The following is a 243,793-nucleotide window of genomic DNA, read 5'->3' as shown; positions in this document are numbered from 1 at the left end:
ACGAGGAGTGGTTGGCAATGATTTGTCCTCTTAGCCCGGCACCCAAGACCACACCGGGCCTGTGGCCAACGGGGACACAAATCCCCACGTGGGGTTTTAAACACGAATTGTTCTTAAAAGAGTAGTCAGTACTCAGGTCTCCCAGGCCCACGGAGAATTTAATAGATTAAACACAGGGTCGTCTCAAAGTCCTTAAGAAGTATAAATACCTGGGCAGGGAGAGGCGCCGTCCCCGCGGGCGACCCCGAGGGACTGGGGAGCAGTCCGCGGGGCTGAGGGCAGGGGCCCGAGCGGAGCCGGCGGGGCGCGCTGGGAAGCGGACGCGAGACCGAGCGCCCAGGGCCCGCGCGGATGCCCCGCCCCGTCGGCAGGGGCGCTCGAGCCGGGCGGTCCCGGGAGGCGCGGCGCGGGCGGGGCGGCCGAACTCTCACCGCCCCGGGGTGTGGTTCCCGCGGCCGGGCCGGGCGGGGCGCCGGGTTTAAAGCGCCGGGCTGCGAGCCCCGACTCACTCGCGCTCCCGCCGCCTCCGCACCCAGCCATGGAGCGGCCGCCGCTGAGCGTCCTGCTCCTCGGCGCCGCCGGGTTGCTGCTCCTGCTCCTGCCCCTCTCCTCTTCCTCCTCTTCGGACGCCTGCGGCCCCTGCGAGCCGGCCGCCTGCCCGCCCCTGCCCCCGCGGGGCTGCCAGCTGGGCGAGACCCGCGACGCGTGCGGCTGCTGCCCGGTGTGCGCCCGCGGCGAGGGCGAGCCGTGCGGGGGCGGCGGCGCCGGCAGGGGGCACTGCGCGCCGGGCATGGAGTGCGTGAAGAGCCGCAAGAGGCGGAAGGGTAAAGCCGGGGCAGCAGCCGGCGGCCCGGGGGTGAGCGGCGTGTGCGTGTGCAAGAGCCGCTACCCGGTGTGCGGCAGCGACGACGTCACCTACCCCAGCGGGTGCCAGCTGCGCGCCGCCAGCCTGAGGGCCGAGAGCCGCGGGGAGAAGGCCATCACCCAGGTCAGCAAGGGCACCTGCGAGCAAGGTGGGCACGAGCGCTTTCCCTTCCGACCCCGCCCCGGCGGCCGCGCGCCCCCTGGCGGATCAGACCCGACAGGGCGTCCGCGGTAGCGCTGCGCTGTCCCGCGAGGACTCCAGTGGGCATCCCGGGAGACGGATTCGGGGGGCGGGGAGGGGCTGGCAGCCGCCGGGAGGCATGGGCGACGCCCTCCTCTTTTTTTGGTGGTTTTATTTTGAAAGCTTGTTGCGTGCGCCGAGAAGTGAGGACTGGCGGGGCGAGGGTATATATAGAAAACATTTTCCGATACCACAGGCTCCCGCGTCCCAAAGGCTCAGCCGGCACAGTGCTGCCCCCACTTTTTTGGAAACCCAAGATGTCGTTTCCTCGTCCTTCTTTCTTGGCTCCGGTGGATAGGTGCAAGTGAAGTCAAGAGAGAGGGGGAAAGAGTTTGACGATGAAGTACAAAGTAAGGACTTTCAGAGAAGTTCTTTGTCCTACGTTTAATTGGCTAGACTGTAAGAATTTTAAAAATTGGATTTCATGGTTTCTTAATATTAGAGAAAGTAATTCACTTACTGGAAATTAAAGATTCTCAAACAATAATGTAGCTAATTATTTGTGGGCAAAAAGTACAAACTCTTTGAAGAACGTTTTTATGAGGTAGTTTATATTGTGAACCTTACGACCATTTTGTTTTTCTTGTCCCATTTTTGTGTAATTCGTCCCCAGGATGCACCGTTCAGCAGGAATGCCTTTGAGGTTATGTTTGATCGTTTATTATTTTTTTTTTTTTCCAGACAGGTCCAAACTTGCCATAAATGAAAAGGGAAAATAAATAAGAGTCTGGACTTGTAAGGGGGAAGAAACCTCAGAGATTTTAACTCTGCCTGAAATGAAATTACTGCCTACGGAAAATGTTAAAGGGAAAGTTAGAGATCCAACCTTGGCAGTCCCTCTCCTGGCCCCAGCCAATGTAGAAAAAAGGAGGGAGGCAGTTCTCTTGAAATGACAGAGACAGTTGCTTCTTTAAGCACACCTCAGACTTTCTCCACACTTTCCAAATAATTTCTTTTTTTAGAGCTTTTCCCAGAAGTCCATATTCTGATAGGTCGTATGTCACTAATTTCAGAGTTCACTACTGAAAGCGTTAAATCGTGTAACTTAACTGTTGACTGTTTAGATTATTGTCACCTTAAACTTAGAAAATCATAACCCAAAATAATTCATAGACTTTTCCAACAGAAATAGTCATTTGTTCTTTTGGATCTAACTTATCAGTCATTTCCTGAAAAGAGAAATGTATGCAGTTTAAAAACTCATTCCAAATACTGAGATTTTTCTTATAAGCATTCCAAGGGGAATTTTTCCCCATAGTCTTTCCAAATCACTGGTACTTGCTTATCAGAGCAGAAGGTTAGCTGGATGATTATTTAGGCATTGTTGCCAATTCTAGCCTGTAGCTGGTTTTATCCCTTTTTCTCTCCTGCTATGTGTGTCTCTAAACACACAGTGGGATTATAAAATCTTGAGACGGATAGTCCTATAGAACTAGTCCTATCACCTCATTGCCATCAACACTCAGTTCCTCAGCATCTTTCCAGACTGTAAACCCCATGAAGATGTGGACCTGGTTTTTCTTTTTGTTTGGGAAAATGTTAAGGGAAATAGCATCTAAAACTGGAAACCTTGACATAAATTAGCCTTTTCTTCCCAATCTAAATTTAGAGATATGGGGTCTAATGCCTGGGAGCATTTATTATGCCAGAGTAAGCAGAAAAGAACATGAGGTCTACCAGTGTACTTTTCTACAACAGAGACAAATGGGGCCAAAACCAGATCTCCTAATATATTTCTCCTGATGTGGAAGTGTTTTGACAATGACAGAGGCAAACCTGACAGTGCCATTTATTTCTGTGCCATTTAGTACTGGGACTCTGCAAAGAATAGGAAATGCATTTTCTAGGTTCCTCCAGTTATTTCTACCCTGAGGAGAAACTTGAGTTATGCTTCCTCAGGTATTGAGAGAAAGGGGGCATTCTTGTTCATCTCGGTAACCAACACTTATTGAGCATATAGCACATGTCAGCCCTGTGCTCGGTGTTTTATAGCCAAGGATGCACAAACAGATCTGGTCTTGCTGATTAAGAAAGTATCCATAGCTGAATCACAGACCTGTACCTCTGAAACAAATAATGCAATATATGTTAAGAAAAAAAAAAAAAAGATAGGAGGGGGAGACGAACCATGAGAGATGATGGACTCTGAAAAACAAACTGAGGGTTCTAGAGGGGACGGGGGTGGGAGGATGAGTTAGCCGGGTGATGGGTGTTGGGGGGGGCACGCTCTGCATGGAGCACTGGGTGTTATGCACAAACAATGAATCGTGGAACACTACATCAAAGACTGATGATGTAATGTATGGTGATTAACATAACAATAAAAAAGTATCCATACAAGTTGCAATCTCACCTCCCTGAGTGCCTTCCCTGGGAGACCCTCCCAATTGTCCCCTTCTTTTCTGAGATCACCACTTACCTACCATCTGGGGAAAGATCTTGGTCTGCCTGTTTTCTGAACCTGTGGTAAGAGGCAAAGCCATCTTCTCAAAATTATGTCCAAAAGGTAATGAGCTAATCATCTCAAACCTTGGAACTGCCATCATGAGTTTAGTGCCATTAGATCTTATTGAGGTCCCTGATGTCATGAGTAAGTGGAAGAGGGGATTTGACAATTCAGTTTAATAAAAAGTTATAGAGGTGCTGAGAGCTATAACACACAGTTAGAAGAGAATATGGTGCTCCTTTATTCTGATTCTTGCTTAACACCTTTTGTTCGTGGTCCTTTAAATCCGAGCTTCTTAGCGATTCCATTTCAGCCACCTTGGGTCTCTGTGTTTAGTACTTTTAGGATCAAGTTCAAACTGCCTAGCTGGGCATACAAGGCTGTTTTCCATAACTATATGATTTGTATATGTATGATTACATAAACCTGATTTAATGATTCGATGACAATCATTGGTCTCCAGCCTGTCTCCCCTCCCAGGAGGTGGGGGGTGGGCCTGAAAGTTCCTTCCCTAAAACTGGAACTCAGAGAAGTTCTGTGTAATTCGTCCCCAGGATGCACTGTTCAGCAGGAATGCCTTTGAGGTTATGTTGATCGTTTATTTTTTTTTTCTCCTCTTTTCTTCAACCCCCTTATGGTCCAGTCACAGTAAGTGTTGCTGTTTGCTATTGTTTGCAGTCACACCCTCACTATCTTTCCACTCTTTGAACTCCAGGCCTTCAAGAATCAGCCCATGTCCCTTTCTCTGGGAAGCTCCTTAATCTCCCCCCACCCTGCTGCGTTCCACCTACCCTGTACCCCATAATGGTGTCCTTGTCCTCCTCCAGTTCTCTGTAGGCTTCCAGCCATTTTTCAGCAATATTTATTGCACACATACTGTGTATATGTAAGCAAGAGGGGTTCTAGCGGAATGGTGAGACACTGAGCTCTAGAGCCAGATCCCTGGGTATGCATCTTAACCCTGCCCCTTATGCTTAGGCAAGTCACTTGACCTCTTGGAACTGGGTTTCCTCACCTGTAATAGAGGGATTATAATCATACCTGTCTCAGAGTTGCTGTTAAGATTCAGTGTTGTGGAGATCATCCATAGAAAGCACACAATAAATAGGCATTGTCATTATGGAACTTGAAAGTAAGCTCTATGAGGAAAGGGAACTTTTGCTTCCTGATCTATGCCTACATCAGTGCCTGGCACTAGTAGATGCTTTAAACATACGTTGAATGAAATTTGCCAGGCGTTCTTCTAGTCTCAGGGCAAGCAGCCTTGAATAAAATAAGGCCCCTTTCTCATGGCTTTTACTGTAAGCTTTGGACAGAAACATTTTTATTTAATAGCATGTGCTGTGAAGAATGTACAACAGGGAAATGGGATGGAGGCTAGGGATGGAAGGAACAGTATTAAGTGAGGGCGGGCCAAGCCATGCAGAGGATCCATGTGGGGATTTCGGCCAAGGGACCAGAATTCCTGAGGGAAAAACAAGCTCTGCTGGTCAGTATAGCACTCCCCATTGCCTCCAAAGGGCTCTTTGAATGTCTGTCTTCCCCACTAGACTAGGAGCATCCAAAAAGAGGGACTCCATCTTATAATTATTTATAAATACAGTGGCTGGTGATTAGTTGGACACTTGGTAAATATTTGTTGATTAGACAAAGGAATCCATGTAAGAAGGGGCCTTCCCATTTGGAAATGCAGGCTGTGGACTCTCCTGCCTGTCTGTTCTCTTTTCTCCTTGTATATTCTGTCTTCCTGAAGTCTAGGCCAAGGAATATATCGGACCATTGACTCATCTTCCCTTCCTCTGCTATCCTGAATTCTAACATTAGGTGGTCACTTTTCCCTCCAAATCCCAACATTTCTCCATCCCCTTTTTGGTAAGAATTAGGTTCAGAGCTGCAGAAACTGTTCTGTAAATAGAAAAAGCTTCAGTAAAAGAATTTGGTTTTCAGAAACTCATTTCATTTGATGGATTTTAAACATTTGCTCTTTGAGAAGCTCATTTTAGGTTATCAACATAAAAATGAGCCTATCATTTAAATGTCTTTGTTGTATTACTATCCACTAATGAGTTATGAATTTGTGATATTGTGATTTACAATAAGTATATATGTGATCTTAACTCCATTTAGGGCGAAGCTCCTAAAGCCCTTGGAATTTCCTAAGTAGAGCGTGATGGGATAGCTTTTGCTGTGTTAATGAGTGACTTTGGGACTGAGGAGGGGGCAGGTTGCCTGCCAGTTGAACCAACCACTTGATTATTGGGTGGGAACTTTCAGGCCCACCCCCACCTCCTGGGAGGGGAGACGGGCTGGAGACCAATGATTGTCATCGAATCATTAAATCAGATTTATGTAATGAAGCCTCCACAAATACCCAGAAGGATGGGTTCAGAGAGCTTCTGGGTTGGTGAACATTGGAGGTGCTGGCAGAGTGGCGCTCCCAGACAGGGCATGGAAACTCCAACCATGCCCCTTTCCCGTACATTGCCCTACACAGCTCTTCTGTCTGGCTCTTCCTGAGTTGTATCCTTTTGTAATAAACTGGTAATTTTGTAAGTAAAATGTTTCTCTGAGTTCTGTGAGCCACTCTAACAAATTAATTCAACCTAAGGAGGGAGTGGTTGGAACCTCCAGTCTGTGCCCAAGTCAGAGGCACAGGTGGCAAACTGGACTTGTGATGGGCATTTGAAGGGTTGGGGGTGCAGTCTGGAGGGACTGAGCTGTGCGAGTTAACGCTATCTCCGCTGTCAGAAAAGGACACCCAGCTGGCGTCAAAGACTAGCTTGGTGGCGTGGGAAAAATACGTTGCAACTAGTGTCAGAATTGTAGAACTTTACTGGAAGTTGAAACAGCGATTTGAGAATTAAATGAAATTATTAATGGTCTGGTTTATCTCCAGGGATGGGGGGGAATGGAAGTCCGTGCAATACTTGTTAAGCTAACACAGTTATACCATAAGATGGTCACAGAGCCCAGAGGAGGGGGATCCTTCACCCGGATTTGTAGAAAAAGAGCCAGAAATGACTTGCTGGGAGAATAAGGTCCTGAGACAGGGATGTGAAGGAATTGGCTGCAGCAAAGCTAGCCCGGGAATTGGAATGGACTTAGAAGGGAGAGGAGACGAGTCTTGGCAGCAGAAGGACTAGCACGTGATCCCATGGGGCTGCCTTGCAGAGAGAGGGAGCAGCGGTGGCAGCTGGACACCTGACAGAGCCCACTGATGGAGGGAGAAGTTTAGATGCATCGAGGTTTAGAGGCGATCACAAGAGCAGTGGGACCTAGTGAGTGATATCATTGGATTTATGCTTTTTAAAAAATCTATTGGCCACCCTTAGAATGGATTGGAAAGGGGCAAGACTGCGGTCAGAGACTCCCATTAGGAAGCTGTTTAAAATAATCCCAGCAAAGGATGCCTAGACTTCTTCACAAGACGTTCAGTTTCTCAGATCTTAGAAGCATTGTCAAATCCGGATTCCTAACCCTTGGGGGCAAGCTGTGTGTTACTTGGGAGAGACGAGCCCATTGTGCTGTGCTTTTTTCTTATAAATGACCCCTTACAAAGTATCCTCACATCGCTTGCTCATTAGCCAGCCCTGCTCCTGAATTACAGCCACTTGCTCATTTCGGGAAGCTCTTCCTTTCTCTCCCACAATCCCCATTCCTCTCTCTGCCTTCAGATCAGACACAGAAAAAGTCACATCCCAAAAAAGTCTACCCCAGCTTTTAAAACTTTTCTGGCCTCCTTTGCCTTTCTTGAGCACAGAAACTTCAGGACCTTAGCTCATTCTTACTTTACCTAGTTTTAATCACTGCATTTCAGGGAAGATTTGAAAACCTGAAGAAGGTTTAGAAAAGAGAATAGGCAGCCTTGGAAAGGGGACTTAAAGGACTTAAGATTCTTTTCAAGGAAAGTAATCCAAAAAACAAGTTAATGTTTCTTCATGGTTGGGAATGAGTTATTAAATGAAAGGTGCCTGACCTTAAGTTCTACAATTCCTCAGGAGATGGAAGTAAAGGGCCTGGAATTAAGTAGCCATGAGGCACATTTAGATTACACAGTAGGAAGAACTTGCTGGTAAAAAAAAAAAAAAAAAAATGTGGAATACCGTAACATGCTCCTGTGGGAGTCCAGAGAATTCTGTCTCAAAGATTCTCTTGTGGAGAGCTGAGAGAGAACCTAAGTGAGGAGGGGAAGCCTGTGGAAGAGACTGTTAAAAGTTTTAAAGTCTTTGATACTCTAGACCTATGAGATGGAATGATTGAGCTAAGCAGCATCTGTTGGCACCACTAAATATGATTTCTATCCTTCCCCTAGAGCCTGCCCTCCGGGTTTACTGCAGACTTGCCTTCTACAAGAAGCTGCCTTATAAGGCTCTCTTTGAGTAGTTTAGTGACAACACTCTCTTGGATGGAGCCCAAGGCCAGCCAGCCTTCCTTCATTCTAAATTCCTCCCCACAGCGGATAAGATTATGGTGCTTCCTTCACCTCAAGCTACCCCACAAATGATCTCACCTCATCTGTTTTTAATTGTAAGGCAGCCTCTTGCCTTTAGCAGCTATTTTAAGAAGGAACCCTAAATTGTCGTCAAAAGAACTTTTAAGCCAGAGAGCATACGAATGTAACCTTTTTAAAAAAAAATTAGATCCAGGAGTGGCGCTGTTAGATTCCAGGCAGGAGAAGACTTGTGAATGTATAAATGAATGTCAGCTTATTTTAGGCAGTTCTAAAGATTTCCCCGTGAGACCTTTACTCTTCAGGAAGGTGGGTGGGAAGTACTAGAAATGTCTAAGGACAGCTTTTCCCAAACCTGTTCTGGGTGGGTTTTTCAGGTCGATAAGACCCACCACCCCACTACCCCACAAAGCCTACAAAAGAAAGTGACGAGGTCAGGAGACCTTTTGTTTTTGTTTTGTTTTTACTTCAAACTGATGTGTTAAATAGTTGAACTCTTTTATCTCAAGTTGGGTTAATGGCAAAATGATCTGGCGCCTTTGAAAAAGCTAATGTGTTGAATTGACTTTACAGTTCTACAAAAGAGGTGGGTGCGGCTGATTCGGACCAGCTGGAGCACGCACTAGCCCCGCCTCCCTTAGTTCCTCCGTGGGTCACCCGGGAGAGGAGCCGGCTGTGGAAGGGCCTGGGCCGCAAAGCAGGCTGAGATTGCAGGGAAGTTCCGGGTCCGAAAAGTAAGACTGGTTCAGACCTGGTGAAACAGACCTAGTAACCCAGTGCTGACAGACCTGCCTTCATACGGGATGAAGTTACAAGTACGTACAGTGAGGGGGCCAAGGACAAGCCCACAGGTCCAAAGTAGAGTTTACTGTGACAAAGCAACACCCTCAGAGCTTCAGGATAACCCATGTAATAAGTGAAGGAACAGCTTAGTGTACCTGCTGCACAGGATTATTGCGAAGGTCAAACTGTGGAACGGGTATGATGTCACCGTAGGCTGTGCAGCACCAGATCAATGTAGGGCCATTCTTGACTCTGAGCTCCTTTGGGGCAACAACGCTACATGGTACCTTGTAGGTAGTGAGAATAACTGATGTTCGTGGGTAGTTGATGGTTAACTGAGGGCTTCTGTGCATGTTTGCTCCTTTGCTACTCACGGCAGCCTTGGAAGGTAAGGGGAGTTGGCAGCCTTGGAAGGTAAGGGGAGTTATCCCAGCTTCCACCAAAGGAAACTGCAGGTCCGCCATCCACACAGCCAGTAAACGGCGTTTCTGGTGTGTAAATCTGGGTATTCTCCAGGCTTGCTGTTCAAAGTGTGGCACCTAGACCCGCAGCCTCAGCTCTCTGCACTGTCTTTCTCCTCTGTAAACCTAAAATTATTTCAAAATAAACAATTAAGGGGCACTGACTGGCTCAGTCGGTGGAGCAGGCAACTCTTGATCTCCGGGTTATAAGTTCGAGCCCCAAGTTGGGTGTAGAGATGACTTAAAAATAAAGTCTTAAAAAAAAAAAAAAACTCTTCAGTGTGGAAAAAGTTTTAAGAATACCTTAATGAATTTATCTTGCTTGTATTTTCTCTTTGACGAATTGACAGGGGATAGATGATACGTTCCAGTGTAAATAGCTCTAAAAGAGCTCTTTCAATGAGCATAAACTATAAATTCGTTATGATAACAAAGGTAATGCCCTAGTTTACTTGGCTTTTTGTGGTAACAGGGATGCACCTTATAATAAAATGTCACATATTACATTCAGGGAAGGATGGTATTTCTTAAATGAATGTATCTAAGGGGGCCCTGGTACAGATACCTGAGCTCCGTCTAGTGTCAGTCCTTCCAGGGCCAGATGGGGACGTCTCCTCAGTTGCAGCCAAGAGGCTCTGGAAGGGCCGGTGTCCTGGGAGAACCTGGCCTGAATAGTTGCCCAAGCAGGGCCTCTTGGGGCATAACATTTGTGTGTGGTGTTTGATCATTTGCCAGGCTTCCTGGTAACTCCGAGTAGGGTGAAGAAGGAGAAAAACCTCTAAGACAACTGTCAGCACACTCCAGTGTTCCTTTCCCCTGAAGTTTGAGCTCTGAGTGCTGACTGAGCCCTGCTCCCCCAGCACCACTCTGGCATCAATTTTCCCAGCTGGGATCATAATATTTACTCCACATCTAAACTGTGATTCGTTGTAGGGCTCCTCTCTTAGGGGATTGAAGCTTTTTTTTTTTTTTTTGGTCTGTCGGGTGATGACTTGGAAAAGAAGGAAAATCCTTGTAGGGGGTTGAGAACTCAAGCATAATCCATTTTGACTTTCTGAGAGGGAAAGAGCAAGCACTTTAATATTCTAACAGGCAGAAATGCAGCTGACTTCAATCACCCTGTCCTTTCATGTTGTTTTTCTTGAAGAAGGGATGTCTCCAGCTTTTTTGGAGGCTTGTCTTTTCCCTGAATGAGAAAGGCTCAAAGACATTTCATTTACATCACGGCAGATTAGCCAGCCAGCGGTCAAGTGGTTGAATGGGGAAAGCTTTAGATCTAACATCTGTTCTGCTCTCTTCTGGCCTGACCGCAAGTGAGGGAGAAAATTTTATCAAGAAGTAGACCTCCTGGAACATTCAGAAGGTTTTGAAAGAGACCACACAGAAATGAGGCTTTAGGAATTTGTCTGGGTAGCCCGAGCCTGCAGGATGCAAAGCCTGCTCCTTCTCCATGGGAGCTTTCAGAACTTTGTGCTCAGGGAACAGAAATCCGAAAGTGAATTTCAGTAGCAGCTGCAACAATTACCCCACAGCCCTGGCTTCCAAAGGACCCCCCACCCCCCCCCCCCCGCCCCGCTCCGGAAGCTGTGCAGCATGGGACCGAGAATGAAATGCTTAGGCAGCAGTGCTGCTCCCAGTTAGAGGAGGTGAGGCGAGGCGAGGCGAGGGGATTCATGCAGCGAAGCTGCTTATTAGAGATGCCCAGCCCAGCTGGAGAGGGCATGCTGGGGCAGAGAGCAAGAAGCTGCCCGGGTTTGACGGGCTAGAGCTTCGGAGCCAGGGGCCCCTCTCTGCTCAGGTATGTCTCAGATCAGAGCTGCTGATGCAGCTTGGCTCTTTGTGCACCACCAAGCCTTTGGATCACTGGAAGATAACTGTCAGGGCCAGGGCAGGCCTGTTGGGACCCAGTTGTGACGTGGGAACGTGAACGGCCCCTCCTTCATTCCTGCTTCCTTGGAGGCCTCTTTCTTTTCACTTGCTCTGCCTGGCCTGTCCTTGCATGCTGCCCTTTTCTCCTGCCTGAGCGCAAAGAAATCTGGTTTTCTCTCCGCAACCCCAACCCTCTGCTAGTCACAGAGCTTGGCCAGCAACTTTATAAATGGTGAACTCTGCTCGGTCTGCGCCCCCAGTTCCATCCCCAGACTTCTGAGCCACATCTGGCATGCCCCCATAGAGAGTGAATAAGCAAAAAGTTGGCATGCCACCTCTGAAAGGTCTGTGTTATCCAGGAGTTGGTTGGCCTTCTTTTCTTGATGCTTCTTTGGGGTGAAGTTTTTTCAGATGCGTTAGGATCCTGATTTATTATTCCATGCATCAGCCCAAGCCTAGTGGCCCCTCCCAGGTCCAGTCCAGAAGGTAGGGGCGATAGCCATAACCCACTGGTGACCATGGGCTTGATAGGTCTCCGAGGCTGACCCCAGGCCTGACCCTACCAATTGTCTTCAACTCTTATGACTTCTGGGCCCCCAGCAGCCAAAATCTGACCAATACAAGTGAGGAAATACAGCAGAGAATGGTTAAGGATGCGAACTTTGGAGTCAGACCACATGAGTCAAATCCCTCTTTGCCACTCAACTACTGGTATGACCCTAACCTCCTTGATTCATAGTTTTCTTGATTGCAAAGCAGGTATAATATTAAAGTCTGCCACTTGGGATTGTTGGGATCTTAAGTGAGCTAATACATGAAAAGCATTGGTACCTGGAACATAGAAAAGTTTCAGTAAATGCTGTTTCATTTCAGTTTTTATTGTTACTGGCATTATAAACCCTGGTATGAGTTATTTTATTATAAGCACCTTGACTGTGACATGTTGATGTCTTTGGTGGGGGGGGGGCGCGGAGAGAGAGAAAGAATCTTAAGCAGGCTCCACATTCAGTGTAGATCCCAACAGGGCCTCCATCTCACAACCCTGAGATCATGACCTGAGCCGAAATCAAGAGTCAGATGCTCAACCGACTGAGCCACCCAGGCGCCTCTGACATGATGTCTTTGACCAGTCCAAACGTAATACTGCCCTGTATATCTCCAAGTTAGATCCAAAACCTGTGTTTAGGTCTATGCAAACAAAATGGCAGCATGATGTTCTTATAAACAAATCCCTGAAAACTTTCATCTAGTTCTTGTTCTTGCTCTTCAAGGATTTCAGGACAGGGAGTCCTGCTCCATCTCTGAGAGATCCCAGAGCCTAATGCAAACAGTTACATGGGAAACCCCCAGGATACTGGCCAGAGGGTTCACTTTGCTTTACGGCATGGAATATTTCCGTCTTCTGTGTCCCACGCTTTTTTTTCTAATAGCACCTTTCAGGTATAGAGGACATTTTAGATTCAAAGGACACTCATAATATTTTTTAAAATATTTTTTATATTTATTTGTTGTTTGTTTGAGAGAGAATGAGCAGAAAGAGGGAGCAGACTCTCCACTGAGCAGGGAGCCTGACGTGGGGCTCGATCCCAGGACCCTGAGGTCATGACCTGAGCTGAAGGTAGATGCTTAACTGACTGAGCCACCCAGGCACCCAAAGGATACTCAAATTAAGTAATTATTGGTCTGTTTCTTCCCTGCATATATAGGAAATGTTTTGGGGGTTTGTTGGTTCATTCATTTAAAACGAAAAAATCAGATATTGGCTCCAAAGAATATGAACCCAAATCAGAGATTGGCAAAGAGTATGATTGGTATTTATTAGGTACATATTGGGTATTATCCTTGACTCCTAGAGACTTATTGGTGGAAATCATAAAGCCCTTAGCCTGCAATTCATGTATCTCCTCTTTGGCTTTCACATGTAGTCTCAGCTTAGCAGGAACTTGTTTAAAAAAAATCAAAACATTTAACTATAAACGGACATATTTAGACTCAGAAAGGTACCCACTTAGGTTGGTTCTTTGCATCTACTTGAAAAGTGGTGCCATCAACCTCCCAGCATAGGGTGGAGAGCAGAAGAAAGGAGGGAATAGAGAGGAAATTCAAGAAGCTAGGTAACTTTTGAGATACACCAGTTTCAGCAATTTTGAGTGAAATTTACAGAACACTGGAACCACCCACTCTCCCTGCACACCATGTGCTCTGTCACATTCTAAAGCAGTGGTTCTTGACCTTGGCTGGACATCAGAATCCCCTGAGGAGTTTTATAAAATTCTGATGCCCGAGTTCTCCTGCAAGATTCTGATTTAATTGGTTTGCTCGTGACCTGGGCAGCAGGACTTTTAAAAGCTCCTAGACGATTTAGTGTGCAGGCCGGGTTCAGAACCATTGTTCTGAAAAGACTTCAAGCGACTTTGAGGGTGCATCATTTCCTTAGGATAATTATAATAACGATGGGCCAGTTTTGTTCCGTTTATCCAGCAGGTAATGTCTCGCAGCAGGACAACTTTTCAGACTATCTAGTTCACCATGGGAAGAGGGAGCCCTAGGAAACTGAGCACTCAGTCCTGTGCAAGCAGCAGGGTGGCTTGGCTGCCTCCTATCTGCTTGGCAGCTTTGGTGCTGTTATCGGAGTCAGACAGAATGGAAATATTTCTACATCGGTATTTGTTGGTATCATGAAAGTTGGAATACCACAATACTTTAGGAAAAGTATTAACCTAAAGCTACACAACTCCAATCTTTTGATCCTGTCACTAGAAGTAAGTTCCGTGAGCCTAGTGCTTTTTAATCTGTTTTGAATCCCCCAGTGTCTACACTTGGGATAAGATAGTAGGTATTCAACACATGTTGAGTAAATGAATGAATAATTAAGAATAGATTATAATGTGCCCTGTGGGGAAGGGGACCCTTCACACTGGTAGAAACCCACCCTCTCCCTGTCACCCATCCCCTCGGGGTCTCCAACAGGGAGAGGTGACTATCCAGCTTATAGGTCCCCCAGCCTTGAGGAGAATCTTTTTGTCACTTGGCTGAGATCGTCCTAATTGTCATCTTCTCAAATTGCCCCTCCCATCCTACCATCACAGCAACTGAGACTGAGAATAAATGTTCCGTTCAATTTTATCATCTCCCCCAGTCATCTCCCAGGAGGTAGTAGGGGATAGTATTCTACCACTGGCTGTGTGACCTTGGAAAATTTACTTAACCTCTCTCAGCATCAGTTTTCTCATCTGTAAAATGAAGCTGCTACCTACCTCACAAGTTGGTTGTGAGAGTTACGTGAGTGAATGTATTTTAAATGTTTAGCACCATGTTTGGCCCACAATTGGCCCTTAATAAAGATTACTCTGGTCTGCTTTCTCCTTCAGTTAAACAGCAATAGAGGAAGGCACAGATTCGCTTCATTCTCCTTATTTGCAGTACTGCAAACCCTGAGTTATGAGTACTGAACCATTGCTCTGAGGGGCAACACAGTTAAGTCCCTGATCACACGCTTGTCAACCAGTCAGTACATAACTTTGTTTTATGTGAGTTTTTGCTTAAACACAACTTATTTAATTTATACTATTGATTTGTTCACATTGAGCTCATGGCCAACAACCTATAACTCCTGCCTGAATGAAGCTTATCTAAGACACATTTTCCCTGTAAGACACACAGCCTTTTTTTGCTTGGAACACTAGACAGCACTTCAGCACTACACTTGGGGACCATTTTAAACCGTGAAATCACCAGCAGGAAAAAAAAAAATGCAAAAAAAAAAAAAAAGTGGCAATAATCAACTGCGAAAGGGATTCTAGTTTACAGTAGGAGGAGAGCTGAAGCAAGGCAGTTTGACCTTGTTTGACCTCAGCTGGGACCTTTATTTATTTATCTGCCACTCTCCATGTACAAGAACATTTGATTTGGGGGTTACAAATTTTAGTGAATGGGTGGCTCCACAGATATGGAATTCATGAATAATAAGGATCAACTGTTGGACAGAGGTCAGTGACAAACATTAGGGAACTACAGGTTTCTGAGGGCAGAGCCCATTATGGGTTGTGCTTCCTTGGTGTGCCCCAAAGCTAGAACAGTTCAGGGCACAGAGCAGGTACTTAGTAGCTAATTGTGGGATTCTTGATCCAATTTAACAAACACATGTCTTATCCCTATGGCGGCTGTCCCAGTGACAAACTTCTGTTTTTGCCCTGCACTCATCTGCAAGCAGGGTTCCCATTCCCCAGGTGGTAGAAGGATAGATTTTACTGCGTTTTTATAGGGACAGCAGGAGGGTCCCTCCCATTCTCTCTGCAGCCTTCCCACCAGCTGGAGTCTCCTGTGTGGCTCTTCCCTCACACACAGCCGGTTGGCAGGCACCACTCTTCACCTTCCCCCAAACCAGCCCTCTCCTCTCTGTCTAGAGACACTCGGCAATTTTAGGCTTTGTTCTGGCTCCTCCGGATTCATCCATCACTTCGCTCAGGAAACGAAGGTTACCTGGATCATCACCTGACATTAGAAGTAGAAAATTCTAATGATTCCCTATGAATCATGTCAAGTACCTTTTTGTAAATGCTGTGCTAGGTGCCGTAATAAGGAAATTTGCAGTGATGAGAAAGATCGTGCCCCTTCTCTGAAGAGCCTGCAAACTTGTGGTCTGATGGTTTCTGAAATAGAGGAAGGCAGAAGAGGCAGTTAGACTAATATAAAAGAGCCCCTCGTAAGTCAGGTCATTAAAAATGTGTAGCAACAAAGAACATACACACAATCTACCCCTCAACTCTTTATTTTTAATAATTAGAGGCCTATATTTTCAATGCAATTTCCACTAAAAGGAAAAAAAACGAACAAAGGTACATTCACATTTGTCATCTATAAATACATTATAATTTAATTACAGACTTCATGAGCTTATAAATAATGTAACTATGGCTAGGTGTGTAGTATACAAATGACTAGTTATTACTTTGCCCAAAGTGACATTCCAGAGTGGAGACAAATGCGTGTGTTTTTTGTTTGTTTGCTCAGAATTGAGCTAAGGATAGGGTGCCTGGGTGGCTCAGTCGTTAAGCGTCTGCCTTCGGCTCAGGTCATGATCCCAGGGTCCTGGGATCGAGTCCCACATCTGGCTCCCTGCTCCACGGGAAGCCTGCTTCTCTCTCTCCCACTCCCCCTGCTTGTGTTCCTGCTCTCGCTGTCTCTCTCTCTGTCAAATAAATAAATAAAATCTTTAAAAAAAAAAAATTGAGCTGACGATAGACTATTGATCCAAAAGAATCTCAAAGATTATGTTTACCTTGGTAAACACTAAGAAAAAAAATGTAGCAAATTCACTTTGTTGTACCTAGTTACCCTGACAAATGTATAAAAGCAAAATTTTAAATAGGTGCAAATGACCTACTGAGATCATGAGGATACTATTTAGCAGTTAGTGACCCATTGTCAGATGTTTAGCTTTTTGGACAAACTACAGTGGGTTTTAAATTCTAGACTTTACTTATCTTTGTTAATTCATTTCAGTTGGCGTGCAGTTTGTGTGTTCTGGGAATGTGAGCTCATTTAATTTTGTTTTCAGTTTTTTCAATGTTTTCATTACTGAAGAAAAACGTTATGGAAACTTGTAGAATTCATGGAAATCAAAGACCATCATTGTTAATTTTTGTATTGTACTCATTTCATATTTTATTGTATTTCATTCTAGTGTTTTTCTAGGCATTTACTATATAATTATTTAAATAGTGTTATTCATATTTTTATCTTATTTTCATTTATAACTATTCTCCATGTGTTTAAAATATTTCATAAATTTTATAATGCTACATGTTCATTTGAGTGAATCCTAATTTACTCCAGTTTTCCTTTGTCATAAATAACCTTAAAATTCACATCTTTGGACATAAAGGTCTTCTTCTGCATTACGTCTTTAGACCCTCACACTGGAGTTACTGATTCAAAGGTATGGACATTTCAAAAAAAATTTTTAATACATACTGACATTGGTGATTCCATTTTAACAATTAGCCTCTTCTTGGGGCACCTAGGTGGCTCAGTTGGTTAAGCGTCTGCCTTTGGCCCAGAGTCCTGGGATGCAGCTGCCCCGCATCAGGCTCCCCGCTCAGCAGGGAGCCTGCTTCTCCCTCTCCCTCTGCCCCCTACTCATGCACTCTCTCTCTCTCAAATAAACAAATAAAATCTTTAAAAAAAAAATTAGCCTCTTCTCAATTAGACATATTTTCTCCAAAAAACAAAAGACCACAAACAAAGCATCCCAATATGCAGTCAAAACTACTTTTGAATTATCTTCAGACTTGAATTATACTGGGACTGTCCCTCTCCAGTGGCCTAGACACCGATGAGAATAGTACCTTCACCCCAGTGCCCGTTGATAAAATGTGCAGTGACTGACAACAGCCAGGCGCTCAGCCCGTCATCCAGTTTGCTCCCAGGCTTGCCAGGCATTGGGAATAGACCGAGATCAGCTAGAACTCCTCCATCAGGAGTTTGCTGTAATGCCTTGCTTTTGTTAAAGACCAGTTTGGTCAATCATACATTTCAAAATAATAGGGAGCTGGAGAGAGTATGCCTTTATACATCATTGTATTAGGATTCATTAAAAGCGGGGCTCCTGGGAGCTCAGTCGTTAGGCGTCTGCCTTCGGCTCAGGTCATGATCCCAGGGTCCTGGGATCGAGCCCCAAATCGGGCTCCCTGCTCAGCGGGAAGCCTGCTTCTCCCTCTCCCGCTCCCCCGGCTTGTGTTCCCTCTCTCGCTGTGTCTCTCTCTGTCAAATAAAATCTTAAAAAAAAAAAAAAAGGATTCATTAAAAGCATGTTCCTCTCTGCTAGAGTAGCTTGAAATGTCTGTTGTAATGGCAGCCACCTCCGTGAGATCTAAACGGCCAACACTTCGTGAACTTTGGAGGTTTTGTCTTTAGTGTTTTTTCACAGAAGAAAAATAAGAGCCTTTATAACTCTATTTGACCACAAACACACTATCGATTCTCAGCATCTCGTTAAACTATTGATTCTCAGCATCTCGTTAAATACAAGTTCCGTGCATAATAGTGAGCCCGGGGCTCGGCCACCTGTTTCATCTCACTTCTGTGAGAGGTACTGTTACACTCCAGCTCTCGGGCAGCCTGTGGCCTCTTCCACTGATTACAACTGGAAAAGAATCTGCTTACATTTTATTGCACGTGTCCTTGCAGCTCTCCTCGGGTCCTTAGAGATTGGCAAAGCCCCGTTTCCTTTTTCCTCAAATTCTTCACCTTCAGCAATTCAGCGACAATAGTCCTCTCTGTGAGGCAGATACAGTAGTAACTAAAGAGTGCTGAGGATAGACTTATAAAATGGAGAAGTGCACGGGATTTTTCCAGCAGAAATTTTTCCCATATTTGACCAGGAGTTAGGAATAGGACCAATATCCTAAATCAACAGAGAATAGCACAGTTTATAAGAATTTTTACATATGCACATATGTATGTCACCTTTATAATCCTCACAGGATGCCTGTGGTGTGTTATCCTTACATTATAAATGAGACAACTGAGGCTCAGTGTGTTCGAGTGCCCAAGCAGAGCCCTAATTAATGGGAATTGCTTGAAGCTGGAGCAAGGATTTTGCGTAGGCAGGTGTGTACGCGGGCGAAAGCCACGGGAAGCGAAAATTGAGTCTCAGGACCAGTTAAGCACAAGAGATGCTTCATTCTTGTTCCTAATCTGTGGATTTCAGTTTCCATTCCTAAACTGCAATTTCTTGTACTGATGCCACATTTCCACAACCTCCAGTGACTCTGATTATCACCAGTGTATGGAAATGCATGTGTTTGTGTTGGTTGCTCTTTGGTTAAACCATATGTGTCTTTTTGAAGAAAAATATCCAGAAAATCTAAAGCTGTTGTTTTAGTAAGTTAAAATAACCTGAAGTCAAGGTTTTGGCAGTGGCTGTTGCCTAGTACAGCGTGATAAAATTATTCCCTAAGTGCCCATGATTAACTTGGTTAATTACAAGTAGTCCAACTCCCAGTTGGGCGCGCTGCCTGCATTGTCAGTTTTGCTCAATCACCAGTGTGTCATTCAATTTTCTGAGGGAAATGCAAAATAAGTTTAAAAAGGTAATTAGGTAAATCACTGCTTTCACATGTATTTTCTAAATATTATCACTAAAAAGCAGAAGAACTTGGGGCGCCTGGGTGGCTGAGTTGGTTAAGCGTCTGACTCTTGATTTTGGCTCTGGTCATGATCTCGGGGTCATGGGATCGAGCCCTGAGCTGGGCTCCATGTTTAGTGGAAAGTCTGCTTCTCTCCCTCTCCCTCTGCCCTTCCCCCCCCATGTGCACACACGCGCACGCCCTCTCTTTCTCTTTCTCTAAAATAAAATTTTAAAAATAAAAGCAGAAGAACTTTGTGAAGAACAAATTAAATTTTCAGCCAATTTGAATAAAATTGAGTCCTGGGAGATTTATCGTGTGCGTGTGTGTGTGTGTGTGATCTCTACGGAATGGGAATGTGACCCACTCAGAAGTCCTTGAAACCAACAGGGTGTATCATAACAACCAAAAGGCCTAACTTTGAACACTGCCAAAGAAAGCAGGAAATAGGTTTAGTATGACATTTATCTCAGACTCAAGAAGTTCTTAGGCAAAGAGGTGAAGGAATATTTATCAGCAATTTTTTGAATCAGTTATGTAATTTACTTTGTATGTAGTTTGTATTATTTTTTAGTTTGTAAATACTTTTAGGTTATGTAAGTCTGTGCCTGATGAGAATATGCTATTCTGTACCAGTTCCTTCAACATATAAAGGGATGATTGGATTTGGGGGGGGCGGGGGGGACCAGAACAATCACCAAAAGAGGGCAACAGCTAGTGTCTCAGTAAGGAATGCATTCAGCTGCAAGTGGCAGAAAACCTGACTACAGTGGTTCATCCAACAGGGGGTTTATTTGCTTGCACAACAAGGAGTCCTGGTGTGGGTTTAACTGCCCCCAAAGACCCAGGTTCTTTCTGTTCTATCATCCTTTGCCTTTTGTTGGCTTTCGTCTTCCTGTTTAATAGCTTCAAGAAGGCTGCTGTGCCTCCGACCATTGAGTCTTAATTCAGGGTGGTGAGCAGGAACAGGGAAAAGAGCAATGCCAGTTGTATGTCCTGTTTTATTAGGTAAGCAAAAGTTTCCCAGAAGCTCTCCTCTCAGCAAGTGCCTATCTAATCTCATTGGCCAAAAATGGGTCAGTTGGCTACCCTAGCAGCAGGAAAGACTGAGAAGAAGGAGGGTGGAGTTTGGGGCAGAGTCAACCCTTCTGTGTCTGCCAGAGCCCTATACGCTTAAAAATAGTTAAGATGGTAAAATTTATGGTAAATTTTAATTTTTTAATATTAGCCACTAGATAACAAAGCCAAAACCCCATGGACAACATTTACCACACAGAGGTGACAAGCTATCCCCTAAAAAGAATCCCAAAATGCAAGAATCCCAAAACAGGTGTTAAGGCAAATTCAAAGGATGCCTGGAAGTTTAGTGTTTTGGAGTCCACAGACCCCATCAGACTTCACTGAACAGTAACTAGTCGCTTTTGAAAACCAGATGATAAAAATAGATCATGTCTGGAAAAAAATGAGACAAGCTTATTTATAGCAAAATATGTCATTCCTAAATTCAGTGGGAAGAGGTTCTATGGAAAAGGTGCCAAAGATCTTTTAACAGAGACCATTATGAAAGAAATGACATTTCGCTCTTAGAATGGTTTACTTTACAGAAGGGATGGCTAGCAGATTTGAGGATTCCTGCCTAATTTGCTTTTATTACGTGGAAAGGGATACCTTGAAGGTAAACAACAAGAAAAGTTTTTTTTTAGTTGTATGCAGATATGTGCTATGAAAATGCTTAGGAAACAAGCATACTTTATGCAATTTAGAAAATCAAACTTCAGTTCATCCCCAGGTCTAGGTGTGATGAATTCCTAATTGTTGTGTTTGTATGCTTATTTAAATCCTACATATTACAGAGGTGTTTGTTTAGAGAGCATGGAGTTCAAGTCCCTGCTCCTCTAGTTACTAAATGCATGATTTGGGCAAGTTACTTGACACAGCGGAGGTTCAGAGAAGCTCTCTGTAAGATGGTGACCATACTGCCTACCCAGCCGGGCTGGTGAGATGAGGTGCCTGGCGCACAGTAGGGACGCACAGTCTGCTCGCTGCCCTCATCATTGGTGGTAGTGCTGATGCTTCTGGAACAGCCCCCAAATGTCGTACCTTGGTACTTTTATCCTTGTTCTTCCCTTTTCCTAGAGATGTGGTGATTGAGGATGGAGGCAGAAACTGAGTGGTAGGAGTGGTTTTAGGGATTGTGGGGAGAAAATTAGGGTTATTCTTGCCCAAACTAGTCCAGAACCTCTCTGTTTTTACATATGTATAATTTATACCCTGCCTTCTTCCAACATGGGATGTGAGTAGTGTGTGTCCCCATGCTCTTCAGGTGTAACAATAGTGTTGTAAAAAACTTAAAGAGCTTAGAAGAGAGTCCAGATTATACATTGACTAAGTGTGTTGTATGGGCACATTACTTAGTGTCCCGGGCCCCTCCATTTTCTTACCTGTAAAGTGGAGTTAGCAGGGCCTGTATTAAAAAGGTGTAGGGTTGGGATGCCTGGGTGGCGCAGTCAGTTAAGAGCATCCAGCTCTTTGTTTTGGCTCAGGTTGTGATCTCAGTGTTGTGAGATCAAGCCCACCTCGGGGTCCAGGCTGAGCGTGGAGTCGGCTGGAGGTTCTCTCTCCCTCTTCCTCTGCCCCTCCTGTTCATGCTCTCTCAAATAAATAAATCTTTAAAAAAATAAAAATAAAGGGGTGGGGTTGTGGGAAATAAGCGAGGTAGTGGGATTGAAAGCCCTTTGTAATGGTAAAGCTTGATGCAAACGCAAGATTTTATTCCTTGTGGTTTTACCAATTGTTATAGCAACAGCTCTCAAATATGCCCACTTAGTTAACTATCTTGTGTACCTTTGTGTCAAATGTTTACTTTTTAATAGATTGCCCACCTCCTTCCCTTCAAATCACTACCGGCAAGTGGTGCCCAGGGACTACTGATGTTATAGTGTTAGCCTGAACCAAGCATAATTAGTAAGGAAATCTGCCGCAACAAATTCATACACAAGAAAATATAAAGTACTTTTAAAATCAGCATCAATTTGAGATAGTCTGTTCCTCTCCTGCCCTTCATTAGTCCGGTAATCAAGAGTTGGCAGTGATCTTTCCAGAACCTCATGTTGCATATTGACCTGGAAAGGTATTAGTCCAGGTAACGATGGCAACTTTTATGTTAACCATCAATCACTTTAATGAGTACAAGAATGCATCCTGTCACCCTGCCAGAAGATGCGGGAATTAAGAGTGACTCATTCAGTGGTTAAATATGTGTTTTCTCTGTGTTGGGTGCTATCTTGGTGCTGTGGGCATAAAACAGACTCCAGTCTCTAGGAGTTCTAGTTTAGTAATGGGGCTGTGGCAGCAGACTTTGTTGGTCCCCTGAATTCAATCTCCTCATAAAAACAGAGCCATACAAGGGTGGTTGCCAGAGGTTGGGGAAGGGAGGAATGGGAGTTGTTTAATGGGTAGTAAGTTTTATTTTTGAAAGATGGAAAAAGTTCTGGAGATTGGACCGCAATCTACTCAACACTATTGAACTATACACTTAAAAATAGTTAAGATGGTAAATTTTATGGTAAATTTTAATTTTTTAATATTAGCCACTAGATACCAAGGCCCAAACCCCATGGACAACATTTACCACACAGAGGTGACAAGCTATCCCCTAAAAAGAATCCCCAAAAGCAAGTGTGTTAAACTACTTATGCCGCAAGGTCTGCATGATGTCGACAGCTTTTGTGAGGAAGCAGAGGAAAGTCATGAGGTCATGGACCCGATTATAGGCAAATCCCAACACAACCAGCGGGCACTCACTGGCAAGTGTGGTCCACCAAGTCCATTTGTGGGTGAGTGCAAGGGACCCCCAGAAGGGTCCAAGGAGCTGGAGCAGTCTGGACCCCATGAGCTCTCAAAACTGACCAGCCCAGACTCCCTTCCAAGGGTCCCTCACTAAGGAGAAACTTCTAGGAGTAGGATCAGAATTGGGCAGGAAAGAGACAACAGAGATGAAGGAAAGAGGAGGCCAGATAAAAGTGAGGAGGGATTTAGCTCCTTATGATTGCAGGACTGCTCAGCAACAGCCAGAGACAAAGAAAACAGTCATGTCTTCTCCTGCATTCCACATTATCATCATGAGAGAAAACTTTTCTAAGAAGTGCTCCAGTAGATTTATCTGTAGGTCTCATCAGCCAGAATTGGGTCACACCCCCAGGCCTGAACCAGTGACTGTCAAGGAGAATGAGACACCATGATGGGCTGACGCCCAGTCATAATCCACCTCTTGAGAATGAACCATCTCTTAGCACATGAGAGCCTGAAGACCCAAATGCAGTCTGGTTTGCCATTAAGGAAGAAGGGGCCTACCCGTTGGGTATATGATCAACAGTATTTGCAACAATTTGCTCTCATGCCCAGTTATGTTGTAGCTTCAGATATTGTGATCACACTCAGTCTGGGGGAATCCTCCTGTTAATTGCATTTGGTAGACATGTTATCACATGCAAAATGAGTCTTCAGGGGGGGACTTTGGCAGTTGTGTGTGAGCCTCTTTTCAAAATATCCTTAATTCTCTTGGATAAAATAGGTACATGCTCTACTGCCGTAGTGTTAATTTAAGTATTACTGACTACCTAATAGATGAAAGTCATCTGTGAATTGTGGTGGGATATAAATGAATAAGATACGATTTCTGTCTTTGAGGTTCTTACACTGTAATTAGTATAAAGATCATCATCATTTAAGCCTACGATATAATTTTATTGTGTAAGTAGAATAAGTCTCAAGAAGTACCTGGATCTCTTGTCAAGCAGTTCACCTACGAAGTAACTCAGCACCACTTACATAAAAATAAAATTCTTCCAGTTAAAAAAAAATTGCTGGGGAGGGAAACAGCAAGGAAGTCACACAAAGCCAGTCACCATATTTTTAACACTGAGTGAAAATAGCACAAAATGGGGCTCTTGAGAAGTTAGAAAAAGGTATCTTGGAATACCTCCTTCTAAAAGTTTAGGAAAACCAATTTTACATGAAAATAAGCACGGAAAAGATTAAGGTTGATGCCATATTAGAAAGAAATCTCCTATAAGGACAGAAGAGAGAGTAACATCCCTGCAGATAATGAAACCATCCCCAAAGGCATGTGCTCAAAACAGATAAAACTATAACCTGCTATTCAAAATGAGCTCAGAGACATGTTTTAAACAAATAAAAGATATGAAATAACAATAGAAATCAGACTTAGAAGAACTCAAAAATGAGGTGAATAGTTCTCATTACAAATAAGCAATTACTTCAGAATTAGAGGCAAAACCCCAAAGAAACCCAGTAGCAAATAAACAACAAATAATTCCTTGAAAGAAGTAGAAAGGTCAAAAGATGGAATTTTTTTGAGGCGGAGGGGCAGAGACAGAGGGAGAGAGAGAATCTTAAGCAGCCTCCATCGACGTGGCATTCTGGTCTCACAATCCTCAGATCACAACCTTAGCCGAAATCAAGACTCTGACGCTTAACCAACTGAGCCACCCAGGTGCCCCAAAAGAGGAATTTTTTTAAAAAAGAAATGAAGAGATAAAAGTAACTATTGGAAAATGTGTAAAGCAGATCTAGCATACAGATAATAGAAGTCGCTGAAGAAGAAAACTGAAGCAGAACAGAATAAACACTTAAGGCTATATTCTAGAAAACTTTCCTGAAATACAAAAAAATTAAAACCACATTTTGGAAGAGCAGACAGCCTACCTAAGAATATTGTTGTAGAATGGTAGACAGCAAGTCATTCTAGAAACATTACTGGACTTTAAAAGAAAGAAATCCTTTAGAGATCTGAGTAAAAAGAGAAAGTGACTTATAAGGGAGAAAAAATAAATTATCAGACCTCTCACAGCAGCTCTTTATGCCAGGGGGAAATAGTTTAACCACTGAGTAATGGAGGCAATTTAGGTTTACTTGCGATCTATTTTGTGAGTGGTGCCCTATGAGTGTAAACAAGAATCACTAGAAGAGTCCAGAAAAAAAGCCATCACTTTCAATTAGGAAGGCTTCATGGAAGAGGTAGAAGTGTTTGTACCTTAAATAAATCTTGGAAATTTTTTAAACTAACATATTTCAGAATTATAACATTATACATAAATATGATTTATCCTCAGTGTTCAACTATGTATAATATTGGATTCATTGCATACCACCCCATGTCCATATTTTTCTTAATTATTTTTACAAAAAGTACATAATTTCTGGCTAAAAGGGTTTTTTTTTTAATACTGGAATTTGAGTAATTCTGTGAATCCAGAATATGCTACTATTTTAAGAATTACATACAATTCAGTGATTTTTTTAGAGTAGATGTGATAAACAGCATACTTAAATTTTTTATAAGTGGAAACCTTGATAATCCAGCTTTTGAGTTGGTTGATAATTAAGACAAAAGTAATGATATATAGTTAAACAATTCTAAGCAAAATTAACTGTTAATAAAGTATCGTTATTTTTTTGGTTAATTTATTTTAATGGCACACAAAATAGAAGGTATTCTATATAGAATACCTTAAAATCTAAAGGGAATTTGGATTTTTTAAAAAATATTTTTTAAATAATCTCTACACCAGGGGCGCCTGGGTGGCTCAGTCGTTAAGCGTCTGCCTTCCGCTCAGGTCATGGTCCCAGGGTCCTGGAATCGAGCCCGGTCCTAGAACCAAGCCCCGCATCGGGCTCCCTGCTCCGCGGGAAGCCTGCTTCTCCCTCTCCTACTCCCCCTGCTTGTGTTTCCTCTCTCGCTGTGTCTCTTTCTGTGAAATAAATAAATAAAATCTTTAAAAAAAAAAAAAAGCTTTAAAAAAAAAATCTCTACACCAAACATGGGGCTCAAACTCATAACCCCAAGATCAAGAGTTGCATGCTGTACCAACTGAGCCAGCCAGGTGCCCTGAATTTGCGTTATGTAATGCTTTTATACAAAGTAGTGGCCAAAGTTCAGAGTCAAACAGTTTAGCCTGCTTCATACCACATTAAAAACAAAATCAAGATGGATTAATTGCAAAAAAAAAAATTAAATATTAGTTTTACTAATAAAGTAGTTCTGATGCTATTCTGATGGCCCAGAAACCATAAAGGAGAAGATTGACTGAATGGGTTACGTAAAAATTCTAGGCTTCTATATTTTTCATTCATTATTTTTATTGAGAACGTACTATTTACCAGGCACTGTTCTTGGTGCTAAAGACATGGCGGTGTCCTAAGCAGCAGTCACTGCTCACAAAGAGCTTATATTACATGCTATATGGCAACCCGTACCGTAAATAAATGGCTGTGGGGGAAAAAAAAAAAAGACCATGACCTGGAGAGATTATTCACAAAATATGTGATAAATACTATAAAAAACAAGCGCTCGTATAAAATACTAAACAAGTAACCCAATAGACAAATAAGCAAAAGTTAAAGGCAGTGAATTAAAAGGAGAAGCGACTGGAAATGGCCAACAAACGTGTGAAGACTTGCTCAGCCTGAAAGTAGTTCTGAAAATGCAGTTAGAGCAAACACGGCAGATAGTGTTTCTCCCTTCAGCTTGGCCTAATTTCTGAAAATTCCTAATTCCCACTCCTGGGAAATGTGTGAGGAAATGAACACAAGTCCAAGAATTTCTAGCCTTTTTGAAAGTAATCTAGGAGTGTCTATTAAAATGAAACATTCTCGTACCCTTTGACCCTGAAAGCACATTTCCTGGAACTTATCCTATAGCTATAAAAGCACTAATGCATAAGGGCATGTATAAGAGTATTTACAGTATCATAGTTTGTTTTGTATATAGAAAAAAAATGGAAACATCCCAAATATTCTTAAAGAAGTTTACCCATGTTATGGAATTTTTGCAGCTGTTGAAAAGAATGAATTTGATTTGTGTATATTGTATTGACCTACCAAGAACATATATGATGTATTGATTGTTCAATGACAAAAAGCAATTTGTTGGGTAATAGATACAAAATTTTTAATTAAAAAATGAAAAATATATGGATGTATAGGGCGCCTGGGTGGCTCAGTCGTTAAGCGTCTGCCTTCGGCTCAGGTCATGATCCCAGGGTCCTGGGATCGAGTCCCACATCGGGCTCCCTGCTCTGCAGGAAGCCTGCTTCTCCCTCTCCCACTCCCCCTGCTTGTGTTCCTGCTCTCGCTGTCTCTCTCTGTCAAATAAATAAATAAAAAATCTTTAAAAAAAAAAAAAGAAAAGAAAAATATATGGATGTATAAACAGCTAAATAGGTTAGTGGAGGCTTAGCATTACTGTGAGATTAGACGATTTACTGCCTCTTTATACATTATACTTGATAATGTTTGAATTCTTACAATGAGCATGTACTTTTTTTGTTTTTTAATATCATATGGGAAAACCTTTTAACTTCATGATGTTTTGGAAGGTGGAACTGTAATCAGTGGTGAAAGTTGCAGGAAGGCTGATTTTAGCTCATCTAAGGAAGCACTTTGCCACAACAGTGATTCAACAGTGGACTCGAGAACCTTGGGTGAGGGTCTCTGGAAATATTCAGGCAGAGAGCCATAAGCTGTTAGAGAGAAAACTTTTGTATCTGGTTTTGAGGATTGGACTAGATGTCTCTAAGATTCCTTCCAACCCTGATAGTTTTTTATAATAGTTTAATAGTATTACATAGTGAGACTTTTACTCTTTTTCTTGTTACTCTTGTCGTTTGAGACATAATTGACATTATGACATTATATTAGTTTCATGTGTGCAACATGATTGGTTTTTTTTATATATATATATATATTGTGAAACAGACTGTAATAAGTCTACTTAACATCCATCACCGCACATACAGTGTTTTTCTTGTGATGAGAACTTTTAATAAGATCTACCCTCAACAGTTTTCAAATATATAATACGGTATTATTAACTATAGTCACCATGCTGTACGTTACATCCCTCTGACTTATTTTCTAACCGGAGATATATACTTTTTTACCTTCTTCACCCACCACCTACCCCCACCTCTGGCAACCACCAATCTGTTCTCTGTTGCATTTTTTTTTGTTTTAGTTTCACATATAAATGAGATATTTGCCCTTTTTTGTCTGACTTATTTCACTTTGCAGAATGCCCTCAAGGTCCATCTCTATTGTAGCAAATGGCAAGATTTCCTTCCTTCTTATGGCTAAGTAATATTCCATTGTTATATGCCACATATTCTTTATCCATTCATCCATCAGTGGGCACTAAGGTTGCTTCCATGTCATGGCTATTGTATATAATGCTGCAGTAAACTTGGAGGTGTATATATCTTTTCAAGTTAGTGTTTCAGTTTCCTTCACATAAATACCCAGAAGTGGAATTACTGGATCATAGGGTAGTTGTATTTTTAAGTTTTTGAGGAAACTCCATACTGTTTTCCATAGTGGCCGCACCAATTTAAATTCCCACCAGTAGTGCGCAAGAGTTCCCTTTTCTCCATATCTTCACCAACATTTATGTCTTGTCTTTTTTTTTTTTTTTTTTTGAGGGGGTGGGGAGGAGCAGAGGGAGAGGGAGAGAGAGAATCCCAAGCATGCTCCCCACTGCGAAAAGAGCCCACACAGAGCTCGATCTCACAACCCCAAGATCATGACCTGAGCCAAAATCAAGAGTTGGATGTTCAACTGACTGAGCCACCCAGGTGCCCCTTGTCTTTTTGATAATAGCCATTCAGACTGGTCAGATATGATATCTCATTGTAGTTTTGATTTGCATTTCCCTGATGATTAATGATGTTCAGTACCTCTTCATGTACTTGTGTCGTTGGCCATCTGTTTGTTGTTTTTGCAAAAATGCCTATGCAGATTCTCTGTCCATTTTTTTAATTAGATTGTTTCTTTGCTATTGAGTTGTAAGAGTTCTTTATATATTTTGAATATTAACCTCTTACCAGATGTGATTTGCAAATATTTTCTGCCATTTGGTAGGTTGCCTTTTCATTCTGTTGATGATTGCTGTGCAGTAGCTTTTTAGTTTGATATAGTCCCATTTGTTTATTTTTGCTTTTATTGCCTTTGCTTTTGGTATCAAATCCAAAAAATCATTGCCAAGACCAATGTCAAGGAGCTTATCATCTGTGTTTTATTCTAGGAGTTTTGTGGTTTCAGGGTCTTACATTTGAGTCTTTAATCCATTTTAAGTTGAATTTTCTGGGTGGTGTAAGATGGTGGTCCGGTTTTCCCAGCACCATTTATTGAAGAGACTATCCTTTTCCCATTGTGTATTCTTGGTACCTTTGTCATAAACATATACATGGGTTTATTTCTGGGCTCAGTATTCTGTTCTGTTGATCTATGTGTCTGACATTTTTATGCCAGTACCATACTGTTTTGTAATATAGTTTGAAATCAGGGAGCTTGTTGCCTCCAGCTTTGTTCTTTCTCAAGATCGCTTTGACTGTTTGGGGTCTTTTATGTTTCCATACAAATTTTAGGTTTTTATTTTCTGTGAAAAATGCCATTGCAGTAGGGATTGCATTGAATCTGTAGATTGCTTTGGGTAGTTATAGACATTTTAACAATATTAATTCTTCCAATCCATGAGCATGGAATATCTTTCCATTTTTTGTGTGTGTGTGTCTTCTTCAGTTTCTTTCATCAATGTCTTATAGTTTTCCTTGTACAGGTTTTTCACCTCCTTGGTTAAGTTTATTCCTAGGTATTTTATTCTTTTTGATGCAATTTTAAATGGGAATGTTGTCTTAATTTCTCTGATAGTTTGTTATTAGTGTATAGAAACATACAGATTTTTATGTACTGATTTTGTGTCCTGCAGATTTACTGAATTTGTTGATTAGTTCTAACACTTTTTGACTGAGTTGTTAGGGTTTTCAATATATAATTTCATGTCATCTGTAAATAATGGCAGTTTTACTTCTTCCTTTCCAATTTGGATGTATTTTTATTTCTTTTTCTTGCTTAATTGCCCTAACTAGAACTTCCAATACTATGTTGAATAAAAGTGGCAAGACTGGGTATCTTTGTCTTGTTCCTCGTCTTAGAGGAAAAGCTTTTAGCTTTTCACTGTTGAGCACGATCTTAGCTGTGGGTTTGTTGTGCATGGCCCTTATTATGTTGAAGTACATTCTCTGTATAGCCACTTTGTTGAAATTTTTTATCGTATATGGATTTGATGATTAGGTACTTGTGTGTTTTTTTAAATACCAACAAAATATTTTTTAAAACATTGTATCATTACAGCATTGGTATTCCCCATGTAACATAATAAAAGTCACTAAAATTCTGAGGTATTTTCCCTCCCTTCCTTTAGGTACAAAACAAATTAATAGATTTAAAGTGGAGACTCATAGATCTAGAATGATTATCAAGTAATACTTCAGTTCACCATTAACCATCCCCTGCCCTCTTCCCCATATCATCCCAGTCTAGATTTCGGACATGACTGCTCCAAAAACACCAGTAATAGGAGAGTTCTCTCCAATCACAGTTTGCTATCCGCACTGGTCTAGAATGGAAAATTTCACAGTATCCTTTGCAAACTCAGTTTCACTCTCAGGAAGGTCTTTCTTATTGTGAGTGCCATCCTTTGGACTGAAGCTTACACCTGTTTTCTCCATTTCAATGATGAGAAACGAAAAATCAGAAATTATTCTGGGCCTCTAAAGGACATCCTGGAGGATTGCTTCAACCTTCCCATCTCAGAGGTGAAAAAACTGAGGACCAAGTAGCATGTGGAACCTGCCTGTGGGAGAACTGGTACCAAACCCCACTCATCCTCCCTGCCGGCCGAGTGCACTCGTGCTGCCCTCGTCCTGCCTTTCTCTCCGACACACACCAGCATCACCCACTTGGTTCTACGCTCGGTGCCTTTCACCCACTGAGGCAAGGTCGCTTAGGTACAGACTACTTAAGACCTTTTGAAGCAGAAACTAATCTCTCAACGTTGGGATTTGCCATCCCACACCAAACTAGGAGTGTTTCAGAGCAAGGATGAAACTCTGAATCACCACTCATTTTGGGCTGAGGACCTAGAACCTCTGCTTTTCCCTCTCCGGTTCAGGCCCCATGCTGAGGTTTTATTTTAAAGTCAAAGCCTCACAGGATTAGGAACCAAGAGGATTTTTTCCCCCTATCTATTCAAAACTGAGGCCCTACTGCCATTAGGAAGCTGAGGTTCTTGGCTCAGCATCTGCTTATGTTTGGGCTAAGTGAAAACCTGTGGGTGGTAGTGGATGCTTCCAGCACCAAGTGGTTCCTGCACAAGGGCCAAGCATTCCTCCTGGCCTGATAGGACGGTCACACCAAGAAGGATGTGACTAATAAAGAATGTGACTTCAGAGACTCTGCACGTCCAGACAACTTCTGATAAACATTTAAACAGAGGTTAAGAATGTTTTCTTTTCTGAAGGGAAACTATGCATTTTATGGTGTGAGGGGGTAGGGGCAGAGGGGAATAAATCTAAACATCAGCTTCCTCTTTTCATGATTTTTAGGCATTTTAGCAGCAGCCATTTTTAATTCCCTGACAGGCTTTCCTGGTTAGAAGCCATAACTGGGTGCCGGCCAAAAGAGAAGGGGGATGGGATCTATGAAGACCAGCCAATTCCAAAGTGATGACCAGGCAGGTTTAAAAATAAGCTGGACATTGAGTCCAGTTTCCCTGGTTCCCACCCTGAGTCTGGGAATGCTCCCAAAGGTGTCCACTCAAGGCACACTTGAAGTTCCCTGGTTGGGACCCTCACTTCCTATGCTGACAAAAGGGGGAAGCTCTGTAGAGGAAATGGGTGTTGACTTTAGGGAAAGGTGAGGTGGACCAGATGGCACCTCTCGGCATCCTCTGCCCACCCAGGGAACTCTGGGAACACTGGTCCAGGACAGGGAGGAGAGAGCCAACACCGTTATCTGGTGGGTAGGGGAAAGGAAAGCAGCCTAGTTCTGGACGCAAAGCACTTCTGTCGGTAGTACTGAGCCAGCTAATGTCTTTGAGCACTTTCTCCTCCTGGGCTCTTTGGTTTATCTCCTCCTGTTTCCTGGATGGTGTGTGTTGGGGAAGGGGGTGTGGATAAGAATGGTACTTTTTCTGATTGATTCTAAATCTTTTTTTTTTTTTTTTTAAGATTTTATTTATTTATTTGACAGAGAGAGACACAGTGAGAGAGGGAACACAAGCAGAGGGAGTGGGAGAGGGAGAAGCAGGCTTCCCGCTGAGCAGGGAGCCAGATGTGAGGCTTGATCCCAGGACCCTGGGATCATGACCTGAGCCGAAGGCAGATACTTAACGACTGAGCCACCCAGGCACCCCTTTCTGCTTAATTCTAAATAAAAAGTAAGAAAAATAATGTTATTCAGCCGACTCCCTCTAAATGGAGAGGAGGGAAGTTCAGTATTGGAAGAAAAAGCATTGTTAGCTTTAGTAAAACCCTTCATGTATCTGAAGTCCGTATTCTTCTGAATATGTCTGCTGCCATTCTTTTACCCATTACCCCCACAGCCAGGAGCACTCAGGACCCATAGAGATAGCATGCAGTCATATCAGTTCCTCTCCTTTGAATTTTAAGGGGATGAAGAAATTATTTCATTTGGAAATCCTAAGTATTCCCATACTCAGTTTCAGACATTTCTTGCTCTTCTGAGAGTACTTTCTTTTTAGAAAGCACGTTCACTTGTTTGTTGGTTTATTCATTTATGTAGTCATTCATTCATTCATGCATTCATTCACGTGTCCGCCAAAACCTACAATAAGCTCTGTAAGGATGGAAAGGGCCATCATGCCAGTAGGCCATGACTCCGAAAACTGGGAGTCATGATTAAGATGAAAGTTGTGGAGTTAAACCTACTCTGAAATCTTGGCCCTGCTACTGATAAGCTCTGCGACTTTGTGCAAGTCATTTAACCTCTCAGAGCCTCTGATTTCTCATCTGTAAAATGGGGCTAAAAAGCATAAGCCCTTCATTGGATTTTTATGAGAATTACCTGAAATAAGAGGAAGAGCCTGCACGTTACCTGGCCTGTAAGCTCAGTAAATGGTGGTAGGGACAGGATTCGTGGTAGCCTTAAGGCTGGTGGCAATTTTTATTTTTATTCTTATTATTAATGAGACCAACAGCACAAGAGTGACAGGGCAAAGCACTGTTAGATGTCAAGGTTGGGGAGAGATTGCTGGACAGGAATGCCTGTGAAGATTCCTTATCGAACTTGACTTGCTAACTTGCTTTCCCTTGAGCTCACTTATTTTTTTCAATCACATCTTCATGGAGAAATTGGGAAATTCCTTTCCGTTTGCATTTCACTTTCTATTACATTCCCGAAGACTGAAGCTTTAGTACAGCATTCAGCTGAAGGTCACATCCCAGTATTTGCATTGACCTTGGAGTACCAGGGTAATTATTTTGTCAATTATTTGACTTTTTAGAGTGTGCTTACCTTGAAGAACCTCTGCAAAGGAGGACCATGTTAATGTGTAACACAGAGATAAGCAAGGAGCCGCTCTCTCTCTCTCTCTCTCTCTTTTTCATGGCTATTCAACTGGAAAACTGAAATGGTTTTATTTGCATCTCATCGAGCAGTGTTGAAAGGTGGGGGAGAAAAAGGGCTTTTACTAATGTACTACACTGGGGCGTAAATTTTAGCAACACAGGATGCAGTGAGTCACCTGCAATTTGTTTTCTGTTTTCAGAAAAAAGGAAATTACAAGACAATGTAATACCTTGCTTGAAGAAGTGATGGTATTTAGCAAGAAGACAGCAAATAGGAATACTCTGAGTTGAGCCAAGGAGCTGTGTGCTCCCTTGTAGATGGGATGAATGAGTGATTCTCACTTGGCATGGGCAGCAAGGTCATTTTTCTCACCCTAAATAGAAGGCATTGATCGTTGGGACTGGAGAACAACATGAGGGACAAGAGGAAATGAGCAACTGTAGCAGGAGGCATTGTGTCCAGCCGGGAGGTTGGTGACCCTGCGGCTGGGAGTAGAATCTGCCCAGGTGGCCCCTCCCAGGCTGGCGGGGGTGGGTGTTGGAGCTGGTGCTCTTGAGCTCTAACAGTTCTGTTGGGAACTTTCCATTATTAGAGAAACCTCCTAGTCATCATCCAAGTGCATTTCTGAAATGCCTGACTGTGCTCAGGCCTTGGTAAGCTCAGGATTAGCCAGCCTTCCATGTACCCGGTCTGTATTACAAGCAGGGATCAAGGGAATGTGACCGAGTCAATTTTTTTTTTAAAGCCCTAAACCCACAGGTTAATGGGAATTCATATTTATATCACTGACCCATCAAGGGTAAGGGTGTTTTGTGGAAAGAGAGGGAAAGAAATTGATTATCACAAATGAAGCTCTGGCATTTAGAGCTAGAGGAATCGTTGAAGACTGAGAAAAGGAAAGCAAACCCTGGACCTTTAACCACTTTTCCATCCACTGCAACGAGTACTTTGCTTGTATTTCTGTTCGCTGATTTGTCGAGGCAGACTTTTAGGTCACCTCTAAGATAATACGGGATGGTGGTTGGGAGCCTGGGTTCTAGAACCAAATTACTTCATTTTGAATCCCAGCACACCTACTTATGAGCCTTCTGACTTTGGGCAAACTATTGAACCTTTATTTGCCTCAGTTTTCTGTAAGATGGGAGACAGCCCCAACCTCACAGGGTTGTTGAGAGGGTTAAATTAGTTACATATCTGTCCATAGTGAGCAGTCAATGAATAGGGCTTGCTGTTGTTTTGTTATGGCCGTTGGTGGGGAGGTGGGGGGCAGGAGTGAGTGGAAGGGCAGGGAAAGTCATGTGGAATAGGGTAACAGAGTATGGGGGATGCAAGGAACTATAAAAGTCATTTAGTCCAGCCTCCTCCTTAACCAGGAAAACAAATCCTATTCCATTTTAATTTTTTTTAAGATTTGATTTATTTATTATTTGAGAGAGAGTGTGAGCAGGGGGAGGAGCAAAGGGGGAAGGAAACAGAGGGGGAAAGAACCTCAGGCAGACTCTGGGCTGAGCATGGAGCCCACGCGGGGCTCGATCCCATTACCCTGAAATGATGACCTGAGCTGAAACGCACGCACTCTCTCTCTCTGTCTCTCTCTCAAATAAATCTTTTAAATAAATAAATAAAATGATAAGTAATTTAAAAATATCCTTTGGAATCAATCTATCATTTGATTGGATTTGGTTGAAACTGAATAAAATGAAGAATCCATCCCTAATAACTCTCAGCCTTCGCTCATATCTACAGGACTGCATTTTAAGCAAGTCTTTTTATTGTTGGACATATTTAAGTGCTGGCACTTTGTTAACCTTGACCTTAAACATGTAATGTGACTTTGATCTTATTGTTTTCTTCTGGGGTAACTAAAATCAAGACTTCTCATTTCCTGATATGTCATTCCTTCAGATGTTAGAAGATAAGTAACAGGTGCTTCCCCATTCCAGTCGTCTCTTCTTTAAACACCCACATCACCTTCTATGTTGCTTTTCAGACCCTACACCATTCATTCTTTGATGGGTCTGTTCCATTCTTAACCTCTTAGATGGGACCCCGGGCTGCAGGACTGCAAGGATCAGTGCAGAACACAGGAGAACCATAGGCTCACACGAATGCAGACCAAGAGGGCTGGCCTCTAGCCTCGGAGCCTCACTGATGTCATGGTGGGCTCCAGGGTTAAATAAGGCAGAGGGGCAAGCAGGAGCCGAGGAAAGAGCTTTCCCAAACTCTTTCAGGGTGATCCATAATAGTCTTGGTATCATTGCTATTGTTTGTATTTCAAATGAGAATTCTTCATTATATTGCTTCTAACAAAGAGATCCTTGGCATTCAAGATGTTTTCTTAAGATTTATTTATTTTAGAGAGCACACAGGCAGGGGGAGGGGCAGAGGGAGAGGGAAAGGGAGAGAAGCAGACTCCCCGCTGAGCGCGGAGCCCAACATAGGGCCCGATCTCACGACCCTGAGATCATGACCGGAGCTGAAATCACGAGTCAGATGCTCAACTGACTGAGCCACCCAGGCACCTGGCATTCAAAATTTTTATAGACTATTCCTAAATTCTCAGGCATAAGTTCAAACAATGAAAAAATGTCCCCTTCTTTTTTTTGCTAGAGGACATCTGTAGCTATGTTTATCAGAGATCTGTATTACAAATAGACCAGGATGCAGGAAAGGGAGAGATTTAAAGATCTAGATATCCAGGTACTCAGGTGGCTCCTTTATGATCTAACTACTACGCTGCTTTGCTTTATGCCCACCCTTTCTCTCAGATTGAAAATTGGACTTTATTTTTCTGTGTGTCAAATTCTCTGTAGCTTTTTAGTTGCTGCGTTGAACTCTTTCCTTTAAAGGCATTTGTTGTTAGGGTTTTTTTTTTTTTTAATGTTTTTGCTTCACTGAAGCTTAGTGTGCTTTTTATGGTTTTATAGTTACCTTGCAGAAATCTCATTAGAAAAGCACTTTAATATATTACTTGGCAACCAGACATCTGACAGTGTTCTAGTTCATTAGTTAGGAAACCTCCCCAAGCTTGTAGGAATGGACATTCCTCTGTGAACAGGGAAGCTTTGATCACTCCTGCGGGGGCCAGGATTTTAATGCATTTTGGGAGTAGAGGAAGAGGTGCTCTAAATCTGGCAAAATGAAAATAACAGTGATTAAGAAAAACAATGAAACATTATTGAAGAAGAAATGTCCTTAAGTTAATAGTATTCTGTGGCATCTCCTGAGTCTGCTGAAGACAGAGTTTGTTTTAGGAAAATGGTTTTCCTGTCGTGAGCAAGAAGCTAGTTAAACAGCCTCACACCAGATCACAGATTACACTGAACTGATCCTAATGAGGATAGACTTTTCAAAGCTATATTCATTTTACCATGAATAAATGGATTCAAGTCTTATTCGGGGGCTTTTAATTTTCAACTTTGAATTTGCAAACTATCAAATTCCTTCAAGGCTATGGTGTGCAGAGAAGGCTCTGAGTAATAGGATTGCTTATTCTTAAAGTCAGATGCCCTTTAGCAAAGCACTAGGCTTTGAAATGTGATCAGTCAAGAGTCCAATAGGCATGGATTGCCCCACATGAGGCTGTTTCTTGTTGGGTTCTAGCCAGATTTAATATCTCTCACACAAAACACAACTCTACCCTGAGGTCTCTTAGTGCATTCAAAGTAGGTAATGCTATATTGTTTTAACACAGATGATACCAAATGAAGTACAATCGAAGTTCCTGAAGCATAACGGTACTTGGGCGCTGGTAACTTTTTTTACTGGGGAGCTGTATCTTTTTTCTTTTAAATGAAAGGCTTGAAAGAAGCAAGATGTCCAGAAAGGTGTTTTTTAAGAAGAGGACTCGGTTATTAGAATGTTCAGAATAGGCCAGAAAGCAAATGGGGTATTAAGAAAGCACTTCCAGAGATAAAGGAGAAAGAAGGGAGAGTTTTGGCAGGAGTGATGTAGGCCCCCAGAGTAAGGCTGGAGAGTAAACTTGAGCGTCCCACAGAGTGCGAGGGAGGAGTGAGTGACGCCTGTGGGGCTCTCGTACTTGCCTGAGTGAGAAGCAGACCCCAGATGCCACTTACAGCTCACTTTGACCTTGAAACACCTTCAGAGGCGGGTTGGAGGAAGAAAGCAGGAGTCAAACCATAAAATGGTGGTGTTCTGGGTGAGAGGTGCAGTTTCCAAAGAGGAGAGCCGGTCAGGCAGTTTGGAGCCCTGTGTGCGCACAGCAGGGGAGTGGCGGTGGGAGCACTGGCCTCAGGTAAGTTACTCACCTCTGCACCGGTGCTCACTTCGGGTCCCAGTCAACTCTGCAGGACTGCGCTGTGCGTTGGCTGAGATAACTAACTTCGGAAAGTTCTCCACAAATGGGCAGTGATGGTGGGCCAAGTTGGAGGTGGTGGTGATGACTTTGGTGTTGTATCCGGGCTGGCTTACAGCCTGGCCAGTGACTGCATACTCATGGGGGTGTATGGGGCTACCCCAGAAAAAGCCCGTGCCTGTCCTAGTCTGGTCCTCATGATCCAGAGACCCTGGTCATCTCGGGCAGTTCTGGGACATTCTTACGACCACCTCCCTCCCCCCCAGCCAGCGTTCCCAATCCACCTAGAATAGCTGTTCAAGACAAGCCCTCCTAAGCAAACCCAAACTTTTGAAAGCCCCTGTGGACCTGCCTTCCTGATGACCCTGATGTCCGCCCTGCCACGAGGGCCACCATGCCGGCGTGGCTCCCTTGCGGACCTGTTAGGATACTAGCCAAGGCCAGCCCCCTCTGCTGGGCTGAGCACTGGGTCTGTGGGCCGGGCCCCCAGTGTGTGCCCTTAGAGGACCCCCACCCACTCAGTGACCAACCAGGAAGAAGAAAGGGTGGCTTTCCTGCCCTGTGTGTTGGGGACCTGGGGTTGCTTCGTCTAAGCCTGAGTGATGAGTGCCAGACGTTTACAGTGCACAGAAGCGAATCTGTGTCAGCACAGATGGAGGAAGGAGATGCTGGATGCGAGAGTCCCAGAGAGGCCTCCTACCGACCGACTCTCATCCCCACGCTCGCAGAACTCTGCTGATGTGATGAGACCCGCGTGCGCTCCGTGACGGTATGGGATGTACCGTGTGACTAGGGGAGGCTTTCTGGAGGCCAGAACCGGAGGGGCGCTCTTTGTACATTCCAGCTGGTGTTTCACACTCCAGATGTGTCAAAAATCCATGCCTTCCATAGGACCTAGGATTGTGCACTGCCAGGCATCACCTGTGGCCATGATCCACTCATGCTGCAGCCTGAATGGATGCACATCCTTCCTTCAGCCCGACTTGGCCACCACCATATGCACACGGGCCCGAGGGACTTGGTTAACCCAGTGAGCCAGTGTGTGCAGAGTGGAAGAAATAGGAGCTACTGTAGGATGAACACATGCCGGGATGGCCCATCTCCAGATAAATTGGCCTTTGTAACTAGCAGTTTTATTTCAGTAAACTAGTTAATAAATTGAAATGTGTGTGTTGTTCCATTCAACATTGATCCAGAGGATTGATCTTTGTCATTTTTCAGGATTTATCCAACTTAATCCAATAGGAAAATGCACCAAGGCTTCCCCCGACCCTGGTGTTCATTGTTTATTAGCCCTCCCCCCAAATTGTTGGCTGGGTTGAGATGTCTCCGACATCCATAAGAGAAAACAAAGGTGTTCTTATTTAAGCTTTTGGTTTTACATGCACATGTTTTGATTTGAGAACAGTTATAGTCTCAGAGAGGTTTAGGCCTGCAGTAAGAGACTGAGAACTTTCCATCATTATAAATGTGTCCTGGGACGCCCACCTCATTTAACTAGACCATAATGCAGAGGAGTGATTTGGGACTGACTTCTTCTTCCCACAAACTAATCTTTTTAAATGGCTTGCACTTTTTTTCTGTCCCCAAAGGGATTTGTTAAATGTGATTTTCAGCAGGAAATGTGCTTTTTTTTGATGTTAGCCATAATGGAAATGTATAAATAAACAGAATCTCGGTTAATATAATAAGACCATCAGACATTTTTGGGTGGGGTGTTGGAGAGGAGGGTAGGATAGAGGAAACAAAGCTGGGAAAACTTCTGTCAAATGTGAAAGGAGTATTTCTGGAAGAAAGAGAGACTCACCTAAGATTCCTATGGGAGATCTAAAGAGAACTCTGGTGCTGAAGGTCTCCTGATGGACGAACTTGCATTTGTGTTTTGTTGGAGGGGCCATAGACAACCTCGAGAGATAGAAATCTCAGTGTTTGGAAGTTCCCACGATAGCCCGACCTGTGGTTCCTGCCCAACTTCTCTCTGCTTTTTTGCTTTCTATATTTTTGTCTTCTGCTCCGTCCAGCCCAAAATGGCCAAGGGACACAAAAGGGCATTTGGGTTCCCACATCAATTTGAGTTTCCCTCACAGGCAAGCCAGTGTGTCTTGATGGTCAAGTACTGTCTTGAAACAGTGCAGTGGGAGGGTGTCATGGTCTCCTTCATCCCGACTCATGGGAGCACACTGGAGGAAGGCCTCGCGGGGGATCCAGCCCATCATCCAGGCACCCACCCCGAACCTGCCCTAATGTCTGGGCAAGGGGCTCAGAACATTTCTCTAGTCTCGGCCAAAGAGTCTTCCTGCCATGGCTTTTTTTTCTCTTGTGTCCTTAAGAAGGGTTCTACACCCAAGAGTAGCAACTGAAAAGCTTCAGGGAATTCGCTTTTAATGTAAAAAGAAGTAGCATGTTGAGGAACGACTGAAGAGAGCATACCGCGCTGTCAGTCAATTTTGAGAGCATTAACAGATGTTCTCAATGTAAACATAGTTTGTCCCTTTCTCCTTGTCCTTCGAAGACATGAAGTTTCCTTTCACTTCCCTCCATGCCTGACTTTAATCCCATTCCTGGTATTTGCACTGTGAAAATTCAATCCTTAATATGCCATTTCCTTCCTTTAAATATTTTCTTTCCTTCTTCCTGTGGAAAACCAGGTGAAAAAAATCTGTATGTTCTTCATTTCTTACCGCAATTATGTATGAATAACAGGAAGTATTTCCATCTTTATTTTTCTCTGCCATTATTGCTGTATTACCAGGCTCCTCTTATCTGTGCTTTAGCTTGTTGCTTATCTGAGCCTTCACTGGGTCTGTTTTTCCCTGTTCTCTTGGGTATTGTGTCTACAAGTCTTTGATGCAGGGAGAATGAGGTAGTGAACTGGTGACCTCAGGCCTTTGATTTGAAGTTTAGCTCTTCAAATGCTCGGGTATTTTTTTTAAGCCCACTTATTTTGAAACCTCAATACATCTCCAGATCAGTAATTCCCAAACTTGTTGGAATTGCAATGTCCTAGCCTTACATTTGGTTTATATGACATCCTTCCTCCTTTCCCACCCCGCCAATCCTCTCAGAAGAAGAGAGCGATGTTTGTGTCTGTTAATGTAAAAACAAGTAAAACTTTGTTTAACTTTGAGGGGTTTTTGAGACAGTCTGACACTTACATACTGGAGAAGTTCTGGAATGTTGCAAAAAAGGAATCACTGCCATAAATCTTAGAATAAGGTCATTTTAATCTCATGATTCCTTTTTTTTTTTTAATTTTTATTTTGGAAGAAAACACATAACATGAAATCTACCCTCTTAACAATTTAAGTGTACAGACAATATTGTTAACTATGTGCACATTGCTGTGCAGCAAATCTTGAGAAATTTCATGTTGCGTGACTGAAATTCTATATTCCCCAATTCCCCTTCCCCCCAGCCCCTGGTAAGCACCATTCTACTTTCTGCCTCTGTGAGTTTGGCTCCTCATGTACATAAAATCATGCAGTATTTGCCCTGTGACTGGCTTATTTCACTTAGCATAATGTCCTCAAGGCTCATCCATGTTGTTGTATATGGTAGGTTAATTTCCCTCACTATTAAAGTGTAAATACAAGACTCTTAAGGGGGACCTCTTAAGGGCTGTTTTAAGATTACAAATGCCACAGTTGGGGCTTCTGTTTTAGAGATCCTAGGGTGATATAAGTTCTGATTCTTTATTCTATCATGATGAAGTAACATAAAAGATTCTAAGATAGGTACAAAGAGCATGTTAAGAATAGTCATCTTTGCAGTCATCTCCTTGGGATTGAGCAATAAATAAATATCCATCCATGAGGACTCTGTATATGTGGGGTTTTTTTTTACCCTAACCCTTGGGGAAAGGACTTTATGACAAAAACAAAACAAACAAAAAACTCATTCTCCAAAAAGGATTATGATTTTTTAAAAAGATTTTGTTTATTTGGCAGAGAGAGAGAGAGCACAGGCAGGGGGAGGGGCAGAGGGAAAGGGAGAAGCAGGCTCCCCATGGAGCAGAGAGCCCAAAATGAGGCGACATGAGGCTCGATCCCAGGATCATGACCTGAGGCGGAGGCAGACGCTTAACTGACTGAGCCACCCAGGTGCCCAAAGATTATGATTAATTAAGGAACAACTGTAGTTGATGGTAGAGAAGGTTTTAAAGATGTTGTATTAGTTATTTTTGCTACATAATGAATTAGTCCAAAACTTAACAGCCTAAAACAACAATGAATATTTGTTAACTCACACATTTTCTCTGGGTCAGAAATTTGGGCCTGGCTTTTCCAGAAGTTCTGGCTTGGGACCTCTCATGAGGTTCCAGTCACGATGTCCGTGAGCACTGCTGTCATCTGAAGGTTTGACTGGGTTGGTAGGGTGTGTTTCCACACTGGCTCACTCAATGACTGTAGTTAGGAGGGCGCAGCTCCTCGTCAGATGGACCTCTCCACTGCACTGCTTGAGCATCCTAACAACATGTCAGCTGGCTTCTCCCAGAGCAAGTGGCCCAAGAAAAAGCATGACGGAAGCTGCTATGCCTTTAATGACCTAGTCTCAGAAGTCCTACTTTGTCACTTCTACTGCATTCTATTTGTGAGAAGTCCAACCCACAGTCAGGGGGAGGAGAATTAGGCCCTGCCTAGAAAGGGAGGATTTGATAAGGGGACAGGGAGACCCATGCAGTGGGAGGTATACGTAGGACCTTGACTGGATATTCTAGTGAGGCTGCAAGACAGACAGGATTGGACACAAACTCACATCTGTGGTTGACGTGGGGCTGGTGTGGGGCGGAGAGAACCAGGGGCGCAGCTGGCTAGCCAGACGAGAGAAGTGCTACAGGTTAGGGCAGCGGCTTTGACCAGCGAGCAAAGGTAGATGCCCTGGGCTAGCCCAGGAGCTTGGCGCTCCTGGATGGAAGAAGTACTTTTTCCAATCAGACTCCTGTTTGCCGTTGCTGAAATTGAACAGTGCACTAAAGATGCTTTCTCAGCTCAGCAAGGAGCTGGCTCTGAACCCAGACTCCACGGTTCTGTGAAAAAGGAGGAGGGCTGACATCTTGATGCCATTTGCCTCTGGACTTGCCCCTTTGTCCATGTCCATCTGATGGCATTTTCAGAGCTTAAGAGTGAGCCCTTCTCTGTTTTCCCTGTGAAGTTCAATTCTGGGGTGGCCTCGATGTTTTCTCCAAAGCCCCTTTCCAAAATTTAACTTTTGTTTACTTAGAAGAAAGTTGCCTAAATTGCCTCCATAGACTGAGTTTATTTGTCTTGAGGGATGAATCAGAGTTTCGAACCCATCTCTTTGGCTCCAGCTCTCTTGGCAGAGGACACGGGAAGATGGTTTTTGCTTATGTGTATGCTTGGGGAGGATTTTTTTCTGTTATTCTGTCTCAGCCATAGCCCGTGGGTGAGCCAGCACCTGGGACCTTGACAAGCCTCCATGCGTGGGCTGAGGTCACATGTGGAGTTCTACCCAGTAGAACCATTTGTGATGTTCCTGAATTCCGGAGGCGTCTGTGGTTTTCCAAATTCAAGACTCAGGGGACTGGGGGGAATTACTTTCCTGGAGCCAGCCTTCTCTTGTTTGTCCATGTTCTACTGATGCGAATTAGAAGTATTCCCACAACTAAACTGTGTGCTGCCCATCTGCCTAAGAAATGTAGCGGATGGATGCTTAATGGCTTTGCTCAACACCTTTCTAATCTCTCAGCTTCACACCGTTTAATGGTGGCCAGCTGATTGAGAATAGCTGGTTTTTTCTCAGTTAATAATAAAGTGCAAGGAGATGAATTCACATAGTTTTCGTTGGTGCCAGCATCCAGTAATGAGCTAAGGCGAATGGCTGACACCCCCACCCCCAGGCTCACCTGTAAAATGAGGATCTGGACGAGATGGATCTTAGGGTCCTTCTAGGTCTAAAGTTCAGTGCCTATATGATAGTTTAAGAGTATGAAAGTATTTTTTTAATATATATTTTTTAAACATTTTATTTATTTGACAGCACAAGCAGGGGGAGCGGCAGACAGAGGGAGAGGGAGAAGCAAGCTTTCTGTGGAGCAGGGAGCCTGAGGTGGGGTTTGATCCCAGGACTCCATGATCATGACCTGAGCCGAAGGGAGAGCTTGACCAACTGAGCCACCCAGGTGCCTCAAGAGTCTGAAAGTATTAGTAGAAAAGGATTTACTTACTAGAAGAGGTAAATCTCCCCACTGCTTCCCGTCCCACTAGAACGGGCCTGTCGCCACTGGAACCTTTCCTCTCCATGAGGAATCAGTAATTCTTCTTTTATGTTTGGAAACAGATTTTTAAGTTGACCTTTTCACTTAAAACCTGGTATAAATGTTTTAACATCTTTGGGTAACCGGGGTTTATGCTTTGCTGTTTTTTTTTTTTTAATCCATCCTTTCTAATATAATAATATTGTTGGTCAGAGTGGACTTGCACTTTTGCACTTTGAAAGTATTTGCCCCACCTTCACTCTGGTTTCTCCCACCAGAAGTCTGACCAGTGACCCCGGATTTTTAAATCTTCTAAATTGACTAGTATGGCAGCATTTTGCTATAGAGTCAGTCTATATCTCTTGTCTCCTAGGTTTTATCTAAGTTTTTAAATGAGATTGCTACTTTTTTATAGATTTTTTAACATATGATCTATGTTAGTATAAGTAGAAATACAGAATCAGCACTTCTGGCCATTTGATTGCTCTGTGGAGTAGCTGAGTCAGGAACATAAGAAAGGCATACCTAAACATTGACGGGTTTGTACCTACGAATGGCTGAGGACCGACTTTTAAGGCCGCAGTTAACAAAATCTCTGCACTTTAACCCTTCCCAGATGCTCAGACATGCCCTGTACCAACTCGGGGATAGGAGCAGTTACACAGAGCCAGCTAGCCCCTCAAAGTGGTTTTAATAAGCAGCAACACAAAGAAGGCCAGTCTCTTGGAATGGTTCCTAAACTCATGCTATTTAAACCTTCACATGAAAATACTAAAAATATGAAACCTGGTGTATGATTTGATAGAGGCGTTGTTTCGCTCAACTACTCAGCAGTGTACTGATCATCCTCTGTGCTGGGCGGTGGGACACAGGCAAGAACTAGAGTAAATTGACAGGTCCTTATCCGCACTGAGCTCACAGTCTGACGGGCTATGTAGACACAATCAGAATGCCTTGTGAAAATGCTAGGATAAGGGTAGATATAGAGAGCCATGTAGAAACCAGAAAGAAGGCCCCCATTCTAAATTGGGTGCAGGGGGTGATAAGGAATGGAGGGAGATGAGGAAGAAAGGGTCAAGGAAGATTCGTTAAACGAAAAGATAGCTGAGACCCAAAGGATATCTAGGAATTAACCAAGCAAAAGTGGGGAGGAATGGGAAATGGGGGGGGGGGGGGAGATTGTTCCAGAAAAAGGAATGATATGTGCAAAGATTAGCGGAGAGCAGGACATTCAAGGAACATAAAAAGTTCTTTATGGCTGGAGCTCAGAGTTCAGGAGGGATGTGGCAAGAAATGAGGCTGGGAAGATACTTAGGGCCAGATCTTATTTATTCTGGATTTTCTAGTTTAGTAAATGTTTTCATGAGGGCCCTTATCTATCCTCTTTCTGGCAATCAAAAAGTTTTTCTCAAGATGAAGATGTAAATCTAAAACATATCTAATCCCAGAGAGACAACATTTTCACTGAGATAAGGATTGCTTGGCTCTGCCCAGGAATGTTTACTAAGTGTTAACATTGACTTTTTAAAGTTCTCATAGGATTCCTGCATATGTAAGGTACTTTCCAAGAATATGGCATCTTCTTAATGATTTGTAAGACATACCATGAAGTATATTTTCTAATACTGATTGTCACATTAGACATTTATTGAAACCATTAAAATCCAATAAAAACGGCTGGAGTTTCCAGATTGTTTTACTCCAAGATATGGACAGGACTCTAACCATATAGTTGTAGTAGGGGTAATGTCTGCCCAGCATTCAGTATAAGGAATATAATTTTCACCTATCTGGAGTTGTAGATCTAAACTACCCAGAACCATTCAGATATCACCTCTGAAACATTTCAGGCCAGAGTGTGAATGGTGAGCCATGATCTCTCTTTAGGATTCTAGCGACTGTGTGACCTTTTCTCCAAAATATATTAATGTTTTTATTCTCTTGGTTGCCTTTTCCTCAGTATAACTTGTAGACATAACTTATCTCATTGGTTGACATTGAAAACCTCTGCAGTCTAGTCTGGCCTCCAATTCTCAAGATTTCTTTTCCTTCTCTCCCAACAAAACAAAGCAAGATGGAACATTTTTGCCATCGTGGATTATGTTGAGAGGTAAAATGGTAGCCTAGGGAAACCACTGGGTTTGCACTCAGAAAAACTAGATTCACGTCCTGGCCACACTACTCTCAATCTGGGTGACTTTGCACAAGCCACTGAACCTTACTGAACCTCAGCTTTTGTATCTGTAAAATGACCAGCTTATCTCACAAGATTTTTGGGAAGATCAAAATGAAAGTAATAGATATAAAGGCTCTTTGTGGGGTGGAAAGCCCAATACCAATATAAATTATTTTTCCTGCAAATGACACCTCCTTTTTTTGAGCACCTTAATCCCTTTGCCTGAAGTCTCCTCACCTACCCCACCTACCACCTTTAACTTTTGAAAGCCCCTTTCATCTTCTATGAATTCAGTTCTTTACATTCATAGGACCAGTCACACTCCATCCATATTATAATTGCTTATCTACTTGTATACTCGTCTACACTTTCTGTATTGTAAACCCATATCAGGCAGGAGTCCAACCCAACCATCTTTCTACCCATGTCGCCAGTACAACACTCAGTTCGTGGGGGGCCTGAAAGAATTAATCAACTCCATGTTTTTACCTGTTTTGTGCCAATGCAATGCTCAAATTAGGTTTAGTTAATATCATTGTGGATCATTCTCATCTTTTATGCCGTTTTCCATAGGGATTTTCCTTTAGAGAATAAACTCAACTAGGCAATAGTAGAACTTAGTGGTCTAATTACAGGGATGGATATTAAAGTTGATGATTAGATGACATTTTTCTTTTGATATCACCTAATTATTAGGAATTAAACTTCTGGCCAGCCCAATTTTACATCTGATGATTAGTGTATTCCAGAAAGATCTGTTCTTTAAACATCTTCTGAGTGTGTTAACATGACATTGGGAAAGCTATCTAGTGCTGACACTACAGAATATTTGTGGAATTGTTATTCCTCAGTATTATTGTGTAGGTTAAAAGGCTGCTTGCTCATTTAAAAAAGAAAAATTAGAACTGTCTGAATGGGATTAATCTCTCTCCGCTCCAGAGATCATGACCCTCAGTCTTCACAGGCCAAGCTCGCGTGAATATGTGGGTGGAAATATGGAGAGAGGTTGCATGATTAGCCAACATCATACTTATTTATTTGAGTCTCCTTTGAGTTTTCTTCTATTCAAGTGTCAGTTTAACTGACTGATAGGCTCAAAAAACCATAATCTTTTCCCATGGACTAGATGAGCCTTGGATTACTTTTCCATCTCCTCCGCATTGTTCACAAGCAGAACAAGCATGAACTCCCTTGTGAACAGGCCTCGTCTTTGAAGACTCCAGCTTCCTAAGAGGTCACACGATTTGCTGGAGAGATTTCCCGACAATGTATTCAAAAGGCAGGGACTGAGGGCACATAAACTGCAGCTTTTACGTCAATTTCAGGAAGATTAAGGCCATTTTCTTCCCCAAGTTTATAAAGAATGAGTTTTCCTACTTTTATGTGTGGTCACTCTGAAGAGGTGCCAAATCTGAAGTCCCAGCTGCTCAATGAGGAAATTATTTTTCTCTACTGAAACAAAAAGACTAAGCTCTCCAAGCCTAGACCTGGTGGTGGTTCTAGAAGGAGCACCTGTGGAGGAAAAGGCTGGGTCCAAGGGGCAAGGCTTTTCCCTGGTGTCACCTCACCTGTAGGATACTTGGCATGCCGTTGCTCCCAGTCCTCACAAAGATACAGTATCCTCACTTTTAAAACCAAATCTACTATTGAAACCATGAAAACTCTCCTTGTTTTTTCCTTCATTGTAAAAAGAATTAACAACTTAAGGAAAACAAAAGAAGAAAAATTCAACTCAAGAAAAAAAAAAAATAACACCACTAATTACAGAAAAATAATCACTGCCTACAAATAATCAACGTGCGAAAGTAGAGATGTCTGGTCCTATAACTACTGGTAAGAGCAGCAAAGAGCATTCCCGTGTCCCAAGGGTCCCTTCTTCTGGAGTAATTACTCCCCTGTGCATTGGCATAGCTTTGTTTTACCTGCTTCCCATATGTCACAGCTCACACCCACCCAGAGGGCTCCAGGTTGTCCTCCAGCCGGTAAGAGCAAACATGATTTGCCTCACTAATGAAAAATTCGAAATCCTTATTCAAAGTTCTCCCACTCCTCCTACTCTGAGATCAGCGAGACATACCCATTTCTCTGATTTTCAGAGTAGTGTTGTTTGGCACTTCTGGGCCCCATCGAACAGTCTAGCTCCTCCAAGTCCAGATGGTGCACTGCATCCACATCTAGCACCTTCTATGATGTGAACTTCCTCCCAGCGGGCAGGAAGAATGTCTTGCACTCGCGCCGGAACACAGAAAGCAAGTACACAGTGGCACACGTACCAAGTACCCAAGACACACGGACAAGAACTAGCCCACAAGGTTGGAGGAGTGTTCTGCTCTAGCTTGAGCCTTAGGGGCAGCACTAGAACATGCAGAACATCAGGAAGCTCGCAGGAAATCTGAGAACACTCAGCAAAGCAGCTATAAACAAAGGCGGAGTCTTGGGGCAAATAGCTAAGAGCTTTCCAGTCTGTGGACATCACAGTGGAGTACAGAAAATAGCCAGAGGGCGCCGTGCAAGGCAAGAACACTGAGAAAGAACAGGGGGAGCTGTTTGTGGGTGGCTGATGAACGTCTGGGGCTGTCGGCCAAGGAGGCAACTGTAACCATGAGCTGTAAGACAGAGCGAGGCTGGGGCCTAAAGGGCAAAAACCTCACCAGGTAAAACCGCCAGCCGCGGGCACAGCATGCCCTGTGCTCCGTTCCTTGGCAGCCCCCTCCCCCCGGCCCCTCCCGCAGGGGGCTCTTTTCTCACACACGGGGCCCTGGGACCCTGCTCCTGGCCCTCTTCAGACCAAGGCCAATGTGTCTTAACGGAGCCGAGCAAAGGGCAAGGGCCCCGTTTTAGTGGGATTTTCAGTAGGACCCACAGCTAAGGGCGCCGCCTGCCGGGAAGGGTAAGGAGTTAGGAGGCAGCAGAGGGGCAGGGGCGGGGCTGAGAACCAGCTGCTTTGTTTTAGGAAAATGACATAGAAGGAGAACTGCTAGGAGCCTGGGCAACCCGGAGCTTCTGACAAAGCTTCAGACACGGCCCATTGCCCACCCCGCCAGTATGGCTAGAACAGTAGTAACCGCAGCCAGACTGTCGCTACTCTCCAGTTTCCGTGCCCTTCACCGAGCCGACTCCCCAGACTGTCTCTCTCCCCAACACTTGCACCTCCCAGGGGTCCTCGGCCTCTCCCTGAAGAGGCTTGGTAGCGGTCTGTCTTCAAGTCTGTCCTCCTGGCCTCTCCTCTCACTTCCCGCCTTCCTGTCTGCCTCCTCCTCTGAGTGCCTCCGGCTCGGAAGCTGTGTTGTAACCGAGTGCTCCTGCCTGGGGAGTTTTCTGCACACACCAGTGCCAGACCCCACGCCCAGACCAGTGAGAAGCTCTGGGAGCGCGCCCGGGCGTGGGTGCTGACTCTTCCCGGGAGCGGGGAAAGTGCAGTGTGCAGCCAGGATCGGCAAGCCCGGGGAAGGTGCTGGAAGCCTTCCCAAGGCCAGGTCCTGGCGGCTGGAGCTCACCCCGTCGGCTCCGTGTGTCTGGCTGCTTTCTGCAGACGGCCCTCTGTGAGGTCAGCTGTGCGGATGGAACCCGTCTGCTCTTTTTGATAATTCCTAGTCTGAACGGGTGACTCTTGTGCTGGCCTGTCCGCCCCCCAGGCTGCTTCCAGAGCGGTCAGCCTGGCTGGGGGGGGTTGCTGGGACTTCTCCAGTGTCAGCCTCTTCTTGGGCAGAGCGGAGCTAACGGCATGGATCAAGAACATCTGTTTCTTCGGGACGGACCAGACGGTAGCCCTTGTTAGCGCAGGGCCTGTGAGCAAAGGCAAAGCTTTGAGGGAGGGTGACCTCCAGGGTCCGAAAGACTTTTTCCTCACACCTTGGCTCAGGAAACATTTCCTGATGCCTGACAGTGCCAGGCCCTGGGTGTGTATGGAGGGGAAAGGGAGTGGGCAGGGGCTCAAAGGTGAAGCATCCTGGGGGAGCTCACTGTCTAGGTTTCTAGGAATCCCAGAATCAGGTGGCAAAAAAGACCCCCCCCCACCCCGATGGAAACTTCCCACCCATTTCTGTGCTTATGAAATAGGAACAAGCAACCAACATTTTTCATATGTTGGATTTAAGGTGAGTCATAGTCTGGACAGGACAGGCCCGTGAAATGTGGAGAAAAAGTATTTCCAAGACCACATTAACAAGAGACACCCACATAACTAGGGAGTTGCCCTTTATCATGGTACTCCATATAAAGTCAGTCCTTCCATGTGCTCCAACCAAATAAAAATCTGGCCCGCTAATTTAACTTGTATGGACATCAGTCAGTCTGGTAGTATGATGGTAGTTCAGGTATTCCAACTTCTGTGTGAGCCCCGCTGAATCCACGAACTCATCCCTTGGCATCATTGCCGACCCAGCCCAGGTTAGATAACCTACCGCGTGGCTACCACAGTGATCGCCCCACCTTACACATATGAACCCGTCGTGCAGGGTCCCTCCGAGGTCACCCCATCCCATGTATACCAGAATCACCTGTGGGTGGCAGTCCCCCTCCCTGGGGTCACACCCTTGGTCAGTACCCGACTCCTTCTTGTGCGAGACCCAAGTTAGGGGAAAGGAATAAGAAAACATTGTCAAAATAAGAGATTTGTTTGTAAGCAGCAGATTGCAAGAAGGAACTTTCTGTTCATGTTCCATGGTCAGACTTACAGTGAAAATTGTGAGACCCTGCAAGATTTACAATCATCATAGAATGACTTGTGAATACTATGATATTTACTATAGTAAAAAAAAAAAAGGCGGGGGGGGACTAATACACTCTAAGAAGATTTTTAGCATCGAAGATTAGAGCCATAATGGAGTGTCTCATTAAAGCCCAGAGGTAACTATGAGTCAGGAAATGTCATTCCCAGGATCTGTGTACGCCGTCACCAGGGTTCTGTCATTGGGCGGTCTGCTCTCAGAGTGGCTCATGGCTAAACTATACCTTAGCTGTCTACTGCTCTGCCCTGGGTGAGGAGGGGATGGTCACGTGGTCAGCAGCCAGCTAATGCTCGCAGAGAAGCTGCCCATGGGAGGGGGAGCCAAAGCTGTCTTCTTCTCTACGAAGGAACCTACTGCCTAGCCTTCCCAGGGCTAAAATGTAAACTGGATGGCATTGACCTGGCACTGCTGGTCCCCACAGTCTGTATCCTTTCTTCTCTTTCCATAGGGTTCAGACCGTAGTGCCCAGATGGTACCTCAACTTCAGCAAATTGGACCTCAAATCCGTCCTTTCCCCCTTCTCCAGGCCGGCGCCTTCCCCAGCCTGCTCCTGCTCACGTGTAGGAGCCTCCTCTTAGCCCCACAGCTTAGGGCTCAGCCCCCACTTCCCTGCACCCGGTCAGTTACTGGATGGATGGAATTAGTTCCTCCCGAATACTCTCTCCAGGCTGCCGCTCTCCTCTCTGTTCCCATAGCTGCAACCCTGACTTAGCCCCCTAACCGCCACCCTGTCCTAATCCTCCTGCAGAGGCCTTCAAAACCATGTCCTGAAATGCCCTTTGAATCCTGCCTCTCCGACATTCAGAGCCACGCTAGCCCGTGAAGCCCCATGCCCTCCACCTTCCGCGGTGCCCCGCACCAGATTGCCGCCGCTGCCCTTCGGTGCAGCACGCTGTCCCGGAGCCACGCCGCTGTGCCCGCTCTTCTGCCTGCAAAAGCAGCTGTTTCCCTGCCTCCACACCTCTGCCTTGACAGAGCCCTACTTCTGAACTTCAGGGCCTGCCCAGATGCCGTTTCCTTCCCCTAGCCATCCCACGTCCAAGTGCTGTGTTGTCGTCATTCTGAATAAATGATTTTTATCAGCTCCAGTCATAAGGAATTTACATTGAAACAGAAGCGAGAACTAATACTTACCGTTTACCCCGTGCCCCGGGTACCAGGCTCATTGCTGTATCTTGTTTGATCCTTCCAATAATCTAATGATTTTGATATTGTTATCCCATTTCAAGATGAACAAACTGGGAGAAGTTAAATAACTTGAGCAGTGTCACATGACTTGAAGTGCTCGAACAGAATCCCTGATTCCAAGGTCCGTGCTCCAAACTCACTATATAGTCTGTTACCTCCCCAGCATTTTGTTCTTAGTCTAAACTGTTCAGCATCCCCCATCCTATCCCAGTAGATTATATTTGGAGGAGAGGAAGCAATTCTTACACACTCTTGCCCCCAGCAATGTTTGACAGGGCCCCATCATTATAAACTATTGGGTCTTCGTTCACGCTAAAGTATAAATGACTGACAGTAGCTACCATAACCAGATGACTTTGCCTTAAACTAAAACCCTGAAATGAAACCTGGCCTATGCTGCTTGAGATTTAGTACTTTTTCTTCCTGCCCTTGCAGTCCTCCGCTGACACCCTTGACTGTGTGCTAGATTCCCATATCCAGGTTCAGCTGCTACATCACCCCACCTCTGGAAGTTCCCAAAATGACTTGCCTTGGCAGATGGCTCTGCTCTTTAATTAGCCATAGAGCTACTGCTTCCCCTTATTTAATATCAGGAAGTTTTCACGTGTTTCATCCCCTTCCCCCTCTTGGCCATAGTGCCTTCCTACTATTCTTTTCCTAGTTTGTACTTTTGTTTAGTGTTTTTCCCTTCAATGTGTTATCAGAATCTAATCTGGGGATTTTTGCCAAGGTGTCTGAACTCTTCATCTCCATATGTGGTATCACAGTTCTTTCTTAAACTCTCCTTTTTTGGTATGAATGCACATACTGTGTATGAACTATTCCAAGATTTGGCATCTTTAAGAGTCAAGATGAGCGTGGTTTGCAAATCTACTGTAATGTAGCGAAGTCTTTATACTCAGCTGTCTTAGCCATGTTGGTAAGTACTCAGAGCTATAATGTCCATCATATAACCCAACATGATACAGAAACCCTTTTTTTTTTTTCTTCACGTGAGGATGATTGATGATCTTTTCCCCCCAGCAGACCTACCCTCCTTGGTGGGACTTCGTGACTAATATATACAAATTAATTTGCATCTCCTGATCATACACAAACAGGTTAGTGTGTGGGCAGTAGCCAAGAAGCATTGCTGATGGAAGAGAAAGTCAAGTGGAGGATTACAGAAAATCATGATAAATAATCTGCCAGCTACAAGAAGTGGTTCTAGCATCACTTTGGTTAGGTGTCTCAGCAGCACGTACACTGGTGCATTTTCAAGACAGTGGCTATCTACTCAGTTCCATATGGCCAATCCCTTTATGTTCTGAATTTACTGCTGCCCTTTACCCACTGCATACAATCTGGGCTGTCCCTCCTTCCAGTGAACACAAAGAACATCTGATTCCAGAGTTTCTGGCTCCGTTCTGACTCCATCTGGGCACTGGCATCTTCAGTTAGCCCTGCTGGGGTAAGCACGAGAGATGATGATGCGTTAAGCTATGTGGCACTAACTGTGAACGCAACAGGATTTCAGAGAAGTAAATGGGAATCTTAGCCATCATTAATGCCAAAGGAGGGTGACAATTCAGCCGTAGAGCTTCAAATAAAGGATAGGGCATAGATAATAGATGAGAGGAAGGACATCCCAAGTAGGCCAGCACATCATCGTAAGTAAAGCTTCAAAGTAGTAATGAGCATGTAACGGTGGGTGAGCATGGGAATGAGTTTGGGTAGAAGTAAGAAAAGCGGATTTGGAGGGTGAAAATGGAAGAGATGATGAGGGAAATGAAAGCAATGAAGAAAAAATACGTGATTGAATGTAATAGCAATAAAATGGGACAAAAATTGACTATTGGGGAAAATTTGACTTTTGACTATTTTCCAGTGGAATATATTCAGCTTCAGAACATGACCTCTCCTGACATCTTCTATGCAGCTCTTTCAGATTAAAATATTGGCTCACTAGGTAACAGTTGAAACCTTATAAGCTCTATTTTATTCATTCCTGGGAGAATGAACTTTGTCATGAGTCGCGTACATGTGCCGAGAATGGCCAGCAATCCCTGTGCCGACGGATGAAAGATGACTCCAAACTTTGCCGTGAAAGAGAGGAGAAGGCAAGGGGGTCAACGCTCAGAGACAAAGACCCTTTGCTCTTCTTTGCTCCCGCTTTTATTGGGTCCTTCAAGATAATCACAAATCCTTATCACTGTGTCTCAAGCATGTGATGTGTGACAAGGGGTCTTACTGAAACTGGGAGGATCTGTTTACAGGAAAGATACGATATGCTCTACGAGTTCTGCTAAACATAGCCTAAGGGACAATGCATACATGTCCTAGATCACAGGGCGGCTGTTTGCGCTGAGAAAGCTTCGGGCAAGGCAACTCCGTGGGGCATTCCAATGGCAGAGTGGTCACGCGGGCCCTGGCATCACAAAGGCCCACGCCCTTCTCCGAAACCTTCCCTCGCCTCCAGCAGCCCCCCGTGTTACATTTTAGCAAGCCAGGTATTATGGCTGATTTCATGTTCTGCATTAACCCCAACAGACATTGCATTTAGGTAGGTGGGGAGGTCACTGGGCTGATTTCGGGCCATGCGAGCTCCAGAGCCAGGCAGAGGAACTGCAAAAGCTCATGGATGTTGAAGATGCCATATGGCTGTGCTCTAGGACACATTTCAGAAGTACGTTCACTTCTCAGGCCTGTCCTGGTTTCTTCTGTAACAGTGGGTAAGTGGCTTGTCTGGGGTCTCTTGGCTGTCAGCCCCAGACAAGGATCCAGAGCCAAGTGTTCTGTCTCCCAGAATGCTTTGTTTTTGGTTTTGTGTTTTTTTAATGGTGACATGGTGAGGACCCCTCAGATCAAGTCGGGGGAGTGTTTTATGCTCTGTAAGACACTAGGAAATTGTTCACATATTTCTTTTACATTATCTTCATGCTTTTTATAGGATAACAAATTTTAACTCTGTTCTACTGCAACTTCATGTAAATCGGTTTGAACAAAATGTGGGTCAAATTAAAAACTCCACCTCAGGATCTTCTCCTATGACATTTGTGTGTTTTGTGAGAACTGCCCTTCTTAGCCTCTTCAGAATCAAATTGAAATATTCCAGATTTAAATCCATCCATCCACAATTCTTTTCTACATTTTTCATGGTTTCTCAGAACATAGCTCTTTCTAGGTTATAATTGAATAATCCTAAAATAATCTGGTAATCTGTGGGTCATTTGTCTAGAACTTAATTTAAAAGAGCTCAGGAAAAGGATATACATCTAGGTGGAAATTCTGTGGGAGACTTCTAACTCCTCTGAGGTACTTTTAAGGTGACACTGACTCATTAAATTGAATTTTAGTTTTCTTCCAAACTTAGGACTTTCTTCTCCCTTGCTACAACTTCATTTAGGATCTGGCTATCTTCTGCTTCTCCTCCACTCCTCCCTCCCTTCTTCTTCTTCCTTCCCTTCAAAGAACCATTAAAGAGAAGAGGCCATGTAAAGTCACTAGGCAAGAGTTCTTAAAAGGGGGGGGCAAGAAAATGAACTTAGCTAAGATGAAGAGCGATTGGATGAGAACGAAGTGAGAGGTAAGAAAGGAAAATGGAGTAGGCTGATTTGGGTCTAGTCATCTGAGAAAGATAAGTGTCTCTGAGGCAGGGAAGCACTGGGGTAGATGCCCCATGCCAGCCACCGGGCAGTGCTGTGGGCAACTTGGTTGGCGTGTGGAGTTGCCCAGGGTGGGGAAGGGGAGGAGACAGGTGTTGGGCAAGTCGGTTATTCTCTGGACAGATGTTTGAGCAGCCTGAAGTGCTTACTGGAACAAAGGCAAGGATAAATAACCAAACCTATCCTGGTGTCTGTCCCCATACATTTAAATATTCTTCAACTTGTTTCAAATGGAATCTAAACACTGAGCATGATTTAGACGGTCACGTTGGTACCCTTGGCCCGGCCTCGGGAACTGATTTTGAGCTTTCTGACTGAAAACAAGCTCAGAGGGAGCCAAAACTTCCTTTACCCTTAAAAACAGAAATAAATTCTGGATCTGCTTAGGACTTCTTGGAAAAAAGGCAGAGTGGAAAGAGAAGCTATCTGGTCAAGAGTCATCTTGCTGAGCTCGCTTCTGAGGTAGGACAGAACCTTCAGGAACTGAACTGCATGATGGACATGCAGTTCAAGATGATGGTTGGCGGTGAAACTGCTTATCAGTGGAATATGTGGGGTGATGGTGATTTAGATCAGGGGAGAGGGGTACAGTGTTGTTGGATCTGCCATTGCATTAGCCCAAAATATTTTCAGTATCCCTTCACTTCCATACAAAACCTGTCCACTTGGTGTCCCTGTGGGTCACCATAAAGTCCCTTTCTTACTCTTTCTCACGGTGGATCCTCACTCATCTTTCTATACTGCCACTGTGGTCTGCCTTCATCGTGAGTTTGTCCATTCCCTCTTCATCCTCTGAGGGAATTTCCAGACCAGTGAGTGGCAAAGAACCAGGCAGAGGTTAGTAAGTAGGTGACCCAGTGGGTATCAGCACTGAACAGCATAAACAGGAAGAATCTGAAACTGTGGATCCTTCCAACACAGGAAATCAGGTCGAAGCCAGCCCGCCTCCACCAACTCTGGGAAGTTGGTCGATCTCTTGACTATTAGTCTAATCATTAATTGATCTGACTTGGCTTTGCAAGAGACTGCGTATCAAAACCTAAAGGGCATTCTGTAGGTCCGCACTTTCTAGTGTTGTAGATACTGTTTATTAAGTTTTCTTGAATCTAACATTTGTTCAAGGACATATGAAATATACAAGGGTTTTTGTAAATGTTGTGCAGCAAGCGGGTCCTAATGGCCCCTCTGCTCCTCCACCCCATCAACTCAACCGGATTCACTGAGTAATACAAAATTTATAGTGTGGAATCTTGGGATAGGCTGTTAGCAGAATTGATGGGATCATTTATATTCTTAGAATGGTCTAAATATTGACTCAGCCCATTGACCTCAGGTTTAATATGTATTCCAAGGGTTGGGAGAGAGAAAGAGGAACCCACAGATTGATTTGTCCTAATCTTGAATCTCCTAGTGATGGCTCTCTTTCAAAGTATTTCTGGCTTGAGAGGTTTTGAAAGAATTCTTGCCCTTCCTGAAATGTAATGCTTCTTGGAATAAGGAGAGGGCTGGAAAGGATGGATGTAATGGATCTGCCCTCTATTCAGTGCTATACTTTTTTTTTTTAATTTGTTTGTATTTGTTACAACCTTTTAAAGCAGAATGTGACTTGAGCACTACATTTCCACTCACAGAACTTGCTGTGTTACTTCTTGAACAGCTTTACAACATGCCTAAATAGGCTTAGAATTTCGCTACTCTAAACTACGTTCTTCTTTGGAAAACAAGCCCTATACATAGTTACTCCCATCCAGTTGGTTCAGTTTAACTACTAGTTTCTAGAGGCCTGGTACATGCAGTTGATAACTACAGGGGATAGAAGATTTAAAAAGCAGATCCTAGACAATGCTATACTTTTAATACATTTCTAAATTATACCACAGACATTATTGGTGCAAGGACAGACACATAGACCAACGGAACAGAATAAAGAATTCAGAAGTAGACTCACTCATATATGTATGATCAATGGATTTACCTTTATGATTCAGCAAGAAAAGGATGGCCTTTTCAACAAATGATGCCAAAGCAGCTGATGTCCTTGGTGGGGGGGGGGGGGGAGGATGGGATGAACTTTGGCCTCTACTTCATAGCATGCACAAAAATTAATTCAAGATGGCCCACAGACCTAATGGGAAAGGTAAAACTATAAAGTTTGTAGAAGAAAATAGGAGGTCTTTATGACCTTGGGCTAGGCAAAAATTTCTTTTAACAGGACACATAAAGCACTAATCATTGGGCGCCTGGGTGGCTCAATTGGTTAAGCGACTGCCTTCGGCTCAGGTCATGATCCTGGAGTCCCGGGATCGAGTCCTGCATCGGGCTCCCTGCTTGGCGGGGAGTCTGCTTCTCCCTCTGACCCTCCTCCTTCTCATGCTCTCTGTCTCTCATTCTCTCTCTCTCTCAAATAAATAAATAAAATCTTAAAAAAAAAAAAAGCACTAATCATGAAAGAAAAATGTGATAAATTGGACCATGTGCAAACTAAGAATATCTTAGTTTTTAAATTATGCCACGGGAAGAATTCATAGCATGTCTTCAAGGCCTGTAACAGAAAAGCAGGCTGGAAATCCTCCAGGTGCTCTCCAGAATGTGCCCCCTGACAAAGACCGAGGACTCCACTACCCGTTCTGACGATAGGGAGATGGATGCAAGTTAAAATAAGTAGTTGGTTGTGAGGCTCAGGCACTGAGACCTCACATTAAAAAAAAAAAAAAAAAAAGTCTTACATTCCCTGTGTGTTTTTAATACATGAGAGGCAGCTTTGTTCCCGAGCCCCTCCACAACAGAACACTAGAGTATTCTTCTCGGAACAATCTCTTGAGACCCCCTGGGCTTTGAGGTCATCCTGACGAGTCTGTGTGTGGGAAGGAGGACAGAGCCACGCAGAGGCCCGCAAAGAGGTGAGCGAAAGGAGTTCAGATGCCAGCCAGATCCAGTTCTCCGGGAGCCCCACCCCTGGGTCCCAGGACCCTGGAGGAAGCCTGAGGTGCAGTCAGGCCAGGCCCAGCCCTTTGCGGGGTCCTGTGTTGGTTCAGTCAGACTAGGAAGCATGGGAGACAGAACCAGAAACACACACAAACACAGCATGACCACGCTCACCCCATCCACATTTGCAACTGAAAAGCCAAGAAAGACCCCTGACCAAGATAGACACTTCCTCTTCGGACCTACCGGGTCAGAGGAAAGGAAGCGCAAAATATATTTAGAGCTTTCGGAACTTTGATTGTTTTGCACATTCTTACAAAGGGGAAAAAATAAAAATACCCCAGGGGATTAGAAAAAAAATCAGCATCTAATACTTTAGATGAGTGGGAAAAATCTTATAGGCTGGAGTCATTTCCTTTCTGTTTCAAAAAATTATTAGTGTGCTGGAAATAGCCTGTTGCAAAAGGGGAGATTTTGTGTCCTTTGAATGCTGATTGTGCCAGAAAATTTTCCAGGCCTAAAGGGGAAGTCGTCCCTTTCCCAGGACACTGATGCAAGATGACCCACAGTTAGATGTTTTATTTGGCTGGAAGACCCAAGGCAATGGAGAGCTGAAATTCAGAGGGAATGATTAACTCATTCATTCAAGAACTGGCAGGGGTCCCCCCCAGCAGTAAGCGAGCACACCGCTCTCTCTGTCTGTTGGTTTCAAAAGTGCTGCATTTCAGAGCTGGACCCGCAGGTGGGGTTACTTGCGTGAGCTCCAGGTAATGTGTAAAGGATCGAAGTCCTGAGAGTTTCCCGTGACATCGTATTTAGGCATTGGTTGGCTGATTAGAGCTGGTCAGCACTTCTTCCACAAAAGGCCCCATTGTAAATGTTTTAGGCCATACGGCCCCGGCCACAGTGGCCAGACTCGAGGCATGACTGTGTTCCAATAAAACTTAATTTATGGACACTGAAATGTGACTTTCTTATAATGTTCGCGTCATAAAATATCCATTCTCCCCCTGCCCCTCGCCCCCAACCATTTAAAAACACAAAGACCTCTTAAGTGCCAGGCCAAAACAAATGGCAGGCCCAGTTTGGCCCATGAGCCATAGTTTTGGCCAGCCTTTTAGTAGCAAAAAAATGCATCCCATTGATGTTGGTCCTGTGTAAGGACCTTCCTACCAGACGGGATAGGTAGGACAAAAAAGTCCTAGAGAGGTGTTCCAGAATTGGGGGGACGGGCAGGTATGGCCCTGGGCTCTCGCTGGGTGGTCTCCTACCCGCTGAGGCTAGGGAGGCAGGGCCTAGACACGTTCCCCCACTTGCCAGTGGCCCCTGCCAGGGACCTAGACACTTAGAGCCTGGGAAAGAGCTGTGTCCTTGGACACCCTTGTCACACACGATAGACCTGTCACTGCTGCTGTTTAACCCACTGCCTCCCCCAACTGAGAAGAAAGCTCTTTCCCCCTTCCTCCTGGAGCCCCAGGCCACTTCTGTTCAAAGGTATCTCCTTGCAGTCTCCCAGGGCACGCGGCACTCTGCGTTTCTGTCTGAGATGAAAGTCGGCATTCCTCCCTGATCACCTTGACTTGTCAATCTCAGATCCTAAGGCTTCTTAAAATTGGGACTGCCATCTTTTCTAAGTGCTCAGCACATTTTCAAATATCTTCTTAGATTTTTTTCTTTCATTACCTAAGGAGCAGTTGGTTATTACCCTCCCCGCCAAAAAAATAGCAATTCTGGTAAACGGGCGCCTGGGTGGCTCAGTCGGTTAAGTGTCCCACTCTTGATCTCAGCTCACGTCTTGATCTCAGGGTCGGGAGTTCGAGCCCTGCATTGGGCTCCACACGGGGTGTGAAGCCTACTTAAAAAAAAGGGTGGGGGGAGGAATTCTGGTAGCAAAAAGGAAAAACAAACATTTTGGAACTAAATTTCATTATATTAATTGGAACATCCCCAATAATGCAGAACAACTGGTAAATTTAAATCATTAAACATGATTTAAGGGAGCAGAAAATTTCGTAAACAATACATTTTTCTTCTACTGATTTTTGTTTGTTTAGATGTGTGCATTTCCAAAGCAGAGCTTAAAAATCATGCTGGTGGCAGGGGGATGCCAGGCTGGTCTTTGCAATTTGCTTTAGATAAGGCACAGGAGGGACGGCCTCATAAACAGAATCGAGTATTTACTTCCTAGTATGCTGACTAATGTTACAGACTGTTTAAAAAGATGCGTTTGGCTTTGCGTTCTCTCTTGTAGGTCCTTCCATTGTGACACCCCCCAAGGACATCCGGAATGTCACTGGCGCCCAGGTGTACTTGAGCTGTGAGGTCATCGGAATCCCAACCCCTGTCCTCATCTGGAACAAGGTCAGTGGCACGGATTTCAGGAAGATCCCCTAGACTGACGAGCTCCTCTCTCGCCATCCAGCGATGGCAATAATCTAAAACCTTTAGCCTCTTCTATTTCCTGCTGCTCCTCGAAGGTGAAGCCCTGTGGTGATCTTCCAGACACCTCCCCTGGATCTACTGAACAATTTTACTGACCTCCAGAACGGTCTCCGCTCTGCTTTCGTGGTCAGTGCCTGAGCATGGAGCCTTAGGAACTAGAAAACTAATGCTGAACACCCAAACCCACCCTGCGAGTGTGTGTGCGTGGGAGTGTGAGCATGTGTGTGCGGGAGTGTGTGTGTTCCTGTCGGAGACAGTAGAGCATAGTGGTAAGAATGTGGGTTCCCTAAGCACATCGCTAGAGTTCTAAGCCCAGGGCTTCTTACCCTGAGCACTGTTAGCACTTCGAACCAGACAATGCTTTGTTGTGGGGCTGCCCTGTGCACTGTAAGAGGTTTAGCGGCGTTCCTGGCCTCAAGCGGCTCTATGCCATGGGCCACCCCCAGTGGTGGCCAGTCCAAAAGGAGGCAAATGTCTCCTGGGGGACAGGTCCGCCTAGAATGAGAACGGATGCTCTAAACCTCCGTTTCCTCCTCTGTATGATGAAGGTAGCATATAATTTCTGTAAAGATTGCATAGAGCGATGCAGGTGAAGGCCCTTGGCTTGTGCTCAGGTACAGTTAATGCTCCCTTGATGTTCGCTGCTGGTCCTGGAAATGTTTCCCTTCATGTGCCATTATCTTGTGGAACTGTCTTCACATTTGAAGGATGACCTAGTCCCAGCATGTCTGTCTGTGGAAGGGAATAGAAAACATTCATTTGCCAGATCCAATGATACCTCACAGTCATACTGTACATTATTTTCCATGCTTTCCCTTTTTGCGCATTTCGACTCGGTCAAGCCTCACAACAGCGCTATGGAGTAAATGTCATCAAACTTGCGCTAACAAAAAGGAAATAGAGTTTAAGTGAAAAGGCGTCACCAGATACCCCTTTTCAGCTGGTTCGCCCTCCAGCAAGCTCTCAGATGCTCTCTCTCGATTATTTTGTTTGCTGGTATCTGACCAGAGGATCAACTTCTGGAATTCCAGAGGGATCTTGGCTCCCATGGTCAGAATCTTTATGTTGTTGCAAGTTATAGAAGCTCCCTTCAGGTACCTTGAGCAAGAGAAAGGGAGGGTGAGGAGTGGTGATTCCAGCCTCTAGGGCACCTGGATCTAGGCACACAGTGTGGTCAGGACTCTGTTCTTGACTCTTGGCTCTCAATGTGTTGGGCTCATTTTTTTTTCCTTCTACCTCCGAAAGCTGCCGCCACACCTTAGGCAGCGCTGTCCTTGGCAGCTCCAGGCTCACATTATTATCGCCCCTTGAAGACTCCAGAGCAGAGAGAGGGCTTCCCTTCTCCCTGCTGCACTGTCAATCCCCTAAAAGGACTCGCACCCAGGTTGGGTCACCTGCCAGCCTCTGGGTCCCCCGTGTGGCCCGAGGGTGCATTATCCGCATGGGGCCGTCTGGTGGGAGTGAAATCAGGGTGATTCCAAAAAATGCCTGGGAGTAGGGGTGGGCAGAGACACCACCAGCCAACTGACCTTTACAGCTATAACTTCTGTTAGGACAGTGAAGGGGCGCCTGGGTGGTTCAGTCGGTTAAGCGTCTGCCTTCAGCTCAGGTCATGATCCCAGGGTCCTGGGATCGAGTCTCGCATCGGGCTCCCTGCTCAGTGGGAAGCCTGCTTCTCCCTCTCCCACTCCCCCTGCTTGTGTTCCCTCTCTCGCTGTGTCTCTCTCTGTCAAATAAATAAATAAAATCTTTTTTAAAAATTAAAAAAATAAAATAAAAACAGTAAATGATAATGGTAATATTAGGAGAAACTCTCCAAAAATGTGTAAAAAGAGAGAGTTCAGAATCTCCCACCTTCTTCCACTCCCTGAAATAACCAGCGTTAACTGCCCTGGGTTTTATCTTTCTATGCCCTTACTTGTGCCCATACACCAACACATATCCCCAGTATGTGCGGTGAGATAGGAATAGACAGCATATTACTGTGAAATTTGCTGTTCTCGATAAATACTTCATGAGCATCCCTCCAGGTCTGCTTCTTAATAACTACATGAGATTCCAGGTACGGGGGTACCATAATTATTAAACCATTCCTGTATTGTTTTTGTTGTTTTCGGTTTTTGACCACCTTAAATAATATACAAGTATATATGTATCCTATATGCAAGTGCTTTTATTTTTTCCCCCCGTAGAGGATAGTTTCCCCCAAAAGATACATGACTAGGTAGGTCAAAATATTTGTTTCATGCTAGTTTTAATAGATGTTCTCAGATTACTTTCTAAATAGACTGTAGCAGTTCACACTCTCCCTGGTAGTGTATGGGAACCATTATCCTGCATCCTCACCAGCACTGAATATTGCCCAACTTTTTAATTTTTGTTAATGATGGGTAAAAATATCCTTTCATTATTGCTTTAATTTCCTTGACTACGTTGAGGATATTTTTTTTTTCACATTGTAGTATTTAAATTTCTTTGTGGTTTGGCAATCTTTTTTTTTAATTTAAAAATTTTTTAAAGATTTTATTTATTTGAGAGACAGACTGAGTGCAAGGGGGGTGGGGTGCAGAGGGAGAGGGAGAAGCAGACTCCCATTGAGCAGGGAGCCCAAGCTGGGCTCGATCCCAGGACGCTGAGATCATGACCTGAGCCGTAGGCAGACGTACGGTGTATATTAGTTTCAGGTGTGCAATATAGTGATTCATCAGTTCCAGTCATCACCCGGTGCTTATCACAAATACATTCCTTAATCCCTGTCACCTGTTTTACCCATTCCCCCCACCACCACCACCTCCCCTCTGGGAACCATCAGTTCTTTGTAGTTAAGGGTCTGTAGGGGTACCTGCGCGGCTCAGTTGGTTAAGCATCCGACTCTTGATTGCACCTCAGGTCTTGATCTCAGGATCGTGATTTCAAGCCCTGCGTTGGGCTCCATGCTGGGCATGGAACCTACTGTAAAAAAATAGTCTGTTTCAATTTGTCTTTTTTTTTTCCTTTGTTCCTTTGGTTTCTTAAATTCCACATACAAGTGAAATTATATGGTATTTGTCTTTCTCTGACTTATTTCGCTTAGCATAATACCCTCTAGCTCCATCCACGTCATTGCAAATGGCAAGATTTCATTCTTTTTATGACTGAATAATATTCCATTGTGTGTGTAGGTGTATACACCACATCTTTATCCATTTATCAATGGACACTTGGGCTGCTTCTATAATTTGGCTATTGTAAATAATGCTGCTATAAAGATAGGGGTGTGTGCATCCCCTTGAATTAGTGTTTCTGTATTTGGGGGGTAAATATCTAGCAGTGCACTTACTGGATCATAGGGTAGTTCTTTTTTTAACTTTTTGAGGACCCTCCATACTGTTTTCCACAGTGGCTGCACCAGTCTGCATTTCTACCAGCAGCGCATGAGGGTTCCATTTTCTCCACATCCTCGCCAACACTTGTTTCTTGTGGGTTTGACTTGAGGCCTTCTGACATGTCAGGTGGCATCTCATTGTAGTTTTGATTTGTATTTCCCTGATGATGAGTGATGTTGAGCATCTTTCATGTGTCTGTTGGCCATCCATGTCTTTTTTACAGAAATACTGTTCATGTCTTCTGCTCATTTTTAATTGGATTACTTGGTTTTTGGGTGTGGAGTTGTAGAAGTTCTTTATATATTTTGAAGAGAATATTTTCATATTTGTGTTATATGAATTGCCTGTTCAAATATCCTTTACCCATTTTTCTGTTAGGTTGTTTCTAATTATTAGTGTCTGTGGCTTTTTGTACATGAGAGATATTGACCCTTTCTTGCGTATTACAAATATTTTTTTCCTAGACATTTTGTCTTTAATGGGTTACAGTGGCTGGGGATCTTAAAGTTTCAACAGACATGTATTTATTTCGTCATAAACCTCTTCTGAAACTTCACCAAAAAGGCACAGCAAATATGTTCTATACTGCATAAATGTCCTTTAATGGTTTCCTGAAATTCAGTGAACCCCTTGAAATATATTCACCTGTAAGAATCACACTATTTCATCCTGCTTCTGTAACCACTAGCACTTTTCATTATTAATTGCTTATCTGCAATAGCAGGATTTAGGAAGATGTTGTTGCAGCTAAAATACAAGCAGAGAGAGCTGAAATGACTTCCTGGATCTCCCTCTGATTGTCCCCCTAGTTGAACTCTCATGGCAAGCAGTGACTGCTAGGCATTTTTTTCTGCCTAGATTTCTAAGGTTCAAACTCTGAAGCACTTCCAGCCCATTGCACATCTGTCAAATTGTCTCAGAAGCCACTTTTCTCAGCCTGCATCCTTTTTTTTTTTCCAAACTATAAAACATATTGATCAACAAACTCCCCTCACATAAGGGAGCAACAGAATGTGCCATATAAAAGTTTACCATGTAATAATTCTTGACATTTCTACATGTTTTCTATGTGGTGTGTAGCTTTTTACAATATATTAAAATATGAGCTCTGTTATATATAAATATTCACTTCCCAATCAAATGCTTGACGAAAACAGTTTCTCTGTATGAAGTGGATCAGGTTAACTGGCACAGAACGCTCCTTACCAGGAGTGACATAATCTGAGGACCAACAGTTCAGTTGCTGAGATTCAGTACTTCATGCAGTAGTGTTTTTCTGCTCTGGTCCCACACAAAGCTCTTAGAGAATTCTGAAACTCACTTAAGACCAGAGATACGTTACTGTGGCCATTAAATCAATACTTACACCACTGTTAAAACCATTTTCTTTTTTTTTTTTTAAAGATTTTATTTGACAGAGAGAGAGCACAAGCAGGCAGAGTGGCAGGCAGAGGGAGAGGGAGAAGCAGGCTTCCTGCGGCGCTGGGAGCCTGACGTGGGGCTCGATCCCAGGACCCTGGGATCATGACCTGAGCCGAAGGCAGCCGCTTAACCGACTGAGCCACCCAGGCGCCCCTAAAACCATTTTCAAATATTTCAGAATCATGCACTAGCATGAACTGTTTTTGCCAGCTACTGGGGAAACGGAAGGAAAAAAGATGCCTACTAAGTTTATCTGTTTTGTCTTGCTAGCACTTCTGTGCGAAAAACACTAAGATACCTGGTTTTCTCTAATAGTTGCAATAGAGGGAAATCCCAGGGGAAAAAAGCAAGTAAGCAAAATCCAGGCATTCGAAATAAATAATGCTAGAGGTTTTTTTTTTTTTTTTATAGAGTAGGAGTTGGCCTAGATCCCTCGTGGTTTTCAGAGCCCCAGCCCTGGTGTCACGCCGCAGAAAAAATAAAGAGTAGGTTTGAAGTTGAGACAAGCAGCTTAACAGCCTGTGGTGAGAGTGGGATCATGCAGGAAGAAGTAACACGCATGGGGAGTGTCCACACTGTCAGCTGGGCTTCTGGGACTCAGAATTTACTTAATAATGAAAGAAAATGAGAACTACCTGTGAGATTGCAAATCCTTTTTTCTAATTACAAGTAATATCGGTAAACATCAACCTAGCTCTTAAAGGTGGCCTGGGCAGGGCGGGCGGGGCGGGGAGGTGGCCTGGGATGGAATAAACAAGCACTGCTTCGTGTATCCCTTTGATCTTTTTTAAACCCATCCTTGTCACAAGCTTTAAAATACTTGTACTCTGTGACTCAGCAATTCCACTTCTAGAAATTTATGCTAAGTGTGTATGTACAGAAGTTTTACAAGTAAATTTTATTTTTCCATAGGTTTTTGTGTATTTTCCAGAGTTTATATTATGAACAGTTCATGAGGGGGGAAATTAGGACAGTGTTCACTATTACCCTCAAACCAAGGAAACTGAATGTCTTAACAACCCATCCCTATTCTCGTCATGACGCACAGGGGTGGGCAGCAAGCAGCTTTTGTCATAAGAGAACGGTGACAGCGTGTACTTGACAGGCGTTTTTGCTCACTGGTCCTTAGTAAATCGTTAGAATGAACGCTTAGCCCTCAGAACAAAAGGAACGTTTTGGACTCAACCTACTGTTTTCCATTACAGAGGTGGTTGTAGGACTTGGGCTCCGACACAAGGTCCCAAGAATCAAACCTAGCACTTGGTGACACAGTTTGTCAAACACGGCGTGGCAAGCAAGAAAAAGCACAGCAAAGACAGGCAGAATTTACAGGGGCATGAGTGAATGATGGTAGTCAGTGGCAGCAAAGTACGATGGTGTGTATTCCCCAAGCATGCAGAGAAATACATTAGTTTAAAATATATAAACTTTAGAGGGAAACTGATAGGAAGAAATAAAAGAAGATCTTTATTTAATTATTCAGGAAAGAATAATATGGAAATTGCTGGGTTTAATCCAGTTAGAAAGTCTGATGTATGCCCTGTACAGCTCTAAGAATGTGGCTACTTCCAAGTTGATAATTCAGTGCAGAAAACTCCAGACTATTTCCTTTTGTTTTTGTAGGTAAAAAGGGGTAACTATGGAGTTCAAAGGACAGAACTCTTGCCTGGTGACCGGGACAACCTGGCTATTCAGACCCGGGGTGGCCCAGAAAAGCATGAAGTCACTGGCTGGGTGCTGGTGAGTACCAAGGGTTGGCAAGGATTTCATTCCTAGGATTAGACACAGCAAACCTGGCAAAGGTGCCAGACGTCCTGCCAAGCTGAAAGTATGTGCCCTGGCAGCCACACCACTTTGGAACAGGCCTACCAGGAAACTGCTACTCCTCTTTCGGAGGGAACTTAAAAAAGAGCTGAGATTGGTTGAACGTTTTGGAAAAAACCAACAAATAAGAACTAATTTTTTTCTTTTAAGAATTCAAAGCAGGGGGCCCCTGGCTGGCTTAGCAGGTTAAGCTTCTGCCTTCGGCTCAGGTCATGATCCCAGAGTCCTGGGATTGAGCCCCACATCGAGGGACCCTCCTTCTCCTGCTCCCTCTGCCTGCAGCTCCCCCAAATAAATAAAATCTTAAAAAAATAAATTCAAAGCAGGGGCTGGCACAGTCGGTAGAGCATGTGACTCTTGATCTCAGAGTCATGAACTCAAGCCCCATGTTGGGCCTAGAGCTTACTTTAAAACACAAAAAAAATTCAAAGCAAAATCCTTACAGGGTACTAAATGGCCTGAGCATTAATTATTTTAATTAATAGTTATTTTTATTTGACCTCTGATACTTCGAAATTGTACTTATACCCTATCAAGGTCTTCCTCAAACTGGTATGTGCACCTGTTCACAGTTCTTAAGCTATGTAGTGTGATCAAAAGCTGTCCGTGCTGTGTCCTCAGAGTGTGAATCCTCCCGGCAGAACACCGGGGGCAAGCTGTCCGTCTTGCAGCACAGAACCTGCACTCTTTCTGGCAGTATCTTTGCTGTGAATCCCCGATTCATCCTAAGAAATAATGACCTAACTGAAGCCACAGGGAAGAGAGGACTGCCATAGAGGAGCTAAAGATGCTTTTTTTCACAGGTATCTCCTCTCAGTAAGGAAGATGCTGGAGAATATGAGTGCCATGCATCCAATTCTCAAGGACAGGCTTCAGCATCGGCAAAAATTACAGTGTTTGATCCCTCACAATGAAATACCAGTGGAAAAAGGTAGGTAATAAATCTCACAACCATTTAAGGACTAGTGCTTTTGTTTAAGAACAGAACAGAACCAAGGATGAGAGTGTCCGACATCATGGCTCTTATGAAATTGTTATTCACAAAGGCATGCCATCAAAATGGAGAGCACAGGGCTCTAAAAGAACATTCGGATGGTTAATGGAATGCTACTGTTAGGACGATGATGCTTTCACCTTCTCTCACATCTCAGTCTTGAACGGAATGGCTTCTATTTCCCCTCTCTATCCACATGGCAGTCTTCCTTGGTGTTGCAACTATTACATTAAATTTCCATTTTAAAGTAAATGATTGATTGTAAAAAAAAAAATAAATAAACATAAATGATTGTGAGCAATTCTGGTCCTTCACTTTGAGCTTTTACAAGAACAGCCAGAAGGGAGAGTATACTGGCAAGGACCCAACTCTCTTCTTCACCATCAAAAAAGCTTCCTCTCAAGCACCTCTCCTAGCAGCGTCAGGGAAATGCTATTTTACATTTATATACTTCTCTTAGACCGATGTCTGAACTGGCTTCTCGTAAACCAAAAACTGAACAAAATTTACTATCTGCATCTGCCGGCCCATCCCCCTGTGCAGATCTCTCACCTGTGGTATGGAAGGAGGAAGTATCAAGTAAACACAGGCTTGGTCAGACTCTCCCCGGCCAGGCTGTGTAAAGCCAGGTGATGAAACAGCAGGAGCTCAGCGTCAAGTCATGTTTGCGTCTCAGCTCTGCCCCTAATTATCCTCCACTTGGAATGCTGAGTGAAGGCTTCATGGCCGAGGAAGTTCCTAAGCCTCTCTCCATCTCAACTTGCTTGTCTGTGAAACAAGCTCTTCCACTTCTGTTAACAAGGTCCATGGCTTATGCATAGCCCAGTACAACAAAATCCCATAGCTCACATTCCAAAGAGCATTCCACCCTCTCATTTGTACAGTTGCTCACATACCCTTTATCTCCACATTTTAACATCTTCGTTTATTTGGAAATACTAAAAAGTACCTAACGATCAGAAAGTCAGCCACATCCATATCTGTAACTAATTTTCATCTTTTTCTTTAACTAGGTGAAGGTGCTGACCTATAAACCTGCAAGATATACCCATCTGCATCACTGAAAGTCCTGGATAACTACAGCCCTGTTCTTGCCTAATAACCAGTTTCTTTTCCTCCAACCCACTAACGCTTAGTTATATTCACTGGTTTCACATAGAGGAAATCCAAAATAAAGATAACACATCAAGACTATCTACAAAAATTTATTGTCTATTTACAGAAGAAAAGCATGCATGTAATTAAAATCAATAAAATGCTTTCACAATGCAGTATGTTTTTTTAAAAAAAAAAAATCTTGAAGAAACAAATATTTACAAGTTATCTTGAGACTCTCTTAAAAGAGCTAAACACTCATCATTCGAGGTGCAATACTCATAGACATAAGTTCCTGAAACAGCAGTTTGCACGCGTAAGGCATTCGCACCAAAGAAATCTGGGGGGAGGAGAAAAAGGTAATTAGCAAAACTGTATTTGAAATGACCCCACTTCCCTACCCCAGAAAGATATAAGGTCTTGGTATTGTAGATGATAAATAAGGGCTGGTAACACTCATCCTGCTACCTGGGCTTGTGGTTCTTTCTCCTGAGAGGCTTTGGTATTTCAGCCTTCCTGCCAGACATAATTTATATTCACCCTTCTCAAAAGATTTAAACTCCTTAATTTAAAATGTTTAAATTCCCTTGTACACATCCTTATTATTTCCAAAAGATGACCAGCTTAGAGAAATTATCCCACCAAAACTGGTTTTTAGAAAAAGCAAATTATCTTTTTCCTCATTTTAAACTAGGAATCTTATACAGGTGTTAATCAAAATTGTGAAAATGCCAATCTGTTCCACCACAATGAACCTGCCTGGATGATGAGACCAACATGGTTATATCCTAAACAAGTCTCAACTGCCAATAAGGTCTACACACCTGGGTTTTATTGCGGCAGCCCCGGCATTCATACGTATGGGTCCTCGTGTTAGCAATCGCCATTATTCCACAAAGATTGCAAACATGAACCTGATATGGATCTGATGCCTCAAACAATCTTTCCCTTAAAAACTGGGCTGCTCCATGGGCAATCTGACAATCTCGTTCCATTTCTCCAAACCGCAGGCCACCATCACTGTTAAGGAACAAAGAACAGATTATTTTTATAAAGCAGCTTCTCCATGAATGAGTCTCCTAGGCAATCAAGCCTGAAATAAATGTACAGTGGCAAAAGTAATGGAAAGAATAGGTGAATGATAACAGGTTTCGCCAGTATGGAAGTGAAATGAAATGCATTGTTCAAATGGCCAAAAAGTGGATGGTGATGGCTTCCTTAACAGTCTCAGTATACAAAATACATAAAACCAATGATTTTCTAATACCAAAAAACTTATCGGTTAACTTTGGAGGATGACAGACAACATTATTTTGAAAACTGGTAAAAGAGAAAGAATCAAGCATTTATCCTGCCTATATGAACTATGTCACAAGATAAGCAGTTGAGGAAACAAAGTTTCTCTCTCCAGCAGTATTCCAGCTATTAAGTGAAGAAATGATAAAATTAGAATCTCAACAATTTGCAGTCCCTATTTAATTAAGGGCTTCAAGTAATGATCATACATAGCTGCTAAAATTATAAGACACAACCAGATACTGGAAATATACAACACTGCCTATAAGTATTACTACAAAAGAATGCAATCCTTCCATTTCATCAAAGCTCAAGACCTAATTAGCTGTTTATAAGAAAAATAGAAATGTACAGCCCACGAATGCAATCAGCAAAATCCAGAGTGTGAGAAACCCTCCAGGGCAAACAATCCAGTTTCTTCAACAAATCAACTGCAAGGAAAAAAGGTTGGAGGGCAACCTATAGATTTAAAAACAAAACAAAACCCTTCAACTGCAAAGCACAGACGTATTTGTATCCCAGGGGCACCTGGGGGGCTCAGTTGGTTAAGAGACTGCCTTCAGCTCAGTCATGATCTCGGGGTCCTGGGAATGAGTCCCACATCAGGCTCCCTGCTCAGCAGAGAGTCTGCCTTTTAAGGGCATTAAGGAGGGCATGTGATATGATGAGTGTTATATGCAACTGATGAATTACTGAACTCTACATCTGAAATTAATGATGTACTATATGTTGGATAATTGAATTTACATAAAAAAATTTAAAGATTTGCAAAAAGGTAAACCAATGTCACTCGTCACTAAATTTATTTGGTAAATATATTTTCCATTAAAAGTTATTTATGTCAATGTGCAATGGGCTTATTTTTTTAAGATTTATTTGCGAGAGAGAGAGAGCATGCACATGCACACAAGCAGGGGGAGGGGTAGAAGGAGAGAGAATCCTCAAGCAGACTCTCCACTGAGCACAGAGCCCAAGGCAGGGCTCGATCCCAGGACCCTGAGATCATGACCTGAGCTGAAAAGAGTCAGATGCTCAGCCGACCAAGCCACCAGGTGCCCCCTTATTAGTGTTATTTTTTAATAAATTAATATTTTAAGTCTTAGTTTTAACTTCTAACATGATTAACATCAATAGATACAACTCAAACAAAAGCTCTGAGGGGTCCTGGAACCAAGAAATTTGAGAACCACTCTTTCGTAAATACATGCCGAAATATATTTATAGAAGAAACTGATGCCTAGGCTTTGCTCAAAAATAATCAGGAGTTGGTAGGAGTGGGGAGGTAAATGTAGTAAGGTTGGCCATTCATAATTATTGATGTGGAGTGACAGGCACATGGGGGGTTTCATTATACCATTATCTCTATTTTTGTATGTGTTTGACATTTTTCATTAAAAAAAGGCTAGTTAATAATAACAATGATGGTGATGCAGCTCTCTTACCGAGATCTACCCTCCATGGGCTGTCTATTAAGGATCTGAATAGGTCCCCTGGCACGAGAATGAATCTTATCATCCACCATATGCTTCAAACGCTGGTAATATGTGGGGCCAATAAAAATCTGTGATGTGATTTTTCGACCAGTGAACCCATTGTACAGGACCTGAAACAGATTTTGAAGTAGACTTAAAAATATTAAATATATGTGCACAGACTATATGATTTCATTTATATGAAAACTGAAAGACAAAATTAATATAAAATCAAGAGACTGTTTACCTTGGGGTTGGGGTGGGGATAGTAAATGGAAGGAGACATGAGGGGGCATCTAGGCCTAAAAGCGTTCTGGTAATTTTCGAGATCTGGGTGCCAGTCACACAGGTGTGTTCACTTTGTGTGAAATAAATTCATCAAGCTGTACAATTATGATTTGTGCACATATTTAAAGCATGCATCATACTTCAATAAAAATTTATTTTTTTTAAAAATGAAACTACACACATATAAAAAATAGACACAGCGACTAATGTAAGAGCAAACATACCTCATTTCCTCTAAGATGGTAGCCATAATCAGATAATAGATTAGAAATCTTCTGCACATTAACAGCATCATTAAATGGAGTGGCATCACCAATTTCACCCTTGTTAGCGGATACCTTTTTTTAAAAAAAGTAGTCTTTAAAAGCTGAATCCTTCTGTCGTCTCTTATAAGTCTTTATCAATAAAAATATATTCAATTTTAAAAAGCCTTTCTATATAGGGAAGATTTTGAACATAAAAATCTATGTTATGGAAAGCCGTAATATTTTAAGTTTCATTTTATTAACATCTTAAATGAAATACTATTTATAACAAACTAATCTACTGGAAAAATTAAAACAACTCAATTATAAGCTTTCAAAAAGGAAGCTATCCATAAGACCAGATAAAAAAAGAATGAGACTCCCAACTATTTCCTATGGCTCAAAGAAAATGACATTTTAATGCCGTAAAACCAAGTCTCCCACGTGTTAGGATATAGCCATTCTACCTGAACAAGATACTTAAAAATAGATAACCTCCACTGAAAGATGCATGAATATAGCTAATAATATAGCTATACAATTATTAAGTTCACACTGAACTAACCACCAATGAATTAACTCTTCATCTACAGATTCTTTTCCCCATCTACTGGTTCTTTTTGAACCAGTCAAAAGGATAACCATATATGTATGCAGAGATTGGATGTAGTAAATTTTACAAAAATTCTGACTTAGCCAAAACTTCACAAGTTTTTGCTGGGGGAAAAAAAAACACCACAATCATAACCAACTTAAAAGCAGGAAAATAAGTATCATACTAGCTTTTTCCAACAAAGAACCCAGACTCAAATATGAGAGAAATCACCTATCATCATTTTGGAAGAAACACCAGTTTGGAACATATATTTTTAAGAGATTTTCTTACCTTCCCTTGAAGACATTCAATCAAGTGACCAATAGTCATGCGAGAGGGAATGGCATGGGGATTTATGATGATATCAGGGGTGATACCCTCACAGGTGAAAGGCATATCCTAGAAAGAAATTTTTAAAAGGAGACAACTCCCTTAACTACAAAACTGGAACTGATCCCCCCTCCTCCGAAGTTTTCTATGTCCTCAATTCTGTTCAACATGCTCTGCTCATATTCTTATTCAACACTAAAAAGTCAAGCCTCTATCACCTTTGCACTTTTAAGTTAAAGCAAATTTTGATTCAATAAAATGTTAAACAGAACTTTGGGTTGGGGTAAGGGAGATACAAGATACCTACCTCTTGTCTGTACTGAATACCACAAGTACCCTTTTGACCATGTCGACTAGCAAATTTGTCTCCAATTTGTGGAATTCTAACAGAGCGGACCTGAATTCACATAAAAATAGATTAATTAACTTAAGCCAAACTGGTTTACTTTTTTTTTTTTTGGTAGGCAGCAAAGCAAGTTTATTGAGTGATAGTACGAAGCTCCCAAAGAGGGAGGGGACCTGAGAAGGTTGCCCTGGTTTACTTTTTATAAACAGCAATTTGAAAAAGCTACACTCACCCTTATTTTACAAAATTTATATCCTTCCTGGTTGAGAGTTACCATAACCTGATCCACAATGCCCGTCTCACTAGTTCTCAGAAATGTGCTACAGTCTCTCTTGGTATAGCGTCTATTAGTGCCCTCCAATTCATCTTCATTTTCAGGCAAGGTGACTGTTTTGCCTATAATAACATCATCTCCTGATACGCGGACTCCAGGAGCTATCAAACCATCATCGTCCAGCTTGTCATAAATGGCATGCCTCATACCTATGAGGAAACAGACATGGAATTTTCTGAAATGGTACTACTATATAAAGTACTTAAGATGTCACATAATCCGGGGCCCCTGGGTGGCTCAGTTGGTTAAGCGTCTGCCTTCAGCTCAGGTCATGATCTCAGGGTCCTGGGATTGAGCCCTGCGTCGGGCTCCCGGCTCAGTGGGGAGTCTGCTTCTCCCTCTGGCCCTCCCCGCCACTTGTGCGTGTGCATGCTCTTTCTCAAATAAATAAAATCTTAAAAAAGTCACATAAACCCTCCAAAAGATTAAAACCAAATATATAAATCAGTTCCAAGTCAGAGAGAAGTTCATAGGAACCTTTAACACCATGAACCATTTGTAGTAATAATACAATGCTCTTATTCCAAATACTACAAACTATTATGAAATTCTAAAAAACCACTGGACTGAGCACTGGAAAATCAGATTATCTATATGCTGGGTGATTTTGGATAAGGGTGTTGCCATCTTCTGATCTCTTTTTTACATGAAAAAGAATATGCCCAGGGCGCCTGGGTGGCTCAGTTTTTAAGCGTCTGCCTTCAGCTCAGGTCATGATCCCAGGGTCCTGGGATCGAGCCCCGCATCGGGCTCCCTGCTCCAAGGGAAGCCTGCTTCCCCCTCCCACTCCCCTGCTTGTGTTTCCTCTCTCACTGTATCTCTGTCAAATAAATAAATAAAATCTTTAAAAAAAAAGAATATGCCCTCAGAGGGCCTAGGTGGCACAGTTGGTTAAGTATCTGACTCTTGGTTTCAGCTCAGTTCTGATCTCAGGGTCATGAGATCAAGCCGTGAGTCCTGCTCTGTGGGGAGTCGCCTTGGGTTTCTCTCTCCCTTTTCTTCTGCCCCTCCCCCCTGTGCTCATGCTCTCTCTTACTGAAATAAATAAATAAATCTTTAAAAAAGAAAAGAAAAAGAATATATATCCTTCCTGGTTGAGAGTTATGCATATCCTCACACAGAAATTTTGAATTTCCTCCACGCATATCCTCACACAGAAATTTTGAATTTCATCTTATGTAATCTTAACTCCACTGGACATCAATTCACTACTACACAGAACCACCCACAGGAAACGGAGTAATAGAAAGATGACTTAAAAAACAAAACATATTTTACTTCACACAATACCATTAGAAGTCAAAACTAGCAGATACACATATTTCCCTGGGACATCCCATCCATCCCACTGCATACACAGTTTTTAAGTGTCTGTGAAAATTGTAACTAGATAATAAGTTTGAGTTTTCTAGAAGAAACAAAAAGTGCTAGGTATCACCTCGTTTATCTGTTAAATGTATACAAATATTGTGGCTAGACAAATATTATGGTCACACTACAGTGTGGAGAGGGGGGAAGTTCCCATGCAAACACATAAATGGAGGGAGAGTTCAGAGTACAAGTAAGAAGGGCTGTAGTGTACCCCATGAAATTACATGACCTCTCTGATCTCCTAAATACCCTCTTCAATGCAGGATCTACCAGGATGGAAGGACCATAACAAGCCAACTCCTATGTGCAAAGACTTTTGGCAAACACACATTTTCTTATATATGAGCTCTAAGAATAACATGAAATCATACTCCCATGTGACAGGGGGCAGGGGAAGGTATTAATTAGGACAACCATGAATGTTGACTTTAAATTCCATAATTTAAATGTCAGTATCACTTACCCTGGCATGTTTCACGAGTTGGCTTCTCAAAAACTTCTTCTTGATCAAATCCTTTTTTAGATTCCTGTTCTTTATATGATCGATAGAAGACAGACCTAAAAACACATGGTTATAAAGGTAACTTCTATTTTCCTCTTTATAAAAGAGCTTAGAACATACCGATAATTTTCACTTAATTGATACTTGGGAGACAATTTAAACCATTAATCTAGGACAAGAGTTTACTACATTGAAAGTTAAGTCTTAAATGCTATTACATGGGCCACACATGTAGCATTTGACCTGTAATCTTAACAGCTGGATTATATGTGAGAACAGGAAGAACCTGAGGTCATTAACTGCAACCTCCTACTTAAAATAAGGATCCCTTCCATAATAACCCTCAGAGATGGTCACTCAGGATCTGCTCCAATATTTCTAGTGAGAAATTTATGATACTAAGCTATCATGCCCACCCTCTGGTCCTAGTGCTATCCTCTGACACTATACAGAAAGAAATCCATCTTCTAAATTTCCAGTTTTTAACCAATCTTCATATGCTATGTATTTGAGATTGTCAATAAAATAATTGAAGGATAATTTTTAAAAGATTGAAAAAAACCAATAGTTATTGGGCGCCTGGGTGGCTCAGTTGGTTAAGCGACTGCCTTCGGCTCAGGTCATGATCCTGGAGTCCCTGGATCGAGTCCCGCATCGGGCTCCCTGCTCAGCAAGGAGCCTGCTTCTCCCTCTGACCCTCTCCCCTCTCATGTGCTCTCTCTCTCTCATTCTCTCTGTCTCAAATAAATAAATAAAATCTTTAAAAAAAAAAAAAAAAAAAAAAAAAAACCAATAGTTATTTATGGGTCCTAAGATTAATAGGCTTATTTTTATTTCTTTAGACATTTCTGTATTATATGAATGCAAACACGTATTTGCTTACCAAAAAAGTGGGGGGTAAGGACCTCAAAATATTAGCATCTGAAAATCCTGAGACACAAGAAATAGTGTCTTCAGTCATTCATGACATCAACCAGGCCTCCTGTTTTCTGGAGCAAGGCACTGATTTCACCACACTAAACTCTATACAGATATCTATAGAACAGTATGTGCTTGCCAGATATCCACAAAGCTTCATGAATGGAGGCAAAAGAGTAAATACCTTAACAGAAAATTTTCTCTGTTGTCGGATCAAAATTTCCTCCAGCCTGACCTTCAAAACCACCAAAAAGTTTGGATACATACAAGCCAAACCTATTTTTAAAGAACTTTTTTCTTTTTTAAGAACTTTTTTTTATTAAAGTATTAATGTTTGCACCGTATCTGTGTTTTGACAACTACCGTCAACAGCTGACCTGAAAAAGCCTCTGTCTACAGCTGAACGATTCATGATAACAGAGTCTTCTTGGTTATATCCCGTGTATGATGCAATGGCCACAATGGAGTTGATACCTGTAAGTGCACATAAGAGCATACATTATAAGCCTCATCTGGGAAACAAAGAAAAGATTGTTCCTTTCTTTTATTTATTTATTTCTGAAAAGTTAAAAATTCCTTAAGTTTTTTATTCCTGGTACCACTACCACAATTTACAGGGCAATATACCTGATATAATGAAAAGAAGAAGAAAAAGGCAAAGCTACAAGAGATAAAAGACCTCAGGAATGTACATCTAGGGGCACCTGGCTGGCTCAGTCAGTAGAGCAAGCGAATTGATTTCAGGGTCATGAGTTCAAGCCCCACGTTGGGTGTAGAGATTACTTAAAATCTTAAAAAAAACAACAAAAGGGACGCCTGGGTGGCTCAGTTGGTTAAGCGACTGCCTTCGGCTCAGGTCATGATCCTGGAGTCCCGGGATCGAGTCCCGCATCGGGCTCCCTGCTCGGCAGGGAGTCTGCTTCTCCCTCTGACCCTCCTCCCTCTCATGCTCTCTGTCTCTCATTCTCTCTCTCTCAAATAAATAAATAAAATCTTTAAAAAAAAAAAAAAAAAAACAACAAAAGAGGAATGTACATCTAATTGACACTAGATTGCATTAAGCAATAGCTGCACGTTTTGCAAACTATGGCTATGATGGTCCTGAACAAGAAAGGTTTCCTATTTAAGCTGCAGTAACTTTTCTGACAGTGGATCATCATTCCTTCTGTGGCAGATTTTTACAATTCCTTTAATGCATTTGGGACAACTATCTCAAAGTAACCTGCAGCTTTCCTGACAACTCACTCTCTCTCCTGCTAAGAACTGTAGCCCTTTTCTTCTGAGTTCTTTTAGAACCTTCTGCTACCATATCCACCACTTCCACCACCAGATCCATAACCACTACCATAGGGGCTACCCAAGCTTCTTCCACCAAAACTGCCCCCCTTCACGGGTCCATATTTGACTGCTGTTGTCCACTGTAAATTCCAAAATCACTGTAGTTCCCACCACCACCATAGTTACCTCCTCCAAAATATCCCCCTTCACTGTAACCACCATTTCCTCCACCAACGCCACCATAACCACCTCCTTTGGTGTCCATATCCTGGGCCCACTGCCACCACAGCCTCCTCTACTGCTATAACCAGGACCACCACCACCGTCGCCACCATCCTCTATAACTACCTCTGCTGCCACCACCACAGCTTCCTTTTCCACCGAAGTTTCCTCTATCACCCGTGAAGTAGCCACATCCACCTCTATGACCTCTTTGTGATCCAGCAGACTGCATTTCTTGTTTAGAAAGGGCCTTTTTCACTTCACAATTATGCATGTTAATAGTGTGGTATTTCCGAACTACAATTTTGTCATCAACTGTATCATGATCATCAAAAGTTACAAAACCAGGGGTGCCTGGGTGGCTCAGTCGTTAAGCGTCTGCCTTCTGCTCAGGTCATGATCCCAGAGTCCTGGGATCGAGCCCCGCATCAGGCTCCCTGCTCAGCGGGAAGCCTGCTTCTCCCTCTCCCACTCCCCCTGCTTGTGTTCCCTCTCTCACTATGTCTCTCTCTGTCAAATAAATAAGTAAAATCTTTAAAAAACAAAAAAGTTTCCTGAGATTAAGAATTCCTCATATCAGTGAGGTCATATGATACATGTCTTTCTCTGATTGACATATTTTGCTCAGCATAACACCCTCCAGTTCCAACCACATCGTTGCAAATGGCAAGATCTCATTCCTTTTGATGGCTGCATAATATTCCATTGTATATATATACCACATCTTCTTTATCCATTCATCTGTCGATGGACAGTGGTAGGGGGTGGGAGGGATGGGGTGGCTGGGTGATACACACTGAGGAGTGTATGTGCTATGGTGAGCACTGTGAATTATGCAAGACTGTTGAATCACAGATCTGTACCTCTGAAACAAATAATACAATGTATGTTAAAAAAAAAAAAGAAGAAGAAGAAGAAGATAGCAGGAGGGGGGAAATCGGAGGGGGAGACGAACCATGAGAGACTATGGACTCTGAGAAACAAACTGAGGGTTCTAGAGGGGAGGGGGGTGGGGGGATGGGTTAGCCTGGTGATGGGTATTAAAGAGGGCACACTCTGCATGGAGCACTGGGTGTTATGCACAAACAATGAATCATGGAACACTACATCAAAAACTAATGATGTAATGTATGGTGATTAACATAACAATAAAATTAAAAATAAATAAACATGGAGAAAAAATAAATAAATAAAAAACAAAAAGTTACAAAAGCAAATCCTCTCCTTTTTCATCTCTTCCTGTCTTCCATAACTTCTATGGTTTCAATCTTGCCATACTTTTTTTTTTTTTTTTTTTAAATATTTAAGTAGTATCTATACCCAACAGGGGACTCAAACTCACAACCCTGGGATCAAGAGTTGCACGCTCCTCCAACTGAGCCACCCAGGTGCCCCCAGAGTTTTGTATTTAACTTGAATTCATTTCTAACACTTTAAAAAGTAAATCTACACAAAAGCTTAGAATTCAAACTTTTCTTACAAAATCCGATCTGGCATCACTGGGCCCACTTATACACATCACAACCACAGCTGAAGCTGAACAGAGCTAACCCCAATGGAAAGGCAAACCTCTCTTTAACTCACCAATCCTGCCTAACCGTGTAGGAGTTTGTGGCTGCAAGCCCTTTTAAAAAATAACACTAAATACTTTGTGCTAAATATAACCTTGACTGCTCTCTACAAAAGAAGAATCATACTAACAAGAGGGCATTTGTTCTTCTGAGCACCTTGCTGGGTTTGTATATTTAAATTTGAAGCTAAAATGCTCTGCTTGGGGAGGAAAAGGAGTGTGAAATTCTCCAAGGAAAGGGCAATGTCAGGGAAGTGGACACTGGATAAAACCCTAGTAGCAGGCAAGGCCTTCAGAGAATCAGAAAAGTCAAATACATAGTCACTCCTCAGGTGTGCAATGAAAGCTCCTCCTGAAATCTAAATGATTTCCTCTATGAAATCTTTAGTAGCATCCACATTGGTCACCATGCTTTTGTGTGGATTCTTTGGGATAACTAGAAGAATTTTAAGTTTCACAAATGATCAAGCAGCATAATGCAAGGAAAATACATAAAGATGCAGGTTCCTAAAGGCAGGGGAGGCTCTGAAAAGTGAAGAATTTGCAGAAATCTCAGGGTCTTGGGAGATGTGATATGATCCTACTACTAAGGAAGCCAGTAGTAGGGCATATATCACATCTGTGATACATTAAACAGGCAAGACTTCCCCAGCACGTCCTCACATTTTGGTGGAGCACCACCTATGCCCCGCACCTTTTTCCAGGTGATGCAGCCTATAGGTGCTCAACTGTCTTGGCCTTGTGAGGCTTTCCTGTCTCTTCTGTGACAATTCCTGGATCACCCACATATGCTACATCAACTAGAGCCCAGGAGACAGCCGCTTCCTTCCCAGAACCTTTATCCAAGGTATCTGGGCAAGACTAAGAGATCAGCTAAATTTAGCTAAAAACAGTTAACTTCTTAATTATGCTTCTTATAGTTTTTTCTTAAAAGCCCCAAATCAAGATGCAATGTAATAGAAAAGGCACAAGAGAGACAGATGGGAGGAAAAGGTCTACATTTGGTCAAAAAGGAAAAACATAGGCCAGAGTCTAAATTCTGGACTTATATTTCTTAAGTTGTGTAACTTTGGGCAAATAACTTAACCTTTCGAATCCTGTCTCCACAATTGTAAAACAGAGATGATACCACCAACTGGTATTTCTAATCAGTTAACATTTATTCCTCCCTTATTAACTACCAGGCACTAAGCCATGGGTTTCAAGTGGATTTAACCATTTAATCATCACAAAAGCTTTATGAGGTAGATACTACTATTATTTTCATTTTGCAGGTGAAAAAATACCAAAATGCTTTTATGATGCTTAGAAATAACATGTGTAAAGCACCTGGATGGTGTTTCACACAAACTCAATGCTCAATAAATATTAGTAACTTCGATAAAAATATCTGTGAGCTAAGGGGCTCTTGGGTGGCTCAGTCGGTTGAGCAGCTGACTCTTGATTTCAGCTCAGGTCAAGATGTCAGGGTCCTGGGATCGAGCCCCAAGTCTGGCTCCGCACTCAGCAAGGAGTCTGCTTCAGGATTCTCTCTCCCTCTGCCCCCCTTCACTCACTCTCTAAAATAAATAAATCTTAAAAAAAAAGAAAATATCTGTGAGCTAAAGGACTATAAAAATGTGAAATCTAGGATTACAATCCACCTGTTAAGACAGGTTCACACCCTTCCTGCCACTTTGTTCTCACCCACTTCAAACCTCAGCTCAGCACCGAGGAGGCTCTAAATCTCTAGACATACTTTAAGTCAAGATGAGATTCTGTCACAAGGATTTTTGCTCCCAGATGATGTCAACCAACGTAACAGTACACTACAGAAACAGGAATGATACTCATCAAAAAGACATTCCTTAAGATAACTTGATTAGCCCCAACCCCTCGGTCAGGGCTCAGAATTTGGCCAATGTAGCTGGCATATAAGACAAGGCCAGGGCCAATAATTCAGCCAGGAGGTCAGGAAATTGGTTACATCAACAGAGTGAGCAAATAAGTAAAGAAACTGAGGCCAGTGGGAACCAGATTTCTCCTTATCAGAAAACGGAGTTCTAAAATAAACACTCCGGTGTTGGACTGAGATAGGAGATACTAGTGTGAATTAATGTTTCTTTGAAATGTAGTCATAAAAATAGACAAAGTGGCGGGGGGGGGGGGCAGTATGTGCATACATGGTTTTCCTAGGTTATCAGCTGAGAGGGCCTAGAAATGATGATATTCTAATAGCAAGAAGCACACTTAGCACCCACACTTTGGTTTCCAAATACTATCCTCACTGAAAGGAGAAATGGCTGAGTCCAGGTTTAAGGAAAGCACAAAATACAAGTATGTAAAGAAGGATGAAGGACCTATCAGGAGTCATCTTGAAGCTGTTCCCACCGGAAAATCTGGGAAAATTTTAGCATCAAAATGGAAGGAATGATGGAATTAGAAAATTCATCATTTGGCAACAATCATCATGCTAAACTAGTGACTGACAAGGAACAGAATATTTATATCGTCTCAAAGTATCTCTTCACAAAAGACTTATTTACTGTGACTTATTTACTATGACTTACAAAATACTTATAATTAACAAAAAATGGAAAAATCTGACAGACACCATCTTAATCACATGATAAAAGTTAAAAGTCACTATTAATGGGACATATAGACAGCATGTGCTTCCTGATATGATGCAATGATAAAACAGCACACTTCTTTGCTAGTCCTGCCAAAAATTCATAACCTGAATACAATCATGGGGAAACAGTCAAAGCCAAACTGAGAGACAATGTACAAAGTATAACTTGCCTAAATGCTTCAAAAACATCAAGGTCATAAGAGACAAGGAAAAATTAAAGAATTGTTCCAACCTGAGGAGACTAAAGAGACATGCAACTAAATGCAATGCACAATCCTGGATTAGATCCTAGACCCATAAAGGACATTATCAGGACAACTGGCAAAATTTGAACTAAGGATTGCTCACTAGATGGATATCAATGTTAACCTCCTGATTCTGACTGTGGTACTGTGGAGAATGTCCTTGTTTTTAGGGAACATTCACTGCAGAATTAAAAAGTGATGTGGCTTCACATCTACAACTTACTCTCCAATGGTTCAGGAAGAAAAAGGGAAAGAATAAGGCAAATGTGGTAAAATGTGAAATAGGAAATCTGGATGAAGAGTATACAGAAGTTCTTTGTACTAATCTCACAACTTTTCTATCAGTTTGAAATTATCTCAAAATACAGTTTTTAGAATAGATAATGTGATTAAGGCATGAAGCCATAACAGAACTGAAAAGCATGTGTAGTCCCTACCAGCCATGACTGCATGCACTTCTTCCAGTATCAGAAGAACATTTTATTTCAAATCTAATCCTTTACCTGTATTTCTTTTTTTCCTCTAGCCATAAAGAAACTATTAGCTAAATGTTGAAGAAAACACAACAGTGCGAGCATCCTCCAAAGACAGGAGCATATTGTAGGCAACCTAACAGACTGTGTTTTCCTAGACAAGAGTAACCCCTTGTGGAGGACTATGAAAATAAATCATTCTAACCTATGAGAATTTGCCATCAAAATGTTAGATCCCCTAGTACAGTTAATAATTTAAGGCTACTATTTACAAAGCAAATTCTACTAAATAAATAACATTACGCACAGTTAAAGCCAAAATCCTATTAATAATAAGGTAAGAAAACAGTTATGCCAAAGAACTATGCTGCCTCCTTTAACATTCAACGCTTCCCTACCCTTTAGATTTCTCTGCACCATTTTACCTGTTGTCCAGTCTCCTTAAGAATCTCCTCCTGCAAATTCCTGGTTCTCCTAATCAGTTATATCTCAAATCTCTTCTCGTTTCTTTTCCTGGTGCCTAAAGTTCTGTTTCTGCGTTTATTCTCACTTTGAATTTCCCGCAACAATTTCATGGTATTCCAAACTTATCACTAATATAACAATAACTTCGCAGCTCTAGATTTGACCTTCTTCCAAACCACATTTACAACTATTAGAAAATCTTTTCTGGGGGCACCTGGGTGGCTCAGTCAGTTAAGCATCTGCCTTCAGCTCAGGTCATGATCCCAGGGTGCTGGGATCAAGCCCTGCATGGGGCTCCCTGCTCAGCGGGGAGTCTGCTTCTCCCTCTCCCTCTGCTCCTCTCCCTGCTCATTCTCTCTCTCAGATAAAAAAAATCTTTAAAAAAAAAAAAAAGAAAATCTTTTCTGGGGCACCTGGGTGACTCAGTTGGTTAAGCGTCTGCCTTCAGCTCAGGTCATGATTTCAGGTCCTGGAATCCAGCCCCGCCCCTGCTCAGGGGGGAGTGTGCTGCTGCTTCTCCCTCTGCTTCTGCCCCTCCCTCCTGCTCATGTGCGCACACTCTGACTCTCTCACAAATAAATAAATAAATAATCTTAAAAAAAAATTTTCTTAGGGCAGCAATTCAAAATCAACATGCTGAAAACTGAATTTATTATCTTACCTCTAAAACCTCTTCCTTCTAATGTGCTCCTAATCTTATTAAGAGTATCACTCTCTTCCTGATCACCCAAGCCATGAATGCCAACAATATTTCCAATTCCTATCTTCCCTCCCTTCATCACTCCACATCCAATTAATCAAGTCCCATCAAGGGTATTCCAACAGGCACTCATCCTCTACTCTTCATTTCTTAAGGACCTTACCAATTCTTATTTAGACCACAGCAAAAACCTCTAAATTATCCCCTTCCAATACCATACCTGACTGTAATCTGCATCAACTGCCAGAATGATATTCCTAAAATAAATTTCTATTTGTATTACTTCCTTGCTCCAAAAGGCTGGATGAGTCTTCATTCTCAAAATTCAACCTGCTCTCTCCACACTATGAGAGACTCGTGCACTTACACTCCAGTCATACTAAAGTGCCATGACTACTGCTATTCCCCTATCTCATACATTCATGCATCTAAGCCCTTCCTCAACCCATCTCTCAAATTCAAACGCCCTTTCATCAACTTTATGCTAGTCTACAACGCCACCTCCCCTGTGAAACTGGCTCTAGATTTCCAATAGGAATCAATCATTTCCTGTACTTCATCGTTAACACTTTCCACGTATCTATCTCTTTATTGTGTTGTTTCCCACATTATAAATTCTGAGAGAATAGATGCTGTGTCATATGTATTTTATTAACCCTCCCAAGCACCCAGAAAAGTGCCTTAAGCACTTTTAAGACAGGATCTTAATAACTGAAGAGCAAAACTGAACATACCTGCTGGCAGCTCTCTAAATCGTAGATATTCCATAGACCGTGTAGTCACAAGTGGTTTTTGAGGATAATACAGAACATGGGCCAATGTATCCATACGAACATGGAAGTTGGTGATATAAACTCCCATAGCCTGCTTACCCATAGCAGACTGATATGTGTTTCTAGGGGACTAAAGTAGAAATGAAAAGCAGAATCAATGAAAATTTAATTATTTCTAAAGGAACAAACTTCAGGGTACTACGTAAATCGGGAATATGGTTGGAAAAGGTTATGCTTTTTTTCTGAAAGGTAAGTGATAACCATTTGGAATAATCAACTCTGGCTCCTAACAGTGAAACAAAAAGTAAGTATATTTAATGCAGATTTCATAGGAGTTCATAGTCCTTTCATCAGCATGCTTTTCTTTAGGAAAAACTACAGATCAATCTAGTTTTTATCTACTTCCCCCAATTCCTCACAAACAAGAAGTTAAAAACTGCTACCAACCTGGTTATGATCAGGAAAGGGAATAATAGATGCACAGACACCAAGAATCATTGACGGATGAATCTCGCAGTGTGTATATGTGGAACAATAAGCTACTTCTTTCTCCTGTAAATCATCTGGAGTCATTGCGAGCATCACTGTTTCTTCTTCCAGAGTATCAATGTATTCTACTACCCCACTGGCCACAAGATCCTGCCAACTAAAAGAGAAGAATTCACTTTTATTTCCTTATTTACTGAAGTATTTTAACTAAGCTTACTACTTAACAAAGAGTATTCCCATATCTACATGTACAGATACAGAAAGAGTTCCAAAATAGGTATATTATTATTAATAGTGGGAAAAAAAAAAGCAAATTACTAAACAATACACATGAAGTGTGGTCCTATAAATATTACTATCAGTTTGTCTTGCTTTGTCCTAGAGGGAACTATTTGGGGGTGCCTGGCTGGCTCTGTCAGTGGACCATACAACTCTTATCTTGGGATTTTGAGTTCAAGCTCCACACTAGTGTAGAGATTAATTAAAATCTTTTTAAATAAATAAATAAAGGGAATTATTTGTGAATATATGGGTATGGGTTACTTACTTTTTAAGAGGAAAATATGAATTGGGGGCTTTTATATATTTTTCATTATATATGTTGTTTGAAATTTTTTTACAATAAAACATATACATTCAACTATTAAAAATAAGTTTTAAAGCAGGTTCATCTTTTTATTAAGTTTTTTACTTACTATTATATTATCCATGTTACATATACATAATTTATATTATATGTTATTTCTTATTATTAGACTTTAACAGGTCACAAAGACTTTTATTCTTAAACAAAACCCTACAAGTCCCTTACTTGATGACAAAAATCAAGAAAAACAAATGTGACTGCTAATAGTTTCTTTTTGGGGGCAATAAGAATGTTCTGGAATTAGGTAGTGGTGACAGATGCACAATCTTATGAATATACTAAACCACTGAACTGTAATATTTTAAAATAGTTAATTTTATGGCGTGTGAATTATATCTCAATTTTTTTCTCACTGCATGTTCTTACCTGTAATTGTTATATTCTCTCTCTTTCAATTGATCAATATGTCTCTTCTTCAAAAGTAGCTTTTGTTTTTCTACAATCAGAAGTGGCCTACAAATACGGCCTGCATCTGTATAGATCCGAATCTCCCTCTCTCGAATATCTCTAATCATAGAAACCTATAAGTAAAAAGACAAAACAGTCAAGTCTCATGAATTTATTTTCTCTGTATCATTACGACTTAGCTAAAAATACAATAAAATTCCTAATAAATTTCTAGAGCAAACAATTATCAAATAAAATGGACAAATCTTTCTTAGTTTATCATTGTTCAATATACTAAAAACCTAGGTATAATTTAAAATTTTTAAAGAACAAATATTTAACCCTGATAATTATAAAGCTGAATAATATCTGGCAATGTCATGCAAGATAAAGTAAAATGAAGAAAATATATTTTTGGCATCACAAACACTAGCATATAACACCTTATTTTGCCTCTTTGATAATAACATAGACTTCACTTTGCAACCTTTCAGTAACCAACCCTATATCACTTTGCATTGATCATACTTTCTCAGTAATAAGCCCAACTTCTGACACTTACCTATCCAACAAATGGATTACAGTCTATCTGTCCAACACAGCAGTCACTAGCTACATGTCACTATTAACACTTGAAATGTGGCCATTCATTCTGAACTGAGATAGGCTGCAGTGTACAACATGTACAAACTACAAAGTGGATTTCAAAGGCAATACCACATAAACAAAGCAGAAACAGACCCATAAAGACAGAGAACAAATTGGTGGTTGCCAGAGGTGAGGGAGCTGGGGGGATGGGCAGGAAAGGGTAAAGGGAAGTAAGAGGTACAGGCTTCCAGTTATGGAATGATTAAGTCACAGGGATAAATGGTACAGTGCAGGGAATATAGTCAATGGCATTATAATAGCGTGTATGGTGACAGATGGTAGCTACATTTGTGGTGAGCACAGCATAATGTATAGAGTTGTCATATCACTGTTGTACACCTGAAACTAATGTAATACTGAATGTTAACTATAATAATAAAAAAAAAAGTACCACACAAAAATAAAGAATGTAAAATTTCTCATAAATAATCCTTCATACTGAGTAGATGTTGAAATTGTAATATTTTGGATATATCAGGTTAAGTAAGATATATCATTAAAATTACTTTCATGGGGGCGCCTGGGTAGCTCACTCAGTTGGTTAAGCGACTGCCTTCGGCTCAGGTCATGATCCTGGAGTCCCAGGATCGAGTCCCGCATCGGGCTCCTTGCTCAGCAGGGAGTCTGCTTCTCCCTCTGACCCTCCTCCCTCTCATGCTATCATTCTCTCTCTCTCTCAATAAATAAATAAAAATCTTAAAAATAAATAAATAAATAAATAAATAAAATTACTTTCATGTTTCTAATTTTTTTAACAAGGCTACTAGAAAAATTTAAATTACATATGTATCTCATGTGATATTTCTACTGAGCAGAACTAGAAAATATATTCCCAGAAAATATAAAAATATATTTTGGGCAGGGGCACCTGGCTGGCTCAGTCAGAAGAGCATGCAGCTCTTGATCTCGGGGTCATGAGTTCAAGCCCCATGTGGGGTGTACAGCTTTAAAAAAAAAAAAAAATGGGAAATTTACAATAAAAAACAGAATAATTACTAAAAGCACTGTAGAATTTGAAGTACCTATTTACAAAGAAATAAGTCAAAAAGGAAATAAGAATTTCCAACGGATTATCTAGATCTAATATATAATCTTGGAAGTCAACTAGAGAAATGAATTGACAATGAGTTAGGAAATGGAAAAACAGATTGGTATTTCTCCAACAAAAGTACTTTAAGAGAGTAAAATCACACCTTGATACTTTTATTAAAGACTGGGTTTATTTAAGAAAGGAAAAGATTTAGATTACTGGGTTTAAAAATAAGAGTAAATCATAAAAGCTTCATCAGAAACATCAAGGTCTCCAAAATTAGTAAGTCGAAAGCCATTATATAGAAAATGTTCTATACCTTTAGCTCACTTCCTGTCCTTAAAAAACAATCTGAGGAGAAACACTATGTCTTTGAGCAGAAACACCATCAGTGGTACTATCCATTCCTAGAAAAGACGTTGCTTTCAAATGCATTGCCTTGAATCCTTAGAGAATTCCTAATAAAATAGTTTCGTTGTCTTAACAGGACAACATAAATTGTGAGCTGTGTCTCCTCAAAGCCCCAAAGGAAACAGGTATACTTTAGCAGGTCCAGAGAGGACTACTGACAGAACAGCCTAACAGGTCCAACAGAAGGCTAAAGTCAGAAATGGGTAAAATGAGGACCTCTGGTAGTTCGAAAATATGAAGGAAAAGAAAAAGTGCCAGACTCCTTCAGGAAAATATACACAATTCTCCCACTTACTTAGAGGCTCCCAAAATCACTAACAGGATATTAAAGTGCCTAGTCCAAGGACACAGGGTCAGTTTCTATGTTTAATAAACAATGTCTACTATATGTCCGGTACCATGCTCACAGCTGAAAATACAAAGTCATATTAATACATGTTCCCTGCCCCTGGGGAGCTAATGGTGTGGTGAGTGAGGAAGGCAAGTAAGTCAATAGGTACTATCTGGGACAAGCATTCTGTCAAAAACATTTAAGTAAAATATACACTATATACAGTCATAGAGATCTAAATCAGGGAGTCAAAGGCCAACTCTACTCTCACTTGCCATATATTTTTGTAAATAAATTGTTTTATTGGTTTATACACTGCCTATGGCTGCTTTTCACTACAACAGCAGAGGTGAATACACAACAGAGAGTATATGGAAACAAAGCCTAATTTAGTATCTGGCCCTTTCCAGAAAATCTTTGCCAAGTTGTGATCTAATTAAACTGGCAGGAGGGGGGTTGTTCAGATAAGGTATCCTGAAAGAGATGAGAGTTAAGAGAAGTTTTACAGGGGTGCCTGGGTGGCTCAGTCGTTAAGCGTCTGCCTTCAGCTCAGGTCATGATCCCAGGGTCCTGGGATCGAGCCCCACATCGGGCTCTCTGCTCAACGGGAAACCTGCTTCTCCCTCTCCCACTCCCCTTGCCGGTGTTCCCTCTCTCACTGTCTCTCTCTGTCAAATCAATAAAATCTTAAAAAAAAAAAAGAGAAGTTTTGCAGAATAAGTGAGATTTACCTAAAAAAAAGGTAGTAAGAATCCTTTTCCCTATTGCTCATTTTTGAGGAGGAATGGGGCACAAGGAGCACAAACATTCCAGGTTAAGGGAATGGGACCATGGAAAGGTAGAGAGACCTAAAACAGCATGAAGAATTTAATTTTACCCTAGAAAACACAGAAAAGCTGAAGAAGGCTCTTAGCAGAAAAACATGGTATTACCAAAGTTCTCAATCATAAAAAATACAGCCAATTTTGGTTCTTAGGCTTTCTCTTAGACCTGCCTGCTCTCAAGTGAAGCATGCTGTTGCTGCCTTCAAGCTGTGAACACTCCTGGTTCAAAACCCAGGGTCTGTCTGCTACAGGAAAGCCTGGAGCAACCAAACTCTTCCCTGCTCAGCTACGTAGAAAAGAGATCAGCTACTGGCTTAAGTGTGTTACCGTTTCTCTCCAAACACCCACTTTCACCTAGACACCTAGACACCTAGACAGAATCCACAGTAGAGATTTAAGGGAATCAAAAGACCAAGCCATATCCCTTAATACAGTACACTAAAAGCAAAAGCCCTATTTGGGGTAGTAATAAAGCTCATATAATATATATTAACGCTTTAAAAAAAAAACTATCCTAATCCCAAAGCACTTCAATATCCACCTAAATATAAAAATCTTTATAGAGGTTTATCACATTTTAAGAATGAATCTCTGGGTGCCTGGGTGGCTCAGTTAGTTGAGCGTCCAACTCTTGATTTCAGTTCAGGTCATGATCCCAGAGTCCTAGGACTGAGCCCCAAGACAGGCTCCCTGCTCAGCGGGGAGTCTGCTTCTCCTTCTCCCTCTACCCTTCCACCCCACTTGTGCGCTCTCTCAAATAAATAAAATCTTAAAAAAAAAAAAAAAGGAGGGGCACCTGGGTGGTTCAGTTGTTAAGGGTCTGCCTTCAGCTCAGGTCATGATCCCAGGGTCCTGAGATCGAGCCCAGCATTGGGCTCCCTGCTCAGCAAGGAGCCTGCTTCTCCCTCTCCCACTCCCCCTACTTGTGTTCCCTCTCTCGCTTTGTTTCTCTCTGTCAAATAAATTTTAAAAATCTTAAAACAAAAAAATCTCTAGATTCAGACAAAAGGAAAAATCAGAGATCATTATTCTCTTTTCAAAAGCATTATTGTCGGCTTTACAAGAAGATCCTCAAAAGAATTCCTTTTACTTTAAAATATAATTTGAGTTCTAAAATATAATTTAAATTACATGTCAAATTTTTAGAAGCATATACCTAAAGCATTAAAGCAAGCAATACCTTATAATTAAATTTAGCTCAAAACATAACCTAGACTTTTGACAATGCATTCTACAAGGAAAAGCAGTTAAAGATGCCAATGCAAAGAAAACTGTCACTAGTCTTATGCCTTTTTTAGCAATCCCATAGGATCATGCACTCTTAATTAAGACTCACTTCAGACACAATGATGTCCATCTGACGCCGCAGTTTCCTTAGGGTGTTCATAAGTTGTTCAGGATCTTTATGTATTCCAACCCAGCAGCCATTAACAAAAATCTTGGTTGCACTAAAATGTGAAACCAAAAGCATTTTGCAGTTAGTAACTCTATATTAAGCAACAACCAAAGATTAACAATAGTTTCAAAAAAGAAATCACATTTGGGCGCCTGGCTGGCTCAGTCGGTTAAGCATCTGCCTTCAGTTCAGGTCATGATCCCAGGGTCCTGGGATTGAGCCCTGCACAGGGCTCCCTGCCCTGCAGGGAGCCTACTTCTCCCTCTCCCTCTACTGCTCCCCCTGCTTGTGCTCTCTCACTCTGTTAAATAAATAAAATCTTAAAAAAGAAAAAAAAAAGGAAAGGAAAGGAAAGGAAGAAAGAAAGAAATCACATCTATACACACTCAGCAATAGCTGCAGGAGAAATTTCTTCTAAATTTTCCATACTCCACTCTTCTAAAAATTCCAGAATGGGAGAAGGTTGAGATCCAACCGAAATATAAGCCATCAGGGCTAAATTCTTCACAAGTCCTACAGCATGGCCCTACGAATAAACAAATAAATAAATCACACTGATTTAACATGCCTATCAAAATTCTTTTCCATAAACATTTTTCCTTCAATTTGATTTCAGGATTTACTCTCACTTTCTGAAAACAAAATCATAAATAAACATTAGTTCCAAAACCACATAGCATAATTAAATACTTACTCCTACAAGTAATTACATACCCTACAGAATTATTGGTAGACTTTTTGTCCTGAATGTAAATTCTAATGTATTACCTCTGGAGTCTCAGCAGGACACACCATTCCCCACAATGTATTATGCAACTGTCTTGGTTTTGCTAGCTTGCCATCTCTACCAATAGGTGAATTTAAACGACGTAGGTGAGAAAGAGTAGATGCAAAAGTCAGGCGGTTTAACACCTAGAAAACAATAGCAAATCTTTAAGTTTGGGCATTTCTGTTACTCATATTATCACATTTTTGGCAAATACTAGAATGAGGCAAAGTCACATTTTTACCTATAATCAACTGTCAAACTTTCCCTATCCCTCTTTTCTCCACCCTTTCCCTGAATAGTATCATTCACCCCATAACTTTAGTGCCCCTTACAGCAGGGATGGCAAATATGTGATGTATAGTTCTAACATGCCACATAAATACTTTGTTTACGATCACCTCCAATCACCAGGATGTTAGTTCCATAGGAGCTGACGCCCCAAACCCCCACACTGTTCACGGGTCAACATTGTACTGTACTTTTCATCAAAGGAAGGGAATACCCATTTATTCTCCGGTCAGCATCTAACATGGAGCTCTAGAAACATAAAAATTTCACTGACATGGGCCATCTTATCTCCCAAGCAGCTACACTACTTTATTAACTATCTTAATGCAAACCAAAACCTTAATCTCTCTTAAGCAGTGCTAACAGCTAATTTAAGAAAAATTCCATTTTCGTAATTCAAAATCGCCCAGTGCTACTATACCTGAGAGAAAAAAAAAAGCAAAATAACTTATATTCAATGAATGAAAGGATCTATTAGTCGCACAACATTTTCCTATAAAACCTGCGGTCATAGTCAATGTCCTACCTGAGATACTCCAGCTCTGGCTTGATGAGCTTTCTTTTGGTCACCCCAGTTTCCCGTAGCTAAAGAATATTTTAGGCCATCAGATATAATCCTTGTTTTAATTGCCAATTCCAAGTTAAAATCCTTTCCTCGATCAATAAACTTCTGTGCATAGATCCGCACTTCTTTAAGCAAATTCTTAAACATACTGCCAAATAAAATTGGTATCGTTTTAAATATGTAAAGGTCAACAACATGCATTCTCAGTATGGACAATATGGCCCACAATGGGAAGGAAAGTAGTTGGAGGAAGGGAAGTATTAATACTCTTTTTATGTAAAAAGCACTGATGTACTTACAGTACATAAACATATATGAGGGGAGCAACTAGGGGAAAAAATGTCAAAAGAGACTCCTCAGTAGGGTGAAAACAAAAGGCTGAAAAACACTAATCTACAACACACTAAATAACAGAATATGTAGGGGTGGCTGGGTGGCTCAGTCAGTTAAGCGTCTGCCTTCAACTTAGGTCATGATCTCAGGGTCCTGGGATCAAGCCCCACATGGGGCTACCTGCTCAGTGGGGAATCTGCTTCTCCCTCTCCCTCTGCCCTTCCTCCCCCCAACCCCATGCTCGTGCACTCTCTCTCTACCTGCCCCAAATAAATGTTTTACCAAAAAAACAAAACAGTATGTAGAAACATTGCTATCTTTTTTTATTAAATTGTCTACATATTGTTTTTAAAAATAACTTTTCTGATTATAAAAGTGTTACTTGTTCATTATAGGAAATATGGAAAACAAAGACATATGAAAAAAATAAAACTCACATTACACCAATACTGCTAATATTTTGATAGATTTCCCTCCAGTTTTTGTGTTTTTATAAAACGCAAAAGCAGGGGGCCCCTGGGTGGCTCAGTCGTTAAGAGTCTGCCTTCGGCTCAGGTCATGATCCCAGGGTCCTGGAATTGAGCCCTGCATTGGGCTCCCTGCTCGGAGGGAAGCCTGCTTCTCCCTCTCCCACTCCCCCTGCCTGTGTTCCCTCTCTCGCTGTGTCTCTCTCTGTCAAATAAATAAATAAAAATCTTAAAAAAACAAAAACACAAAAGCAGAACTAAAAATTCCAATATCAGCAGTACTTAGAAAATCAAGACAAATACCTTATAAAGCTACCAGAGGAATAAAGAAAATGTAATAAACTGTCCTCACAAACTTGAAATTCTCAAATATGAAGCAGAACAAAATCTGGACAAGTGGCAAAAAGAATGTAGCTAACTTCATATGTACCCAATATGGATACCAAGATAGTTTAGTACCTCCATTAGTGCAATGATCAATCTAAAGTGCAATCTCTCTACTTTTAACAATATCATTCTATCATTCCTTACCCTCTAAATAAGAATGCAAGCAGTGGCCCAGCAAGATCCAATCTTTTGTTCCCATAGTGATCCCTGTCATCTAATTCTCTTCGACCCAAGGCTGCTAGAAGCAACCTATGAACCATGTACCTTTAAAATAAAAAAAAGTGAAAAACAAAACATATGGCTTTTGGCTTTTAAAAAAACTCATATGTTAAAAACACATTTCTGACATTTTTAACTTTAAGAAAAACTGTATCTCAATGGTATCTTGGCAAAAATCTTAAAACAATATTTAACATACCCCAAGAAATAAGCTTTTTTGGTCTCACAAAAATCACTGACACCAACATGAGGGAGCATTTCTTTTTGTAAGACTTCTTTTGCATATTTAATTCTTTTCTCTTTAGTGACACCAGGCTTTGCCCCTCTTGAGCCAATGAAATTTAGTGCAACATTCTGTTCCTGGATGACAAAAGCTTCATCGAGAGAAGGTTTCACCTATCAGATAATTCAAATGAAAGTTACTTTCAAATTCACATTTTCACCCTAAAATAAGTCAACTGTAACTTTAATTTATAACATGTTAAATATCCCTATGTACCTAACAGAAAATGCAAATATTTTTTTTTAAACCAAAGAACCACAAAATCTTAGAACTTGAATACACTTCAGGATCTAGAGATCTCTGACAAAATCCACTCATCAATACAGGCAATTATACTTCCTAAAAAAAAATACAAATAATTCTATTATAAAAAAAAAAAAGTAGTGGTTTTTGGTTTTTACATTTTAATGAACAATTGCAAAACAAAAATTCCTTTGTTTTTAGAGGGAAATTCTACAAAGTAACTGGTCTATCCTCTCCAAAAACTTCAATGTTATGAAACACTGAGGAAAAAGGCAACAAAAGACTTAGAGTGTGAAAAGACATAAAAATGACATGCAATACACAATCCTGGAATGGATTCTGAACCAGGAAAAAAATGCCATTAAGGACATTATCAAGACAACTGGCAAAAACCTAAAGATCTATGGCTTAATAATTCTGAAGGTAAGTGAAAGGTTCTGATTTTGCTAACTGTATTCTGAATATGTAATGAATGTCTTGGTTCTCAGGAAATACACACTGAAGTATTTAGGAGTAAAAGGCACAATGCCTAAAACTTACTCTCAAATGGTCTAGAAAAAAATAATGTGTGTATACAGATAGAATGCTAAATCAAACGTAGCACAGGTAACAACTAGTGAATCTGGGTGAAGAGTATGTAAGAGTTCTTTGTCAACTTTTCTGTAAGTTTGAAATTATCTCAAAATAAAAAAGAAGAAGGTTCAACTATTCATTTTCCTTTTTTACTAAATTGCACCAGACTGGTATGCTTTTATGATTTTCCTTACTAGTTTCTTCTTGCTACTGTCAGTGAACTCTGGCTGCCTCTAGTTTTTATGTCTATTTAGGCTTTCACTACACAGTAAATGGCATGGGATTTGTGACAGCTAAATTACTCTTCGGAGCATCTTTCTAGTATGTTTTAAGATTAGCAACAATAACTTTAAACCTCTTGTAAAACACTGCAAATACATTTTGCTTTCACATTACCATTTCCATCATCTCTGGGTCTTCAAAATCATAAATAATATGCTCTAAAATATCTCTGTCAGACACAAAACCTAATGCTCTGAACACAATAATGATGGGAACTTCCTGCTTGATATATGGTAGGGTTGCCACAATGCGTTGACCAATAGCACTCTTTTTTGCACCCTAATAAACATAAAATAAAACACCATTAGAATATCAGTACAAAGAGATCAGAGCCACATACAAACACCATGAGAATCATTTCATATACATGTTCATTATATGTATTTCAAGGGAAATATACCTCCATACTTTAAGGAACATCCTACGGCTGCTTTTCAAAACCACTGGAACAGGTTTACTAATTTTATGAACAGGCTGATCATTTAGGCATGAGAGAACTTCCATCCTCTACTATCTGCCTGCCAAGATTCTCTTAGAATTACCCAATACTGTATTTGGAATTGACATCTGGCTACAGAAGAATATGAACACTGATCCCACACCCTCTCCCCTGGCCAAAAAACCCCCACAAAACACACACACACACACACACACACACACACAAAAACAGGCCACACAAACTCTCTGGAAGACAGACATGAGGGGTATATATATATATGGACAAATATGGGAAAAAAGCTAAGCAACAAATGAAAAACAAACTCAGAGCTGGTCTGTAAGATATCTCTCATTTGAATAATATTTCAAAATTAACAAACAGCCTCTTTCACACAAGTTTATTTTTTCCAATTTCTCTTTAATTGTACACACATACAGAAATAAGTTACTAACCTACACTTTCATACAAACAACTGGCTTCTCCATTTCAATTATACTTCTTTAATATTAAGCTCTATCTTCTCTTGGCCTCATAACCCTATGTTATCATGGTCCCTCTAATAACAATTTCTGTCATCTCTCTCCTCCTATTCAGGTCTCGGTCCTTAGACACCTTATTCCATCTTACAGGTTTTCAGTTAACCACTCTTCATAAATGATATCCAAACCTTCATCTTGCTCTTTTTCCTGTACCCTCTGCCCTCATTAACTCCAAATGCCATTTGGCTGTTTCTACTTAGAGGTCAATTATTCCATTCAGTCTATTATTTGTTTCATCATAGATCTTTTTCAGAATAAGCAAAACATAAGAAAATAATGCACACAACACGTACTCCCACAAAATCTTTTGTCTAAAAAATGAACTCACTACATTCTAAAAATCAATTCTTGGAAGTCTTCTATTTTATCCAGAACTTGAGAACAGAAGCCACAGAATCTTAATTGATTCATATATCAAACTTATCACTAAATCCAGATTTTTTTTTTTTAAGATTTGATTTTTAAATAATCTCTACACCCAACGTGGGACTCAAACCTACAACCCTGAGATCAAGAGTTGTATGCTTGGGTGCCTGGGTGGCTCAGTTGGTTAAGCGACTGCCTTCGGCTCAGGTCATGATCTTGGAGTCCTGGGATCAAGTCCCACATCGGGCTCCCTGCTCAGCCGGGAGTCTGCTTCTCCCTCTGACCCTCTTCCCTCTCGTGCTGTCTCTCATTCTCTCTTTCTCAAATAAATAAAATTTACAAAAAAAAAAAAGGGATCAAAAGGGGTATGTGCACCCCGATGTTTATAGCAGCAATGTCCACAATAGCCAAACTGTGGAAAGAGCCAAGATGTCCATCAACAGATGAATGGATAAAGAAGATGTGGTGTATATATATACAATGGAATATTATGCAGCCATCAAAAGGAATGAGATCTTGCCATTTGCAACGACGTGGATGGAACTGGAGGGTGTTATGCTGAGCGAAATAAGTCAAACAGAGAAAGACATGTATCATATGACCTCACTGATATGAGGAATTCTTAATCTCAGGAAACAAACTGAGGGTTGCTGGAGTGGGGGGTGGGGTGGGAGGGATGGGGTGACTGGGTGATAGACACTGGGGAGGGTATGTGCTCTGGTAAGCACTGTGAATTGTGCAAGACTGCTGAATCACAGATCTGTACCTCTGAAACAAATAATGCAATATATGTTAAGAAAAGAAAAAAGAAGAAGATAGCAGGAGGGGAAGAATGAAGGGGGGGAAATCGGAGGGGGAGACGAACCATGAGAGACGATGGACTCTGAAAAACAAACTGAGGGTTCTAGAGGGGAGGGGGGTGGGAGGATGGGTTAGCCGGGTGATGGGTATTAAAGAGGGCACGTTCTGCATGGAGCACTGGGTGTTATGCAGAAACAATGAATCATGGAACACTACATCTAAAACTAATGATATAATGTATGGTGATTAACATAACAATAAAAAATTAAAAAAAAAAAAGTTGTAGGCTCTACCGACTGAGCCAGTCAGGTGCGCCAGATGATTTTCCTTTCTCTGCCTCTAATTCATTCATTTTGCCCATAGCTGCCACGATAATTTAATATACTGTTTTCATTTCTTTGCGCTCATGATCTAGGCCAATGCTTCTCAACAAAGAATGTACATCAATAACATCTGAGATCTTTTCCAAACACTTGTACTTGGGCCCCATTCTACCTCTATTTACAAGTAAAAATCATTTTAATTCTTTAAAACACCTATTCTACATATATGTTTAACTTCAGGTAGTTAAAATGCTCTAATCTTCAAGTTTTTCATTTTTGTAAGACTTAAAAAGGTGGTATTAGGCTCTACAAAACTGTTTGCAAGGCACAAGAGTAGAAACCTAAATGTCCATCAAAAGGGAAAAGGTTAAATAAATTATGCTACATCTACATATGGAATATAACAGCTCCAAAATAATGATCAAGTGCTCATCTAAACATGTTTTTAAAGGATACCAGCAAAGTTCAAACAGTGTGTATCACATGCTCCCATTTGTATTTTTTGCATTAAGATTATTTCTGAACTGATTCATGAGAAATTATCAAAAGCAGCTGCCTCTGGGGAAAGGAAGGGTCAAAGGAAGACTACTTTTGATAGTATACTCTTTTTTTCTACTTTTGAACTATTTTAATGTGCATGTATGACTTATTCAAAACAAAATATAATAAAAACCGTACCTGAAATTAAAGAGGCAATTACAACTACTTTAGAAGATAGTTGTAAACATAAAATCAAGCAATCTGAGTAACAAAACAGGCACACAGCAAATATTCAAGAAAGGCTACCCTATTTTTTTTTTATAAAGATTTTATTTATTGGGGCGCCTGGGTGGCTCAGTTGGTTAAGCGTCTCCCTTCTATTCAGGTCATGAGCCCAAGGTTCTGGGATCAAGCCCCAGTCCGGCTCCCTGCTCAGTGGGGAGCCTGCTTCTCTCTCTCCCTCTGCAGCTCCCCATGCTTGTGCTCTCCCTGTCAAATAAATAAAACCTTAAAAAAAAAAAGACTTTATTTATTTATTTATTTGAGAGAGAGAGAGAGAGAGCATGCTCCAGTAGTGTGCAGAGGGGCAGTGGGAGAGGGAGAGGAAATGTCCAGTAGACTCCGCATTGAGCACAGAGACCACAATGAGCAGGGAGCCCGACACGGGGCTCAATCTCACAACCCTGAGATCATGACCTGAGCCAAAATCAAGAGTAGGACGCTCAACCGACTGAGCCACCCAGGCGCCCCAAGGCCAGGTATTATTATTACAAGTGACATACCCATGGTAGGCAGCTTCTAAGATGGTGCCCAAGGACTCCCACCTACTACTATTATTGCCTTGTGCAATTCCCTCCCCTTGACAATGGGATGAACATACCGGCTTACATTTAACAAAGAGAATATGGTAAAAATGATAGGACGTTGCTTCTAAGATTAAGTTATAAAAGCCTGTGATTTCCATCTTGCTTGTTCTCTCTATGGCTCCTGTCAATTACTCTCCCTGATGAAGCAAGCTGCCATGCTGTCAGCAGCTACATGGAGGAGAACCACATGGCCAAGAACTGAGGGTTCCAGCCAACAGTCAGCAAAGAACTGAGTCTCTCAGTTCAACAGCCCACAGAGAACTGAATCCTGCAGACAACCATGTGAAATGAGCATTAAGATGACTGCAGGTCAGGCAAACACCTTGACTGCAGCCTTGTAAGAGATGCTCAGCCAGAGGACCCAGTGAAGCCACACCCCCATTCTGGATTCACAGAAACTGTGAGATGATAAATGTTGCTACTGGAGTAATTTGCTACTAGCAATAAGTAAATAATAAAACACCTACATATAACACTGACAATATACTCCAGAAAAACTTTTTTGACTAAGAATGCAGTCTGATAAATTATAAGACTAGACAAAAAAAAATAAATCCAAACAGTATCATATTCCAGTCCATACCTGTCCCCCTCTTGCCAGCATGCTAACCCAAATAGTACTGGTGGGTCGCGAAGAATTCTCCAGACATGATCTACACTCTCCCGTGTAGGCATATTTAGAATCCTTTTTGGCAAACACATAGACTGTGTTTGTTGCCATTTTCTCTTGAGCAATCAGAACCTATATGGACAACAAAAAAGTTATGCCATAAAACCCACAGGTCTTTGAAGTAGAAAGAAGAGTAAAATCTGCATCTTAATTTAATCTGATCACCTGGGCTCACTGAAACATCAATTCTTAAACTTTACAAACTCCATTTTACATAAATGCTTCACAGAAACACATAAGCTCAAACAACACCAAATTTCTAGTGTTTATCATATACAGCTAAATAAAATTCTGGTTTACGTAAGTTTAGCTATCACCCCCTAAATAATTCAATTACCACTTCCACGTTATTCTGTATCCAAATTTACTTTTTAATTTGAACTTTCATAACTTAAATCTTAATTACGATATTGTAATTTTCTTTAAATAATGCTTATACCTTTTCTGATCCATTAATAATGAAATATCCACCAGGATCCAAGGGGCATTCATTTAACTCACAAAGATCACGATCTGTTAAGCCATTCAACAGGCAATAAGTTGAACGCAACATAATTGGAATTTTTCCTATAAAAGTTTTCTGATGCTGAGTTTGAAGTTGTTCTTCACCTTCCTTAATGACTGTTTTTGTTATATCAACATAAAGTGGAGCAGAATACCTTTAGAAACAAAAGTAAGATCACAAGTTATAGTAACGTATTTGCTAAACTCTCAATTGAACTGGTCAAAATTACATTTTCTGAACTGTATTTCAATATCAATTGTTGGAAAAATTCTTACGTGAGATTTCTTAATCTGGCCTCATTTGGCATCATTGGTGAAGGAGCACCATCTCTTTCCCAATGGGTAGGTTTGGAGAGGTAAATTTGTTCAAACTTCAGCAAGTATCTTGGCTAAAAGGAAACCAAAAAACATGAAAAGGGTAACTTTTTTCCATAAAAGTTTTAATAATTCCATCTTAATCAACATTAACATTTTGACTAGAAGCAGCTCTAGAAACTGCTGAACTTAACCCACTTTACTAATACAAGGACTCTCCAAAGCCAATATCCATATTCCATAGATGTCAAGTTGAATACTTAATTGCTTTCTTAAGGCAAAAGACAGTCTTAAAATATCCCAAGTAAATAAAGACGATGCACATATCTCATATGCTCTGTGTCAAATAGTTAAAAGGATTTGTGTAAATAATCTATATAGTTTTATGTGCCCTCTCCTTGGTTAAGACCATAACTAGAAAGTTACCAGAAAAGATAAATTCAGACAATTAGGACCATGCTCTAATCTATTCAACAAAACACCAAAAAAATAACCTAACTCTTCAATATACAAAAAAACCCTAATTACTCTATAAAGGACTGAGAACTTCCAACTTCCAACCCTGACTATAGCTCAGCCTACTCAAAAAAAAAAAAAAAAAAAGTTTTCAGTTAATATCTATTCACTCCCCAAAACAAGATCCATGAGAACTTTCCAGAAATAAATGGATAGTAGGTTTCTCTCTAAGCCAAATCTCAGACAAAGAGACAATGGGACTAAACAGACCAGTAACCGTAATTAACACCCAAGTTCCCCAAACTGGAGTACATAAAGGGCAGAAAGAACTGGTGGTGATAATGAACCAAAGGGAAGCCATCCCTCTACTCCTTATTTCTACCATCACCCTAGTCTAGAACACTATTATCTTTTTTTTTTTTTTAAAGATTTTATTTATTTATTTGACAGAGAGAGACACAGCGAGAGAGGGAACACAAGCGGGGGAGTGGGAGAGGGAGAAGCAGGCTTCCCGTGGAGCAGGGAGCCCGATGCAGGGCTCGATCCCAGGACCCTGGGATCATGACCTGAGCCGAAGGCAGTCACTTAACGACTGAGCCACCCAGGCGCCCCTAGAACACTATTATCTTAAGCCTAGGCTATTCAAAGGTTTTTATCTGTCTCTAGCCTCTTCCCACTCCCAACTAAAAACCATTTCCAAAGTAACCTTCCTAAAATAATGCTTTATGCACATTCTTTGACCATCTTTCAACAATTCCTAATGACATCCAAAGCCTGTGACAATCTCATTCTATCTTAACTTCCACTAACACCTATCAAAAACAGATCAAGCCAAAAATCATATACTGACTATTGTGGTCATTCCATCCCCAAGCCAAATAATACCAAGTAGTCTCTTGCTGAACCTCCTAAGTATCTTTTCTCTACTAGGACAAGTCCTACCTTGCCCTTCGTGGTCAGCTTAAGTCTCCCCCCATCTTTTCCACCAAGTTCTTTTCTTTTTTTAAAGATTTTATTTATTTATTTGACAGAGAGACACAGCCAGAGAGGGAACACAAGCAGGGGGAGTGGGAGAGGGAGAAGCAGGCTTCCCACGGAGCAGGGAGCCCGATGCGGGGCTCGATCCCAGGACCCTGGGATCATGACCTGAGCTGAAGGCAGACGCTTAACAACTGAGCCACCCAGGCGCCCCTCCACCAAGTTCTGATACTCCAGCTTCAGATCTCTTCCTCGATTTTACTTAATAGTAGTGGCACTTTGAGTCTGTTATATTATTATCTCTTTTGTTTTGCAAATACGAGGAAGAGAAAATGCCATTAAAAAAAAAAAGCCCATTTTTCCAGCACAATGCCAGAAGAGCTGATTATTTTTGTTCTTAAGAGCAAAAGTCTATGCAGCATCTCGAACCAGAATGAGAACAGATCAGCCCTTAGGAAATTAGCTACAGAAAAGGACTGAACTTAACTAGAAATAAAAAAAAAGACTGAACTGGGGCTCTCCCTGACTCACTTTGTTTTTCAGTTTCTCCATCTCTCTTCTCAAAAACTGGGGACAGCTATTACTTTGGACTATATACTTCTTTACAATCACTCATGTAAAACCAGATTATAAAATTATACCCTTGTATTTGCAAATGACATATCAGATAAAGGGCTAGTATCCAAAATCTATAAAGAACTCATCAAACTCAACACCAAAAGAACAAAGAATCCAATCAAGAAATGGGCAGAAGACATGAACAGACATTTTTCCAAAGAAGACATCCAAATGGCCAACAGACACATGAAAAAGTGTTCAATATCGCTCGGCATCAGGGAAATCCAAATCAAAACCTCAATGAGATACCACCTCACACCAGTCAGAATGGCTAAAATTAACAAGTCAGGAAATGACAGATGTTGGCGGGGATGCGGAGAAAGGGGAACCCTCCTACACTGTTGGTGGGAATGCAAGCTGGTGCAGCCACTCTGGAAAACAGTATGGAGGTTCCTCAAAAAGTTGAAAATAGAGCTACCATATGATCCAGCAATTGCACTACTGGGTATTTACCCCAAAGATACAAAAGTAGGGACCCGAAAGGCTACGTGCACCCCGATGTTTATAGCAGCAATGTCCACAATAGCCAAACTGTGGAAAGAGCCAAGATGTCCATCAACAGATGAATGGATAAAGAAGATGTGGTATATATATACAATGGAATATTATGCAGCCATCAAAAGGAATAAGATCTTACCATTTGCAACGACGTGGATGGAACTGGAGGGTATTATGCTGAGCGAAATAAGTCAAACAGAGAAAGACATGTATCATATGACCTCACTGATATGAGGAATTCTTAATCTCAGGAAACAAACTGAGGGTTGCTGGAGTGGGGGGTGGGGTGGGAGGGATGGGGTGACTGGGTGATGGACACTGGGGAGGGTATGTGTTCTGGTAAGCGCTGTGAATTGTGCAAGACTGTTGAATCTCAGATCTGGACCTCTGAAACAAATAATGCAATATATGTTAAGAAAGAAAAAAAGAAGAAGAAGAATGTAGCAGGAGGGGAAGAATGAAGGGGGGGAAATCGGAGGGGGAGAAGAACCATGAGAGACGATGGACTCTGAAAAACAAACTGAGGGTTCTAGAGGGGAGGGGGTTGGGAGGATGGGTTAGCCTGGTGATGGGTATTGAGGAGGGCACGTTCTGCATGGAGCACTGGGTGTTATGCACAAACAATGAATCATGGAACACTAAATCTAAAACTAATGATGTAATGTATGGGGATTAACATAACAATTAAAAAATTAAAAAAAAAAAAAAGATAAATGAATATGAAAAAAAAAAAAAATTATACCCTTGTTATGAGTTTAACAATGCTAAGAACATACACATGTGTAAACAAAGACTGTGAGGAATTTAGAAAAACTAAAATAGCTGGTATGTTTGGGTGATTTTCTTTTATTATCTCTTATATTGTTATAGTAATGTATTCCTTACAAAAGATAAGAAGGAGAAAAGTCCTTCAAATACATTTTCTTTCATGATTACTTATTGTGAAAGAAAAAAGGGAGGCTTTCTGAAGCAATATGACTATTTGTGGCTTGCTTCTCCTACTAGTTCATCGTATTTCTAAGTTCTCTCTCCCCAACTACTAAATCCCTACTATCTGAATAAGGATTAGGGTTTTGGATTACTTGCAAAAATGTATCTCTTCATTAGTAAGAATAAATCAGGGGGGGCACCTGGGTGGCTCAGTTGGTTAAGCGACTGCCTTCGGCTGGGGTCATGATCCTGGAGTCCTGGGATCGAGTCCCACATCAGGCTCCCTGCTCGGCGGGGAGTCTGCTTCTCCCTCTGACCCTCCCCCCCCAATGCTCTCTCTCTCTTTCTCAAATAAATAAATAAAATCTTAAAAAAAAAAAAAAAAGAATAAATCAGAAACTGTAAGGTAAAAGATGCTGTAAGTACCCTGCTAAAAACACCTACTTTTTTTTCTTTTACCTGTAGGCCAGGTGAGAAAAGGACTGAAGTTCCAAAATCAAAACTCTTCTTTCACATATGTTACTTTATTAGAATAACCATCTTACCGGTTCTTCAACTTCTCCGCTAGCATGCTGAGCTTCGGCTTGTAGGTCTATAGGTGGGGCATCTTCCACAATTCTTTGAACAGACATCTGAATAAACTCATCAAAAGAATCCAGCTGTTGTCTGACCAAGCCTTTCTCATCAAAATAGGAACTGGGAAAATATTGGAGTTTATAACCAGTTACAAGTCAGTGATTTTCTAGCATATTTCCTCATTTTCATTATAATTAAATCCAACAAATAATTAATTGTTAAATACCAACCACTATAAGCCCATCATTATACAGATACTATGAGTTATCCAAAAACAGGGTGAGACCAGGTTTCTTTGTAGAATTTGTTAAGTTTCAGGAAACAAGACTTATGGGTAAAATAATTAAAGCACAACAAAAAAACTATAAGGAAGCACTAATATAAATGTCCTTTATAAGTTTTATCCAACCTCTTTTTCTAAGTTTTATTTATTTATTTAAGTAATCTCTACAGCCCATGTGGGGCTCAAACTCATGACCCCAAGATCAAGAGCTGCATACTCCTCTGACTGAGCCAGCCAGGCGCCCTTCATCCAACCCCTTTGAAACATTTCTTCAAACTAAAGAAAATGTGGATACTTGAGTGGCACAGTCAATTAAGCGTCTGACTCTTGGTTTCGGCTCGGGTCATGATCTCAGGTTGATGAGATCGAGCCCAGGTGGGGCTCTGCAGTCAGCGAGGAGTCTGCTTAAAATTCTCTCTCCCTCTGCCCCTCCCCACCATGCTTGCTCTCTCTAAAATAAATAAATCTTAAACTAAAGAAAATGTATAGTCAAAGATAAAAGAACTCTAATTTGAGTAACAGGGAAGATGATGATACCCATGACTAAAATATGGAAGGTATAAAAACTTCAATTTTAAGTTTAAGATTAGTTCTAATTTGTATATGTTAAAGGTGGGATGAGAGTAAGTCATTCAAGTGAAAATACTCATCAAATGACTGATGATAAAAAATGAAGTATGGGTAAGAGATGGGAGTTACCAATAGATACAGAAATCACATAATGAAGCCCTAAAGAAGAATGAAGAATCTAAAAAAAGAGACATACGGTTTACAAGGAACAGACTCTTGTTCACATGAGGGAAGGAAGAAGAATATATATAATAAAGGTACAAGACGATATAAGTACAAGAGCAATCTCACTCCTCACCACCACCCAGAAACAGTTATATAGCTGGGCTTCAGTGAGACTGTAAGAGCTCTGAGATTTACCACAACCCTAAGGACTGGATTATCTCATCAGCCCTCAGGAAATGTCCCATGAGCACACCCCCATGTCTCAATTCCTTCACCTTGTGACCCTTGCATCTTGTATCTCTGACACTTTCTTAGCTTCTGCTCCCCAACTCCCTTATCCTCACATCAATTTTCTGAGGCAATATGCAAAGCCCAACTAATCACCAGTCTCCCATTTTGGCATCACCAGGTCACTTCACGGGTCACCAGCAGGCCAATTAACTGGCTGGCTTTGCGTCAAGATCTCACCCTGATTCAATTAATCATGGATATCAATACTAGAAGTTAGGTCCTATGGCAGACAACAGTGCACACAATCATCCTTGTACAAGGTACAGCCGAAAGAATGGATAGGGCAATTTCCTTCAGTAGAGACTGTGAGCTAACAGGAAAGAAATTTCTCACAACCATTTGAGTCCACCACTGATATGTAAGAAACACATGGAAAAAGGCACTGTCTGTAATTTAAGTAACAATGGTTTTTATAGACAATTAACAACGAAAAATCTTCAACAAAAAAAAATCTTCACAAAACTATGGATAAGTTTCATTCCCCCAGGAAGACTTCCCAAGATCATTAGAACACGGCTTCATTAGAATGTTATCCTTGGGGCACCTGGTGGCTCAGTTAGTTAAGCGTCCAACTCTTGATTTCAGCTCAAGTCATGATCTCAATGTGTTGGGATGGAGCCCCATGTGGGGCTCCATGCTCAAGCAAGGAGTCTGTTTCTCTCCTTCTCCCTCTGCCCTTCCCCCCGCTCACATGTGCAGGCACAAGCATGCGCTCTAATAAATAAATCTTTGGGGAAAAAAAAGTTGTTCTTTATATACCTAAACTATATAAATATCTCATATTTATATCTATCTTGATTATTTTACCAGAAGTCATCTTACTGAAGTCCCTGATAATATTAAGTAACATCATAGCCACAATGCTTGGGAAAAAAATCACTTTGATGTGAAAAAGTGAAAAAAAAAAAAAGCATCATCTCACAATAGACAAAGCACCTATAGTCAATTAAAATATAAAAATCAAATATTTTGTTTTTCCAACCAGGGCCTGGCAGAATGGCTCCCGCGAAGAAGGGTGGCGAGAAGAAGAAGGGCCGTTCTGCCATCAACGAGGTAGTGACCAGAGAATACACCACCAACATTCACAAGCACATCCATGGAGTGGGTTTCAAGAAGCGTGCCCCTCGGGCACTCAAAGAGATCCGGAAATTTGCCACGAAGGAGACGGGAACTCCAGATGTGTGCACTGACACCAGGCTCAACAAAGCTGTCTGGGCCAAAGGAATAAGGAATGTTCCATACTGTATCCGTGTGCAGTTGTCCAGAAAACGTAATGAGGATGAAGATTCACCAAACAAGCTCTACACACTGGTTACCTATGTACCTGTCACCACTTTCAAAAATCTACAAATAGTTAATGTGGATGAGAACTAATCACTGATTGTCAAATAAGGTATAAAACCGAAAAAAAAAAAATCAAATATTTTGTAACAAATGTTAAATAGGGTGACTATTCACAACAGTTTACCTTGAACAACCAATCACATATGTTGAAAACAATTCTTTAAGATCAAAATATCTTTTCTCCCTGGACATTGTAGAATAAGGCATACCCACAGAATATCTACCTAGTTAATTTTTCCTAGTAAGATGCCCCTTGGTGTTTAATACTCAAAGATCATAGAAGATACAAATGTCTTAATACGAAGTTTCTTTTTTTTCCCCCAAGATTTTATTTATTTATCTGACAGAGAGAGAGCAAAAAGAGGGAACACAAGCAGGGAGAGTGGGGGAGGGAGAAGCAGGCTTCCCACAGAGCAGGGAGCCCGATGCGGGGCTCGATCCCAGGACCCTGGGATCATGACCTGAGCCGAAGGCAGACGCTTAATGACTGAGCCACCCAGGAGCCCCTTAATACGAAGTTTTTATAGCCCATGTTTAGCAGTAAAAATATACATCTACATCTCAAAATCTCAATACATTTTTAATAAAACAAGGTTCAAGAAGGTTCAGTTATACTCCAAATACAACTGGTACAATGTTGGAAGCATATGTTCTTTGAAAAGGAAGAGACTGTCAACCAAGAGGATGTGTATCTTGGAGATTGAGGGGCTCAAAGAGACAGCATTCCGTTACTTTATAGACAGCAATTGTCAGTTTGATAAAAGAGCAGAGTTGTAGCATTTTATATCCTAACACAGCAAGATGTTACTTCAATACTTAGAAAGTTATTTTTCTTACCTACATGTAAGGCTTCTGAGTTTTGTTACATTTTAATTACACTTAGAATTGGATGGGAATTTCGGCTGAAATACAACCTAATGTAACTTTATCCATTTAAAATAATAAGAAAACCCAAAAATAAAATTAACACCAGTAATGGAAAAAAATGGGCATCACGTGCCTCCTGATAGACTGCAGAGAGAACATCACTGCTGCCAAAAGTAATCATTTGAATCTAATTATGAGGAAACATCAGAAAAACCCAAACTGAGGGGCATTCTAAAAAGCAACTGGCCTGTATTCTTCAAAAATGCCAAGGTCAAAAAAAAAAAAAAAAAAAAAAGAGGAAAACTGAGGAACTGTTCTAAATTACAGGAGACAAAAAAATAAGTCATGAAAACTAAATGCAGTATGTAATCCTAGGATGGATCCAGGATGAGAAAAAAATGTATTTTGCTATGAACAACATTAGTGGGACAACTGGCAAAATTTGGGTAAGATCTGTAGATTAAATTATTGTATTAATATCAGTTTTCTGATTTTGATGACTTATGATTATGTAAAAGAACATCCTTAGGTCTGCAACTTACTCTCAAATGTCTCAGGAAAAAAATATTCACAGAAAGGGGAAAAAAGGCAAAGAAAGTATGTAAGGTTAACATCTAGGGAACCTGAGTGAAATGTATATATGAATTCTTTGTGTAACTTTACTTAAGTCTGAAATACTTTAAAAGTTCAAGTTAAATACATAAATAGAGAAACCAGTTCTCATGTAGCATATTCATATAAACATCTAATTTTCAAGAACAGAATAAGCAGGAAATCCCTTTATAGGTTATTGTGCCTTTTAAGGCTTACTAAGTTTGGTCTCAAAAGTTACCTGATTACAATCCAGCATGCTTCTTGCCACAAGTCTGGGGTGATTTCATCATCATCTTCATCATATTGCATGTCTGCAAAAACCAAAAATATTGTACCCACGTGCAATAAAATGCTAGCAGTTAACATCTCGCTATGATTTGAAGTAGCAGAAACATATTTACTCTCTGTTAAATAAAAAGCAATCCTTTTACCCCACTTTTCTAAACTTTCACTTAATTGAATTATTACTAATATATTACAATATACACAGGTACACATCTATGTATACAAAGGTCTACGTCACATAGGTATTCTCCCAGTATACACTACAAAGGTTTAGTATAAGTTGTGTGAATTTGTTAATATTCCATCTTCTGCAGAAAGTCCATGTAATTCTCATTAATAGCTAACTATAATGATAACTAGGAACAAGCATGTAGTCCTCTTCAGGGACTGGAGAGAAAGATTAGGGTAAGGAAGTAAAGCCAGAGAAGGGTTCCAATAGCTGGGCAATACCTTAAGGTACAGTGGTTTATTACAGCAACATTTAATACAGGTAAAGGTATGACAGACTGTATTTTCCGAAGATGGCCACAACTATAGCTTCATTTCACATGTTCTTTTATAATGTCATCTTGATATGCCTACCATCAAGATACAGGGGTCTATTTTTCCTCCCCTTAAATCTGGGTGGGTCTCTGACACTGCCATAACTAAAAGAAAGCAGCTGAAGCCACACTACATGACTTAAAAAGCTAGGTAAGAAAAGGCAATGCAATTCCACCTTGTTTACTGAAACATGTGTTTCTGGAACTCTGAGTGGCCATTAGTTAAGTCCTACTACTCTAAGGCTTATATAGTACAAGGAAGCCCAAATCATATGGAGAGGACACTTACAGATGCTCCCGTCAATCCTGGTCCTTGAGTCCTGCTAGGCTAGGTGCCAGACATCTGAGTAATAAACACTCTAGATCTTCAAGGCCCCAGTTGTCAACACCCAAACTTTGAGTCTTTGCATTGAACCACTGACATCACGGAGCAAACAAATCATTCCTACTATGCTCTATCCAAATTCCTAACCCACCGAATCCATGAGCACATTAATTTTTAAGCAGCCAAATTTTAGGGTAGTTATGCAGCAATAGTAATCTGAACAATAGGGGATTTGAAAAATCAGAGTGCACTGTTCCTCTGCTATTGGTCGCATCATCTTATGTAAAAGAGAAGTGTGCTGTATTTTTGTTTTTATATTCTAACTTATATAGCCTGTAAAACTTAAGAGCTTTCAATTCAAAATTTAATACATGTTCAAAACAAATTATATAATAAATGCTTCTTGAACAAATTGGAATTACTGATTCCTATACACGGGGGGGGGGTGGTAAGAAAAACAAAGGTATCTAAAATAGCTCAGAGATATCTAGCTTTGATGACAGATTAGAGGTTAATATCACAGCCACATAGAGAAGCAAGAAGGTGGGAAAAAGAGAGAAATGAGGAGGTTAGCTTTAGGTACACTTGTGAATCATTTATCCCTTTAAATACCTGCAGTAAACAACTGGATATAAATATAAAACTCAAATAAGGGGTCTAAATTACAAAAAGCTAAGAATCATTAACAAGTGGTTGGTAGCATACGGAGAGCTTCCATAGAGAAGAAGACTAAAGGCAGGATATTAAGGAATACCTCTATTAGAGTCATGTGAAAAAAAAAATGAATCCATGAAGGAGACTCATTTACTCATTCATCCATTCCCATTCATCAAATATTTATTGAATGTATTTACTATATCCCAGGCATTGGAAACACAACCTTCAATAAGATAAAAGATGGCTGTATCCTCAGGGAGATTATCACCTACTGGAGGGATACAAACAAGATGAAGTCAATTAAGAGGAAGAACAACGTGAATGGGCAGTCCTAACCAAGACCTGAGGAGGTTAGGGTAGACTTCCCAAAAGCTGAGCTGAGCAGAGACCTCATGTATGAATAAATAGGAGTAAACCAGGCAAAAGGAAAGGGTGAGGATGGGAGGGGTAGAGAAAGGAGTCTTTCAAAAAGAAAAAACAATTTGCACAAAAGACTCCAAAAAATGAAAGCTATTGAAGGAATGAAAGAAGGCTAATGTAGCTGAAGCATGAAGTGTGAAGTTGGAGTGGTTCAAGAGACAGGTCTTTACCAATACAGCTTTGAGGAACCACCCTAAGATTTTAACAAGGGTGTGGCTAGATCAGATTTTCATTTCTGAAAGATCACTATGGCCATAGTATGGACAGTGAATGGAAAGGAAAGAAACCTGGAGCACACAAACCAGTTAAGAATCTGGAGAAGTAATCTAGGTAAGAGATGGTAGTGGCCCGAACTAAAAATTGTGGCAGAGGTGACAGACAACTGACCAGATTTGACATACTTAGGAGACAGAACCCTCAGGACTTGGTGGCTTATGAGATAATGGGGGCAGAAGAGAGGAATCAAGAATGATGCCCAGGCATCTGGCTTCAACAACACAAGGGGGGATACCACTCACTGAGATGGAGAACACAGGACAAAGCAGATTAGGAAGGTGGATGAGTAAAGGAAAATAGCTCAGTCTGGGCAGTGACAAGTTTGAGTCGCTTAGAGCACATCCAAGTGAAGTTGTCCAGTGGCAGTTAGATATGTAAGACATCTGGACTGGAAGTATAAATTCGAAGTCATCCACATACAAATAGTACCTGAAGCCATGGAGAAGAGATGGAATCCTCCAGAAATAATACGAATAGAAGAGAATGAGAAGAAATGTCAGACAGGTAAGAAGAATTACGTGAGAGTTATGTGGCAGAAGGAAGGAGTGAGTTTCCAAGAGGAAGTAATCAACAATGCTGACTACCACAGGGTCTGGATAAGGTTTGAAAAATGTCCCTCTGATCTATCAACTGAGAAGTAACTAACATTCTTTTTTTTTTTTTTTTAAGATTTTATTTATTTATTTGAGAGAGAGAGAGAGCATGAGAGGAGAGAGGGTCAGAGGGAGAAGCAGACTCCCTGCTGAGCTGGGAGCCCGATGTGGGACTCGATCCTGGGACTCCGGGATCATGACCTGGGCTGAAAGCAGTCGCCTAATCAACTGAGCCACCCAGGCGCCCGAAGTGACTGACATTCTTATTAAGAGCTGTTTTACCTTTCGGCCAGAACCGCATCTTCCAGCAATTCGCCAAAATGACCAACACAAAGGGAAAGAGGAGAGGTACCTGCTATATGTTCTCTAGGCCTTTTAGAAAACATGGAGTTGTTCCTTTAGCCTCATACATGAGAATCTATAAGAAAGGTGATATTGTGGACATCAAGGGAATGGGCACTGTTCAAAAAGGAACACCCCACAAATGTTACCATGGCAAAACTGAAGAGTCTACAATGTTACTCAGCATGCTGTTGGCATTGTTGTAAACAAACAAGTTAAGGGCAAGATTCTTGCCAAGAGAATTAATGTACGCATTGAGCATATTAAACACTCAAAGAGCCGAGATAGCTTCCTGAAGTGTGTGAAGGAAAATGATCAGAAAAAGAAGGAAGCCAAAGAGAAAGGTACTTGGGTTCAACTGAAGCACCAGCATGCCCCACCCAGAGAAGCATACTTTGTGAGAACCAATGGAAAGGAGCTGGAACTGCTGGAACCCATTCCCTATGAATTCATTGCATGATAAATGTAAAGAAAAAGAAGACCTCAAGACTGTTAAAAAAAAAAAAAAAAAGAGCTGTTTTTATGTAGTGGCTAGAACACAATTAGATTATAATAGGTTGAGGAGAAACTGGAAAATAGGAATTGGAAACAACAAAGAGCCTATTTTTTTTTTTTTTTTAAGAAGCTTGGCTGTGGGCGCCTGGGTGGCTCAGTTGGTTAAGCGACTGCCTTCAGCTCAGGTCATGATCCTGGAGTCCCTGGATCGAGTCCCGCATTGGGCTCCCTGCTCGGCAGGGAGTCTGCTTCTCCCTCTGACCCTCCCTCCTCTCATGTGCTCACTCTCATTCTCTCTTTCTCAAATAAATAAATAAAATCTTTAAAAAAAAAAAAAAGAAGTGGGGCAGCTGGGTGGCTCAGTCGGTTAAGCGGCTGCCTTCGGCTCAGGTCATGATCCCAGGGTCCTGGGATCGAGTCCCGCATCGGGCTCCCTGCTCTGCAGGGAGCCTGCTTCTCCCTCTCCCTCTGCCTGCTTCTCTGCCTACTTGTGTTCTCTATCTCTCTGTCAAATAAATAAATAAAATCTTTAAAAAATAATAAAAAATAATAAAAAAAAAGAAGTTTGGCTGTGAATAAAAGGAGAAAGGCTAAATATTGGAAGAAAAAGTAAAGTTTAACAACAAAAAACAGTTTGTTTTTTTGAGGACAAGAGATCTAATATTTCACAAAGAAAAAGAAGACTGGTGAAGAGGAGTGTCTGAAAAACTGATGAGGGCATATCTAATAAAGCTATCAAAACGGGGCCCTGGGTGGCTCAGTCAGTTAAGCATCTGCCTTCAGCTCAAGTCATGATCTTGGGGTCCTGGGATCGAGCCCCGTGTTTGGCTCCCTGCTCAGCGGGGAGTCCACTTCTCCCCCCACAACTCATGCTTGTGCTCTCTCAAATAAATAAATAAAATCTTTAAAAAAAAAAAAGGGGGGGGGTGCCTCGGTGGCTCAGTCGGTTAAGCATCTACGTTCGACTCAGGTCATGATCCCAGGATCCTGGGATCGACCCCAAGTCGGACTCCCTACTCCGTGGGGAGCCTGCTTCTCCCTCTCCCCCCGACTCGTGCTGTCGCTGTCTCTGTCTCTGCCTCTCAAATACATAAAATCTCAAAAAAAAAAAAAAGATATCAAAGGACACAGGCAGGAATGGAATGTAGACTCAGTGTTGGAGTAGACTTGAAAAGAGAAGTAACTTTAACTCTCTTTCCACAGGATTATTATACATTGCTAATGAGAATATACTGGGGCGCCTGGGTGGCTCAGTCAGTTGAGTGTCTGCCTTCAGCTCAGGTCATGATGTGGGGTCCTGGGATCGAGCCCCATGTCAAGCTTCCTACTCGCGGGGAGCCTGCTTCTCCCTCCCCTCCCCACTCGTGCTCTATCTCTCAAATAAATAAAATCTTAAAAAAAAAAAGAATATAAACTAGTACAATCACTATAAAGGTCACTTGGCACCATCTGCAAAATGTTAAACATGTATATCATTTGAGCTGACAATTCTATAGGAATTTCTCCTACAGACATACCTACACTGGACAAAATGACATGTACAAGATAATTAATAACAGCACTATTTGAACCAGAAAAAGACCGGATATAACCCAAATACCCATCAATAAAACACTACTTAAGGTACATCCATACAAACTAGGTACGTGTGAAAAAAAATGAGGTGCTCAAGAAAATCTCCTAAATATAAATATATATATATGAAAAAATAAAAGTGCAGAAAAGTGTGTTACCTTTTTTCTGTAAAAGGATGGAAAACAGAATCCCATTTCTATTTGCCTGAATATGCATAAAGCACTCGAGAGAGAACCTAAGAACAGAGGTAACTTACTGTGGAGGAGGCCCACTCTACACAGATGGTGGACAAGAATAAAACCTTATGCTTTAACATTTTAATATTTTCTACCTTGTGAGCCATGAGAATATTCTACCCACTCAAAATTTAAGCTAAGAAAACTTCTAATTTTTTTTCTGAGATAGGAGTTAAGAAATCTAACGATGCTAACAAATTTCCAGACTCAAGATATGAGACAGAGAAGTTTAAACAGTAGAGTTTACGCTTTTTCTTCTTTTTCTCCATGGAGTGGCCTGGGAATAAGGAGAAACGTGAGAGGTGGCCACAAGACTGGGAGTCAGAAAAAAGTGGTTTGAAATAGTAGCTATGGAGAATGGAAGACCCAGCATTAAAAATACATAATATACACTAGACACGGCTAAGAATTCTACATGTGAAAGGAAAAAACAAAGACATATTGGCCCTATTCAATAGGATACATAAGACCTGAAAACTCTTCCATCTGTGGGGAGACGAAATTTAAAGGTCATCTTTTTTTTTTTTTTTCAAGATTTTATTTATTTGAGAGAGTGAGTGAGAGAAAGAGTACAAGCCGGGGAGGGGGAGAGGGGCAGAGGGAGAAGTAGACTCCCTGCTGAGCAGGGAGCCCGATGCGGGGCTCGATCCCAGGACCCTGGGATCATGACCTGAGCCGAAGGCAGACGCTTAGCCGACTGAGCCACCCAAGCGCCCTAAAGGTCATCTTTTAAGACAATTTACTTAGACATATGACAGCATGAAGGAACGCCCGACACAGATACTAGATTCTTTGACCCGGCTGTAAAACCTAACACAATGCTTGGCACAGGATAACACTCAACAATTCAACTATTCAATAAATTCACTCTGGCCTTGGGGGAAATCAAGAAAGAAGCCCTTTGCTTCAAAGTCAAAACAACGGAAACTGTCTTACTGCTCCGCACGCCATTTCAATCCGGGAAGGCGGTATCAGACTCAGCCAGGAGCAGAAAGTGGAGAGAACAAGAATCACCTGACTAGGAGCATTAATGCTAAGGTTCCCTGCACCCTCCATCTCTCACAATCCCAGCTTCGTTCCCGGCCTGGGGAATGTTGGGGGCACGACTGGGAACACTTGAGCGGCGAGTAAGGGGGAGGCCGCAAATCCTCAATTGGTTCAGCTCCCCACTCTTCCCTCCTTAGGTCGTCGCGGAGTGTTCTGAGGAGTTACCTACCCTCGTCCGCGTCATACATATTGGCAAACGGTTCCCAAGTTCTTAACTCTTGGAATCAGAGAAAATCGCGCAGCAGCCTACAACACCCGCAGCGTGAAGAGAAGTAATTTCCGTCTCCGGCGTTCCCAGAATGCTCTGCTTCTCAGGCCAAAGGCCACCCACAAAGCAGCCTACGTAAGATCTGCGCCTGCGCAAGTGGGAGGCTACGGTTTGGTGAGAGTTAGAATTGCGCACGCGCAAATCGTAGACCGCCGCCTCCGGTGCTGATAGCGAGGACTGTTCCACTAGTGAGGGTAGGATCCCGCCAATTAAATGTTTTGTTTTTTCAATATTGTTGCACAAATAATACACCTGAAAAAAAAACCAGAAAGATTTATTAATAAAAGATTTTAATTGAGGCCGTGGGTATGCGGCATTTGATGGGGGTTTTTTTTGCACTTCTAGAGACTAAAAACATGAAGCTTTTAAAAAATGTGATTCACTAAAAGCGAGTTGTGCCAGCGATGGCGCGTTGAAGAAGCCTGAAAGTACACAAACCCTCATTAGCCTCTCCCGCCCACCCAGCTCAGCCTAGGTCGCCGATGCTTTTGACGTAGCTTTGAATGGGTTCTCCGGCCTCAGATCCTTCATCGCGAGAACTCACAGAATTAGACGCGAAAGAAGCCGAAGTGCGCTTTCCGATAAATGACAGCCCACCAGTAGTCCCGGGTTTAAGTCAGGTTTAACGCGCATCCCGGATCCCAGTGCGCCTGCGCGCTTGTGACTCCGCCCCCGCCATACCAGGGGTAGCGTTCTCCATGCTGCCTTCACGCCTCACCCGCCAGCTGCTGTGGCCCTTCCTACGGGGATCAGTTCCCGCCGTAGCGTGCCATGTCCCTCGGGAGCCGCTTCTCGAGAGATGTGCGGTCGCCTCCTCCTCCCAGCACCCATCGGGCCTGGGACATAGGCTTTCCCACGGCTCAACGGCGACTGGGGGTTACGAAGGGAGGACTGACATGGAGGAGCATTTTCTGTTCCCCGAGTACGTCTCGGAGCCCGAGCCTGCACCGATCCTCGAAAAGCAGCTGCGAGAGCTGCAGCAGCGGCAGGAGGAGGAGGAGCGACAGAAGCAGCAGCGGCGGGAAGAGCGGCAGCAGCAGAAGGTACGGGCCAGGAGCCGGCTACACCCGATCGTGGGACACCCGGACCCGACGGTGCCGCCCAGCGGCCTGAACTGCTCGGGCTGCGGAGCGGAGCTGCACTGCCAGGACCCCGGCGTGCCCGGCTACCTGCCCCGCGAGAAGTTCCTCAGCGCAGCGGCGCAGACTGACGGCGGGCTGGCGCGAACTGTGTGCCAGCGCTGCTGGCTGCTGGTGCACTACCGGCGCGCCCTGCGCGTGCAGATGAGCCGCGAGCAGTATCTGGAGCTGGTGAGCGCCGCGCTGCGTCGCCCGGGGCCCGCCCTGGTGCTCTACATGGTGGACCTGCTCGATCTGCCCGACGCCCTGCTGCCCGACCTGCCCGCGCTGGTGGGCCCCAGGCAGCTGATCGTGCTGGGGAACAAGGTGGACCTGCTGCCCCGGGACGCGCCCGGCTACCTGCAGCGGCTCCGGGAGCGACTGTGGGACGACTGTACCCGCGCAGGGCTCCCGCGGCCCTCTGGCCACCGAGGACCACAACACGCCGGTGAGGACCCGCAGCAAGACGGGAGGGAGAATTCGATTCCTTCCGCTAGGACTCGCACGGTGCTCAGGGATGTACGGCTCATTAGCGCCAAGACTGGCTATGGGGTGGAAGAATTGATCACAGCGCTTCAGCGCTCCTGGCGTTACCGCGGCGACGTGTACCTGGTTGGCGCCACCAACGCTGGCAAGTCCACTCTCTTCAACACGCTCCTAGAATCCGACTACTGCATCGCCAAGGGCGCTGAGGCTATCGACAGAGCCACCATCTCCCCTTGGCCTGGTGAGCCTTAGGAGTCCCGCTTCCTTCCTTTTCTGAGATGCTGAAAGTCTGGTTGCAGCCCAGGCACCTCGTATATCCTTCCTTAATGTCCACCAGGGGCTGTCTGGAGTCTTCCGTTTAAAAATTCTCTCCGTACTTTGGTCACACCTCTCTTTTGTGTCAGCCTAGTTCTTGGAAATTTAGTACATGATAGAGTCATTTTCTCATGGGCATATATATGGAGCACTTCTATGTTCCAGTCACTGTTCTTTAGGCACTGTAGATGAACTAGGAAACAAAGCAAGAGTTCCTGCTCTCTTGGAGGTTTCCCTGGGAGCTTTACTTCTTTGTATGTTTCTCTGGAAAGTCGTTCTTTTTACTTTCTTTTTTTCCTTCTTTTACTTTCTAAACTTCCACCCCTCAGTCTTACTCTTCATATCTTAAGTTTATTCATAAGATCAGTATACTATACACATTTAGCATTTGAATAATTCACTAATGCTATATGATTTGTGGCTTTGAGAAAAAAAGTCAACTTTGTGGGTTTTGTTTTTTAAGATTTTATTTATTTGTTTTTTTAAAAATTTTATTTATTTATTTAACAGAGGGATAGAGAGCACAAGTAGGCAGAGTGGCAGGCAGAGGGAGAGGGAGAAGCAGACTCCCCGATGAGCAGGGAGCCCGACGCGGGACTCGATCCCAGGACACTGGGATCATGACCTGAGCCGAAGGCAGACGCTTAACCGACTGAGCCACCCAGGCGCCCCTTTATTTATTTATTTGTCAGAGAGAGAGCACAAGCAGGGGGAGCAGCAGGTAGAGGGAGAAGCAGGCTCCCTGCTGAGCAAGGAGCCAGATTCGGGACTCCATCCCAGGAGCCTGGGATCATGACCTGAGCTGAAGGCAGACGCTTAACCCACTGAGCTACCCAGGCTTTGGTTTTAAGAAACTTTGTAATTGCAAAATGGGTCCTTCTGTGACCATGTTGGTATTTAACAGTTGGCAAAACTGCCTCATTTGTTCCTTTGAAACCAGTGTTTAACTTTGATAAGCTCTTCTTCTCTGTCCAGGACTTTGGTTAAATTATACACAGAAGTGCTTTTATGCTGAATGGTAGTACAGTGAAAATGGAAAGAAAGCAGGTCTGCAGATTTGGGATTCAAATCCAGGTTGAGCCTGTGGGCCAATCTCTGAGCCTGTTTCCTCATCTATAAAATAAGAATGATCTTGTAGAGGGTTGTCATGAAGGTTAAGTGAAGTAAATCGCAGTACCCAAGTCAGTGTAGCTCCTCAAAAATGTTAGTTTTCCGGGGCACCTGGGTGGCTCAGTCTGTTAAGCGTCTGCCTTCGGCTCAGGTCATGATCCCAGGGTCCTGGGATCGAGTCCCGCATCTGGTCCCCTGCTCAGCAGGGAGTCTGCTTCTCTGCCTCTGCTCATCCTCTCTCTCTCTCTCTCTCTCTAAATAATAAATTAAAAATCTTTAAAAGAAAACATGTTAGTTTTCCTCCCCGTATTCCCTTTTCTTGTACAATGTTTATAAGAACATATTTACTCTTTGGTATTTCAGGTACTACATTAAACCTTTTGAAGTTTCCTATTTGCAACCCAACACCTTACAGGATGTTTGAAAGACAAAAAAGGCTTAAAAAAACTGCAGCTGAAGCTGAAGAAGATCTTAGTCAGCAAGAACAAAATCAACTTAATCTCTTGAAAAAGCATGGTTACGTAGTAGGTAAGCATCTTCTATAGGAGAACTCTCGTTGGGGCTATGCTAAAATTTTTTGTTGAACCTGAAATACAGCTGTCTAGGGCTAGCCAGTTTTTGTGGGGAGAGACTACTCTCCTTGTTCTGGAACAAAGAGGCCCTTGAGAGGCAAGGCTGCTGTTTGGAAACCCAGAGTTCATTGTGCTAAGAAAACTGAAACAGTAGATACTTGGAGAAATCCAGGAGGGGAAACCTGCAAAACTGTCCACCTAGCCATTGTCGGGGTGGAAGCATTTTCACTGAGAAACAGCACCCTGTCCTTGCAGATGAGCACAAGTTGTGGACTCCATGCCGTAGCTTTATATTAGATTGTCCCTCTCTCTCCTTGGTATCTTTTTTCAACCTTCCTTCACTGAAAACAGTTTGGTTGCCAGCACTTTTTCCCCAACCACCCAGCCCCTTGCCCAGTGTACCCAGCTAGCGACATATTTGACCATTGCAAGAGTCTGACCTCCACTGCCTTTGAAAAAAAGGGCAAAGGTATTGTAGTCTTGCTTCCGGACACCATAGTTAGTCTCAATAACTTGTTTTTGAGGCAAGTGAGGAGAATAAGAATTATCTGTCTGGAATCAAAAGTTTCAAAGGAGTGACTAATAGCTTAAATATAACTTGTTCTAGGAAGAGTTAGAAGAACATTCTTGTATTCAGAAGAACGGAAAGATGAAGCTGCCTTTGAGTTTGATGCTGATGCACTTGCCTTTGACATGGAAAATGAACCTGTTATGGTTGCAGATAAATCCACCAAACGAGTAGAATTGACCCCGCAAGATGTGAAAGATGCCCACTGGTTTCATGACACCCCTGGAATTACAAAAGAAAATTGTGTATGTATTTGATGTCTTTTGGAACTATTAACTTTCAGTTGCACGAGTGCCATCTTCATTGGCAGAACACAGGAAAGGCGTATCCTTTCACTTTAGACTCAGTTCTGATTCATTCATAGAGGCAGTTCAGGGTGAGCTATGTGCCATCAAGATCTGTGTTCTGTTTGGTAGGCTTCACTGCCCACAACCTCTTTGTGTTAGTGTGGTGGTTACCTTCGTTGGGAGACATTTATAAAATCCTAGATTTTGAGGCTGGAAGAAAACAACTATCGCTGCAGTCCAGCCACCTATTCTATACTTGAATTCCCTCTAAACATATCCATCCAGCTTGAACTGAAATAAGGAGTGACTCACCATCAGCTGAAGCAGTGTCCCCTTGTCTCCCATGGTAACCCATCTGGCCTTTGACCTGCTGTTTGTGTGGAGCTGAACAGTCTCCCTGTAACTTGTACCCATTGTTCCTCCAAATGGTCCTATGGAATGAACATAATGCCTCTTTCCCTTGCTAGACTTTGAACTATTTTAAGTTTAATATCCTATCTCTTCCTCACTCTACTCTTTCATTAGTTCATCCAACAAACATTGAACATTTACTGTGCTGACATAATCCAGATGATTTCTCTTTGTTTCTTGCAGCTGTTCTCTCTGAGAGGCTTTTCATCAACTCAGGCCTCTTTTCAGAATATTTTCTTAATTTGTTTTCGTCCTTAAAATACGACACTAAAGGGCAGCTGGGTGGCTCAGTCGGTTAAGCATCTGCCTTCAGCTCAGGTCATGATCCCAGGGTCCTGGGATCTAGCCCCGCATCGGGCTCCCTGCTTAGCGGGGAGTCTGCTTCTCTCTCTTCCTCTGCCCCTCCCCACTGCTTGTGTGTGCTCTCGCGCTCTCTCTCCCCCTCTCAAATAAATAAAATCTTTAAAAATATATATGACACTAAGAACTAAATTTCTTGTGTAAGTGCCCTCTGATGAGCACAACTTAGAATAAGATTAACTCCACCTGTCTTGCCCTTATATGTCTTTTTACTCCAATTACAATCTTCTGGGCAACTTTCTTTTATATCATTAAATTAAGCCCATATCCTACACACTCATTAAATTTCACAACTTTTTATTCATTTGCAATTTTGGTTATCATCCAAGTCACGGATTGACTGAAGAATGCATCCAGGATACAGCCTTACAACAGATCCATTAATCAGTTTCCTTTGAATCTGGTTACTGACGCAAGTTCCTGATTTGCCTAATTATGTCTGTATATGCCTATTAAACAACAGTGGTGTCTTAGCTTCTTTTCACTCTTTGCCTTATCTGGATCACTTAGTTTCAGTCTCAGAATTATACTCTATTTAGTGTCTCATGTCATAGAATCATATAGATATTTTTAACTTTTTTTGCGCTCCTGGAATAATTGCTTGTGTCCTGTCTCTTCCTTAGCAGTCCGTAGCTTCAGAGTAACTGGACTGCTTTCTAATAATGTTCCAGCACTTGAACTTCACCATTCACCAACTTATTCTTCCCTTTTAGAATCAAGTCAAGGATAGCAGTTACTTTAGTCATCTGTACCTTCTTGTCAAATAGTCAGAAAAGCAAGAATTTGCTAAATATTGTAGCCAGCAAAATGAGACCCTAAGTTTTTAGATCTAAAAGGGCTCTGGCAGTTTGTTTCTGTGTCAGTTTAATGATACATTTATTAGATGCCTTAAACCAGTGTTTTCCCAAACCACATCAAGGAACTCTGTTGAGAAATAAATTAGGGTCTCTGCTAAAAGGGGTTAAAAGGCTTCTACTGCAGGTGGCTTTTAATGTGCTTTTTAAAACACAAATGCTGAGGAAAGTACTTGTATCCCCTTGTTATATATTTTCTTGTGAAGCTTTCTAGGTTTCACGTATTCTCTATTTCCTTGTTATTTTTCTTTTTTTTGTTGTTTTTAAGATTTTATTTATTTGAGAAGAGAGAAAGCGGGGGGGGGCGGGGGGGAGGCAGAGGGAGAGGGAAAGAATCTCAGCGCAGAGCCCAATGTGGGACTCGATCCCACAACCCTGAGATCATGACCTGAGCTGAAACCAAGTCAGATGCTTAACCGACTAAGCCACCCAAGCACCCCTCCTTGTTATTTTTCTTAAGAATCAAGTTCATAAAAGTTTTTTAATCCACTTTTTTACCTTCTCTAATACTTCTTTTTTTAAAAAAAATTTTTTTAAGTAATCTCTACACCCGGTGTGGGGCTCAAATTCAGAACCCTGAGATCAAGAGTCACATGCTCTACCAGCTGAGCCAGTCGGATGTCCCATAATATTTCTTTTTTTTAATATTTTGATTCCTTAAATCCTACCAGAATCTTGTGCTTCCTGGCTTGCCTTTTCTATTTTCTCTAGTCTCTTTAGGAACTCTTCATCCTTAGAAGCCAGAGGATTCATAACTTTCTCTCTCGTTTTTTGCTGAGTGTTTGGGGGACATAAGAAAACTGAAGACCAGACTTCAGAAAAGGGTTCTTCAAAGCTCTATAACTGCTCCTAGAATGAGGTGACCATTTTGCATTTAATGCATGCATACTTGCCAGTGGGCTAGCAGTTGGCATATTGCCTTACCTTTAGCTGAGAACTACTGGTCCCTAGAAGCCTTGGTAGAGAGAACGTATGTGCTGTTTTGGGATTGACACATCACTGTTTTCAGTTCACACCAATTTTGACATTTGAGGGATGCTACTGACATACAAAGTCTTATACTCCCATATAAGTTGTTTTGCTCAGTATTAAGTTGTGAAACAAGAGTAGAGCCATCCATAAATTGATTGATTTAGACAGAACGTAGCAATTTTATATGCAGCAAATTCTGACATACTTTGGTTTATTTTGAAGTCTGGAAAAAAATTATCACTTTTTTTTAAGATTTTATTTATTTATTTGACAGAGAAGGGACAGAGAGAGAGGAAACACAAGCAGGGGGAGTGGGAGAGGGAGAAGCAGACTTCCCGCTGAGCAGGGAGCCCAGTGTGGGACTCGATCCCAGTACCCTGAGATCATGACCCGAGCCAAAGGCAGACGCTTAATGACGGAGCCACCCAGGCGTCCCTATCACTTTTTACCTTAAAGGTAAATCACAATATATCATATCTTCAATAAAAGTAATTCTCTAAAATATCTGCCCTCCGCTTTACAGATTTTAAACCTTCTAACAGAAAAAGAAGTAAATATTGTTTTGCCAACACATTCCATTGTTCCAAGAACTTTCGTGCTTAAACCAGGAATGGTTCTGTTTTTGGGTGCCATAGGCCGCCTAGATTTTCTGCAGGTAAGGCAAGTCTGTACTGTTAAAAAATGACTTAGGATTACTTTAAGGATGCAGATATATGAAGAAGATTGGCAAATTGTTGATAACTAGTTCATGACTGTGTAGGAAGTTGATACTTTTTTGTTTGTTTGTTTGAAATTGTCCATAATGAAAACTTGGGAAAAAGAAATGGGGAGGAAAAACAAGTAGTAGGTCTCAAAAGCTAGATCTTCATTAGGATATTGAATGCCCCATACAGCTTGGCATGAGGAAAAGATACTGCCCCTATCCTGTGGTATTGTTTCACATGGAAATCATAGGTTAAAAAAAAATAGGTCCAACCTTTAGGTACAGGGTTAGTGTGCATTAAATAAATCCCACACTTTTTAAGTTTTTATTTTTAAGTCATCTCTACACCCAGCGTGGAGCTTGAACTCACAACTCCTGATCAAGAGTCACATGCTCCACTGACCGAGGCAGCCAGGCGCCCCTCCCACGCCTGTTTATATTCCAAGATACATATACATTACATATGTACTTTTTTGTTTGATATTCATTTACATAGCATCATTCTGGTGATTTTAGAGTATTTATAGAATTGCTCCCTGTTTTCTCAAAGTGAGGAGAAAAAGGAAATGTAACATGGATGTATCTAGCAACAGTAAATGTAACTTGCAGGCCATTGCTATAGCATATTTCTTGGGTTTTGTGTTTTCTCATAATTTTTTGGCAATTTAGCCTTACACACTTAAAACCCTTATATGTTTCATTAAAGCCCACAGAATGTTAAACCTAACTTTATACTGGCACAATTAAAGCATTTCCTTTTACTTATATTCCCATATATATACTTTTTTTCTTTTTTCTTTTAAGTAGGCTTCACGCCCAGTGTGGAGCCCAACACAGGGCTTGAACTCATGACCCTGAGATCAAGAGTCAGCCGCTTTAACCGACTGAGCCACCCAGGCACCCCTTCTTATGTTTTTCCTTTAATTATATTTATTTACATTTCCATTTACTTATAAAGGGAGCTTGGTTTTTTTTGAGGGGGATGGTAATTGATTGTAATTTGTGATATGTTGGTTTTGCAAGTTTTTCAGTCTGTAAAATAACTTATTTTCTTCCTTTCTTAAGGGAAATCAGTCGGCTTGGTTTACAGTTGTGGCTTCCAACCTCCTCCCTGTGCATATTACTTCCTCTGACAGGGCAGATACTATGTATCAGAAGCATGCAGGTCATACATTACTCAAGGTGAGGCAGCACACTTGGAAGATCGCACAGTTGGGTTAACCTACACTGTGACAGTCCCGCAGCCCTGCTAAGGAAGCCTTTGTTGGACATACCATTTTTGTTATATGATCAGCTAGCTCTCTCCTTCCCTGTTCTGCTTGAGGATTTGGGCTATAAAGTAAAATGGACCCTATAAGAAAAGGGATGTTGTTTGGACTGATCTAGAATAGCTACAGACTTGTGTTTTCTCTGAACTACACTGGCCAATACCGTAGCCACGAGTGGCTATTTCAATTTAAATACAATCGAAAATTTAGCTTTTCAGTTGCACTAGCTACTTTCCAACTGCCCAGCAGTCATCATTGCAGAAAGTTGTATTGGATTAATGCTGAGCGAAGAGAAGGCACACGTTTCCTCACAGCTGGGGGCGTTACTGGCGTCCAGTGGACAGAGGCCAGGGATAATGCTGAACATCCTGCTGTGCACAAGACAGACCCTCACAACGAAGAATTATCTGGTCCAAAATGTCCATAAGGCCAAGGCTGAGAAGTCCTGGTCCGAGTGGAAAAGCTCTCCTCCCAGGTTCTAACTCCCAGACACTTACAGATTATCCTGGCTTTTTACTTCTGCTCTACTAGTTCCTTCCTTCCCCCTGTAAGTATGCTACAGTTTCATCTTTAAAAAACAAAACAAAACTCAGTGTCGTGCTTATTCCTTCTTTTACAGTCAATACTTCTCGTGCTCCTCATGTCCCGTCCTCTGCAGTCCCTGTTTGGTCCTTACTGTGTCACTGAAATTGTTCTAAGTTCACCAAATACTGTGTGAGAACTGTTTTCAGCTTAATAAGGCATTGCATACACACGGTTAATGTACAGTGTCTGTACAATGTTTAAGATCGCCACAGCCAGACTGTGCAAATGCTCTTTTCCACCACTTCACAAAGCTGTGTGACTGTGTGTCATACCTACATCACGAGGTTGTGGCGAGGACTGAGTTCCAGGGCACTGCTGTAAGTGCTATGTAAGTGTTTGTGGTGATGATGATGATGATGATGGAACACATCCACAAAAATACCAGGTGCATCCAGCAGAGGTGATTCAGTATTAATTAATGCTTATGCAACTGAATATAAGCCAAAACCCAAAATATACACCTGCCCTTCAAAGAGGCTAAAGATAAACCTAACTTGAGAAGTAAATGCTTTTTTCTTTCTGTATTTCCTAAGAAAGCCAGACTGAAATTAAAACTCTATTGAAATAATTGCCCTAAAGTGAATATTCCAGAGACTTGTAGGATTTGCAGGGTGGGTGAGCATATAAAGGCAATCAGCAATATAGGATCTGTTGATTTTTCTACACTTAAAAAGCCTTTGGTTGTCCTGTTACATTTGCTCACTTTTTAGGCAAAACATAATACATGAGTTGAAATACAGCTGGAGACTTACAGGAAAGAAAACTTCCTGAGTTTGTTTAATATGGCTCTCATAAAAATGAACTCTGTGGTTCTCTACCCCCACTCATCTGTGTAGTTTTCAGAGTGGACATCACTGATACTTTCCAAAGCAACAGTCCCAGCCTTCTCTCCCACCGTAACAGAAACGTGTTTTGGGGGCTACTCTGAGACTCATTCTTGCCTCCTGGTTTTCTTACCTCCCAAATGAAAGTCAGCCCTGCCTCCTAATTATCACTGAATCCAGCCTCCCAATTCAGGCTGTAATCTGATGTCAGTAGGCTGTTTTTGAGATCCTGAAGTATTTTCTTAGCTTCCAGCTTTTGCCCTCCTCCCACCTCCACCCCAAATATACCTCCATGGCCACTACAGCAGTGCTTCTCAACCAGGGTTGACTTTTGCCCCCAGGGGCCATCTGACAACGACTGAAGACATTTTTGTTTTTCACAACTTGGTGGATACTGAGTAGATGCCGGGGATGCTGCTAAAAATTCTACAATGCACAGGACAGCCTCCCCACCCCACCCCCAAAGAATTATTCAGCCTAAAATGTCAATAGTGCCAAAGTTAAGACACCCTGCACTACAGAGATCTTTCAAAAATACAAAGCAGGCCACAGTATTTTTTTATTCCTATCTCTATTCTTTTTCCTGCTTCTAATTCCTTGGTAGTTCCACATTACTGAGAAGTCCAAACTGATAGCCTCATCACTAATGCACACTCATACACAGACTTAATGTACCCTCTACAGTTCAACTGCAGTTCCCTGACCTCATCCTTTTTCCGGTTTTTGTGTCTATACATATGCTAACCCAGAATACCATTCCAGTAAGTAACTTTAACCTATTTCTCAAAATGCTGCTCAGATACTGCTTCTTCCTTAATGTTTTCCTCGACCAAAACACGTTCATTACTTCTTCCTCCACAACCATAGTACTTAATAGACGCTTCCCATCACACTTCTTACCTTGTAATTTGTCTACATGTTATCTCCACCTTCTGACCCCTGTGGGCGCAGGGACCATACTGTAACATCTATCTTGTGTCCCTCATGTTAAACACAGATCTATTAGTAATTACCCAGTTACTTCCCATTCATGGACATATCTGTAAGCAGAAGCTGAACCTTACCCATTGTACATGTACGCTTCACTTGTAATGAGGCAGGGAGGGATTAATCTTTGAGGCCAGCCAGGCCTATGAGAACTAAGGTATTTTGAAGGATGTTACCGTAATTGCCAAACATTACTCTGTAAAGCTTAATGGAGGGCTGTAAAAATAGTGTAAACTAATAAAACAAGATGATGCTATCAGGAGGTTACCACCAGACGCATGCTCACATGCAGATTTTGTCACTGGGATCTCTATAGGCTTCATCTCCCTACAGAGCTCTCCCATGCTTTTCATTTGAACTAGAAGTGATTTGGGGTTTTCAGTAGCTGAGAATATTTATCTCAATGGCAGGTTCCAATGGGTGGAGAAGAACGAATGGCAGGATTTCCTCCTCTTGTTGGTGAAGACATTACATTAAAAGAAGGACTTGGGGAATCTGAAGCAGTGGCTGACATCAAGTTTTCCTCTGCAGGTAATTTTACACCAGGCACTTTTTTTTTTTTTTTTTAAGATTTTATTTATTTGACAGAAGAGCACGGGGAGTAGGAGAGGGAGAAACAGGCTCCCCGCAAAGCAGAGAGCCCGATGCGGGACTCGATCCCAGGACCCTGAGATCACGACCTGAGCCAAAGGCAGACGCCCAACCGACTGAGCCACCCAGGCGCCCCCCAGGCACTTTTTAAAAGGTGAATAAAGTACCCTTACTGACTTACAGTATATTTTTATAGAAATGTGCATTTAACTGACATAAACTGAGGATTTTAGGAAATATGTACTAGTTTATTCATTAAATGCAACCTACTGTAAAAATAAATTTGTACCTTTTCACAAATGCATTGCATGCTTTCTTTAAAACTAGAGCAAAAGAGGGGCGCCTGGGTGGCTCAGTTGGTTAAGCGACTGCCTTCGGCTCAGGTCATGATCCTGGAGTCCCGGGATCGAGTCCCGCATCGGGCTCCCTGCTCAGCAGGGAGTCTGCTTCTCCCTCTGACCCTCATGATCTCTCTATCTCATTCTCTCTCTCAAATAAATAAATAAAATCTTTAAAAAAAATAAAATAAAATAAAATAAATAAAACTAGAGCAAAAGAGGGACACTTGGGTGGCTCAGTCATTAAGCGTCTGCCTTCAGCTCAGGTCATGATCCCAGGGTCCTGGGATCGAGCCCTGCATCAGGCTCCCTGCTTGGCGGGAAGCCTGCTTCTCCCTCTCCCTCTTCCTGCCACTCCCCCTGCTTGTGCTCGCTCTCTGTCAAATAAATAAAATCCTTTAAAAAAAAAAAAAGGCAAAAAAGAGCAGTAGCCTCCTTTGGTGCTCCATTTTGAGCTTGAGCTTAGTGTTTGTAGTAAGATGGTTGCTAACACCATTTTGTGTTCTGTCGCATGCCTGCATAGGTTGGGTTGCAGTAACACCTCAGTGTAAGGACACACTGCATCTCCGAGGCTACACACCTCAAGGAACGGTTCTGACAGTCCGGCCCCCTCTCTTGCCACATATTGTTAACATCAAAGGAGAGCGTCTCAAGAGAAGTGTGGCCTATAAAACCAAGAAGCCTCCTTCCCTTGTGTACAATCTGCAGAAGAAGAAAAAATAAATAGGTGAAGTTGATCTTGTTCACACTGAATATTAACTATATTAGACATAACTACATACATTGAATTGTATTAAATATAACTATAATAAAGCTCTCTTTGCTCCCACCCTTTTTAAACCACCCAAGACTGTGCCTGTTTGTAATGTATTGAATTTGTAAATACAAGTTATTTTTTTGTAAGGTATGTATATGTATATATTTGTGACCCAAATAGACCTAAAAAGGAGTTCAGCCACATTCAGGTTTCTCGCACTACTTATTTATTAAGACCAGTTGGGGGCACCTGGGTGGCTCCGTCGTTAAGCGTCTGCCTTCGGCTAAGGTCATGATCCCAGGGTCCTGGGATCGAGCCCCACATCGGGCTCCCTGCTCAGCGGGAAGCCTGCTTCTCCCTCTCCCATTCCCCCTGCTTGTGTTCCCTCTCTTGCTATGTCTCTCTCTGTAAAATAAATAAATAAAATCTTAAAAAAAAAAAACAAAAACAGTTGTTGGGGCACCAAGCTGGCTCAGTCAGAGAAGCATTCAACTCTTGATCTCAGGGTCATGAGTTTGAGCCCCATGTTGGGGATAGAGATTACAAAAAAATAAATAAACTTAAAAAAAAAAAGACCAGATGTCATTTCTTATTTGCAGCCTGATTGAGAGAGCAACACAACAGTTGGCATATGAAAAAATGGCAAAAAATGAATTTGTCCAAAATATATTGGCTTAAGTAAGATAGAAGTGAATAGGTTCCTCTGCTCCGTATAGTCATCCAAGTATCCAACTGGTGGAACACTCCGTGGCTTCCTCTCTAGGTCTAAGGTGGTTGCTCAGGTTGTCAACCCTTCCCAGCAAGTGGCAAGAGGGAAAGTGAGTAAGAACACACAGTTTCCCTATTTCAAAGGCGGCGAAAAGGTTGGAAATTGCACACATTCCATACCATCCATTGGTCAAGTCACAATGGTCACACCCACCCACAACAGAGCTGAAAGATGTTGGGGGAAATGGAGACCATTTGGGGTTTTTATTACTTAGGGGAGAATGAACACTGGAGAATCAAGTAGATACCTTACATAATCCTACCTGAAAATCTTAAGAAAAGATTCAGGTTATATCTTTGTGGCATCCAAAGCCTATTCTGCAGTTATCAGAGCACTTACAACCATTTTATCAACATCTGCCTGTATATACTGTGTAACATTCCATCGGTCAGATGTCTGCCTTTTATTCCTAGCTGAGTAAGTAGCACTGTAGCTGTGTACAGTGAACAATTGGCAAGTCAAGTCCCAGATCCCAATGTTGAGATGAATGCTAGTGGGATTAGCTGGACTGAAATGCAGTCAGATCCATGCATTTCCTGTAGACTAAGGTTTACCATAAAATTAATAAACACACCTATGTTCTCAGTCAATGGGTATCCCCCAGCCCCCATCTCACTAAGACAGCTTAGAATAAATGGTTAGCATTTTAAGATGCAACCTGTAAAAACTAGATCTCGCTTTCATCATGTTTCAAAGAAAATACTATTGGCATCTTGGGGAAAGGAGCTCTTTATGTGTAAAACTGCATTTCAGTATGCCAGCATCCCTCATCCCCAGATAGTAAATGCCAGTCAGTAACAGCTCCCCCTGCCCCATTAGTCATTGTGACAAAGAAAAAGCACCTCTCAGGCACCTGGGTGGCTCAGTCAGTTAAAGGTCTACCTGGGGCTCAGGTCATGATCCCAGGGTCCTGGGATCGAGTCCTGCATCGGGCTCTCTCTGTTCAGCAGGGAGTCTGTTTCTCCCTCTGCTCCTCTCCCGGGGTTTGTGCTCGCTCGTTCTCAAAAATAAAAATCTTTAAGAAAAAAAAAAAGTACCTCTTACATTTCCAAGCCCACCCTCTAGAGGGCGGTAGCTTCCCAAATTGAGAAAATCAATTTCTAGTTGTTTTTATTTTGGAAAAAAGGAAATACCATTAATTTTACAAGTTAAAAACCTGGCATTTGTATAAAAATATAGAACCTACGAACTGATGCTGCTGTCATTACCCCGATAACTTCTGAATATTTTAGAAAGCAAAGCATTCCTCCTTATCGTCTGTCTCTAAGCTTTTAGGCCTCCTGACTAACAAAGATCCAGTTTTTCAATGTTCTTAATTTAGACTCTCAGATCTCCTTTAACTCTAAAATTCAATGGTTTTGTTTTATAAAGCTTGACTGAAGCAGATGTTCCAGTGTACCTTGCTAGAAGTTTCAAACAGTACAGTTTACTCGGCAAGTTTAGTTTCCCTGGTTATATTAGTTAATGTCTTCAGGTCTTCATTTTCTCACCTATAACAGGAGGGAAAGACATTAGATTTTTCTCAGTACTTGTATAATTCTCAGCAAAAACAGGCAGGAAAGCCAGGGAGAGTGGTTCCAATACCGCAGACAAAAATGATGCCCCGTGCCTAGATAGTCGAGGACTTCTGCTAGGATCCGTGTTAACTTACTCCATATTCTGCCAACCTCATGCAGCCCAGGATCACTGCTGGTATATTCAACTGCTCCACAGTGGATGTAACTTTAAGAAAGTTGTTACTGTGTTGGTTTCTAAGCATTAGTCAGCTTAATGATACTTCTTAATCTAGTAATCTAAGTATGAAGAGCTCCCTTGAATCAGTAATTATGCAGGAATAAGTAACGAGGGGAGATTAATGGCAAAGTGTCCGGACAGCCCACTCACTTTTCCACAAAACAGAGATGGTTTCGAGGGGCTAGAAAACAATTAAGCAAGTTTATACTAGATCATTTACAATTTCTGCAGCTGTGTGACGTTCAGCATGTCACCTCTTTTGTATTCCTGACACCTAAAGGAAGTAAAATATGTGCCATCAAAGGTTTTTGACTTCTATGTAACATTAAACTCAAAGTTGTTTTTTTTTAAGTTACACCTTATCTCCTCCCCTTCTTGAAACAGCAGCATTTCCTTCCAAGGTCCCGGAACAGTTTAACACATTTTGAATTTTTAATCACCATAAATGGCCATTAGAACTTTACTGTGGGGGCGCCTGGGTGGCTCAGTCGGTTAAACATCTGCCTTCAGCTCAGGTCATGATCCCAGGGTCCTGGGATCAAGTCCCGCATCGGGCTCCCTGCTCCGTGGGAAGCCTGCTTCTCCCTCTCCCACTCCCCCTGCTTGTGTTCCCTCTCTCGCTATCTCTGTCAAATAAATAAATAAAATATTAAAAAAATAATAATAACTTTACTGTGTAGTTCCCCCAAAGTCTAAATTTGTTGATGTTACTTGCAACGCTCACTTCCCATGACAACCAAGGAGAAGTAGAGCCCAGATGCAATCCTGTGGGCTTGCGTTTCTGGATCGTTCAGACACTGCTTACAAAATGGAGATCAAGGCCAGTTTCCTGCAGATGACTAACTTGGAGCTCCCGCTGTGCCAGCCATGGTAGAGCTGTTATTGCTTCACTGAGTAGGCACCCAGCGCCCAAGCTGGGGCGAGCTGGTTCGTAGACAGCCTCTGATCATTTATCCTGGCTTCCCTCCCACTTGGCTCTGCCTTGTGGAGCAATAGAATCATTTCCATTCTTTCTCAGACTGTTCCATTTTCTCTTGGCTGCTTTCCTCCTCCCAGGGGGATTGTTTTCTCAACTGTCAAAGAGTAATGCTTAAACATTAAAAACAAGACCTCACACTCATGTGAATCGAATAGAGAGCACCTCTGCCTGCTCTTAATGTCTCTGTGTCATGTTGTCTGTCCCATTAATGTCCTGCTGTAGTGATAGGGGAACGGTTCAAGATTAATTGAACACCATATAGGAATGATGCCTCGTTTTTCCCTTCATGTCGAAGAGCATTGTTATTCTCTCATTTTGTACAAGAGATTCATGATCTGAATATTCCTAAGTCTGTCTAGAGCATCCTTAAAAAACCCACGGCTTGGACCCCCAGGTTCCTGTTTTTCAAAAGCTTCCTTTTCTCTCCCAAATAATTCTCAGAATTTACCTTGTAGGTAATCAACCTAGTGGAAGAATTTCTTTGGTCTTAATATTCTCACTGGTAGATGCCATAGATACGATGCTTAGTCGTAGACATTATCAGTACTTCTAGCCATTTGCTGTGGTAAATCTGAAAAGCCAGACCACACACACACACACACAAAGATACACATGCACTGGAGAACACATCATCAGGTGATCTGGGAAGTGAAAGACTGCCAAGATCCTTTCTAACTTTTCAGTAAGTCCCTGGAAAATAACAGGCATTCAATGCATAATTGAATGAATTAGGAGAATGAGGGGATTTTCTTGTTTGATTGGTTGGGTTTTGCCTTCCCTGGAAAATAGCAACAGAGCAGACTTAAATTTCCTTAGTAGAGGGGCACCTCAGGCTCAGTCGGTTAAGCATCTGACTCTTGATTTCGGCTCAGGTCATGATCTCAGGGTTGTGAGTTGGAGCACCGAACTAGGCTCCGCACTGGGTGGGTGTGGAGCCTGCTTAGGATTCTCTTTCACTCTCTCTCTGCCCCTACCCTCCAACAGGGCACACATGCACACACACATGTGCATTTAAAAAAAATTTTTTTTTTTTTGCTTAGTAGCATTTGCATTCTTTTAGGGTTTCTTCCTTTCCTGCATAAGGGCACCACCTCATGGTAGTTGTATTTTAGACTGTTCATGGTTGCTATGATCATATGATAGCCCATACATCTTTTTATTCCTTTACATTATAATAATAATAGCTATCTCTTATATAGCACATACAATGAGCCAGGCACTGTTTTAAGTGTTTTACATATATTAGCTGAATCCCTACAGCAAACTCCATGCAGGAGATACTATTATTACCTGCATTTACAGATGGGAAAACTAAGGCACAAGTAATTTGCCCAGGGTCACACAACTAATGAACAATGGAGCTGTGATTCAAACAAACCCAAGCAGTCTAGGTGCAGCACCCCTGTGGGTTTAATTATGCAGGGAAACTGACTTTTTTCCCTTTCATTATACAGTTCTATGGATTTCAATATAGATATGTCTGTGTACCGACCACCACAATTAAGATACAGAACAGTCCCATCCGATAGCACCCAGGTTTCTAACCACTACACGGTATGTCCCCTATATATGGGAACGCATCATAAGTCTAAAGGAGAGAACTTTTCAACCTCAAGGGGGAAACATGTTATCTCAGAAAGGCCACTTTGAAGACCTCCGAAGGCAATGACACAATTTCCATGGAAACTCTGTAACTGCCATGTTAGTTCTTTCTGGCTTCCTTTGAACTCTACTATGCACAATTCTACTGTGAGAAGAGTATTTCTCAGGGCTAGGGCAGAGTGTGTGTGTGATGTGCTATTATTCTCTTGCTGTCTTACTTCAGCAATGCTGAACAAACGTCAAGTGTCCCAGTGTGATTTCCTTGCTCTCTTACCATCTCAGATAGCTTTAAATCAACTGCGCTTTCGTGGCTGGCTGGGAATCTTTCCACAGTGCTAGTGAGCTTTGCCAAGTACCACGGACAGATCACAGCATGAGTGGAGATCCTGAACCACAGTTCTGATTAAGAAAATAGTAAATTAAATACACAGGAAATCTGGAATGCAAACATCCAAAGAATTATACCACTAAATTACCACAGAAAAGAAACTGATTTTTAAGTCCTGACTCTACTAGTGACATAGAATTAGAACTGTATTAGAACAGAAGAACTCTATTCACAAATCAAATAGCTTCGAATACCAAATTGATCTGGTCCTGAACTTGTGTAAATGGACTTGCCTTTTCTACTTGTTTAGCACTCATCCTGTTCCTGTTCATTTTTACATCTTACTTTCACTAAAAGGGAATCCTGGTTGCCCAACTAAAAACTTTCTATTATCTCCAGTTTTTCTCAGCATTTAACATCAGGCTTAAAAGAAGTTTTTTTCTTCCCATCTTTGACTTTAAAACTCCATGATTACACAACAGGAAGGAAAATTAGAGAAATGGGACTACTTTTCTCTAAAATGCCAGATAAAAGATGTATTTTGCTGAAACACTAGCTAAAGAAAATGTCTTTTTCACTGAACAAATAAAGCTATTATGTAAAGCTAATTCTGAGAAATGTGAAAATTTTCAGCATGGGAACTTGGATGAGACTGTTCAACAAAGGAAAACTATGCTTAATGGTCCCATTTACCCGCTAACTCCTCCAATAGGCACGGGTTAAGTCACTTCTAGGTAGTTGCTCATTTGTTCATTGGAAATGCTTTTTTTTTTTTTTTAAGATTTTATTTATTTGACAGAGCACAAGCAGGGGGAGCGGCAGGTAGAGGGAGAGGGAGAAGCACACTCCCCGCTGAGCAGGGAGCCCGATGTGGGATCATGACCCGAGCCGAAGGCAGACGCTTAACCGACTGAGCCACCCAGGCGCCCCAGAAATGCTTTTTTATTAACCAGATTGAGGACATTATTAGGTTTGTATCCTTATCTATTGCTGGGTAACAAACTAAGTGACAAACCAAAACTAAGTGGCTTTACACAAGCATTTATTTGCTCCCATTCCTTAGTTTGGCAGTTTAATCTAGGCTCAGCTCAGGGACTCTTCTGCTCTACAGGGACATGCACTTGCAGAGTTCACTCTACATCAGGAGCTCCAGCTGGGAGCCCGGGCCCAGGCCTTTTTCCAGCAGTCACTCTATCTACTGGGTCTCACCCTAAAGCTTGTTTACAAACCTGTGACAGTGTTCAGAAAGAGCATGAGAGAAGAGGCAAGGCCTCCAGGAGCTGAAGCTCAGAAGCGACACGTCATTCCGCTGCATTCTATTGGTCAAAGCAAATCAAAATGGCAGCACAGATTCAAGCTGACTGGAAGGGCTACAAAGAATCTGTGCACCAGATTTTATCCACAAGTATCAGGCATGTTCATCACCTTGAGGAAAATGCCGTGTAACATGCTATCTATTCTAACAACCTTATGAAGAGAATCCACTGTAAATCTGCAAAATAAGGAATTTGGTGCTAGTTTAAATTTACCTGCTATATGTACCTATATGTCAGGTACAAATAGCAGCTATGTGACTGAGGAAAGGAGGGAGGAAAAGGCTATGGAATGTTGATGCCATCATAAATCTTTCAGGAATATTGGGGTTTTTTTTAAGTTTTTTTTAAAGATTTTATTTGTCAAAGAGAGAGGAGGGGGGGATAGAAGGAGAAGCAGGCTCCCCGCTAAGCAAGGAGCCCCATGTGGGACTTGATCCCAGGACCCCGGGATGCATGGGGGTGGAGACAGGCTAGATTTGAATCTGAATGGATTTTTTTTTTCACTTTAAGTTTATGAAAGTAATACATGCACAGTTTAAAACAATATCCCTGGGGCACCTGGGTGGCTCAGTCAGTTGGGCGTCTGCCTTTGGCTTGGGTCATGATCTTGGGGTCCTGGGATCAAGACCCGCATCGGGATCAAGACCTGCGTTGGGTTCCCTAATGCTTAGTGGGGAAGCCTGCTTCTCCCTCTCACTCTGCCATTACCCCTGCTTGTGCTCCCTCTCACTCTCTCTCTCTCAAATAAATAAATAAAATCTTTTTTAAAAAAAAAGAGGATGCCTGGGTGGCTCAGTTGGTTAAGGTCTGCCTTCGGCTGGGGTCATGATCCCGGGGTCCTGGGATAGAGTCCCACATCGGGCTCCCTACTTGGCGGGGAATCTGCTTCTCCCTCTACCCCTCTCCCCTGCTTGTGTGTTCTCTTTCTCTCACTCTCAAATAAAATCTTTTTTTTTAAAGATTTTATTTATCTGTTTTGACAGAGAGAGACACAGCGAGAGAGGGAACACAAGCAGGGGGAGTGGGAGAGGGAGAAGCAGGCTTCCTGCAGAGCAGGGAGCCCGACGTGGGGCTCGATCCCAGGACCTTGGGATCATGACCCGAGCCAAAGACAGACATTTAACTGACTGAGCCACCCAGGTGCCCCTCAAATAAAATCTTAAAAAAAAAAACAAAACAAATAGCTACCCACAGGGGCACCTGGGTGGCTCAGTGGGTTAAGCATCCAGCTCTTCGTGTTGGCTCAGGTCATGATCTCAGGGTCATGGGATTAAGCCCTGTGTCGGTCTCTGGGATCAGCTCGGGAGTCTGCTTAACATTCTTTCCCCTCCCCTCTCCCTCCCCCTCCGCTCCTTCCCCAGCTCATGCTCATTTTCTTTTTTTTTTTTTAAAGATTTTATTTATTTATTCATGAGAGACAGAGAGAGAGAGAGGCAGAGGGAGAAGCAGGCTCCCAAGGAGCAGGGAGCCTGATGCGGGACTTGATCCCAGGACTCTGGGATCATGACCTGAGCCGAAGGCAGACGCTTAACCATCTGAGCCACCCAGGCGCCCTCATGCTCATTTTCTAAAATAAATCTTTAGCTCTTACTTCTCCCCCGGACTCCTTGGTAGTCTGTCAGCGGGAGATCCTTGTCACCGTCCCCTCGCCTCCTCCAGCCCCGAGGAACCCTATAAGTCTCAGTCATGCGTGAGTGCATCTCCATCCACGTGGGCCAGGCTGGTGTCCAGATCGGTAATGCCTGCCGGGAGCTCTATTGCCTGGAACACGGCATCCAGCCCGATGGCCAGATGCCAAGTGACAAGACCATCGGGGGAGGAGATGATTCCTTCAAAACCTTCTTCAGTGAGACTGGCGCTGGCAAGCATGTGCCCACGGCCGTGTTTGCAGAGCTGGAACCCACGGTCATTAATGAAGTTCACACCAGCACCTATTGGCAGCTCTTCCACCCTGAGCAGCTCATCACTGGCAAGGAGGACGCTGCCAACAACTACGCCCAAGGGCACTACACCATCGGCAAGGAGATCATTGACCTTGTCTTGGACTGCATTCGGAAGCTGGCTGACGAGTGCACAGGTCTTCAGGGCTTCTTGGTTTTCCACAGCTTTGGAGGGGGGACTGGTTCCGGGTTCACCTCCCTGCTGATGGAATGTCTTCTCTGCAAGAAGTCCAAGCTGGAGCTCTCCATTTACTCAGCCCCCAGGTTTCCACAGCTGTAGTTGAGCCCTACAACTCTATCCTCACTACCCACACACCCTGGAGCACTCTGTGCCTTCATGGTAGACAATGAGGCCATCTATGACATCTGTCGTAGAAACCTCAATATTGAATGCCCAACCTACACTAATCTAAATAGGCTGATAGGTCAAATTGTGTCCTCCATCACTGCTTCCCTCAGATTTGATGGAGCCCCGCATGTTGATCTGACAGAATTCCAGACCAACCTGGTGCCCTATCCCCGCATCCACTTCCCTCTGGCCACCGACACCCCCTTAATCTCTGCTGAGAAAGCTACCATGGACAGCTGACTGTAGCAGAGATCACCAATGCAGGCTTTGAGTCAGCCAACCAGATGGTGAAATGTGACCCTCAGCATGGTAAATACATGGCTTGCTGCCTGTTGTACTGTGGCGACGTGGTTCCCAAAGATGTCAATGCTGCCATTGCCACCATCAAGACCAAGTGTACCATCCAGTTTGTGGACTGGTGCCCCACTGGCTTCAAAGTGGGCATTAACTACCAGCCTCTCACTGTGGTGCCTGGTGGAGACCTGGCCAAAGTACAGCAAGCTGTGTGCATGCTGAGCAACACCACAGCCATCGCTGAGGCCTGGGCTCGCCTGGACCACAAGTTTGACCTGATGTATGCCAAGCATGCCTTTGTTCACTGGTATGTGGGGGAGGGCATGGAGGAAGGAGTTTTCTGAGGCCCGTGAAGACATGGCTGCCCTTGAGAAGGATTATGAGGAGGTTGGAGCGGATAGTGCTGAGGGAGAGGATGAGGGTGAAGAGTATTAACCTGTCTGCTCCAATTTTACACTCCATTGTCTTGGGACTGTCTTATTTCTGTTCTGGAAGCTGTCTGTTGTGGCCCTAACTTGTCAGTAAAAGTGATGTTTCTATTTTTAAAAAAAAATTTAAAAAATAAAATAAATCTTTAAAATATGTATATGGCGGGCGCCTGGGTGGCTCAGTTGGTTAAGCAACTGCCTTCGGCTCAGGTCATGATCCTGGAGTCCCTGGATCGAGTCCCACATCGGGCTCCCTGCTCAGCAGGGAGTCTGCTTCTCCCTCTGACCCTCCTTCCTCTCATGTGCTCGCTCTCATTCTCTCAAATAAATAAAATCTTTAAAAAATAAAAAAAAAATATATATATATGGCTATCCACATAATATAGTGGCTTATCTAAAAATGCCAGCTTAAAAAAAAAATGCCAGTTTATGCTATCTCAGAACTAGGATTAAGTAGGATTAGGGCACAGTTCTTTTATCCTAGTTTACTTGTATTTCAAAAAGGTGAAATTAATCTGACTACTGATGGTAAGCTTCTCATAAGGTCTTTAATAAATATAAACTGATTAGAAGTTATGATAGAGGGAAGCCTGTTTAAAGAGTGCCCTTTTTATCATGTTAATGGGGCACTGTAAATTGAGAACATTCAGATTAGGCGGATATCCCTTTGATCACTCCTAATTGCTCCTTTTATTTTTGTAACAGCCATATTCCCCCACATATTCTTCACTTAATCAAGAAGGCAGTGTGGCACAAACCTGCCACTTCCTACTGTGACATCAAGCAACGTACTTGTCTGTAGGATGCAATGTGGGGGTAACAACCTACTTGTTAGTGATGCTCAGGGGGGGTTCAGTTAATGTGATGTGCTTAGAACTGTGCTTGGTGCTCATGAAAGTACTTACACTCCTAGATGCTAATGCAGGATCTCTAAGCCCATGCAGTGTTTCCCAATGAGCTGAGTTGTTTCACATGGATGAGTTAAGTCCTACCTACTCGTACATGAGATCAGCCATTTTATTTCTCTCCAACAGCTTCCTTTAATGGAATTTCATACTTCTGTGCACAGGGCACAGAACATCTCATCAGAAAAATCATTCTTTTATGCCAATAAGACTCCCGTTGGGCTCCCCACACAGGTCAAATAGACATGGCCCAGCTAGTTATATCTTATGCTCAAATTACAATTCCTTAATATGCCATTATATGGATAATACATTCACACCAGTATGTTAGCTGAGTGTGAGGTGCTATTGCCTACCTGCATCTATGCTGAACATTAAATGCTGGGAATATTATTCATCATTCTGTTATTTTAAGCAACACTAAATTAAACATTCCAAATATATACATCTTCTGTGTTTAAAAAAAAAAAAAGCTTTAACGTAAAAAGTGCAAGACTTGATTACTACTAGAAAACCTGAAGGAAATTCTATCTTAAGAAAACAAGCACAGGGGCGCCTGGGTGGCTCAGTTGTTAAGCGTCTGCTTTCAGCTCGGGTCATGATCCCAGGGTCCTGGGATCAAGCCCCACATCGGGCTACCTGCTCCGCAGGAAGCCTGCTTCTCCCTCTCCCACTCCCCCTGCTTGTGTTCCCTCTCTTGCTGTGTCACTCTCTGTCAAATAAATAAAATCTTAAAAAAAAAAAAGAAAACACAAGCACAAACTAACATAATTTGTAAGACTGTAAGATAAATAACGGGTCCTCTGAACCTTACTTCATATGGTTTCCATTCTCAGAATACTTGCAGGTTATCAACCAATTTTGGCATAAGGATGTCAGAGAAATAGGCATTAAAGAGATTAAAACATGACACATTCACCCTTTGGAACATTATGCAATAGTTACAAAGAATGAGTTAAGTTCCTAACTACTGACAAAGATCCCCAAATTCTGCAAATTGCAAAATATCAATAATCCCATTTGTCAAAAGCAAAAAAATCAAATATTTTAATGTGTATATAGATATGGAGGTAAAAAGTTAACAGTAAACCATTAAAAGTAGTTAAGTCTAGAGAACAAATAAGAGTAAGAGGGTTAACAGGAAGAGAGCTAGTCAAGATGGATTTTAACATTTTTAATGAGAATTTAGTTTCACATGCATTATGTGATTTTTAAACAGCAACTAGGACACATACACTAAGAAATAAAAGGTGTGGTATTTCAAAATTAATATAAGAATTAGGATACTGTTCTTTAAAATTGCCCCTTCTAGTGGTAGAATCTTGACCACTGGTAAATTTCCACCTGAGTTTATACCTTAAGACATTCCAGAAAGCTTCCATAATTTTATAGTACTGTTATGACTTAAGCAGAGAGAAATTTGATATATCTGAGTTTCAAAGTATTTGGTCATAAGTAAGAATCTTCAGTGTATTAAGAGTACGTCTCATGAAGGGAGCCAGAAAGGGCGCCCCCCACTGGCTGAATTGGAGTAAAGTGAATGACTGCCAGATAACACAGGAAACAAGAACTGGGCTCTACCAGAATGAAAAGCTCTTCCTGACAGAACACCAGCGAACACAGAAGGTATAACTGATTCAAGCAAAAATAATTATATGCTAAAATCACTGGTTTTGTTGATACTTTCAGTATATCCTCCCACAGAGGGGTGCCTGGGTGGCTCAGTCGTTAAGCATCTGCCTTCGGCTAAGGTCATGGTCCCAGGGTCCTGGGATCGAGCACCGCATCGGGCTCCCTGCTCGGCAGGAGGCCTGCTTCTCCCTCTCCCACTCCCCCTGCTTGTGTTCCCTCTCTCACTGTGTCTCTGTCAAATAAATAAAATCTTAAAAAAAAAAAAATTATCCTCCCACAGAATATTATGAAGGGGAAAAAAAAAGTAAGAGAAATTTGGTGGACAACACCTTAACCAAGTAAGAGTTAACACCAATAATGGGATAAACTGACACAATGTATGCCATCTGGTGTAATGCACCAATATTTAGTATTCCTGCCAAAATGCGTAACCTGAATTGAGGTCTGAGGAAATAGTAGTAGAATAATCTAAATTAAGAAACACTCCTTAAACAGCTGGCATGAACTCTTCAAACTCTCACTGTTGTGAAGAACAAGCTAGGGAATTGTTCTAAATTAGATTTATGCGATCTGAAGAGAAACCAGAGTAAATTAGAGGAAATTGAAGAGATGAGACAACTAAATGCAATGGGTAATAGGAACAGGGGAATTGTTAAAGGTTAGTATTAAGACATTTGGCATAATTTGAACATAGATTGTAATAGAAATACTCTATCAATCTTAAAAGTCCTAAATTTGATAACTGGAGTGTGGTTGTGCAAGAGAACGCCCTTATCCTTAGGAGACACAAACTGAAACATTCAGAGATAAAAAGGTATGCCACTTAATTTCTGGTGGTTCAGCAAATAATACATACATAACATATAGAAAGCAAATGTGAGTGAATCCAAATGAGGATACACAAAATTTCAAGGTACCATTGCTGCAATTTCTAAGTTTGAACCTTACTCAAAATAAATTTTTTTTTTTAATTTTTTTTTTGTTTTGTTTTAAAGGTTTTATTTGAGAGAGAATGAGAGAGAGAGAGAGCACATGAGAGGGGTGAGGGTCAGAGGGAGAAGCAGACTCCCTGCCGAGCAGGGAGCCCGATGCGGGACTCGATCCAGGGACTCCAGGATCATGACCTGAGCCGAAGGCAGTCGCCTAACCAACTGAGCCACCCAGGCGCCCTCAAAATAAAATTTCTTAACAAAGTCTCTTTCTCAACATTTACTATTTCCTGCTACTTGGGTTGACTCTCCTTGCATCCAGAAAAATACCCTCCTCTAGGAACCAAGAGATTTCTGCATTATCAGAATTTTTTTTTAAAGATTTACTTATTTGACAGAGACACAGCGAGAGAGGGAACACAAGCAGGGGGAGTGAGAGAGGGAGAAGCAGGGTTCCCACGGAGCAGGGAGCCCAATGCGGGGCTCGATCCCAGGACCCTGGGATCATGACCTGAGCTGAAGGCAGACGCTTAACGACTGAGCCACCCAGGCGCCCCTGCATTATCAGAACTTAAAAATTACAGTAAACCTACCATCATTAATTAGCTAAAATCAAGGAGAAACACACAGAAATACACACCACAAGCAATTCTTGGCCCAGGTAACTATTCTACCAAGGACCACATACTATTTTGGTTGCTTAATAAAGCAGTGAACATAAAAGCATTCTGACTCCTAATATATTACAATATAGTTTGACACAAAAGCCCACGTACTACTTTAACATTAAAAGCTGTTTTGCAAGACAAGCAGGTGAATTACACAACTTAATCATGCCCAAATATAGAGGAAGGACTTCATATATTTAAGGATAGTTACTTGGTTTGTCATGTAATGAAAGAGGTCCCAGTAAAACTATATACCAAGCACCAGGCTAAATGCTTAATAAGCACTTAACACTCAAAGTCTCTCTGGATAGAAATTCCATGTCCCTTTTATAGATGAAGAAATAGGTTCAGTAAAGGTAAAATGGTTTGCCCATTTTATAGTGGTAAGGAAGAGAGGCCCATTGTGAACCCAGCTCTAACTCAAAGGCCCACAGAGCACTTGATGCAGTGCTCTTTTGAAAAGGCAATTTCTTAACACTGAAACTTTCCCTTATTACCAAACACTAGTGCATTGTTCTTAGTACCTTCACCAATCTGCCTTTATGAAGCTGAGCATGAGTGCTGTGGAGTACCCTAGGTGGACGCTCACACAACTACACTGTAACTCTACCTACAAATGAGAGTCAAGCCCTCACTGAGACCTGGGGAGAAAAAAAGATGGCCAAGAGGTCAAGTGTAAATGTATGGCATATGTAAACATCACAACAAGGGTAAGCCCCTGGGAAAGAAGTAGAAAGGGGCTGAAGAAAGACACTTGTAACCATTCCTTCACTCATTAAAGATAACAAACCGGGCGCCTAGGTGGCTCAGTTGGTTAAGCGACTGCCTTCGGCTCACGTCATGATCCTGGAGTCCCTGGATCGAGTCCCGCATCGGGCTCCCTGCTCGGCGGGAAGCCTGCTTCTCCCTCTCCCACTCCCCGTTTGTGTTCCCTCTCTCGCTGTGTCTTTCTCTGTCAAATAAATAAATAAATTCTTTATTTATAAATAAATAAATGAATGAATGAATGAATGCTTGGAAATTCATTTTGCCTTTTGCCGATAAAGAGTCTTACAAAAGAGGATGGAGGGTGAATCACTCTCAATATGAAATACCCATTCTTTAGGACTCAGGACCTTCCAGGTCATTCGCTGTATCCGGACAGAATGCAATCCACTTGTTTTGATGCTTTGCATAGCCAGAGGTTTCTCCATCACCCTCCCCCCTTTCTTTCAACTCAACAAAAACACATTAAAACACATTTCTCCATTAACAAAAAAAGTAGACTCTTATTAAGAAGATGGTTTATCACTATCCCTTGAGTTTCATTTTTTTCTCAGAGTTTAATTAAATACAGTAAAATGCTTAAAACAGTACCTTGGCAGTCAACACTCAGTGTAACTCAACTTATTTTCCCTTCAATGCATCTTTTTCCAATTGTGAGTCAAAATGTACTAACACCAGGCCTGCTACTGAGAAAGGGTATTTATGTCATAGCTGTTAAGGGAACCTGTGATTGGGAAGTAATTACTATGCAAAGCATGCTATGAACTGTCTTCAGGTTGTTTCTCCCTGACCTCCATGTCCCAGAAAAGTACAGTATGGGAAGATACGCTCTGGACTACTACCCACTGGACTGTTACCCCAAACAAGAGATTGCCATGATCTTTCTACCTACCATGGGTTATCAGACGTAATACTTTTAGAATTAATATACTTGCAATTCTAGCAAAATAAATTTGGTTTGATACTTGACGTACCAATAATAAACAAAGGCATAAAATGCTTTTTAAAACTTTATTTCAACATAACTATGCTTACAGAAATACACTCATACTGGTTAATAGAATGCAATTTAAGTTTAACTTATCCTACACAATTTGGACCAAAGACTTGGTACATGGTTTAAGCTTAAAAAAAAAAAAAAAGGATTTGCAATCTGGTTTATTTTTCATCTATTACAAATGTATATAAAAGATCCTCCCATCAAATGCTGCTAAAGCAGGCAGCAAGAACCTTGAGATATTAACCTTTGGTTTGTCTCGGAAAAATAACACGTATTGCACTGTAAAAGTTTATAAAATTGGTGCAACAAAACATCGTTGTAATGTTTCAATGCCAGTTTACAAAGATCAATTAACTAATGGATGTTGAAAAGAGTGGGGAGAGCCTATGTACACAAGTGAAAATGTAAAAGCTATCTGATTTAGTTAAAATTGCATGTAGATTGCAAGTCTACACAAACCAAGATTCAGATAATTTATTGAATCTGAATTAACACTATCAGATCAGTTCATCTGCTGAGGTCAACAAGGAAACTGCACACACTAAGTGTTTTTCTGGTTTATGCAATATTAAGTTTCTTCCCCAGCTTTTCAGTCCAGAACTGTTATTATACTACAGGCAAGGTATTCCTTCCATTGTCAACATTCATGGGGTGACATGTGATGAGGTCTACTTGGGTTTAAATTTATTTGCATTAGCACTTATATGCAAAATAGTCCCCAAAGTTAAAGACCACATGACTTTAGAAGTAACTCTAAAAAATAAAATGGCCCTTCTTGGAAGACTAGAACAAAACATCCAGCCATAGTTATAAGAAGGCTTATCAGAAATGTAGCCCCTTATGAATTATACCTCAATAAAAAAAAGTAGCCCCAAAGAAGCAGCTCTGAAAAGAGGAAAAAATATAACTTAAGATATCTTGAAAACCAATGTGAATATAGGTTCAGAAGATAAAAGAGATACATTTTCATAAGACTACCTAGGATTAGGCTTATAATGTATTCTAGTATTTCAAGTTTATCTCTAGTTACTAAACATCAATTTACAAATAACATATTCACTTTTTATTCCTTTAACAAAAGGGAAAATTCTAGTTTCAATTCTATCCAGTGGAGGGGAAACTGAGAAAACAAAGATTCAAACAGTTCCATGCAAATATCACATTTTTCAAATGGAAGAACTCCCAACTAAACCAGAAGTTCAAATTACTAATATATTTTTCATTGAAACAATTTTTAACAAGTACAATACATGGCATTAAGGTTCAGAACCTAATATAGGCCTGAAAATCAAGTCCTTGTTTTCTGGAAGAAAGGCCTCAAGTCCCACTCAATTTCCAGTAACAATGTTTTCACAGATCAATTTAATAATAAGGGGTTTTAATTTCCTTCATATTTTGTTTTTAGCATTCTAGTCTTAAAACTAGATTAAGAAAATTAGTCCAATTCCCCAGAAGTCTAATTTTTTTCTTTTGTAGCATGAAAGAATCCACAAAACCTCTTCCCCAAACTGATTCCCAATCTCCAATCTGTACTTAACATGAGTGTTTTCATATAGAATGTAAAAGGTAACTTACATAAAATGTACCCATGAACATTAAAACTAGTTGTTAGAAAGATTTAACTAGCTTTATAATTTAAGTTTTAAAACATAAATATTTGCAGCTTGATCTTCTGTTGACAATGATTGTCGGAGCCGTGAATTCATCTAGAATTCAACATCATTTATAAATTCCCATTCATGCACACAAAACATACACCATTAACACACAACTTACTCCTCATGTCTTGAGAGAATCTTCTCTTCTTTATATCTTTGGCCTCCCAGTCAATTCCAAGTTCAAATGTCTTTTAACTCAAACTTCACTCTCAGATTTTTAACAAGTTTTCCACCCACACTTCATCAATGCTTTTCCTAATCTTTCATGTTGCATTGCCAAACTCATACCTGCCTCAAAGAGATCACCAGATAAAAGAAAATAAATGAAATATAAAGTGGTTATTTCAGAACAGAACATGGGAGGATCAGAATTGTCCAAGATTCCCTACTGGGATCATACTTTGACTGAAATGAATTAACTGCTATCAGCAAGGAAAATCCCGTTGGATTCTTTCATATTCTTTGGCAACTGGCCAAAGAACCTACCAAGAAAGTTTTAGAAGTACACTCTTTCTTAATACAAAGTGCCCCCACAGGAACACCAGGATAGCTGCAATTCATTTGAGGCCTCACCTGTAGAAAGAGGCTGTCACAGGGACAGCCAGGACACCCACTAGTTTGTGGAGATCCCTGAGAAAGTGTGATTTTTTTAAATCTGGACTGTACTTAAGTTTCACCTGCCTTTTTCATTGTATTCATAGAAAGTAAGTAGCAGCTGGTCTACCAGCACTCATACTACCTCTCTCAACCTAGTTTGCTGTAAAATTGCTATGGCTTTGGAATCTCACAACTGATAATTCTGTATAACTTGAAGGAGTAATTATGTCTCCTAATTCCAGGTTTGCAGTTTCCAAATATCACTTACAGTTCTTTTCAGCTGAGTAGCCATATGGACACCAACCATCTATGGAAAAAGGTCTTCCTCAAAGATATATATGATTTAACACTGTACATCTAGGAAGTAGTTATACTAAAACAAGCCAAAAATTTTTACTTATGGTTGGTATCTGAGATAAAAACCCATTTAATATAGAGCCTAGTGGTTTATTTATTGTAAAGGTCAAAATGAGAGCTGTGAACTCACTATATCCTTTTAAAATAAATAACTTATGTGAAATACAGATTCGGCATAGATATAAGATGTGAAATTCAGAATCAATGGATTGAACCTGCATGTTTCATTTGCTCACAAATTTGCAAACACTAATAATATTCTGCAAAAAAGACAATTGCAGCAAAGGAAAAAGAAAACTGCCCTTTTGCAAACAAGACTAAAAAGCATCCCTCCAAAGAGGACAAAATAAACATGCATATATATGTATAAAGTGTTACTGTTCAACAAATACTATTTCTAGAAAAAAATTGAACTGCATAGGTTAAAAAAAAAAAAAACAACAATGTGCAACATCTTAAGCCATTAAAGCACCAAAAAAAACCACGAAAAAACAAAACAAAAAAAACCACACCAAAATCATAATGACGATTAACATAAACAAATAAGAAATATTGATCAAAACTCAGGAAGTAAATACCTGGACTGATACAATGTCCACTGTTGGGAGAATTTTTCTTCAATTTAAATGTCTCTTCTCATCTCTAAAAAAATTTTAAAGTGCTAACTTTATATAAAGCAGGCAAATTCTTCAAGTAATTTGCTATTTAAGTATGCCAATTTTTATAGAACTAAACAAAGAACTAAGAAAAAAACTAATGTGAAACAAGAAGACAGACATGGCAAGAAAAGTGACAAGTTACAGCCAGACAAAGCAATAGAATGCTACAATACCACCTTGGCCTTCTCATTTCAATTAAATGTATAAGCTAACAGATTTAGGTGTCTGCTGGTTTAGTACACTAACTTCCTTGGATTTGCTAAAATTTATCCATCAATAGGTATAGAGTCCTAAGGAAAAGAGTGCCACTTAAAAATCAACATCGGACACTAATTAAAGCAATTTAAAAAATAAAAGGTTGTCTACAACTATAAATGAATATTAAATGTAATAGATCTTATAAACTAAGAACTAAAGCCTTATCCTAAGTTGAATTACTCCTGCCCTTTAGCTGCTTTTTCAAGGAAGTATACATTAACCAAATGGCGATTGAGGTGCTTGCTGTAATCTTTTTCCTTTCTAAAAGAGCGATCACAGAAGATACAAACAAAATCTCCCTCAGCCACTTTGACTGCCAAGGCTTCCTTTGCATTTTTCCTGTTGGTTTCTTGTGGAACTGGCCGGGCCCCATTCAATCCAGAGTCATCACTACCCTCTGACATGTTGTCACTTAGATCACTTCCATCATGACTGTGGATGCCTTCATCTTCATCCATTTCCTGAGACTCATTTACTGCTACAATGACAGGAGGTGATGTCACAGCAGTTTTGGACACTGCTTCGTGGTTTTCTACTGGTAGGGGAAGCAGCACTGGTGAAACTGGTTCTTCAACTGCTGGGTCTTTGCCAGGGGGATTCTCTGTTTTGTTCTCATCAGTGTCCATTTCCATTTCACAAAGCACAGTGTCAGCCTGACACTTAACATCTAAAATTTCACCCTCTGGCATAGTCAAGTTTTGTTCAGAGGATGAAATATTGGCAGATTCCTTGATAATAGCAGCAAGACCAGCTAGACTCTTCTCTGCCTCTTCTACTTTTTGAAGAGGGGCTTCTTTGCTTCCTTCGCCTTCAGTGAATAATTTTTGGTCTTTTGACTCCTCTTCTTTTAAGTTTTCCTTTGGCGGTGGTGTTGATGGTGGTGAGAGATCCTGTGCACCTGCACTTTCCTTCAGAGGCTGGCTATCTTTGACAGGCACTAAGCCAACTTCAATAAGGACTTGCTCCTTCCGTGCCATTTCACTCTGCGTGTTGGACTTTTCCTTTTTATCTTTTCGAGGAGACTTTTTGGGACTTGGCTCCATGTGAAGAGGAGGCTCTGTGGGAGGAGGAGGCTCCATCTGATCAACCTCCAGCTGAGCGGGCCCCATGGGAGGAGGTGGCTCTGTCTGAGCAGGCCCTATCTGAGCAGACTCCATTGGAGGAGGCGGCTCCATCTGACCAACATCCATCTGAGCAGACTCCATGGCAGGGGGCGGCTCCATCTGAGCAGGCCCCCTGGGAGAAGGCTCCGAATGAGAAGGCCCCTTGGAAGGGGAAGGCTCCATCTGAGAAGGCCCCTTGGAAGGAGAGGGCTCCATCTGAGAAGGCCCCCTGGAAGGAGAGGGCTCCATCTGAGCAGGCCCCCTGGAAGGAGAGGGCTCCATCTGAGCAGGCCCCCTGGAAGGAGAGGGCTCCATCTGAGCAGGCCCCCTGGAAGGAGAGGGCTCCATCTGAGCAGGCCCCCTGGAAGGAGAGGGCTCCATCTGAGCAGGCCCCTTGGAAGGAGAGGGCTCCATCTGAGCAGGCCCCTTCTGAGCAGGCTCCTTTTGAGCAGGCTTGCTGCCTTTTTTACTTGACTTATTTTTCAGACTTTTCTTCTTTGTACTTTTTTTTGTGCAAGTATTTTGCTTTTTAGTATCCTCTACTTTGCTATCAGCTTTTGGCACTTCCTGACTATTTTTGGATTTGCTTTCTGCCTTCTTTTTCTTTTTTGTCATAGGTTCCTCATCATTAACAGGATCTTTTAAGGAATGGGCTTCAGCTTCCATCCTCCTTTTGCTTTTCTTGGTTTTACAGGTTGTTTCTGAATTATTTCCTGTATGCACATCCATTTCTTTAGTTTCCATTGCGGATTTGCGAGTTCTGGTAGTCACTTGAGTTGAAGCATTACTACAGGACTTTTTCTCTTTAGAAACATTATCTTTTTTCTCCACTTTTACAGACCTCTCATTCTTCTTTCCAGCCACATCCCCCTTTATTTTTGTCTGTTCTGTTTCTTTTTTTTCATTGGTAATATTGTTATCAGGCAGGTCAGCCTCTCGCTTTTTGGTTTTCTTTAGTTTCACTTTTGAGACATCCATTGTTTTATTAGGACAAGTAGGATGCTTGGATTTGAAGTGATACTGCAGATTACACTTCTTGGAAGCTGCATAGTCGCATACAGGGCAATTGAACTGCCGTGGATTAACATGTAGCTCTACATGTTTTTTGAAGTTACTTCTATCTGCTGTTTTGTAGTCACAATGTGGACAGTTAAGAGGTTTAGGCCCATTATGAACCTGTCTTGCATGGCGGGTTACTTCATGTTGATTAGAGGCCACGTAACTGCACTGATCACATTTAAATGGCTTCTCACCTGAAGGTAAACAAGAGATGTTAGAACATAGATTAAGAAATGAAATCAAGCTTTTATTAAAATATAAGGAATTGGATATGTTAAAACAAACACACACACAAGCTATTCATTGAAAAGACTGTATCATGCACTTTACATTTACCATATTTATTTGTAGATCTTTTCTCTACCCCTTGACAATGACTCTCATACCAAATGGAGGAACAATGACCTCATTTAACCATGCTCTCCTAAAAAGTTCATCAAGCTAGAGCTCTCAAACACTGTAAGAGAACAATGAATCATCAAGAAGTACACGACAATTACTGGCAAAGTTGGCTGGGCTCTAGATGTGAATTTTGGGGCAAGGGCACTCAAAGAGAAAAAATAATTTTATTTTATTATTTTATTTTTTTGAGAAAAGATAATTTTAAATGTTTTATGTTTAGTTAAAACAAATGACAATGGAGTAGAATATGTAATTCCCATACATTTTTAAGATAAATCTTGAGACTTCAAAAGAAATATCTTACACTCCAGGTTATACTCTCAGACCTTAAATGTAGAAGTTGTAAAAGTTTTAGCCTCAGGGAACAAAAGGCCTTTTCTTTAAATTTAACCCTTTTGTCCATCCTAGCAGGAGTAGAGTCAAGCTTCACTCAGAAAAACTCGTCCAATGCCAGAATTGCTATTTTAAGGCAAAAATATAGCAAAGCCAGAAACTTTTTGATTTTTCCCTACCTTCTTTTAACAAATGGGTAAAGAAACAACATAGATAAGAAAGGGCATACAAATAGATATGGTATGTAAAATAATCGAACAAAGTCATGATCACAGATCATAGGTACATACAAAACCAAAACCACCCCCACCCCCAAATTAAAGGTACAAGATTAACACATTCTACCTGAATACATACCCATCTAGATCACACTCTAGTAAATATTACCAAATGGTATCCATACCCCACTGGTCCAATGGAATGCATAGTAGAAAAATGGAAATTGACATTTATGAAAATTCATCTCTGAAACATTCTCAAATTCATATCAAATCTAATTTTTTCATAAAGCAAATGTCTCAGACATTAAGTAAAACCATGGTAAGCTTTACATGATTAGAAAATGTCTGATGATAAAATAATCGCAGAAACAACTTATTCAGGTATATCAGATTGGTTAGATTGGTTATGTAGCTAACTGGACAACTCTTTTCCACGTTAGACTACTAACAGATTCACAAATAGAGTAATGCCTCTATCTTGTCTTCTCTAGTGAATTACCTCAGTGGAGACAAACATTTGCTTAACATATATAGACAAAGAATGGGGAAAAAATAGGTGGCATAATGATTAAGAACTATCTGGGGGATCAAATATGGGCTCTTCTCCAACTCAATGTGAGATCCTGAGTAAGGTACCGAAAACTCTCTAAGGCTCAATTTCTTCACCTGTAAAAATACTTTTAAGTGTTATGAGCTATAAATAATTTAATCCATATAAAGCACTTAGCATGGAACAGAGAGCCAAGCAGTCCATATACATTCCCTATAAATCATCACTTTTGGAACAGGTACTTTTAGTATGGGTAAACAAAAGGCAAGATTCATTTTGCCTTTCCATTTTAAACCCTACCTCTGAGTAAACAAGTAGCTGATGAATGAAGTTTATCTCTTTAAGAAAATATTTGTGCTAATAAAAGAATTACAATGGAAATATTGCCATTGTATAACCCCTAATAAATGCAGGTATTTACACAGCAAGCATCAATCAAAGTGCAAGCCTCCACCTATGAAATGGTCAGAGAATGGGAGTTCACAAAAATCTATTTAAATTTTGATGGCAAAATTTACTTGCTCCATTCATTCCCCCCCTCAATTTTATTTTCTTGCCTTAAATCTTGTGTATTAGACCTAGGCATTAAAACTATACAGGTTATTAGTATCTAGTTAAATATACATTTTTTGCCTTTTATCAATGATTTTAATTCTTTTCCAATTCTAGTATTTATGTTTTTCATCTTTATAAACATGTCAGATGTCTATTTTATTCTTCCCAAATTAACTTAAAGGTATATAGCAAATTCAAAAGAGCACTTTACATGTTTTTATCAAGAAGAATCCAGAAAGGGCGCCTGGGTGGCTCAGTTGGTTAAGCGACTGCCTTCGGCTCAGGTCATGATCCTGGAGTCCCTGGATCGAGTCCCGCATCGGGCTCCCTGCTCGGCAGGGAGTCTGCTTCTCCCTCTGACCCTCCCCCCTCTCATGTACTCGCTCTCTCATTCTCTCTCTCTCTCAAATAAAAATAAATAAAATCTTTAAAAAAAAAAAAAAAGAAGAATCCAGAAAGAACAGCAAGGGGACTTTATTTAAAGTGTAATGGGGCATACAATTGATTACTACTTAGCAAAAAACCACAAAGTTCTTATAAAGCAGCATGGGATGAATGTCAAAAACATCTTACAGAAGACTGTCATAATACTCTTTTTGATAGAAGTCAGACTCTCGGTTGGGGGTAGACTGGAAAGGGTAAGGAGGGAACTTTTCTGAGGGTGTAAAAATGTTTCAGGTCTTCCTCTAGGGGGCAGTCAAACAGGAGAAACCATGTGAAGTCACTAACCTGTGTGCTTCAGATACGTGTATGCATTTTCATGTGTGTTAATTGAACCTCAATAGAATACTGTTTAAAAATTTATTCTATACACCTGAAACTAATGTAACACTGTGTATCAACTATACTTCAATAAAAACTACGTTTACTGAACAAAAAAAGCCCAAACTGCATAGTAAGTTCAATTTGACATGACATACTAAAATGAGAAATAAAATAGCAAAGACACAGGGAAGAAAACTTATTCTAGAATTCATGAAGACTCTCAAACCATAACGTCTTTCAAATAAGCCCAGCCATTAAAATAGTGCCTCCATAATAATTATCAAATACTTGGTGAAAGGAAAATAAACTTAGGGTTGAAAAAAATACTTTTCCATCTTAAAAAGAGTAATAAATGAGGCAGAACTTGGCAAGTTGTTAATCTCCTTTAACAAAAGCATCCATTACACTCATTGTGGAAAAATATTCAAAATGAATTCCTATGCAAGCAGAATGGGGAACTAGCCATTATATAAAATATTATCATTAACAGCAAATACAAACTGGATGTATTTCATCTAGAACAAAATATTTCATCCAAGATGAAATGGTAGCATCTCCATTGAGAATAAGAAAGGGAGAGCTGTGGATAATGTCAGCCAGGTGAAGGATACTTTAATACCATTAGGGAGAAACACCAATAAAATGGAGAATAACACCAGATAAGGTTAGATTAGTTTAGGGTGTCAATTTTTCACCTCATCAACATTCTGATCACTTCCTAATTTGGCCTAAAAAAACCTCACCCTATGGTTGGAAATGCTCTAAGTAAATAACCATTGTCGTTTTGCTTTATAAACGAATCTGTCAGTTAAGCTAAAATGTATCAACTCCACAGAGCCTAATCTCTTCCAAAAATAAGAGAATGAGCACATACTTTTCTTCTCTAAAATACACTCACATGAACCAGGAACAAACAAGCCCCTGGGGACCTTAAAGATCAGACTCCAGACCACAGAGAAGGCACCCAAGATATTCACTCCATGCAACCCATTCAAAAAGACTACCGATCCAGTTTGACCTAATTTAGCCTCACTGATCCAATTTGACCTAATTTAGCCTCACTTTACTTACAAGTGCTATCAGTAACTTCGATTAAAAGTATTAAAACATAAGATCTTCTGTAAATAATTGCACACTCATACACAAAACAAACTAACCATGTTTGCTTCCTGTTTGCAACTCAAACTACTGGCACCCAATAAAAGACATGTCTCTGCTCTCTCCATACTCTGTGGTTCCAATTTCGTTATGCTGTAGCTTCCTGAGCCACTTTCTGAGCCATAATTTTGTTTTAACCATGCTGATAACTGAAAATTGGAGGGGTGAGTTTAAGCTAAATCCCAGCTCTTCTAATTTAAAGGAATGACAATTAACCACAATAAAAGCATTTATCCTAAGTCTGTGTCCTAATCCATAAACTAGGATTAAGTATTTAAGGACTACTAAGATTAGAGATAACAAATCCCAATTTCTCAGTACCTGGCATATAATAAATAGTAGCTACTATTGGGGTGCCTGGCTGGTTCAGTCGATAGGGCATGTGACTCTTGATCTTGGGGTTGTGAGTTTAAGACCCACACTGGGTGTAGAGATTATTTAGAAAAATAAAATCTTTATGGGGCGCCTGGGTGGCTCAGTTGGTTAACCAACTGCCTTCGGCTCTGGTCATGATCCTGGAGTCCCGGGATGAGTCCCGCATTGGGCTCCCTGCTCAGAGGGAGTCTGCTTCTCCCTCTGGCCGTTCCCCCCTCTTATGTGCTCTCTCTCTCTCTCATTCTCGCTCTCTCAAATAAATAAATAAAATCTTTAAAAAAAAAAAAAGAAAAAGAAAATCTTTAAAAATAGTAGCTACTACTCATTAAGAGACTTTTAAAATACTTGCTGTACTGTAACAGTACTGAATATCATCTTTTAATACAGCAAAGAGATTCAAAAGACAATAGCAAACACAAAATTATTCAAGCAGAAGTTACTGACTGGTGTAAAACACCAGACACTTAAACAGTGACAAAAGTATTATCCATTCAATGAAAAAGATACAAGTATGTCATCATTCTAATCCAGTAACCCAGCAACACTAATAGTGGGTCAACCAGATAGGACTTCAAATGAGACACATTAAGTAGAATTCAAGCATTCATATTTAATTTCCAGTGTACAAGTAATACAAGGCACAGGGACAGAGGAAAAACCAAATGACACCGTAAGAAAGCAAGTAAGACAAATCCAGAAAGGGGGATATTCTACAGGAAAAATGGCCACATTTCTTCAATGCCTAGTTTAGTTTCCCCATTGGTAAAATGGGGACAGCAATAGAACTTATACATTATTGGATAGTTAGTTATAAAGGACTAAATTTAGTTAACTCACATAAAACTCTTAAATGTTTTAAGGACTAGAACACAACTATCAATAGAACACGATGCCTACCCTCAACGAAGCCTGAGAGAGCATCCAAATTACCCTCAGAAAATGAAACCAGGAAGTACCTAAGCAATAAACTCAGGTTTCTGGTTAAGTGACTCAACTCAATAGCTTAGGAGATTTAGAAAGAACACTCAAAGTATATTAAAATGACAAGCTTTAGGGTGAGGAAAAGCTAGCAAACATATTATGTGACCCCTTCATAGCTGCTCAAATCAGAATCTGTACTATAATCAAATGTTACTCAATCACTGACTCAAAACAGTGATATCCAATAGAAATAAAATGCAAGCAATGTATGTAATTTTAAATTTTCTGGTAGTCACATTTACAAAGGTAAAAAACAGGTAAAATTAAATTTTACTACTTATTTAACCCAATATAACTAATGTCATGTCAACATGTAATCAATACTTTAAAAAAAAATTTAAGTTTATTTAAGTCATCTCTACCCCCAAAATGGGGCTCTAACTCATGACCCCGAGATCAAGAATCACATGCTCCTCCAACTGAGCCAGCCAGGCACCCCAAAATAGGTATTTTACGTGCTTTTATTTATGTTGTTTGAATTCTGCTATGTATTTTATACTTTTCAAATTACATTTCACAAGCTTAATAACCACATGGCTAGTGGATACACAAGCAGACTATACAAATTTCAGGCAATTAATTAACCTAAGATAGATGAGTCTACATAGACTTCTGTTAACACCAAGATTTTGGCATAGTTTCCCTACAGGAGTATATATTCCAAATTTGTAAGGAGAGTATTCTGATCAGTTGTGGTGGTTCACCAAGGGTCAAGTGTCAATTGTAGCCAAAATGAATTATCCTTTCAAGACCACCTATGCTATATTTACTTTTTAACTCTGCCATCTACCTACCTTGATAATGGGGACCAATTCTGGCTAGTGATCACAATTATTTCACTCACTGGAGTGCATTTCTAGCCCTGCATTTTATCTATTATAGGTTAATAAACTGAGATCCTGGATTATCTATTATTCTTTAAAGTTTGGCTTTTGTAAATCAGTCCACAGAAGCCCTATCAGCTCTCAAAAGAGGACAAACCCACATTTCAGGACCTGAGAAGTTAAGAAGGATCTCTGTAACCTGGAAACCCCACACTATGAAACTTCGTGTTATATTGTGTTGGGAGTGGGGGAGAGGGTGAGAAGGTAAGGGGTTGCTCAAAACGTACAAACCAGTGTTGGTCTATAACAGCATTTCAAGTTTTATTAGTCATAGAACTTTAAGATCTGATGAAAATTATGGACCTTCCACCCAGAAACAGTGCATGCATACATTTATATTCAGTTTCAAGAGTTCCACCTATGGATTCCTCATTAAGAGCCTACATTTAGATACAGCGCCACATGAATACGACACTGATTTTTCACTCTAATTTCTAAATTATGTTAAAAATAAATCATAAATTGATTTTTAAATAAATAAATCGTAAATAATGACCCAGTTCCAGGTCTAGAAGAACTTCCTTATACTGATAAGTATTGTTTACTAAAAATCATAGAAGGGTTACCATTTCTTACCAACCTGAATGAGTACGCATATGTCTAGTTAGATGAGTCTTCTGAGAACTTGAGTAAGGACAAAGTTCACATTTATATGGGCGTTCCCCTGCAAAAATATAATGATTAGGGTTTAATTATGATAAAATAAGGGAAATACAATTCTCACTAACAATATACATAATACTCAGTACTGAGCATTTTTTGATAAGGATTCTTTTCCTATTCCTGGCAAAATGGTCAATTTTTTATCAGGTGTTAGACATGTAAATGATTTAATTCAGAATTCACATAACTACATTTCACCTTTGCTGACAAAAAAGATCACTGGTGGGCGCCTGGGTGGCTCAGTTGTTAAGCGTCTGCCTCCGGCTCAGGTCATGATCCCAGGGTCCTGGGATCGAGTCCCACATCGGGCTCCCTGCTCGGCAGGAAGCCCGCTTCTCCCTCTCCCACTCCCCCTGCTTGTGTTCCTGCTCTCGCTATCTCTCTGTCAAATAAATAAATAAAATCTTTAAAAAAAAAAAAAAGATCACTGGCTTTCTGAATTCTCATAGCCCTTTTAATTTTCACAGTAATGCTACATACTATCACATTAAATATTAAGAACTAAATAATTATCTTGATAAGTTATCAAGGAGCATTCTTTTTTTCTTTTTTAATTAGAATTACCCTTAGGAAAAAAATCTACCCAAATTTTCTCATGCTGTCACTTGGAATTTTTTATTCTTGTGAAGGATAAATCTATCATTTGAAATTGTTAGCTTAAAAGCAAGAAAACTTGAGTGGGGATGCTTAAGCTAAAAATTTCAAGTAACAGCCCTTTCATGAAATAGATCAGTACTGGTTAAGGCAAATGATGCTCATAAAGCCATTAGGACTGACAGCAACTGAAGATGAGAGGATAATAACGGCAGGAAATGTATATTTTTTGGGTATGGTTTGTCAACCACAAAACAGGTTTTTTTTAAAAAGCTTGGCTATTAAAAAAAAAGCTTGACAATTTGTAATTTGTTTTCATCTGTCTTTGGCCACAAGATAATAATTACAACCTTGGGCAAGTTTCCTCAGTAAAAGTAAAAGCGCCTTCACTTCCTAGAATTGTGAGAATTTAAATTTAAGATAATACAGAACATTTGACATTGTGCCTGGCACACAGTAAAGCCCTCAATAAATACCAGTTATTATTTTGTCTATACAGTAAGTTACAGTAACAGATGTGTCTAGTAAAATGGACAAGGGAAAGAAAATACAAAGTGAAAAAAGAGGAAGAATACTGTAATGAGTAGGAAATGTGTTCCTAGTACCTATACAGCTGTTATTAGTTGGTAGCTATAGATTAGCTATAAATAGGTCACACCAAAAGAATTCCTACTTCAACCTGGAAGAATTTTAGCTTAAAAAATGTTGAATGTATTCCTATAAATATACATATAAGTGACAGATAAGCACATGAAAAGATTCACAATATCTTTACCCATGACGGAAATGCATATCAAAACCACAATGAGATGAAGACTTTACATCCATGAGGATGGCTATAATCAAAAGGACAGATGTTAAAGAGTATTGGTGAGAATATGGAAAAATCGGAACACTCATACAATGTGAAACTGTAAAATCGTGCAGCCACTTTGGAAAATAGTTTAGCAGTTCCTCAAATGACTAAACATAGTTACCACATGGCCTAGCAATTCCACTCCTAGGTATGAACAGTTGACCCTTGAACAACATGGGTTTCAACTGTGTAGGTCCCTTTATACATGTTTTGGGTTTTTTTCAATAAACACAATACAGTTCTGTAAATTTATTTTCTCTTCCTCATGGATTTTTTTCTTCTTTTAAAAACATTTATTTATTTATTTGAAAGAGAGAATGAGCAGGGCAGAGGGAGAGAATGCCAAGCAGCCTCCCGGCAGAGTGCAGAACCCTTGGGCCTGAGATCAGAACCTCTACCGAAATCAAGTCAGATGCTTAACCGACTGAGCCACTCAAGGTGCCCCCCTCATGGATTTTCTTCATTTTCTTTTTTCTAGCTTAAGAATACAGTATATAGGGGCGCCTGGGTGGCTCAGTCGTTAAGCGCCTGCCTTCGGCTCAGGTCATGATCCCAGGGTCCTGGGATTGAGCCCCACATCGGGCTCCAGGCTTGGCGGGGGGCCTGCTTCTCCCTCTGCTTCTGTTCCCTCTCTCACTGTGCCTCTCTGTCAAATAAATAAAATCTTAAAAAAAAAAAAGAATACAGTATATAATACATACAACATATAAAATGTGTTAATCAGCTATGTTATTGGTAAGGCATCTGGTCAACAGTAGGCTATTAGTGGTTAAGTTTTGGGGGAGTCAAAAGGTATGTGCAGATTTTCGACTGCCCCTAATCCCTGCATTGTTCAAGGGTCAACTGTATATATCCAAGAGAAATAAAAACATGTGTTCACACAAACTTGCATACGAATGTTCACAGAATTATTCACAATAGCTGCAGAATTATTCACAATAGCCAAAAAAATGGAAAACAATCCAAATATTCTAACTGATGAATGGATAAACAAAATGTGCTATATTCCTACAAGAGATTATTTTTGGCAACAAAAGGAAAACAAGTACTGTACATAGAACATGGAGGAACCTTGAAAACATTATGCTAAGTGAAAGAAGGCAGTCACAAAGGACCATATATTATTGTATGATTCTATTTATGTGAAATGTCTAGAATGAGCCAATCCACAGTGAATTGTATGGTATATAAAATGTATCTCAATTAAGCTGTCACAGAAAGAAAAGTTAATGGAAGAAAAATCAAATACCATTATAGATAAACATAAAGGATTCTTTATAAAAGATTGCTTCTATCTGTGCAATTCTACAAAACAGGCATAAATACTCTAGAAAACTCAGTGAATTTTCAGTCACACATAGCGGCAAAAATGTCATCCTTTAGAATTTGTGAACTTTTTTTTTTTTTAAAGATTTTTTTTATTTGAGAGAGAGAGAGAGAGGGAACAAGCAGGGGGAGGGACAGAGGGAGAGGGAGAAGCCGACTCCCTGCTGAGCAAGGAACCGATCCCATGAACCTGGGATCATGACCCGGGCCAAAGGCAGATGCTTAACCAACTTAGCCACCCAGGTGCCCAGAATTTGTGAACTGGTTAAATATCAAACCCACAAAATTAAAAATCTTTTGATTGAAGACTCAAATGAAAGTAATCCTCAGCCCACCACCATGGTAATTACCCATAAAAAGAGAACTGAACTTTGACTCTTAGTTGTATATGTATGACCTTGGACACATCACTTCAGGGTTTCCTCTCAGTAAACGTGGGCTATTATAACTTAGTTCCTCAATAGATTGTTCTGCAGATTAGCACAGAAGTACCCAACACTGGCCACTCAAAGAACAGAAGAAACCCATTAAGTGAATGTGAAAACTAGGGTACTTAAATGAGAAGTGATTCTATTACTTCTTATCTCTACTCTTCAGCATTAAATGAATTTATGTTTCTATAAACACAATTTTCAGAACCATGCATTTATCACCAGAGATACTCAGAATTTACAACATTCAAATATTATCCTCCCAATGTATGCACTACCAAATTGTTTTAAAAAGCTTACCAAAAATAAAAAATGACAAAGATAACATTAGGAAGAAAAAAATTATTTTCAAAAAGTATTAAGACCACACAAGTTTAACACTAAACTGGGGGGGGGGGGGCACTAAAATGTGAAATGAGATACATACAACCAATGTTAGCTTGCTGTGAAAATATCAACCTTAAATTAATGGGGACAAAAACTTATGGATGGTACAGTTACGCATAAAAAATATACCCATTAAAAATCAGTCACCTAAACTGCAATTAAAATAAACTACTCTAAAAAAAATTAAAATAAAATAAATCACTCTACTAAAAAATTTTTAAATGGCCAAAAGTTCTTAGGTTTTTTTCCCCCACTGTGGTGTGTGTGTTTGTTTGTTTGTTTTTTAAAGACTTATTTATTTTAGAGAGAGTAAAAGCACACGCACCCGCAAGCAGGGGTAGGGGTAGAGGAAATGGGAGAGAAGCAGACTCCCCCTCCGAGCACGGAGCATCTATGCACGGCTCCATTCCAGGACCCTGAGATCATGACCTGAGCCCAAATTGAGAGTTGAGTCAGAGGTTTCACCGACTGAGCCACCCAAGCACCCCAAGAGATCTTGTTTAAAACAAAACAAAATGAAAACACTTTACATAAGAAAATTGGAAATACAAAAAAAAAAAAAAAAAATTGGAAATACACACAAAATACTAAAAAGGTTTTCCAGTTCTCTCCATTTTCTTTTTGGTTCTAGAAATACTCTTAAGTTGACAAATTTAGATTTACAGTTGAAAACATTTTTAGTTTTGGGAAACATGAATTATCAAAATACAACTGACAAAAAAAATCAAAATGTATTAAGACAAAAGCACTGGGGTGCTGGTCATATTCTCTATGTTGACTTGCATGGTGGTTATGAGTACATATATTTGTAAAAGTCATCTATTATACTTAATTAATTAAAACAATTCATCGAAGTGTACAGATAAAAGTTATGCTATGGCTACTACCTGAAAGCTCTACAGATCACAGCCAATCTAAACTAATCCCCAAGGTTTTCAAAGAAATGTTAAATGAATATGAAAATAATTATGGCTTAAGTATATATAGTGGCTAGGATTTATTTTAAGATATTATACATGAGGTTAGTTTAGTCTGTTTAATTCAAACTATTAAGTGATTAATGGGGTAGGATTTCCAAGTAACTTGACTTCGTATGCCATGTAATTTTGTAATGTTTGAACTTCTAGACTTTTGAAACTAAAATGGTTTCAAAGCATGAAGACAATCACAGATTACAACAAATTCCAAAGGATTTACAAACTTTTTTACTTGACTAGATTTTAAAGCCATATATATACATAAATATATATATATATATATATATATATATATATATATATATATACACATACACACACACACATAATACTGGAGCATTCTCCTGGAGCTTAGAAATCTTGCTGCAGACATCTTTTCTTCCTCTTTTTTTTCTGAGTTTGAGAGAGAGCGCGCATGCACGCACGCCCACACGAAGGGGGTGGGGGGGGAACAGGAGGACAGAGGGAGAGGGACAAACGGACTCTGCCCAAGCAGGGCTTGATCCCACCAGCAGAGATTGTGACCTGAGCTGAAATCAAGTCAGGCGCTCAACTGACTGAGCCACCCAGGTGCCCTGACATCTTTCTTGTAATTGAATTTCACCCGCAAGTTTTATTAAGTCTATCACTTCAGTAAAGCACTACTGATTGCCCTCCCCACGGTGCCCTACTTTACCGGTGGGGTTCAGTCCTACAGAGTGACAACGCTTGCAAAAGGGATCTTACGCAAACAGCATCCTACAACCCCTTTTTACTTGTGATCCAGACTACTGTACTAGATTACCCTAACCATTTTGTTCAGACCACTAATCAGTCCTCAAAGTACCAATTAGCAGAAAAATGTAACGTGAGAAAACTACCAATAAGTTGCAAACATTTCCTTAAAAAATCAGACTCCTTGGGGCTCCTGGCTGGCTCAGTCAGTTCAGTGGGGCATGCAACTCTTCATCTCAGGGTCGTGAGTTCTAGCCCCACAATGGGCCTAGAGCTTACTTAAAATAAAAAAAACTGAATGATTAAGGGGTGCTGAGGAGAAATGGGGAGCAACCACCAACAGGGTTTCTTTTTGGGTTGAAGATGTCCTAAAAAGTGACTGTGGTGACAGTTACACAACCTTTGTGAATATACCAAAACCAGTGAATCTTAACTTTAAGCAGATGTATTCTGTGGTAGTAGACTATATCTCAATAAAGCTGATATTTACCAAAAAAATTGCCAAATGTGATGAAATATCATTAACTAATGAATATAGGTAATGGGTACATGTTGGTATTTGAGATGTTTGAAATTTTTCATATTTTTAACACTGTTCCATTTTTTTGATAGACTATACTTACATACTAGAAACATTCTCTTACCTGTATGAGTTCAAACATGCTGAAGGACATTATTTTTTGTCTGAAAAATAGCTTCGTTTTCCACATGTGTTTGCTTTCTCAGGAAAATGATTTCAAGTGTGGTAATCCCACCAATCTTTTAAAAACTAACTTTTCACATTTCTATGTTTCGGAGACAAGGTTAAGTTGTTCCACTTAGGAACTCAATACCAAGACAAATTTTTTTAAAAGTTTAAGGCTTCTGTGAAATGGATCTATGCAAAGGTTAATCATTGAGTTTTCCTTTTTGCCTAAGTCCTTAATTCCTTTGGGAAACTATACTGCATCTTAGATGTAGTCACTATCAACTAAATACATCTTCCAAAAAAAAAAAGGTAGTCCAATTTAGCTAAATATCTATCCCAAGTTGTTAGAATACAAATTTTAACAAGAACATGGATAATATTTGTCTTGGCCATTCTTTGAAATAAGTGTTCTTCACTTATCCTCCAATCCCATATAGGTATTACCCCCATGGAGAGAGAAACTGAAGCACAAAGAGGTTAAATGACTTATCCAAGGTCACAAAGACAGCAAATAATGGAACCAGAACTTGACCCCAGAATCCCCTTTCTTCAGTACTACTTTAACTGCCTACTGAATTAACTATCAAAAGTGAGCTGAATTTAGGGACTACAAGGTACTCTTACCTGTATGAGTTCGAACATGTTGAACATAATTATTTTTTCTGTCTGAAAAATAGTTGCATTTTCCACATGTGTATACTTTCCTTGGAAAATGGTTTCTCAAGTGTTTCCTCCAGTGATATTCGCTTACTGTGGTGTATGTGCAAATGATACACTTGTAGACTCGCTCATTATCCCCAGCTCTGGTGTGGTGTTTCAGGTGAGCAGTATAGTGATCGTATCGATTGGTATTATAGCCACAGCGGTCACAGCGAATGGGGCCCTTGGAGAAATCTCCCTCCTCTGCAGTGGAAGACCCAGATTCCCTGGCTTTTGCTTGCTTCTCTGCACTTTCTTCCACAAAAAATTTCTTGGCACTATGAACTCTGATGTGATGCACAAACTGTTCTTCAGATTCGGCTTCATACTGGCATGGCTTACAGCGAAAAGGTTTGCTCTTCAAGTTCTTGCATTTGTCCTCTGCTCCAGGTGTCTCAGGGGGAAGATCTTTACTGGAGCTGTAAATTTCTGGGGCAGCAGCTGAGACCTCAAACACAGGCTGTGGTTCTACAACACTGAGTTCCAAACTTTCCAGTTCCATGTTTTCCAGTCCACTGGGTTCACCTTTTATTTCAGGGGACTCCTCAAGTCCTTCTCCATCACTATCTGAAAAGTTGTTATCTCCAACAGGCATCAATTCTGCCATCTGTCTTTCTTCACCAACCAGGTAATCACAGCAGCTGCCACTTACTTCCCCAGTTAAGGCCACATTTGCCAACATGATAAGCTGAGGCGCAGCCAATTCAGCTTTGGAGAGGTCATGCAAGTCATACATGTCGTTAGGCAAGGCCATGCCAATGTTGCCACTGCCCGTGAACAGGCCTCCTCCTCCAGAAGACTGCCCCATTACCTGGGTGGCCATGACTGTACTCTGAATTCAAAATAAGACAAAAAAATGCAAAAAGTACCAGTTTAAACACAACATCCAAAACAGTGCTGTAATTCTTCATAACCTAAAAAATTCTTTTCAAATATAATCTTTAAATTCAATGAGCTTTGTTAATTGCTAAAATTAAGCTTTGAAATATTTTTGTACTACCAGATTTTCTTCACTGCAGTCACCAAAAAAATTTCTATTATCCCTACAAAAAATTCTATCAATTCTATGACATAACTCATCCATCAACTAGGCCTACCACTGGCATGCCTTCCCTCAAGCACTTTTAATTTTTTTGGTGGGAAAAAAAAAGTAACTTCATTTTTAATATTAATTAAAATTATTTTTCGATTCAACACATGAATAGTAAATTGCTGTTCTCCCAATTCCCCCCTTCAACAGTTTACTGGTCAGAAAATGGAGAACTCCAAAAACCATACTGTGCATTTGTTACGTACAAACATGTCTGGAAAGTAGAAGCCCGTAGTAATTGGTCAACTGAACTGAATTTCATATGAACTCAACTAACTCCAGAAGAATAAACTACTGTGAAAAAGTACCCAGTTTTGTTTTTTTTTTTAATGACTCGACCTGTTTAAAAGAAAAAAAAAATCGGACCTTTTCTGTAAAAAAAGGAAACTCCGTGTATTCAAAACTTCACAAATGAAAATAAAGAAACTTTCAAAACCGCTAATAATCGTACAACTTAACCCGACAATCAGCAACTTTCTTGCATTGTGCTTGACTTGGCCTACTTGCTTAGTGGAAGCCATTACAAGATCACCTTCTTGAAAACATGTTGGGCTTTTAAAGTCGCCTTAAGCACGTTACTTTCCAATCTAAATGGTGCTATTCTCAAACTGAGCGCTGTCTTGCAAATTAGAAAAAGCAAAATAAGTGGCAAGCACTCAAAAAATCAAATCAAACCCCAAACACAAAAAGCAGTCCGTTTCACCCAGGTGCATAAACACAAACCGACTGAGTTATAATGTACCAAAAGTTGGAATCAAATGCCATCACAGAAAACAAACTGAGGGCCATAACTGTCCCAGGGCTTAACAGCCCAAGCTACTCGGCAATTTACCCAAACATCGACTTTTCTAATACCCCCCAACCCTAACTACCGTCCCTAAAGGAATTTTCACGTTTGTCAGGAAGGCCGTCTATGCACAGCCCGAAACCCAACGTGTTGCACGAATTCCTATGTGCGGCTGCCACCAGCGCCTGCCTCGGCGGCGGCATTCCTGACTGAAATAGGCATTCGGCCATTTTCTCAAAATACCAAACACAAAGCAGCTCTTTGCAAACTCGGGCGCTCTCGCTTCCTCTCGGCTGGGCCCGCTCACTGCACACATTTCCACACCAACTCGCGGGAGTTGCCCCAACACTCGTCCTGAAGCTTTTCCTGAGTTCCCCAGCACTAAGAAAAAGCAAGGTGGGCAAACTCGGGGCGCCGTTGGGCCAGACCAAGTCTTCCCCATTCGGGGCTGCCCCCTCCCCGGTCCGCGGGCCCGAGTCTGGGAAGAGGAAGGAAAGTTACCGCGTTGCCGGCGTCCCGGCTCCTCTCACGGCCCCTGGGCTCACCCTCCGCAGAGGGCCCGGGAGGCTCCGCGGGCGCCCTCCGGAGGCGTCGGGCCCCTAGCGCCGGAGGGGGCCCCCACGCGCGCCGGCCACCTCCCCCGCGCCCCGGAAGTTTGCGAACTCACTCCCCCACGGCGCCCCGCGAGACGCGCGCCCCGGCCCCGCCAGCTAGGGCGCCGAGGTGGCCGGGTGCGGAGGGCCGCGGCGGCGGGGCGGCCCGAGAGCAGAAATCGCTGTCCAGCCCCATTGGAGGAACCGCCCGGGCCGCGGGGCTGACTCAACCCGCCCGGCCGCACTCAACGGCGCCTTCCGGCGAAAGGGAGAGGCCGGAGAGGGAGGGGGACGCGAGGGCCGCGGGCCGACGAGGGGCTGCGGCGGGACCTGGGAGCAGGAGGACGGGGAGGAAGTTTCAGGACCAGGGCCACAAGCAGCTCCACTCCTCAGGACCCGACTCGAAGGGCGCCCAGGCCCGCGCGGAGGCGGCGGCCCGGCCTCGACTGGGGAGGGGGTCCTGGCTCCAAGCCGCTCCCCAAGGACGCCCCCGGCCCAGCCCCCGGGCCGCGCCGGTGTAACCCGATCCCGCTCGGCCGCCCGCCTCCGCCCCGCGCTGCGGCCGCCGCCGGAGCCACAGTATCTGCAAATCAGCCCTGGACAGCGCCTCGCTCCGCGTCCTTCCGCGCCCTCCCCCTGCCACTGCCGCCGCCGCCGCCGCCGCCCGGCCCTCCCCCACCCCGACCGAGCCCCCAGTCCTGCGCCGCGCTTACCGGCCTTCCTAGGCGAGGAGGGGCGGGAGACACGGCGTCGCCGCTCCTTCTCCGACTACTTTTCTTTGTTGCTGGAGTTTCGGGGGGAGGGGTGGGGGAGGATGGAAAAGTTGGGCGCTGGGGACGTCGAGGCCCGCGAAGGCCCAGGAGTGGGAGTGCAGAGAGTACTCAGGCCGCCGGCTCTCGCCCCGCCGTCCCGGCCACCGCCGCCGCCGCCGCCGCCGCCGCCGCCGGGGTTTGTGGCCCGGGGCCTCGGCGGCGCTTGCTCTGCTGCTGCGCCGCGAGCTCGCGGGAGCCGCACATTCCAGCACAGGAGGCTGCGCCGCGCACCCAGCCCGCGCCGCCGCCGCCGCCGCCGCCGCCGCCGCCCGCGGGACACGCCTCCTCCACCGCCCGCGCGCGCCCGCGGGACACGCCCACTCCGCCGCCCGCGCGCGTGGCCGTCCGGCGCGCCCCGCCCCTTGGCGAAGGGGGTTGCTCTGGGCCCTGGCTGGGCTGTGGGCGCGCCTAGGGGGAGCCGCACCTAATCCGCCCGGCCCCTCACTCTTGCCCTTAGGTCAAAGAAGAGACGAGCCCCGGTCCCTTTCTTGATTTCTTTCATAAACAAACAACAGAAGAGTTGCCCCCTAGCCCTGGCGTGCAAGGATGAGAATAGAGCTGTTAAAAGAAAAATCTGCAGGCTTTGACCGTTCTCTTTAGAACTATTGTCACCCGCCTTTCAAGTCTAAAGCGCTCGAAAATACCCTTTAGAATCTCTTGAAATCTCCACCCATAGCCACCCTTAACTAATTAAGCTTCGTTAAGCTCACGCGGTAAAAATGCATCCCAAATTTTAAACAATAAGAGAGGAAAATGCAGTCAGTTCGTGAGTTGTGAGAAGAAAATGTCTCGGGAAGATCATGGACTCAGAACTGTGGGGACAAGTCCAAGTCCATAGACATGGCAGGTAGCAGGTAATTCCTGAGCCTTCAAAACACGATTTCAGGGGCGCCTGGGTGGCTCAGTCATTAAGTGTCTGCCTTCGGCTCAGGTCATGATCCCAGGGTCCTGGAATCGAGCCCCGCATCGGGCTCCCTGCTCCACGGGAAGCCTGCTTTTCCCTCTCCCACTCCCCCTGCTTGTGTTCCCTCTCTCGCTGTGTCTCTCTCTGTCAAATAAATAAATAAAATCTTTAAAAAAAAAAACAAAACATGATTTCAGTGGAGCAATTATCCTCAGATTTACAGGACGGTAAAGCAGGTGGTGAGGACATGGAGGCAGTCTGGTCACCACCTGTGGGAGAGTAACCTGGTTTCCCCGTTTATAAAGTGGAGTAACCATGCATAATACCTGGTGCACAGTAATATGCTTTTAAAAGAGAAAGAGAGAGAGAGAACGTAGTCTCATGTACCCCTTACCTTCTATTTACACCAGAAATGCCTTATTAGTCTGCCTTTGAACTCTAAATCATGCCCATCCTCAAAAATTTAATGGCTTCCTTAAACCACTTAGTGTTAAGCCACTTAGTGTAGCATTCAAGGCCCTGACCAACCTGATCTAGATAAGCTGTACTATCACTAGCATTAAAATAGAGGTAGCAGCAAGTGCTACGGAGGTTCAGAGTAGGGAGATGGTCCCTAGCTAAGAGGATCTAGATACTTCTCATAGTAGATGATTATCCAATCTGCCCTTACAGAATTAGTAGAATTTCAACAGGTGGAAAGTAGGGGAAGGAACATTCTACACAGTGAAAACAGCAAGCTCAAAAACCCATCAGCTGAGACTTGCCTAACTCCTCCTCCAGCTCCCCCAGTTCCTTCTCTTTCAAGTTCCTTCACTTGTTTCTCTTATGACACAGCTTCCACACTCTTCACTTTCCTAGTCTACACCCCAGTAGGACCCTTGTCTCCCCATATTAGGACAGTATATTATTAATTAATGCAGCTTCAGATGCAAAATGTTTTAAAGGCCCTAGGGGCTTAATCACCATGGGTCTGGTTATTTAATATCAAATGCAAGCCCTCCCCTGTCAATCAAACTTGAGAGGTATTCATTTTCATTGAACCAAACAGAAAGAAATGAAGAAAGGGAAGGAGGGAGGGAGAGAGACAGAGAGGAGAGGAAGAGAGGGAGGGAAAGGAGGAAGGGAGGGAAGAAGGAAGGAAGGAGAAAGAAAGAAAGAAGAAAGAAAGAAAAGAAAGAAAGAAAGAAAAAGAAAGAAAGAAAACTGCTACGAACTTGTCTGCATTTATTCTTTCTTTTTTATTTCTTTCTTTTTTTTTTTTTCTTTTTAACTAAAATCTAATTTGAGTTGCATGGCTTTTTTAGATGCTGTAGCCCAGGGAATAATTCTGGCTTCTGTCAAAGCCCTCAAAGGCATAAACTGTTTTCTTTCCTTTTTTTATATACAAAAAGGCAAAAATGAAACATCTCTTCTTAAACTTACTAGATAAATGTCCTTCATTTCCTCTGCCTGACTGCTTCCTGGAAATGTTTTATTAATTGAGAATTTATTCCCACATATTGTGATGCAAAAAAAAGAATGGCAAATTGGCAGCTGCATTCATTTAAAATTAGCAGAGGCCCTTGTTCAAGAGATGGCATATTCAGAGTGACCCAAATTATCAAGACATGAAGGCCACAGGTCAAATTCAAGGCCAAGTTACAAATCAATAGAAAATTTCCTTGGGGGGGTGGGTGGAAGCTAGTGCTATGAACTTGAATTCTTAATTGTTTTTCAAGAGACTGTATAATTTGCTGCATCCAAAATTTAAGATCTTTGCAAGATAAAGACTTTGACACGTGAATGAGTTCTGGTTTTCTTATTTTGAGACTATGGATTCTTTCCTATATAGTTAATTCATCAATTTTTAAATTTTAATTATCATATGTTCTTAATAATGTTTTCTCTGGAGATTTACTTCAAAAGTTTGGTATAATGTTTTTCTGCTTTCGTGTGCTTTTTATTCCTAACCATGTTTCATTTTTTTTCCCTCTAGAAAAGAGCTTAGTTTGGCTGAACCCACATGAATGTTACACTGAAGTTCAATTATCTGCTTTACATGTTACATAACTCAAGGTTTTGTGACTGAAAATTGGGGTACAACATCTCCATTATGATGTTAAAAGATTTCACTTCTACTCATTTGGGGTCACCAGCCAAAGGGAAGACATTGGTGTGTCAAGGACTAACGTTTTGGGTGTTTCTCCCACTCTCTCTGCATTTTCAGTAGTACCTGTCACTGTTCACCCTTCCAGGAATCTCCTCCCCATGTAATTAATTCTGCAGGGACTGAACTCTGGCTCTGAAGTTTTTGCTGTGAGTTAGCCCAATTTCTATTTCACATTGAGTTCAAGTGAACTTAGAAGACAATTTAAAAAATACTGCTTTACTTTCTCTATAACCTTATTCTGAAACTTTTAGTGAGAGTAAAAAAAGATTTTTTGTGTGTGATAGAAAGTGCACTGGATACTCTTGGTTTCTCTTCAGATCATAGAAATGTTTTGCCTTTTACTAAAGATTTCCGTGGAAAGGAACAACTTTGAGTCTTAAGCCAATTTTTTGAGTCCGTGTTTCATCAAGTTAAAAAAAAGAGAGAGAGAGTGAGAGAGGAAGGAAGGAAGGAAAAGAAGAAAAAGAGTGAGTGAGCACAGACCAGATAGGCTAGAGAACTGTTTCTCCCCTCTATCGCTTTAATAAATCACTTCTCTTGAGTTTTCCCTGTAAAATGAAGAGGTTGGATTGTGATGTCTCAAAAGTTCTCAGCAGCTTAGAAGCCTAGGGTACTTTTTATTCTGTTTGAAATTTCAAATCATGTGTAGTTTTTCCTAGTACAATCATATATATTTTAAGTTCAATGTACTGGCGTCCCTAGTTTCTTCTCTATGGTTCTCTTTTGCCCTCCATGGAGACCCACCAGTAGCCTTGAGTCATACTGGCTTAAAGATTGATGTTGTCTGAAGACAGGGATCTGAAGTCTGGTCTAGCTCTACTCAGTGCAGGATCATCTATCCTTGCTTCCAGCTGGACCCTGACCTTCTGTTCTGGTTCTGACAACTGGAACGCAATGTCTTACCCACTACAGTATCTGCAGCTTGAGGCACAGAGATGTCTCCTAAATGCTGAGAGAAGGGAGGGAGGTGAACAAGGGAACTCCAGAATGAGCTGGGCTCCCTCCTGCCCTCTCCCAGAGCCCAGAACATACTTTGAACTACTCTCCCCTTGTTCCTCTTCCCTTCAGCACCACTGGCCTCCTTGAAGCCCAATTGCGGTTCCTTGTTCTGCTTGCTGTTCCTCTTCGGAAGCACTGTCCAGTACCCTCTATCCATGCTGCTCATTCCTGCCCCTCCTGATTCAGATGTCATCTCCTCATTTACCAAGCTTTTAGAATTACAGCCTCCTCCCCTTTGCATCCAATCCTGTTGTCCTTCCCTGGTGTTTTTCTTATTAGCATTTATCACTAACTAGCATGTTATGCATTTTATTTACCTTATTTATTTTCTTTCCTTACTAGAACTTAAGCTCCAGAAGAGAAATTGTTCTTTATCTCCAGTGCCTATAATACGGTCATTGTTCAACAACAGTTTGTGAAATGAATGATTGGGGGATCTCAGCTTGGTTTTTGCAGACTTTCAAAGTGGGGACACCCCTTACACATATCAGTACCCCCAGTTCAGTACCCATGACAGACTTCCCTCATGCTAAATGCTAGCCTGCCTCTTTGAATCTCCCCTAAAATATTCCCTTTTCAATAATTATTTGTTGAAGGAATAAAGAAATACTCCTGGATCCCTGGTCCCTGTGATCTGCCTTCTTGTTGGAAATCTCCCTTCCACCTCTTCTGCATATTGTATTCCTAGCACACCCCTAGTTTCACACACCAGTCTCTAGTTGGATTTTCCTTGGCGCCCCTAACAGTCTGTTGAGCCTCCAGTGGCGCTCCGTTTGCCCGTGGTTTAAATATAAGCCACACACCCCTCCCTGCAAAGCTGTCATCTCCATTGCCCTGCCCCTCCCCTGCATTCTATCTCTTTCCTCTGGCCTTTGTCATTGTTCTTCCTCCCAGAGTTCTCCTTCGGGATGATATGCAGACCACAAAATCTCACAACTAGAAGAGATCTTAGGGGTCCAAGCTCTCATTTTATGGATGAAAGAAGATAGGCCTGCAAGTATTTGGCTCGCACAGGTTTGCACTCAAGTTAGGGTACAGCTGGAATGAGGATCCAGAGGCTCAGATTTCCAGCCAGTCTGGTGCTCTTTCCACATCTCTCAAAATCTCCAGTCTTCCTTTGGTTTTTCCTCTGGCCCCAGTGGCCCCGTTCCCAAAAACATCTTTTACTCCTCTGGACCTGATGAGCCACTTTGTTCAATGGCTGTACAAACAATGTATATTTGAGGTAAGAAATCTTTTCAGATCCATATTTTCCTTACTTTTAAGCCTATTTTCATATTAAAATTTTCACATGAAAATAGGCTTAAAAGGGAAAGCTAGGGAAGCCCTTATTGTATCCTATTACACTTAAAATACTCCAGACCCGGGGCAGCGGGGTGGTGCAGTCAGTTAAGCCGTTTGACTCTTGGTTTTGGCTCAGGTCCTGATCTCAGGGTCTTGAGATCAAGCCCCGCAGCAGGCGAGTCTGCTTAAGACTCTCCCTTGGGACGCCTGGGTGGCTCAGTCAGTTAAGCATCTGCCTTCGGCTCGCGTCATGATCCCAGCGTCCTGGGATCGAGCCCAGCATCAGGCTCCCCGCTCAGCGGGACGCCTGCTTCTCCCTCCACTCCCCCTGCTTGTGTAACCTCTCCCGCTGTGTCTGTCTCTGTCAAATAAATAAATGAAATCTTAAAAAAAAAAAAAAGACATGCACGTTGGAATCGGTCTATCTAGTTTCCTATAGAGACACTTAGCATATAATCTAGGTATTCTATTGTTAAAAAGAAAACCACAGGCCCAAAATAGCATCACTTAAACCAAGTTTCAACCAGGAATTTTCTGATCACATCAATGAGGTAATCTGTCACATGGGCCCTCTTCACCCACTTCCCCCTCCAAAAAAAGATGAGGTAATCTGCCTGATAAGATTCCTGCTCTTCCCCCTAAGGGAAGGTGACCTTGTCTGAAACAACCTTTTCTTTCCTTTTGCTAATAACTTCCTTGCCCCACCCTCCTTCCTATAAAAACATTCCATTTTTGACAACTCCTCAGAACTCCCCTCTACCTCCTAGGGGGGATGCTGCCCAATTCATGAAATGATTAATAAAGCCAATTAGAATTTCAAATTCACTTGGTTGAATTTTGTTTAACAGTACTAATGCAAGAGAACTGAAAATATATGCCATCCATGCAAAGACCCTGTAGGAAAGTGTCCAAAAACTGGGAACAACCCAAAAGTCAACTGGTAAATGGGTAAACAAATTTTGATACACCCATACAATGGAATAATAGTGTCAGGGAACTAAAACTTTCCCTGTACTCTCAGTTTAAGTGAGTGGGGCCCTGCAAATTAGACTAACAAAGACAGATTAGCAAAAGATCAAATTTAATCATTGTTTTTGTTAAGGTATATAGAAGGGTACACAGTAAAATGTGACACAAAGGGGCTGTTAGCATTTGGGGCTTATACACCATCCTAACAGAGGCAGGGGAGGAGGAGAAGGACACTTAGGGGAAAACTAATGACTTCTAATAAGGGAAGGTGGAGGATGAAAGAGCACTTATGGGAAGACAAATGAGGTTTTTTTTTTGTTGTTTTTCTTTTTAGATTTTATTTATTTGACAGAGAGAGAGAGACAGCAAGAAAGGGAACACAAGCAGGGGCAGAGGGAGAGGGAGAAGCAGGCTCCCCGCTGAGCAGGGAGCCTGATGTGGGGCTCGATCCCAGGACCCTGGGATCATGACCCGAGCCAAAGGCAGACGCTTAACGGCTGAGCCACCGAGGCACCCTGACAAATGAGTTTTTGGAAAGATAAATGGGCTTCAGGAGAAGAGATGGGAAGTGTGAGAGTTTGTTTGTTAGTTTAAAGATTTTATTTATTTATTTGACAGAGAGAGAGATAGCGAGAGAGGGAACACAAGCAGGGGGAGTGGGCGAGGGAGAAGCAGGCTTCCCGCTGAGCAGGGAGCCCGATGTGAGGCTTGATCCCAGGACCCTGGGATCATGACCTGAGCCGAAGGCAGACGCTTAACAACTGAGCCACCCATGTGCCCCTTAAGATTTTATTTTTAAGTAATCTCTACACCTAATGGTGGGCTCAAACTCACAACCTCGAGACCAAGAGTGACGTGCTCCACTGGCTGAGCCAGCCAGGTGCCCCTTCTTCTAAAAATTTTTATGCCACAGTGAGTGGCATATTCTGGACTCTTCCAATAGCAATAAAAAGGAATTAGCTATAAGGCAACTGCATAGATGAATCTGGAGAGCATTATGCCAAGTGAAAGGAGCCAGATACAAAAGGCCACTTCCCTTATGATTCCATTTGTATAACATTGTGGGAAAGGCAAGCCAACAGAGACACAAATCAGATCAGTGTTTGCCAGGGGCTGGTGGTTAGGGAAGGGAAGTGACTTCAAAAGGGCTTAGGGAATTGTGGGGGTGATGCTAGTGCTTATACCTTGTCTACGGTGATGGCTACACAACTGTACAAACTCAAAATCCATAGAAATGAGCAACCTAAAGGGGCAAATTTTACTGAATGCAAAGTATACCTTAATAAGCCTGACTTTTCAGAAATATAGCTGTAGAGAATAGAAATTAGTTTTTCTTTGTCTAGGTGTTGGGTTATTTGAGTTATTTTGAAAAGTGTCTGAAATCCTTTCACCAAATGTTACATCTGAGAATGATGACTTTTCTCCTAATAGAGTCTCTTCCAATTTATACTAAGAAATCACTTTTTATCCCTAAAGCTATTTTATTCTACAGATATTTACTAAGCACCTCGTCTGTTCAGGGCACAAGGGTGGGGTTGGGGGGTAGGAGGCAGGTAAAGAAGTATAAACTAGGTTTTGACCTTCACCAGCTTACAATTTAGCTGGGAAAATAAAACCCTGCTTTAGTTAAAGAACAGACAGTAAGAGCTTTTCGAGTTTGGAAGAGAAAGTGCTTTCAGCTAGGGCATAGCTTCCACAATGCAGCACAGGATGTCTTGCAGGAAGGGAAGCAGCCCATGGATATAGCTCATAAGGAAAGAGTTCGAAGTCTAGAGAGCAGTTACCTTAAGGTCACGCCTAATGTGTCATCCAGGAGGAGAGACTGGTTCTCTGGTGAAACATGAAGAAACAGCAACAGAGATGCAGGAAAGAAAGGTAAACCAGAATAGCAAACCAGCTGGGGCTGGAGCAAAACAGGACTAAAGGTGAAGTGCATGGCATCAGTTTACGTCTGGCACCCTTTTAAGTGTGGGCTTGGCTTTCTACCAACAATGTCTTAAATAAGCAGTAATGGATTCTCTCAGAAAAACAGACAAACAGAAACGCGAACAGAATCAGCACTACAATCTTTTTTTTTGTTTTTTTAAAGATTTATTTATTTATTTATTTATTTGACACAGAGAGAGAGAGACAACGAGAGAGGGAACACAAGCAGGGGGAGTGGGAGAGGGAGAAGCAGGCCTCCCGCCGAGCAAGGAGCCCGATGCGGGGCTCGATCCCAGGACCCTGGGACCACGACCCAAGCCGAAGGCAGACACCCAACGACTGAGCCACCCAGGCGCCCCATCAGCACTACAATCTAATCACACTTAAGATGGTCACACAATCAAATAAAATCAAATCAAGTATATTGATTTGGATGAAGAGGAAATGTAAATACCTGTAGTGTGCTCAGAAGAAAGAATGTTTCCCTGAGAAGCTAGTCTGTCGGTAATCTGGAAAGGAGGAAAATGCAGGGGGAAGAAATTGGCTTTACTTCACGCTGTCCAGAGGGAATTGAGACACTGAATGTGGCAGTTAGAAACTAGATTTCTAGAATTCTAGATTTAGGACAAAGGACAGTTCACTTGGATTTTCCATTACTTAGCATAGATGTCAAACTTATTTAATCTCTCCTGACATTGAGTTCATGCTCACAAAACAACTTAATAGTAATAATATTCACTCCGTACTTTGACTTCAAGACACAATTAAGTTATTAACTGGTATTCTGATTTTTGCATTTTCTCCTACTATTCCCCCCTAACATCTACTACATCTCCTCCTTTTCTCGCCCTCACTCGCTGAACTCCAGCACACATGGCAGGCATACTCCTGTCTCAAGACCTTTGCAGATGTCATTAAATTAAGGATCTTGAAATGAGGAGATTATCCTGGATTATCTGGGTGTGTCCTACATCCATTGACATGTATTCTTATAAAAGACACACGGAGGAGAAGGCAATGTGAAGACTGAGGCAGAGGTTGGAGTGATCTGGCCACAAGCTGAAGAGGCTGGCAACCACCAGAGGCTAAAAGAGACCGGGACTGGAGCTTTCCCTAGAGGCCTTTCAAAGGGAGCCTGGCCCTGCTGACACCTTGATTTTGGACCTCTGACTCTAGAACTGTGGGAAAATAAATTTCTATTTTGTAGCAATTTGTTATAGCAGGCCTGGGAAACTACTACACTGCATGATTCCATCTATGTATCATCAACTGACAGAGTTATAGACACGGAGAATAGATTAGATGTGGCCAAGTGTTAAGAATGGGATGTGGGGTGATGGCTTGCTGAGTATAAAGGGGTATCACAAAGGAAATCTTCGTCGAGATGGGACACTTCTGTCTGCATGTCAATCTTTCTTTTTTTAAGATTTTATTTTTATTGGGACACCTGGGTGGCTCATTCAGTTAAGTGTCTGCCTTCGGCTGAGGTCATGATCCCGGGGTCCTGGCATCGAGTCCCGCATCGGACTCCTTGCTCAGCGGGGAGCCTGCTTCTCACTTTGCTTGTGCTCTCTCTCTCTCTCTGACAAATAAATTAATTTTAAAAAAAGATTTTATTTTTATTTATTTGAGAGAGAGGGCCCAAGCGGTGGGGGGAGGAGGGGAGAGGCAGAGGCAGAGGGAAAAGCAGGCTCCCCACTGAGCAGGGAACCCTACATGGGACTCAAACCCAGGACCCGGGGATCATGACCCGAGCCGAAGGCAGACGCTTAATGGACTGAGCCACCCAGGTGCCCCTGTCTGCATGTAAATCTGATGAAATCTGGATAATAAGGTCTGTGGATTGTACCAATGTCAATTTCCTTGCTTCGATTTTATATTATAATTATATAAGATACTCTGATTAGAGAAAAGTAGGAAGAACACAGGACCCCTCTGTATTATTTTTGCAACTTCCTGTGACTCTGTAATTACCTTAAAATGAAGAGTTTAAAGAAGCAATTTCACTTCTTTCTTTTTACTATTTTCAGTTGCAGCTACTAGAAAACTTTTAATTACATATGTGGCTTGCATTATATTTCTATTTGATCAGGGCTGCTCTAGAATGTTATTTTCCCCTTTGGGGTTCTATAAAGGAGCCGAACAGCCTCCTGCCCTGAAATCTCAGCCTCACCTTCTATAATTGCAATAAAAACAATACAAGTCTGGGAAGTAAACTCATAACAGGAGGGAAAGTACAGACTGAGTCAGACAGACCTGGGTGGAATCCTGGCTTTATCATTTAGAGTCAGACCTCAAGCCAATCCTCTAGCCTCCCTCAGCCTACCTCTCTTTGTCTAGACAATCAGAATAATAAGGCCGTTTTGGCAGGACTCATGTGAGGACAAAATGAGATCACAGAAGTGCCTGACACATATTGAGTGTTCATTAAATGTCTGTTTGTTGCCTTTCTGCTCCAAGTTTCTCATGTCACATTAGATCTTGATGTTTCCAGAAAAGGGAAGAGGAGGGAAGTGATAATTAGGGCCATCTTAGAGGCGGTCTGCCATGCATGGGAAAGCACATTATTGTCTAGAGATGCTTTCAGATACTTTTTTTTTTTTAAGATTTCATTTATTTATTTATTTGACAGAGAGAGACACAGCGAGAGAGGGAACACAAGCAGGGAGAGTGGGGGAGGGAGAAGCAGGCTTCCCGCCAAGCAGGGAGCTCCATGTGGGGCTTGATCCCAGGACCCTGGGATCATGACCTGAGCCGAAGGCAGACGCTTAATGACTGAGCCACCCAGGCACCCCAAGATGCTTTCAGATACTTGATTTCATTCACTGCTCATGATAATCCTGTGATATAGATTATTGCTGTCAGTCATTAACTTCCCAAAAGACCACCAGGAAAACTTGCTGATCAAGCAAATCTAAGTTTATTAGGATACTGCAGGGAGAGGGAGCAACACCTTGACAGAATCTTAGGAGTCAGAGGAGGATACTTATAGGGCTTTAAGCCCAGGTTAGATGACTTAAGCAGGTCTCGGAGGACAGGAAACTGGTTGGGAATAAGCAGAATTTATAATATAATAGTTTAGGATTAGCGAGCATAGCAAGGTGAGGGTATTAAAATAAGGAATAATGAGCAAGTTGTTAATCTTGATTAGTAAACTATTTTAGTTGGTTCATAGTGGTATCTTTCAAGAATAAGAATTTCACAGAGCAAATAGCTAAGTTATTTCTGTCTGATCCCCGAACTCTTTAGCCCAGGGACAAGAAAGCGAGTGAGTTTCAGTTCTCATGGCTAACAATTTTATGGTACAAACACATTAAATGATTAGGTTAATGATTCATGGTACATCAACAAGAAAAGATACTCTGCAGTCATTAAATGTAATTATTAAAAGTACTCGAAAATATGTTAATATTGTATGTTGATGATATAATGTTAAATGAAGGAAACAAAGGGGCGCCTGGGTGGCTCAGTTGGTTAAGCAGCTGCCTTCAGCTCAGGTCATGATCCCAGGATCCTGGGATCAAGCCCTGCGTCAGGCCTCTCCCTCTCCACCTGCTTGTGCTCTCTCTCTCTCTCTCTCAATCTCTGTCAAATAAATAAATAAAATCTTAAAAAAAAAAATTTTGCTTTAAAAAAATGAAGGAACAGAAGACAAAATATTAAGTTACGTGGTTGTGACAATGTCAAAATATGTGAGGATTTGGAAGAAAGTATGCTAAGAAAATAATGCCAGGATGGTGAGGTGAGCGTAGCAATCACGGTCCTACCGGGAAACAGAATCCGTTACTAAGTATTTAAAACAGAGGGAATTGGAGGCAAGGGGTTATTTACAGAGGCAGTGGAAGAGCTGAGAAGCCCAACAGGGCAGCTAAAGAGCTAGGGGTATGCAACAATTGCTGGAACCTCCACAGTAGGCCTGTTTAGCAGGAGGCCCACTGTGGAGGTTCTAGTCTTGCAAGAGGTGGAGCAAAGGGAGAGATCACTGGCCTGGTGAACACACTTCTCCGGACAGAGAGAAAGGGAAAAAATGCCAGACTTCTCACTTCCTCATCGCTGCAGTCTCTTGCCCGGGCTTCCTATTAGCCAAACCCAGTCAGATACCGGCTTCCAGGAAGCCTGGGAACTAGCTGGCAAAGGCCAGCCTCCTTCAGAGGCAGAGGAACACAGAAGAGCAGAAATAGATCTGAGACCCCAACAAGAGCTTTTCCCTGGCTTTCAAATATGTGTATTTGCTAGGGTTATATTGCTCCTTCAATTCCAGTGGGGGTGGGGGGGCTGGGGGGGGATGTAAAGTAAATAAATTAATTTTTCTCAGAAAGAAAACTCTAAGCAGTCTCTTACACTGTAAGTTACTGTGTAAATGGGTATCACCTCTTGAGAGGGTAATTTGGCTATGATGCTCAAAGATTTCATTGTACTTATCCTTTGTCCCAGCAATTCCATCTCTAAGAATTTACTCTACGGAAATATTTACAAATATGTATATAGTGTTATACATATATGGATGGTAATTGTAGCACTGTTTGCAATTGCAAAAAAAAACCTGCCCAAGTGTCCGTCAATAGGAAATTGTTTTTATTTTTTTTTAAGATTTTATTTATTTATTTGACAGAGAGAGAGACAGCGAGAGAGGGAACACAAGCAGGGGGAGTGGGAGAGGGAGAAGCAGGCTTCCCGCGGAGCAGGGAGCCCGGTGCGGGGCTCCATCCCAGGACCCTGGGACCATGACCTGAGCCGAAGGCAGACACTTAACGACTGAGCCACCCAGGCGCCCCACATTGTGCCATTTTTAAAAAGCAGGTTTAGGACAGAATATAGCGTATGAGCCACTTTTTAATTTTTTAAAAAGGGTATATACTAGTATGGAAAAATATCTGGAATAACATTCAAACTATTTGTGGTGATTTAGGAAGTAGGCTGAGGAGACTTCAGCTTTCAAATAATACTTTTCTTGCTGTGTGAGGGTTGTTTTTTTTTTAAGGTTTTATTCATTTATTTGTCAGAGAAAGAGAGAGAAAGCACAAGCAGGGGGAGCGGCAGGCAGAGGGAGAAGCAGGCTTCCCGCCTTGCAGGGAGCCCGATGCGGGGCTAGATCCTGGGACCCTGGGATCATGACCTGAGCCGAAGGCAGACACTTAACCGACTGAGCCACCCAGGGGTCCCAGAGTTTTTTTTAATCATAATGAGTTTTATTATTTTATAACTTGAAATACATTCAACCCAACAAATACCTTACATGTCAGTTAGCCTAGATCAGTTTCTCAATTTCGGTACTGACATTTGGACTGGATAATTCCGCATTGTAGAGGCATTGACCTTGCATTCTAGGGTGTTAGCAGCATCCTGGCCTCTCCCCACTAGATGCCAGTAGCACACACCCTTACCCTGAGTTGTAACTGCAGAGATTGACAAATGTCTTCTATGGATATGGTTGCCTCACACAGTGACTCAGTTAAATTTGAATTTCGGATAGACAACAAATAGTTTTTTATAAGTATGTCCCATGTAATATTTGTGTTGCATCCTATGTTTTTACTTGTTAAATCTGGCAGCCCTACCTGGGGAGCAAATTGCCCTGGTTGAGACCCACTAGCCTAGGTGTTATGCTGCTTCATTGCTTTTCTGAACAGCAGTCTTTGTATGGAAAATCCACCTGTTTGTCCCTTTCTTCACTGTGAAATAGACATGGCCAGAATGCTGATTGGAAACCTGTAAAAAACTAAGTCATTTTCCTGTTCTATTCTCTTATTCCTTTATACTGTCTGCCACCAAACAATCAATAGTATCTTCCAGAAAATTCTCTCACCTGAACTAAGCCCTGCAATATGTTTTTTTTAAAAGATTTTATTTATTGGGCACCTGGGTGGCTCAGTTGTTTAAGGGACTGCCTTAGGCTCAGGTCATGATCCTGGAGTCCCAGAATCGAGTCCCACATCGGGCTCCCTGCTCAGCGGGGAGTCTGCTTCTCCCTCTGACTCTCCCCCTTCTCATGCTCTCTATCATTATCTCTCTCAATAAATAAATAAAAATCTTTAAAAAAAAGATTTTATTTATTTATTTGAGAGAGTGAGAACACACAAGAAGGGGAGGGGCGGTGGGAGAGGGAGAGAGAGATGGGCAAGCAGACCCCCCCCCCGCCACTGAGCAGGGAGCCTGATGTAGGACTCGATCCCAGGACCCTAGGATCATGACGTGAGCCGAAGGCAGACGCTTAACTGACTGAGCCACTCAGGCACCTGGTATGATCCTTTTTAAGCTGGATCAGCTATGCCTACAAAGGCTTATGCTCCAAACTTTGAAAAATAAATCGTAAGACAGACATCGATAAAGGTTTAATGAAATGTCTACAGATACATTAAGTTGAAATAACTTAATAACTTAGCATTTATTAAAATGTCATTTTTTAAAAAGCTTATAGGCTTGATTTTCTCACCTCCTAAGAAACCCTAAATATGCAGAGAAATTATTGAGAAATTATAGCTGATAAATTAGTTACTTATGGTCAAGTATTTTTAAGATAAAAAAGTTAAGATTTAACTTATTGCTCTTTTATATATTGCACACACATGCATATAATATTTGATGGTGTACATCTGAAGATGATTGGTAGGATGTAAAGTGGAGCCTCAAAATGTAAGGGTAATCAAGGCCTAGAAGGTTGAGGCATGTCTGTCCCAGAATTTCTTAGCAGTGACATAGGTTGTTTACATATGCTGGGGAAAAAGAAGAAAAGATAGAGTAAAACTGGTTTTGGGAAGTGACTCTATTGACCATATTGTTGTCTTATTCTTAATAATCTCAAAAAATGGATGTAGCAAAATTTAATTTTCTTTTTAATTTAAATTCAATTAATTAACATATAATGTATTATTGGTTTCAGAGGTAGAGTTCAGTGATTCATCAATTGCATATAACACCCAGTGCTCATTACATCATGTGCCCTCCTTAATGCCCATCACCCAGTTACCCCATCCCCCTACCCACCTCCCCTCCAGCAACCCTCAGTTTGTTTCCTATGGTTAAGAGTCTCTTATGGTTTGTAAAATTTAATTTTCTACTTTGTATGCTTCCAAATTGTTCCACCTCTTTTTGAACGAATGTATCACTTTTATAATCTAGAAAATAAGGATTGTTAAAATAAAATAAAATAATCATGGGCCATCTCACAATACTATGTTTGGGGAATATAAACTTTGCAACTTTTTTGGAGAATGAAATGGCACAGCCAAAATAAACACACACACCATAGACACAGTTTTGACCCAACATGACCTTCCACGGCGCACAGAGATACACAAGAGTGTTCAGTCCAGTGTTTTTAGTAAAGCTACTGGTCAAAATATTAGCCAGGATTATTTTGTGGAACAGGCTTATGGGAGGGTACTTTCACTTTCTATAATATGCATTTCTATAATATGCATCTTCTAAGCTATATTTAAATTCTAGGGTTCAAGTTTGCTTATGAATTGCTTCATTCACTCAACAACTATTTGGTACTTACAATGTGTTACCAAGTTTGCCCCTTTGTTTTTGTTTTTGGTTTTTTTAAGATTTAATTATTTATTTGAGACAAAGAGAGAATGCATGAGCATGAACAGGGGAGGGGCAGAGGGAGAGGGAGAAACAGGCTCTCCGCTGAGCAGGGAGCCGGATGACATGGGGCTCGATCCCAGGACCCCGAGATCATGACCTGAGCCGAAGGCAGACACTTAACCCCAAGGTTTGCCCCTTTGAATCTGCCTTCACCAGTATAAGATTGGGGTGAAAAAATAATTTTATTTATTTATTTTTTTTTTTAAAGATTTTATTTATTTATTTGATAGAGAGAGAGAGCGAGAGAGAGAACACAAGCAGGGGGAGTGGGAGAGGGAGAAGCAGGCTTCCCGCGGAGCAGGGAGCCCGATGTGGGCTTGATCCCAGGACCCTGGCATCATGACCTGAGCCGAAGGCAGACGCTTAACCGACTGAGCCACCCAGGCACCCCTGAAAAAATAATTTTAAAAGGAGACAAAATAGGGAGATGATTAGGTGCTTGTTTTCTGGATACCAGAGAATCCATGTGGTACAGAAAGACTGGGAAGAAGGTAAACAGAGGGTGTTATCTCAAGAGTTCTTGATCACATCCTCCAAAGAAGGCCCAACTCACCAGTCACTTTAGAAGAGAAACTGATAGCTAAAGCTAATTAATCCCTTTAAGGGTCAACCGCCACCCTCCAAAACCCAGAGATTTCAGACAAAGCAAATGGGATGACCTCACCCACCCACTCACCTACCTTCCATGAAATTGTTTCAGTGAATATAAACTCTTATCTTTGCTTTCTATACTCTGAAGCTATTAAATGAGTAACAATCCCCAGCTTAAATGAGAAATTAAAAACAGACCTTCTGGGGCGCCTGGGTGGCTCAGTTGGTTAAGTGACTGCCTTCGGCTCAGGTCATGATCCTGGAGTCCTGGGATCGAGTCCCGCATCGGGCTCCCTGCTCAGCAGGGAGTCTGCTTCTCCCTCTGACCCTCCCCCCTCTCATGTGCTCTCTCTCTCATTCTCTCTCTCAAATAAATAAATAAAATCTTTAAAAAAATAAATAAATAAAAAATAAAAACAGACCTTCTTCAAGTTTATTTTTAACATGCAGTATAAATTATAAATAGACCACTATTTGGTCACTCTCAGTGGTTTATGCAGATAGCCATGGAGACATTGATTACTCAGTTTCAAGGAAAAGTTAAGGAAAAAAAATAGCATTCATGGATCAGGTAAAGGGGACATACATGGACTCACTTTAGTTTCACAACATCCACTCTATAAAAAGTATTGGTAAAAGTGATTCATATATGGGGACCCATTAAATGGAAGCTTCCCCTGTAGCCCCAGCCCAGGTCACAAACCTAAGTAAACCCCGTGAAAGGATTTCAATCTAAAATGGAACCAAGGGAGGGGCACCTGGGTGGCTCAGTTGGTTAAGCCTCTGCCTTCAACTCAGATCATGATCCTGGGGTCCTGGGATCAAGCCCTGAGTCAGGCTCCCTGCTCAGCGGGGAGTCTGCTTCTCCCTCTGTTCCTCCCCCTGCTTGTGCTCTCTCTCTCTCGCTCTCTCCCTCTCTGTCAAATAAATAAATAAAATCTTTTAAAAAATTTAAAAAATAAAATAAATAAAATGGAACCAGGGGATATGAAATGGAGAAGCTCATGACCATGTTTTCAGAAGAATGAAATTTAAGAACCAAGAGACTGATTTCCAATAAATGCCTAATTTATGAAAGACTGAGGGACATCTGCCAAGAATCTCTCCTCATCCTCAAGCCACCTAACTGACTCCTGGGACTCTGGCTGGACTTCCCCCACTTTACATTCCCTACACATTAACACAGCCTATCCCAAACCCTCAACACACCCTAGCTTGCTACAGCATGTGTTTCTTGAATCTCAACTCTGCGATTTCCAAATAAACTCAATTCCAGATAATTCAAACTTGCCCCAGTTTACCTCCTTATTCAGGTTGATAGCCTGCATTTACAAGAAATGCCTCACTGTCAAGGAAACCTAACATAAACCAATCATAATCCTCCAACTCAGCTAGCTTACTCTACAAAATAGGACCTGCTAATTTTTGGGGTTTTTTTTTTTTGGCCCTGCCCTAAGGACCTGCTAGTCTTATAAGGAAACCCCCAACCTCCTAGCCAATCACTCCCTGCTCCTATGTTCCCTCCTCTAACACTCTGTAGGACTCACTCTTGCCCAAAATCCCTTGGGAAGAGTGCTCACTGCTTGTTAGGCACTGTACTTCCCCAATCCATGGGTTGTTTTACCTTGAACAAAGGACATAAAACTTGTTATGAAATTGTATCATTTTTGTCATTTGACAGCATGGACTCCCAATTTTACAGAAGAGCGAAGGAGGGGTTGGGTGTCTCTAGGCAAGTGCCATGGAGTCCAGCAATCTATCATTATCTATGACATGGAAATCAGTCCTCATATCACCCTGCTGAGCCTACCAGGTTGGGAACCTGAGGGTACTATATAAGTACAATAGAGCCAGGAAGCCTTGGATGGGTTTCCTTTTTTTTTTTTAAGATTTTATTTATTTATTTGTCAGAGAGAGAGAGAGCACAAGCAGGGGGAGCGGCAGGCAGAGGAAGAAGCAGGCTCCCCGCTGAGCAAGGAGCCCGATGTGGGACTCAGTCCCAGGACCCTGGGATCATGACCTGAGCTGAAGGCAGACGCTTAACCAACTGGGCCACCCAGGAGTCCCCTTGGACTGGTTTCCTTTGCCAAATTGTTTCAAAGGCTTTGAATTTGACCTATGCCCCAACAGTTTTAAAGCAATACTTATAAAACTGCTTATCATCAACGTTTTCAAACATTGAAGTAATGAATAGTGCAATGAGGGGCGCCTGGGTGGCTCAGTTGGTAGAGCATCTGACTCTTGATTTTGGCTCAGGTCATGAGATCAAGCCCCGAGTCAGGCTCCATGCCCTGCTTAAGATTCTCTCCCTCTCCCTTTGCCCATCCGTCCCCACCCCACCCCCACTGCCGCTCCTGCACTCTCTCTCTAAAAAAAAGAATAGTGCAATGAACTCCATATACCCATCACTTAGTGAAGCACTGCTTTTTTTTTTCCCCCACTCAGAAACTTGTTGAGTCACATAAGGAGGTCCATGGAAAGAGACAAAATGCCTAACTGGTTTACAGTCCTAGCTCTGCTATGAATAAACTGTGCAGCATTGAATACTTCATGGTGCCACTTTGGAACTCCGTTTTCTCTTTAACTGAGACAATAAAACTTGGATGGGATTTTTGGGGACTTTCCAGGCCGTCTATCCTATACTTTGATCCTAAAGTTCATTCACTCAATTTACACTCATTAAGCCACCATTACCTTTTGCCTTAATTCATCTCCCTTTGCCCATTCCTGTTCCTCTACATTCCATTTTCCCTCTGGTGGCCTAAAAAAGTTAACTTCTAAAATGCAGATCTGATCACCTGATCACATCATTCCTCCACTAAAGTCCCCTTCGTGCCTTCCCATTTCTTGTAGGGCGATATTCAAGCTGCTCAACAAGATGCTTGAGGAGCTGCCAGATCTGGCCTAGGCCTGGTCTGCCTCTCTTCTCACTGACTCCACCACACTGGCCATTTCCAGCTCAGGCTCCCTCTGTGTGCTGTTCCAACTACGTGGAGGGTTCCTCTGGGCCTCAGCACTCCACCTCCCTCCATCCCAACACAGACACATTCTGCTTGGGCTACCTGTTCTCATTCTTCAGGAATCTGCTTAAGGATTACATCCTTCAGAAAGCCTTCACCTGAACTGGACCAAGTCCTACGAAGTCTGTGTATGCTCTGTTAGTACTTGGGTGTAGTGGCCTTAAACACCGTATTAGTTAGTTACTTGTGTATTTACTTAACTGCTACTTACCCTCACCATACTATAAATTCCATAAGGTCGTTTTTACTATTTTGGCCATCACTGTAATTCCAGCACCTAGCACAGGGCCTGGTACAGAATAGCCATTCAAATACATATTTGTGGTTAAATGACTTGTTCCCTGCGAGACCTTAGGGATAAAAAGACACTCATAGCTTAGTGGGGAGGACAGACTGAGAAGTGATAGACAAATGGCAATGCATTACTAGAAGTGCTAGGATGAGGGAACAGATGTAAGCCAGCTCAGATCCATTCAAGAGACACCTAACAAAGTTCTTGGCCAGGATTGGCGGGGGAGACAGTGACTTTGGGGGGGGAAATCCATTCAACAAGCCTAGATACAGAGTCTCTATGGGGGCAGAGATGCAGTGAGAGAGGGGGACAGTCTCAGTGACCTTTTGGGAATGTTCGGATGCTGACATGCCCACGTGATACTCCCCCAGACTTATTTGGCCTGTGGTCAGGTGCGGTCCACCCTTTTTCAGTAACAGGGCTGGAAGCAGAGCAACTATTCATCAGTACTAAGTTGGGCTTGGTTAGTAAATGAGTAAGAACTGGGTAAGCCCTTTTTTTTCCCAAAGAAGGAAGTGGGAATTACAGTTAAGGCGGTACACTTTTCCTTTATTTAAGCTGCAAAATGCCAGCATAACTTTCTTTTTTTTCAAGAATAATCACCAAGGGGGGTGCCTGGGTGGCTCAGTTGGTTAAGCGACTGCCTTCGGCTCAGGTCATGATCCTAGAGTCCTGGGATCGAGTCCCACATCGGGCTCCCTGCTCGGCGGGGAGTCGGCTTATCCCTCTGACCCTCTCCCCTCTTATGCTGTCTCTCTCTATCCCATTCTCTCTCAAATAAATAAATAAAATCTTAAAAAAAAAAAAAAAAAGAATAATCACCAGGGGTGCCTGGATGGCTCAGTCGTTAAGTGTCTGCCTTCGGCTCAGGTCATGATCCCAGGGTCCTGGGATCAAGCCCCACATCGGGCTCCCTACTCTGTGGAGAGCCTGCTTCTCCCTCTCCCACTCCCCCTGCTTGTGTTCCCTTTCTCGCTGTCTCAGGGCACCTGGGTGGCTCAGTCAGCTAAGCAGACCACTCTTGATTTCTGCTCAGGTCATGATCTCAGGGTCTTGAGATTGAGCCCCATGTCCAGCTCCATGCTTAGCTTGGAGTCTGCTTGGGATTCTCTCCCCCTCCCTCTTCCGTCCCTCCCCCTGCTCACTTGTGTGCTTACACGCTCTCTCTCTCAAATAAATAAGTAAATGAAATCTTAAAAAAAAAAAAAGAAACAAGGTTGTAGGAAATATCAAACATTTCAGAAATGTGCACCTGAAAACTAAAATCTTCTATATTACTCATGCTCAAGAATAAGTACTGTCAATAGTTACACACTTAAGTTACATAGGCTTTTTTCTAACCATATATAAATATACATACAGAATAACATTTTTTTTAAAGATTTATTTATTTTTGCGAGAGAGAGCACAAGCAGAGAGGAGGGGCAGAGGGAGAAGCAGTCTCCCCACTGAGTGGGGAGCCTGATATGGAACTCAGCTGAAGGCAGATGCTTAACCGACTGAGCCACCCAGGCACCCCTGAATAAACATTTTTGATTAAAATTATTTTGTATTGTCCTGAAACTTTTTTCTTTTTATTTTTTTCCTTTTATTTTTTTATTTTATTTTATTTTTTTTAAAGATTTTATTTATTTATTTGACAGAGAGATAGAGAGAGAACACAAGTAGGCAGAGGGAGAGGGAGAAGCAGGCTCCCCGCAGAGCAGGGAGCCCGATGCGGGACTCGATCCCAGGACCCTGGGATCATGACCTGAGCCGAAGGCAGCCGCTTAACCGACTGAACCACCCAGGCACCCGTTTTTTTTCCTTTTAATAATACATCTTGAACCTGTTATTTTATGCAGATCTATCTGGTTCTTTTTTTTTAAATGAGATTTTATTTATGTATTTGTTTTTGAGAGAGAGAGGGAGGGCGAGGGGCAGAGAGAGAGGGAAAGGGAGAGAGAATCCCAAGCAGACTCTGCACTGAGCACAAACCCACTGCGGGGCTCAATCTCATGTCCCTGAGATCATGACCTGAGCCGAAATCAAAAAGTTGGACACTTAACTGACTGAGCCACCCAGGCATCCCTATCAAGTTCTTTTTAATAACTTCCCAGAATTCCATTAATTAAAAATTTTAAAGCACTCCCAAAACAAAATTAAACGTTTGCATACTGAAATTAAGTCTATATTAGGTTGTACAAATGAAATATACTCACTTATCATTTTGCCTGGATTGTGTACCCGAGAAAGATTATAGCAAAAGTTGCTGAGATATAAAACCCACCAAATCAAATTGAAAGATCAAATTGAATTTGTTGGAGAAAATCTCCCAAAAGTAGAGTCTGGTGGATAGAAGGGTAGAAGTCAGTATGGAAGAAATAAAGAGGATGTTTCACAAACCTGTTTATTTGTGCATTTGTGATATACAGTTTCAGGATACAATGAAAACTTTCCCCCCCATTTTTCATAGAGGGAAGTCTTTAAATAGAGATAAGGATTTTGGTAGAATAGATAAGGAACATTGGTTTGCATATTCAGGTCATTGCAGACTGATGTCTAAAATTCCTCTGGGACTTGGTTTAATCTGGCGAGGGAATTACCACCCCCCCTCTGCCCCGCCCCGCAATCACTGTAGGTAAAATGTACCTGAAAAAAAAATCATATTTTCTTTTCAGACAGACATATTTTGCTGAAATTTCTTCAGTGTTTAAGTGTTTAGTTTCTTCAAGTATTTTAGGAGTTTGGATTTTTGTCTCTGTGCAAGCAGAAACAATAGGGGGTTCAAAGCAGGAGAAGGAGCAGATCTGATTCTGTTTGCAAAAGGTCCCTTTGGCTGACGTGGAGGAATGGACTATAGAGACGTGTAGCAGCCTAAGTGAGGTTCTATAGGTCAAGTCATTCCTTGGCTCAAAAGCCTTCATCTCAGAGTAAAACCAAAAGCCTTTTGGTGCTCTGTCCCCTTGCCCGTCTTCTTCCCTCTTGCATACCCCCTCCCCCACCCCCCCCCCCAGGCACTGGGGGCTTCATGAGAGCAGCGGTTTTGTTTTCTTCACTGCTAGAGGGCCAATACTTAGCAGAGCTCCACATACTAGTGTTGATAGTACTGGTCATCGAGTGCATGGTTCTCCTTTGTCTTTAGAATAAATTTTAAAATTCTTGATTTGGTATCCAAGGTCTATTTAGGGCAGTCACAGCCCCATCTTATCATTAATGTCTAGGGCTCTTGTTGTAGCCACACAGACCTCACTTTTACCTTTTTCACAGTCTGAGAATGCCCTGTGGCCTCTGTCTAGAAGGATCCTGACTTCCTCTTCTCTTAGCCAACTCCTTTTCAAACTTCAAGTCTCAGCTTGTATGTGATTTTTCAGGAAAACAGTTGCTTGTGACCTTTATAGACTCTAATAACAAACACCCGGTTTTTTTGCCTTCTTGGTGTTTATCACAGATAAATTCTGTTTTTATTGACAGTGAAAACAGTGTTTTTTAAAACTTCTAGACCTTATTTTTTTTTTTTTAGAACCGTTTAAGATTTATAGAAAAACTGAGCAGATAGTACACAGTTCCCATATACTTTTTCTCCTGTTAAAAAGAAAACCACAGGCCCAAACGGCATCACTTGGGGGCCAAGTTGCCAAACCTGGGTTTAATCCCAAACCTAATTGCAGATTCAACTTCCCCCAAAATAATATAGTCTTAACCTGTCAGTCAGGAATTTTCTGATAAGTACCAGTGAGGTAATCTGTCATATGGGGGCCCTTTTGAGACCCCAAAGGATGATGAGGTAATCCAAGATCTCCTGCCTTCTCCCCCTCACACCCAAAGGGAAGGTGATCTTACCTGGAACAATCCTTTCTTTTCTTTTACTAATAATTTTCTTGCCCACCCTCCTTCCTGTAAAAAGCTTCCATTTTGCACAACCCCCCTTCAGAGCTCCTCTCTCCTTGCCAGATGGGATGCTGCCTGATTCATGAATCCCTTAATAAAGCCAATTAGATCTTCAAACTTACTTGGTTGAGTATTGTTTTTTAACATCCCCAACACACACACAGTTTCCCCTCTTGTTAACATCTGTGTGGAGAGCAAGATGGAGTCACTCATGTCAAGTTGTGAGTTAAGCAGCTGAGGACAGCACAGCTAAGACCAGATATCGCCAGAGCCAGCACGGGCTGACGATGCCCAGAACTGATAACTAGCAGAACCAGAAGAGGCCTGCAAAGGCCCAAGACTGATTAAACTGCTTTAAAAGGGAGGACTTTTGCAGCAAACTGTCAGCCTTCAGACATTGACCCTCTTGAGCCTGCCCACGTCCAAAACGCAGCGGCCACCAAAGGCTCTGCCCAACTGATCTCTGAACCACTGCTTGAACGTAAGAAGCAGCATGTGCCAAGAGCTGACCCGAACTGGACTGAGTCCTCATCTCAACTGTGGGCTCATGCACTGATTTTGCATTTGGTTAACTTCCTATCCCTTGTTGTATCTTGTTTGTTGCGTGACTTTGTACCGTGCTTTGCTTTTTGACATGTAGGAAGCCAAGTTAAAGATTTTTTTTTAAATTTTTTTATTGTTATGTTAATCCCCATACATTACATCATTAGTTTTAGATATAGTGTTCCATGATTCATTGTTTGTGCATAACACCCAGTGCTCCATGCAGAACGTGCCCTCCTCAATACCCGTCACCAGGCTAACCCATCCTCCCACCCCCCTCCCCTCTAGAACCCTCAGTTTGTTTTTCAAGTTAAAGATTTTTATTTTATTTTATTTTTTATTTTTAAGGAATCTCTACACCCAATGTGCAGCTTGAACTTACAGCCCCAAGATCAAGAGTCGCAGGCTCTCTACCGACTGAGTCAGCCAGGTGCCCCTGACACCAAGTTAAATGCGTAGTGAAATGTCATTTGAGTTTGGAATCCTGAACCTGCTTTACAATTATGTTAACCTTGCTTTATGATTAAATAAAGCTGATATTACGGAAAGACACAACTCACGTGTGTGCTGTCATAGTGTGCTTTTGATAATCTTATATTAAAATGGTGCATCTGTTATAGTTGATGAACCAATATGCGCTCATTACTTCCCATACATTATTATTAACTAAAGTCTATAGTTTATTTAGATGTTTTTAGTTTTTACCTAATGTCCTTTTTCTGTTCCAGCATCCTATGCAGAATACCACATTACATTTAGTCATCATGTCTCCTTAGGCTATGACAGTTTCTCAGACTTGCCTTATTTTTGATAACCTTGACAGTTTTGAGGAGTCCTGGTGAGGTATATTGTTGGATGTTATTTTTTCAAGTAAACTTTCTATTTAAGTATAACTTCCCAACAGTAATTTAATTCTCTGTGGTGCAATTAGTATCAGTTTTTCCCAGGACACCATAATCTTCATGAAGGTTAGGGTCATGTCTGATTTATGCATAGCTGTATCCCCAGTGATTAACACATAGCAGACACTCAATATAAATTGCTGGATGAATAAATTATTTGCTCGTGAAACAATTTGTGCAGCGGTCATTACTGGAAATTCCCACTCATAGGAATTCTCCTTGAGGCTAAGTATGACGTTAGTATATCAGTACAAATCCTATCCCTTTTTCTGGTTGAATTCCAGATTCCTCCTTTCCATTAAGTTTTTCCATATTATTTTATTTTACAATGTATCTCCTCTACCTATTTTTTTAACATTCATTTTGTCACCTACATATGGCTTTATTACTTGCTAATCCACAGCATTATAGAGTATATTCAAGGAGCTGTTACTATAGCAATGTATTAAGAAAGCAAGCCTCCTTTTTTTTCTTTTTTCTGTTTTTTAAAGAAAACCTAACTCCTTTTGAGAGGCTTATAATCTACATGAGGAGACTGGGCACGTACATAAATATAAATAAACTAAGAAAACATTGGATAAACCGGCAAATGAATGATTTAACCCTAAAGTATATACTAGGTCTCTGGGAGCAGAGAATTCAATGGGACTAACAGAGTAGCCTTTGAGGAAATCTAGAAACAAGATTTCACCTTCCAAGTTAGAAGAACACTCAGTCCTAAAAAAAAAAAAAAAAAAAAGAACACTCAGTCCTTGTAACGGATATTCAGTGTCAGCTGTAGAGCCTGGAAATCAACTGCACTCCTCCCAAAAAAAGATACCATGTGTCAGTGGAGTATGGTTAGAAGGAACATGAGCTTTGGAGTCAACATCCCAGCTCAGTCCATTATAAACTGTGTGCTCAAGGAAAAAGTGTGTGAGGACTCTGACATTTGTTAAGAAAAATTATCCAAAATTTGGAAATAGGCAAAAAGAAGGCTGTGTATCTTCTCAGTGTCATACTTGAATTCTATCTTAACCGGCCTGCCCAAGAATGATTTAATTCTCTAGGAAAATGACCACTTTTGCTATGCTATTTACAACTGATTAGGCCCAGACTCAGGGAAGAGTTAACATGAAGTTACATGATAACTTGCAGATTTTTGTCTGGTAGAGAAGCAAATAATTTCTCTCCAATCTTACTGTTCTGTAAGACATCAACTAGTTTTCTCTCTCACCTAGCACATTTATTTCAGAATGTCTTTCCTGGAAGACTTTATAAATCCTTATTCTTCAAAGGGTCTCTGAACTGGCTTTACCATTGTGCGAGCGCGCACACACACACATGTATGTCTGGGAGCCATATTTTAATTTTGGGCAAGTTACTAATAAATATTTTCCTTACCCCTTAGTTTCCTCTTTGTAGTTAATGTCATGTGACAAGACCTTTCCTTTGGCAAGAGACTCACCCCGTCTCCACAGCTTGTGGGGTTTATTTTTTCTGCTTATACCTTACTATCAAGTTTAGTTTTAAACACGTGAGGTTGGAGACGTCCATGACTCATGCCAGTGGAGATGTCAGAAGTTCTGAGCTTCTCATTGAGAGAGGAGCCTGGGCTGACAATATAAGTTTGGAAGTCATTAACATCATCAAGAAGGTATTTATTTATTTATTTATTTATTTATTATGTTTCCCTTTTTTTTTTTTTAAAGATTTTATTTATTTGACAGAGAGAGCACAAGCAGAGGGAGAGAGAGGGAGAAGCAGGTTCCCCGCTGAGCAAGGAGCCCGATGTGGGACTCGATCCCAGGACCCTGGGATCATGACCTGGGCCGAAGGCAGCTGCTTAACCGACTGAGTCACCCAGGCGTCCCAATCAAGAAGATATTTAAAGGCATAAGGCTAAATGGGGAGGGATGAAGGAGGAGGAAAAGGAATGAGAGAAGCAATGAAGACAGTTTACTTGATGTAACATCAAATTGGAACTCCGATATTTGGAGACTCATGGAAGATGAAGAAGTAGCAAAGGACACTGGAGAGGGAACGAAGACATCAGAGAAAAAACAGTTTAGTGTCAGAGAAACCAGAGGGCTGATCCGGGTGAAATGCTGCTGAGCAGCGGTGTCAGCAGGGACTAGAGTGCATATATTAGATATGGTAACATGGAAGATGGCAGTGACTTGAGAAGGTCACTTCGTGTGGAGTAATGAGACAGAGGCCTAGCTAGATTCAAATGGGTTAAGGGTGAAGGGAAGTTGGAGATGTGAAGATAGCACAAGTGGAAAACTTATATTACAGGGGCACCTGGGTAGCTCCGATGGTTGGGTGTCTGCCTTCAGCTCAGGTCACGATCCCAGGGTCCTAGGATCGAGTCCCACGCATCGGGCTCCCTGCTCAGGGCAGAGCCTGCTTCTCCCTCTCCCTCTGCCATTCTCTCTGCTTGTGCTCTCTGGCTCTATCTCTCTGTCAAATAAATAAATAAAATCTTTAAAAAAAAAAAAAAAGAAAACTTGTATTACAGATAAATCTGTGACTTCTGGCAGAGATCTAGACTCTACAATGATTTCTTATATTTCTTTAAAAAATATTTATTTATTTATTTTATCGAGAGAGAGCATGTGAGCATGAGTTAGGGGAGGGGCAGAGGGAGAGAATCTTCAAGCAGACTCCCTGCTGAGCTCAGAGCTTGGGGCCCAAAGGCAGGGCTGGATCCCATGACCCTCAAGAACCAGATGCTTAACTGACTGAGCCACCCAGGCACCCTAACAACCATTTATTACATTTCTAGCAGGATCCTGATGATTTCACCAATGTGAAATCCAACACAATTGGATGCCTACTACACACCACACTGTTATGTTAGAATTATTGAGAGGAACACCTGAGGAAGCTTCCACTCAAGTAGAATGTGGGTTCTACAGCCCAACTGCCTGAGCTCAAATCCCAGCCCTGTCGCTAACTAGCTCAATGAATTTCAACATTACCATAATATGAGTCTCGGTTTCTTCATCTGTAGAACGGGCAGTACCTATATCATAAGGCTGTTGTAGAGATACAAAGTGTTTAGAAGATGCCTGGCACATAGTAAGTGCTCAATAAAGATTACTTTCATTATCTTTTTCAAGGAGGTAGTTTAAGTAAGAAAATAAAGAGACTTATAAATACAAGGTATTAAGTGTCATGATCGAAGCATGCATTGGGGCTATGGAAGCCACAGGAGTTGCTTAGCCTAATAGGAGCCCAGGAAAGAGTCTCATTGACGTGAGGTATAAACCATCTGGACTATATCGTTTTTTTCTCATCATGACCCTATAAGGAGGACATACTACATTTAACAAAGGAATTGTAGCTTAGAAATATCAGAGAACAGATGATGAAGAATCCAGAAAGCTGCTTTAAAGCCTGATTGATTTCGGTATTCTGCAAAACTGTGAAGGCCTAGGAATCTGTAGCTTTGAGATCATATGTATCTTGAACAAAGACTGCATCTCCTATCCTTTGCTTGATGAATTAAATTTCTCAACTTGCGTTAAACAGCTATGAGGGAGGGCGGGAGACAAGGAGAGAGAAAGACTTGGCCGAGGCTTTGTTGCTCTGTTATATGGCTTCTTTCTCCAGTGGTGACTTGTGTGTTAATACTGATGTTGCAGGATTTCTTTTCCTTTAGTGCCCGTGGTTCTCAGTCATACAGCTTCGAAGAATGAAGAGGTAGACCAGACAAAGAGTGGTGGGTAGCAAAGCAAAGTTTACTGAGTGATAATAGTACAAAGTTCCCAAAGAGGGAGGGGACCCCAGAGGGTTGCCACCAGTTTCTAAGTCTAGGGGTTTTTATGGGCTTGTGGGCGGGCTGTTTTAATCTGATTAACCACCCCCCATGCCCCTGTCATCCAATCAGGTTTTTGTCATCTACCTATCACATGGGAAAGGGTGGAGGGCTCCTTCCAGGGTGGTGTAAAATCCTTTTCAGGGTGGTTCCTCTTAGGGCAGGGACGCCTTGTTCCTGCCTGCCTTTCTTCCAACTCTCCTTCATTATTGACTCTGGTACTAAAATTTAGTGCTTAGTTAATAAGAAAGGAGTTATAGTAAACCAATCTGACCAAGTCCCTTTTGTTTAAAACCTGTCCATGTTTCTCCATGGTCAAGCCCTCAACAAGTCCTGGTTTAAGATAAGTTTCTATTCATGTTCTTTTCATTCTTGAATGTCCCTTTATGAAAAGTCTTCCTCTACTGACACATTGAGTCTCTGCTTTTGAGCTGGTTTCACTCGGTTTTAAGAATTCTGTGATCTAAAATCTTTCTACACAGAGTATAGTCCATGGACCAACAACACTGTCATCACCTGAGAACTTGTTAAAAATGCAGAATCCCAGACCTACTGAATCAGAAATTGCATTCTGACAAGCTGTCCGTGCACATTAAAATTTAAGAAGCACTATTATAAAATAGGTAAAAGGAACTTAGGAAAACTTCAGGACACCAAGAGATTTTTTGCACAGAAGTAGGATAAATTAAAACTAAATCTAACATGGAAATGTTTTCTAAAATCAGATTTATAAGTTCAAAATAAATTTTGTGATGTTTAGTATACTCATTCAAGTGAATTGCCACAGAGTTTAAGCTTCTTTGTAAGTACTCAACATTTTTCAGAGAGCTGGAATTTTATATTGATAAGTAGAACTTATCTGATGACAATGAAAAAGACAAATTTCTTATTTTAGACTCAGTCCTGGGACAAAGTCATCTCTAAGAACACAGGTCAGATAGAAGAGGTGAAATAGCTACTCTTGCCGTATCTTTTTTCTTTCCCTTCCAGAATCAAGTGTAGCCACTTGTTTAAAATCTTTTTTTTTTTTCTATTTCTTAAGAACTCATCTTACACTGCTTATAGACAACCTAGCATTTTCCGTGACAGTTTGTTCAATTTGTTCTTGTTCTATTTCCACACAGTCAAGAATTTGATAATTTTTTATTATGAGAAGCTACCTTTTCCTTTCTGTGAACTTCTTGGCTTTATGGAATTTTTTGTAACCACTTCTACCTGTAATTCTATTTGCCAGGTTTGCAGGTACATTTTAATATCACTTATAGGAAAGAATTTATCAATTTTAAATAATGTTAGGACTGGGCTCAGAAAGACATGGAGAGGAGCGCCTGGGTGGCTCGGTCAGTTAAGTGTCTGACTCTTGATTTTGGCTCAGGTCATGATCTTGGGATTGTGAGATCAAGCCCTGTGTGGAACTCCGTGCTGAACCCGAAGTCTGCTTCACTTGAAATTCTCTGCCTCTCCCCTTCTCCCTCTGCCCTTCCCTCACTTGTGCATGCGCGCGCTCGTGTGCTCTTTCCCTCCCTAAAGTAAATAAATAAAATCTTTAGGGGCACCTGGGTGGCTCAGTCAGTTCTGCATCTGCCTTCGGCTCAGGTCATGAGCTCCGTGTCCTGGGTTGGAGCCCCAAGTCGGGCCTCCTGCTCAGCAGTGAGTCTGCTTCTCTCTCTCTGCCCTTCTCCACCGCTCGTTCTCTCTTTCTCTCAAATAAATAAATAAAATCTAATAAATAAATAAATAAAATCTTAAGAAAAAAGAAAGACATGGACAAATTCATGATGATAAAGTAACTTTGATTTCGAAAAAAAATGTTTTTGATTATGGAAGACATTGGGAGCCCAAAGTACAACTTTATCCAGTATGCCTGGCGTCCTTAGTTTATCTTATAAGGAAATGGCCAAGAGTGGGACCCGGGAAAGAAAGGAATTAAAAAAGGAGCCTCTCATCCTTGACTAATCCTTGGAGTGTGATGGTCTGGGAATCAAGACACCTGTTAAACTGTTTAAAGGTGAACATTTTACTCTAACTTAATTAAACTAATATGTTGGGGGGCACCTGGGTGGCTCAGCTGGTTAAGCATCTGACTCTTGATCTCAGCTCAGGTCTTGATCTCAGGATTGAGAAGCCTACTTACAAAAAAAGATAAATAAATAAAAATACAAACAAAATAAAATAAACTACTATGTTGGATTAGCCTATTTTATGCCAGTCCCTGTGAAGAACTGTCCTGGTGCCATTTACTGAGCATACTGCTCCAAACAAGCCAGTAATCTTGAATCCCATTCCCCACTCCCTCAAAGCTCCTTGTAGTGGAAAGAACATGATTTAATTTAATTTATTTAAGTTTATTTAAGCAATCTCTACACCCAATGTGGGGCTCGAACTTAATACCCCAAGATCAAGAGCTGCATACTCCACCAACTAAGTCTGCCAGGTGCCCTAAAACAACATGATTTTAGATTCAAGAGATATAAGTTTAGACCCCAAACAGAAATTCATTTTTCTCATCTGTAAAGTGGGACTGATAGTACCTCTTTTTTTTTTTTTTTTTTAACTTAAATATGTACTTATTTGAGAGAGGAGAGAGAGTAGGGGGAGGGGCAGAGGGAGAGAGAGACTCTCCAGCAGACTCCCTGCTGAGCACAAACCCTGACGCAGGGCTCGATCTCACAACTCTGAGATCAGGACCTGCGCTGAAATCAAGAGTTGGACACTCAACCGACCAAGCCACCCAGGCGCCCCACTGATAGTATGTCTTAAATGTGGTAAGATTAAGACAAATCTGTAAACCTGTGGCCCATAGCCGCTACTCAATAAATGTTAGTTCCTCGCTCTGGCACTGCCTAAAATGTCTTAATCCTTTGGCAAAGATTGCTGAGTGTAGAAGGCAAAATGGTTGATGGAAGCCAGCCCCTTAGGGCAGGGTCTCTTCTCCCTACCTGTCCTCAGAGTCCCCCAGCTGCAGCCTTGCAATAGTAAGAATCACTGTGACCACGGCAGAGGCAGCTTGGGGATCCAGTGGAGATCCGAGATGGAGTTGCCACCCCAAACTACGATGGTGAACATACACTGTAGGAAGAGAAGCCACAGACTTCAGTGTGAGCGAACCCTTGGAAATTCCCTTGGCTCTCAGTGTGGCCTTCAGTCCTGCTGATACCACTGTTACTGAGGCAATAGTCTCCATTGTTGTGGGCAGCCTCCCAGGGTAATTGACAGCGACAGGGGTTAGGAGAGGTAGAAAGGCCAAAGAACAGACATCAAAGGCAATTATCACAAAACCCAGCTTGCTGTGAATGGAGGCAGTCACTCAGAATCTCATTCTGGAACTAAACTCCCCAGACAGATTAAAAATTCTGATCATCCCCAAAGTAAAAACGAGACCCAGGAGCTTTCTATGAAAAAGATGTTTTGACCAAAAGCATACCAGCATCTGCTTCCTGGGGTTGGGTATTCCCTGGTTTGCAAACACACTCCTTCCCAGTACCTCAAAAGCTGTTTGATTACATTTCCAAAGTAGTCGCATCTGTTTTCCATCGTGCAGTACGGTCCTACATTCCTTCCTCCTAGTTTGCAGCACATAGTCATGCAGCACCTACTATGTGCATAGCATTGCTTCGGGTAATATGACAATCTGGCCATAGAGGTGGGCAGGGGAGCACATTAACACAAACCAGAGATCTTACAATGATTATCACCCTGTCAGTTATTTTTGTCAGTATTGGCTCCTGGCCATCAGGAAAAATTCCTCTCCAGTTGGCCATAAAATCTGATAGAGCCAGTGTTTTTGATGGTCCCAGAGAATTAAGCTTCCCATATTCTTCTTGTTCTTAATATTGGGAAATAGATCCCAAATTCTAATGGTCTCTCTCTCTCTCTCTCTTTTTTTAAGTATTTTATACACTTATATTTTAGTGTATATAATTCTCAACTTTGTTATTATTATTATTAATTTGGGGTAATATACCTACATATCCCTAAAACTGAGATCCCTATACCTTATTATTTTGCAATTCCCATTTTTCACTTAGCAATATACCCTAAAGATCTTACATATCAATAAATACCCAAATTTGTATTTTTTTAATTTTATTTTCTTTTAGTAATCCCTACACCCAACGTGGGGCTTGAACTCATGACCCTGAGATCAAGAGTCACATGCTCCTCTGACCGAGCCAGCCAGGCTCCCCCTCAAATTTGTATTTTTCTTCTTACTACACAGTAATAGCTAAAATTAAACATTCTATTATTATTATTACTTATCCAGTAATTTCTGTTGATTGTCTTTAATAATGATCAAGAAACACAGAATAATCCTCCACTTATTTCTGTTGATTGTCATGTTCTCACACCGTAATGCAACCTCCAGCATGCAGAGAACTTGTCTGCAGTATTCTGTATCTGAATGCCAGGCACCTAGTAGAAACTTCATAGATATTTGATAAATGAATGATTAAACGAATAACAAAAAATATTTTACTTTAAATGTTAAGATATAACTATTATTTTATTAAATTTTTACTATTTTACTTTCCTGAAGTTGTTATTTACTTCATTTAAAAATAATCATGGAGGGGCGCCTGGGTGGCTCAGTCGTTAAGCGTCTGCCTTCGGCTTAGGTCATGATCCTGGGGTCCTGGGATTGAGCCCCACATTGGGCTCCCTGCTTGGCAAGAGGCCTGCTTCTCCCTCTCCTTCTTCCCCTGCTTGTGTTCCCTCTCTCGCTGTGTCTCTCTCTGTCAAATAAGTTAAAAAAAAAATCTTAAAAAAATAAATAAATAAAATAATCATGGAAATCACTGAATTGTACACCTGAAACTAATATTATACTGTGTGTTAACTAACTGGAATTTAAATGAAAACAAACAAAAAAAATCATGGAACATACTCTTAAAAGCTTTAAGTAGTAAAACTTAACTTAAAAACTTAAAAACTCTAAAAAACTTTAAGTAGTAAAATAAAAATCGGGGGAAATTTTCTTTCTTTTTTTTTCCGGGGGAAATTTTCTCTTAATATTTGGGGAACATGCTTACAGAAAGGCCTGAACTACCTCCAAATATAAATCTGTAAAAGTAGAGAATTTGATTTTAAATAACCTTAACCTTTGAAAAAGTTAACCAGAATAATCTGAAATCTAATACATCCTTTTCAAGAAGTCATGATAAATCTTTCCATGACTGAAATTCGAGGAACATTGAACACCTGAAATGACCGGAAGAATCACTGACTGGAGCATGGACAGAGGAAAATTTATTTTATTTATTTTATTTTTTTATTTTTTATTTTTTATTTTAGATGAAAAATTTAAAATATCATAGTTACATGCTCCATTATATATTCACTTGCTCCTACTGAGCTTGCCTGAAAATATGCACTTCTTTATGCCTGGTTTCACAATCCTTCTTTGAGGATGGATATTTTTGAAACATGGCACTTGTAGGCTGCAAGGGGCTAAAGTTGTTGCTTTTTTTTTTTTTTAAGATTTTATTTATTCATTTGAGACACAGAGATACAGAGAGAGAGAGAGAGAGCATGAGCAGCAGGAGAGGCAGAGGGAGAGGAAGAAGCAGACTCCCCACTGAGTCAGGAGCCTGATGTGGGGCTCGAGACCAGGACCCTGGGATCATGACCCGAGCCAAAGGCAGACACTTAACCATCTGAGCCACCCAGGCGCCCCAAAGTTGTTGCTTCTTAAGAATGTGTTTATAGATTTCTCTGAATGAGAAACAGAGAACGGTATTCTTCCTTTGTTCCTTGCACGGAACAAATGAACCTGAGTAATATGCAAAAATCTGAGAGAAAATGAGACTGAACCATAATAATAAAAACTCTGGATTATTCTATGTTTGTTGATCATTATTAAAGATATCTGTGGATGGCTTCTCCAAACAAAACAAAAACAAGAAAAAAGCCCTTTAGAGATATTTTCCCTTCATATTAACAGATGTTTACTGGGCACATTCTCAAGGTGCTATGGGAAATTCGAAGATGTCTGTGACAGGATTGCAGCCCTTGGCCCGTCTTTACAATCTTGGGGAAGATAAATCTAAAACCCAGGCCCAGTATAAAATGAAAATGTGGGGGCCCTTCTTAAAAATTTTTTAGGATTGGGCGCCTGGGTGGCTCAGTTGGTTAAGCGACTGCCTTCGGCTCAGGTCATGATCCTGGAGTCCCTGGATCGAGTCCCGCATCAGGCTCCCTGCTCGGCGGGGAGTCTGCTTCTCCCTCTGACCCTCCCCACTCTCATGTGATCTCTCTCATTCTCTTTCTCTCAAATAAATAAATAAAATCTTAAAAAAAAAAAAAAATTTTTTTAGGATTTTCAAGAAGGTGACAACAGAGCATTAAATCATACACAGAGCCCTTCTAATTGCAGGGCTCCGTTCACCGCACAGATCACACGCCCGTGAAGTGGTCCCTGAAGAAAACAACAAACCGTTAAGACCAAAAAGAGTGAAATAAACACTAGAAAATACACAAGGTGCTAAGGAAACAAACAAAGGAAAAAGCCATTAGGTATTCTTTTTTTTTTTTTTAGTTAAGGATTTTATTTATTTATTTGTCAGAGAGAGAGCGGCAAGCAGAGAGAGAAGGAGGCTTCCCGCTGAGCAAGGAGCCCAATGCAGGACTCGATGCCAGGACCCTGGAATCATGACCCAAGCTGAAGGCAGACACTTAACCAACTGAGCCACGCAGGCGTCCCGTAGAAAGGGGCCAAAAGATTATACCAAAAAAGTCAATACCTCCTCCAAGGGCAGTGGACGTGAAGCTGAGTAGGGTCGGGAGTTGATACAGGGAGATTTCCTTGTTTGGTCTCTGTACTGCTCTATTGTTTGAATCTTTTATAATGAGTTTATGTATTTATGTATTTGTAATTTAAATAAATGACTTAGCAAAGAACCTAGGCTACAGCTTATGGTTTCTTTCCTTCTTTCTTTTTCAGATTTATTTTTAAGTAATCTTCACACCCAGCGCGGGGCTTAAACTCACAACCCCGAGGTCAAGAGTTGCATGCTCCACTGATTGAGCCAGCCAGGCACCCCTAGCTTATTGTTTCTTAATGCTTATCTCAGGAGTCAGGAGGGAAACAAATCTCAGTATTAGTTTTCTATTTCAAAGTCAAAACTTAGTGGCTTAAAACAATAATAAACACTAACTAGCTCCAAGAATTTCAGAAAATTGGGAGCACCTGGGATGCCTGGGTGGCTGAGTTGGTTAAGCGTCTGCCTTCGGCTCAAGTCATGATCCCAGGGTCCTGGGATCAAGTCCCCGCATCGGGCTCCCTGCTCAGTGAGGAGCCTGTTTCTCCCTCTCCCTCTGCCGCTCCCCCCTGCTTATGTTCTCTCTTTCTCTGTCAAATAAATAAATAAAATCTTAAAAAAGAAACCAGATAGCCTACAAAGCTTAAAATATTTACTATCTGGCCTTTTGCAAAAAAAATTTGCCAACCTCTGGCCTAGCCTTGGAAGTCACACACCATTACTTTCATGGTATTCTACTGATTACAGAGATTAAACCCTGATCTGGTGGGGAGGGGACTACACAGAGTATGCATACCAGGAGGTGGGCATCTTTGGTGACCATCCTGGAGGCTAGCTGCCACACACTTCCCCTCCTAGAGGCTAATATCTCTATCATTGCACTTACCATCTCAATATGGCAACTATCTGTCCATGGGTCAGCCTCTCTCACTACAGTCCTCAAGCACCCGGAGGCCTGGGCTGCGCACTGTTCCATCTTTGGGCTTTTGAGTTAGCACAGCAGCAGCTTTCCACATAATAGCTGCAAGAGCTCAATAATGTTTGGGTTCGGCCTGCATGGGAACTGGGGGTGGCAGGAAGGTTTGACTTCACTGGGCAGGGGGCTTTTGAACAAATCTTGAAGGATGGGTCTGATTTGATTTAGAGAAAACAAGGCAAAAGAAGGGAAGACAGATAAACAGAAGACTGAAAAAAAAATTAGATAGCAGTATAGCTATTATTTGTCTGATGAATTATCATAATCTGCCCTTCTTAAAAGCCTGTGCATGAGTCAGGAACTTTTTGGCTGCAAATGGCAGAAGCTGCACTGGAGGAGAATCAGGGAGGTGTAGAGGTGTAAGTGGGTCTCAGGGCTGTCCTGGAACCAGAATATAATGTCACAGGAATCCCTTTCTCCATATTTGCCCTGCTTCTCTGCCGGTGTGTAGGTTACATGGCCTCTCGTTTGGTATTGTAATGGAAGAGACTGACCCAGGAAAGGACAAAGGACTCTTTTTCTCTAATGCTGAAGAGAGAAATTCTAGGAAAGGATGCTGGGTTGAGTCCTAGGCCCACTCCTGTGACGGTGGTTGAGAGTTGGCAAAGGATGGGGTACTTAAATTGGAGGTGCCCACAAGAACCCCTGACTTGAGTCAGAGGAGTTGTACTTCCCCAAAAGAACTGGAATGCTATCACTAATGGAAGAGAGGAGTACTGGGTGGACAGTGGTAATAATGTCTATTCTAACAGTGGCTTCCATATCTTTTTGACCTTGATGCCCCGAAAGAAAAGGAGTTTTATCATTAGGACCTACTACCTGTATACAGTACTTTGGGTTACCTGGGAAGCAGATTCTGGGTGGAGAACTGCATGCAACTTGTTTATTGGGGAGTACTCTGGGATCAGCACCTGTGAAAGAACTAAGGACGCAGGACTGGGCAGAGGGAGAAGTTGAATTGTAACCTATCTTGCAACCTACATGAAGCTTCATTTGATTCTACAGAGTTCTGAAGTTGGCTCATCACTGGTGTCCCAAATTGTGGCCAGAGTATGGTGACCCACCATCCCACTTTGTCTAGGACTGAGCAGTCTGCCAGAATACAGGACTTTCAGTTTTAAAGTTAGGAATTCCAGGCAAACCAGGATAAATTGGTGCCTCTAGGCGGGCTAGACCTTAGTACCCACTTTCCAAATCGACCCGCCATTGGATGTGCGTTTTCCCTGGGGAGGGATCTTAAGCCTGAGTGACTCAGTTCCCTCAGACCAAGGGCAATTTGTTGGGAGAGGCTCATTTTGAGCACTCAGTCAGCAGTAGGCAACATTCCTGGGAGCTGGGGAGTGTGTGTCTTAATCCTGTAGGGGGTCATCAGGGTAGGATACCACAGCATCTACTATAATATATAAAACTAAACAAATGTTTCAGGAAAAAAATACCTACTCTTGCTATGTATAATGTACTCTGATATTTTCTATTCTGTTCCATCTGAAAAAATATACTGGCCCTCTGAACAGGTACTTCACAAAAGATATTCAAATAGCCAATAAACAAATAGCCATATGAAAAGGTCCTTAACTTCATTAGTCATCAGAGAAAGGCAAATTTAAACCACAACGCAATACCACTGTATACCCAGACAAATGGCTAAACTGAGAAAAACAATGCCAATTGTTAGTAAGGCTATGGAGTAACTGGAACTTTCATAGATCATTTATGGGAGTATAAATTGGCGCAAGCTAAAAAAACCCAAAAACAAACAAAAAAACTATTTAGCATTGTCTACTAAAGCTAAGCATACATACACATTTCGACTTAGCAATTGCACTCCAAGGTACATACACAACAAAAACGCACATGTGGCCATGAAAAATATCTAAGAATGGTCTTAGCAGCTAGGGCATATAGTGTATTACAAAAGGGCTGCAACAGTCTCTCCTGTCTCATAATCCTTTCCTACCATGTAACCTAGAGACTCTTCACTAGGAAGGGTAGGATCTGTGTCTCTACCCTTTGAAACTAAACAAGCTTGTGACTCATTTGTAACAAATAAAATGGTGTGGAAGTAATGCTGTGTTACGTCAAACGCAAAGTCAAGTCAATGGACGGTAGAAGAACACACCACCCAAAAATATGCCATTCTGGCATTAGGATTCTTTTGAGCTGAAGGCAATTGAGAAAAAACATGTATAAGAAAAGCCCTCTGCCTTCCCCCTATGTGCCCAAATGCAGGGCATAGTTTGTAAAGGCATCCCTCTTCCCCTCTCTACCAGGAAGAACATAAGTTAATCATCAGGTTCAACTGTAGATCTTATCAGCCCAGAGATGGTACTAGAGGAATCTACATAACAAACCTTCTAACCCGAGCCTTATCTCCCCAGAGTTCCCCCAAATATTTCCCTTCCCACAATGTGACATCCTAAAAACTTGAAGTCCTCTTCATCTGTCTTGTCATTTCTCGAAAACTTTGTTATTCTTTTGTTAAGATGCTATATAAGCCCAAGTTCTAACCGCCCTTTGTGTTTCTCATCACAGAGTGTTCCCGTGTGTATGGGCAGTGTACATGTTAATCAACTGTTGTTCTCTTGTTAATCTGTTTTTTTGTCAATCTAATTTACAGGACCTCAGCCAATCAACTAACATGGGTGGAGGGAAAACAGTTTTTCTCTACTCTATCAGAAAAAGGCTTGCGGCTTCTACCTCGTTCCTGGGAACACTCGGGCTTGGAACTCTGAGCTCTTCTGTAAGAGGTCCAACTGCCCTGAGGCCACCATGCTGTAAGGAAGCCAACGACCAGAAGAATCCACTTATAGGTTACCTAATTGACCTACTTAGTCCTTTTTATTTTTTAAGATTTTTATTTATTTATTTGACAGAGAGAGAGAGCACATGTGTGCGAGCACAAGCAGGGGGGAATGGCAGGCAGAGAGAGAAGCAGGCTCTCCGCTGAGGAGGGAGCCTGATGCAGGGCTCAATCCCAGGACCACCCTGGGATCACGACCCAAGCTGAAGGCAGACACCCAAATGACTGAGCCACCCAGGCGCCCCTTAACTTACTTAGTCTTAAGAGTCCTCTCAACCCACGTGCCAGGCATGTACCCTGCACCACCATCAATTCACCTCCAACCACTGGGTCTTTTCATCCAGAGCCCCAGACCTCACTAGAGCAGAGATAAGCTATCCCCCCAGTGCCCTTTCCAAATTCCTGACTCACAGAATCTGTGAACATGATAAATGGCCATTCTTATATACCACTATCTATAATGGCCGAAACCTGAAAACACCCCAAATGTCTACTGAGAGCAGAATGGATAAATTGCAGTATATTCAAATAATAGAATATTCTAGGGCAATGAGAACTAAAGATACACACAACAACATCAATGAATTTCACAAACAATAATGCCGAGCAAAAGAAATCAAATATAAAAGAAGATGTACCATATGATTTTATGTGTATGAAACTTCAATAAGGCAAAACTTGGGGTGCCCAGCTGGCTCAGTCAATAGTGCGAGTCTTGATCTTGGGGTTGTTAGTTCAAGCTCCATGTTGGGTGTGGAGATGACTTACAAATAAAATCTTTTAAAAAGGCAAAACTTATCTCTAGTGCTAGAAATCAGGCTAGTGGTTAGCTTCGGAGGGAAGTAGTGACTAGGAAGGCATATGAGGAGCATTTCTGAGATGCTACCAATATTCTGTTTCTTCAGGTCAGGCTGGCTACGTGGGTGTGTCCATTCTATAAAAATTTATTGAGCTCTTTACTTTTGATGTGTGTACTTTTCTGCTTGTAGGTTAAACTTCAATAAAAACTTTTTTTTTTAAAGATTTTATTTATTTATTTGGCAGAGAGAGACACAGCGAGAGAGGGAATACAAGCAGGGGGAATGGGAGAGGGAGAAGCAGGCTTCCCGCGGAGCAGGGAGCCCGATGTGGGGCTCGATCCCAGGACCCTGGGATCATGACCTGAGCCGAAGGCAGACGCTTAACGACTGAGCCACCCAGGCGCCCCTTCAATAAAAACTTTTAAAGATGCTGGCCATGACCTACAAATTGATTTCCCAACCCACAGATTACAACTCACAGTTCTATGTAAGTGGTGCCCTATATGGAGATGTATGGGACAGTGACCGGCGGTGATCTTGCCTCAGCCAGCCAGATGGGTGTCTCAGGTTTGTAAATAAATGTCCCAACACAAAGCCTCCTGAATATCAGAGCCAACTGCTGGCTGTTCCTGCCTACAAAGGCTGTGGGGAATATTATCCTTTCCCTTCAGATCAGGTTTGAATTGGAGTGTGACCCTAAAGAAAACAGAAACATCTTGGCGTTTTAAGAACATGGACTTGGGGATTTGATAGACAGGCTTTGAATGGCAAGCAGCAGGTTAATTTAATCTTAAAGATATATATTTTCTTTTTTTTAGCAAGCTCTATGCCCAACATGGGGTTTGAATTCCCAACCCTGAGATCAAGAGTCACATGCATTACTGACTGAGCCAACCAGGTTCCCCCTTAAAAATATTTCTTTAGCACTTACTCTGAGCTAGCATTTTACATGTACAATCTCATTCATTATCAGAACAAATCTATGAAGTAACTTAGTTACTAGGACTCTCTCCATTTTGAAAGATGAGGCAGTTAAGGACTGGAGAGTTACATAACCTGCTCAGGTTTCCACAGTTAAGTTCATTTCGATGGGTTAGAAATGTCTAAGGATTGGGCGCCTGGGTGGCTCAGTCGTTAAGCGTCTGCCTTCGGCTCAGGTCATGATCCCAGGGTCCTGGGATCGAGTCCCGCATCGGGCTCCCTGCTCAGCAGGAAGCCTGCTTCTCCCTCTCCCACTCCCCCTGCTTGTGTTCCTGCTCTCGCTGTCTCTCTCTCTGTCAAATAAATAAATAAAATCTTTAAAAAAAAAAAAAAAAAGAAATATCTAAGGATTGGGGCACCTGGATGGCTCAGTCAGTTAAACATCCAACTCAATTTCAGCTCAGGTCATGATCTCAGGGTCTTGAGATTGAGCCCCACATTGGGCTCTGCGCTGGGTGTGGAGCCTGCTTGAGATTCTCCCTCTGCATCTCCACCCCCTAAAAAAAAAAAAGAAAGAAAATGTTTAAGGATAGAGCCTGACATATTACTATATTTTCTGAGTTGCTTGAATATATGGGCAAACTTCAAATTGAAGGACTGTAAAGTATGAAACTAGTCGGCCAAGAATGAAAGAAAGAGCTTACTGAAGATGCTAAAGATTCTTGGTCAAGGGCAACATCAGGTTAGGAACACATGAATCTGGGGTTTGAGTTTCATCTCCCTTGGATTCATCTTTGACTAAGTTGAGTCACTTCAGTTTTTCTTTTTGTAGTGCTGTTGTTTTTTCCCCTTCTACAAATCACCACTTTTTTTTAAAGATTTTATTTATTTATTTGCCAGAGAGAGAGAGAGCACACGTGCACAAGCAAGGGGAACAACAGGCAGAGGGAGAAGCAGGCTCCCTGCTGAGCAGGGAGCCCAATGCAGGACTCAATCCCAGGATCCCAGGATCCCAGGACCCTGGGATCATGACCTGAGCCAAAGGCCGATGCTTAACCAACGGAGCCACCCAGGCGTCCCTGCAAATCACTACCTTTAGAGAAATGATCAAGATCTTTGTCCCTTTGGATATTTGTATGATTAGCTTCTTTGTATCATCAGGTCTCTGCTCAATTCCATTTCCTCAGAAAGCCTTTTCCTAACCTTGTCTAAAAGATCCTCCTTGCCACTTTCCCACTCCTATTATTATTCTTTAGTTTTCTTCTAAGCAATTATCAATGCTTGAAACCATATTATTTGTTTATTGCCTGTCTCCTCCATTATAATGTGAGCTTCACAAGGGCAAAGATTTGTCTGCTTTGTTTACCCAACAACCCCAATGCCTAGAATAGAGCCTAGAAGGAGTGTACTGGATGCTCATTGGAAAAGGAAGGAGGGAGGGCCGGAAGGCAGGAAGGAACCAGGAAGGAAGGCAGGAAGGAAGGAAGGAAGGAAGGAGGGAAGGAAGGAAGAATGGAAGGGAAGGAGGAAGAGAGGGAAGGAGGAAGAGAGGGAAGGAGAGAAGGAGACTGGTATAAAGACATTTTAAGGACTTTGAGATAGCATTTTATGTTTAAGACTATATTGGTAATACTAGCTGCTATAAGAGATAAATTCCTCAAAATCTCACTGGCTTAATTCAAAAAAGCTGATTTCTTACTCACAAAATAGTCTAATGCAGATGTTCCTGGTTGGGCAGTTCTCCTCTAAGTAGTGATTCAGTTGGGGATCCAGGCTCCTTCCATATTAAAAATGTGGCTCCCAAGCTTGCCTTGGAGTCATCTCTATTCCTGTCAGCTGGGAGGGTTCAAGGGCACAGAGGATGAGGCATGGGAGTTCTAATGGGCCAGGCCAGGCGGGCAAGTGCTCCCTATCACTTTTGACCACATTGCACTTGGTATAGCTACGTGCAAGGGAGGCTGGGGAGTACAGTCTAGCTGCATGCCTAGGAGGAGAAGGAAACAGGTCTGCTGAACAGCTAGCCTATCTTTGCTGCTGTGGTTAAATAAGTTGGTCCCTGTTAGGTATCTGCAAATAAAGAGTTTAGAGTAAAATAATTCACTACTGTGTATTTGTATTTATGAAATCTGGAAACCATTTGTTTCAGAGAATATCCAAAGTCTCCATCTATGATAAAACCATTCCTTATTTTTGAGAGCTGTCTTTTATATTCCCTGGGGAGAGGAAAGAAAGGAGAAACTTGAACTTGATTTTTGTAAAAACTTTGTTTGTATCTAAATTGCCTTATAAGATTGTGAAATGTTTAAATATAAGCTATAGTTTTGACTTGATTACAAAACCTGCCAGAGTTGCTCCCAAAGGTATGGATTTTCTAACAGTGTGGCTGTCAGCACTGCAAAATACATTTCCAAGGGTCTGAAATCTTACCACCCAGAAAGAATGGATATTTTTATTTATTTATTTATTTATTTTTATTTTTATTTTTTAAAGATTTTATTTATTTATTTGACAGAGAGAGACAGAGCGAGAGAGGGAACACAAGCAGGGGGAGTGAGAGAGGGAGAAGCAGGCTTCCCGCAGAGCAGGGAGCCCGATGTGGGGCTTGATCCCAGGACCCTGGGATCATGACCTGAGCCGAAGGCAGACGCTTAACGACTGAGCCACCCAGGCGCCCCAAGAATGGATATTTTTAAAATTTCCAAATTCTAATTTAGGCCCAGGTGAAGCCTGGTGTTTCCACTGATTGCCTTACTATAAAGTTTCTTTACTAATTTAATATTGGTCAAGACTATAAGCTCTGAAAGAATGAGTTTCAGGCCATTGGTCAGAGGGGCTAGAAAGGGGATACTAGGAAAGAAAAAAAACATCTACGGAGGCTTCTCAGGACTGTGCTAGGCACTATGCCCATGCACTTGACTTCCAGTAATCCTCGCATTGACATTGCAAGGAAGGTAGTGGGATCCCAGATTTATTGGTGAGGACCCTTTGTCTCTGGGAGGCTATCTAACTCACCTGCGATCCCATGACAGCAAGGGACAAAGCCCGGATGTGAGCTGAGGTGGGTCTGGCTCCAAAGCCCAAATTCTTGACTCGACCAGACTGGGAAAGAGAAAGAAAATGAAGAACTTAAGATATGAGCTAGAGATCAACACTAAAGAGCCCTGGAATTTGATTCCTCGGTCTTTTCTTTCCTCGAGATGATGAATTCCTTTGTATCTCTGTTAGCCCCTACACTGTAAGAAGATGGAAGTCACCTGTGCAGTAAGAGTTTCAGATCCCAGGACCAGCTCTCTGATGTTCGTAGTCACCTATTAAAATCACCTCGCCAGGAGTTTTTCCAAAGTAGCTGTCTGCGGGAGCAATCAAGTTCCAACCCTGATTCTGACTGGGAAGTTTTGGCCACTCTGATCACGCCTCCATGGGAAAAATGAAACTGACAGATTAAGGGTGCAATTCCAAGAATAATTTTGGCGTTCAATTCAAGACTGGAAAATAATTTTCCTTCTTATTTGGGCAAGGAAAATGCCTCAGGGACGGTAAAAGCCTGCAGAAGAGGTTCAGCTGAGAGCCCTTTTTCCTCTTCCCCTTTGTCTGTAAAACAGCTGAACTATTTGCTACCTTTCTGAGTTTGTACTCAGCTGTTTCATGCAGACCTGGAAATATATACATCATTAAAGTAAAAAATTAAGCCAAATAGCAAAACTTCAGATTGGGAGAAACAGCAGTCTTTACAAGTCTAAGAATGAAGCTAAAATTCCAGCCTTATCTATGAGGTAAGTTTTTGAATCCTAAGAATTACATTTTGCAAAATGGAATGTATGTACCATTTTTGGAAAAGCCACTCCTTTAGAATCTTCTTGGATTGATACCATTTTCAAATTTCCTTTCTCACAGCTACTGCATGTAAAGGAATAACTGTGCTAAGACTCATTCCCTGTAAATTGGTACAGTCTCTGGAATCTTGATGAAGCATACATTGGCAACATTTATCAAAATTGCAGTACAAAATTACATACTTTTTGACTCAGAAATACCATATCCAGGAATTTATATTATAGATATACTTGCACGTGTACTGATATATATACATGGTTATTCTGCACCACACTTTATACAAGGCAAAAGGATGGAAACAACCTAAAAGTCAAGAGGACTAGCTGAATAAATAATAGTACGTGCATACAACAGTATGCAGCCATCAGGGGCTGTCTGGCTGGCTCGGTCGATGCAGCAACTCTTATTCTCGGGGTTATGAGTTAGGGCTCCACGTTGGTTGTAGATAATTACTTAGAAATAAAATCTTAAGGGGCGCCTGGGTGGCTCAGTTGGTTAAGCATCTGCCTTCGGCTCAGGTGATGATCCCAGAGTCCTGGGATCGAGTCCTACATCGGGCTCCCTGCTCAGTGGGGAAGTCTCCCTCTCCCTTTCCATCTACCTCTCCCCCTGCTCATGCTCTCTCTCAAATAAATAAATAAAATCTTAAAAGTAAAATAAAATAAAATCTTAAAAAAATAGCATGCAGCCATCAGGATGAATAAGGAAGCTAATATTTAAGGAGCTCCAGGATATATTGTTAAATGAAAAAAGCCAACTGTGGACAGTGGTGCAAGCATAGACAAAAATTAATTTGTATGGGTGGGGGATATGTATATTTTTGCTTTATATGCAGAGACTAGATCTAGAAGGACACAGAGAAACTTGTAACATTGGTTACTTCAGAGAACTGGGTAGCTGGTGAGAGACTTTACTGTATGCTCTTTGTATCTTTTGAGTTTTGAACTATATCAACAATTTAAAAGGATGATTTTTTAATTGGAAAGGTTCAGAATGAAAACACATTACAAAATAAGAATAACTAATAGTTTCTTTAATAATATTTATTTTTCCTTTAAAAAATAATAAATGACAAATTGTGGAGTTCTATTTTATACCCTAAGACCTGGACATTTGAAAGCTCTCTCTTTTTTTTAAATTAAATTAAATTTTATTATGTTATGTTAGTCACCATACAATACATCATTAGTTTTTGATGTAGTGTTCCATGATTCATTGTTTGCGTATAACACCCAGTGCTCCATGCAGTACGTGCCCTCCTTAATACCCATCACTGGGCTAATCCATCCCCCCATCCCCCCACCCCCCTCCCCTCTAAAACCCTCAGTTTGTTTCTCAGAGTCCATAGTCTCTCATGGTTCATCTCCCCTTCTGATTTCCCCCCTTCATTTTTCCCTTCCTTCTCCTAATGTCCTCCATGCTATTCCTTATGTTCCACAAATAAGTAAAACCATATGATAATTGACTTTCTCTGCTTGACTTATTTCACTTAGCATAATCTCCTCCAGTCCCATCCATGTTGATGCGAAAGTTGGGTATTCATCCTTTCTGATGGCTGAGTAATAATCCATTGTGTATATGGACCACATCTTCTTTATCCATTCATCTGTTGAAGGGCATCTCAGCTCTTTCCACAGTTTGGCTATTGCGGACATTGCTGCTATGAACATTGGGGTGCATATGGCCCTTCTTTTCACTACATCTGTGTCTTTGGGGTAAATACCCAGGAGTGCAATTGCTGGGTCATAGGGTAGCTCTATTTTTAATTTTTTGAGGCACCTCCACACTGTTTTCCAAAGTGGCTGTACCAACCTGCATTCCCACCAACAGTGTAAGAGGGTTCCCCTTTCTCCATAACCTCTCCAACATTTGTTGTTTCTTGCCTTGTCAATTTGAAAGCTCTCTTTACAATAACTTTGACTCAAAGAAAAATCCAAGAGAGGATCCAAGATGGAACTGCAAACTGTACAGAAGGTAAATATTATGAAATTTCTAGATATTTTCATGGTTTCAAAGTGTCTCCTCACAGATTGTTTATTAGTTGCAAGGAGCAAAAGAGTATACAGTGAAGAAACTGGACAACACCTTGACTGGATGATCGAAATTAACATCACCATCAGAGACAGACAGATATTTTGTGATATCCTGAAAAGGTCACAAATCACTTATGGGAATGTAAAACCAGACTGTACTCAAAAGGAAACCCAAACTGAAGAACACTCTAATAACTGACCTGTATTCTTTTAAAAATGTCAGTGCTATGAAACACTGACTATTCCACATTAAAAGAGACTAAACAGACACGACAACTAAATTCAACTAAACGTCTTCCTGGACTGGGTCTGGAACTAATAGGAAAAATAATATTATAAAGGACATTATTGAGACAATTCACAAAGTGGGATTACAGATTATAGGTAAAAGTAATGTACCAAAGGTTTTATATGAAATGTTGTTCTTCAGAAGTTCATGTAGTTGTAGTAAGAGGTAAAGGAATGTGACATATGCAATTTACTCTCAAATGGTTGATAAAAAAAAAAATAATGCATAAATATGCATGCATAGGTATGTATCTACAGAGACAGTGAATTATAAAGCAAATGTGGTGGGTGCCTGGGTGGTACAGTCAGTTAAGTGTCTGGCTCTTGGTTTCAGCTCAGGTCTGATCTCAGGGTCGTGAGGTTGAGCCCCATGACCGGCTCTGCACTCAGTGGGGAGTCTGCCTGGGTTTCTCTCTCCCTCTCCTCCTGCCCCTCCCCCCAGTGCACATGCACACACTGTCTCTCAAATAAATCTTAAAAAAAAAAAAAAATAAAGCAGGGGTGCCTGGGTGGCTCAGTCTGTTAAGTGTCTGCCTTTGGCTCAGGTCATGATCCCGGGTTCCTGGGATTGATCCCAGTTGGGCTCCCTGCTCAGTGGAGAGTCTGCTTCTCCCTCTCCCTCCCCCCTCCCCCCTGCTCACGCTCTCTCTTTTTCTCTCGCTCTCTCGCTCACGCTCTCTTTAAAATAAATAAAATCTTTAAAAAAGCAAATGTAGCAAAATATCAAAAGCTGATAGATTTATTGTAAATGTACTGATTGCCACTCAATTGTCTACTTAATTTTTAAAAAAGATTTTATTTATTTGTCAGAGAGAGAGTGCACAAGCAGGGGGAGTTGCAGACAGAGGGAGAAGCAGGCTCCCCACTGAGCAAGGAGCCTGATGAGAGATTTGATCCCAGGATCCTAGGATCATGACTTGAGCCAAAGGCAGATGCTTAGCCAACTGAGCCACCTGGGCGTCCCTCAATTGTTCACTTTAAAATGGTTAATTTTATATTATGTGAATTTCACCTCAAATGAAAAAAATTGATGGATTTCAGCAAAGGGTATAAGGGTATTGAGAATTTCTGTGTACTCTTCTTGCAGTGTTTCTATAAGCTAGAAATTATTTCAAAATAAAAAGTTAAAGAATTTCTGTATGTCAGTTAGGTTCCAGGAAAATGGACACCCTAGTAGGTGGCTCTGCAGAGAGGATTTAATTTGGAAATTGAATCCCTTATACAGATCTTAAAGGTCAGAAAAAAGCAAAGAGACACTGAGGTAACTCCAAGTAGTGTCTGCAGGTAGCTGCCATGCTCTAGCAGAGGTCAGCGAACTGACACTCAGGCCTCTGAAGGCTACGGTGGGGCTCATTTAGGAAGCAAGGATGGAAAAGAATCTGCAGGCTAAAACCAGCTGCTGCTGTCGCCACCAAGGTAAAAAGGCATTGCTGGCCTAAGTTCTGGCTTCCTCCTCCTGCCCTAAAGGGCCCCCTCGAGTGCCCCCTACTGGTAGAACCCAGCAGTAGCCAGGGGACAGAAAAGGAAAGCAGCTTATAGAGTTCCACCCCACCTCACAGAGCCTAGCAAGGAGGATTCAAAACCGCTAGCATATAGGACTCAAGGTACTTGGAAAGCAATTCTTTCTGGGTTTGTGTTTGACAAATAATAGCTTAACAAAAGACACACTTTACACGTCAGAATGCTGAGATGCACATAAAGCCCAGCTTGAAAGAAAAGTCACAGTCTTAAATACTAACACTAATACAGCTTGATTCATGTTATTTGTAGTAGTATTATTATTTGTAAATTCTTTTTTTTTTTTTTTAAAGTAGGGGCGTGGAGCCCAACATGGGGCTTGAACTTATGATCCTGAGAGCCAGACCTGAGCTAAGGGGTGCCTGGGTGTCTCAGATGGTTAAATGTCTGCCTTTGGCTCAGGTCATGATCTCAGGGCCCTGGGATCCAGCCCTGCGATGGACTCCCTGCTCAGCAGGGAGTCTGCGTCTCCCCCTCCCTCTGACTCCTCCCCACTGCTCATACTCTGTCTCTCTCTCTCTCAAATAAATAAAATCTTAAAAAAAAAAAAAAAAAGGCCTGAGCTGAGATCAAGAGTTGGACACTTAATGGACTGAGCCACCCAGGCACCCCTATTTGTAAATTCTTTTTTTTTTTTCTATTTGTAAATTCTTTAAAGTTGGTACAAACACTAATTTAACAAATACTGAATCACTGCTCCTGTGGAAAAGAGAGGGTTAGCTTCCTATGACCCTCTGGTCATAATATTTTTGTCAAACAATCAATACATAACTTTGTTTTATGGCTGTTTCTGCTTAAAGACAGCTTATTTATTACATAATTATTGATAGATTAACATTGAACTCATGTCCAATAGCACTATAACACATGTCTAAGTGAAGCTTATCTAACACATGTATTTTCTCCTTATGGCATATCACAACATTCTTGCACTTAGGAACACTTGGCAGCCCTTCAGTACTTAATGTAGTGGTATAAACAGTGAAATCACAAATAAATAAAGAGCCACACAAAAATGTGGAAAATGGGGGTGCCTGGGTGGCTCAGATGGTTAAGCATCTGCCTTCGGCTCAGGTCATGATCCCAGGGTCCTGGGATTGAGCCCCACGTTGGGCTCCCAGGTCAGCAGCGAGTCTGCTTCTCCCTCTGCCTCTGCCACTCTCCCCTGCTCATGTTCTCTCTGTCTGTCTGTCTCTCTCTCAAATGAATAAATAACATCTTTTTAAAAATGTGGAAAATGTGACATTAAATAGACTGTGGAAGGACATTTGTTTATAGTATGAGAGCTGAGGTAAAAAGGCAGAGTGTCACCTTATTCAACCTTATTCAATTCAGCTAGGAATAGGCACATCAGCCAATTCAATTTTTTTTGCCGTTCTACACATGTCTGAGAATAACTGCAAAAGCACCCAAAGATTGACTGTATGTAAGTGTGGTAAGCAGAACTGAAATGGCTCTAGTGATCCCTAATTCCTGTATTCACACCCTTGTGAAATCTCTTTCCCTTGAGCATGGACTAGACCTAATGATTTCCTTCTAATGGATAGAATACAGCAGTAGTGATGGATTGAAACTTCTTTAAGCAGATTACTGCAGGGAAGAAAGAGAATCCTTTTCCTTCTACCTTTCTAAGTCCTCAGCTGCGGCCTCTGTAACAAAAGATATATTAACAAGAGAAAAACAAAATGACATCATTAGCATGTATATCTCATACATGCATGGGACTCAGAGTAACTCAAAGAGGTGGCTTAGAGCTCTGGCTTATACAGTATCTTCAACAAACAACAATAAATCTGTAGAGAAATGACAGGACAAAGGAAAGTAGTTTTAGACTTCCAAAGGTGGCAAACTGTAGGAAGGTAAATATATGGAAAACTAGTGGCAAATAAAAGCTAGTTAGGGGGCACCTGGCTGGTTCAGTTGGAAAAGTACGACTCTTGATCTTGGGGTTGTGAGTTCCAGCCCCATGTTGGGTGTAGAGGTTACTTAAAACTTTTTTTTTTTTTCCTGAGAGAGAGAGAGAGAGAGAGAGAGAGAGAGAGAGAGAAGCACGGGAGCAGGGCAGGGAGGGGGAGAGGGAGAGAGAGGATCCTAAGCAGGGTCCATACCCAGTACCGAGCCTGACTCAGGGATTGATCTCATGACCCTGAGATCATGACCTGAGCCAAAATCAAGAGTCAGATGCTTAACCAACTGAGCCACCCAGGTGCCCCAAAAATAAAATCTTAAAAACATAGAAATAAAAGCTAGTTAGTAAACTTTGTTATGTAGATTCCTCTAGTGCCATCTTCAGGCTGCTATAGGTCTATCTAAGGTTGTCTCTGATAATTAACTTTTGTCCTTCCTGGTAGAAAGAGGAGGGGGAACACCTTTTAATATTTATGTCCTACTTTTAGGCGAATAGGGGGAGGGCAGGGAGACTTTTTTGTATCTGCTTCTTCTCAATTGTCTTTAGCTCAAATTAATTTTTATATCAAAGAGGCATATTTTAGGGGTGCTTGGGTGGCTCAGTCAGTTAAGCATCTGCCTTCAGCTCAGGTCACGATCCCAGGGTCTTGGGATTGAGCCCCACATCAGGTTACCTGCTCAGTGGGGAGCCTGCTTCTCCCTCTGCCCCTCCCCCTGCTCATGCGTGTTTTCTTTCTCTCTCTCAAATAAATAAATAAAATCTTTAAAAAAAAAAAAGAGGCATATTTTGGGGTAACATATTTTGGTTTCCTTCATTATAAAATACTGCTATCTTCATCTTACTGGTCCTTTTTATCCTTGGCTCTTCTCTCATGCCTGCTCTGATGGTGAAGGCCAGCTGTCAAGGAACTAACAGCCGACCTCAGACCACGAGCCAAAGAGGAACTGAGCCACCGAGTGAGTTTGGAAGTGGTTCTGTCCCAGTTGAATCTAGAGATGACTGTGTTATTGGCCTGTACCTTTTTTTTTTTTTAAGTTTATTTATTTAGGTAATCTCTACACACAACATGGGGCTTGAACCCATGATCCGAGTTCAAGAGCTGCATGCTCCATTGACTGAGCCAGCCAGGCACCCTTCATTGGCTAATACCTTGATTGCAGCCTCACTGTAGATCCTGAAGCAGGGGGCCCAGTGTAGCTGGGATTTTTGACCCACAGAAACTATGAGATAGTAACTGTATGTTGTTTTACAGACATATGGAAAGATATTCAACATCACTAATATTCAGGGAAATGCAAATCAAAATCACAGTGGTATACCACCTCATACCTGTCAGACTGGCTATTACCAAAAAGACAAGAAATAACAAGTGTTGGTGAGGATATGGAGAAAAGAGAATTCTTGTACACTGTTAGTGAGAATTTAAATTGGTGCAGCCACTATGGAAAATAACGTGGAATTTCCTCAAAAAATTAAAACAGAACTACCATATGATCCAGCAATTCCACTTCTGGGTATTTATCCAAAGGAAACTAAAACACTAACTTGAAAAGGCATATGTAACCCTATGTTTACTGCAGCATTATATACAATAGCCAAGACATGGAAGCAACCCTAAATGTCTGCTTATGAATGAATGGATAAAGAATATGTGGTATATAAAAACAATGGATATTATTCAGCCATAGAAAAGAAGGAAATCTTGCCATTTGTGACAACATGGATGGACCTAGAGGGTATTATGCTTAGTGAAATAAGTCAGAGAAAGACAAATACCATATGATTTCACTTATATGTGGAATTGAAAAAACAAAACACATGAACAAACAAATAAAAAGTAGAAACAGACCCATAAATACAGAGGACAAACTTGATAGTTGCCAGAGGGAAAGGGGGATGAGAGGATAGGCAAAAAGGAGTGAAGGGCAGTGGAAGGTACAGGCTTCCAGTTGTAGAATGAATAAGTCATGGGGATGAAAGGGACAGCATAGGGAACACAGCCAATGGTACTGGGATAGTGTTGTATCGTGACAGATGGTAGCTATGCTTGTGGTCAGCATAGCATGGCAAATCACTATGGTGTACACCTGAAGCAAATGTAGCATTGTGTATCCACTATGATTTGATTTAAAAAAAGTATATTGGGGATGCCTGGGTGGCTCAGTCAGTTAAGCATCTGCCTTTGGCTCAGGTCATGATCCCAGGGTCCTGGGATCGAGTCCCACATCCGGCTCCATGCTCAATGGGGAGCCTGCTTCTTCCTCTGCCTGGCGCTCCCCCTGCTTGTTCTCGCTCTCTCTCTGACAAGTAAATAAAATCTTTAAAAAAATAAATAAAAAAATAAAAAATGTATGTTGTTTTACATTACCAACTTTTAAGGTAATTTATTAGCAACAATTAGCAATAGGCAACTAATACAATAAGAAAAATTGAAGCAAACAAATTAAGCACAGAATATAAAAAATTTTAAATGACCAAAACATAAGAAAAGCAAAGATCAAATATAAAAATTAACAAGTTAGAGATATTAAAAATGGTAGAACGAATAAATCCAAGAACTGACTCTTTGAAATGCAGTAAACTACTAACTTACCTAAGAAATAAAAAGGGAGAAAACATGAATATACAAAATAAGAAATGAGGGGCACCTGGGTGGCTCAGTCGTTAAGCGTCTGCCTTCAGCTCAGGTCATGATGCCAGGGTCCTGGGATGGAGCCCCACATCGGGCTCCCTGCTCAGCGGGAAGCCTGCTTCTCCCTCTCCCACTTCCCCTGCTTGTGTTCCCGCTCTCGCTGTGTCTCTTTCTGTCAAATAAATAAATAAAAATCTTTAAAAAAAACAAAAACAAAATAAGAAATGAGAACGGGGAAATAAGCACAGATATATAAAGAAATTTAAAAGTAATTGGTTGAGAGGCCAGTCTAACTACTCTCTGTTGGGGCTGTGTCTCCCTTTAGCTTGAGCCATAGCCCCAAGAAACCCTTGCCTTCACCTTTGGAAAAGAGAAAGAAAGAAAAAGTACTTGATTCAACTTTATTAATTACTAAGATTTTATTTATTTATTTATTTAAAGATTTTATTTATTTGACAAAGAGAGACACGGCGAGAGAGGGAACACAGGCAGGGGGAGTGGAAGAGGGAGAAGCAGGCTTCCCACGGAGCAGAGAGCCCGATGCGGGGCTCGATTCCAGGACCCTGGGATCAGGACCTGAGCCGAAGGCAGATGCTTAACGACTGAGCCACCTAGGCGCCCCAATTACTAAAATTTTAAAAGAAAATATTTCATACCCGACTCCCTTCCTTTTCCCTATGGGGTAGTCAGATGATGTAAATTTGGGCTTTATGTCTTTATCCTGACTATTCTCTGTAATTCAGAGTAAAACTGGGTGAAAATCTTACAAAACAGTATTTATCTACCAGCATGTCACAACCTATTAATGGTCATGAAATCCGTGTAGTGACTCTTGACCAGAATTTTATTTATTTTTTTAAGATTTTATTTATTTATTTGACAGAGAGAGACACAGCAAGAGAGGGAACACAAGCAGGGGGAGTGGGAGAGGGAGAAGCAGGCTTCCCGCAGAGCAGGGAGCCCGATGCGGGACTCGATCCCAGGACCCTGGGATCATGACGTGAGCGGAAGGCAGACGCTTAACGACTGAGCCACCCAGGCGCCCCTTGACCAGAATTTTAAAATGACGTACAATAGAATATAAAAACTGGAGTGTAATACATACTATTAATAAAACATAATAGGGATAAGTGCTTTCATAAAACTTGTACTTCAGTTACGTGTGGGTGAATGCGTGCACATTAGTTGCTATATAAAAATGTATTTCTTACTCTTTGTCCAGGTCAAAAGCATTTGAAAGCCACTAGTGCAGGACTCAGGGTATATGGAAAGTAATTCTGTACACACAGAGCGCTCCCAAGAGTATCTTTAATGGGGAGCCCCAACACAAAACACGATGGTACTTTTCTCCATTAAAATGTGTGCCACAACCTTACAGGTTTCAAACTGTGACTCATTTTTTCCAGGGGTCAACTTTCTTTTTTCTACCTGCTGTGTAATAGCATTGGCGATTTCCATCTGTTCCAATGATCTTGTATTTCATGGCAACTGTTAAGACTTCCTCGGTTTTATCCATTTTAAAATGTTTGCATGTTTTTTATATCGAAAATTCATTCATTTCTTGCTACATGGTGGACTCCTGACCTTTATGTTATTTTTCCTTTAGTTTTAAGTTATATTTTTTTCCATATGGAATCTATCTGCCTAACATATGGAAAAACAAAAGGAATACACTGAAGATCAAACCATTTCACCAGTCCTTTGGGTTGCCCTTACTTCCTACCTTAATTCCTTCTTCCTGCTCTCCTCTGCTTTACTCCTAAATATTGCATTGAAAAGGCATCGGCATTCCTCTCTCTCCACCTGCACTCTGGGGGAGGGGCTGCCATGGTGTAAGCAGCCCTCTGGAAAGGCCTATGTGGCAGGGAACTGAAGGCTGGCTAACAGCCAGCAAAGATCTGAGGTCTGACAACAGCCACATGAGTGAGCTTGGAAGTGGATCCTCACCTCGTTGAGCCTTGAGACGACTATTCTCCTGGTTGATAACATAATTGCTTCCTTGTAAGAGACCCTAAGCCAAAGGACCCAGCAAAGCTATATCCAGATTCTTGACCCACTGAGATAACGTTTGTTTTCAGTTGGTATGATTTGGGGTAATTTGTTACACCCCAAAGATAATGAATACAGGGCAAGTCACTGATTGTCTGAGCCTTGTTGGAGGCATCGCTCAGCCTCTGTCAGGGGTGTTGAAAGGAGCCAGGTATGATCTGTCCTTAATTCCTGATGAATATGGACACATGTGGGCACATAACCCAGCTCAGCCTATCCAGGAATGGCCTGGGATTTAGTGACCTAAACCCCTAAAGACGTAGGGATGGGTGAGAAATGATTCTTCACAGTGGCTGCCCTGAGGGTTCCGCAGCAGAGGTACCAATAGCAACTTCCCAGCCAGACTGTCCCTTGTCTATGGTCCTCAGTTTCCCTATCTGTAAAATGGAGACAGTAACAGTTTGTCCCTATAAGGAAGGGAGGGGTGTTGTGAGGATTACACGGATTCCAATAAAGTGCTTAGGTCAGCACCTGGCATACAGTAAGAGCTATTTTAATGTTGATTTTTATCATTATTTTATACACGAGAAAATGAAGGCCCAGAGAAGTAATTTGCCAGGATTGGAACTCATACTGAAAAAGTGGAAGGGGATATAAGAGAAAGGGGGCTCCTTTCCCCATTGCTTTTAGGGAAACTTAGAGAAAGATGCTCTAAAATTGGGAGTTGTTGGCACTGAAGATGGAGATTCAATGGGAGCATTTTGAATAGGAGTCCTGCTTCACCACCCCCAAGTCATTCAGTCTCCCCTGCATGGGTGAGACATCAGATTCCCAGTGTAGTCTGCTTCTTCAGGGTTGGGCTGCTGACAAACCTGGTACTGAGAGGTGGGATCAGGGCATCCCCAGGTTTTCCCAGGGGGCTATCCTGAATGGTTAACACTTCCTGAGGGCTTACTGTGTCATTGGCACTAATTACCCACATGTTTTCTGTGCATTAACTCATGCCAGCAACCTTATGGGGTACCTTATTATTAGCTCTATCTTATCCATGAGGAAACTGAAGCACAGAGAGGTTAAGTAACTTACCCAAGGTCACACAGCTAGTGAATAGAAGCTTTGAATTGGGGCAGTCTGGCTCCAGATTATTCTCCTAACCACTAGGTTTCCCTTTTTCTCAGGTGAAGTGGTTCAGTCCTACCTACCTCTAGGCAGGCTCACTGAAGTGCCCAGTAATCACCTTATGTGCTGGTCACTATGGTCGGCTGAATAATGGCCCCCAAAGATAACCCATGTCCTAATGTCCAAAACCTGTGAATGTTACCTTATATGGCAAAAAGGACTTTGCAGATGTGATTAAATAGAAGATTCTGAAAGACAGAGATTATCCCAGATTATCCAGGGGGGCACTAACTATAATCACAAGTGCCCTTCTAACAGGGAGCCAGAGGGGGATTTGAGAACAAAAGAGCAAGTAGGAGACCTGAAGATGGAAGCAAGAAGAGTGATTCTAGGAAGGTCAGGAGTTAAGAAAGTTAGAAAAAAAAAAAGTTAGAAAAGGCAAGAAAATGGATTCTCTCCTACACCTCCAGAAAGAGTCACTCTGCCTACACCTTGACTTTAGCTCAGCAAAGCTGATTTCAGACTTCTGACCTCAAGAAGTATAAGAATACAAACCTGTGAGTTTTTTAAGCCACTAAATTTGTGGTCATTTGTTACAGCAACGATAGGAAACCAGTAATAGTCACCAGCTCTGAGGGTGCCTCCTTTCAGGGGTCATGGCATTAGGGCAGGGATTACAGGTAATTCTGCCCCCCTCGACCCTGCACCCCCCCCATCAGTCATCTGTCCAATCACATGCTAGCGGCTTCCATTCCTTCATTCACGTATTTCCGGAGTGCCTCTTACGGTCTAGGCACTACTAGAAGTCCTGAGCTTTTAATACGCAGTGAACAAGACAAAAGTGCTACCTCACAGTTTCCATTCCAATGAAGGAGAGAGACCATACATTTTCTGAAGACAGTAATTTGTTTAGTTTAGGCCTCAGTCATTGCTCACCTGGGTAACCTCACAGCCTTCTACCTGCCTCCTCACAAAAGACATCCTTGTCCAGTTTCTTTGTGAGTCAGATCACCATGAGGCACCTTCACCCTTGTGCCCCGCCCCACCCCAACCAATGCATTCACCACACCACAGAGGTCTTTTCCATTTTTTTACGTAATCTCCACGCCCAACATGGGGCTTGAACTCATGACCCCGAGATCAAGAGTCACACGTTCCACTGACTGAGCCAGCCAGGAACCCCCAGTTATTTTCTTTCTTTCTTTTATTTATTTTTTTAAAGATTTTATTTATTTATTTATTTGACAGAGAGAGACAGCGAGCGAGGGAACACAAGCAGGGGGAGTGGGAGAGGGAGAAGCAGGCTTCCCGCGGAGCAGGGAGCCTGATGCGGGGCTCGATCCCAGGACCCCGGGATCATGACCTGAGCCGAAGGCAGACGCTTAACCGACTGAGCCACCCAGGCGCCCCTCTTTTTTTCTTTTTTTAGACGTTTATTTGTTAGAGACAGAAAGAGAGCAAGTGCACAAGCAGGGGGAGCAGCAGGCAGAGGGAGAAGCAGGCTCCCTGCTGAGCAAGGAGCCCGAGGACCCTGGGATCATGACCTGTGAGCTGAAGGCAGACGCTTAACCAACTGAGCCACCCAGGGGTCCCCCAGAGTTATTTTCTTAAATGGTCCATCAGCCCTGAGGAATCATGACCAAACTCCTTAGCATGGCTCAAGATCTTTTTGGCTTTGGTCTCCGCCCCTCACTCCAGCCTCATCCCACTCTCCCCTTGCTGGGCCTGACCTTGTCCCCCGAGCCCAGCTGACCCACTGGTGTTCCCTAACTAGGCCAGGACCCTTCTCTAGGCCTTTGCCTGCCCACTTGCCTGCTGAGGATGCCCTTGCCCATGCCTCTTTCAGAAAGCCTTTCCAGGATCCCCCAGTTTGGGTTGCCTTTCCAAGGTACCTGGGGAACATCCCACACAGAGCACTCGCCGTATAGCGGTATCTATACATGCTGTCATTCCTCAATGAACAACAAGCTCCTTGGGGAATGGGACTGCCCACTTTGGAATGGTGGGTGTGCCTTATCTCCAGGTACACAGGAAGCCCTCCCAAACATTTCCTGAAGGAACAAGTCTGAGGGGGGAGGTTTCACAAATCTAACCATGGGAGTGAAGAGAAAGAAGTCATTCATGAGGGCTAGGTGTGCCTTTCAGAGAATGTGAAATTTCAGACATGCTTCGCGGAAGGGCCAAGGCTTGGCAGGGCATCCCCATGCTGGCAAGCTGGAGCGGGTTTTTGGAGATGAAGCTAAGCTAGAGAAGGCTGGGGAGGAGGCCGAGGGGAAGAAGCTTACCCAGGGCTGCCGGCAGGGAAGTTGGAAGAAAACAGAAAGGTTTTTCAGTCCACCTTAGTGAGGGGCGTGGGTCTTAATGACTCAGGTGTCAGAAAACTGTCCCAGGCAGATATGTTGTTGGGCTTTGGGAATTGACCATTAGGAGGCCCTTCTCCAGAAATGTGTTACAAAGCACCACTTGTGAACGCACATGTCATCCTTGCAGGAAAGAGCTGGAACGCTTCTTCCTTCATTTGGGCCCGGCTGCTTGAAGATGGCTCCGACTGCCTCCCTGGGGAGGAAGAGGAAAAAGGGAGGAGGAAGAAGTCTCCGATAGGAGGCAGTTTTGAGACTCAGGGAAGCCAAGCCGCCAGAGGCACCCCAGAATGTTCAGTGGGTTGGTTTTGTGATCTCTGGGCACTTTTAAAAAGCGGGAAGGGGGGGGCATTTTCATTGTGTGTCTAAAGCTTGTTTACTCCCCTGGGGCTGGTTCTTTGATTGCCGTGCTTTAAAATATTTACATATGAATTAGACACAATGGGACAATAGTTACACAAACCCCCAGGAGGGCTGGTTTCAGGACCAGAATTGAAGGAAGATTGACCTTCAACTCTTCTGGGAATCGCGACGGCAACTTAATGGACTGCGGAGCGGATTCAGAAGCTGGGCTGGGTGGGGCCTGAGCTTGTATTCTCTTTTAACTGTTTTTAGGCTGAGAGGAGGTAAGAGAGGATGAAATTTCTGTCTTAGACCGGCAGCCCAGCTCCCCCTTACTCCGGCCCTGCACTCTACAGGTTTACTCCACAGCCCCCACAAAAAGGTGCCCTCCTCCAGTTGCCACCAGATGTAGAATTTTCCAAGAGGCTAGCATCTGTGTGCTTGTTCCTGGTCTGTAACTGTGTCCTGGTGCCAAATCTCTTCCCCATGTCTGCGTCTTGACCCTTCACCAACCCCACGTGGTGTCATCTCACTCAACATTTCTCCAAAGACCTGGTGTCGTCAGCTCATACTGCAGTGGTAGCTACTAGTGACATTATTTGTGGAATTTTAGCCTAAAAACGGAACCCTTCAGTGACTGAGAAATAAAAAAATGTTTAAACCTAATTTCAAAAAAATTGAGGACCATATGTACATATATATCTCTCCCGAATTGGGTCTTGTGTAGAAAAGATTGCTCATCAAGGGGCGCCTGGGTGGCTCAGTTGGTTAAGCGTCCTACTCTTGATTTCCGCTCAGGTCATGATCTCAGGTTCGCGGCTTTGTGCTCAGCAGGGAGTCTGCTTGGGATTCTCTCTCTCTCCTTCTGCCCCCCCCCCAGTTCTCGCTCTCCCTCTGCCCACCCCCCATGTTCTCTCTCTCTCTCAAATAAATACATAAGTCTTAAAAAAGAAAAGAAAAGATTGCTCATCACTAATCCATGCTTGGTTTACTGCCTTCTCAAAGTCTTACAGGAGAGGCATACAAATCCCTTAGTAGCCAAGATTGTGGGATGCTTGCGGTTCGAGGCTCTGTCATTTATTCCGGGAGCTGACCCACAGCTGACATTCAGTAAACACGTTGGTATATTTAGGAGAGAAGCCACCAGTATTCTCCGGCCTGACTTCTCCCTCATGGCCCTCCCTTTCTGCATAAATCACAGACTCACGTCTCACCCCTGCAAAACCAAACCAAACAAGTATCCCCATAACCCTCCCCCCCACCGCCTCACCCCACTCCCTCTCACTGGTCCCTGCCATCGGGCCTTAGCTACTGCCTTTTGCCTTGGTAGAAAAAAAGAGCGTGATTAGCCCTACTTCTCTTCACTCCCTGTCCCCCAACCCTGTGAAATCTGCCTCGAGCGTCCATTACTCACAGAAACTGTACCCACCACATTCGTCAGGAGCCTCTTCACTGAGAAACCCGTTGGCCCCTGTTTGGTCTCTTAGCATGTGCGGCTGTTGACGGTTTCACCTGGGCATGACTCCACCGTGGCCGCCCTCACGGCATGCACTTCCGGTTCTCCCGGGACCCCATCAGGCCACTTCTCGCCTCCTCCACTTCAGAGTCTCTTAATTTTGATCCCCTGCCTCATGAACACAGGTGCTGCCAAGGAGTCTAATGCTGATCTCCCCCTCCCCCCGCTCCCTCCCATCTAGAGCATTGCTCCCAAACGTGCTCCACCTCGACCTCCAACATTGGCATCACTGAGAGCTTGGGAGAAATGCAGAATCTTCGCTCCTACCTTGGCCTTCCTGCATCGGAATCTGCATTTTTACCAAGTGACTCATCTGCACGTGAAAGTTGAAGGATTGCTGGTCTCTAGCAGCACTGGCCAATAGAAATATAATGGAGGGCCACATGTGTAATTTATTTATTTATTTTTTAAAGATTTTATTTATTTGAGAGAGAGAATGAGAGAGAGAACACATGACAGAGGGGAGGGTCAGAGGGAGAAGCAGACTCCCTGCTGAGCAGAGAGCCGGATGGTGACTGATCCCGGGACTCTAGGATCATGACCTGAGCCGAAGGCCGTCGCTTAACCAACGGAGCCACCCAGGTGCCCCCCACATGTGTAATTTAATATGTCTAGTAACGACACTTAAAAAGGTAGAGAGAAGAAGGGGCACCTGGGTGGCACAGTCGGTTAAGCATCCGAATCTTAGTTGGGGCTCGGGGTCATGGGACAGAGCCCCATGTCGGGCTCTGCGCTCAGCATGGAGTCTGCTTCAGACTCTTTCTCACCCTCTGCCCCTCCCCGCCAAAATAAATAAATAAATCTTTTAAAAAAGTGAAGAGAAACAAGTGAAATCAATTGTAATCATACATTTAACTCACTATATCCACACTGTTATAACTTCAACGTGTAACACATATAAAAATTATTGCAGTATTTTATGCTGCTTCTTTTGTAGTAAGTTTTTGAAATTCGGTGACTATTTTACATTTACAGCACACCTGGATTCACCCCACCATATTTTAAGTACTCAATAGCCACATGACTAACGGCTACAGTATTAGACAATGCAGCTGTAGAGTTTAGCCGGAATATAAGAACTTAGGGTTTAGAGTGAAACAAATTTGTGTATGAACCTGACTTCAGCACTTACTAGCTTTGTGATCTTGGGCAAATTTCCCACTCTGCACCTCCTTTCCTCACCATGTTAGCAGGGAATAATATTCACTATCCTATCCGGTCTCAGTGAAGATTAGAGATAATGTATATAAAAAGTTGGGGTGCCTGAGTGGCTCAGATGGTTAAGCATCTGCCTTCAGCTCAGGTCATGATCTCCAGGTCCTGGGATCGAGCCCCACGTCAGGCTCCCAGCTCAGCGGGGAGTCTGCTTCTCCCTCTCCCTCAGTTTGTTCTCTCTCTCTCTCTCTCAAATGAATATATAAAATCTTTTAAAAAATATTTTATTTATTTTTATTTGACACAGAGACAAAGATAGTGAGAGAGAGAGCATAAGCAGGGGGAGTGGCAGGCAGGCAGAGGGAGAGGGAGAAGCAGGCTCTCCGCCAAGCAAGAAGCCCGATGTGGGGCTCGATCCCAGGACCCTGGGATCATGACCTGAGCCGAAGGCAGACGCTTAACAACTGAGCCACCCAGGCGCCCCATGAATATATAAAATCTTAAAAAAAAAGTACATAGCACTTGATAAATGGTGACTATTAATACTTTTCTCTATTTTTGGAGCTTTAATTATATGCCAGGTTTGCCTCCTTGATTAGCAACATGTTAATCATCATTATCCTTTTTTTTAAAGATTTTATTTATTTATTCATGAAAGAGAGAGAGGCAAAGGCAGAGGGAGAAGCAGGCTCCCCGCAGAGCAGGGAGCCCGATGTGGGACTCGATCCCAGGACCCTGGGATCATGACCTGAGCTGAAGGCAGACGCTTAACCGACTGAGTCACCCAGGCGTCCCGTTAATTATCATTATTCTTTGCAAAAGGTTGTTAAAAAATTAAATGGTTATTAAAAGATTGTTTTAGTGCTTTTTCATGTGGTTCTCAGTGGCTGATTCAAAATGTAAACAATTTATTTTTTTAAGTTTTTATTTAAATTCTAGTTAGTTAACGTATCAAAATTTAAACAATTTTAAATCCTTGCTTTCCAAAGTTATATGATGGCAGACTCTGAAGCCAGACTTCCTAGGTTCAAATCCTAGGTATGTCACTTCCCAGCTGTGCCTGCTTCCTCATCTAAAATAGAGCTTATAATAGTCTATGTACTATGGAGTTTTTGTGAAGATTAAATACATAGAAATTCCTTACACTAGTACCTGACCCATAGTAGGCACTACCAATTATAACAATAATAAAGGACTCATTAACAATAACAATTATGAAGAGTTTGGGGATATTGGAAATGCCTGTTATGATGTTAAATAAAAGAAACAGAACACAAAATAGTTCTTATAGTATGATCACACCCATATTTAAAACGAAGTAGCTTAGAGTTATGGCTAGGAGTGAGACACTAAATGTTAACTGTGGTTGTGTTTGAGAGATAGAATTTTGAGTGATTTTTTTCTTTCTGCTTTTCTAAATACGCATTGATTTTGTAACAAGGAGAACTGAATTACCTTTATTTCTTAAATTGTTTACTGGTTAAGAGAATGGGCTCTGGAATAAAACTCCCCGGGTTCCCTTGAGGGCATTATGTTAAGTGACATAGTTCAGACAGAGAATGGACAAGTACTGTAAGATCTCACTTATATGTGGAATCTAAAAAAAGCCAAACTCATAGAAACAGAGACTAGAATAGTGGTTGCCAGGGGCTCTGATGTGGAGGAAAGGGGACAACCGTCAGAGTACAAACTTGTAGTTATAAGATAAACAAGTTGTGGGGATCTAATATTCAGCATGGTGACTATAATTAACGATACTATGTTAAAATACTAGAAAGTTGTGGGGCGTCTGGGTGGCATAGTTGGTAAAGTGGCCGACCCTTGGTTTTGGCTCAGGTCCTGATCTCAGGGTCGTGAGATGGAGCCTCACATTGGGCTCCGCATTCATCAACAGAGTCTGCTTGAGATTCTCTCTCCTTCTGCCCCTCCTGCTCGTGCTCTCTTTCTCAAATAGATAAATAAATCTTTAAAAAATATATACTAGAAAGTTGCTAAGAGTTGTTCTTTTTTTTTTTTTTTTTAAGATTTTATTCATTTATTTGACAGAGAGAGAGAGAGTAAGAGCAGGAACACAAGCAGGGGCAGAGGGGGAAGGAGAAGCAGGCTCCCCACTGAGCAGGGAGCCCAATGCGGGGCTCGATCCCAGGACCCTGGGACCATGACCTGAACTGAAGGCAGACGCTCAATGACTGAGCCACCCAGGCACCCACTAAGAGTAGTTCTTAAATGTTCTCACCACACAAAAAAAATTGTAGTTATGTGAGGCGATGGATGTGTTAACTAACTTCATTGCAGTAATCATTTCTCAATATATATGTATCAAGTCATCACATTGTATGCCTTAAACTTACACAACGTTATGCATCGATTATATCTCAATAAACCTGAAAAAACAAAGAAATGGGGGATAAAAGATTCCTTTCACAGATGTCAGAGAAGCAAATTTTAACTTTAAGTAAAATATTAAAATAAAGAAATTCCCGGGGCATCTGGCTGGCTCAGTCAGAAGAAGAGTATGCGACTCTTGAGCTCGGGGTTGTGAGTTCGAGCCCCACTTTGGGTGTAGAGATTGCTTGGAAATAAAATCTTTAAAAAAATAAAATAAATTCCCTAAGCTCCAATTCTGGCTATGCTTTTCACTACTGATGACTGGATAACTTGCTTAACTCCTCTGTGCCTTGATTTCCTTATCTAGAAAAATGGGAATAATAATTATACTTAACTCATAAGAATTGTAAGGATTAAATTATGTAATACCTGTAAAGGGTTTAGGAAAATGCCTGGCACATAATCACCATGTTTTGTGATGATGATGAAGAAGAAAGTGATGATGATGGTTTGTGTTGATGACGTGTGCATCCTCTGGGTTTGAATCCTGGTATTTCCACTTAGTAGCTATTGGAGTGTGGGCATGTTTCTTACACTCACTAAGCCTCAGCTTCTTCATCTGTCAATGGGAATAATAACACAGGTAATAGTATCAAATAAGATTGTTATGGGTGTTAAAAAAGAAAACCACAGGCCCAAAGTTGAGTCACTTTTGCCAGGCCAAGTCACCAAACTGGGGCTTACTACCTGATTTAATTGCAGTTTCAACCTCCCCCAGAAACGTGGTCCTAACTGGTCTGTCAGGACTTTTCTGATCAGCCCCCACACGGTAACCTGTCACATGGACCCTTTCTGTCCTCCACCTGCTTCTGCAAGGGAAGATGAGGCAATCTACATGGTAAGACCTTAGCCCTTCCCCTTAAGGGAAGGTGACCTTCCCCGGGAAAATCCCTTTTCCATTTTGTACAACTCCTCAGGGCTTCCCTCTTCTTGCTAGATGGGATGCAGCCGGATCGTGGCTCACTTAAAAAGCCAATTACATCTTCACATTTACTCCATTGAATTTTTTTCTTTTTCAAATGGGAATAGGGGTGCCTGGGTGGCTCAGTCGCCTTAAGCGTCTGCCTTCGGCTCAGGTCATGATCCCAGGTTCCTGAGATGGAACCATGTATCGGGCTCCCTGCTTAGCAGGGAGTCTTTTTCTCCCTCTGCCTCTTCCCCCTCCTTGCTCGTGCTCCCCGCGCGTGCTTTCTCTCTCTCTCTCTCTGAAATAAATACAATCTTAAAAAAAAAACAAAAACACATGGGGAATAAATAAGATCATTCGTGTATAGTGCCTGGCTCACAGTAAGCTCAATATTAATTTAAAAAATTTAGGGGCGCCTGGGTGGTTCAGTCGTTAAGGGTCTGCCTTCGGCTCAGGTCATGATCCCAGGGTCCTGGGATTGAGCCTCATGTCGGGCTCCCTGCTGCATGGGAAGCCTGCTTCTCCCTCTCCCACTCCCCCTACTTGTGCTCTCTCTCTCACTGTCTCTCTCTCTGTCAAATAAATAAATAAAGTCTTTAAAAAAAATTTAAACAAATTGGAATAACAATATCTACCTCATAGGTTATTGTGAGGATAAAGTGGGAGCATGTTGAAAACTCCTCTATGAGGCACTAGTTAGGTCAATTCAATCCCACTAGATGGCAGTAGACACCACCAAATACAGCTTGGCTTACCTAAATCCAGAGCTAAGGGAGAACAGTTAGAGGACAGTTTTCAGGAAATTCCTTACCAGGCTTAGTCTCATGTCTGTGATTATACTGGAATTCAGTGAGTGCATATAGTATCTCAAATGAGTGAACTACCTGCTTAGGAATTGTTTTGTTTGATGTAGATTGTTAGAAAAAAAAAATGATGATTTTTACTAGGGAGCCTGTTCTTTTTTTTTTTTTTTTAAGTTTATTTATTTGACAGAGAGCGAGCACAGCAGGGGGAGCATCAGAGGCAGAGGGAGAAGCAGGCTCCCGACTGAGCAGGGAGCCCGATGTGGGACTTGATTCAGCGACTCCAGGATCATGACCTGAGCGGAAGGCAGATGCTTAACCAACCGAGCCACCCAGGCGTCCTAGGGAGCCTGTTCTAATTCCACATTCATCTCCGTCGGCTTCCATTTTGAGCTCTGGCCATTCCCACACGCACTTATGCTCTGGCCCACCCCCTTGCTACCCAGGGTGTGGTCCGTGGACCAGCATCTCTTTCTACTGCACTCGCAGAAGTGCGGAATCCTGGGCCTCACCCTAGATTCGCTGAAGAAGCGAACTGAACTCTTGGCTTTCTCTCGAGAAGTCACGCTGGCCGTCCTACACGCTGGTCTTCCCAAATCAGAACCACCTCCTTCCCCGTGTGTGATGCAAACTGGCCTCTTACTTGTTCTTCTTACTTAACCCATTAGTGAGGGAACCAGCAGGACAGGAAACCCAGTTCCAAGGAGAATGGGAAACACTAGTAAATACACAGTCTGTGGGGAAAAGAACTTGGGAATAAGACTGCAAAATCACAGGCAACCAGCACTGCTTTCTATCGTCAGAGGAAGAACGTGGTGACCTTTGGAGTTACCCTTTCTACCTGACAGTATCATTTGCACTTATCTCCCACAGGTTAATATCTGACTTTACAGACTCTAGGCCCTGTCGACAGTAAATAACAAGCCAAATAAGATGTAGAGTCGGATGAGCCCCACTCGGGCTTCTTAGACAATACTCCAGTCCAGACTTTGAAAAGGTACATAGTAATACTTTGCCTTATTTCCAGGTTTTCAATAATTTTTCTTAAAAGTTTAAACTTTATGACAGAGGTAATAAGGAATATACATGTTGTGCTGTCAAACTTAATACAGTAAGATATGTTCGTTTCAGAGGATGAAGTGAGTATCTACATCACAGAGCTGAATAGAAAGGAAAAGGAGATAGAATTAGATTTGTCTTTTAAAAGATATCTTCTTGATCTTCTTTGGGCCCCACTACACAAACCATAAAATGGGCATAACATCTATTTTTTTTAAAGATTTTTAAAATTTATTTGACAGAGAGAGACACAGCGAGAGAGGGAACACAAGCAGGGGGAGTGGGAGAGGGAGAAGCAGGCTTCCCGCTGAGCAGGGAGCCCGATGTGGGGCTCGGTCCCAGGACCCTGGGATCATGACCTGAGCTGAAGGCAGACGCTTAATGACTGAGCCACCCAGGCGCCCCATAATATCTGTTTCATACAGCAGATGATCTCAAATATTTTGGTCTTGGAGACCTAGACTAAATTTATTTTTTATTTTTTTAATTTAAATCCAATTAATTAACATATAATGTATTATTGGTTTCAGAGGTAGAGGTCAGTGATTCATCAGTCTTATATAACACCCAGTGCTCATTACATCATGTGCCCTCCTTAATGTCCGTCATCCAGTTACCCCATTCCTCCACCCACCTCTCCTCCAGCCACAATGTTTGTTTCCTATGACTAAGAGTCTCATGGTTTGTCTCCCTCTCTGATTACGTCTTGTTTTATTTTTTCCTCTCTTCCCCTATGATCCTCAGGTTTTGTTTCTTAAATTCCATGTATCAGTGAGATCATATAATAATTGTCTTCCTCTGATTGACTTATTTCGCTTAGCATAATACTCTCTAGTTCCATCCACATTGTTGCAAGCACATTTTTAAAAAATATTTTATTTATTTATTTGACAGAGAGAGAGAAGAGAGCACAAGCAGGGGGAGCGGCAGGCAGAGGGAGAGGGAGAAGCAGGCTCTCCACGGAGCAGGGAGACTGATGCGGGACTCAGTCCCAGGACCCTGGGATCATGACCTGAGCTGAAGGCAGATGCTTAACCGACTGAGCCACTCAGGTGGCCCCTATACCAAATTTTAATACTCTTAAACATTATTGAAGATCTCAAAGAGTGTTTCCTGTTATGTCTATCAATGCTTAATCAGATTAGAAATTAAAGCTGAGAAATTTAGAAAACATTCTCATTTAAATAATAAGAATAAACTCATTTTTTGTTAACGTTAATAACAATTTTTAAGAAAAGAAACTATGTTCTCGAAAGCCCCACAAAGATTTGGCTTGGATTCAGAGGACCCAGTTAAAGTTTCCACAGTGCCTTTAGTACTTCAATAATTTTTTTTTAAACATTTTATTTTTAGTAATCTCTACACCCACCATGGGGCTTGAACTCATGACCCTGAGATCAAGAGTCTCATGCTCCACCAACTGAGCCAGCCAGATGCCTCTCAGTAATTTCTATTTAGATGAGATTTGATAACATGCTGGTCCAAGACAAGCCTAGGAATGACAACATATACTTATGGTATTTATATGGTTTGATTTACTATACTGACTAAATTTTTATAAAAACATTCTCTGACCCATGGGTCTTCTGTAATCATTTAGGAGTGGGCTATATATACATTGATGGTGACCATTACTTGAACAGTTTGTAGTTGTTTTTTTAAGGGCCTTTTATTATAGTAATATCACTAGATACTAGAATTAATCCCTGCTTTTTGAGGGCAGGGATTTTTTTTTTTTTAAGGATTTTTTATTTTTTTAAACTTTTTTTTTTTTAAAGATTTTTTATTTATTTATTTGAGAGAGAGAGAATGAGAGACAGAGAGCATGAGAGGGAGGAGGGTCAGAGGGAGAAGCAGACTCCCTGCCGAGCAGGGAGCCCGATGCGGGACTCGATCCAGGGACTCCAGGATCATGACCTGAGCCGAAGGCAGTTGCTTAACCAACTGAGCCACCCAGGCGCCCAAGGATTTTTTATTTTTTATTAGAGAGAGAGGGAGAGTACAAGCAGGGCGAGTGGCAGGTAGAGGGAGAGGGAGAAGCAGGCTCCTCGCTCAGTGGGGAGCCCCATGTGGGGCTCGATCCCAGGACCCTGGAATCAGTGACCTGGGCCGAAGGCAGCCCTTTAACTGACTGAGCCACCCAGGCGCCCCAGGGGGCAGGGATTTTTAGTAGGCTTTGCTCACTGCTAATCTGGTTCCTGGGACAGTGCATTTATAGCGTTTTGAAATATTTGTGGAATGGATGAATGAATAAAATAAATGACGTTTCTAGAATCACATATCCTTCTGGATAGTGAGTATGGTTTCACTTAAAGAATAATTCTCTTGGGGCGCCTGGGTGGCTCAGTCATTAAGCGTCTGCCTTAGGCTCAGTTCATGATCCCAATGTCCTGGGATCCTGGGATCAAGCCCCTCATCAGGCTCCCTGCTCGGCTGGAAGCCTGCTTCTCCCTCTTCCACTCCTGCTTGTGTTCCCACTCTCAGTCTCTCTCTCTATCAAATAAATAAATAAAAACCTTAAAAAAAAAAAAAGAATAATTATCTTAACAAATTTTTTAAATTTTTATTTTTTTTTATTTTTAAAGATTTTATTTATTTATTTGACACGGAGAGAGAGAGACATTACAAGTAGGGGGAGGGAGAAGCAGGCTCCCTGCCGAGCAAGGAGCCCGATGCGGGACTCCATTCCAGGACCCAGGTGCCCCTTAAAAACTTTTTTTTTAACTTCCAAATTGTGACCTTGGAGGTTACCTACCTATATTTCAAAGAGGGCTCTAAACATTTCTTTGTGGTAAGAGTCATAAATACTTCTTGATAATTCTTCCCAAATTAGTATAATTTAAATTTGCTGGTAAGTTAAAATTCTGAGAACCATATGTAATGAGCTAGCAAAAAATGCTTTCAGTAAACTCTGAGTTTTGACCACTATTTTTCTGTTTTTTGGCTTTTTGAGATTGGGTTTCTTTAACTCAGCGTAATGCCCTTGAGATCCACCCACATTGTTGCATGAATCAATTGTTGATTCATGTTTACTGTTGAGTAGTACTCTGGTATGAATTACCATAGTTTAACTGTTCACTTGATAAAGGATACTTAGGTTGTTTCCAGGTTTTGGCTATTAGAAATAAAGCTGCAACAAATAATGCAATACATGTTAAGAAAGAAAAAAAGAAGAAGAAGAATGTAGCAGGAGGGGAAGAATGAAGGGGAGGAAATCGGAGGGGGAGAAGAACCATGAGAGACGATGGACTCTGAAAAACAAACTGAGGGTTCTAGAGGGGAGGGGGGTGGGAGGATGGGTTAGCCTGGTGATGGGTATTGAGGAGGGCACGTTCTGCATGGAGCACTGGGTGTTATGCACAAACAATGAATCATGGAACACTATATCTAAAACTAATGATGTAATGTATGGGGATTAAGATAACAATAAAAAAATTAAAAAAAAAAAAAAGAAATAAAGCTGCAGGGGCGCCTGGGTGGCTCAGTCATTAAGCGTCTGCCTTCGGCTCAGGTCATGATCCCAGGGTCCTGGGATCGAGCCCCGCATCGGGCTCCCTGCTCGGCGGGAAGCCTGCTTCTCCCTCTCCCACTCCCCCTGCTTGTGTTCCCTCTCTAGCTGTCTCTCTCTCTGTGTCAAATAAATAAATAAAAATAAATAAAATCTTTAAAAAAAAAAAAGCTGCAATGAACATTCATGTTCAGGCTTTTGTGCAAACACAAGCTTTCATTTCTGTGGGAGAAATGCCTAAGAGTACAATTGCTGGGTCATATGGTATTTGCATGCTTAGTTTTTTTTTTTTTTTAAGATTTTATTTATTTATTTGACAGAGAGAGACACAGCAAGAGAGGGAACACAAGCAGGGGGAGTGGGAGAGGGAGAAACTGGCCTCCCACTGAGCAGGGAGCCCGATGCGGGGCTCGATCCTAGGACCCCGGGATCATGACCTGAGCCGAAGGCAGACGCATAACGACTGAGCCACCCAGGCGCCCCTGCATGCTTAGTTTTTTTAAGAAACTACCAAACTGTATTCCAGAATAGTTGTACAGTTTGACATTCCTGCCAACAATGAATGATCCAGTTTCTCCACAACCTTGACAGCATTTGATGTTACTAATATTTTTTATTTTAGCCATCCTGATGGCTATGTAATGGTATTTCATTGTGATTTGCATTTCCCTAATGGCTAATGATGTTGAACATCTTTTCCTGTGTTTATTCGCCATCTATATATCCTCTCTCGTGTAATGTCTGCTCATAAATTTGTCTATTTTCTAATCAGCTTTTTTTTTTTTTTTACTCTGGAGTTATGAGATCTCCTTATATATTCTAGATAAAAGTCTTTTGCTGGATATGTGGTTTGCAAACATTTTCTCCCAGTCTATATTTGTCTTTTCATCCTCATTACAAGGTATATTTTTAATTTTTTAAATTTTTTTACAAGGTCTATTTTTTTAATAAAGATTTTATTTATTTATTTATTTGTTTTTTAAAAGATTTTATTTATTTGACAGAGAGATAGAGAGAAAGCACAAGTAGGCAGAGAGGCAGGCAGAGGGAGAGGGAGAAGCAGACTCCCCACTGAGCAGGGAGCCTGACGTGGGGCTTGATCCCAGGACGCTGGGATCATGACCTGAGCCGAAGGCAGCCGCTTAACCGACTGAGCCACCCAGGCACCCCTAAAGATTTTATTTATTTGAGAGAGAGAGAGAGAATGAATCGGGGAAGGTGCAGAGAGACAAGCAGACTCCCTGCTGAGCAGGAAGCCTGAGGCAGGGCTTGATCCCAGGACCCTGAAATCATGACCTGAGCTGAAGGGAGACACTTAACCAACTGAGCCACCCAGGCGCCCCCTCATCACAAGGTCTTTTACAGAGCAAAGGTTTTTAATTTTGATGAGGACCAATTAACCAATTTTTCTTTTTGTAAATCATGCTCTTCATGTCAAGTCTAAGAACACTTTCCCTAGACCATAAAGGTTTTCTGCTATATTTTTCTCTAAAATCTTTTTTTGAAGATTTTTTTCTTTTTTGAAGAATGATTGACATACAATATTGTATTGGTTTCAGGTTTACAAGGTCAGTCGGTGGAACGTGCAACTCTTGATCTCAGGGTTGTGAGTTCGAACCCCATATTGGGTTTAGAGATTATAAATAAATAAACTTAAAAAAAAAACTTTATAAAAAATGGTCACCACAATAAGACCGGTTACCCTCTGTCACCATACAAAGTTGTTATAATACTATTGACTAAATTCCCTATGTAATGTATACATTACATCCTTGTATCTTGTTTATTTTATAACTGGAGGATTGAACCTCTTAATCCCCATCACCTATTTCACCCATCTTCCCACCCCCCTCCCCTCTGGCAACCACCAGTTTGTTCTCTGTATTTATGGGCTCAGCACACTTCCGCTGCGCTCCTCTGCTTGTTCTCTGTATTTATGAGTCTGTTTTGTTTTGTTTGTTCACTTGTTTTGTTTTTTAAATTCCACATATAAGTGAAATCATATATATTTGTCTTTCTCTGTCTAGCTTATTCCACTTAGCATAATACCTTCTAGGTCCACCCATGTTATTACAAATGGCAAGATTTCATTCTTTTTTCTTTTCTTCTCTTTTTTAATTTTAATTTTTTCGGGGGGAGAGAGCTCAAGCAGGGGGAGGGCAGAGGAAGAGGGAGAGAGAGAATTCTAAGCAGACTCCAGGCCCAGCAGGGAGCCTGACATGGGGCTCGATCTCAGGACCCTGAGATCACGACCTGAGCCAAAATCAAGAGTCAGACGCTAACCAACTGAGCCACCCAGGCGCCCCTATATTTCATTCTTTTTTATAGCTGAATAATATTCTATCATGTGTATTACATCTTCTTTATCCATTCATCTACTTATGGACATTTAGGTGGCTTTCATACCTTGGCTATTGTAAATAATGCTGGTATGAACATAGCGGTGCATATGTTTTTTGAGTTAGTGTTTTTGTTTTCTTTGGATAAATACCTAGTATGTAGACTGCTTTGGGTAGTATGGACGTTTTAACGATATGAACTTCCAGTCAATGAGTACAGACTATCTTTCCATTTCTTTGTGTCATCTTCAATTTCTTTCATCAATATGTTATAGTTTTCAGAGTACTGGTCTTTTACTTCCTTGGTTAAATTTATTCCTACATATTTTATGCTTTTTGTGCTTTTTAAATTCTTTTTGATGCAATTTAAAATCTAACAGTTTCACATTTTACACTTAAATTCATATTTCACTGGAACACAGCCATGCCCTTTCTTTGAATTATGGTCTATGTCTGCTTTTGTACTATAATATGGCAGTGCTGCCTTGTTGGGACAGACTGCCTGATCCACAAGGTCTCAAGTATTCACTCTCTGGCCCTTTACAAAACATGTTGACTCTTGTTTCTGGTTAACAAATGCTGAGACGACTATATGAAAACACCATGGTGTAAAATATTTCTAAGTTGCAATATCACTGTTTGGAACCAAATTACATGAAGGCAGCAGCATCCACCCACATACATTTATAACAAATCTATCTTGAGGGGTAAATGGCTTTCTTTTTTATTTTTAATATTTTTTAAATTTTTATTTATTTATTTGTCAGAGAAAGAGCACAAGCAGGGGGAGCAGCAGGCAGAGGGAGAAGCAGGCTCCCCGCTGAGCAAGGAGCCTGATGCGGGGCTCAATCCCAGAACTCTGGGATCACAACCCGAGCCGAAGGCAGGCACTTAACCGACTGAGCCTCCCAGGTGCCCCAATGGCTTTCTTTTTGAAGCTGAAATTCCTACTAACACAACTCTAAGCATCGTTCCTGAGTCTATGCTCAGATTTCAGTTTGTATTCCTGAAGCATCAGAGACAAAGGTGTTTCTAAGCAAGTATTTGTTATTTGGTAATAGAAATCTAACAAAGTTGAGAGAGAGAGAGTGTGTGTGTGTGTGTATAATATATATAACATATATACTCCTTGATGAAAGTCTTTGGCAAAATAAGCCATCTTCATTTTATGGCCTTTATTCCAAGAACTTACATTATGTGACTCAGAAATGTATTAACACAACTCATTCCAAATCTACCCTCTGGCCTCAAACATGACACTAGTCAGAACTCAGCCAGGCATGGTGCCAGATGGAGTTTAAAACTGCATAATTGTCTTCTCATCCCAGTACTTGAGCTTGCTAAAATCAAAGGGTGGGATACGAGACTGTGCCAGTCATTAGATTATCCCATATCAGCTCTAAAACCACCCTTCCGGACTCTGTGAGGCTAGAATTCATTTCTGCTTTGCCAGCTGGCTTCCTGAGGTTTCCAATAGGATGTGTTAGGGGGACCCTGCAAGGCAGGACTGAGGAGAGACTTGATCCTGCATGCTGGCTATTTCTTCCAGCAGGGTCCCCCGCCCCCCCCCAAATGTCCCCTCACTGGCTGTAGCAGCTGCTTCCAGTCTCTGGCTTTGTCACACGTCTCAGACGGCCTCACTGTGCTCCCTCAGACCCATCAGTACTAGGCTCGCAACATCCCTGCTCAGAGGTCTGAGTCTCCACTTTCTGGCGACTCTCCTCCGAATTTCTAGATAATCTCAACCTCTTCTTTCTCCCCAGACCTAGGGGTGATACCTATGGCTTGAGGTTGCCATCTTTGTGTGTTACCTCATTGTTCCCTTTCTGCTTTTTTGAGTTTTCCAATACTGGCCTGGCTTATCCCTTATGTTCAATTCCCTTTGGGAGAATTCCTAGTGAGGCTCCTGTTTTCTAGACTGGACCCTGACTGATACAGGGAATATTTCACAGGGTCAGCATTTGACATAGAGGCGTAGGAAGCAGAAAAGAAATGGATCTGCCAATTCACTAACTTGCTGTGCCTCTTTAGCAAAATTATTTCTCTTTCTCCAAACTTCTCATTAAGATTTGCTGAACAGTTACCAAAATTTGTATTCAGAATTAGCAAATATCTCAAAGGGTGCTTGTCTAGGGAGAAAAAAAAAATCAGTAAATCAATATTATTCTCCAATACTATATGAGTTATTGTTAGAGAGCATTAATGTATGTGTTTCTGTCAAAATAAGCTTTCTTTTGTTAAATTTCTTAAAATGAAATCTTTTAATATGAAATGATGCATGCATGTATTTATTTACTTATTTATTTTTATCACATTCATATACTAGTTTGCTAGGGCTGCCATAACAAAGTACCACAGGCTGAGTGGCTTAACTAACAGAAATGTATTTTCTTGCAGTTCCAGAAGCTGGAAGTCCAAGACCACAGTGTTGACAGGTTTGCTTTCTTCTAGGCCATGCTCCTTGGACTGCAGATGGCTGTCTTCTGGATCCTCACAAGGTTATCCCTCTGTTTCGTTTGTGTCCTAATCTCCTCTTCTTGTAAGGACACCAG

The 243,793-nt window shown here is 41.9% G+C and overlaps 4 protein-coding genes, 1 non-coding gene and 3 pseudogenes across 7 annotated transcripts; 6 read left to right on the top strand and 2 right to left on the bottom strand.

Moving 5' to 3' along the window:
• The first annotated feature begins 458 nt into the window (after positions 1-458).
• On the top strand, positions 459-70,201 carry IGFBP7 (insulin like growth factor binding protein 7). Of its 2 annotated transcripts, XM_036084280.2 has the most exons (5): positions 466-1,013; positions 61,135-61,244; positions 67,736-67,852; positions 68,740-68,867; positions 69,944-70,201. In XM_036084280.2, exons 1-4 carry the CDS (start codon positions 539-541, stop codon positions 68,848-68,850), a joined length of 813 nt encoding a protein of 270 aa, XP_035940173.1. In that variant the 5' UTR covers positions 466-538; the 3' UTR covers positions 68,851-68,867; positions 69,944-70,201. The 2 variants fall into 2 exon arrangements, with proteins under 2 accessions (XP_077924820.1, XP_035940173.1); XM_078068694.1 differs by lacking the exon at positions 67,736-67,852 and having other exon boundaries at positions 459-1,013.
• POLR2B (RNA polymerase II subunit B) lies at positions 70,120-117,410 on the bottom strand. Its single transcript, XM_036084278.2, has 25 exons — positions 117,069-117,410; positions 110,345-110,417; positions 105,962-106,112; positions 101,898-102,010; positions 101,557-101,776; positions 101,031-101,189; positions 96,748-96,912; positions 95,452-95,648; positions 95,178-95,297; positions 93,808-93,994; positions 92,993-93,136; positions 92,611-92,750; positions 92,165-92,276; positions 87,564-87,718; positions 86,510-86,708; positions 86,024-86,192; positions 78,100-78,196; positions 76,766-76,860; positions 74,830-75,080; positions 74,559-74,648; positions 74,213-74,320; positions 73,306-73,419; positions 72,764-72,924; positions 70,850-71,045; positions 70,120-70,365 (listed from the first exon to the last, which is right to left on the bottom strand). Exons 1-25 carry the CDS (start codon positions 117,085-117,087, stop codon positions 70,276-70,278), a joined length of 3,525 nt encoding a protein of 1,174 aa, XP_035940171.1. The 5' UTR covers positions 117,088-117,410; the 3' UTR covers positions 70,120-70,275.
• Positions 108,203-108,675, top strand: LOC144381251 (large ribosomal subunit protein eL31 pseudogene; annotated as a pseudogene).
• On the top strand, positions 113,510-114,021 carry LOC118530676 (large ribosomal subunit protein eL21 pseudogene; annotated as a pseudogene).
• Positions 117,411-117,717: 307 nt separating the features above from the next.
• Positions 117,718-131,652, top strand: NOA1 (nitric oxide associated 1). Its single transcript, XM_036084279.2, has 7 exons — positions 117,718-119,012; positions 120,560-120,724; positions 121,376-121,581; positions 124,744-124,875; positions 125,989-126,105; positions 128,998-129,118; positions 130,040-131,652. The coding sequence occupies exons 1-7, from the start codon at positions 117,866-117,868 to the stop codon at positions 130,237-130,239; spliced, it is 2,088 nt and encodes a 695-aa protein (XP_035940172.2). The 5' UTR covers positions 117,718-117,865; the 3' UTR covers positions 130,240-131,652.
• A 6,748-nt stretch (positions 131,653-138,400) lies between these two features.
• On the top strand, positions 138,401-140,106 carry LOC118530674 (tubulin alpha-1C chain pseudogene; annotated as a pseudogene).
• A 5,802-nt stretch (positions 140,107-145,908) lies between these two features.
• On the bottom strand, positions 145,909-168,711 carry REST (RE1 silencing transcription factor). Of its 2 annotated transcripts, none has more exons than XM_036084274.2 (4): positions 168,345-168,711; positions 165,087-165,993; positions 158,407-158,490; positions 145,909-151,796 (listed from the first exon to the last, which is right to left on the bottom strand). In XM_036084274.2, exons 2-4 carry the CDS (start codon positions 165,982-165,984, stop codon positions 149,617-149,619), a joined length of 3,162 nt encoding a protein of 1,053 aa, XP_035940167.2. In that variant the 5' UTR covers positions 165,985-165,993; positions 168,345-168,711; the 3' UTR covers positions 145,909-149,616. The 2 variants fall into 2 exon arrangements, with proteins under 2 accessions (XP_035940167.2, XP_035940168.2); XM_036084275.2 differs by lacking the exon at positions 168,345-168,711 and adding an exon at positions 167,540-167,655.
• A 3,083-nt stretch (positions 168,712-171,794) lies between these two features.
• LOC118530683 (U5 spliceosomal RNA) lies at positions 171,795-171,909 on the top strand. The gene has a single exon (XR_004914765.1). It is a non-coding gene; the product is annotated as a U5 spliceosomal RNA (small nuclear RNA).
• The last annotated feature ends 71,884 nt before the right edge of the window (positions 171,910-243,793 follow it).

The sequence above is a fragment of the Halichoerus grypus genome, chromosome 3 (assembly GCF_964656455.1).
Source record: "Halichoerus grypus chromosome 3, mHalGry1.hap1.1, whole genome shotgun sequence".
Lineage (NCBI taxonomy): Eukaryota > Metazoa > Chordata > Mammalia > Carnivora > Phocidae > Halichoerus > Halichoerus grypus.
Note: the sequence above shows the minus strand (reverse complement) of the source record. Positions and strands in the feature narration are given on the sequence as shown.

What these genes read in the sequence shown, in the direction of transcription:
- NOA1 (XM_036084279.2), top strand. Translation starts at nt 117,866, where the DNA reads ATGCTGCCTTCACGCCTCACCCGCCAGCTGCTGTGGCCCTTCCTACGG. An exon ending in GAATTACAAAAGAAAATTGT is followed by an intron (nt 121,582 to 124,743) that starts GTATGTATTTGA and finishes TCCGCTTTACAG; the next exon opens with ATTTTAAACCTTCTAACAGA. An exon ending in CATCAAGTTTTCCTCTGCAG is followed by an intron (nt 129,119 to 130,039) that starts GTAATTTTACAC and finishes ATGCCTGCATAG; the next exon opens with GTTGGGTTGCAGTAACACCT.
- REST (XM_036084274.2), bottom strand. Translation starts at nt 165,984, where the DNA reads ATGGCCACCCAGGTAATGGGGCAGTCTTCTGGAGGAGGAGGCCTGTTC. An exon ending in ACATGTTCGAACTCATACAG is followed by an intron (nt 158,491 to 165,086) that starts GTAAGAGTACCT and finishes ATATTTTTGCAG; the next exon opens with GGGAACGCCCATATAAATGT. An exon ending in ACATATGCGTACTCATTCAG is followed by an intron (nt 151,797 to 158,406) that starts GTTGGTAAGAAA and finishes GTTTACCTTCAG; the next exon opens with GTGAGAAGCCATTTAAATGT.
- POLR2B (XM_036084278.2), bottom strand. An exon ending in AAAAAAGCTTATTTCTTGGG is followed by an intron (nt 95,298 to 95,451) that starts GTATGTTAAATA and finishes TTTATTTTAAAG; the next exon opens with GTACATGGTTCATAGGTTGC. An exon ending in AACTCGTGAAACATGCCAGG is followed by an intron (nt 75,081 to 76,765) that starts GTAAGTGATACT and finishes GTTTCCTCATAG; the next exon opens with GTATGAGGCATGCCATTTAT.
- IGFBP7 (XM_036084280.2), top strand. Translation starts at nt 539, where the DNA reads ATGGAGCGGCCGCCGCTGAGCGTCCTGCTCCTCGGCGCCGCCGGGTTG. An exon ending in CTGTCCTCATCTGGAACAAG is followed by an intron (nt 61,245 to 67,735) that starts GTCAGTGGCACG and finishes TTGTTTTTGTAG; the next exon opens with GTAAAAAGGGGTAACTATGG. An exon ending in AAGTCACTGGCTGGGTGCTG is followed by an intron (nt 67,853 to 68,739) that starts GTGAGTACCAAG and finishes TTTTTTTCACAG; the next exon opens with GTATCTCCTCTCAGTAAGGA.